The sequence below is a fragment of the Macaca mulatta genome, chromosome 8 (genome assembly GCF_049350105.2).
Source record: "Macaca mulatta isolate MMU2019108-1 chromosome 8, T2T-MMU8v2.0, whole genome shotgun sequence".
Taxonomy (NCBI): Eukaryota; Metazoa; Chordata; class Mammalia; order Primates; family Cercopithecidae; genus Macaca; species Macaca mulatta.
The window spans coordinates 108472184-108743283 of NC_133413.1; the positions used below are offsets into that span (position 1 = coordinate 108472184).

At 41.4% G+C, this 271100-nt stretch overlaps 3 protein-coding genes and 1 non-coding gene across 7 annotated transcripts; 1 reads left to right on the top strand and 3 right to left on the bottom strand.

The window, feature by feature from the left end:
- Window positions 1–5007: 5007 nt before the first annotated feature.
- RIDA (reactive intermediate imine deaminase A) lies at window positions 5008–21126 on the bottom strand. The gene is made up of 6 exons (XM_015145767.3): window positions 20987–21126; window positions 11458–11563; window positions 8825–8879; window positions 8491–8559; window positions 7039–7094; window positions 5008–5565 (listed from the first exon to the last, which is right to left on the bottom strand). Exons 1-6 carry the CDS (start codon window positions 21049–21051, stop codon window positions 5503–5505), a joined length of 414 nt encoding a protein of 137 aa, XP_015001253.1. The 5' UTR covers window positions 21052–21126; the 3' UTR covers window positions 5008–5502.
- A 125-nt stretch (window positions 21127–21251) lies between these two features.
- On the top strand, window positions 21252–64987 carry POP1 (POP1 homolog, ribonuclease P/MRP subunit). Of its 3 annotated transcripts, none has more exons than XM_028852791.2 (16): window positions 21252–21379; window positions 28217–28360; window positions 32813–32980; window positions 33574–33749; window positions 35371–35619; window positions 39185–39272; window positions 39718–39905; window positions 41727–41983; window positions 42106–42199; window positions 45319–45430; window positions 46030–46149; window positions 51776–51891; window positions 54007–54198; window positions 55628–55782; window positions 61217–61579; window positions 62783–64987. In XM_028852791.2, exons 2-16 carry the CDS (start codon window positions 28219–28221, stop codon window positions 63435–63437), a joined length of 3075 nt encoding a protein of 1024 aa, XP_028708624.2. In that variant the 5' UTR covers window positions 21252–21379; window positions 28217–28218; the 3' UTR covers window positions 63438–64987. The 3 variants fall into 3 exon arrangements, with proteins under 3 accessions (XP_028708624.2, XP_015001254.3, XP_077800016.1); XM_015145768.3 differs by having other exon boundaries at window positions 21252–21345; XM_077943890.1 differs by lacking the exon at window positions 54007–54198 and having other exon boundaries at window positions 21252–21345.
- Window positions 64988–98383: 33396 nt separating this feature from the next.
- Window positions 98384–200089, bottom strand: NIPAL2 (NIPA like domain containing 2). Of its 2 annotated transcripts, none has more exons than XR_013397358.1 (11): window positions 199450–200089; window positions 165912–165980; window positions 164372–164543; window positions 147649–147708; window positions 129731–129852; window positions 119677–119773; window positions 112037–112172; window positions 110023–110111; window positions 102826–102889; window positions 101253–101708; window positions 98384–99951 (listed from the first exon to the last, which is right to left on the bottom strand). XR_013397358.1 is itself a non-coding variant. In XM_001094434.5 (11 exons), the coding sequence occupies exons 1-11, from the start codon at window positions 199582–199584 to the stop codon at window positions 99839–99841; spliced, it is 1152 nt and encodes a 383-aa protein (XP_001094434.1). In that variant the 5' UTR covers window positions 199585–200089; the 3' UTR covers window positions 98384–99838. The 2 variants fall into 2 exon arrangements, 1 of the variants encoding a protein (XP_001094434.1); XM_001094434.5 differs by having other exon boundaries at window positions 101614–101708.
- Window positions 99062–99166, bottom strand: LOC114680470 (U6 spliceosomal RNA). Its single transcript, XR_003732693.1, has one exon. It is a non-coding gene; the product is annotated as a U6 spliceosomal RNA (small nuclear RNA).
- Window positions 200090–271100: the final 71011 nt, after the last annotated feature.

A 271100-nucleotide genomic window follows, 5' to 3' on the forward strand; every position in this document is an offset into this window, starting at 1 on the left:
CAGCAATGTCTTCATCAAAAGCTGTCTTTGCAAGAGAGCAGGCTTTCTCTGGGGAGTTCAGAATCTCATAATAGAACACAGAGAAGTTAAGGGCGAGACCCAGTCTGATAGGCTACATATCCACATTTTAAAACACAAATGACAATTTACATAGCCCTTGTACTGTGAAAACTGCATGTAAAACCACTGATTGATCCTTTCCTACGTTAGAAATTTTTCCTTTTGCCTAAGACTGAGTCTTAACAGAGCAAAATGTATTCTGATCCTAGGTCCCTAGACCCTGAAAGGAGATGACCGGTTTTGTCCCCAGATTCAAAATGCACAAGATGGACAAATGCACAAGAGGGACAACTCTCTATGAGTTGTTCACAGAGAAACTGCCAGCAGGGCTGGATTTTTCTTTTTCTTTTTTTTTTTTTGAGACGGAGTCTCGTTCTGTCGCCCAGGCTGGAGTGCAATGGCCGGATCTCAGCTCACTGCAAGCTCCGCCTCCCGGGTTCACACCATTCTCCTGCCTCAGCCTCCCGAGTAGCTGGGACTACAGGTGCCCGCCACCACGCCCGGCTAGTTTTTTGTATTTTTTAGTAGAGACGGGGTTTCACCGTATTAGCCAGGATGGTCTCGATCTCCTGACCTTGTGATCCGCCCGTCTTGGCCTCCCAAAGTGCTGGGATTACAGGCTTGAGCCACCGCGCCCGGCCAACGGCTGGATTTTTCTATCCCTGGGGTGCTGTGCAACCACTTTGTAGTCCAGTTGTGTTCTTTCAATTAAGATAATTTCATTATTTCTGTACCTAATGTACCTCTAACTGGGATGGAAATGAACAAATTTCCCAATTCTCATTCTTGGGAGTGAACATTTGCATTTACCAGCAGGGGGTGCTAGTTTGCAAATCTAGGAAATCCCCAGACCAGACTCAAGTTCTTGGCCAGAAGTGCCAACCCCCTGAGGAACCCACAGGGTAGAAATGTGTAATTAATGGCTGGGTGTGGTGGCCCACACCTGTAATCCTAGCCCTTTGGGAGGCCAAGGCAGGAAAATTGCTTGAGCCCAGGAGTTCGGGACCAGCCCAGGCAATATAGGGAGACCCTGTCTCTACAGTAAATAAATAAATAATTTTATTTATTTCTTTTAAAAGAAGAAATGTGCGGTCAACCTATTACCTTACTGCTTTTTCCATTTAGACTTTGGAGTAAAAGCTCTTACCATATTTTGAGCAGTCAAAACACCCATACCACTCTGAACAAATGGTTTATTCCACATTGGGCCTTGAATTAAGAATTGCTTAATTAAGAAAAGGTTTCTTTCCACATGTAACTAATCAAAGAATGTTGGATGGTCATGGTCAAATAATCCTAGTAGGGTTTACATTGTACTCTTTTGGCAAATACAATAGCTCATTAGAGATGGCAAATATCTTTTTATTTTTTGGTCACTCAGGCTGGAGTACAGTGGTATACTCTGGTCACTGCAACCTCCGCCTCCCAGTTTCAAGTGATTCTCCTGCTTCAGTCTCCCTTGTAGCTGGGATTACAGGCAGGCGCCACCATACCTGGCTAAGTTTTGTATTTTTAGTAGAGACAGAGTCTTACCGTGTTGGCCAGGCTGGTCTTGAACTCCTGAGCTTAAGCAATTCTCCTGCGTCGGCTTCCCAAAGTGCTGGGATTACAGGCTGAACCCCCGCACCCGGCCGCATATCCCATTTTTATGAAGATAGTTTGGTGATCCAAATCTGAATTCTCTTTAACAAAGACCAGTGATGTGGACATCATAAAGCCATTCATTTGCCCACATACAAATATGTGTAAGGCAAAAGGTAAGGTAAAAGGAGAATGACCCTTCCCTTCTTCTTTCTCCCCACACCAGATAGCAAGGCATGCCGTGTTTGAAATGTTGAAAGCATTTGCTTATAAGATGTCATAACATCTAAAACTATGTCAGCTTCTCACCTCTCCAGGGTTTATAAACTTATGAGTGTTTGGTTATAACCTCAAGGCCTTATTGCCTATGCAGAATCGGTGTAATTTCAGAGAGCAGCTGAAAAGTATGGAATTTCTCTTCCAGTTCCTGTTAGTATCAACAAAAGTTGGCATTAGTATCAACAAAAGTTGGCATTAGTAATCCATGTACAGGCGAATGGCAGGCTTTTCACTTTACTCGTCAGTACCACACTCAGCACATTTATTGGGGAACATTTGAGTTGTTAAAAGTTAACAACCATATCATTATTCTTGTGCCTAATGAGAGAGGTCTCTGGACATCAAAGCCAGGGTTTAATAACTCCCAAAGGTAGAAGAAAGGCCAACCTATATTATTGTAAAACACTCTTTTAGTTTAATAATGTGCTACTGAAATTAATAAACATGCTACTTCCATCCACCACTGGGGACAGAGGTCTGCAAACCTCACTAATTTCCAGAAAAAGAGTTCTGAGAAACCAACTGGGGATACCAATTTTGTTTTGAGATCTGCCTCATTTTGTTTTCTCATAGAATATAGATATTTCTAAAATTTATTTTTTGTTGTTGTTTTTTTGAGACAGAGTCTTGCTCTGTCTCTCAGGCTGGAGTGCAATGGCATGATCTTGGCTCACTGCAACCTTCACCTCCTAGGTTCAAGCCATTCTCCTGCCTCAGCCTCCCAAGTAGCTGGGACTACAGGCATGTGCCACTATGCCAGATTAATTTTTCTATTTTTAGTAGAGATGGGGTTTCAACATGTTGGCCAGACTGGTCTCAAACTCCTGACCTCAAGTGATCTGCCTGCCTCGGCCTCCCAAAGTGCTGGGGTTACAGGCATGAGGCACCACGCCTGGCCTTAACATTTCTTAATAAAAGTATAGTGATTCATACTATCACATACATTTAAAAATAATGCATGTTGTATTGAATTGATTTGTGTGACCCTGATTCTAGACACTTTTTTTTTTTTTTGAGACAGAGTCCCACTCTGTCACCCAGGCTGGAGTGCAGTGGCGTGATCTTGGCTCACTGCAACTTCCGCCGCCTGGGTTCAATGGATTCTGGTGCCTCAGCCTTCTGAGTAGCTGGGACTACAGGTGCACGCCATTACACCCGCCTAATTTTTGTATTTTTAGTAGAGACGGGGTCTAACCTTGTTGGTCAGGCTGGTCTTGGACTCCCGACCTCAGGTGATCCGCCCGCCTTGGCCTCCCAAAGTGCTGGGATTACAGGCATGAGCCACCACACCTGGCCCTGATTCTTTTTTTTTTTTGAGACGGAGTTTCTCCCTTGTCACCCAGGCTGGAGTGCAGTGGCGCGCTCTTGGCTCACTGCAATCTCTGCCTTCTGGGTTTAAGTGATTCTTCTGCCTCAGCCTCCTGAGTAGCTGGGATTACAGACTCTAGACACTTTAAAAAGTCATTTTGGCCAGGCGCGGTGACTCATGCCTATAATCCCAGCACTTTGGGCTCCTGACTGCTTGAGGTCAGGAGTTCAAGACTAACCTGGGCAACATAATGAGACTCTGTCTTTGCAAAAACATAAAAATATTAGTCGGGTGTGGTGGTGTCTGTAATCCCAGCTACTCAAGAGGCTGAAGTGGGAGGAATGCTTCAGACAGGAGTTTGGGGCTGCCATGAGACATGATTGTGCTATTGCACTCCAGCCTGGGTGACAGAGTGAGAACATCTCAAAAAATAAATTAAAGAAAAAGAAAAAAAAAGACCAACATGCAATGTTCCTCCAAATTAACAAATTCTAGTGATTCTCCTTCAGAGTGGAAAAGAAGACTCCAAGACAGGACCCAGCCACTAACAAATTAATTAACGTGGGTACCAGCATCTTTTTTTTTTTTTTTTTTTTTTTTTTTTTTTTTGAGACGGAGTCTCGCTCTGCCGCCCAGGCTGGAGTGCAGTGGCCGGATCTTGGCTCACTGCAAGCTCCGCCTCCCGGGTTCACGCCATTCTCCTGCCTCAGCCTCCCGAGTAGCTGGGACTACAGGCGCCCGCCATCGCGCCCGGCTAGTTTTTTGTATTTTTTAGTAGAGATGGGGTTTCACCGTGTTAGCCAGGATGGTCTCGACCTCCTGACCTCGTGATCCGCCCGTCTCGGCCTCCCAAAGTGCTGGGATTACAGGCTTGAGCCACCACGCCCGGCCAGGTACCAGCATCTTATTTCCAGCTCTTTCATTCTAGAGTTTGATTTTGAAGTCATGCCCTATATACAACTATTCCCCCTAGACCTAACCTGGCCAGGGTGTCTAATTTCCTGGCTTTGGCTTAGGAACAGGCCCTTAAGCTGAGCTGGACCAATCAGAGGCTTCCCTGAGATTCTTCTGCCAGAGAGATCAGGAAATGGTTACCTTTCTGCTGGGGTTAGTGCACTCATAGCCTGTATCTGGGGTCTGCAGCATCTTCCCCCAAGAGACAGATGGAGCCATGAGGTTTCTGGGCTACATGTGCCTAAAGGCAGCTGTACTCTGGCCTCTGTGACCTAAGCCTATGCATTTATCTCTTTTCTCCACTTAATACTAGTTTGAGTTGGGTTTCTGTAACTTACTAATAAAAGACTCAATATTAAAAGTACAAAAATGTGACTTATCAATGAGCTAGAGAAAATAATATAAGAGCAGAAATAATGATAAAGAAAGATATAATAAAAAGGACCAACAAAGCCAAAAAGTAGTTCTTTAAAAAGATTAATAATGGAAAAAAAAGAAGTCCAAATAAATCATATCAGAGATGAAAAGGGGGGACAGATAGAGCAGAGATTAAAAAGATATCTACAAATGTGAAAATTTACATGCAAATTCTCCAACACTGTAAATGGCCAAAACTGCTGAAGACTAGAAAGTTTAAATGATGTTTCATGTAATAATAGTTGGCTAAAACTGCTGAAAAAAATAAACTGTGTAAAAGTGTATGAAGTCAGAAATAGGCTTTGAAAAATAAAATAGTTGGAGATTTTAACTTTACCCACCCCAACTAGGCAATATGTTTTAATGTATAAACTGTTAAGAAATAAGTGAACAAAATCACACCAAAGGAAATCTGCATGTCTATTTTATTTCCATTAGAAAAATATTATCTATATTAAATTTTGGTCCACTTTCTTCTCCTTGACCTCAAATTTAAACACTTAAATTTTACTCAAGAAAGAGCAGAATCACATACCTGACATGAAAACTAAATCGTTCACATCATTAGTTTGAATTAGATATGTTCTTGATTATTTCTCAGGAATAATTACTCTTCTTTCCTACCTGTTATTTCTCTTTTATTTATTGAGTAACTATGTAATGGGTATCTCTTTCCTATATTCAGTAATACAGGTGTAATTTAAAACAGTAACTGGATTCCTTCTCTAATCTTCAATTCATGTTCAACTCTCCCTATTATATAGTATTTCCATAATAACTTCAGATATTTTCATCAAGCTCACACTGTCATCAATTGTGAAAATTAAAAGGTTAATTAAGATGTTACATCAATTGTAAAAATCAAAATGTTAACAAGTCCAGACTACAAAGCACTGGCCCACTTATAGTGATGCTGTTGTCAGCGGTCCTTGGACAGCTACTGCTTCGATTTCAATTCGACTACCCTGTGAGGAAAACAAAACAATTTGTTTTAATCATTTTGTACAAATTGCAAACTCTATAATACCTACTAAAAACATGAAACTAATAGCAATATAACATTTTTAACGTTAAGCTTTTCAAGGAAGGAAAGGAGAAGGAAATATTCACTAAGAATCTATAATAGACCAGGTTACCATGCTAAGTATATTCATATACTATATTAGCTTATATGATTCTCACAGCAGCCCTGTTAGAGAGATATTTTCCTGTCAATTCACAGAATGATATGCTGAAGTGTAGAAGGAGTAATTAACTCATCTCAGTCACAAGCTAGATAGCAGAGGTTGAACCCTTGTCTTTTGATTCCAAGTTCAGAGCTCTTTCTACTACAACCAGTACCTTAATAGGTCTGATAATGATCATTCCAAGTAACAACTAATTAAAGCAATACAAATTACACTCTTAAAACATAATTTTTCTTTAGTAGAAACTGCAAGTAGAAGTCAGTAAGAGTTGCTTTTTTATAGGCAGGAATATCGTGCTGCTAAGCTTCGAGTTAGAGTAGCAAAATCAAAATGGTGAGAAATATGTGTGCCCCTGGTTTAGAGATTATTTTTCTAGTGGAAGGTTTAGATTCCTTTTCTTTCCTTTTTTTTTTTTTTTGAGACGGAGTCTAGCTCTGTCGCCCAGGCTGGAGTGCAGTAGCGCAATCTCGGCTCACTGCAAGCTCCGCCTCCTGGGTTCACACCATTCTCCTCCCTCAGCCTCCTGAGTAGCTGAGACTACAGGTGCCCATCACCACGCCGGTCTAATTTTTTTGTATTTTTAGTAGAGACGGGGTTTCACTGTGTTAGCCAGGATGGTCTCCATCTCCTGACCTTGTGATCCGCCTGCCTCGGCCTCCCAAAGTGCTGGTATTACAGGCGTGAGCCATCGTGCCCGGCCTTTTCTCACAATTTAAGTATTTTGATTTTGATTCTATGTTCACGTGTTGTCTTAAAAGGTTTTTTTTTTTTCATGCATGTAATATAGGGTATTTCCTTTCAGACTTTAAGTCCCTGGGGAAGCAGGAACTATCTCTTTTCTTTTCTTTTCTTTTTTTTTAGAGACAAGGTCTCACTGTTACCCAGGCTGCAGCACAGTGGTTCGATTACAGCTCACTGCAGCTGTAATCTTCTGGGTTCAAGTGTTCCTCCCACCTTAGCCTCCCAAGTAGCTGGGACTACAGGTGTGCACCACCACCATGCATGGCTAATTTTAATTTTTTTTTTTTTGTAGAGATGGCTGTCTTGCTATGTTGCCCAGGCTGGTCTAGAACTCCGGGCCTCAAGCGATCCTCCTGTGTTGGCCTCTCAAAGCATTGGGATTACAAGGGTATGCCACCCTACCCAGGCTACTTCTTTTAAGTTTCCTTTCACAGTGCTTAGTTTATTTATAGAAGGAAAACAATGTAGAAATTGAAAACTGTGTACATTAGTCATTTAAAGTGTACTTACTTTGGGCAAAGCAGCAACTTGGTAAGCAGCTCTAGCAGGAAAATTACTCTTGAAATCTGAATTTAAAAGAATTTCATTTTTTTAATAGAGAAGAGTTGAAAAAATAAAGATCAAGTGAAAAATTTTATTTTAGTTTTCAGATATTGTACTGTTATTCAATATTCTACAATTAAGAATCTGGCAAGTGCTTCATATACTAGTCAGTTCTTAGATATAAGCAACATTTTATTTTTATTTTTTTGAAACAGAGTCTCGCTCTGTCACCCAGGTTGGAGTGAAGTGGTGCGATCTCAGCTCACTGCAACCTCTGTCTCCCGTGTTCAAGAGATTCTCCTGCCTCAGCCTCCTGAGTAGCTGGGATTATAGGTGTGCACCACCACGCTTGGCTCATTTTTGTATTTTTAGTAGAGATGGGGCTTTGCCATGTTGGCCAGACTGGTCTCAAACTCCTGATGTCAAATGATCCACCCACCTCAGCCTCCCAAAGTGCTTGGATTACAGATGTAAGCCACTGCACCTGGCTTTAAGCAACATTTTAAAAAAGAGGCTCACTATCAGATTTGTTTGATAAAATATTTAGCCATATGATTCCTACCATAGTTAATACTTTTTAAAATCTCTTAGCTTTCTGGCAAAAAAAAAAAAAAAAAAAAAAAATGAAATACGTACTCTAACATTTTGATCTTGTTTGATGTGGAGTTTTGTTTTTAAAGTGATATTTATAAACTATTTATCTAAATAGGGAACAAGTGCCCACCTCTAGCAATTTTGGCAAGTACTTCCTCTGCCAACTTTGGTCTTTTCTAGTCATTTCTTCAGGAGAGAATAAGTAATGATGCTTTTTCCATGTTATACCTTTGCCTCATCCCACTAGGTGGTAGGGACACCAATTTTCTCCACTATGACATCAATGTTAATAATAGCTAACATTTACTCAGTGCTTATAACACACCAGCATCTAAGTGCTTTACATGTTGTACTGACTCATTTAATCATTCCAACAATCCTATAAGGTAGGAGTATATTATCTCCATTTTGCATATGAGAAAACCAAGGCTTAGAAATATTAAGTAACTAACTAATGAGTCTGAGAGAGCCAGGATAAAGATGGTGGCTGGACCATACAGCAATAGTAAATAAAACCTATGTGTAAAAAACTTTTTAGGAGAGTTTAAAAAGCCTGAAAAGGGTTTAATGAAATTAAACTTTTGAAAAATGGGTATGTAGGGTTTTACTACATTGTTTTAGGGAATGCAATAGAAATATCTTAGGACTTTTTCATGGGGGGTATACAACCTATTTCCAATCAGATTATTAATTCTTTTAGGACAAGATCTATGACCATTTCTTTAGCATCTCCTACCACTCTTAATTCATAATACACATTCATTAATGTGACCAGATTTATTTCTTTTTAAAAATGGAAAATAGGAATAAAGCCAAATTACTTACACTGTTTGTAGATTTCATTGACAGTATTGAAGTCATTTATGTCAGCCAGAAGAACAGTTGTTTTCACCACTAGAAGATACAAACATTGTCATTAGGTTTAGTTATTTGGTCTGACCCAAAATATTACTTAGAAAAGGACTATATGATTCTGAGACTGTCTTGATTAAAATGGGACTGAAATGGGACCAAAGAAGTGAAGGAGAACAGTTGCTGTTTAAAACAACTTTTAAGTAGCAACAAAGACATGGCACGGCATATTACTGGATGCCATATATTTTTGAAAAAGACCAAAGAAATATCAAAAAGAAATGTGAAATAATATCAAATTGCTCACCATTAGTGAAGTCACAGCCTGCAGCTTTCAGAATTTCACCCATGTTTTTAAGAGCCTGTGAACCAAGCCAAGAAAGGCCTAAGTCACTGATATTAGATTTAAAGCTTTAATTACATTCAATTAATCATCTTTTACTAATACCTCCTTAAATAGCTTATGTTGCAGAAAAATCTTCTCTACTCTTGTTAGGAAGCTTACAAGTGTGTTTCTTGGCTTCCCTTTAATAGAATGAGTCTTTCTGAAATACAGTGAGAAGGTTGTCTCCTTTTGTGCATAAAAAGACTGGGTTGAAGTCCCTTCTTCAGTGCTAAAATGTGTTAATTGTTCGGCCAATGTCCACAGAAATAATTTCTGGGGTTCTTCATTTGATACCACTTCAAGGATAAGGATGAGCTAATAAGCATTAAAACATGTTTTCTTTTAAAGCAATATTTGACTTTAAAGGGTTCTTTTTCCTTTTTCTCAAAAAATTATATTAGTAAATTATATAACTGTTTGAGACACTGGCTTCTGGAAAAGCATCTTTTTTTGGATTCATTCTTCCTTCCCACTTTGCTGGTCACAATGTAATATTTCATTATATTCTTGTGTCTTTTAAAATAATCTTCTAAATAGGTAATACATGGATATGGCAACAACAACAACAAACTCAAAAGCTATTAAAAAAGCATATATAGTGTAAAGATCTCTCTCACCCTTCTCTCTCTCTCCCATGTTTCCCACCTCAGAGGTAACCACTGTTCCTAATTTATTGTATATCCTTCTAGGTACAGTCAATGCTTATGTTACATATTTTTAAACATAAAAGCACACACGGTAGCATACCGTGCATGCTGTTCTGCATCTTGGTTTTATTACCATGAAACAATTTACGTTGGAGATCTTTCCACATTACTTTAGTTGTATTGATCTAGCATAATTTATTCAACCGGTTCTTTATGAGTGGACATTTAGGTTTTTAAAAATCTTTCAGCTAGGCCAGGTCCGGTGGCTCACGCCTGTAATCTCAGCACTTTGGGAGGCTGAGGTGGGTGAAGCATGAGGTCAGGAGATCGAGACCATCCTGGCTAACACGGTAAAACCCCATCTCTACTAAAAATACAAAAAAATAAGCCAGATGTGGTGGCGGGCACTTGTAGTCCCAGTTACTTGGGAGGCTGAGACAAGAGAATTGCTTGAACCTGGAAGACAGAGGATGCAGTGAGCTGAGATCACGACACTGCACTCCAGCCTGGGCAACAGAGCGAGGCTGTCTCACAAAAACAAAACAAAACAAACTTTCAGCATTATATGACTCAGTAAATGCATAAAATTATAGTTTATTGTTTTATTTTATTTTACTTTTTGAGACAGTGTCTTGCTCTGTGTCCCAGGCTGGAGTACAGTGGTGCAATCTTGGCTTACTGCAACCTCCACCTCCCAGGTTTAAGTGATTCTCCTGTATCAGCTTCCTGAGTAACGGGAACTATAGGCATGTGCCACCTCACTGGGTTAATTTTTTTTTTCTTTTTTTTTTGAGACGGGGTCTTGCCCTGTCGCCCAGGCTGGAGTGGAGTGGCGTGATCGAAGAGTTGGATATTTGATGGACCATGAATCATCTAACAACCAAAAGAGAGATTCCACCTCCTTAACACTAAAGTCACCTTAAACCTGAATCATTGACATCAGATGACATGTTGCCACTTCTACATGGATTGGGAAATTTTCTTTTCAGGGCCACTGACCTGACCCTCTTAAAAAAAAAAAAAATTACCACCACAGAAGTAAAAAGTCAACATTTAAAAAAATAAGCATGTGGAATATAATTCTAATTATATGTTGCTCACTGCAACTTCCGCCTTCCAGGCTCAAATGATTCTCATGCCTTAGCCTCCTGAGTAGCTGGGACTACAGGCACATGCCACCACACCTGGCTAATTTTTGTATTTTCAGTAGAGACAGGGTTTCACCATGTTGGCCAGGCTGGTCTTGAACTCCTGACCTCAGATGATCTGCCCACCTCAGCCTCCCAAAGTGCTGGGATTACAGGCGTGAGCCATTGTACCTGGCCTCCCCTGGCTAGTTTTTGTATTTTTAGTAGAGATGGGGTTTCACCATGTTGTCCAGGCTAGTCTTGAACTCCTGACCTCAAGTGATCTGCCAGCCTCGGCCTCCCAAAGTGCTGGGATTACAGGCGTGTGCCACCATGCCTGGCCTACATTATGGTTTAATTATATTTATTGGATTAGAATCATATTCCCCACCATGCTTATTTTTAAAAATGTTGACTTTTTACTTCTGTGGTGGTAAATTTTTTTTTTTTTTTTTTTGAAGAGGGGCAGGTCAGTGGCCCTGAAAAGAAAATTTCCCAGTCCATTTGGAAGTGGCAGCATGTCATCTGACGTCAATGATTCAGGTTTAAGGTCACTTTAGTGTTAAGGAGGTAGAATATCTCTTTTGGTTGTTAGATGATTCATGATCCATCAAATTTCCAACTCTTAGATAGAAAACTACGTTAAATCAAGCAGTAAGTAGTTTAAAAAAACATTTATCTGTTAATCTCTATAAAACAAATCAGGGAAGTGGATTCTTAATACTCTCCAACCTTAAAAAGGTAGAAGAAAAGGAAACTTCAAATGTGGAAAATGACTTACTTGTTTAGCTTCTTCTGCTACCCCTCCTGACACAAGCTGTCCACTTGAAGGGTCCATGCCTATCTGTCCTGAAATGTAAATGGTCCTGTCGACTAACACAGCTTGACTGCAATAAACAGAAAGCTAGTGTATTTATATAAGTATAAAACATAAAATTCAATGCTAGAAGACTTTTTTGATAGGACAGAGAAGTACAAATGGTTAAAAAAAAAAAAAGATACATTGGACTTCACGAAAATTAAAAACTTTTATTTACCAAAAGTATCTTTTTTTTTTTTTGAGACGGAGTCTTGCTCTGTCGTCCAGGCTTGAGTGCAGTGGCACGATCTCGGCTCACCATAAGCTCTGCCTCCTGGGTTCATGCCATTCTCCTGCCTCAACCTCCCAAGTAGCTGGGACTACAGGCGCCCGCCACCACGCCTGGCTAATTTTTTTTGTAGTTTTAGTAGAAACAGGGTTTCACTGTGTTAGCCAGGATGGTCTTGATCTCCTGACCTTGTGATCCGCCCGCCTCGGCCTCCCAAAGTGCTGGGATTACAGGTGTGAGCCACCGCGCCCGGCCTATCAAAGATACCTTTAAGAAAATGAAAAGGGGCTGGGTGCTGTAATCCTAGTGCTTTGGGAGGGTGAAGCAGGAGGATTGCTTGGGACCAGGAGTTTGCGACCAGCCTGGGCAACCACTCAGTCTCTACAAAAAACAATGAAAAACAGCCAAGTATGGTGACGCACACCCGTGGTCCCAGCTACTCAGGAGGTTAGGGTGATTGAATTGCGTAAGCCCAGGAGTTGAAGGCTGCAGTGAGCCATGTGTATATCACTGCGCTCCAGCCTCAGTTGGCACTGGGTAACAGAGACCCAAAATAAAAAAAGGGGTTGCGGGAAGAAAAAGCAAGTGATAGATTGGGAGAAAAATATTTGCAAAACATATACCTAATAAAGTACCTATATCCAGAATATAAGAAGAACTCTTATAAGTCAATAATGTGAAGACAACCCAATGAAATATGAGCAAATGATACTTTACAAAAGAAAACATACAAAGAGTTAGAGTACATTAAATTTGCTCAACATTATTAGTCATTGGAGAAATGCAAAGCAAAACCACACACTAAGACATCACTGATAAAACAAGCATTGGCAATGATGGGGAGCAACCCTCATACACTGTTGGTAGGAATGCAAAATGGTACAGCCACTTTAGAAAATAGTTTGGCAGTTTCTTTAAAAATTTAAACATATATTTGACATACAACTCAGCAAACTCTTCTTTCAGAGACAGGGTTTTGCTCTGTCACCCAGGCTGGAGTGCAGTGGTAGGATGGTGGCTCACTGAAGCCTTGACTTCCCAGGCCCAAGCGATCCTCCCATCTCAGCCTCCCAAGTAGCTGGGACTAAAGGTGTGCACCACCATGCCCGGCTAATTTTTTATTTTATTTTTTATTTATTTTGCTTTTTTGTAGAGATGAGGTCTTGCTGTGTTGCCTAGGCTTGTCTCAAACTCCTGGACTCAAGTGATCCTCCTGCCTTGGCCTCCTAAAATGCTGGGATTACAGGCTTGAGCCTCAACTCAGCAATTTCTTTCCTAGGCAACTATCAAAGAGAAATGAAAACATATGTCCAAAGACTTTATGTGAATGTTCAGAATAGCATTATTTATAGCAAAAATGGAAGATGCACACACACGCACCCACTGATAGATCCAACAAAGGACTATATATTGTCTTATTTCACTTAAATGAAACCTTAGAAAGGACAATAGCAACAGCAGATGATTAACTGTTGTCTGGGGCCAGGGGTGATCATAAATGGGTACAAGGGAATTTTTTGGGAGTGATGGAAATGTTCTAAAATTTGACTATTATAGTGGATGCCTGATTCTATACATTAACCAAAACTCATGGAACACTACGTGAGTAACTTAATTAAAATGGGTAACTTGTTGTTTTGAGGTGGAGTCTCACTCTGTCACCCAGGCTGGAGTGCAGTGGCACAATCTTGGCTCACTGCAACCTCTGCCTCCGCGTTCAAACAATTCTCCTGCCTCAGCCTCCCAAGTAGCTGGGATTACAGGCGTGAGCCACCACGCCCAGCTAATTTTTGCATTTGTAGTAGAGATGGGGTTTTGCCATGTTGGCCAGGCTGGTCTTGAACTCCTGACCTCAGGTGATCCACCCACCTCGGCCTCCCAAAGTGCTGGGATTACAGTTGTGGGCCACCACACACAGCCATTAAAATGGGTAACTTTTATAAGTAACTTATACCTCAATATAGCTGTAAAGCAAAAAAATGCAATTTCAAGAGCACTTTTAAAAACATAAGTAGTCATGGGGGCAGTTTCCCCCATGCTGTTCTCGTGATAGTGAGTTCTCACGTGATCTAACAGTTTTATAAGTGTCTGACAGTTCCTCCTACATACGCACACTCTCTCTTGCCTGCCATCATATATGATGTGCCTCTTCCCCTTCCGCCATTATTGTAAGTTTCTTGAGGTCTCCCCAGCCATGCGGAACGGTGAGTCAATTAAGCCTCTTTTCTTTATAAATACTTGGGTTGTATCTTTATAGCAGTGTGAAAATGAACTAATACAACTTCATTTCTGCAAAGTGCTTACTTCTGTAACTAACTTTTTCTGTTATGAAGATGTTAAATTTCAGAAGTAGGATAAAATCACAGGAAAAAGAATACAATACATTGATACCTGAAAAAAGCCAAACAAGTCCACTTTTTACAGGAATCATATTAGTTTTGGGATGAAGAAAGCCTGTCTGTTTTTTTAAGATGTTGAAGAAAGAAACCTTAATGTAATTTTAATTTAAAAGTGAAATGTGGTAGGGCATGGTGCCTCATACCTATAATCTCAGCACTTTGGGAGGCTGAGGCGGGCAGATCACTTGAGGTCAGGAGTTCAAGGCCAGCCTTGCCAACATGGGGAAATCCTGTCTCTATTAAAAAACACAAAACTTAGCCAGTGGTGGTGCACACCTGTAATTCCAGCTACTTGGGAGGCTGAGGCATGAGAATCACTTGAACCTGGGAGGTGGAGGTTGTAGACAACCAAGATTGCATTACTACACTCCAGCCTGGGCGACAGAGGAAGACTCTGTATCAAAAAAAAAAAAAAAAAGAAAAAAATAAGTGAAATTTGTTTTAAAATTTCCATGCTTATTTATAAATTTAAGATAGTCTCATTTTAATCCTCTTCTTTTAGTTCCCTATTCTTCCATTTTCCAACATGCTCCAAACTTTCCTCTTTTATTTCATGAAGTTTTCCCTGGTCTTCTTGACCACATCTTTTGTTTTCCTTTATAATTTATTTTTGAATAGGAGTTCATATGGTTCAAAAATCCAGAAAATATACAAAGAATTGCAGTGAAAAGTCTTTCATTCTTGTTCCCTATTTGCTCAGTTCCCAGCCCAGAACCATTGTTCTTCTTTAGGTATTCATCCAGTCTCTTTAATGAACAGAAAACCAAAACAAATATATATTTTCTCTTTTCTTTTACATAAAATATGGTATATTAAACGTTCTTGTACACTTTGTTTTTTTCACTCAACGGAATATCATGAAGATCTTTCCATAAGTATATGTAGAGTGCTTCCTCATTTTTTGAAACAGCTATGTATGTTTTACAATATGGATATACTTTAGTTAATTAGTCACCATTACTTCCAATATTTTGTTATAAATAAAACTACACTAAACACACACACACACACACACACACACACACACACACACACACACACACTTTCCCTAAGTAACTAAGCTTTTCTTTCTCCTGGATCCCAGGAGTGCTCTGGTTGTATCTTCCTTATACTATGTACAGGATCCTGCCTTGTGTTGTAACTCATCCTGTTATTATCCTATCTCCCAAGGTATCTTAGACTCTAAACTCCTTGAGTTTGGGGTAATGTCTTACCATGTCTCTGTAGCTCTGTAGGGTGTAGGTGATTCTTTGCATACAGTAGGCACACTATAACTACTTGCTGATGTTTTGCTCTTTAACCACTTAGTAGCATAAACAATTCTGGTTGTCAGTGAATGTCTTTTCAGCAGGACCTGTCGACTTACAGCAAATGCTTTGGAGAGAGCTAAGGAGGTATGTTTAAACTTGGTAACATGATTCAGAAAGTCTAGAAAGTTTTCTCAGCTATCTGGCTTTCACACTGGTCCACAAATAGATAACTACTGAGTTTGTTAATTTGTAATCTTTTCTCGGGTTAAATAATACCATCAGTAACACTGTTTTTTATTAACTGTCCTGTGTAGAATTAGGCCGTCTGCCCTAGGTCCTGTGCAAAGTGCCTTCAGCTTTCCCCATATCTGAAACACACTTTAAGACCAAATGCATTATTATTTATCAGAAACTTCACGGTAGTAAAAAGAAACTCTTTTATTTTCAAAATATAAAAAGTAAGCACTGGAGCTGAGTCCATCTGAGCTATGTGAGTTATCTCTTATAGATCTAAAGAGGTTTGTTCATAAGAATAATTGTCTAGTTGACACTTTCTGAGCATAAGAATCCTACTATCCAAAGACATGTGGTTGGACTTCAGAAAATTTAAAAGTGCATTGTTCTACTTCCAGGTTAAAGGGTAATCACACTTTCAAAAGCGTTCTAATAATTCTCACATCATAGTCTATGCCACACGGGCTACTGCTTCAAAAATTTATTATTATGAGGACGGTGTGCAATATGCGCCATGCAAAGCAATGCAATGTTGAAATCTTTCAAGGTTCTGTCTGGAAGTATTCCTGAAATGTGCAGAGTTGATTGGCTAATTAGTGACAACACCCCATCCATTCCAATGCCAGAGACTGAAAGTTCAACACATTTGAATTCTTCCTGGAGAGGACCCAGGATTCTCAAAAAGTGTACTCACTACGCACTTCATGCACAAAAACTCGTTTCCAAAAGGTTCCTAAAACATGTCCAATTAACTTTATCAGAATATAAGTAGTTAGTTGGAGTTTGTTTTTTTCTTAAACATTAACTATTGAAAATAAGCACGATTTCTAGTCACCTAGTGCACAAGAGGCACAATGTCCTGGAAGTCTCCACACCACGAAGCTGGTTGGTGGCTTTTTTTTCTTGTCATATTGGCACATTCATATGATGATTCCCTTCCTTTTTGCTTTCAGCTTTATAAAGACAGTTGACTCCCACTCACCTTCAAGTCAACCAGGAACATTACTGTTATGCTTTCCTTCTTGAACAAAGTCCACAGAGTATCTCTAAATAGGTCAAGGAAGGGGTATACTCTTTAGCAGGCTCCAGGACAAAGTGTCTCTAATAACCACTTTGATTTGGTTGTGTCCCTCTTGTTTGAAGGTAAAAGTGTTTTTTTAAAATGCTATTACTGTGTGATTGAGAGAAAGACATTAGGGCAGAAGGAGAAAAAAGATTACAAATTTTCACTTACAATATCCCCTAACTATTCTCACTCTCTTAACCTCCAAATTTCTATCGGAATTACTATCAGAATTATCTTCTTAAAAGATCTGATCATGTTCCACCCTGTTTAAAAACATTTAGCCTGGGCAATGTGGTGAAACCCCAGCTCTACAAAAAATACAAAAATTATCCGGGCATGGTGGCTTGGGCCTGTAGTCCCAGCTACTTCGGAAGCTGAGGTGGGAGAATGGCTTGAGCTCAGGAGGTTGAGGCGACAATAAGCCATGATCCTGGCTCCAGCCTGGGTAACAGAGCGAGACACTGTCTCAACACACACACATACAAACACACAACCACAACAAAAAAACACATTTGATTGTTCCTCATTATATACAAAATAAAATTTATATTCTTCCATTTAGTATTGGAAACCACCACAACCTGTATCTTGCTAAAATCTCCTTTTTTTTTTTTTTTTTTTTAGACAGAGTCTCACTCTGTAGCCCAGGCTGGAGTGCAGTGACGCGACCTCGGCTAACCACAACCTCTGCCTTCCAGGTTCAAGCAATTCTCTGCCTCAGCCTCCCGAGTAGCTGGGATTACAGGCATACACCACCATGCCCAGCTAATTTTTTTTTTTTTTTGTATTTTTAGTAGAGATGGGGTTTCACCATCTTGGCCAGGCTGGTCTTGAACTCCTGACCATGTGATACACCCACCTCTGCCTCCCAAAGTGCTGGGATTACAGTCGTGAGCCACTGCGCCCGGCCAAAATCTAATTTTTATTGGTCACTTTTATTTAATTCCCACAATAATCTTATCAAGTGGTATTATTTATGCCCATTTAGAAGACAAAGAAGCAAACTAAGAGAGGTTAAGTCACTCTGCAAGGTTATATAATTAAAAAGAGGCAAAACAAAAATTCAAATCCAAATTCCAACTCTTAATCAGTATTCTCAAAGGAGTCAGTCATACACAGTGAAACACAGTAAGAAAATGACTCCTTTTCCAATTTTTTTTTCAGTCTACACCAGGGACAACAAAGTAAATGATTAAGACTAGGCTCTAGTACCCATTTCCTAAATTCAAATTTTGTTACATCACTTTTTAGTGGTGTAACTTTTGGCAAATTATTTAATTTTGCACACATCAGTTTCTTCATCCGAAAAATGGGGACTATAATACAACCATGCATAAAAATCACTTAGAACCATGCCTGGTGCTGACCAGGCGTGGTGGCTGACACCTGTAATCCCAGAACTTTGGGAAGCCGATGTAGGTGGATCACTTTAGGTCAGGAGTTCAATACCAGCCTGACCAACACAGTGAAACCCTATCTCTACTAAAAATACAAAAATTATCCGAGTGTGGTGGCACATGCCTATAATCCCAGCTACTTGAGAGGCTGAGACATGAGAATCACTGGAATCTGTGGGGTGGAGGTTGCAGTGAGCCGAGATTGTGCCACTGCACTCTAGCCTGAGCAACAGAGCGAGACTCTGTCTCAAAAAAAAAAAAAAAAAAAAAAAAAAGTGCCCGATGCTGCTGAGTAAGCATCAGTAAATGTTAGCAATGATGATTCTACCCCATTTGATTACATCAAGGAGAAAAAAATCATCTTTAGAAAACAAATTAAAACATCAATTGAAAGTTTTTAATTAAACTTTTTTTTTTTAAATAGAGATGGGGTCTCACTATGTTGCCCAGGCTGGTCTTGAACTCCTGACCTCAAGCAGTCCTCTCACCTTGGCCTCCCACAGTGCTGGGATTACAGGCGTGAGACACAGTACCAGCCTAAAGAAACCTCACTCTTAACAAAGAGAGAGCAGGCCTCAGATTTTGAACCAACTGTAATGTCTAGTCCAGCTAAAATTTAATAACACCTTTTTTAAAATTGAGTTTATTTTTTACTATTACTTTCTATTGAAATGTTTTCTATTTCGTGTACTGTTGTAAAGTTTCCCTTTTCAATTAACTTGTTAAATAAAATGAAGTGAGCCATCTCAAAGAAATAGGTTAAGTAAATTATAAGTGATATACAGATTTGGCAAACAAACAAAAAAGATAGAAGTAGCACTTGAATTATGAAAACTTTCTCCCCAAAATCTTTATACCATGCATTCTTCTACCTCCATGCCCTCACTCAAGCCATTCCCTTTACCTGACTTCTACCTCCACGCCCTTCACTCAATGACTTCCTGTTGAAATCCTTAATAAATTAATTTAAAAATCAAACTTCACAACATTATTATAAATGACAAAACCAACCTTCAAAACCAAAGGACTACCTCTCACAAGTAACCTTCCTAAATCTTCTCTTTCCTCTTCCACCCCAAGTTAAAATCAATATGTCTTTTTTCTGCTTTACTCCCTACCCCACTTGCCCTCTCACTCCCACTGCATTTTATTTCCAAGTTTTCTATAATAATTCCTGTTCTGCCACATCTTAGTGCCTTTTCTCACAGCAGTAGGTTTAAAGGGAGCTAGGGCTTGACTTCAAATCAAAATGTCACTTGTAGACTCTCTGACCTTGACTTTGAGCTTCAGTTTTCTTTTTGTAAAATGGGGATGGGACTTAAGAGAAGGTGGTTGTCATGGTGCCTGGCATAGAGCATGTGCTAAATTAAAATGTTCATTTTTCTTTTCCCCATATATATTAATGTTTTTCACACTGGGTTGTCTTTATACATTTTTGTACTCCTAAGTGCTTGGCATATAGTAGGCATTCAATGCACATCTATAAGAGTTTCAGCTGTAGAAGTTTTCCCACTTTGGTTCTTTAACAGTGAGCAGATACTATAAACTGTATTTTAAATAGAAAAAAATTGAAAAAGGGTTGCGAAGTATACTTTAGTGAAGAATTAAAAATAAACAAAAAATTATCTTTGAAAAAGAAAGTAGCCAACAATGCATATGATAAGATCCAATAGTTTTAAAGCTGAGACATTTTAAGAATATGAAGCTTAAAAATAAAATTAACTTTTCCATTTAAAAGCACTTCTGACAAGTGGAAACAAAAGCACAAGTGGAAACAAACACAGGTTAGACTTTCTGGCCAGTATACATATATTTAGCTAGAGTATGTTGGCACAGTCTTAGAAAATAATGTTTGCTACGATTTGTATTTAGTAGTGGGAAATAAGAATGGGCAATGAATTGATAAACATTACAATGCATTTCCATATGTTGTAGAAACCAGTGGCTTGCGTAGATGTGCAGGGATTTGCTAAGCATTTCTGTTAAAGGAACTCAGCTCTCCACAGAAGAGACAACCACATCTGTTGACAGGGCTCTTCTCAATTGAGAGAGGGCTCTGTTTCCTCTTCCACCCCAAGTTAAAATCAATTTGTCTTTTTTCTCCTTTACTGCCTACCCTACTTGCCCTCTCACTCCCATTGCATTTTATTTCCAAGTTTTCTGTAATAATTCCTGTTCTGCCACATTTCAGTGCCTTTTCTCACAGCAGGAGGTTTAAAGGAGGGAGCTGTTGATGGGGTTCTTTTCAATTGAGAGAGGGGTAGACCAAGTATGAAGCTAATGAAAGAAGCTGGTCATAAAGGACCACATGTTTTATGATTAAATTTATAGGAAATGTCCACAATCAGCAAATCCATGAAGATGCAAGTAGATCGTCCGGGGCCGGGGGAGAGGAGAATGGGAAGTGAATGCTAATGGGGATGGGATTTATTTTTGGGGTGATGAAAATGGTTCTGAAGAAAGTGGTAATGGCTGCATAACTGTGAGTATGGTCAAAATCACTGAATTGTACATGCTAAAGGGGGTGAATCTTATGGTACGTGAATTGTATCTCAATAAAGCTGTTACCAAGAAAACAAAAACTACCCCCTTCCCCCAAAAAACACAGCGTCTGAAGACTTCTAACCGGGGAGAGCTGTCTGGCAGGCTGGGCTCCGCAGCGAGGCAGCCCCAGAACGAGCAAAGTCCCGTGGAGTGCAGGCTCCCGGTCCCATCGTGGCTCCCAACTCTCTGTGGGTCTTTGGGTGCGTTGCCCCTTTCCAGGCTCAATTTCCTCGCGTGTTCGCTGGGCCTCTGACCCGGAGGGACCCCAACCGGGCCCGAATCCCCGAACCCATACGCCCCGGGTCCGTCACTGCTCCCACCAGCCTCGTTACCTGTAGGGTCCTATGGCCCCTGGAGCTTTCGCGGTGCTGATCACCCTTCTGATCAAGGACGACATGGCTAAGTCTTCCCTCTTGCAGCCCCTTCAGGAGAAGAAGCCCCAGCACCAGCCCTGCTCGCTTCTGGTGCGACTGACCAACCCTAGCAGCGCCTCTGCCGGACAGCGCCTGCTGGGGGCGGGCTCGCGCGTCATTCTGGGAATTGTAGTTTCGGCGACGCTCCAGGCCACGTGGAGGAAGCGCCTGGTCTGGCGCATGCGCTCTCCAGCGCGCTCGCCAGGCGCTTTGGCTCGGTGGGGACTGTCGCGGAGGCTTGTCATTCTGACCCGGGAAGTCCTCAGAGCGTCTGGCAGGTTGGTCGTGAGGGGCTCGTGCCTTCCAGAGGCTGTGAGTGTCGGGGGGACTGTTTGTGGTGGTCCCCCGCCCGGCGCCCGTCTCCCCTTTTCATCTTTTCTCCCTCAGACTCCTCTGACCTCTTCTTTCCTTGCTGCCTATGCCCGGGGCCCCTCTTCCTAGTGTCGCATCTCCTTCGGCCCCTGCGCTCGAGCCCCCTACGTCAGTCATTTCCCTTCATTGCCCCGCCGGGCGGAGGCCGTCCTGGGATGGATTTGCATCCCCTGTTCTGCAACCCCAAAGGACTAAGATGGGTCATTCAGGCGACCACGCTGGGATCTGGGCGTTGGTCCTCCGGTGTTCGCTTTCCTGCTCCTCCCGTGTTCCCTTCTCTAGGGTGCTCCTCGGGCTTTACAAGGTCACTATCTGAACAGAGCCCTAGTGATTGGGGTATCATTTCAGAAAGAAAGATAGTGATCTGGAATGGCCCAGATCCCTTATGAGTATTCTGCTGTGTCAGAAGGGATGGTACTTGGCTAAATATTTCTTATCCTGTTAATATTTGCATTGTAAGTACGCTTCGTTTCTTCATTTATGCGGGCACTCACAAATATATAATGAGTCCCTACTTGGTGTAAGGCACTCTGCTAGATGCTAGGAATGCAACAGTTTAAAAAAAAAAAAAAAGTAAAATCTCTGCTTTCCCTGCTTCTTAAAGATAATATAAGAAAATCTCCTTTATTCCCTTTCATTTTGTCCTACATACTGCTTAGGTTTTGGCCTTCCTACTTCTGGCTCAGGAACCCTCTGATCTTTTTCACTGGTTTGGGGCCTGGAATAAAAGACCTTCCAATCTGGCTTCCCCTTGCCTATTCAAGTTTCATTGTCATCTACTCCCTCTTCCCACTAGCGTCCTCCTGTATTCACACAGTAGATTCCTGAATACTCTTTCTTCCTCATCTATGCAAATTCCAGCTAACTGAAAGCCTATTTTCTCTTTGATTTTTCCTATCAATTCACATATTTTTTCTTTTTCTTCTTTCCTTCCTTTCCTTTTCTTTTTCTTTCTTTTCTTTCTTTCAAGACAGGATCTCACTCTGTCACCCCGGCTGGAGTGCAGTGGCATGATCTTGGCTCACTGAAACCTTAAGCTCCTGGGCTGAAGTGATCCTTCAGCCTAAGCATCTCAAGTAGTTGGGATTACAGGTGCACGCCGGCTAATTTTTGTATTTTCTGTGGAGACAGGGCTTCTTCATGTTGGCCAGGCTGGTCTCCAACTCCTGGGCTCAAGCAATTCTCCTGCCTCAGTCTCCCAAAGTGCGGTGTAACCATCACGCCCAGCCACATTTTTTTTTCTTTCCCTTCTCCTGTTTCCTATTGTGCTGTACCGCATAATTTAGTATTTTATTATATGAGGTCCTATTTTCTAATTGTTACGTGTTTCAAGAATAGTGGATTGGAGAGGGAAGGGGCAGAAAGAAAAAAGAAGAATAGTGGATAGAGTCAGACTGCCTGGTTTGAATCTCAGCACAGTCACAAGCTTAGTAGCCTTGGGCTGGTATATAGCATCTCTGTGCTTCAATTTCTTCATTTATAAGATGGGAATAATACTAGTGACCACAGAGTTGTGAGAATTAAATGAATAAGTCATGTAGAATAATGCCTGCCACATCAAGTTCTCAATGCTGCCTAAGATGACAAAATTCTTATTCTACTTTGGTATTATACACAGCCTGAAACTATTAGGCACATAGTAGGTGCCCAAAAGTTTGCTAAATTTGATTAAACTAGATAATTAAGAGATGCTTTTTATTTACAAAATAATTCACCATTTAAGTTTTTAAATAAGAAGCTACCTTGGAGCATTACAAATGATTCAACTTGTGTAAAATATTTCTTGTGAAATGAGGTACCTTTATTCTTAAGGCAGATTTTATATCAAGTCTGAATCACCAACTTTTTAGATCTAGAAGAAAACAGACATCATCTAGTTAGTTCCCAGGTTCTCAAACTGGGAACTAACACCAAAGGTTGTGTCTGGCCAATCGGGGATACTAAGCTGTGTCAGAAAATATAACGTATCCATTTTATTTGAAGATTTGGGGAAAATATTTTTATAAAGGCAGCACATATTTAGTGCTTATTAAAGTTTTGACAAAACTGACTTGAAGGTGAAGGTAAGAGTTAAGATTCCTTCTGGAAACTTTTTTTTTTTTTTTTGAGACAGGGTCTTGCTCTGTCACCCAGGCTGGAGTGCAGTAGTGTGATCAAGGCTCACTCACTGCAGCCTTGACCTCCCTGTCTCAGGCCATCTTCCCACTTCAGCCTCCTGAGTAGGTGGGACCACAAGCACATAACCATGCCCAGCTTATTTTTTGATTTTTTTGTAGAGATGAATTCTCACTATGTTGCTCAGGTTGGTTTCTAACTCCTGAGCTCAAGCAATCCTCCCACCTTGGCCTCCCAAAGCGCTGGGATTACAGGTGTGAGCCACCACACCAGGCCTCTGGAAACTTTTAAACTAAGTCCTCAGACTTCATAAAGATGCATCCTATATTCATTCCCTTTTGCTGTTAGACCACTGCTAGTTTGATTTACTCATTTTTTAATCTGGACCCAAAGCTCCGGGATGTTCCCAAGGTTATCCTAGGTTGGAGGCAGCACCAACCTTTTCTTGGCCCATTCTGATCCTGAGGGGAGCTAGAGTTCCGATGGTGTTCTTGTCTAGTCTTGCTGGTGAGTTCTGATTCAAGCAGGTAACAGTAGGTTAACTAAGTTGTTTTGTGGAATATTTGGAATGGCTTTTAATGCAGACTGATCTGAATCATGTGCTTCACTAGCCAACCAGTTCTGCAGGACTCCATTTACTTCCTTCATACTGTTTAATTTGAAAAATGTTTTTGCGTGTAGATATAGTTGTCTTTCATTTAGTTGAAATTAGCGGAGTAGACAGTGAAATGGCATCAATCCCTGCTATCTCATTTATTATTTAAGAATAATAGCTACCATAAACTAAGCATTTAGTTAGCATAAAGCCCCATGCTAAGTGAGTTGTGTATATGCATTTTGCAAAGCCAAAACCACATACAGTATGTATATGTTTGTTTATTTTTTAATTTTGAGACAGAGTCTCACTCTATCGCTCAGGCTGGAGTGCCGTGGCGTGATCTCAGCTCCCCGCAACCTCCAACTCCTGAGTTCAAAGAATTCTCGTGCCTCAGCCTCAGCTGGGATTACAAGCGCATGCCATCACATCTGGCTCATTTTTGTATTTTTTTTTTTTTTTGAAATGGAGTCTTGCTCTGTCACCCAGGCTGGAGTGCAGTGGCACGATCTCTCGGATCACTGCAAGCTCCGCCTCCCGGGTTCACGCCATTTTCCTGCCTCAGCCTCCCGAGTAGCTGGGACTACAGGCGCCGGCCACCACACCCGGCTAATTTTTTGTGTTTTTAGTAGAGATGGGGTCTCACCGTGTTAGCCAGGATGGTCTCCATCTTCTGACCTCATGATCCGCCTGCCTTGGCCTCCCAAAGTGTTGGGATTACAGGCGTGAGCCACCGCGCCCGGCCTCATTTTTGTATTTTTTAGTAGAGATGCGGTTTCACTATGTACGCCAGGCTGGTCTTGAACTCCTGGCCTCAAGTGATCCACTCGCCTTGGCCTCCCATAGTGCTGGGATTACAGGCATAAGCCATCCCACCTGGCCTGTATATAATGTTTAATTCTCACAGCAACTTTAGAGGAAGAGGCTGAGGCTGAAAGTGAGAAAGTAATTTTCCTAAGATTATGTAACTAAAAAGTATAAAGAAGGAATTTGAACGCACATCTTTCAAACTCTGTAGTATTGTACGTGAGTGAGTTAGAGAAACGCTACACTGAGATGAAACGCTACACTCTGAGATGAATTTAAAAGTCCTTTAGGCCGGGCGCGGTGGCTCAAGCCTGTAATCCCAGCACTTTGGGAGGCCGAGACGGGCGGATCACGAGGTCAGGAGATCGAGACCATCCTGGCTAACACAATGAAACCCCGTCTCTACTAAAAATACAAAAAAATTAGCCGGGCGAGGTGGCGGGCGCCTGTAGTCCCAGCTACTCGGGAGGCTGAGGCAGGAGAATGGCGTAAACCCGGGAGGCGGAGCTTGCAGTGAGCCGAGATAGCGCCACTGCACTCCAGCCTGGGCGACAGAGCGAGACTCCGTCTCAAAAAAAAAAAAAAGTCCTTTATTAGCCAGCGACCCAGAAATGGCTAACGCTCAAAATTCTCTCTGCCCCAGGAAGGGGCTTGATTTTCTTTTATCCTTCGGGTTAGGAAGGGGAGGAGGAGCTCAGTTGCAACAATTCTACAGAAGTAAAAACATGTAAAAAAGTTAAAAAGATAAATGGTTATAGAGAAAAAACAGTTTCCAGGTGCAGGGGCTCTAAGTCTTTCCTAAGATGTTTTATATGGGGGCTCCGCCAGACACAAACTCACGGCTTTATGGTGTTATCTTTTGAGCAAAATCCTGGGAACTTCGTACATTGCTTGCTTCAGTACCTTATCAGTTAATTGGACTCTTTGATATGTTGAGAGTCTGCTTACACAAGTTAACTCCTTGAGGAAGCGGGGTGGGTAAGGAGTCCTTGAAGCCTTGTAAATGAAGGAGCGGAAAGGAGTATGTCTGGCTTTCTCAGCTAAGCGAGAGCCTATTCATGTGGCAACAAGGCTAGGTGATTAAGGGAGAGTCTAAAAACAAGGTTAGGTATTACAATAGTGAAAGCCCTTAAACGCTTTACCATATAGGCAAGTCTTAATTTTGTGCGACGTCTTGCATTGGAAAAGGAAGTAAGTGAATGGGGGTAGTTAATTTAGTAGCTCTCAGTGGAAGTGGGCAAATTCTGATGTGACTAGCATTTTGGAGGTTTGTGCAGGTATTTTGGTTGGCATAATTGGGCTAACATTGCCGGCATTTTTTGGGCAGGGACCAGGGATGTTAGACAACCTGCTATGTGCAGAAAAGCCCCGTAGTAGCCCAGTACCTAATTTATATAAAATTATTGGTTACACAGGTTTCTCGCCCCGCCCCCCCCCCCCCCCCCCCCGAGATGGAGACTTGCTCTGTTGGCCAGCTTGGAGTGCAGTGGTGCGATCTCGGCTCACTGCAACCTCCACCTACCGGGTTCAAGCGATTCTCCTGTCTCAGCCTCCCAAGTAGCTGGGATTACAGGTGCAGGCCACTGCACCCAACTAATTTTTTTTTTTTTTTTTTTTTTGAGACGGAGTCTCGCTCTGTTGCCCAGGCTGGAGTGCAGTGGCTCGATCTTGGCTCACTGCAAGCTCCTCCTCCCAGGTTCACGCCATTCTCCTGCCTCAGCCTCCTGAGTAGCTGGGACTACAGGTTCCCGCCATCACGCCCGGCTAATTTCTTTGTATTTTTTTAGTAGAGATGGGGTTTCACCATGTTAGCCAGGATGATATCGATCTCCTGACCTTGTGATCCACCCGCCTCGGCCTCCCAAAGTGCTGGGATTACAGGCGTGATCCACCGCGCCTGGCCCACCCAACTAATTTTAGTATTTCTAATAGAGATGGGGTTTCGCCATGGTGGCCAGGTTGGTCTCGAACTCCTGACCTCAAGTGATCCACCTGCCTCAGCCTCCCTAACTGCTGGGATTACAGGCATGAGCCACTGCACCTGGCCTGGTTACACAGTTTTAATATGCACTGAATATTCCAGTAATGCAGTAAGTCAAAGCAAGTTTGTACTTTTGTTGGCGGCGGGGGGCGGGGGGAGGATACATCACTAAGGAGTGTTCACCAATTTGGAAATTTATGTCATTAGTGGCATTGTTACCTTCTTTTGGAGGCACTAGTACAATGCACCTGTGCTGCTTTGCCTTTGTAGCTGTTGAATTCATGGTAATTCTAGGTATAGGTAGAAGTAAAGACTGGTATTAAAATATTGAACTGCTTTGAGAACTGTTTGGTGAATACCAGCTGCTCTGAGCTGCCCTACCTCCTAGTGTGTCCATGTATAGGGCCCTTCAGATTTCCTACCGTTAGCAATGAAAGAGTTAATCACTGGTGCCTCGGGGTTGGAGGGCTTCCAGGACCATTCTCCAACTTTATGGATTGTGCCAATGCCTGTGCTAGTGCCTATGTGGATGTTGTTATCCCCTGGGTTCAAAATCTATTTCAAAATATCATCTAGTGTAGTTGTGGTGAAATGGTTACATACTGAAATATATATTATTTTATTAAAATTACTTCTTAGGTCTCCTTTTTGTTACATTTAGGGCATCTATTGTAGGCTATGTCTTGATATGTGTCTAATAGGTTATAACATTCATTTCATTTAAAAGTAGAAAACAGCTGCTTCAAACTGAATCAGTAAAAATAGGGGATGTTGAGTTTGAGAGTTGGGAACTGCTGAGTGGTAAATCAGTCGGAGTCCCACTGCTTTTGTCCTTTATCTTGCTTCAAATTGAAATCATTATCTATTGCTTTTGTAAATTAAATATATAGCTGGCCACATCTGAGTAGCAGAAATGAAAGCATCAGTAATCTGTGTTGTTTTTAATAGAGTTTCTCCTTTTGGAATAGGGTGTTTTATATTTCATTGATTCGGGTGGCTCTTATTTCATCCAAGAATCAAGATAAAGTATTTGAACTAATTAATTTTTTTATCATCCATAGCAATCTTATCTCATTTTTCATTTTTCTAACAGACTTTATTTGGTATCAACAGTTGTATATGATTTAATTATTTGACAGTGCAAACTGGAATGTACTAATAGGGTCTCTTCCGTCAGTAGACTTATTTTGAATCACATGAATATTTACTCATTAAATTTATTTTTATTTTTAAGTGAAAGTTTCCTTTCCCTGTGTTAAATGTATTACTTTCTTTCCAGAAATGTCTAATGCAAAAGAAAGAAAACACGCCAAGAAAATGAGAAATCAGCCCACCAATGTGACTCTGTCCTCTGGCTTTGTGGCTGACAGAGGCGTAAAGCACCACAGTGGAGGTGAAAAACCTTTCCAAGCTCAAAAACAAGGTAAGATACACAAAATAGACCAGCCATGGTGGCTCACGCCTGTAATCCCAGCACTTTGGGAGGCTGAAGCGGGTGGTTCATGAGGTCAAGATATCGAGACCATCCTGGCCAACATGGTGAAACCCTGGCTCTACTAAAGATACAAAAATTAACTGGGTGTGGTGGCACGTGCCTGTAGTCCCAGCTACTCAGGAGGCTGAGGCAGGAGAATTGCTTGAACCCAGGAGGTGGAGGTTACAGTGAGCCAAGATTGTGATACTGCACTCTAGCCTAAAAACAGAGGGAGACTCTGTCTCAAAAAAAAAAAGATACACATGATGCTCTCTCCAATCCCATTTTGATCAAATTGCTTTTGTTAGCTCTTTTGATAGTCATTATCTAAATAGTAAATGAGCTGAATTAAAAACAGATACAGTAGACCCTTATTATTATTTTTCAATTTCCTATTTGCAAGTTTGCCTTCTTGCCAAAGCTTATTTGTAACCCCAATATCAATACCCATGGAGCTTTGCTATCATTTTTGGACATACATAGAGCAGGAAAAATTTGAGTTGCCCTGTGTTTGTGTTCCCAGCCGAGGTTCCCAGCTTTCATGCAGAAATGGCCGGAGGATGGTGGTAGTACAGGGGCAGGGCAGTACAGTGCAAGAAGCTCCAGCTCTCCTGGGGTTTGAATCTCAGCCTTGGGGCAGCCTCATGCAGGTCACTTAGCATTTCTAGACTTCATTTTCTCTTTTGTAAAATAAAGGAAATAGACTCTGCCAGGAGGAGTTGTTTTTAGGATTTAAGATTATAATATGGCCATGGGCAGTGGCTCACGCCTGTAATCCCAGCACTCTCGAAGGCTGAGGTGGGCAGATCACCTGAAGTCAGGAGTTCGAGACTAGATTGGCCAACATGGCGAAACCCCGTCTCTACTAAAAATACAAAAATTAGCCATGCATGGTGGTGCATGCCTGTAGTCCCAGCCACTCGGGAGGCTGAGGCAGGAGAATCGCTTGAACCTGGGAGGTGGAGGTTGCAGTGAGCCAAGATCATGCCATTGCACTCCAGCCTGGGTGACAGAGTGAGACTGTCTCAAAAAAAAAAAGAAAAAAAAAAGATTATAATTTACGTGAGATGAAGATATATATGTATCCCCACTAGGAGGAATGGTTTGGTATTCACTGATTCATTGACATAATTTAGTGACTGTATGAAACATAACTACTATAAATAATGAAAATTAGCTATGCATATTTTAGAGCTGGTATATTTTATTTCTACTTTAACATCAGTGATTATTATACTTCTGTATTTCCTAAGAGAAGTGCAGTATAGTCATCATATCTGTATTTCACTGATGTGCTGATTTTAGAACCTTATGAAGGGATAGGAAGATCACAGTTGTTCATTAGGGCAGTGGTAGAAAATGCTAATTTGGGAAGACAGCAAACGCAAGTGGCCAAGAACTTGTTTGGAATGCTTTTAAAAACTGTGCACTGGGTCTGATTAAGTAAACTTTAGAGTCAAGTTCGTAAGGTCTAGATTCAGATCCTACAGTTGATGCCCACCATGCCATGTGATAAACACATATTATCCTCACAAGTGTTTTAAGATTATAGTGGCTTAATAATTAACACCACAATTGAAATAAGCAGAAACACTATGAAATTCTCTACTGATCTCTCCTTTAATTTACAGACAGTTTTTTTTTTTTTTTTTTTTTTTTTTGAGACAGAGTCTTGCTATGTCGCCCAGGCTGGAGTACAATGGTGCGATCTTGGCTCACTGCAACATCCACCTCCTGGGTTCAAGCGATTTTGCTGCCTCAGCCACCTGAGTGGCCGAGACTACAGGCGTGTGCCGCCACTCTTGGCTAATTTTTGTACTTTTTTTTTTTTTTTTTTTTTTTTTTTTGAGACGGAGTCTTGCTCTGTCACCCAGGCTGGAGTGCAGTGGCCGGATCTCAGCTCACTGCAAGCTCCGCCTCCCGGGTTTATGCCGTTCTCCTGCCTCAGCCTCCCGAGTAGCTGGGACTACAGGCGCCCGCCACCTCGCCCGGCTAGTTTTTTTGTATTTTTTAGTAGAGACGGGGTTTCACCGTGTTAGCCGGGATTGTCTCTCGATCTCCTGGCCTCGTGATCCGCCCGTCTTGGCCTCCCAAAGTGCTGGGATTACAGGCTTGAGCCACCGCGCCCGGCAATTTTTGTACTTTTAGTAGAGACAGGGTTTCACCATGTTGGCCAGTCTGGTCTCAAATTCCTAACCTCAAGTGATCCACCTGCTTTAGCCTCCCAAAGTGCTGGGATTACAGGCGTGAGCCACTGCACCTGGCCACAGGCAGATATTTAATGTTGTCTTATAGTCATAATTCCCAGACACTTGTGTGCTAGTGTTGCCTTTTTTTTTGGAGACAGAGTCTTGCTCTGTTGCCTGTGCTGGAGTGCAGTGGTGCGATCTTGGCCCACGGCAACCTCTGCCTCCTGGATTCAAGCAATTATCCTGCCTCAGCCTCCCAAGTAGCTGGGACTACAGTCACATGCTGCCACACCCGGGTAATTTTTTGTATTTTAGTAGAGATGGGGTTTAACGTGTTGCCCAGGCTGGTCTTGAACTCCTGAGCTCAGGCAATCCGCCCACCTTGGCCTCCCAAAGTGCTGGGATTACAGGCGTGAACTACTGCGCCTGGCTGGAAATTTTGCTTTTAAAATTTTTAAGACAGGGTCCCACTCTGTTGCCCATGCTGGAGTGCAATGGCACAGTCGTGGCTCACTACAACCTTGACCGCCTGGGCTCACGTGATCCTCCCACCTCAGCTTCCCGAGTAGCTGGGGCTACAAGCGTGTGCCACTGTGCCCAGCTAATTTTTTTTTTTTTTTTTTTTTTTTTTGTAGAGACAGGGTTTCGCCACGTTGACCAGTTAGTCTCAAACTCCTGGACTCAAGTGATCCGCCCACCTTGGCCTCTCAAAGTGCTGGGATTAGAGGTGTGAGCAACCACATCCATCCTGGAACTTTGCTTTTAGTTATTTATTTAGTATAGTAGCTCTCAATTTGAGTGTGGTGGAGAATTAGGATAAAATACTGTATACAATCATGTGGATTATAGTATTAAGGGAGTGTCGTTTGGGCTGCTGTAACAAAATACAGGTTGAGCATTCTTGATCCAAAGATCTGAAATCTGAAGTCCTCCAAAATCCAAAACTTTTTGAGCACTGACATGACACAACAGGTGGCAAATTCCACATCCTACCTCACGTAATGGGTCACAGTCGAAATGCAGGCATATAACACACAGTTTATTCAGCATTCCCATGGGAAAACAGATGTTCCCAGCCCCCTTCAGCTGGGATATAAATATTTCCAAGCACTCCTAGATTTCACCACCTAAGCACACCTACAAAGACAAATAAAATGGCATGTAATTTTTACTGTTAAATACTTACATGTGAATCAGCATGAGAAAGTGATTTCTTATCAGTAGCATATAGATTCCGAGTCAGGAAGGGTGCTGATGCCAGCCAACCACAGATTGTCCACAGGGTGGCTGAGATAGTGGCACCTTTGCTTTCTGATGCTTCAAGTATACAATGTGCAAAAAGTTTCCTGCACAAATTATTAAAAATATTGTATAAAATTACCTTCGGGCTATGAGTGATAAGGTAAAAGAAACATAATTGAATTTTGTCTTTAGACTTGTGTTCTAACATACCTTAGACTTGTGTTCAAGATACCTCATATTATATGTGTATGAATATTCCAAAATCCAAAAAAAATTGGAATTTGAAACACTTCTGGTCCCGTATTGCAGATGAGGGATACTCAACCTGTATCTTACTGGGTAGCTTATAAATAACAAATGTATTTCTCACAGTTCTGAGGGCTGAAAAGTCCAAGATGAAGGAGCCAGCAGGTTTGGTGACTGGTGTGGGCCTGCCTTCTGCTTCATATACATCACCTTTTTACTGGGTTCTCACATGGTGGAAGGAGCGAGGGTCTCTGTGAGCACTCCTTTATAAGGATACTAATCTCATTCATGAAGGCTCTACCCTCATGACCTAATCGCCTCCTAAAGGCCCCACCTCCTAATACCATCACCTTGGGGGTTAGAATTTCAACACTGGAATTTTGGGGGACATAAGCATTCAGACCATACCAGGGAGCTTAGATTTGACATTCATGTTGCACTGTTTATAGGAGAAAATTTCCCTTGTATCTGTTATATCCAGGGTCCTTTATATGTCATCCTGACATGATTACCTTGTGTGCTACCTACTAGCTTTGTGACCTCAGGCAAGTGAATTCACCTTCCTACTTAAGATTCCTCTTTAAAAATAAGTAGTAATAGCCACCTTACAGGGTGACTGTAGGATTGAAAACACGGTCAGTGTTGCCACCCAACAAATACTAGTTCTCCACTATAATTTTTATCTCTGATAAAGGTGACATGTTTCTTTTTGAAAATATACTAGAGCCTCATCCTGGAACTTCACGACAGTGGCAAACCAGAGTCAACCCCCACTCTCTGCCTGACCCTGATGTGAATGAGCAGTCTTCCTCCAAAGGGATGTTTAGAAAAAAGGGAGGATGGAAAGCAGGTCCCGAGGGCACGTCTCAGGAGATCCCCAAGTATATAACCGGTGGGTACTCATAAAGAAGTGCAGTTTGCTTGTATTTTGAGCTCTTCATGTCTAGTGCAGCAACAAACTGACCTCCTTGTGGTCCTGGCTCTGCCTCCCCTGCCTCTCCTCTCCTCCTTCCACTTCAGATCCTTCTCACCTCTAGCCTGGACTTTGACCAGAGCTTCCTTGGGCTTAATGGCTCTCCCTTCTTCAGTTTCTCTCCCTGTCTCTTACTCGTCTTCTTACAAGTCTTTGTGAACTGTTCCTCTTTGTCTTAGCCCCCACGCCTGTCTTGTTTTACATATGCCATCCATACTCAGCATGGCATTCTCCAAAGATGGAAAATTGCATATGCACTAATGGCAACCAAACCTTTATTTAAAGGGCCTATCTCCAGGCCCTTTCCAGCCACTTCTGTTCTTCACCCTATAATCCCCAACCACACTACCACATTAAACCCTGTATTCCTTGTACATACCTTAGATGTGCTTTCTGGTCTCTCTTTACGCCTTCTTGGTGGAGGAATTCACTTAAATTTCCCCAGCAGCCTGTTTATTCTCCAGCGTTAATTCAAGATTGGTGTTTAATGACGTTGTCAATTCTTTCAACAGCTTCTACTTTTGCTCAAGCACGAGCTGCTGAAATCAGTGCTATGTTAAAAGCTGTGACCCAGAAGTCTTCAAATTCACTGGTTTTCCAGACTCTGCCACGGCACATGCGACGAAGAGCCATGAGCCACAATGTCAAACGTCTTCCCAGACGGTTACAGGAGATTGCACAGAAAGAGGTTGGAGTTCCACTTAGTGTAAATGTTTAGAGTAGTAACTCCTAGAAGAAATTGAGAAGTATTGACCTAATAGAATTTATTAAAAATGAAAACCAAGGCTGGGCATGGTGGCTCACACCTGTAATCCCAGCACTTTGAGAGGCTGAGGTGGGCAGATTGCTTGAGCCCAGGAGTTCAAGACCAGCCTGAGCAACATGGCGAAACCTCATCTCTACAAAAAAATCCCAAAATTAGCTGGGTGTGGTGGTGCATGTGTGCCTGTAGTCCCAGCTACTTGGAAACTGAGATGGGAGGATCCCCTGAGCCAGGGGAGGCTGAGGCTACAATGAGCTGTGATCGCGCTACTGTACTCCAGCCTGGGCGACAGTGAGACCTTGTCTAAAGAGAAAACAAACAAACAAAAACCTCAGAAAACAACACCCTCATGGTTTTTGTTTTTGTTTTGCATATATTTGATTTAATTATTATCCAAACTTCTGCTTCCCTCCAAGCCAAATTAACAGACAATTGGCTATTACAGGTGCTTTGAAATACAGCATTTGATACTCCTCTCTTGTAAGGATATTGAATAGTTTATGTTCCCTTCCCAAATGTAAAAAAAACCTGACCCTCTTACCAAGTAGTTTTGGATTTGTGTTTTTGGAGTGTGGCCAGCTTGGGGTAGGAAGGTTAAAAAAAGCAACATCAATGCTTAGCATTTGCTTTCTGACTTTTTCAAAGTTGAAAACTTGAACTGGGTTTTAATTTTTGTGCAAGTCTAATTGTGTTTTGGCTTCACCAGAATTCTAGACTTGAACATTCTAAGATTAAGCCAATGTCTTTACTAATTGGTTTAAAACCTATTTATTGAGCAGCCTTCTATGTACCATTGCTATGCTAGTGGTGGGGTTTGAGTTCAAGAGGGAAAACTAACAAGGAATTTTATACTTTCTGGATTTAAATGTAAAGTCTATTTGCCAGTGATAGCATTCAGCATGTGTCTGTCTGTAGCCTAACTGAAATGAAATGTGTGGATTTTCCTCACTTATATTATTTTTGGTCTTAAGTTTTTGGTTTTAGTTACAGTTCTACAGGTTAAAATGACAACAAGAAGCTAACATTTGACTTCTTCTTTCTTGCCCTCTAATACTAATAGCCATATATCTTCCTTCTCTACTTACATTGAAGAAACCAAGTTAACAATTTTTTTTTTTTTTTTTGAGACAGAGTCTCGCTTTGTCCCCCAGGCTGGAGTGCAGTGGCGCGATCTCGGCTCACTGCAAGCTCCGGTTCCCGGGTTCACACCATTCTCCTGCCTCAGCCTCCCAAGTAGCTGGAACTGCAGGCGCCTACCACCACACCCGCTAATTTTTTGTATTTTTTTAGTAGAGACGGGATTTCACCGTGTTAGCCAGGATGTTCTAGATCTCCTGACCTCGTGATTTGCCTACCTTGGCCTCCCAAAGTGCTGGGATTACAAGCATGAGCCACCGCGCCCGGCCCCAAGTTAACAATTTAAGCAAACTAATGGGATCTACAAAATATTCCACTTAATCTAAAGTTATTTGTTTGCATTCCTAACCATTAACTCTGTTTTGAGATTCTTACAAACTGGGATATGTCTCTTTTCTTGAAACTATAGGCGGAGAAAGCTGTACATCAGAAAAAAGAACATTCAAAAAATAAATGCCATAAAGCTCGAAGATGTCACATGAACCGGACGCTAGAATTTAACCGTAGACAAAAGAAGAACATTTGGTTAGAAACCCACATCTGGCATGCCAAGCGGTTTCACATGGTCAGGAAGTGGGGCTACTGCCTTGGGGAGAGGCCAACAGTCAAGAGCCACAGAGCCTGCTATCGAGCCATGACAAACCGGTGCCTCCTGCAGGTGAGCTTTCCCAGTGGGCTTTCTTGTTATTTTTGTTTGATCCTTTCCTATTGAGACCTTTAGAATAGTTGATGGTATGCCAAGCCCCGTTTATGTGGTTATTCATTGGAAAAATGATTCCTGAGCATGAGGCCCGGGTCCTTTGCCAGATACTGGAGATCAGGCAGCCTATAGTTAGGGGAGTGACTGACATTGATCAAATGATTTCCAGATATGTGATTGTAAGGGAAAAGCATACAGTATGATGAGCATTTCTAACCTGCTCATCACACTGGAGGGCATCCCCTAGAAGTGCTGCTTGAACTGAGCTCTCAGGGATAAGATGGGAGAGGGGGAAGGCAGAAGGAAGCCAGGTGAGAGTGAAGAACTGGAATCAATTCTGTGTGACAGAGATGAAGAGGAGAGCAAGGCAACATGAGGGCGAGGTTAGGCTGGAGAAAAGAGTAGGAACCAGATCGTGCAGGTCTCGTTGATCATATCAAGCTTTATTCACTATAGATTAATCTAACAGTCATTCACCAATAACAGATATTTCAGAATCTACTGTGTACCCTGAACAAGGTTCAAAATGCTGGTCTAGGTGTTTATGGGTCAGTGAGATGCTAAAGGATGTTTTAAATTTTAAAAGCTTTGAGAGGACACATTATTTTAGAGCCTGTTAATAGTATTTATCTGATTGTTCCCTCCTCTCCGTAGCTAATTCAATTGCTTTCTATTTCTTCCAATACATATTTAGAAATTTGTTCTTTGCAGAAGGGCCTATCTTTCAATGGCAGAATGGCCTTGGCCAAATTTTGAAAGCGATTATTATTGGTGTCCTTTGATACCCCTTGAGAGTAAGCGATACAAGAATCTTTTTTAAAAATCGTGGTCAAATATACATAACAAAACCATTTGACCATTTTAAGTGTACAGTTCTGTGGCATTAAGTATGTTTATGTTGTGTAATCAGTACCACCATCCATCTCCATTTTATCCTCCCAAACTGAAACTCTGTACTCATTAAACACTAACTCCCCATTCCTTCAGCCCCTGGCAGCCACCATTCTACTGTCTATCCAATAATTTGATCCTATAGGTACTTCATAGGAGTGAAATCGTACGATATTTGTCTTTTTGTGACTGGCTGATTTCATTTAGTATAATGTCTTAAAATTCATCCATGTTGTAGCATATGTCAGAATTCCCTTCCCTTTTAAGGCTGAAGATGTATTCCATTGTAGGTATATACCATATCTTGATTATCCATTTATCTGTCAGTGGACATTTGGCTTACTTCCACCTTTTGGCTATTGTAAATAATGCTGCTGTGAGCATGGATATGCAAATATCACTACAATCCCTGCTTTCAGTCCCTTTGAGTATATCCCCAGAAGTGTAATTGCTGGATCATATGATAATTGTATGGTAATTTTATGTTTAATTTTTTGAGGTACTGCTTTACCATTTTCCATAGCAACCGTATCATTTTACATTCCCGCCAGCAATACACAAGCGTTCCAATTTCCCCTCATCCTTGTCAGTACTTATTACTTATTTATTTGTTTGATCACAGTCATTATAATGAGTGTGAAGTGAATAAGAGCACCTTTTAGGAGTCTTTGATTTGAGAACTCAGCAGCAGAAATCATAGATTATAGTCAAGTTCCTCATTCACATTGAGGAAGCTGGGTTCTAGAGAGATGAAGTGACTTGCCTGGGCTCACACAGCTTGTTGGTGGCCTACATAGCACTTGGGTGGCTGATTCCCCTGGCCTGCGCTTTTTCCACTGTCCTCTGCCAATGAGTTACTTTTCATTTTGGGCAGAATTTTTGCTAAAGTTATTAGATACTTTTTAAAAAATTTGATCAGCCCTAAGTAATAAAAATAATAAGTAATAATAACAAATATTAGTGAGTGCTTAATATACGCCCTACCCAGTTTTAAATGCTTTGCATGTGTTTACTCATTTAATCCTCACAATAGTATGAGGTAAGGAGTTACCATTATTTCCATTTTACAGATGGAGAAACTGAGGTACAGAGAGGTTAGGTAATTTACCCATGACCATATGGCCAATGAGTGTTGAGGTTCAGATTTGAGCCCAGTTGCCTGACTCCAGGGTTCCACACTCTCAACCATTATTCTCTGCTGTCACTTGTTTGCACACATTTGGGTGAGGTTCCTCTGGCCACTGACAGCTGAGAGCTGGTCACTGGATAGGAAGATTTCTTTGTGTGAGTGATCATATTGATTAATGTGTGTTGTCAGAATCATAGCTATAATTTGCCTTTTAGTTCTAGTTGCTGAGTGCACTGAAACTGCTTACAGGTGCCATAGCAGAAGGGTTGGTTTGGCAGGTCACCGAGCCTGATTAGAATGCTGGCTTCTCCACTTAATGACTCTGTGTCTTTGTTCAAGTAACAATCTCTGTGTCACAGTGTCCTTGTCTATCAGATAAGATAACCATACTTGGTACATCTGGTTGTGAGGAAGACTAAATGACAGTTCATGTAAAGAGTTAACTCATTGCTGGTACTCAGTAACCCTTCAATGACTATTAACTATTACAGGCCAGGCATGGCAGCTCATGCTTAGAATCACAGCACTTTGGGAGGCTGAGGCAGGAGGATTGCTTGAGTCCTGGGGTTCAAGACCAGTCTGGGCAACATAGTGAGACTCTGTCTCTGAAAAAAAAAAAAAAAAAAAAAAGCTGGGTGTGGTGGCTCATACCTGTAGTCCCAGCTACTTGGGAGGCTGAGGCAGGAGGATTGCTTGAGCCTAGGAAGTTGAGATTTCTGTAGCTGTGATTGCACCTCTGTACTCTAGCATTGGCAACAGAGTAAGACCCCGTCTCAAAAACAAAACAAAACAAACTATTAGAACTGTTATTATGATTATGGATACTATAACTATTGAAACTTTTAACATTGATTTCATTAGCTTAGTTTGATCTCTCTTCATCTTACTTAAAATTCTATGTTATTACTTTTACTTTCTTTGTACTGTGCTTAAAGTTGCATATCATGGTTAAGATTGAGCATGGGAGAAATATGGGATGGATTAATTGCAATATTGTATCTCTAGGCTTAGTGTTAAGTAATCTTGAGGTCCTGAATTACCTAACCAAATTGAGCAACCTGAGCATAATTTTTCAGAATTCATTACTGTTTTCCTTATTTTACTCTGGTTTCTTATCTTAGGTAGATTTTGGGGGTGAACGGTTCTTTACTTAGAAGCAACAGTTATATACCTTCCATAGAACCTGTCTATGAATATGGGATAAAACGTAGATTATCTAAAAGGTAGGATACTGTAACTTACATTTTTAAATGGAGATTCATTTTTATTTTGGTTCGGATTGGTTTAAAAATATTTGCTAAGGTAACAGGAATGGACGGGTTTAGGTATTTTTTCCCCTAAACCATCGGGCAGGAGAAGGTTTAGATTTTGACATATGAGAACATAGCTTTAGCAATTTGTTTTGTGTCTTAAGCCTCTAAAGGTTTTGTGATGTGGCTTTTGGCTTCTTAGCAGTTTTGCCTGTGTAAATTCCTAAGTACTTGTGTCTCCCGCTTTGTGCAGGATTTATCCTACTACTGTTGTTTGGAGTTGAAAGGCAAAGAGGAAGAAATACTAAAGGCACTTTCTGGAATGTGTAGCATAGACACAGGTAAACTTGTTTTAAAGCTGAGTTCTATTTTAGTCTTTATATATTTATTCCTTTCATAAAGAAGTGTCTACTGTAAGCATTTTGGAATTCAAACATATAGAAAAATGTGTGAGACACTAATCATTCCTGATGAAAATATTAATTTAAGAACAGTTGGGTTGGCTTTTAAATCATTTCTAACATTGTCAAGTTTTACACTTGACAATGTGATAGAGTCATTTTTCTGGTGGGGTGAACTTGACAGAAAGAAACTTGAAGCTCTCATTATTCATTTAACACATATTTGTTGAGAACTTACTGTGTGCCAGGCTTTGATCTGAGCAATCCTCACAACCAAAACTTCACCTCTCATGGAGGCAGACAGTGAATGACAGTGTGGCTATCAGGAAATAGGACTGCAGTCTCAATACCTGGAATTATGGAATTTTGCTTTTGTTGATGTCAGGACTGACGTTTGCAGCAGTTCACTGCTTGTCTGGAAAGCGCCAAGGGAGCCTTGTGCTTTATCGGGTGAATAAATATCCCAGAGAAATGCTTGGGCCTGTTACGTTTATCTGGAAGTCCCAGAGGACCCCTGGTGACACTTCTGAGAGCAGGCAGCTGTGGATCTGGCTGCATCCAACCCTTAAACAGGTATAATCTTTCAGGTTAGCTCCTATTATTCTGAAACTGCATTTTTAATTACAGCTGGAAGTCAATACTGTAGAAATGTACATAGTGTAAAGATTTGTCTGATAGTCTGATATTTGTATATGGGAGGCTCTGTGAATATTGAATGAAGTGAATTTTTAAAAAACTTATAAAATTTGTGTTTAAAAATGTCTAGTTGACAAAAAGCAAATATATTCGCAGTATATAATATGATGATTTGATGTACATGTTGTGTACCACAATCAAATAACACATCCATCACCACCCATGCTGTACGTTAGATCCCCAGAACTTGTTCTTCAAGTAGAATGAAGTGAGGGTGGGGCATGGTTTCTCATGCCTGTAATCCCCCCACTTTGGGAGGCTGAAGCAATTGGATCGCTTGAATCCAAGAGTTTGAGAGTAGGTTGGGTAACATGGTGAAACCCCGTCTCTGCAAAAAAGACAAAAATTAGCTGGGATTGGTGGCATGCGCCTGTAGTCTCAGCTACTTGGGAGGCTGAGGCAGGAGGATCACTTTGAGCCCAGGAGGCAGAGTTGCAGTGAGGTGAAATCGTGCTATTGCGCTCCAGCCTGGGTGACAGTGAGACCCTGTCTTGAAAAAAAAAAAAAAATGAAACTAATCCTGACCTCTCATATTTTTAGTAAGTCATAAGTAGAAGTAGAGATAAAAACCAGCCTTATGCTAATTATTTGAAATGTTGAATTGGAACTAATGTTTCTACCATGACTGAAGTGGTTCACTAGTATCTAGGTGCTAATTGGAGCCTATTTGATAATGAAAAGCTATTTCTGAGTACTTCTGATGATTTTTCACACTGAATTCAGCTTAGCTTCCCTTCTTTAGCATACTCACTACTTAAAAAAAATTTAGTCAGAGTGATCATGTTGTTTTCATAATATTTGACTAACCCTACCCCTAACCCCAGCCCTAACCCATTTTAAATTTTAAATTTCATTTTTTTTTTGTTTAAAGTGACATGCACTACTCAGAACACCCCAAAACGCTTTTTTAAAAAATTAAAATTAGGTTAAAATATATATATATTTTTTGAGACAGGGTTTTGCTCTGTCACTGAGACTTGAGTGCAGTGGTGCAGTCATAGCCCACTGCAGCCTCTACTTCCTGGGCTCAAGTGATCCTCCTACCTCAGCCTCCTGAGTAGCTTAGACTACAGGGGTATGCCACTGTGTCCACCTAAATATTTTTTTATTTTGTGTAGAAACAAGGTCTCCCTATGTTGTCCAGGGTGGTCTCAAACTCCTGGGCGGAAGCCATCCTCCCGCCTCAGCTTCCCAAAGTGCTGGGATTACAGACGTGAGCCACCACACCTGGTCCAAAAAAGCTTTCTGGTGATTAATTTAAGTTAATCTGTGAAGGGATAAAAATGTGAATTTTTTTTTTGAGATGGAGTCTCGCTCTGTTGCTCAGGCTGGATTGCGATGGCATGATCTCAGCTCACTGCAACCTCTGCCTCCCAGGCTCAAGCGATTCTCCTTCCTCAGCCTCCTGAGTAGCAGAGATTACAGGTGCCTGCCACCACACCCAACTAGTTTTTGTACTTTTTAGTAGAGGTGGAGTTTTGCCATGTTGGTCAGGCTGGTCTCAAACTCCTGACCTCGGGCGATCTACCCACCTCGGCCTCCCAAAGTGCTGGGATTACAGGTATGAGCCACCATGCCCGGCCAAAAATGTTAATTTTTAAAGCGATAAAAAAAAAAAACAAAACATAACCCAACTAAATTTGTCATAATATATTTAAATTTCAGGATTTTAAAGTGAATATTTAAATATATTTTTAGGATATCTTAGAGGAAATAAAAGCAGCGTGCCAGTGCGTGGAACCTGTCAAATCAACTGTCTGCATCACTGACCCACTTCTGACACAATCCCAAGAAAAAAGCCAAACTGAATTGCCTGATGAGAAAATTGGCAAGAAAAGAAAAAGGAAAGATGATGGAGAAAATGCTAAACCAATTAAAAAAATTATCGGCGATGGAACTAGAGATCCATGTCTACCATACGCTTGGATCTCTCCAACCACAGGCATTGTAATCAGGTATGAGTTGAATTTACTTTGAACCTACTGAATATTTTCAGTGAAAACTTGCTCTGTTTTTGTCAGTGGCACAGATGTTGTGTGATGGAAGTTTCCATTTTAAGATCTTCTTTCTTTTTCAGCGATTTGACGATGGAGATGAACAGATTCCGGCTGATTGGGCCACTTTCCCACTCCATCCTAACTGAAGCAATAAAAGCTGCTTCTGTCCACACTGTAAGAGTAAAAGTGATGGTAGTGTTTTATTCTAATTATGTTTTTCCTGTCAAATTTGTGAAACCTAATATATAATTTGGTAACATTTTGGGCCATGGCTTTTAGATGTTTATTTCCCTACTTATTATCAAAGATTTTGTTATCTTTCACTTCTCCTAGAAGACCACAACTAAGTGGATATGATCAGTAAACTGACTGTTCTTATTTAAATATAGACTGCTCTGGTAGCTATGAGCCTTGTAGAGGGTCTTAACTTCGGCTTCATAGGTAGGGAGTCTCTAAAATCCCTGAAATTGTGTGCCAGATTTTGTGCATTTGTGCTTGTGCCACGTAGGTTTTCTTTCTTTTTTTTTTTTTTTCCCCAAGATGGAGTCACGTTCCGTCGCCCAGGCTGGAGTGCAATGGTGCAATCTTAGCTCACTGCACCCTCTGCCTCCCGGGTTCAAGCGCTTTTCTTGCCTCAGCCTCCCGAGTAGCTGAGACTATAGGTGCGCACCACCAGGCCCAGCTAATTTTTGTATTTTTAGTAGAGACAGTGTTTCACCATGTTGACCAGGCTGGTCTTGAACTCCTAACCTCAGGTGATCCACCCACTGTGGCCTCCCAAAATGCTGGGATTACAGATGTGAGCCACCACACCCGGCTGGTTTTCTGGGGCTAGTTTTAGGACTCTAGAATCCCTAAAAAGGTTAAGAGCACTATGTCTAGGGCAGAACTTCCAGTAGAGCTTTCTGTGAGGATGATGTTCCTTTGTGCTGTCCAGTACGATAGCCGTTAGCCACATGTGGCAGCTGAATACTTGAATTGTGGCTGGAGTGACTGAGGGACTGAATTTATACCTTTACTTAACTTTAATTAACTAAAAATTAAGTCTGAGTAGCTCTATTGGCAAGTGGCTAGCATAGAGACTAGATTAGGAATCCGTACCCTAGGTTCAGGTCCAGTTTGTTTTCTGGTCTTAGTGCAATTAACTTTTCAATGCCTGTGCCTCTCACTGACTTGACATGGTCAAATATGATGATAGAGCTGAATAGATTCTGAGTTTTTAGAAGTTTTTAAAATACAAAAGCTACTTTTCTCCATCTTCACTGCCTCTGCTCTACTCTCAACCAGTGTTGTCTCTTACCTGAACACTTAGGGGATCAGGAAAGGATTCTAGAGGGAACCTTAAGTTTCCTCCATTCCTCCTCTTTTTCAGCCCATTCTCCACACAGGAGGCAGAGTGATTTTTTGATAATTTATTCACCTCTTGTTGCTTCCTGATAAAAAGTTTTTGAATAGCTTCTCATTATAATTAAGATAAAATCCAAAGTGCTCAATGTGACCCACGTAATCTTGTGCCTTCTTGCCTCTGAGGCCTCATTTCTTCTCACCTTCTACACTTCAGCCACCCTGACCTTCTTTCAGGTTCTAGAATGTCAGTTCTTGTCTCCCTTAGAGCTTTTGCACCTGTTTTTTTCTTCCAACTACTGAGCATTCTGCCTCCACCACTCTTTGCTTGGCTGAACCATCCTCATTCTTCAGGTTTCAGTCTCTAACATTTCCCTCTAGTATCCTTTCCTGATCCCCCAAGTTAAACTACATCCCTCCTGTTGTTTTCAGAGCATCTTGCAAATTTCCTCAATTTGTATGTATGGATTTGTGTATTTATGTAATGTCTGTGTCTCTCACGAGACTGTGAGCTTCATAAGGGTGAGGATAGGGTTGGTCCTGTTTTTTACTCCCTCCCCAGTGCTTAGCACAATGCCTGGCACAGAGAGGGTGCCCCGTAGTAGCTAATAAGTTGTGGAGCAAAGATTTGAACCTACGAAGTTTGGTTCCAGAGCCTGTACTATAAACCACTAAGCTGTGCTACCTGAGTTTCTGTGAGTAAATGGTACCTTTGCTTTTGCTTTTTTTTTTTTTTTTGTGAGACAGAGTCTCGCTGTGTCACCCAGGCTGGCGTGCAGTGGCACAATCTCAGCTCACTACAACCTCCACCTCTTAGGTTCAAGCAGTTCTCATACCTCAGCCTCCTGAGTAGCTGGGATTACAGGCGCCAGCCAACACACCTGGCTAATTTTTTGTGTATTTTTAGTAGAGGTTTCGCCATATTGGCCAGGCTGGTCTCCAACTCCTGGCCTCAAGTGATCCGCCTGCCTCGGCCACCCAAAATGCTGTCATTACAGGCGTGAGCCACTGCACCCGGCCATGATTGCTTCTTTAGGATCTGTAAGTGCACATCCTACTTCAATGAACTTCAGCATGAGTTGTGGCTATAGATTCCCTTCTTGCCATGCACATGATACTTGAAGAGCTTTTTGAAATCTTCCTCAATTCCTAGTTCCATGTGGAAAAGATAAACATTTCTAGGAATACTGTAGTAGTAGTATATCCTTTATCTGGAGAGTTCTTCAAGAGGTACTGGTTTGATTTTCCTTCGGTGAGGAACATTTTATTGCTTACATTGGAGATGATGAAGTTAGCTCTAGTGGAAGAGGACCAGGCGCGGTGGCTCACACCTGAAATCCCAGCTCATTGGAAGGCTGAGGTGGGTTGATTGCTTGAGCCCAGAAATTCAAGACCAGCCTGGGCACCATAGTGAGACAATGTATCTACAAAAAATAAGTTTAAAAAATTAGCTGGACATGGTGGCGTGTGACTGTAGTTCCAGCTCCCAGCCACTTGAGAGGCTGAAGTGGGAGGATCACTTGAGCCTGGGAGATTGAGGCTGCAGTGAACCGTGGTCGGGCCACTGCACTCCAGACTGGGTGACAGAGTGAGACTGTGTCAAAAAAATAAAAAAAGGTAAGAGAGGAGCGAGGCCTCCTTTGTTGGTACTGTGCTCTGGAGAGACTGGGTGTGAAGTATCTTAGTGAGTTAGTCTATGAAAGCCATAGATGATTTTCCTCATGTGAAATCTTGAGAGAAGTGTAATACTATATCCTTGCTGCTAACTGAAAGAGTAGTCTGGTATCAACTACTATGTTAAGTATAGTGGCAGCTTCCCTGGTTCACCCCATAACACATTCATTTCCACACACAGAAGAAGAAAGAGTGGGGGCTGATATCACAACCATGACAAAATTATGAGGGTGGATTCATTGTTCGCCCGGTGAATAGCGGTTGTTGTTTTTCAGGTGGGAGAGGACACAGAGGAGACACCTCACCGCTGGTGGATAGAAACCTGTAAGAATCCTGACAGCGTTTCCCTTCATTGCAGACAAGAAGCCATTTTCGAGTTGTTGGGAGGTATACAAAGGGAAGACCGGGTTGTGTTGGGGAGGGAAGGGGGCTAAAAGAGCCTTTTGCAGTTGGGCCTCCAACGTGTAGTATTGCTTTTTAACCTGCTGCTATTGTGACACAGCAAGAGGACCAAGTAAGAGAGGGACTGAACTCAGTGAATAAACACTATATTCATGCCTGGTCATGAAACAACAAACAAATGAGATGTTCATATTCTAAGTAACTGGCATTCTGATAGTGGAGATAAATGCATACGCCAGGTACTGACCTAAACTCTGTACTTACCTGCACACAACTGTGTTTTTGCTCATAGCTGCTATAGTTATCACTGATAGAAGCATATGTGTTCATTTCATAAAAGAACCTTTTTTTTATGTTGGCTTCATGTTTTTTTGTGAGAAACCTCATTCTTTATGAATGTTAACTTATTCTCTAAAAGTATCAATGGGAAGAGAGGGAATACATGCTTTTAAGTAATTAGTCCAAGAAAAATGTTTCATTGGAAAATCTGAAAGATTTAAAAATACAAACAAATATAGATGTATTATGAATGACCTTCTGTAAGCTTCTTTTGGTTGTTTTTGTTCTTTTTGTTGTTGTTAAAGGAATAACATCACCAGCAGAAATTCCGGCAGGTACTATTCTGGGACTGACAGTTGGGGATCCTCGAATAAATTTGCCCCAAAAGAAGTCCAAAGCTTTGCCCAATCCAGAAAAATGCCAAGGTAAAGTTCTAAAAACACCCCAGGTTTTCCTTACGATTTTGAGCAGGCCAGTCTTATTAGAAGAGTTCTGTCTCTGACACATCTCCAGTAACTTCATCTGTAAAAAATTAGGGCAGTCTCCTTACCTGCCCACTTTACAAACTGATTATGATCTGAGGAAATGGTACATGTGGAAGTGTCTTTTAGCTGTAAAACATGTAGCCTGATACTTATGTTCATTTTATTTTCCGAGTTCTCTTTTTTTAGTATCTAGTAAAACCTGTCTCTCTGCAAACTACGTTCTCTGAAAATGTCTGGTGTTTCAGAATTTTAATTGTGAGGAAGGGATCTGCACCCGAAGCTGGTCTTGTGCTCAGTGGAAGCCTCTGTCTGACCATACAGATGATCCAGGTTCGAATCCTGGCAAGGCCATCCCAGGTGCTGAAATATAAGATGTTTTGCTTTAGACTAAGTAGAATGGCCTGAGAAAGTTGTTTGGCTGGGGTGGCATAGGAGGTGGGTAAGGGGCTGGCTAAAATTTTGTTCTGATCTGAGATTGGCGGAAATTTTGATAGTGTCTCATTGTATTTACTGTCATTTAAACATGATCAGTTGGAGGAATAATTAAAATTACCATGGCAATCTTTGGAGGTAAAGTACAGGTTTGTGTTGTAACGACTTCAGAATTTTTTTTTTTGAGATGGAGTCTTGCTCTTGTCACCCAGGCTGGAGTGCAATGGCGTGATCACTTCTACCTCTGCGTCTCAGGTTCAAGCGATTCTCCTGCCTCAGCCTCCCGAGTAGCTGGGATTACAGGCGTCCACCACAACGCCTGGCTAATTTTTTTTTGTATTTTTCGTAGAGATGGGGATTCACCAAGTTAGCCAGGCTGATCTCAAACTCCTGACCTCAGGTGATCCACCCAGTTCAGCCTCCCAAAGTGCTGGGATTACAGGCATGAGCCACCACGCCCGACCCAGAATTTTTTAAAAATGTAGTTAGATAGCTTATTGAGGGGGCAATAAATTACTCTGTCAGAACTTCACATAAAAGGTGGATTGGATGAGAGAGGAGTTTGAAGATACATAGGTAAGTTAGTTAATTATGAAGCCTAAGACTTCACTCAGTGAGTCATTGCCTCTTTCTTTTCTTTTCTTTTTTAATATCGATGTGGTCTGGTGCAACGTAAAAGTTGCAGCATTTACTACACCATTAAATGTTGACTGTTATAATCACCTTAAAGCTATAAACTCTACTTAGTTTCTCTTGCTACCTCAAATCCTTTTTTGGAATGAGGTGATTATTAAATCCTCTCTAAGGCTTTTGTTTTAATATGAATCAGCTCAAGGAAAATTAAAAGTCTATCTTGAAAAACGTGATTTAATTTGACTCCTGAAGTCAAGCAATCCTTCTGCCTCGGCCTCCCAAAGTGCTGGGATTACAGGTGTGAGCCACCATTCCCAGCTAGAGAGCTTTTAAAAGGGAGGGTACATGAAGAACCTGAAGTGATAATGAATATTCTTAGATGCTTTGGAAAAGTTTGCTTGATCAGCTGGTTCTAGAATTTGAATTAAATCTTAATAATGTGTTTCTGCAAATCTTTTCAACTTTATTAACACAACATTTCACTATATAAGTAACTGGTTTTCTAGGTGAGATTTAAAAATATAATTTCTGCTGTACTAGCTGTTATTTTATTTGCGATCTTTAGTATTTGCCATTTTGCTTTGATGGATTATTTTAATTAGTTCTTACCTGTGAGAGATCAATTTCCTTTAGGAAATACTGAATTTACATCGTGCTCGTGGGCTTATCATCTTTCCCTTTGAACACTCTTTGGACTTTCCCGTACTACCCAAAACATGGAAGGAGAACAGCTGCCTTTGGCGTGATAGGCTGCAGGTCGTCCTTTATATTTTAGAGCTCTTGCAAGCACTTTGAGAGCACTGACCTGCAGTGGACTTGAGCAGTGCCCAGTTAGCAGTCATTTCTCCGCTTCCCCTGGGCCCTTTGAACTGTTTTGCATATTTTATTTAAAATAGTTTAATCTGAAGGCTATAACTTTGTTTTTATTTGATTTCCAAATGAGAAAGCCTTTTACTGGTTACCTTTGCTTCTCTGAGTAAAACTCATTAAAAGAAAGTTTAATGTAACATTTGGTGATTTTTAAACACGTTTAAGAAAGAAGAAAGCCAGCACCTGTAAGTCACATTCTGGAGTTAATATAATCAATTCAAGAACTTTTGTCTGTGAAAGAAAACATGCTTTATATGAGTCTGGGGGAAGGACTCAGAATTACATTCACAAGTGGCAGTCATTCTAGGCACACTGATGTGGGTACTGATTCTAGGGTACTGATGTGAGTCTCAGCTGGGGGTATTGTTTTTCTCTTCCCAGTAAAGACTATTGACCTAAAAGGGCCTTCCCCTTAGCCTTCAGACATACTCCACTTTGTTGTAAATAGACTTTATTTTTTAATGCAGCTTTAGGTTCACAGCAAAATTGAGCATAAAGTACTAAGATCCCATGAACTTCCATCCCCCTCTATGCACCGCCACCACACAGTCCATGTCCTTACTAGAGTGGTACGTTTGTTACAGTCCATGAACCGATATTAACACATCATTATCACCTAAAGTCCTCAGTTTGTATTAGGGTTCACTCCTGGTGGTATATATACTCTATCGATTTTGACAAAGGTGTAATGACATACTCACCATAATAGCATCATACAGAATAGATTCACTGCCCTCCAAATCCTGTGTGCTCTGCCTATTCATCCTTTCTTTACCCCTAACTTCTGGTAACCACTGATCTTTTTACTACCTCCATAGTTTTGTGTTTTTTAGAATATTATATAAATGGAATCATACAATACATAGCCTTTTCAGATCGGCTTCTTTCACTTAGTAATATGCACTTAAATTTCCTCTATGTAGGCCAGGCATGGTGCCTCATGCCTGTAATCCCAGCACTTTGGGAGGCTGAGGCGGGCAGATCACCTGTGGTCAGGAGTTCAAGACCAGCTTGGCTAACATGGTGAAACCCTGTCTTTACTAAAAAAAAAAAAAAAAAAAAAAAAAAAAATTGGCATAGTGATGGGTGCCTGTAATCCCAGCTACTCAGGAGGCCAAGGCAGGAGAATAGCTTGAACTTGGGAGGCAGAGGCTGCAGTGAGCTGAGATTGTGCCACTGCGCTCCAGTCTGGGCAACAGAGCAAGACTCCATCTTAAAAAAACAAAAAATTCCTCTGTGTTTCGCATGGCTCAATAGCGCATTTCTTTTTATCTCAATAATATTCCCTTGTCTGGACATACTGTCTACTTTGTTTTATCTGTTATTATTATTATCATTATTATTATTTTATTTATTTTTGAGACAGAGTCTCACTCTGTCACCCAGACCTAAGTGCAGTGGTGCAATCGTGGCTCACTGCAGCCTTGACCTCCCAGACTCAAGCGATCATCCCACCTCAGCCCCCCATGTAGCTGGGATTATAGGCACGTACCACTATGCCTGGCTAATTTTAAACTTTTTGTAGAGACAGGGTCTCACTAAATTGCCCAGGCTGGTCTTGAACTTGTAGGATCAAGTGATCCTCCCAACTCAGCCTACCAAAGTGCTAGGATTACAGGCATAAGCCACTTTTGCCAGACCTATCTATTATTATCTTTTAGAATATTTGAAGATGAGGTAGTACTTTCCTGGGTCTTTATACCATAAGTATCAACTATCTCTTGTTTGCAGCTTAGTCTGACTAAAATCCCAATCATGACCCCAAATGCGTGGCAGTGCTCCACAGGAAAGCACTCTGGGTACCCAGGCTGTTGGAAGTGGCGCTTGACTGCTCCTAGATAGGCCATGTGAACCTGCAGCACATAGCACTGTGGCTTGAGGATCTGATGGTGGTTATCTCTGTGAGGAAGAGCAGTGTACTGAAGCTGCTGTGGCTTTAAAAAATTTTTTATTTTGCTTTATTTTTTTTGAGACAGGGTCTGGCTCTGTCACCCAGGCTGGAGTGGAGTGGCACGATCTCAGCTCACTGCAACTTCTGCCTCCTGGGCTCAAGCCATCCTCCTACCTCAGCCTCTCAAGTAGCTTGGACTACAGGCACACACCACCACACCCAGCTAATTCTTGTAGAGACAGGGTTTTGCCATGTTGCCCAGGCTGGTCTTGAACTCCTGAGCTGAAGCAATCTGCCCGCCTTGGCCTCTCAAAGTGCTGGGATTATAGACATGAGCCATTGTGCCTGGCCTGTTGTGGCTTTTAAACAGTTTTTAATCGCAGATCTTTTCATCAACTTAATTTTTTTCTAACTTTGTTCTCCCTTAAAATCTGTCACACTATGGCCCAATTGCTCCCAACTTATTTTTTACTAGCCATCAGACCCATGCAGGCAGGTATGTGCCTTTGAGTGATGTTTCTTTGTGGACAGTTTAGAACCATAACCCAAACTCAAAAATTGTCTTTTTTTTTTTCTAATGAAAATTCATCAGTTCAACAAAATAAGATTTGGGAGATACTTTTCCCTGGGGATTAAATGACTGCATGTAGGAAGTTCCTTCTATCAGTATAGAAGCTTGTCACTGATAAAGTTTCTTCCTCTTTCTGCTTGAGTACTTGCTAGAATGGTACAGCTTATTTAAAGGGATAAAATACTATGTATCACTGAAAATATGCTTATTTTAAAGGGATGAAGCTGGGCACGGTGGCTCACACCTGTAATCCCAGCACTTTGGGAGGCCGAGGCAGGTGGATCACTTGAGGTCAGGAGTTCGAGACCAGCCTGGCCAACATGGCGAAATCCTGTCTCTACTAAAAATAGCAAAATTAGCTGGCAATGGTGACACGTGCCTGTAATCCCAGCTACTTGGGAGGCTGAGGCAGGAGAATCATGTGAACCTGGGAGGGGGAGGTTGCAGTGAACTAAGACTGTGCCACTGCACTCCAGGCTGGGCGACAGAGTGAGACTCTGTCTCAAAGAAAAAAAAAAATGGATGCAAAAATACATTTTACAGAAAGGAATAAGTAGTTCAATATAAATAGGTTATCAGAGACTTAAAATAATGGGGCAGAAGAGAAGATGATGATATCTGTTGGCTCACCACCATTGGATGAGGAATGATACACAAAGCCCTGAAGCCAGTAGCTGAAATATGACATGTATTTATAATATGGCATATTATTATTTAGAGATGGGGTCTTGCTATGTGGCCCAGCTGGACTTAAACTCCTGGTCTTAAGTGACCCTCCCCCCTTAGCCTCCCAAGTGGCTGGAATTACAGGTGTGCACCACCATGCCTGGCTTAATGTGCCATAGTGTTTGCCTTTGCAGTGGCTACTAGAATTTGATTATCTTGCATGTGGAATTAGGCAGTTTTTTGGAGGCAATTTAATATTGTGATATTTGCATCTTATACATGAAAAATCAATACCAAAGAAAACTGCATAGGAGCCTTTGCTATGTCATAGACTGTAAAACTGACTATAAGAATAACTTAATTTCTTGTCAAGTAAATTCTTCTAAACTAAGTAAATGCCTATGAAATATTGTTTTGTAACAAAAGGCCTACTGCCAACGTTTGGAGTTTGACTTCATTGATCTGAAGGATGTGGTTTGAAGGCTATTTCTTTTCCCTCTTAGATAATGAGAAAGTTAGACAGCTGCTTCTGGAGGGTGTGCCTGTGGAATGTACGCATAGTTTTATCTGGAACCAAGATATCTGTAAGAGTGTCACAGAGAATAAAATCTCGGATCAGGTAACTAATTAGTGTAAGGATTATTGGTAAAGTCATGAATGACAGGTTAAATATATCATTCTAGAGACCATAAAAAGTTATTTCATACTTCATAGAATTCCATAGACTTTCTTTTGTTTTCAAACAAGTTGTTGATCCCTGACTCATGATATGTACTGTGATTTTCTTCTGTTCTTAGAGATAATCTAAGATTAAGGATAGGGATATAAGAATAAGGATCTTATCTGTTATCCAAGGATAAGAATCTAAGAATAAAGATACATACTGTGATTTTTTTCTGTTCTTAGAGATAAAGTAAGAATAATCTCTAGAAAATGTTAATACAAAGACTTTTTCTTGAAATGATGATCTCATGGTTTAAATACGTTTTTCTTTTATTGTTTTCCCTTAAATGTTCTCTGTCTTTAATTTTACTATGATTGGGGAACTTCCAGGGCCAGACATTGTGTGAGATGCTGGGATAGATGACTTAGATGTGGTCAAAGAAAGTACAGGGTACTCAGGAAATCTCTAGAAGGGGTACTGAGCTCAGATGAGAAAAATGAGGCTGGCCTCCTGGATGGAAGAGCAGGCATTTGAACTGACTCTCAGATGGGAGCCAGAAGTCTCCAGACTTCTTGGAGGCAGAGTCAAGGTTTCAGTGAAGATAAGATTGCAGGAAGTGAGAAAAGCACGTGCAGGAGCCCAGGCAGAAACCAGGAAGACTCTCCAAGTGGATCAGGAGCTAGGAATCAGAAACGGGGTGAGAAATGAAGCTGAAGACACAAATGGGGCTAGAGCATGAAAGACCTTGAAGCCTTTTAAGGATTTGGAGATGTGGGACACCCTTAAAGGTTTTAAGGTTGGCCATGACATGATGAGATTTCACACTGGCAGCAGTGGGGGGTTGGAGATGGGAGGTGAGGGAGCTGGAGGGAGACTGTGGGTTGGATGGCCTTAAAAAGACCTTTGAAATATTCAAGTATGACATGATGGGGGCCTGAATTGTGGCGATGTGGCTGGAGTGGAGAGGGTGAGGTTTAACGCATATTCCTGGAAGGTGAAATTGACGAGGCTTGGTGGTTGGTTGGAAGATGGGAGGTGAGAAAGGAGGAGGCGTGTCGATTAGGTCCTGATATTCTAGCTTGGATTTAGGATTTCAGCTAAAAGAGAGCCAGAGCCATGTCTTACTTGCTCACTGATGTATTTCCAGGTTCTAGAAAAGTGTGTGGGACATAGAAGTGCTCAGTAAATATTTGAATGGCTGAATAAATGGAGTGTGTGAATTGTGGTGTCATTCAGCTAGGTGGGGGATACAGGAAGAGAGCAAATACAGTGGAAGGGTGATGAGTTTAATCTTGAGCTTGAGGGGCTGTGGGACTTCCCAAGAGCAGAGGTCCAGGAGGCAGGTTTCGATCCCAGAAGGAAAAGTCAGGGCTAAAGAGAGATAGTTTGGAATTACTAACACATAGATGGTAGCGGAAACTCCGAAAGTGAAAAAGAAGATTGGACCTGGCTTGAAGAGCGTTCATGAGGTAGCAGTTAGACTATGGCCTGGAGGCAGTCTCTTGCATAGTTTTTTCTAAACTGAGTGATAGCCATCTTACCTACCTGTTAATCTCTTTTTACAGCTCCAAGAAAAGTCTGAAAGGATGTTATCCACCCCCTACATTCCCCTTAACAATAATTTTAACCATCTTCTATTTTGATTCTTTAAGACCTGGTGGGCAATTTTCTCAAGAGCCAGTGCATTTCTCTAGTTGCACATCCTTGAGAAGGTGTCACTTAATTGTTTATACCTTTTTTACTTCATGACACCAAATCTTAATCAAAATCAATGTAAGGACAGAATATCAACATACAAGATTAATCCTGATATAAGAGATCAACAGAATGAATGCTGATAATGAATGATATAAGACAATTTGGCATTTCTACCTAAATACTTGTATAGAGGAAAATATCTGTAGGAGGAATACCTTATACTTAAAATGGCTCACATTTATTTATTGAGAATGTTTTTCTCTTACTTTTTTAAAAGAGCATTTAACTTTCTAAAGCTGCTTATAGGGAGACCCAGGAGGATCTCCCAGAAGACTAGGGCTGTTGGTCTTGAATTATTTTCTTCCACTTTAGGATTTAAACCGGATGAGGAGTGAATTGCTGGTGCCTGGGTCACAGCTTATTTTAGGTCCCCATGAATCCAAGATACCTATAATTTTGATTCAGCAGCCAGGAAAAGTGACTGGTGAAGACCGACTAGGCTGGGGAAGTGGCTGGGATGTCCTGCTCCCAAAGGGCTGGGGCATGGCTTTCTGGATTCCATTTGTAAGTGACTTTTTGATTCTAACAGTTGCAATATTTAAAATAGATTCCTAATAAATGCTAAGTACTCAAAATGTTCCAGACTTTATGTACAACTTAGGAGGAATTGAGTGGTATATTTCTGCCCTTAGAGCTATAGTCCCGGATATAAGATACTTCATACATATAGTTCCTGGAGCCAGGTTCTCATTATAAGACCTGTGCTGACATATCGTTAATTGTCGAGGTTTTTAAAGTGACCTGATTTTTGAATAGTAGTGGCAACAAAAATGTCTAGCTATTTGATTTGAAGAAATTTGTTATAGTTTAAAAGCAAAGGACTTAACTTTTACAGACAGATAGAATACTTTTTTAAAAAAATGTTAACTATAACCCTATACCCCTATTTATCAACTGCAGCTAAAAATTTTATTAGAATCGAATGTGTCTTTTTTTTCCTGGTTATTTTAAATATTACTTTCAAGGCTGGGTGTGGTGGTTCATGCCTGTAATAATCCCAGCACTTTGGGAGGCCGAGGTGGGCAGATCACTTGAGGTCAGGAGTTTGAGGCCAGCCTGGCCAACATGGTGAAACCCCGTCTCTACTAAAAATACAAAAATTAGCTGGGTATGATGGCTCCTTGGGAGACTGAGGCATAAGAATCCCTTGAACCTGGGAGGCGGAGTTGCAGTGAGCTGAGATCACACCACTGCACTCCAGCCAGGGTGACAGAGCGAGACTCTGCCTCAAAAATGAAAATAAATAAATAAATATTACTTTGATCCTAGAGAGTGTAAAAGGCATGCGAGACTTTTAGATTCATGCCGGTAATTAATTTTTAGCATGCCTAGTGCAAGGACATCCAGTTAATCATTCAGGAGTAGGAATATTTAAAAATAATCCTACTTAATTTTTTACTATGAGATGCTTTCAAGCATACAAAAAAGAATAGATACTGATGTAGTGAATGCCTGTGTGCCATTTACCCAGCATCTGGCTTAAAGAAATAAAACACTACAGATGCATCAGTGCACCCTGTGTACCTCTCTCCAGTTTCATTTCCCTCCCTCCTTTTAAAATAATCACTCCTCTGATTTTGATGTTTGCTGCTACCATGCATATTTTTATAGCTTTATTGAAGTATGTTTGTATCCCACAATAAAATAACTATTTAGACTTGACACGTTTTTAAAGTATATACCTCACTGTATATATGATTTTGCAACTTGCTATATTCACTTGGCATTGAGATTCTTTTCCATATTTATTAATGAAGCATGACGAAGCTCAATTTCATTCATTTTTACTATTGCATGGTAATCCATTGTGTGTATTTCTATCCATTCTCCTTTTGAGGGGCATTTAGGTTGTTTCTCATTTTCCCCCATATAAACATTAAGCAATTGACTTTAAGTTGGTAGACTGACAGTATCTTTTTGACATTTCTTTTAGATCTATCGAGGTGCGAGAGTTGGAGGGTTGAAAGAGTCTGCAGTGCATTCTCAGTATAAGAGGTCGCCTAATGTCCCAGGTGATTTTCCAGACTGCCCTGCCGGGATGCTGTTTGCAGAAGAGCAAGCTAAGAATCTTCTTGAAAAGTACAAAAGGTAAGAGACTGGCTTCTCTAGTTTGATAATGTATTAAGGAGAAGAGAAGTACCTGCTTATATTGGTATCCCAAGCATTAGGATGGCTTTGGTAATTCTTATTATCTAACATGGAGTTTTCATAGACTTTTCAGTGAGTTCAGCATTACTGAGAAATAATTAAGAAGATATTACTTAAGTGAGGAGATTGTCTTATGTCTGTTTGGCTTTTATAGGCCCATTTTGGTTATAAACCCTTTTGTTTGTTATTTATTTCTATCAATAATAATGTACACTTAAACTTGGACATGAGTCTCAGACACTTGTTAATAGATTTCTACTACCAACCCCTCTCTCCCTCCAAAATGGAAATTGTGTTTTTGAAACGTATTATAGAAGTAATATATAGTTATAAAATTTTAATTAAACTATGAAAATATATAAAAAGATAAATTGGTATAGACCTGCCATCCAGAGAGATAAGTACTGTTTGTTTGTTTGTTTGTTTTTTGAGATGGTGGTCTTGCTCTGTTGCCCAGGCTGGAGTTCAGTGGTATGATCTTGGCTCACTGAAACCTCCGCCTCCTGGGCTCAAGCGATTCTTTCACCTCACCTGTGTAGCTGAGAGTAAAGGCATGTGCCAGTGTGCCTGGCTAACTTCTGTATTTTCTGTAGAGATGGGGTTTCATCATGTTGCCCAGGCTGGTCTCAATACCAGTTTTCCATGGATGCACCGGCCTCGGCCTCCCAAAGTGCCAAGATTATAGGTATGAGCCACTGTACCTGGCCAAGCACTGTTTTTATATCTTAGTACCTATCCATTTAGACTTTTATTTTTTCACTGGAAGTGTGGCCAATGAGGGTCATGATTTCCTTTATATTACAAAGTATATTCTAACATTGGGAATTTGTTGCCCCCTAAATTGTAGGCTCCCAGAAGCACAGAAGCCGTCTCTCTTTATTGTGGCATTTGCAGTGTCTATAGCCAGTGCCTGGTGCACAGTAGGTCTTAATAACCTTTATTTGTTGTCTGATGAATGACTGGTTGAATATTGTAGTTCCTTGATGGTGAGCTTCATGAGGACAGAATTGTGTTTTCTTGTTCATTGCTGCAACCATAACTGTAGAGACAGGAGGTCTGCCTAGCTTTTTTTTGGGGGGGTGGAGTTGGGGGGGACAGGATCTCACTCTGTCACCCAGGCTGGAGTACAGTGGCATGATCATGGCTGACCACAGCCTCCACCTCCCGGACCCAGGTGATACTCCCACCTCAGCCTCCTGAGTAGCTGGGACTACAGGTACCTGCCACCACATCTAGCTAAGTTTTGTATTTTTTATAGAGATGAGGTTTTGTGATGTTGCCCAGGGTGTTCGTGAACTCCTGGGCTCAAGTGATCCACTTGCTTTGGCCTCCCAAAATGCTAGGGTTACAGGCGTGAGCTACCCTGCCTGGCCTGTGCCTGGGTTTCAAACTATTTGCGGAGTGGTGGATGAATGAGTGACTAGTGATATATCCTGGATTGCTAGCTTACCAGCTCTTTGAGGGCAGCAATCACATGTTATACATCTTTGTGTCTCCCATAGAACGTAGTTGAGAGGCTTCTATGTGTTTGTTAAATAATAGTTGACAATAATACTTATTTCTTACTCTTCAGAGCTTTTTATGCATGCAAATTTTCCATAGATACACATATTTTTTTAAAGAATGGTATTACATACATTATTTTGAAACCTGCCTTTTTTGTTTAACAATATGGTATATATAGTTTTACCATATCAAAAAATATGACTCTAAACCAAGTATTGACAAACTTTTTTGGTAGAGGGCCAGATGCTAAATATTTTTGGCTTTGTGGAGCCTTTGGTCTCCATGGCAACTACTCAACTCTGCCATTGTGGCTTCCAAGCAGCTGCAGATGACATGTAAGAGAACGAGCACGGCTGTGTTCCAATCATGCTTTATATATGGACACTCAGATTTGAATTTCCTATAATTTTCATGTGTCATGAAATATTACTCTTTTGCTTTTTCAGCCATTTAAAATTGTAGAAACCATTCTTAGCTCATGGGTGGTACAAAAACAGACAGCAGGCCACATTTGGCCTGTGAGTCAGCCTGCCAGCCTTGCTCAAAATGTCACTTTGAATGGCCGCATGCAATTGCAGTGTGGATGTCCTGTAATTTATCAGTGGCTCTTGAGGTTATTTCTGATGTTTTGCTGTGTGTTTCTGTGAACATCTTCCTGTGTGCATCTTTATATATTTGTCTCATTTATTCCTTCATTTAACATACATTTCTTTAGCACCTACTGTGTGTCAAACACCATTCTAGGTGCTGGGGTGACAGCGGGGCAAGGCAGACAAGTCTGTCTCTGCCTTCATGGAGCTTATATTCTTCTTTTATTTCTTGAGACAGGGTCTCGCTCTGTCACCCAGGCTGGAGTGCAGTGGTATGATCATAGCTTACTGCAGCCTCCAACTCCTGGGCTCAAGCAATCCTCCCATCTCAGCCTCCTGAGTAGCTGGGACTGTAGGTGTGCACCACCACTCCTGGCTAATTTTTAAATTTTTTGTAGACAGGGTCTCGCTTTGTTGCCCAAGCTGGTCTTGAACTCCTGGCCTCAAGCAATCCTCCCACCCCAGCCTCCCAAAATGCTGGGATTACAGGAATGTGCCATTATACCTGGCCATGTAACTTATGTTCTTGATGGAGGCACAAGTTTCTAGGCTGGTTGGGGGTACCCAGGAGATGGGAGGGAGGCTAAAATGTAAGAGCTAAGTCCTTGGACAAGGAAGAAGGGGTGGGATTCAGGGCACAAGTAGAGGAGGCAGTATCTGTTGGGATTGAGTGCAGTTCTTCTGAATATAAGACTGTTAGACTGCCACTGATGCCATTTAATCTGCTTTTATTTCTTTGGCTATCTTCCAAATAGATTTACAAACAGTTCTGACTCTTTTTTTTTTTTTTTTTTTTTTTTTGAGGTGGAGTCTCGCTCTGTCGCCAGGCTGGAGTGCAGTGGCATGATCTTGGCTCATTGCAACCTCCGCCTCCCAGGTTCAAGTGATTCTCCTGCTTCAGCCTCCCAAGTAGCTGGGATTACAGGTGCCTGCCACCAGGCCCAGCTAATTTTTGTATTTTTAGTAGAGATAGGGTTTCACCACCAGGATGGTCTTGATCTGTTGACCTTGTGATCCGCCTGTCTCGGCCTCCCAAAGTGCTGGGATTACAGGCATGAGCCACCGCGCACAGCCCTGACTCTTAATCCTATTTTCCAAACCACTTTCTTTCTGTAATTCTTAAGTTGGCTAGTTCTTCTTCCTCAGAAAAATTAATATAAGACTGTTAGACTGCCACTGAAATCTGAACATGGATTTATTTAGCTAGGTTAGATTCTGCGGTGGGGGGATTAAGTAGCACACTCCTGATTGTGACTGTCTTCATGAAAAAAGAGGCACAGCTATCAGCCAGCAGTAAGACGGGGGAGAGAGGCTGTTGGAGATTTGAGGAGAGAGGAATTGTAGGCAGTTTCTGGGAGAGTGGACGGTGGAATTGAGAGGAGAAACATGGGATCTGTAAGATGTAGAGAGCGCCTATTTGAGATTTGTGTTTATAAAGGAAGACCATTCAGGACCATTTTGAGTTCTTCCTCAGCTGTGCTCTGCCACTCGGGCTGGCATGGGGTCATTGGAGAGTCAGCTGCGCCCAGGTGGACTTTCCAGTGGAGGGAGTGGGGGCATTTGTAGGGGAGGGACGGTGGTGTGAACCATGGAGTCTAGGCTGATGAAGAGCGAGGCAGCTGCTGCGAGCCGCCGGGAGGTGCTGGTGTAAATGGATGGTTGGGGCATTGTTGTGGGAGGGTAAGTGGGTGGAAAACAGGAGGCATGGCTCTGAGAGTGGGATACTGACGTCGCGGTTTGAAGCTGGAGCAGGTGTTGGCAGTGACCACACCTAAGGTATGAGCAGCGAGTGGGTGCTTGAGGTGGGGTGAAGTAAAAGATGCGAAGTGAGGGTGGGAAGGTGACTGGTGGGGTATTGGAAGGATGATTTAGGCAGATGCTGAAGCCACTGGGAGTGACAACAAGAGCCATGGTGGCACAGGGGAAGGCAGAGTAACCATCAAGATCATTCATTGCAGCCTTGTTTGGAGGAACAAAAGCTTGAAGACAATCAAAATGTCCTTTCATAGAGGACTGTCTAAATCAATAAGGGCATATTCATTCAGTAGAATAAGAGACAAGATACACAGCCTTTTAAAAAGAAAGAATGAGGGAGCTTTCAGTACTGGCATAAAGTAATCAAGATATTTTGTTAAGTGAGAAAAGTGAAGTTAAGCAAAAAGTACTGTATCTAGTATGCTGCTATTTGTATAAAAATAAATAAAAAGGAAGAAATATGTACATATCTGCTTGTATGTACATAAAATGTCTCTGGAAGGCTATGTAAAAAACTGATAATGATATTTATTGTTTTTGTGGAGGGTAGCTGGGTCACTGGAGGTCAAGAGTAAAACAGTAACTTCATGTAACCTTGAGCTTAGTGTATAGGAAAATCGTGGTGCAACTCCAGGGGCACCAGTTCCTTGTAGCTTTCAAGAATGAACCCCCTGGTGTGGTTCAGTGGCCACATGGGGCTACATTGTTTATTGAAAACCAGAGAAAACAAAAAAGCTTGGCCAAAAGAGTTGGTTGTTATTATTATTTTATTTATTTATTTTTGGAGATGGAGTTTTGCTCTTGTCACCCAGGATGGAGTGCAGTGGCATGATCTCAGCTTACTGCAACCTCTGCCTCCCGGGTTCAAGTGATTCTTCTGCCTCAGCCTCCCTAGTAGCTGGGATTACAGGCACGTGCCACCACACCTGGCTAATTTTTTTTTTATTTTTAGTAGAGACGGGGTTTCACCGTGTTGGCCAGGCTGGTCTCGAACTCCTGACCTCCGGTGATCCACCCGCCTGGGCCTCCCAAAGTGCTGGGATTACAAGTATGAGCCACCGCGCCTGGCCTATTACTATTATATTTTGAGACGGAATCTTACTTTGTTGCCCAGGCTGGAGTGCAGTGGCGCGATCTTGGCTCACTGCAGCCTCTGCCTCCTGGGTTTAAGTGATTCGTCTGCCTCAGCCTCCCAAGTAGCTGGGATTATAGGCACCCTCCACCATGCCTGGCTAATTTTTGTATTTTTAGTAGAGCTTTCACCATGTTGGCCAAGCTGGTCTCGAACTCCTGACCTTGGCCTTCTAAAGTGCTGGGATTACAGGCATGAGCCACTGAGCCCAGCCTATTATTCTTTATCATATGTTTCTTGGAAAGCTTGTGTGTGTGTGTGTGTGTGTGTGTGTGTGTGTGTGTGTGTGTGTGTGTGTGTTAAAATAGAGATGCATTATAATGGTTATAATTATTTCAGTTTTGCAGTCCTAAATTGTTCAACATTGGTTCTCCTCTGTGTTTTTCTTTAGACGCCCTCCCGCAAAACGGCCCAACTACGTTAAGCTTGGCACTCTGGCACCTTTCTGCTGTCCCTGGGAGCAGTTAACTCATGACTGGGAGTCAAGAGGCCAGGCCCATGAAGAACCTTCTGTAGCTTCATCTCCAAATGGTAAGGAGAGTGAGCTAAGAAGATCTGAGGCGCCTTGTGCTCCCATGCCTAAAAAACCTCATCAGCCATCTGATGAAGTGGGCACAGCCATAGAGCACCCCAGGGAGGCAGAAGAGGTAATGGATGCAGGGTGTCAAGAATCGCCAGGGCCTGAGAGCATCACAGACCAGGACGCCAGTGAAAACCATGTTGCTGCCACAGGGAGTCAACTCTGTGTTCTCAGGTAAGTGTCGGTGACTTCTGGGTACATTTTGGATTATTTATTTTAATACTGAAGAGGCTACAAGATATAAGCATCATCACTGTTTGTTTATGCAAAATCCAAGGGAATTTATAGACTTTCTGAAAGGGAAAGCCAGTCTTTCATATTTCATAGAGGGCTCAGGGAAACAGCTTAATAATATTTGATGTAAGGCATGATGCTAATTGATGAAATGATTTACAATATTGTCATCAATAGATCTAAACCAAGGCATTTTTTTTCTGACATATTTTATGCAGTTTGAGCAAGGATTCTTTGCTTTAAATCACCAAATTAGATTTTTTCTAGTCCCTTTTGTATTATATGGATTCATAATAGAGTAGCAACCAGTTAGATGTAATATGGTCCTAGCCAGAGAGGCTACCAGATACACTATGTTCTCCTCTCAATATTGCTGCGGGTCAGGTTCTGCTAATCAACAACCCTGCATTCTGTGCTTTGCTCTGATTTTTTTTTTTTTTTGAGATGGAGTCTTGCTCTATCGCCCAGGCAGGAGTGCAGTGGTGTGATCTTGGCTCACTGCAACCTCTACCTCCTGGATTCAAGCGATTCTCCTGCCTCAGCCTCCCAAGTAGTTGGGACTACAGGTGCATGCCACCACGCTTGGCTAATTTTCACCATGTTGGTCAGGCTGGTCTCAAACTCCTTACCTCATATGATCCGCCCACCACCGCCTCCCAAAACTGCTAGGGTTACAGGTGTGAGCCACTACGCCTGGCCTGTGCTATGATTTTTAAAAAGTGCTTATCCCTCTAGTCTTGTGCTTACTTTTCCATATAGTAGCCTCTTAATTTCCTATCATTCTTTCTTACTTTACATGTAACTATTGTCCCTTACAGTTCCTTTACTCATTAAAATCTTAGTGCCTCTTTATTTTCACCCTCACTGTGATTACAATCCTAGATTCTATTTCACTGTCTTGTTTTGCCTGCCTTCAACTTCTTAAACCTTTAGTCCCTGAGTTTCAGAATGGCAAACACATAAAAGGAAAAATATCAGTACTAAAATGTACTACAGTGTATTTCTAATTTTTTAAAAATTGTAGTTTTGATTCTTATATAGTATAAAAGAATCAAATTAATTCTAGCAGTGTCTAATCTTCTGATTGTATGTTTTTTTTCTGGAACAAAATATCCTCAAACGTATGTCTCCAACTTCATGTAGGAGTAGAAAATTACTGAAGCAGCTGTCAGCCTGGTGTGGGCCCAGTTCTGAGGACACTCGGGGAGCCCGGCGAGCTCCTGGCAGAGGCCAGCAAGGATTGACCAGAGAGGCCTGCCTGTCCATCTTGGGCCACTTCCCCAGGGCCCTGGTGTGGGTCAGCCTGTCCCTGCTCAGCAAGGGCAGCCCTGAGCCTCACACCATGATCTGCGTCCCAGCCAAGGAGGACTTCCTCCAGCTCCGTGAGGACTGGCATTACTGTGGGCCCCAGGAATCCAAACACAGTGACCCATTCAGGAGCAAGATCCTGGAACAGAAAGAGAAGAAGAAAAGGGAGAAGAGGCAGAAGGCGGGACGCGCCTCTTCTGATGGCCCAGTGTGGGAAGAGCCCGTGGCTGGGCAGGAAGCTCTGACTCTGGGGCTGTGGTCAGGCCCTCTGCCGCGTGTGACGATGCACTGCTCCAGAACTCTCCTAGGCTTTGTGACTCAGGGAGATTTTTCCATGGCTGTTGGCTGTGGAGAAGCCCTGGGGTTTGTTAGCTTGACAGGCTTGCTGGATATGCTGTCCAGCCAGCCGGCGGTGCAGAGGGGCTTAGTGCTACTGAGGCCTCCCGCCTCTCTGCAATATCGATTTGCGAGGATTGCTATTGAGGTGTGAACGTGCGCTTATATCCCAGCAGGGCATAGATAATACGTTATTATTGTCTGCCAAGTTTCACATGTGGAGAGTCTGCTTCTGCTTCAAAACATCATGTGAAACTCCTTGGAAACAAGAATAAAAAATTATGTATTATGCAGATGATAAAATGTTTACATCATTCCAGTAATGTCATTGATTTCCATCTTTCCCTGTCCTTGCTGTAATACTTTTAAATTATTGGGCCAAAAGCTTTGTATTATGATCTCTTGGTCTGTGTAGTTGTGGCTGAAAATAATTAGAAGCTCTACAAGTTATCATCCCCCTTTTTTGTTAGGAACAAAGGGCTTGTCAGGTCTATTTGAAAAACCTTGTAGTCATGTGATAAGCAACAATAGATGTTTAATGATTTCACTGTTACAACAGAAGACAAGACAAGACGCTTGGCCTCTGGACATGAAATATGGGCCCCTGATGGGCCACATTCAATTCTGTACTGTGATTACCATGCTGAACAACTCAAAGGGAGAAATCATGGACAACTGATTGCTACCTGTTTTCAGGCAGGCAAAGTTTATGGCGACAGTGCTAGGCTGGAATTAGAAAGGGGGGGTCTATGACGTGGACTTCCTGACTCTTTGATCTCTTTGTTGTTGACCAACACATGATCCTACTAGTTACTTAATTTTTTTAAGTAAAAAAATTATTATTGTTTTGTTTCTGCAAAGAATTTCTCAAAGCCATAGAGGAGCATTTCTCAGATTGTGTTCTATGAAATGTGTCACCCCCAAAAATAAGAGATTCCAAGGTCAGGTTGATATGGAAACTCTGGGTTAAAGTTAAGCATTTCTTTATGAAAGGACTTCTGGAAACTTCCATGTGATACTGTACATTGTTGATCTCCAGGAAGGGAATGATAGTGTATAGTATTTTCTAAATACTTTGATTCCTAAAGTTCTCTTACAAGGAGCACTTTGTAGGACCAGTGTTCTTAGGAGCGCGCTTTGGGCAGTGTGGCTGTGTAGTGCATAGCTACCTCTGCAAGGTGATAACTAAGCCGGCAAGCTGCCTTTCGACATTCATGCAGTCACATTGTCCACCTGAGATTCTCAACAGGGTATAAAAGAAAGGTGTTATCCTGCCCCACAGGAAGAGTGGGCTCAGTGTGACTTTTTTTCTACGAATGGAGAAACTCAGTGCTCATCTACTTTTAGTTGCCACATACGGCTCACTCATAGCCTTGGTCCTTAACTTTCCTGCCATAAATTTCTAGAAGAGCATAAGCGGGATTTTTTTCTAAAAATTGTAAATGTGCAGTTAGGCATTATTTTATGTAAATGCATTGGGTTTTTACTGTAGCGTTTGGCAGTAAATGGCTTTGGGGATGATGAGGTGGGGAAGGATACGGCAGGTGGTACAGTAGTCAGAAAGTACCTGCCACCAATGAGATGTCTGATGCTTTGCCTCTCACCATGCCTCTGAATGTCTTTGGATCCAACCCAGATGAGACCGAGAAAAACCAATGTAACTACGTGGCGCCTGTAAACAGAATAAATGAAAATGTCACCTGATGTTCAGTTGTGAATATTTATTGGACCATTCCTTATTTGTTTTCTGGGCTCTCAGTCACCTCATTTGTGGCTGAGCTCACTCGATGACAGAAGTCTGAGTGTGCTGCGTGGTCACCTAACCTCATTCTGTGCAACCCTGCCCTCATTATAGAGGACAGGGCACGTTTGCAGCCACTCTGCCTTGTGGGTGGTAGGTCAAAGAGCTGTGCACCAGAAAGATAGACTAGTATTTCCCAAAATGTATTCCTGGGAGTACTAGTCCCTGCAGCTGTTCCTGGAGAAAAGTGTTCTATGGCTAAATAAATTTGGGAAAAGCTATATATGGTATCCTCCTATTGCGATTCACAATGAATAATTGTATAGTCAAAGCTCTGCAAAGCTCTTTAGGAAAGAAATCTGTCTTTCAGACCCCACACACGTACCTTTTTTGGTTTTTGCATACCTATTGTCCAGAGAAAACTAGTTTCACAGAAGATACTTTGAAAAACTAACAGAATCTGCAGAGGCAGTAAAGAATCCATGTTCCTTATGAAAAAGACTGATAGGGGAATGGCTTACTTTCTGGCAGCTGAATTGATTAGCATGTTGATCTTGATCCTTCCAAGTGCCTGCCATGCTGTACTAGAGCTGCGTAGCTACCAAATAAGCACAATGTGGCCCTTGTCCTCTTGTTGAGAGAGCAATGCTTTTAGGGTTCTTGAAGCATCCTGACCAACATGGTGAAACCCCATCTCTACCAAAAATACAAAATCATCCGGGCATGGTGGCGCATGCCTGCCATCCCAGCTACTTGAGAGGCAACGAGAGTGGAACTCTACCTCAAAAAACAAACAAACAAAAAAAGGTAAGAGTTGTGAGCTGAACACTTATAGACCAGCTATGCACTTAAGTTCTGTAAGAAACAATGGATTCTTTTTGGTATTTGTGCTCTAGTAACATTGGTCATATCAGTCATCCATATTCATCATAAAACAATTAGAAAATGAAGATAAGCAACAACAATAACAAAATTTGAATCACCTGGATTTTCACCAGCCAATGTGACTAGTTACCTTCTGGTATGTATCCTAGATGTTAAGATGTATGTGGATAGCTTTCTTTTAATAACATAAGCCATTGCTTATGTCAACAGCTATACCATACAAGTGCAGCAAAGTGCATATTACCAGTTTTTTTTATTGGTGCTTGACTGGCAAGAGCTTTAAGGATAATGCTCCTTTTTTTTTTTTTAAATGGGAATTTACTAGGTAACCACCCATCATGTACTAAATGTAGCATTGCCGTCTTGGCGGCCACGTGCCTTGCGTGAGTTCTTTCTTCCCAGCCAGTGGGAGGTGAGGGGGGCAGTTGACAAGCTATATGGAATCCCTTGTAGTCTTAACTGGCCTACTCGTAACCAGCCGATCTGAGGCCTGGGGAGCACAGAGATAGGTCCAGGACTGAGCTGCATTAGCAGAGAATACAAAGCCTGTAGCAATTGTGGGCCACTCAAGCAGCAACCCGTTACACAGCGGTTCTGGTTATTGTAGACCTCCTGGGGACATAGAGGAGTACAGGTGCTGCCTTTTCTTTGGCAACAGCAGCTTCCAGTCTTGGCTGCGTTTTTTAAAATTAATTAATATATTTATTGATGACAGAGTCTCACTCTGAAGGGCAGTGGTGTGATCTTTGCTCACGGCAACCTCTGCTTCCCAGGTTTATGCAATTCTTCTGTCTCAGCCTCCCGAGTAGCTAGGATTACAGGTACATGCCACCATACCCGGCTAATTTTTGTATTTTTTTAGTAGAGATGGGGCTTCATTATGTTAGCCTGGCTGGTCTCAAACTCCTGACCTCAAGTGATCTGCCCACCTTGGCCTCCCAAAGTGCTGACTTTACAAATGTGAGCCATCACGCCCGGCCTTTGGCTGCATTTTACAATCACCCAACAGCCCAAGCCGCAGCCCAGAAATCAGTCTTGGGCTGGGCCCAAGGATCAGTATTTATGAGCTCCCCAGGCCATTGTGATGTGCTGCTCAGCTGAGAATCGCCGCCTTAGGAGGTCTGGCTCTTGGACCCTCTGCACCTTGGGGAAGTGTGACTGAGTAACAAGGCCGTGGAAACTCCCGGGCCTGTGGCAGGCCTGCTTGCCATCATGAAAAAGTACGTTTCTGCAAAGTCAGCTCACAGGGTCTGTTGACTGCATTGTGAAGCATCCAGGTGGGAACGTCATGAGAGCGTAGTGTCGAGGGCTGGGTGGCCCAGAGTGGGGGCTTCCACCTGAGGAAGAGGCCTGGTCTGAAAAAGGAAACAGCCTCATTACTTGTGTAGCCATCTCTACCTGAGAATATCAAATAGGTGTCTTGTTTTTCTCTTGATGAGTATCCTTCCAGATCAGCTGTTCTCAGCCTTGGCTGCACACGGGAATCACCTGCAGGCTTTCAAAGCACCGGTGCCCAGGGCCCACCCTCCTGGGATGAAGCTTTAACTGGTCAAGGGTGTGAGCTAGACTGGGGGGTTTTAACAGCTCCCAGATGATTTGCAGCCAAGATTGAGAACCACTCTTCCAGACTTTAAAAATGAACTTCCAACATAAGTAATTAAAGATGCAGCTTATCAGTAATGGGGACCCTGAAGCAGGGCGTGGGGAGCAGATGCAGCTGTCTTGAGGGGCACACAGCTGTGATCCATGGCCCCGGTAGGGGCCTGCTAGAGTTGAGCACATGGCCAAGCTCATATCAAGGCATTTTCCCTTCCCCCGTGTTTTGAAAATTTAATCAGATATTGTTCTGGAGGAGCCCACCCTAACCATTTGTGTGCTTTCACTTGAGGAAAAGTTTACAAACATGGAACTCCCCTCGTTTCTCTCTCCAGTTCCACTGCGCCCCTCTGGCCTCACTCACTGGGCTCTGAACATGCTGGCCTCAGCTCCTTGAACAGCCAAGCTCTTAGCTCCTCCACAATTGTCCATGTGGAGAGGCTTTCTCTGCCCACCATTTATTTTATTTTATTTTTTATTTTTTGAGACAGGGTCTTGCTCAGTGTCTCAGGCTGGTGTGCAGTGGCGTGAACACGGCTTACTGTTGCCTTGACCTCCTGGGCTCAAGCAATCCTCCTCCCTCAGCCTCCTGAGTATCTGGGAGCCACACATGCGTGCCAACACACGCAGCTAATTTTTGTATTTTTTGTTCTTTTTTTTTTTTTTTGAGACAGTCTCGCTCTGTTGCCCAGGCTAGAGTGCAGTGACATGATCTCAGCTCACTGCAGCCTCTGCCTCCCGGGTTCAAGTGATCCTCCCACCTCAGCCTCCTGAGTAGCTGGAATTACAGGCAGGTGCCACCATACCTGGCTAATTTTTGTATTTTTGTAGAGACAGGCATCTCACTATGTTGCCCGGGCTGGTCTTGAACTCCTGACCTCAAGTAATTCGCCCGCCTGGGGCTCCCAAAGTGTTGGGATTATAGGTGTGAGCCACCGCACTGGCCTTGCCAATACTACTTAAAATAGCCTCTTCCTGCTTACATTACTCTATATCACACAATGGGTTTATTTCCTGACATCACAATATAAAACAATTCTTTTGTTGTTTACATGTTTATTGTCTAGTCCATTAGAATATGAGCCTCATGAAGGTGAGACCATGTTTTGTTTAATTAGTGTTGCACCCCAGGTGATGGCACAATGCTTAACCCATAACTTGTATTTAATACCTTTTTGTTGAATTGATGCATTAATCAAAAATGGTGTATGTATTAAACTTTACAGCTAATACTCTTGTAGGCCAGGCACATGTTGTAATGAAAAAAGGAAACCACTAGGTGGTGCTAAGACCTCATGAATAAACAGCCCTCTCTGGAAAAAACATCAGCTGAAAGCACAGTTCAATGGTCTATGTCCTTGGACTGGGGGAGTTTATGAGGTCACTTATCAATAAACATTCCCCCCTTTTGGGGCAGACTCATACTAACAGAATCTTAGTTTGAAAAGGATTCGTGATTTTTAAAGAGGTGCCTAGAAAAGGAATAACTTTAGGGTGGGCGTGGTGGCTCACACCTGTAATCCCAGCTACTCAGGAGGCTGAGGCAAGAGAATCGCTTGAACCTGGGAAGCGGAGGTTGCAGTGAGCCGAGATCATGCCACTGCACTCCAGCCTGGGTGACAGAGTGAGACTCCATCCAAAAAAAAAAAAAAAAAAAAAAGGAATAACTTCAAAAGCTTTATCCAAAGAATGAATCCCATCCACATTATCCCCAGGAAGTCTACCCCTCTCCATCACAAGCTGAATGCCTCTGATGATGGGGAGCTCATAACTTCACCAGAAGACGCCATCTCCTCTTTGGCAGCATACCGATGGGTGAAATGGCCCTTCAGCTCCAGGTCAGTCCTATCTCCCTGCATTCTTACATCAGCTAACAATGAGAACCACCCGCTTATTTTTATGAGGTTGGTTTTTAACCTTTTCTCCAGGCCAAATAAGCCTTGTTTCTTTAGCTTTCCTTCTCTTGCTTCCAACGTCGCACAGAGGACCTTAAATTATTTTTTGGACACAACATAATTTGTTATCAGAACCCTGCACAGCTGCAGTGAGCCTCAGGCAGGGGCTGCAGCTTTAGGGAGAGCCTCTGGTGGTCTGGGTCACTGTGGGCCGGCCGTCTCTGAAGTCTGCAGCCCCCTCCTTCCTCCTTGTTCTGCAGGATTTAGCCACTACCACTGGAGGGCATGGGTTAGCCAGGTTTTTCTCTAAAACAGAGCCTGGCATGGCTTTCGTGCAGGGAGGCTGGGAAAGTGAACTAGAGAAGGAGGAAAGCCTATCCGAGTATGCATTGTGAGCTGGTTACCCTTGGAGGCAACTGGGGCTCCATCCCTCTGGGGACAGTCTGATGAACGGAGTGCTTTGTCTACAGGAGGCCCGGGAGAGGAAAATCTTTATTTACCAGCTCCCATTTCTATTGCCCAAGGGTTCCCCTAGGGACTGTTCATTTCCGCCAGATTTGCACAGGTGCTAGAATGGCTGGGCCTGCTCAGTGAGCATCTCACAGAAGGCAGGACGGGAAGCCCCAGGGGCAGAAGACTAGGGGCGGCTAAGGCAAGGTGCCCTTGGCCTACACCTGTGCCCAGCCAGTTGCTGCAGCAAGGGCTGAGCACAAAGTGGGTCAAGGGAATGAGAGACTGGATAGGTGTTCGGCACAGGGCCCTCAGAAGACAGGGGGATTATTTCCCGTTGCAACTTGTGGAGCCACATTTGTCTGTGTGTGTGTGTGTGTGTGTGTACACTGTATACACAGGGTGGAGGGGTGTCTGGAGCCACATTTCTCTGTGTGTGTGTGTACACTGTATACACAGGGTGGAGGGGTGTCTGGAGCCACATTTCTCTGTGTGTGTGTGTGTATACACTGTATACACAGGGTGGAGGGGTGTCAGGGAGTGCCTCATGCGCACCCTGGAACACAGGCCAGAGGTTGGCATGTAGACTCTAAAGTTGATATTGCCAAAGAGTGGGGTAGTTACAGTTCAGCTGCCCAGCAAGCCCTCAGTCCCAGGGGCCCGTGCAGAGTTCTAGTTCCCACTGCACACCTGCAATGATCACTAGGAAACAAGCCCCAAGACTGTTGTCTGGTAAGAAAATGACCAAGTGGAGATTCTGGGGCTGGCTTTGAAACCAGCTTTACCATCATTCTTAGTTTTTTTTTTTGGGGGGGGTTGTGGGGAGAGTCTTGCTCTGTTGCCCAGGCTGCAGCAGTGGCACAATCTTGGCTTACTGCAACCTCCGCCTCCTGGGCTCAAGGAGTCTTCCTGTGTCAGCCTCCCGAGTGGCTGGGACCATAGGCGTGAGCCACTATGCCTGGCTAATTTTTGTATTTTTTGTAGAGACAGGGTTTTGCCATGTTGCCCAGGATGGTCTCGAACTCCTAACTCAAGCAATCCTCTTGCCCTGGCCTCCCTCCAAAGTGCTGAGATTACTATCAATCTTGATCAATTAGCTTGCAGCTTCCTTTCAGCTCAGCTCCCACTCACGTCATTTTTTTTAATCTTTCAACTCAGCAGTTCTCCTCTCGACTTCCCTTATATATGCTCCTCAGTTTATCTGTTTCTCAGTCAAGTGAGGGAGGTTGGAGAACAGTCTGGACACTTCAAGTATGGTTTTAGGACCAGCAGCATCAGCAACAGAAATGCAGAATCCCAGGCCCCATTCAGACCCGGAATAGAATCTGCATTTGTACAAGATCACCAGGTGGTTTGCACGCACAGGAAAGGTTCGGGAGCAGTGGGCCAAGTCAGTGGTTTCCAAACCTCATTGTCATCGGAGCACTTGGGGAGCTTACTAAACTCACAAATGCTTAGTGTCAGCCACGAGAGATTCCAGCCCAACTAGGTCTGTAGGGTGGCCCTGAAACCTGTGATTTTTATTAGGCTTCCTATGTGATTTCATGGGATCATGTTTGAGAATCACCAGGAAAGATACTCTTTTGAATTTTTTGTCCACTTGTAAGATTCTGATATTTTTGCCAGAATTGACTGTTCACAAATTTGAATGTCACTCTTTTTGGGTGTTATGAATTAGGGCATAAAGTTTTAATTTTTTTTTTTTTTAACATTGAGATCTGGATGACTGTAGGCCTTTTCCTTCTTTCTCTCTTTCTTTCCTTTCCTTTTCTTTTTTTAAACAGTGAGGCCTAGCTTCTGGTTGCTGAATATTGAATATTCTGGTCAGGAACTTGTCTTTCTTCTAACATCTAGCAGCTGCCCCTTTACGTAACTTCTGGGTATTTCACATGCCCTGTAAGCTCCCACGGCATCACACTTCTGCAGGGACATATAAGTTCTGCTGGAGCCTGGGATGGCATTTTGCCGCCCTCGCTCAGCCGCTAGGCGCTGGAGGGGATGTTTCTGAGACACCCCGTCCTGACTGTCTGTGTGGCTATTGACAGATGAGGCCTGGGGGAACTGCAGAAGGTCAGAATGTGTTTTCTTCTGGTCTCGGCATCTTGGGGCCATTCCTGTCCTGATGCGTCACCCCACACAAGCCTGAGTGACCTTCAAGAAAGTAACCTCGATCCTTTGCCCTGGGAGCCTTGGCTAGGGCATCAGGAGGCACCCCCCATGGCTGGGCATCATAAGGGGAGAAAAACTTGCCGGATGGGGCACTAACTGGCCTCAGGGAGCACGGGGCACTTCCAGGTGAGCAGAGAGAGGATGAAGACTTCAGAGGTACCCCCACCAAGCTGAGGCGTTAGAACGTATTGGAGGCTCCAAACCAATAGAAAGCCTTCCTTAGAAGGTCCTCCTGAAGTGGCAGGTCCCCTGCAAAGCCTAAGTAAGTGTCTCCTCCCATACATTTCCTTTTTGAGTCACTGATTGTTTTCTGCCTGTGAGGCGCTGTAGAGCTCTCTTTGTGGAGCTGGGAGAAAAGGTAGAAATTTCTTCTTACCCAGGGCAGAGCATGGCTCCCACAAACACTTGTCACTGGCTCAGGGGCACCCCTCCCAACGCGAAGCAAGCGGCAGCCAAGGGGAAGCTGGCCTTCAGCATGGGGCCAACATCACTCACAGAGCTGCCTGGCTCTGCCCCTCCACCCGGAGGCCAGGGGCAGGGGTGGCTGCGGTCTGGGCCTCCACCTCACTCCCAGGCAGAATCTGCGGATCCTCCCCTAAGTCTGGAGGGCACTGGGGAGTGACTGGAGGGGAGTGTCTGTCCCTACTGTGGTGACCACAGAGTCAAGCTGGGAACAGGGACAGCTAGGGTTCCCCAAACGCCAGCATGAGACCCCCTGCCTCATAGTTACCAGTGCTTCCTCAGCCTCCGTCTCCCTGAGTGTGAAGAAAACACAGTTGTTCCACCAGCGTGGCATTTGGAATGGCTTTTAACATTTTCAACGGCTTTAATCAGTCATTAGGAATGGAAGACAGGGACGCTGGCCGAGTCTTCCCTACACAGGCTCTGACTTGTCCTCAGGCAGCTCAAGGGCAACAACAGCTCCCCGCTTCGGGGCCACGTGAAGAGTGTCGAGGATTTTGACCCTTGGTCTGGCACAGGAATCTGGTCTTTCTCATCCTGACGTTTTCCTCGGAAAGATGGCCCTGGAGTCCTGATAGATTTATTTCATTTGTTTTTCTCTGTCTTTAATTCTGCCCTGATATGCTGCTGTTATTTTCAACTAGAGCACCACCCAAGCCATTCATCTTCGCCTAGTTAGGCAGCTATGAAAGGCCCGTGATTACGTCTACCGATTGGCCCGCTCTTGTTTGAAACATCAGCCAAAAGCAAAACAATGAAACATAGGCACACAGCCGTCCCGCACCCAGAAAGGCGTGGGTACACCACGCGGGCGCTCTCCTCTCAGCTGAGAGGTGGCAGGGAGCAGTGACCTCTCCTCCCACTCTGCCCTGGGTCAGCCTTTGGAGCCTGGGCAGGTTGAATTCTTTTAATCTGGCCAGCGAAAGGCCAGGCTCCCCGCCCACAGGGCTCTGCGCCTGCGGAGCTCCTGGCTCTGCGTGCAGCGTTTTGGGCACAGTGATTCAGTCCCCACTGGGGATTAATGCTAATCTCCTGTTCACATGATCGAGTTAAGAGTTATTCTTTCCATCTGTCACGCGCCGGGGCACAGTTCTGGGTCCTTTCTTCCTCCTCGGAGGTCTCTGAGGCCACATGGTGACACCCCTTGGCCATGGATGTCCACAGAGTGGTGGCGGGCAGCTTCCCCACAGGGCACCTGAAAAGCGTGGGGAGGGACTGGTGTGGGGCTGAAGGGCCCCGGAGCAGGCATCTTGACCCACCCTCTCCCTCATTTTGTCAAGGAGGAAACTGAGTCCCAGAGAGGGGGTATCACGTGTCCAAAGTCAGCCAGTCACACCACTGCGTCACAGCAGGGCCAGAACCAGAGCCCAGACCTCCTAACAGTGCTGGGTGCTTCTCAGGACAAACTTTTTGTCTTTTTAGTTTTTTGTTTGTTTGTTTTGTTTTGTTTTTTCTTGAGACAGAGTCTCACTCTGTTGCCCAAGCTGGAGGGGAGTGGCACAGTCTTGGCTCACTGCAACCTCTATCTCCTTGGTTCATGCAATTCTCATGTCTCAGCCTCCCGAATAGCTGGGATTACAGGCTAGCACCACCACACCCAGCTAATTTTTGTATTTTTAGTAGAGACGGGGTTTCACCATGTTTTTTAGTTTTTTTGTTGTTGTTTGTACAGATGGGGGTCTTGCTATGTTGTCCAGGCTGGTCTCCAACTCCTGGACCTCAAGAGATTCTCCCGCCCTCAGCCTCCAACGGTGCCTGGCTGAACTTTTTGAATAAAGCATTTTTTTCCCTCCCGCAGAAAGAGGGTCTGATATCCATAAGGGAAAAGAGCAGTTTGCTGTCTTGGACTTGCACTGTGTCTCCTCTCTCTTCTCTCTTTTGACCTTCCCAGTTTTCCCGCAGCATTCTGCCCTCTGCATCTTCTTTCAGGGGACTCCTGGAATGTTGGCAAGCACCAAAAGGCTTGGCTTCAAGCCCATCGTTCCCTGACTGAAAGACCTCAGGCCAGTCCCTTCCACTCTCTGAGCCTCAGTGTACTTATCAATACAATGGAAATATTAATGTTTACCTCACTAACCTGAAGCAAGACTCTGATGGAGTAACAGAAGCATAGGTGCTTTGAATTTTTATTTGTTGAACACTTACTATGTGCCAGCCATGGAGCCTTAGCTTATTTTATATGAATTATGTCTTTTAATACAGCGATTCTGGGTTCTATCATCCCCATTTTATAGAGAGGGAAACTGAGGCCCGGTGGCGTGAAGTAGCTCTGCAGGGTCCGAGCTAGGGAGTGGTTGGGTTGGGCTCAAACCCGTCTCTGCCAGCATTCTTTACCAGCATGCGCTTCAGTAAGGGGTTAACACGTCCTGTCTTTGTCCCTTTCTCTCACGTGTGGCTTGAATTCTCATTGCCACCTCCCACTCATAATCTGACAAGCGGGGCTTAGGATGTCAGGACCCAAATAACCGTAGTGAAGCAGTGCCTGGACATTGTTGGAGACTTTATAGAGGGAAGAAGGTGGGCTGAGGATTCCAGCCCTGGAAGGGGTGACAATGGCGGGAGAGCGGGGCTCCACGGCACTGTCCGGGAAGGTGCAGTTGCCAGGTGTGACCGCGGGGTGGCGCGGTGCACCGGCGCCCGAGTTCGCAGACTTCCAGGGAGAGAAACCTCCGTGCAGCCCAGGGGCTGACGTGGATGCCACCCTGGGGTGGGTATTGAGTTTTGTTTGTTCCAAACTGCAGCCCAGCATGAGACCTGTGTTCCTTTCCATCCAACAGGCGTTTGTGGGGACTCCAGGCGCAGCCCAGGCCCTCGGCTCAGGGAACCCAGGGGACTACATGACCAGGTCTGTTTCCGCCTCTGGGAGCGCACATTCACTTGGGGGACAGTGGCAGACGCCCCCCCACACACTCCCTTCTAGATGAATACGAAGAAAGCAGGGCATTTTGCCATAGCCTTAAAAAAGAAAAAGCTCGCATTTTCTGTATCGAGAGTAAATGAGACCTTCACGCTTTCCCAGACCCTCACCCCTATCCCTGGAGCCACTCGGAGTGACCCAGCCTCAACAGAATGTGGCGTCTGAGAATCCCAGGCCTTCCTCGAAGGTTCTAAAAACCTGCTACACACATCCACCATTCATAACCAATCTCCCCCATCTCCCCTGGGGCACCCTGGCTCATTTAACCTGGCAAGCTCTACTTCTTCCTCAAAATGCTGCTCATCCCACCCTTTTATAATGTAGCGTTTCCTGAATCCTTTGGAATGAACCGCCGCCTCCTCGGTGTTGTATATGCTCCCGCTCCTGGAATTGTGCATTTACCACGTATGTCAGTTTCCACATCTGCCCTGCAAGAACAAAATGTCCCTGAGGACAGGGTCCCTGGGCTTGTATCCCCAGCACCTGACACAGGGCCAGGCTAGTAGAGCGTGCTTATTAGGCGCTTGTCCAATTTTAAAAATTGATACATAGTATTTTTGCATATTTATGGGATACATATGCTATTTTGCTACATGCCTAGAATGTGTAACGATCAAGTCGGGGTATTTGGGCTATCCATCACCTCGAGTATTTATCATTTCAATGTGTTGAGAACATTGCAAGTCCTTCCTTCTAGCTCTTTTGAAACAAATATAGAATACATGGTTGTTTACTGCAGTTACCCCACACTACTTGGAGAATGCCCACATGATTTTTAAGTTATTACCTAATTCAGTTCTAACAAAAACCCTATGTACTTGCTATTATCTACATTATTATTACTATTTTTTTAATCCCAGAAGATTATCTGCATATTTTATAGATGAGGCAATACTAGTTGCTGCTAAAGAGAGATCCTGAAATCTCAAGGGCTTAACACACTCAGAGGTTCTATCTCACATCACAGCCTGCGTGAGTTGGGCAGCCTCCTTCCATCTTCATGCTACTTCACCTAGAATGCATGTCTCTAAGCCTCCTGGTTTAGTTTGCTTGAGCTGCTGTAACAAAATACTATGGACTAGGTGGCTTAAACAACAGACATTTATTTCTCACAGTTTTGGAGGCCGGGAAGCCCAAGATCAAGGTGCCAGTAAATGTAATTCCTAGTGAGGGCCCTCTTCCTGGGTTGCAAGTGTCCTCACATGGCTGAATGACAGAAGACTCTGGTCTTGCTTACTCGTCTTACAAGGGCACTAATCCCGTCATGGGCCCTACCCACTAATCTCATCATGGGGCCCTACCCTCATGACCTCATCTACACCTAATTACCTTCCAAAGGCCCCACCTCCAAATACCATCACATTACAGGTCAGGGCTTCAGTGTGTGAATCTTAGGGGACACAAACGTTTAGTTCATGACAGCTGCCACTACAAGAGCATGTGGGCACTAAGTTGCCCCAGCCAGAAGTCACTTCTGTTCACAATTCATTGGCCAAAACTAGCCATATTGCCCCAACATAAAGACCAGGGGGACTGAGAAACAAGAAGCACAGGCATAGTGAGTGGGCACCATCCAACTCTGCCACGAAGCCACACACACCGGTGCATACCTGCCCGTATCGACAAATGCACACGTATCCACATACATATACATACACAAAGGTACATACCTATCAATCATGCCCGAACACATGTAATAAGTACTATAATGACCTACGTAGACACATGGAGTCTGCAGAACATCATGTGTCCAACAAAAAGCACATGCAAAATAATCCCCCTGTGAGAAGGGCTGCATTTCTTACAGAAGATTTTTTTTTTCACCATTATTGGCTAAGTTGTATGCTTAGGACTGAAAAAAAAAAGATGTTTTTGGAGAAAACTTAAAGAACAGCAGGCAAAAGCAATGGCAACAAAGAAGAGATGATAATGTTCTCTCTGGTTTTGAGGATAATAGAGTTCTGGAGGCAAGCAGTTCTTGGGCGGTTCACTTAGAGAGCAGCGAGACATAATCTTCGCAAGATTTCCCTTGAGAGCCAGAGACAATTGTTTTATTTCTTATAACTATTTAGCATATATATAGAAACAGGAGAGGCAGGCAGAGGGGATGATACACCCACTGCCTCACCGCTGCTTTGTGGCGCCAAAGCTGCGTGGGTGTTGATGCCGCCGCAGAGGTTAAACGCGACTTTGGGGAGGTTACTTGATGACATTTTGACATTGTGGAGACTGGAGGTGACACATTTGTGTGGGAATTAAAATATTAGGACCAATTATATCAATAAACATGACTTAAAGGGAAAACAGCAAAGATTGGCAGCTCCTGGCATTGATTGATCTCGCGTTCTCTCTCTCCAGGAGATCTAGAGTGAGTGTGGGGGACAAAGGCATTCTTTCACTGGGGCATTTCTGGTCCTGCTCAGGGAGGATGAGGTTCCCTGGGAGTTTTGGATTTCACTTCAACAGTTCAACCCAATTTGATCAATATTCATGGGGTGACTCCTGTGGGCCTGGCACCTCTCTGGGTGCTCAGCCCCCAATGTTCTTGTAGTTTCTGCCTGCAGGGAGCTTGCAGTTTGGCAAGAGAGAGAACAGATGTGCTTTAATATCTGCAAGCCAGAGGAGAGTGGGGAATTCTGCAGAGGTGGGCGGGGGAAGGTGGAGTTAATGGGGAGTAATTCAGAAGTCTCCAAAGGAGGTCTTGGAAAGTGGGTAGGATTTACTCCTCTGGACCTGAGAAGAACATATATGAAGTGTTGCAGGGTGCAGATGACTCCAGAAGTCAGTGAAAAGGTTGGGAGGGAGGCTGGAGCCACACCTTGGCGGCTCTGCCTGCCATGACATTTGACGTTCCCTGGACCATCAGAAGCCCCCACATCAGCTGTTTAGGAAGCTGCTTCTTGTAGTGGGGCCCTGGCTGACTGGAGCGAGGAAGCATCAGAGGCTGAGACAAGAATTTAAAGAGGGGAGGTGGGCGTGGCTGCGGGGGGATAGATGGGGACAGGGGTTTGTCCCTCTGGGGTCTTCCCTTGGAATCCAGGCAGCAGCAGCAGGTGCAGCTGGTTGCATGAGAAGGAAACATCATGACTGCCAACAGCAGCCAGCCTTGCCCCTCAGAGCGTCTACCTTGCGTGAGGAACTGTACCAAGGGCTCTCCCAAGGGAGCCGAGAATTAGGGAGCCCAGCTTACCCCTCCAGCAAGTTTCTTGATTTTTTTCTAAAGCTCAGTTTCTTCTTCTGCAAAGTGGAGCAAGTAATAGCAACTGTTCATTAAGCACTTACCATATGTCAGGCCGTTAGTTTTGGAGCCTGTGCTGTTAGCCACAAAGCTCTGCTCCCTAACGCTGCCCTGTGAGCCTGGGATGGGGGTAAAGCAGTTAGCATAGTCTGGCACATGGAGACTCCTCCGGTAAGTGATGGACGGTTGTGGACTCAGTGTGCCCCCAAGAATTCATAGGAACCCCAGCTCCAAATGTGATAGTATTTGTTTTGGAGGTAGGGCCTTTGGGAGGGCAGTTGGGTTAGATGACATTGTGAGGGTGGGGCCCTCATGATGGGATTAGTGCCCTTATAAGAAAAGACAACAGAGAGCTTGCTGTCTCCCCCACCCCGCATGTGAGCACAAAGAAGAGGTCATGTGAGCACATAGCCAGATGGTGGCCTCCTGCAAGCCAGGGGAAGAGGTCTCAGAATGAAACCTACCTTGCTGACACCTTGGTCTTGATCTTGGACTTCTCAGCCTCCAGAACTGTGAGAAATAAATTTCTTTTGTTTAGGCCACCCAGCCTGTGGTATTTAATTATGGCATCCCAGGCAGACTGGCAGTTACCTAAGTTAATCCTTAAATGACTCCCAGATCATCATCATTAGACCCATATTCAAGATGAGAAACAGGCAAAGGAAGTTTAAGTCACACAATATAGGTGACACAGGTATCCAAGTCACAATTCTTGGTTGTTTTTTTTTTTTTTTTTTTTGAGATAGAGTCTTGCCCTGTCACCCAGGCTGGAGTGCAATGGCATGATCTTGGCTCATTGCCACTTCTCCTCCCAGGTTCAGTCAATTATGCTGCCTCAGCCTCTCAAGTAGCTGAGACTACAGGCACCCACCACCATGCCTGGGTAATTTTGTATTTTTACAACGAGATTTCGCCATGTTGGCCAGGCTGGTCTCGAACTCCTGACTTCAGGTGATCTGCCTGCCTCGGCCTCCCAAAGTGTCGGGATTACAGGCGTGAGCCACCACGCCTGGCCTGCAAGTCCCAGTTCTATCCCAAACTTTGAAACACGCCTCCTGGCGGGAGATGAGAAGCTTGGCTGCTTGAATTCAAGTCTGGAGTTCTGACATTTCACTCTATTGCCCTTGGCAAGTTCCCTTTCATCAGTGCAACTCAGGATTTTCATCTGTGAAATATGTGTAATTTGGGAAGGTTAGTGTGTAACAACAACACTCAGTGCCAGCAAACGAAGGCTTTCTGTTGAGGTATTACCTCAGACAATGAGATTGGGTGAGAAAGACCTGGAAGGAGTGACAGGGCTTTGCAGGATGGCTGCTGTTCAGTAATCATTAAATTATTAATAACTATTATATAATAACGATTACAGAAAACAGTATGGTGGTTCTTCAAAAAAGTAGAAACAGAATTATCATCTGATCCAGCAATTCCATTTCTGGGTATACACCCAAAAGAATTGAAAGCAGAGTCTCAAAGAGGTATTTGTACACCCATGTTCATAGCATTATTTTCAATAGCTAACAGGTGAAAATAACCCATGTATCCATATGATAGATTGATGGAGAAGCAAAATGTGGTATATACAAGTAATATAATATTACTTGGCTTTAAAAAGGAAGGACATTCTGATGCATGCTGCCACATGCACGAACCTGGAGGATGTAAGTCAAGATGAAATAAGCCAGTCAAAAAGACAAACACTGTGTAATAACTCAGAATTCTCATGGTAAGAGGCACTGCCTTTAACATCTAGCCAGAGAGACTGGACTTGAGCCTTTGGGAGGATTTCCTGTGAGTGAGGGCTGCTTGCCTAGACGAAGCTGGGTGAGCATACTGCCAGGGTTTCTCTCCCTGGTAATTTTGGTGATAGGATAGAAAGCCACCAGCCCGTAGTCCTGGGCCTTATGTTGGTAAATGGCAGTGGTGGCCACACAGCTCCAGCCTCGTCTCCTTGCCACAGCATGAGAGCTGTGTCGAACATGATAGTCTGTGGGATGTGCTGTTTGGGCGCTGAGGTCAGAAGATCGGGCTGTGATGCTCTGATCTGTGACAAGGAATAAGATATTCAGCCTCTTTCTGTCTCTCTGACTGTACAAGGGCTGGGAAGCTTCACTTCATGGGTGTGTGGAGTGACACCTCCTCTGTGAAGCCCTCCCAATCTTCCCCAGCACAGACTTCATGTGCTTCTTCCTCTGTGCTCCTGGTGGACCTTAGAACGTACCTCCATGAGGACGCATGCCATACAGAATCAATTTTGGGCGGGAGGTCTGAGTTACTACTGGGTCCCTAGCACATTGTTGATGCAATTAATATTTATTCAATAGGTGAATTCAACAGGGGGTCCTGAGTGTGGAGGGAAGAAGACCTTTGTTTGGTTTTTCTTCTCACTTCCCTTCCCAGCCCCCACCTCACTCTCACTGCTATGTCATTTCACTCTCCTCTTTGATTTCCTCTGCTGCCTGTGGTGAGGACCGCAATGCAACAGATGAGTTTCCTCCCGAATCCCTTCAGATTCTCAGTCACAGTTTCCATGACTGTTTTAGGAAAAAAACAAAACAAAAAACAAAAACAAACAAAAAAAACCAAAAAAGCCCCCAAAAAACCAGGTTAGGTATAATTTCCTTCTAGAATCTGGAGGGAGGAAGAGATGAAAATGCCGAAAAAATTTTTAAATCTTATATGACCAGTGAACTTATTTTGCTCCTAAGTTATTCTAAGCAAAAAGACATACTGAACCAGAGAGCAAAGGCCTTGAGGGCAGGCACTGTGTGTCTTCTCCCTGTCTCTCATTCATTCACTCATTTGTCCACCTGTTCATTCACTCATTCATGCATTCATTCATTCATCTCTCCAACAATGTGCATGCAAGTACTAGCTGTCAGGCATAATGATAAGCACTGGAGAGACAGCAACGGCAAATAATTCCTGCCCTTGGGGGAATTTACAATACACACAAAAATAAGTAAAATATACTCAAGTTGAATATTTGCTGGCAAAGCGTACTGTGAAGACAAATAAAGAAGAGAAGATGGAGAGCAAGTGTCAGGGGGTGGCTGCTGTGTTAGTGAGTGAGACAGGAAGGCCTCTTGGAGCAGGTGACATTGAGGACAGGTTGACCGAGGTAAGGCCTGAAAGTCCTGTGATTCCTGAGGGAATCCAGGCAGAGGAGCAGTTCGTGCAGAAGCCCTGCAGCGGGAGCAGCCAGAGGTTTTCCAGAGCTGGTGAAAGCCTGTGTGATGGAGCCCTGTGAGCGAGAGCCCTGTGAGCGAGAGCCCTGTGAGCGAGTGCCCTGTGAGGGAGTGCCAGAGTAGCAGGGGCTGGGGTCACAGGGCGGGGTGGGGGGGGTAAGATGTGGTACGTGGGCATTTACTCTCAGTGAGCTGGAGTCATGTAGAATCTTGGCAGCCATGTTTTGTGGCAGAGCACATTCTTCCTGTGTCTCCTTTACCCTAACGTCTCCTGTTAGATGCAGACAGGGACCTAAAGTTCCAGTCCCCATCTGCTCATGCAGGGCCTTCCCCGCTTCCCTTGCCCATGGAGTCTTGGGTGTATTTATACAGTAGGCCCTTGGCAAGGGTTGCAGTAGCAGATATGCAAGTGTGTGGGCATTCAGATGTGCAGGTGTGCCAGGTTGGGCCTCTCTAATCCCTGACATCCATTCTCCGAGAGCCGTGTGGAGCAGCCTCACCAGGGCCTCGCTGCTGGAGCCCCTTGTGGGAGCACCCATGTGGGTGCTCCTAAGTCCCCTTTTCCTAGGGAGCTGGCAAAGTGCAGATTCTGTGCAGGGGCAGCAAAGAGACCATCTCCCCCCATCTCTGGGACACCTGTGTCACCTCTGTGCCCAAGGTCACTGCTGTGGGACCCAGCTAACCCCGTCTTTCCACCAAGAAGCACCCCCGGAGATGGCTTTCACCCACCTGTGAGCCCACACAGACACAGAAGCCAGGGCTCATTCTCGTTCTTCTTTTGCCCAGCATGAGCTCCACCCTTCTCATGTGATACAGAAAGGCCTGGATTCTGGTGGGCGCAGAAGGTGATGAGAGCTGTCAACACTAGTAGGGTCTGTGGGCCCGGGCCAGGTGGCCAAATGCCCAGGATGCTCACATTTGGACACTGGTGTCACTGCTTTCTGAGAGCCCTTCACACTCATCTCCTCTGATCACTTCTCATATCACCACGTTTGGTTTGGCAACTCTTTGCGGGTGGCTGCCAGGCTCTCTTCTCTGCAGGCCCCTTCTGCTTCTTCAGCGTGGACCAGAGTTTTTGCCCTTGGTGGCACTTCAATTTAATGTTTACCACCTGAGTCACGTAGTAGGTGCTTGGCCACTTCTGGAGACAGCCTGAGACAAATGTTGCCTGACAATCTTAGACACCTTCGAGGGGTGTCTTCACGTGTTTGCAATGTGCACGTTACACAGTTGTGTGCATGCCAACACCGACAAAGCCCCCATGTCCCACTGCTGAGCAGTTTTCAAGCACAGCTGTTGTCCTCGCTGCTCTGACACGGTCTCCTTGCTATTGTTTTCATCTTTATTCTTCAGACCTCAGCTGAGATAAATCCTCAAGCTCTTTGTCCCTGCCTGAGCAAGGCTATGACTCATGAAGCCCCACGCTTGAGAACAAACAGGCTGTCCCCTCTTCCCCGCCTCTGCCCTCTGTGACCCAGTGCTCTTTCTCCAGCGATGAGGAACCTTTATTGCAGCGATGGGGCAGGGTTTGGTCCTGGGATGGTGACATTATTAAAAACAGATTTAGCAACGCTCCAAGTAGTTAGTCTGTCTGCTCAGTAATGGTTTATCATAGTCAGAAAGCTAAACGGGACCGTTAGGGTCAGCTGATCTCTGCTTTTAGACACGACCACACCTACATCATTCCAACGAGTTGGAATTATCTTTTATTTGTTGTTATTTTTTAAAGGCCTCCAGAGAGAGCTTAGAGCTCCCACTCCTTCAGAAACCTCTGGTGTTACAGTGTTGCTGGGGCCATGTCATTGATCTGTGTGTGTGCACGTGTGTGTGTGTGTGCATGTGTGTGATGCACACACACTGGGTTTCTACAGTGATTTCTGCCTCCGCCACTTGCTCTCTATCCGCCCTTCTTCAGGCGCAGGGTCTGAGACAATCACAGCAGAGGAGCCTGCAGACAGCAGTGCAGGTGGGAGCTTGTGGCGTGGGAAGAGGCTACATATTTCGGCGCCTGGATTCTAATCTGCCTCCTTCACTGACTTGCTGTGACCCAAGGCAAAGCTGATTAGTCTCCCTGAGCCTCAGTTCCCTCAAGTGTGAAAGTCGTAATAACTATGACTTTGCAGTGTCACCAGGATTGGAGGTAATATATGCAAAGTACCTTGTCCATAGTAGGTGCCCCATAAATACCTGCTATTATTGGGGATAGAAAGAAAGTGCCTGTGGGTGGCAATGGGAACATTCTGACTTGAGCCTCTCCTGAGAACAGAATGTGTGGTCTGTGTGGGCATCCATCAGTCAGGGGTGGGTCCTCCTGGGAAGCCTCCACCGCTCACTGCATGGGGACCCGAGACTGCCTGAGCTGGGGTGGTGCTGGCCCCAGGGCCATCTGCACCCCTACACTTCCAGCTGACTGGCCAGAGCGTCCCGTCCTCTGGCTGTGGAGGGAATGGTGCAGGTCTGTGTGTTCTGCGGCGTGTGATGCACGTTGCCTGACTTCATGAAAAGCAACCTGTCCCTAGGCTGTTGGTTTCCATGGCAGCGCAGGGAAGAGCAGCCAAGCAACCAGGCAGCTAGGCTTAAAAAGAAAAGTAGCATGATTTGGGAACCTACTGACTATCATAGTCAGGAGTATGCGGAATTCAGAGATTTGTTTATGTAACAAATATTTACTGGGTCTCTCCCATGTACCAGGCACCCAGGACACATCAGTGAGCATAATAGATCAAGATCCCTGTTCTTGAGGGGCTCACTTTGTGGCAGGTGGGGATGGGGAGGCAGACAATGATCAATAAACATAATAAAAAATTATTCAGTATTCTAGGAGGTGATCTCTGCTACAGAGAGAAAGAAAGCAGGGCAACAGGACTAAGGGTATAGGGTGGAGGTGGGGTGGGTTGCAAGATTATAAATAAGGAGGTCAGGGTGACCTCCTCAACAAAGTGACATTTGGGCAAAAACTTAAAGAAGCTGAGGGACTTACCCTGTGCAAAGGCCCTGAGGCAGGAGTGTGCTCGGTGTGTTCAGCGAACAGGGAGGAAGCAGTAAGGCTGGAGAGGAGGGAAGAAGAGAGCAAGGGGGAGACCTTCTGGGCAGAGAGGTCATGGAGGTTGGATCACGTCTAGTCTTTTGACTGGGTCTTTTCTACTGAATGATCAGTTAGGGGGCTGTGAGTGATCACCACTGAGAAGGCACAAGTGACAGTGGTGGTAGTGGAGCTGGAGAGGAGTCCAGGGCAAATCCTGTTCCATAGATAGTGGCAATTGGATAGCAGGAACCAGATGAGCATGTAGATGACTGTAACGCAACCTGCAAGACACTGAGTTGCATCCAAGAATGTAAAGGGGATTCGAAGGTGGGAAGGAGCACCTCTGGCTGATAAGGATCATAAAACTGGTCAGGCATAGTAGCTCACACCTATAATCCAAGCACCTTGGGAGGCCAAGGCAGGTGGATTGCTTGAGCCCAAGAGTTTGAGACCAGCCTGGGAAACATGGCAAAACCCCGTCTCTACAAAAAATACAAAGATTAGCAGAATGTGGTGGCCTTCACCTGTGGTCTCAGCTGCTTGGGAGGCTGAAGTGGGAAGATTGCTTGAGCCCAGGAGGTTGAGGCGGGAGTGAGCCGAGGTTGTGCCACTGTACTCCAGCCTGGGAGTTTCTTGTTTCAAGAAGAAAAAATTATAAAACTCTTTGTCCATATTAGAGATGGGCTTTGAAGGAGGGCTGGATTCCAGTGGAGTGCAGGTGAGCAGATGATGAGGCCAGGAGCAGTAGCAGGGGAAATGCATGGTCAGGGTAGGATCAGGACTTTCTCTCTCTCCAGGACTCACTGCCCCCACCAGCATGCATGGGAATCTGAGATGCAGACAATGGCTCAGACCAGTGTGTGGACTGGGGTGGTGGTTCAGGTGGGAGGACCTGACAAAAGGGTGGCTGCTGGGAGCCTGGGAAAAAAGGGAAGCATGGGTTGTACGGGACCTATCTCATGGTGGTCAGGGGAGCACAGGGGGGCCGTGAACAGAGGTAGTTTGGTGATGGCTGGAGAAAAGACAGAGGGTAAAGGTGGGGAGTTTGACTTTGTTTGCACTGAGATTAGGATGTCCCACAGGCCATGGTCAAGCAGGGGTGGAAAATGCCAGACAAGGTGTGTGGGATGCTTGGCTTTTTGTTGATTTGCACTGATGTCCTCATTTGCTGAGGTATTTACAGAATCCATGGGAAGTCTGCAGGATTGGACTTGGTAAAGGGGAAGGAACCAAGTGAAACCAAATGGCTGGACGAATGGCCAAGGTCAGGTTTCTGGCAAATGCTGGGTGGCATCCTGGCACCATTACAACTGGAGGTTAGGAGCCACCGCTGCTGGCGATGAAAGAATCCTTTCTAAACTGCCCAGTGCTCTAGCCCCAGTGCCCTGCCTGGAATGGAGCATCATCTGCCAGGGGTTGGGGAGAGGGAAATCTTGACTTTCAGCTTTCATAGCGAGGTGAGGGGTGGGTCTGCTTCCCAGCAAGGTTTGCACCATGGCAGATTCTCCGAACAGAACAGGGCGTCAGCCTCTGGGAGCAAAGGAGATGAAAGTCCTTGTATGAGTTTGCTACATGCTCTGTAATAAAGTATCATCAACTGGGGGACATAACAGAAATTTACTGTCTCACAGTCTGGAGCCTAGACGTCCAAACTCAAGGTGATGGTAGGGTTGGTTCCTTTTGAGGTCTGCGAGGAAGATTCTGTTTCATGCCTCTCTGCTGGCTTCAGGTGGCCACAGGTGTCCTTTAGCTTGTTGATGGTGTCTCGCCGTGTCTTTGCCTTGGCTTCACTCTGTGTGTCTCTGTGACCACGTTTCCCCTTTTTCTATGGACACCAGCTGAACTGGTCAGGGCTCAGTCCCTAATGGCCACATTTTTAACTTGCTTACCTCTGTAAAGACTCTATTTCCGAATAATGTCACATTCTGAGGTGATGGGGGTTAGGACTTTCATGTTTATTTTGGGTGGGGGGCCCCAATTCAATCCAGAAGAGGTCCCCGACAGCAGTGTCAGTTTAGCTTTCTTTGTGACTTCGCTTCCTGTCAAGAACAGGATGGTTTTAATCCTGATAGTTTTAGAGATATATTTATGTAACTGTCAATTTTTATATGATGGAAATCAAATAAATCTGCTTTGCTGTTTTGATCATTCATAAAAATCAGTTAACAAGCTTTGGTTTGCTCTTAGCAGTTTCTGTTGATAGACGGTAGATCCAACACTTTGCTGTGCTCGCTGAGAGTGTTCCTGGCCATGGGATATGTTTTTTCCATTATTAACTTTATTGTTGTGGTGCAAAAATCAGCAGGGAAAGTGAGGCTGCTCCCATTGCTTTTGGACCAAAAAAACATATTCAGCACGTGGGCTGTGTGCAGGGGCCAAACACCAATTTGCAGCACAGACCCGTCACTCCTGGCCCACCCAGGAGTTGCTTGCTCCTCAGACAGAACTCTTCCCAAACATGTTTGATGTCTCCGTGGTTTTAAGCAAAAGCTTAGAGTCACACACAGCTCCATGAGGCTTGATGTCTGGGACTCCTCTGCTCTTCTGTTGGATGAGCTTTTCCTGTCTCGTCACCTGTGTCTTTGCTGTCAATTCTCCTGAACATTATTCTGAAGAAGGATGTGAAATCTTTGTGCTAGTCCTAAACCCCCTCTTTTTTTTTGTTGTGTTTTGTTTTTTGAGACAGGGTCTTCCTTCATTGCCCAGGCTGGAGTTCAGTGGTGAGATCATAGCTCTCTGCAGCCTCGACCTCCCAGCCTTAAGGGATCCTCCCACGTCAGCCTCCTGAGTAGCTGGGACCACACACACATATGTGCCACCATACCTGGCTAATTAATTTTTTTTTTTTTTTTTTTTTGTGCAAACGGGGTCTCCCTATGTTGCCCAGGCTGGTCTGGAACTCCTGAGCTCAAGTGATCCTCCTACCTTGGCCTCCCAAAGTGCTGGGATTATAGGCATGAACCACTGTGCCTGGCCAGGTCCCCTCTCTCCATAGTCCTTTCATATTTGTGTCACCTACTCTTTCTCCTTCATCTTCCTTCTGAGGCCCAGCAGGCCGGACATAATTAGCTCTACTTTGTGAGAGAACGGGGTCATGGAAAGCACAGAAACACCCTGCAACCTTGTCTCCCTCTAAAAAGGGTTAGAGAAAGGAGATTTGGGAGTTAACCCAACAGACCCCCAAACTAAACTGCCATGGAACACAAGGAAGAGAAATAGAAACACAGAAGAAGAAAGCAAATCGTCACTTGCAGTGTTCTTTGGAGAGGGGCTTTCTGTGCAGAAGTCCAGCAAAGCCCCCAGGCCGTGGGAAGCCCGCAGAGCAGAGTAAACAGGAAACGCCGGGAAACTATTTTTATTTGGTGCCGTCTTTACTTTCCCTTGTTTCAGTGGAAAATGAGTCTGGATTCCACAAAACTCCTTAGTGAACAACAAATACAACCAGAGGCAGTGCCAAGACTGTCCTTCCTCAGCAGTGGTTTGGATATGTTTCTTTTTTGCGGAGATTTTGGAAGGCTCAGGCCCATGCCGGGCAGGAAACAGGTGGTTTGCTTTAGAGAAGGCCCGTGGAAAGGCCAGCAAGGCAAGCCCTGTGCCCTGGGTGACAGATTTCTGTCCTCCCCTGCAGAATCCTGTTTTCTTGTTAGCGACTGAGAAGCAGGGTGGGCCCTGTCATGGTCCAGACAGCAGTGTCCCAGGTTGCTACCCCGAGACCCCCCAAGCCAAAGGAGAAAGGTGGCCATTGCGTACCAGGCTCCATGTGGGTGCTCACCCTGTTCCAAGGCACAGCAGTGGAGCCATAACCTGGCGCAGGAGTTCCTAGCTTGGGGGTGGTGAGGGCCCGGGGGACGGGGTTGGAGGTTGTGCTACTTGGAGGCGACTCTCCTCCCATGACCTGGTTCATTTCTCTGGTTTTGCCCTAAGAGCCACCTGCTCAGCTTTGCGTTCCTAGGTGGACAGAGATTCAAGGAAGGAGGTGTTTAAAGGGCTCTTTTGCTGTTGTGCTCCCTGTTTTTATCCTGTCTGTGACTGAGGGAGCTGACCTTTCTCTCCACACTGAAAAGGGTTCCCATTATGTCCCCTGCTCCCTCAACGTCTTTTTATGCATCACCGTGCCCCACTCCCAACGCGTGCGCGCGCGCACACACACACACACACACTCTCTCACTCACTCAGCAGATGCCTCAGCCGTCATTCAGTGACCATGCATTGGGAGTACTCTACATACCTTCAAAAAACAAGGTTATACTGCTCATTAAGATTAGCCCTGGGATCCACCAAGGACTCCTGATCATTTTCTTGGGCCCACTTTCTTCCATCTTCTATCCAAAGGTTGTCCCCTACCACTATGGACTCTCACTGAACAGTCCTGCACTGCAGTGTGAATACTGGAAATGATGGCCTCCTGGTTTTCATGAAGTATTTCTCAAATGAGCTCATCCCTTCCCTGTCTGGTGCCAACAGCCCAATCTAACTATTGTCTTCTGGAAACCCAATGACTTCCAAGGAACTCAGGCCCTTTGGTGGCTAGGAAGAATCTCTCCTGCCAGCTAGACGGTGTTGGCTGTTACTGTAAGTGTGCCATGAACTTTATACCTGCAAGAGGTCCTGGGCTTTGCTCTCCTGGTCACCTCTCTCAGAGTTGATGTTTTTCTTGCAGTATTTTCTTACTTCCCCTGTCTTTGCCAACAGATTTGGCTCTTAGCTCATTTAGTCTCATGATTCCCTCTTCCTTGTATACTATTAACCTTGTCTTGCCAAGGCCCTCCGTGGTCCCCTTGTACATTTATATCTCTCTGGGAAGCCTTCCAGTATCAGCTCCCACTCCTAACTCCTTGACTGCTCTATACCTCTCAACCCAAGTTCTGGAGAGTGAGATTCTGGTTGGCCCAGCCCATTCTTCTCTGGAGACAGCTGTTTTGCTCGAGGCCAACTCGAGGTCACTGTCCAGCTCATGGCCTCATTACGCTTGATCGTTTCTGGTAGGATGTGATGAGCCACAAATGCAAAAGTAGAGTTCAGTCATTATTTTTTGAATATCTTTTATGCCATCTTACACTGAGAGTGACTGCCTAAGGAAGATATGGAGGAATGTCCTTAAATTCTGATAGGTGAGTTTTATTGTTGTTGTTTTTGAGTGGTTATTTGCTAGTGTGAATGGATAGGTGAGTTTTTGGAAAGATAACTGATTATGTTCGTTAAGGTCAGTCCTCATCCCCAGAAATGAAGTTAATACAATCGTTACCTCCCAAATCAAGCATGAACTCTTAAATCTGTGTCATAGCTGGCCACTCAGGCCCTTGTTACCTGCTTTTCTAGCCTTACCGAGTTGCCTTCCTCTTCGTGGGACCCCGTGTTATAGATGTTTACCAGGCTTGAACTATTCAGTTTCTTCTTTGCTCATGGGGCTTCCCCTTATGTCCAAATTCTTCATGTGTTTCAAAGACCAGGTCAATCCCTATTTTCGTTTCCTGGAGTTTCCACAATAAATCACCACTAAGGAGGTCAGAAGTCTGAAATCAAGGAGTAGTCAGGGCTGTGCTGCCTCAGAGGGTGCTAGGGGAGAGTCCTGCCCTGTCTCCTCTAGTTTCTGCTGGCCCCAGGTCTGCTTTGGCTTGTGGTTTCAGGACTCCAGTCTCTGCTTCTATCTTCACAGGGTCCTCTCTGTGTTTTGTCTTTTCTTCTGTCTTTTATAAGGACACTTGTCACTGGATTTAGGTGCCACCCAGGTAATGCAGGTTGCTTTCATCTCAAGATCCTGAATTCCTTTTGCAAAGAACTTGTTTCCAAATATGGTCACATTCACGGGTTGTAGGGTTTAGGACATGGACATAGTGTTTCAGGGGTCACTGTTTAACCCACTACAATCCCAAATCCCTTTGAAGATTGTGCCCTAGACCCTTCTCTCCTCTGAGCTCCCATGCCCTTTAAGTCTCTTAAGGCATTTTTGACATTCAATTGCACAGTGTAGGTACTTTGGCCACTTGTGCTAAGAGTGTGGGTTACAGAGCTAGATGTCCTGGGTTCAAATCCAAGCTCTGCCACTTGCCAGCTGAATGATACTGATCAAGTCACTTAACTCCTTTTGCCAGGACTGGGACACAGTGAGGCACCTAGGGCACAACATTTAAAGAGGCACTCACTCTCAGGGTCCTCTCACCACTCTGCCAGTCAGATTTTCATAAGCTTCCTTAATTTGTGTTTCTTGGGCCTCTCTTGACTTACCCTAGTCACTGCCCTGCCTCTTATCATGGTTTTCTAATCTGTAAAGTGGGGATCAGGACCTCTCTAATAGATAATTTTAAGGATTAAATGAGTAACACAAGTAAAAGATTAGCAGTAAGGGCTCAATAAATGAGAGCTGTGGTTTCTCTGACTAGACAGACAACTCCCGAAGAGCTGGTCTAATTCATCATCATATTCCCAATAACTTTAAATTGCAAAAACTTGGAAGCTTTTTGCAATTGCAAGATGTCCTTCCAAGATCACATCTATTCATCTATTTGTCTAACCAAGTAGGTGAACAGGCGAATAAACTGTGGTACATCCAGAAAATGGAATACAACGGGTGGATCACGAGGTCAGGAGATCGAGACCATCCTGGCTAACACGGTGAAACCCCATCTCTACTAAAAAATACAAAAAACTAGCCGGGCGAGGTGGCGGGCGCCTGTAGTCCCAGCTACTCGGGAGGCTGAGGCAGGAGAATGGCGTGAACCCGGGAGGCGGAGCTTGCAGTGAGCCGAGATCCGGCCACTGCACTCCAGCCTGGGTGACAGAGCGAGACTCCGTCTCAAAAAAAAAAAAAAAAAAAAAAAAAAGAGTGAGCAACTAAGTGTAAATAGCCATGGAGGAACCTTAAATCCATGTTACTAAGTGAAATAAGCCAATTTTAAAAAGCTACATACTATATAATTTCAATATATGACGTTCTTGAGAAGGCAAAACTTTGGAGACAGTAAAAAGATCAGTCGTTGCCAGGGCCTGCGGGGAGGCAGAGCAAGAGGGTTTTTGAAACTGATCTGTGTGATACTATTGTGATGGGTACATGTCATCATACCTTGTCCAAACCCATAGAATGTGTAACACCAACAGTGAACCCTAATGTAAACTAGGGAGTTTGGGTGATAATGATGTGCCAATGTGGGCTCATTGATTGTAACAAATGTACCACTCTGGTGGGGGATGTTGCTAATAGGGGAGGCTGTTAGCATGTGAAGGGGCAAGAAGCAGATGGCAATTCTCTGTACTTTCTGCTCAATTTTGCTGTGACCTAAAGCTGCTCTACAAAATAAAGTCTATTAAAAAAATGCGCATTACATTGAAAATTGTAGGTGATCAATTATGTTTGAGTGAATTAATGAACATTTGCTAAGTTTGAGGCATGTGGTAATTAGGCAAATAACCCAGGCTTTGAGTCCCTGGGTCAAGAGTTCTTGAGTTGGTTCATCTCCTTGTTCATGCACAGTGTTGAGAAGGTTTAGGTGAGGTGCTTTGGATAGAGGGAGTAGAGTCCAGGCCTCAGAACATTTCTGAGGTTGTTTTTCAAATTAGAACCATGAGGGAAAGGCTCTGAAAGTGGGATGCGTGCACATTGGAGGGACGGGCTCGTGTTTGGATAGCAGCAGCTCAAATGTGCAAAGTGGCTTTGGTCCATGCATGCTGGTCCCACCAGGAATGGAGGGCTCTTTCTTGGCTACGCACTTGTCAGCTCCCTGGGAAGGAGACTCTTTCCTGGAACATGGAGACTATCTTACATCTTGCCTGGAACTCCATGAAACTCTTGGCAGTGCCTGGCCCAGGAGGGTGCGCCTCAAAACACCACATTTATTTGATATTGGGATTGATATTCCTCTTTTACATTGTGGTTGGGACTCATTAACTCTCAAAAAGGACCAACGTTAATGTTAAAAGAGGAGTTTCCTCCCTCTCAGGAAAAAAAAAAAAAAAAAAGCTTCCTTGGATGGGCCACAGCTCCTGTAACTGATTTGCTCTCCTGGCACAGGACATCATGTTGTGTGGTACCCCGAGGTTGGTGAGAAAGGGAAAAAACTCAAAAATTCCTGGGTGGGAAGGCTCTTCCCTGCATTTACCACAATTGCTAAAATGCTAGGTTTAATAGCCCAAGGCTGGTCTATATTTGCATGGAAACTGTGTATGTGTGGAATTTTATTTTATTTTTTTTACTTCAAGATGGTCATAATAAGAGCCAGACTGTTGATGAGTCTAACGATTAGAAGCAGCCTCTAAATTCCCCACACAATCAGGTTGGGCTCAATTTTGAGATTTTGTTCTAATAGTTCAAAATGTGTGGTGTTTATCTAGCAACCCCACTAAAGGACTCACATTCATTGGTGCCAAACATGTGCATTAGCCTTGCAGCTGCCCAGTGCAAAGACTGCCTCTATAACCAGCCACAGAGTTTAAGTAAAGCAGTCTGGAAGAGTGTTGGGAAGGTTCACGTTAGTAACCGCTATATTTATGTCCATCATGTCACTGTTAAATTGGCAAGCACTGAGGCAGCCTTCAGCATTGCTAAGTGTGTACACTCACCATTCCTGGATGAGCTGCGTGCTTGGAAACAGGAGCACAAAGAGGGCTCTTGGCTTAGGGAACTTGGCTCGACATTTCTATCTATTTGAGTCATGTCCACCATTACACCTGCGTCCTTTGGAGCCAGACTTACACATTACCACCATTACTCTTTCATAGCACTAGAATTGCACTCATCTATGAAATCTGTCTTTCTCTTTCTTACGTTGCCACAGAACAGAATCTCTAGGAGTGTGTGGGGTATTGAGGAGGGGGAGGAATACATTCTGGGTCCCGCTTGAGAAATTTTTTTATTGTATTTGTTTTCAAGTGATTCTGGTAACGAAAGTATTATAGTTACAGGACAAGCAAACATTTAAGCCAAAAAACCATCATATGGTAAAGGCCTCTGCTTTAATCTACTACATGAGAGGTCATTGTTACTCATTTCCAAAGCTATTATTGACTTGGAATGTGGAATTGGAGAGGCTTTTCAAATGTAGTTAGTGGTGTTCACAAAAGAACCATTGCCTTCAAAAGAGAGAAACTTGGACACTGAGAATGAACTTATCACTTCCATTTATAACTTATATAAGCAAAAATATCTGAAGGCAAATATCAAGCCATGGTTCCACACTCCCAAAGTATCTCATTTGTCATGAGCCATGAGTGTCACTTTTTAAACTCCTTCCCTGAATGCCCAATCAACAGGAAAGAAGCTGCAGAGCAAGGGCAGAAGAATCTAGACCAGGTGTTGGCAAACTATAGCTCATAGACTGACCACTTGTTTTGTTTGTTTGTTGTTGTTTTTTTGAGACAGTCTTACTCGGTCACCCAGGCTGGAGTGCAATGGCATGATCTTGGCTCACTGCAACCTCCACCTCTCGGGTTCAAGCAATTCTCCTGCCTCAGCCTCCCGAGTAGCTGGGAGTCCAGGCACTCACCACCACGCCCGGCTAACTTTTGTACTTTTAGTAGAGATGGGGTTTCACTATGTTGACCAGGCTGGTCCCGAACTCCTAACCTTAGATGATCTGCTGGCCTCAGCCTCCCAGAGTGCTGGGATTATAGGCATGAGCCACCGTGCCTGGTCTGTAAATAAAGTTTTATTGGAACACAGCCATGCTCTTCTGTTTAATCTTGTCTATGGCTGCTTTAGTGCTACAATGGCAGAGTTGGGTAGTTGGGACAGGCACAATGTCTGTCTGTTGGGACAGACAACACAAACTCCAAAATATCTACTCTGTGGGTCTTTACTGAAAACTTTGCTGACCCTTGGTCTAGACAAACAGTCAGATGAGCTAACTGTTGGCTAAAGGTCCTCAACTCACAATGCCAAGAGAAAGACTGAGTTGGCTTTAGTTGTTGTCATGCACTGCGTAATTTAAAAAATCTTACAAGCCAGTACAACTAAAACTCCTATTTACCTTACTTTGGAGCAATAATATGGAAAGTAAAACTAGGTCTGAATATATTTAATATATTACCTGGACTTCTAAAACATTGTTGATTGCTTAAATGTGCATAAGTCAATGTCATTTCTCAAAACGTTTAATAGATGCAACTGTTGGCGGCTGCTAAAGTACTGGTGTTATGCTTGTGCCTGTGTGAAATTCTGCAATGCTGAAAACCTCATGCACTCGAGCTACGAATGTAGGTCTACTTGAAGCAAAACTCTTCAATCTAATTGTTTTCCCAATCTTGGAAACCAATTTTAAGAGTCACCAGAAAACTGTAGTTTAAGGCACTAGATACATTTCTCCGCTGAGCTTTGTAGTACGAATATGCTGGACAAATTCAGTAAAATATGCCATAAATTATGACTGCTTTATCTGAATGCATGGGACACTTTCTACAATGGTGGGAATTATTACCAGGAGTTTAGGAGCCAGACATGGGTTCTGTATTTTTCATACATTGGTGATCAATTCAAATCGCTTTCCTTTGCAGCCAGGTTTGGTCAGTATGGCCAGGAGTACAGATTATGACAAAGAACAAAGCTGAAAGACCTGAATCATTAAGGTTACAGTCTCAATGCCACCAAGTTAAACAACCTATTTACATGCAAGACCATTGGCTGGAATGATACTGGATAGACATGTCAAACGTGATCTGAAGGCTTTTATTTTATTTTATTTTATTTATTATACTTTAAGTTCTAGGGTACATGTACACAACATGCAGGTTTGTTACATATGTATACATGTGCCATGTTGGTGTGCTGCACCCATTAACTCATCATTTACATTAGGTATATCTCATAATGCTATCCCTCCCCCCTCCTCCCACCCCACAACAGGCCCTGGTGTGTGATGTTCCCCTTCCTGTGTCCAAGTGTTCTCATTGTTCAATTCCCACCTATGAGTGGGAACATGCAGTGTTCGGTTTTTTGTTCTTGTGATAGTTTGCTGAGAATGATGGTTTCTAGCTTCATCCATGTCCCTACAAAGGACATGAACTCATCCTTTTTTATGGCTGCATAGTAGTCCATGGTGTATATGTACCACATTTTCTTAATCCAGTCTATCATTGATGGACATTTGGGTTGGTTCCAAGTCTTTGCTATTGTGAATAGTGCCACAATAAACATATGTGTGCATGTGTCTTTATAGCAGCATGATTTATAATCTTTTGGGTATATACCCAGTAATGGGATGGCTGGGTCAAATGATATTTCTACTTCTAGATCCTTGAGGAATTGCCACACTGTCTTCACAATGGTTCAACTAGTTTACAGTCCCAACAACGGTGTAAAACTGTTCCTATTTCTCCACATCCTCTTCAGCACCTGTTGTTTCCTGACTTTTTAATGATCGCCATTCTAACTGGTGTGAGATAGTATCTCATTGTGGTTTTGATTTGCATTTCTCTGATGGCCAGTGATGATGAGCATTTTTTCATGTGTCTGTTGGCTGCATAAATGTCTTCTTTTGAGAAGTGTCTGTTCATCTCCTTTGCCCACTTTTTGATGGGGTTGTTTTTTTCTTGTAAATTTGTTTGAGCTCTTTGTAGATTCTGGATATTAGCCCTTCATCAGATGAGTAGACTGCAAAATTTTTCCCATTCTGTAGGTTGCCTGTTCACTCTGATGGTAGTGTCTTTTGCTGTGCAGAAGCTCTTAAGTTTAATTAGATCCCATCTATCAATTTTGGCTTTTGTTGCCATTGCTTTTGGTGTTTTAGACATGAAGTCCTTGCCCATGCCTATGTCCTGAATGGTATTGCCTGAGTTTACTTCTAGGGTTTTTATGGTTTTAGGTCTAACATTTAAGTCTTTAATCCGTCTTGAATTAATTTTTGTATAAGGTGTAAAGAAGGGATCCAGTTTCAGCTTTCTACATATGGCTAGCCAGTTTTCCCAGCACCATTTATTAAATAGGGAATCCTTTCCCCCTTTCTTGTTTTTGTCAGGTTTGTCAAAGATCAGATGGTTGTAGATGTGTGGTATTATTTCTGAGGGCTCTGTTCTGTTCCATTGGTCTATATCTCTGTTTTGGTACCAGTACCATGCTGTTTTGGTTACTGTAGCCTTGTTGTATAGTTTGAAGTCAGGTAGCATGATGCCTCCAGCTTTGTTCTTTTGGCTTAGGATTAGACATCTTGGCAATGCAGGCTCTTTTTTGGTTCCCTATGAATTTTAAAGTCATTTTTTCCAATCCTGTGAAGAAAGTCAATGGTAGCTTGATGGTGATGGCATTGAATCTATAAATTACCTTGGGCAGTATGGCCATTTTCACGATACTGATTTTTCCTATCCATGAGCATGGAATGCTCTTCCATTTGTTTGAGTCCTCTTTTATTTCGTTGAGCAGTGGTTGTAGTTCTTCTTGAAGAGGCCCTTGTAAGTTGGATTCCTAGGTATTTTATTCTCTTTGAAGCAATTGTGAATGGGAGTTCACTCATGATTTGACTCTCTGTTTGTCTGTTATTGGTGTATAAGAATGCTTGTGATTTTTGCACATTGATTTTGTATCCTGAGACTTTGCTGAAGTTGCTTATCAGATTAAGGAGATTTTGGGCTGAGACGATGGGGTTTTCTAGATATACAATCACGTCTTCTGCAAACAGGGACAATTTGACTTCATCTTTTCCTAATTGAATACCCTTTATTTCTTTCTCCTGCCTGATTGCCCTGGCCAGAACTTCCAACACTATGTTGAATAGGAGTGGTGAGAGGGCATCACTGTCTTGTGCCAGTTTTCAAAGGGAATGCTTCCAGTTTTTGCCCATTCAGTATGATATTGGCTGTGGGTCTGTCATAAATAGCTCTTATTATTTTGAGATATGTCCCATCAATATCAAATTTATTGAGAGTTTTTAGCATGAAGGGCTGTTGAATTTTGTCAAAGGCATTTTCTGCATCTATTGAGATAATTATGTGGTTTTTGTCTTTGGTTCTGTTTATATGGTGGATTACATTTATTGATTTGCATATGTTGAACCAACCTTGCATCCCAGGGATGAAGCCCACTTGATCATGGTGGATAAGCTTTTTGATGTGCTGCTGGATTCGGTTTGCCAGTATTTTATTGAGGATTTTTGCATAGATGTTCATCAGGGATATTGGTCTCAAATTCTCTTTTTTTGTTGTATCTCTGCCAGGCTTTGGTATAAGGATGATGCTGGCCTCATAAAATGAGTTAGGGAGGATTCCCTCTTTTTCTATTGATTGGAATAGTTTCAGAAGAAATGGTACCAGCTCCTCCTTGTACCTCTGTAGAATTCGGCTGTGAATCCATCTGGTCCTGGACTTTTTTTGGTTGGTAGGCTATTAATTATTGCCTCAATTTCAGAGCCTGTTCTTGGTGTATTCAGAGATTCAACTTCTTCCTGGTTTAGTCTTGGGAGGGTGTATGTGTCCAGGAATTTATCCATTTTTTCTAGATTTTCTAGTTTATTTGCATAGAGGGGTTTATAGTACTCTCTGATGGTAGTTTGTATTTCTGTGGGGTCGGTGGTGATATCACCCTTATCATTTTTTATTACATCTATTTGATTCTTCTCTCTTTTCTTCATTATTAGTCTTGCTAGTGGTCTATCAATTTTGTTGATCTTTTCAAAAAACCAGCTGCTGGATTCATTGATTTTTTGAAGGGTTTTTTGTGTCTCTATCTCCTGATCTGAAGGCTTTGAAATGTCATGAAGGGTGGGACTTATTGTTTGATGTTGGCTACAATGAAGGCTACCTCTTTCCTTCTCCTTTAAATATTAGGTAGATCATAAATAACAGATATTATTATGGATTCTACATGCAAATGTGTCTTAGTAGATATGTGATCAATTGAGGTGGAAAAGCCTTTTAGGGCACAGGAGGAGTTGGGCTTCCTCTTGAAGCTCAGGTTTGACCACTGGGTTGTCTTCTATGTCTAGAGAATTAAATGGCTGAAATACAGTTCTCTAATCACAACTCTCCTTTTATCTCGAAGAATGTACAAAGCTTGAGATAATGACTTTGGGAAGAAATGATGTGTACTGAAAATATCACTAAGAATTTAAATGTGATTTTTTAGACTTATATGGAGAATAAGACATATAAGCCCACTGGATAAATTATAAGATCTATAAAAACAAAGGCATAGGATATTAAATTTTTCTTCAGTTTCAAGTATAATAGAATCATACAGCTGAAGAAAACATCACCATTCTATATTTTTATTACAAAATAAAGAAACATCGGTCCTACTTTTTGTCTCTAATGCTTCATGAATTTATGTGTCAGCCTTGCGTGGGGGCTGTGCTAATCTTCTCTGCATTGTTCCTATTTTAGTACATGGGCTACTGAAACAAGCAGAGTCCTACTTCTTAAACTTCCTCTTTCTTACATTTAAAAAGCCCACCAGTCAAGGTCTTTTAATTTTGGTATACACCGTCACTGAATGCCATTTATAAATTCTAATTTTAAAGAGACCCTTAATTTTCCAAGGAGGACTTTGATAGCATTAGTTTTCAGAAAAGATGACTTGCAATTCTAATTTAGGACTTGAAAGGTAAGATTTTTATAGGGAGGCTTATAAAAGGTGGCTTAGAAAAAAAATGAGCACTCTCAAACCTTTCTTTTGGGAGTCAGGCTACGGGGCTGAAGTGTCTTTTTCAAGTGAAGCAATTGACACTACCCGTGGGAGAAGCCACCTCTGCGACCTATGGCCAAACCACAAATGTACATTTCTGTGCAACATTCCTGCTAGAGCAGCTGGGCTCTGATTAAGGTATAGCTGGCTAGATAATCACTAGGGAGAGGTCCAGGGTGTGGGGAACACTTCAAATCACATTCCATGGAAATATTAGACTGTCAGAGCTTAGGAAGCCCCCGATTGTCCATAGGCGCTGAGGTGGGGGAAAGGACTGAAATGAACGCTAGCACATGTCAGCTTATAAAAGAGCTGCTGACACAAATTGAACATGTGCAATTTTTTAAAAAGGTGGTATCGAATAACAGGCCAACAGTCATCCCTCTCAGCATTTTAGACCTCTTTCTTCTCTCCACTTTGGCTGTTTGTTGAGTCACTTCCATCAGGCAAAGTTCCATAGGATAAGCTATTTGAATCTGGTTGTATTTTGTCCAACATTTGTTTCCCTGTGGAGATAATAATCATAGAGAATCTTTTGTGGTCTTACAGAAAAATGAGTCTTAATAATTTCTCCTCAATCTAGGCCACATTTTATCACCTCTCTTTTATACTATGTGGGCACTGTCTAAACAGAAGAGATGAATGTCAAGGAAGGAAAGGCCCTTGGAATGCCATGTCTCTAGCTGTGTGATAGCATGCTGTCTGTGTCAGAGCCACTGTCCCCACCCCACAGGATCGACAGGCTGTGCATGGAAATCAGGTGGGTTTAGTCTGGAGATTCACATGAAGCATTCACTCATCTCCAAGCCTTTCTCCCCAGGGTTGTGTCTTCTTTTCCATGTCGAATACATATAACAACATAGAAAAATAGCCTTTGATAGTGGCTTCTAAAGCTGCTATGGAGTCTATGCACTGGGCTTTGTGAAATAAAAAATAGAGTTAAAAATAATCAGGCTGGGCGCAGTGGCTCACACCTATAATCCCAGCACATTGGGAGGCTGAGGCAGGTGAATCACTTGAGGTCAGGAGTTTGAGACCAGCCTGGCCAACATGGTGAAATAGAAAAATTAGCCAGGCATGGTCGTGCATACCTGTAATCCCAGCTACTTGGGAGGCTGAGACACAAGAATCACACGAACCCTGCGAGGGGAGGTTGCAGTAAGCTGAGATTGTGCCACTGCACTCCAGAACTGGGTGACAGAGCAAGACTCCGTCTCAAAAAAAAAAAAATAAATAAATAAAAAATAAATAAAATAAAATCAAACTTTATTTCCCACCAAAGGACCTCTAACCATATAAGGCTTCTCTCACATGCACCGTTGCCACTGATGCCAATTCTTTCATTGACTGCTCCCAGCAGATAAGATGGCTCGAATGGCACAGAGAACACAGAATTCATTGCATGGGGCCATATTTCTCAGTCTTAGGGATGAGGCTTCCCTAGTTTTTGCTTCACAGGCATGATGCTAACAGAATGGCGGAGAAAGCTGTGAGAATATCTCCACTCCTGCCTGGAAACCTATAGGTCCCCCCAAACCCCTAATAAGGCTGGAGAGTGCTGAGGGCGGGTGGACGGGGGAAGAAGTTACACAGCAGACTGTTTCCTCTGTCCTGGACTTGGCTTTTGTTGTCTACATGACTAGGTGAGTTATTTCTCAGTGAGAGTGAGAACGGGAAAGAGTGTTTGCTCTCTGGGTAGGTGGGGTGAGGAAGGGGGAAGAAGCTACTTGTGTTTTGGTGACTGTCCTGAGCCACAGTGCACAAGCCACCCCAGGCTTTCCCCAAGACATGTTCCTTAGCTGCCTACCCTTTGTCCTTGGATGTTCCTTCAAGGCTCTCAAAGTGGCAGGGGTCTGTTGCTGGTAGTCATTGCTACTCTTTTCTCTACCCTTTTCCAATTTAAGGAAACCCAAAAAGGAAATCCTCCAAATTACCCAAATCAAGGAAACGTGGTCAGTTCTTTTATATCCCCAGTTCTGTGCAAAACTAACATTCAATAAATTATTAGTAACATTTACACTGAAAATATCACCTTTGGTTTCATTATTAAATCCACATTTTTTAAGGGTAAGAATTATGTTTTATATTAACTTACCACCCAAAATAATACCAATAATTATTCATTTATAAGGATCAAATTTTCCACTATAAAGAATATATGATTTTACCAGGAATATTTCCAAAATCAATATAAGACTGTTGCAGATGTTCCTTTTCTCGATTTCTTGTGACCAAAAATACACCAAGGAATGACAGAAAACACCTGTAAGAATAATATTAATAAAGAATACAAGAACACTGAAACAGACTCATGATATTAAATAACTGAGCTCCATATTCTACATGATGACATAAATCCCATTGGTTTTGTTCATCCAGTTTCTGGTAAGTTTCCTAGTACTTGTCTTAATTAGCACAGCCAATAGTTCTACCCAGAACCAAGACTTGGGCAGATTCCAGTAGATCTCTGCCCCGGGTTTTTACCATCTGGGGGCTAATTCAGGCTCAAAACCCTTTGGGTAGACACCCTGTCTCATTTTCTACCCATGCACGCCCAGATCCATTTGTGGCATGTGACACAAGAGAAAAAATAATTTATTCTTTAATTTTCTAAGAAATCTAGTTGTCCTTGGCCATAAGAGTAGTCATAATTTCCAGACCTCAGAAGTTTGGCCTTGCCCAAATATCTTATGAAATTGAATTTTCAAGATAGATGGCTTCCTACACGGAAAATAGCCTAGGCTTAAGTTTGCATAACAATGGTCATGCTGACTATCAGATCAGAAGCAGCTAAACATTTAATGAAGTGCCTCATGGACTCATGGAAGCTCCTATACACTGGTGATATATTGTAAAAGTTCTGCTTTCTGTTTGCAAGCAATGCTAGCAATGATGCCCACCAAATCTCTAGGGACAGTTCAAGCTGCACACTCTGACACAAGGAAGGGACACTACCAACATGATGTTATCATGACTAAAGCAAGGGATCTGTCCATCTTGGTCTTTTGTTTTGGGCGACCCTAGAGGATCACGATTCTCTAATTTAGATCTAATCTAGGGGTTCCCAAGAGTGAAGTAGGTCTGATACAGTAGAGAAAGGTCATGGAGTAACTACAAGGGCCAGTGGATGTATCTTGTCTTTGGCCTGGAATTGAAAATCCCCAATGTTTCAGAGCTTCAGAGGAATACCTAAGTCACAAAGCCAAAGACACTGAGCCCCATGTAGGGCCTTAAGTTAAAAAACATGTTTCTTTTAGGAGCTCAGGAAACTGACGTTTCTTATATTATTTTCCAATTTTCTATACCTCTGGTACAATGCCAAAAATCCTATGTAAAAGTAATAGAATTTCACATACTTTACTTCTGAGGCATTTACTCACCCAAAAAGATATATAAATACAGTGAGAAAAGCAGCACCAAGGAATTCCTGATAAAATATGATACCTGTGACACAGGAAAAGAAGATAAAATTGATTTTGAAGTAAGGTTATTTATAATAGCTAAATATTGTTTGTAAACTTATGTTAATATGTTATTTTTTCAAAGTAAATTTAGTCACCCTTAAAATGCACATTCAGCAGTTTAGTTTAAGAAAATTTGCAGGCCACACATTCTGAATTATTCCAAAAAGAACATAGATTTGTAGACCTGATATAATTATCATTATTATAAAATCAACATAATTGACATATATTTGCAAGCAGAAATTTCTCATCCAGTCCAGGATTGCCCCACTGGAACATACAAGAAAACAACACTCTAGTGACTATTCCCCACCTGCAGTTTTAGGTCAGGAGTCAGCCAGCCTGGCCTGAGAGTCTTGGTGGACTCTGGGGCCTCTGACATGGCAGGTCCACCTCAGGCCAGCTGCTGCCACGCATGCTGTCACTCGTGGCGATGCCAGTGATCTGTTGGTCTGGCCCCACGGCAACTCAAGCACCAAAGCATACTCTAGCAGCTGAAGTGCTACCTTAGCTCCACTTCCCACTGCCAACCCCCGTCTCATCTTCCTCTGGTCTTCCATAGGTAAACAAGGATGCATCATCTACTTTGATGAATGTTGCTTCTATCCCTGTTGGTCTCAATGATTTCTTCTGTAAAGTTCCAAAGCCTTCATAGAGTTTTTGTTAAATAAGATATCTTTAAGTTATATGTCGCCTGGAATTAAATTTTTTTGTGTGTGGTGGTATCCTTGCTAGCCAGCCAGCAAATATTTATCGAACGTCTGCTGTGTGTCAGCCACTGCTCTAGGTCTTGGAGAAACGACAGGACAGAGACCTATCCTCAAGGAGGTTTCTCAATCTTCACCGTATCTTCTTACCTAGGGAATGAACTTCTTACAGGAAGAAGCCATGTCCAGTTCTAATGAATATTTGTTGAATGAATGAAAGTTTCTGAAGCACACTCCAGGTTATTACATACTTCCTTATAATCATTTTAATGTTTTCATGTTATTTTATTTATTTATTTATTTATTTTTGAGACAGAGTCTCGCTCTGTCTCCCAGGCTGGAGTACAGTGGCGTGATCTCGGCTCACTGGAAGCTCCGCCTCCCAGGTTCGTGCCATGCTCCTGCCTCAGCCTCCCGAGTAACTGGGACTACAGGCGCCCGCCACCTCGCCCGGCTAGTTTTTTGTATTTTTTAGTAGAGACGGGGTTTCACAGTGTTAGCCAGGATGGTCTCGATCTCCTGACCTCGTGATCCGCCCGCCTTGGCCTCCCAAAGTGCTGGGATTACAGGCGTGAGCCATTGCGCCCGGCCAGTTTTCATGTTATTTTAAACTGATATACCATAATATTCATTTCTCTAAGGGCATTTCAAGTTGGTTCTACATCTTTTTTCTCTTTTTTTTTTCATTTTTTTTTCTTTAGTAAAGCAGCAATGTACTTCTTTGTACAGGCGTATCTTGGAGATACGTGGTTTTGGTTCCAGACCACATCACAATAAAGCTAATCTCTCAATAAAGCAAGTCACACTAAATTTTTGGTTTCTCAGTGTACATAAAAGTTATGTTTATACTATACTATAGTTTTTCAAATGTGCAATAGCATTATGTCTAAAAAAAAGTACATACCTTAATTAAAATACTTTATTGCTAAAAATGCTAATGATCATCTGAGCCTGCAGTGAGTCCTAATCTTTTTGCTCGTTGGAGGGACTTGCCTCAATGTTGATGGTTGCTGATTGATCGGGGCTGTAGTTGCTGAAGGCTGGGGTGGCTGTGGCAACTTCTTAAGATAAGACAATGATGAAGTTTGCCACATCAATGAACTCTTCTTTGTAGCATGCAATGCTATTTGATCGCATTTGACTTACAGTAGAAATTCTTTCAAAATCTCTACTTAATCTTCTCGAACACAGCTGCTGCTTCATCAACTAGGTTACTGAAATATTCTAAATCTTTTGTTTTCATTTCAACAATGTTCCTAGCATCTTCACCAACAGTAGTTTCCACTTCAAGAAACCACTTTCTTTGCTCTTTTATAAAAAGCAACTCCTCATCCATTAAAGTTTGATCATGAAGTTGTAGCAATCCAGTCACATCTTCAGGCTCCACTTCTATTCTAGTTCTTTTCCTATTTCCATCACATCTGCAGTTACTGCCTTCTCTGAAGTCTTGAATCTTTCAAAACTATCCAGGAGAGTTAGAACAGACTTCTTCCAAACTCCTGTCAACGTGCATATTTTAGCCTCCGCCCATGAATCACAAAGGTTCTTAATGACATCAAGAAAATCAGAAAGTTTTCAATTTACTTTGCTAAGATCCATTGGCAGAATCACTATCTATGACAGCTATAGCTTTACGAAATGTATTTCTTAAATAATAAGACTTGAAAGTCAAAATTACTCATTGATCCATGGGCTGCAGAATGAATGTTGTGTTAGCAGGCATGAAAACAACATTCATCTCCTTGTACATCTCCATAAGAGTTCTTGGGTGATCAGGTTCATTGCCAATAAGCAGTAATATTTCGAAAGGAATCTTTTTCCTGGTCATTAGGTCTCAACAGTGGGTTTAAAATATTCAGTAACCCATGCCATAAACAGATGTATTGTTATCCAGGATTAGTTGCTTCATTTAGAGAGTACAGGCAGAGTAGATTTAGCATAATTCTTAAGGGCCCTAGGCTTTTCCGAATGGTTAATAACTCTCTCTCTCCCTCCTTCTCTCTCTCTCTCTCTCTCTCTTGCCCAGGCTGCAGTGCAATAGTATCATCCTGGCTCACCACAACCTCCACCTGCCAGGTTCAAGCAATTCTCCTGCCTCAGCCTCCCGAGTAGCTGGGATTACAGGCATGCACCACCATGCCCGGCTAATCTTGTATTTTTAGTAGAGACAGGGTTTCTCCATGTTGGTCAGGCTGGTCTCGAACTCCCGACCTCAAGTGATCTGCCTGCCTCGGCCTTCCAAAGTCCTGGGATTACAGACATGAGCCACCGCACCCAGCCCAGAAACTTTTTTCTTTTGCCTTCACAACTTGGCTGTTTGGTGCAGAAGGTCTACCTTTCAGCCTATCTTGGCTTTTGACATGCCTTCCTCACTAAGCTTAACGGTTTCTAGCTTTTGACTTAACGGAAGGATTGTGTGATGTTTCCTTTCACCTGAACAGTTACAGGCCATTGTAGGGTTATTAAATGGCCAGATTTCAATATTGTTGTGTCCCAGGGAAATAGGAGGCCCAAGGGGAAGGAGAGAGATGTGGGAACAGCTGGTCAGCGGTGCATCAGAACACATACATTTATTGTTAAGTTGGCAGTCTTACACAGGTGCAGTTTGTGGTGTCTCAAAACAATTATGGTAGTACATTAAAGATCACTGATCACAGATCACCATAACAGATATAATAATAACAATTTGAAATAATGCAATAATTACCAAAACATGACACAGAGATATGAAGTGAGCACATGCTGTTGGAAAAATGATTCCAGCAGACTTGTTCGATGCAGGATTGCCACAAACCTTCAAGTTGTAAAAAATTGCAGTATCTGCAGAGCACAATAAAATGAGGTATGCCTCATTTTCCCAAGTATTTTATGAATTTTCGTGGGTGTTTTTAGAAGTGGAATTTCTGTTTCCAAAGATTTTCTTGGTCCTCCTAGAAAATCTTTATTTATTTTTAACTTTTATTTTTTTAGAGATGGGGTCCTGCTCCATCACCCAGGCTGGAGAGTAGTGGCGTGATTATAGCTCACTGTAACCTTGGACTTTCAGGTCAAGTGATCCTCCTGCCTCAGCCTCCTGCATAGCTGGGACTACAGGTGTGCACCGCCACACCTGGCTATTTTTTTCCCAATTTAAAAACATTGTAGGCTGGGCGCGGTGACTCAAGCCTGTAATCCCAGCACTTTGGGAGGCCGAGACGGGCTGATCATGAGGTCAGGAGATCGACACCATCCTGGCTAACATGGTGAAACCCCGACTCTACTAAAAATACAAAAAACTAGCTGGGTGAGGTGGCGGGCACCTGTAGTCCCAGCTACTAGGGAGGCTGAGGCAGGAGAATGGCATAAACCCAGGAGGTGGAGCTTGCAGTGAGCTGAGATCCGGCCACTGCACTCCAGCCTGGGCAACAAAGCGAGACTCCGTCTCAAAAAAAAATAAAAATAAAAATAAAAAATAAAAAAATAAAAACATTGTAGTAAAATATACATAACATAAAATTTACTATCTCTATTTTTTTTTCAGTGTATAGTTCAGTAGCGATAAGTAGTTCACACTGTTTTGCAACCAATTTCCAGAACTTTTCCATCTTGCAAAACTGAAATTCTACTCATTTCCTCCTCCCCGCAGCCATCGTTCTACTTTTGTTTCTGTAAATCTCACTACTCTAGATATCACGTATAAGTGGAATCATACAATATTTTTCTTTTTGTGACTGGCTTATTTCACTTACCATAATGCTCTCAAGGTTCATTTATGTTGTAGCATGTGTTATAATTTCCTTCCTTTTAAAAGCTGAATATATTCCATTGTATATATATACCACGTTTTGTTTATTCATCTGTTGATGGACATCTGGGTTGCTTCTACCTTCTGGCTATTGTGAATAATGCTGCTATGAACATACATATACAAATGTCTTTTCAAGACCTTGCTTTCAATTCTCTTGCCTAGAAGTGAAATTGCTAGATCATATGGTAATTCCATTTTTAATTTTTTGAGGAACTGCCACACTGTTTTCCATAATGGCTGCACCATTTTACATCCCAACCAGCGGTGTACAAAAGTTCCAGTTCATCCACATCCTCACCACCATTTGTTGTTTTCTCTTGTTAATAGCAGCCATCCTATTGGGTGTGAGATTATATCTCATTGTGGTTTTGATTTGCATTTCCCTTATGATTAGGTGTTGAACATCTTTTCACGTCTTTTGGCCATTTGTGTATCTTCTTTTCAAAAACATCTATTCAAGTTCTTTTCCCATTTTAAAATCAGGTTATTTGGGTTTTTGTTGTTGACTTGTAGAATCAAAGAATAGAAATATTTTTAAGGCTTCTGATAAAAACTACAAAACTCAGTTCTAGGAGGGTGGCACCATGTTACCCAGCCCATAAGAGTGCCTGTGATACTGTAGCCTTATCAGCACTGGATAATGCAATAAAAAGAACAAACAAAACTTGACTAATTAGTAGGCAAAATATGGTCTCATCTTAATTGTAAGCTATGCTTTCTCATGGAGGCAGACAGAAGAAGTAGTCAGCAAGCTCCACCACCATTCCACTCACCAGTAACATCAGAGGGACTCTTATGACTCCCAAAAGGTCTCAGCATCCCCCTGACTCATTAATTACTCTGTATGCTGAGTATTAAGACCCAGCCCTGTTGGTCCTCCTAGAAAATCTTTATTTATTTTTAACTTTTATTTTTTTAGAGATGGGGTCCTGCTCTGTCACCCAGGCTTCAGAGCAGTGGTGTGACTATAGCTCACTGTAACCTCGAACTTCTGGGTTCAAGCAATCCTCCTGCCTTAGCCTCCTGAGTAGCTGGGAATACAGGTATGTGCCACCATACCTGGCTGATTTTCCCCCTAATTTTTTAGAGATAACATTTTGCTATGTTCCCAGGCTGCAGAAAACCTTCTGATCAGAGCAACTATATTCTTTATGCACATTAACTATCAGGCTTATGTCATTTCTGTGACTATTTTTGGCCTATTTTCTTTTTCCAATAATTCTAAGACACATCAATGTGCAATCTTTTCTTACTTTGTTAACTAGCTTAAAATACTAAAAAATTAGATGTCATGGAATAGAATCTTTTTCTTTAAATATTAAGTGTCAAGTTTGGGAAACAGAAAATGCATTAATTACTTTAAAGAACTACCCACTGACAGTCACATTGTTTTCCATAAAATAAAAAAAAAATGTGTCATTTAGGAAACAGGCAATCTTCAATTACTCCCTCAAATACATAAACTTTACATTGAGAAATGAACTCTCAAGATCAAGAAGGTGGTAAATACATCAAATAAGCCAATGAATGAGGGCATACCAGTACCAAATTTAGAAATGGTATACTTGAATCAACTGTTTTTGGTTTGGACTGAGTTTCAAATTTATACTTTTAGTTTTAATGTTATCATGCCTGTCATATTTTTAAAAAATGTTCCATACTAATAAAAGAACTGCAATAGTAGAAAAATAGAGGCCAGAATAGCAAAGGCACTAGTTTCTATTCTTGTCTCTCTGGCTTTCCCTGGAACATTGAATTCAGTTTTGGATTGTGCTCTCTGACCAAGCTGGCGAGGGGCATATAGGGAAGAGTTAGTAGAATTGGGCATGTATGGCCCAGAGATAAGACTCAAGAGGATCTTTCAGTTGCTTTGATGATCAGAAGGGCTGATATAGCTTGGATATCTGTCCTCTCCAAATCACATGTTGAAATGTGATCCCCAAATGTTGGAGGTGGGGCCTAGAGGAAGGTGTTTGGGTCCTGGGGGTGGATCCTTCATGAATGGCTTGGTGTCCTCTATCAGTCCTGAGTTCATATGAGATCTGGTTGTTAAAGAGACTGGGACCTACCCCTCTCCCTTGCCCCATCTCTTGCTATGTGACACGCCTATTCACCCTTTGCCTTCTATCACAGTAAAAGCTTCCTGAGGTCCTGACAAGAAGCAGATGCTGGCACCATGCTTCTGTACAGCCTGCAGAACCATGAGGCAAATAAACCTCTTTTTAAAATAAATTACCCAGTCTCAGGTATTCCTTTATAGCAACACAAAATGGACTAATACAAGGGCTGGCAAGGGAAAGACTCCAACAAGAAGAACAAAGATGAGTGTCTTGAATTTGCAAGGAAACTCATTTCAGCTCCAATATAAGAACACATTTTCTACTTAGAAATCTCCAGAGAATGAGAGTGATCCAAAGCAGGACAGCTGAGCCAGGAGGCAGACAGCATTCACAAAAAGTAGAGGAACCTCTCCTGGAGGATTGTCACAGGGGAAATTCAGACACCAGGTGGAGGCAACAGAGATCCTTACAACTTAAAGATTTCTGGATCCTCTCATTTACTCTGGGAGATACTTAATTTATGCTTGGAATCACCTATGTATAGAAAACCAAAACTCACCTGCAATGATGGCACTGATTGTAAAGAAAATATGATTAACTGGCACCACTCTTGTCGTATTGTAGAGTTTCGTGGCTTGATTCAGGAACCTAGAGCAGAAGGCACTTACTGGAGATTTGGCTTTAAGAGACATTCAGCAATAAGTTAACAATAACTTCAAGAAATGCGTGTTCTTTAGCTACAACTACAAAGGGAAAGGAGGTGCAGTGAAAGGGCATTTCCAATCAGCAGTCATAGCTTATATGCATCTGATGTATGAGATCAGATGTCAGGTTTTATGGTCTGTTTAAACCAACAACAGTAACAATGAAAAGCAATTAATCATATTCCGAGGCCACAGAAGTTTGAGTTGGAAGCGATTCAAGCTGCTGGACCAGTATCACACTGGGCCTGATTCATTAGGATAGACCCTAGAATCTGTTAAATATCATATCTGGGGAATAGTAGAGCTATCCATTGACATGCCACGTGCCAAGAAAGAAGATGGAGAAGTAAAGGAATGTTTAATGTTTCAAAAACAATGCTCAGTGCTCCAGCTGCAGAGCATATGTGGGAGCTCAGCTTCTCATTCTGGCCACCAACACAAAAGCAGTTCCCACAACTGTGCTGTGCTGCCCTGCTCGGGACTAGATTGTTTTTTGAAGCGGTGAATTGTACTATCACCGGGGTGCTTTTAAAAAGCACGAATGCTTAGGTCCTACTCTAGAGCAATTGAAAAAAGTACTTTGTGGGTAGAGCCTGTGTGTATCTCTGTGTGTGTGTGTGTGTGTGTGTGTGTGTATACACACACATATGTAGGTATACATAAATGCATGTATGTTCTTATATGCCTGCAGGTACATATATGTACAAAAGTCAGGTCATATACATGCATGTACATATATATGTACTAAACCCAGCTCATTTTAATGGGCAACCAGGGCTGAGAACCACAGTTGTACAGTGTGATGGGTGCAGAGATTGAGACAAGGGTGACAGAATGCAGTTTACCCCCAATTGTGTCTGCCTGCCAAATTTACAAAGTATGGTATGAAGATAATGTCACTAATCCCAAAAGATATTGTGGCAGTACCAATTAATTCAGAAGAAGAAAGAGAAAAAAATAGCAAAATACAAGTATTAGAAACACAGACTTATAAGGAGATGACAAACCAGTGACAAAACATTGGGTTTCTCCAGTAATTCTCCACAGACCTTGTAACAGGGCCTATCTTCAGTCCATAACAATTAGATGGTACTTCTCGCACCTACAGAAGGAACCACTCTTGTACTGATTTTGAGCTCTGATTTCTTATCTGGGATGGTGCTTTTGCATAGCATTTTGGGGTAAACAGAAAACTTTCAGGTCAACTCAAGAAAGCCCAGCAGGCAAAGGCACAATCCCAGTGTGAGAGATGGAGGGGAAGGGATCAGAGCTGATGGAGGTCGGGGCAGGGAAGAGCAGAAATTAAAAATGTTCCATGTCACCACTATTAGGCCCCAAGAGAAACATAAAACAATCATTCCGCAATCCCATGGATACAAAGGAAATTCTGGCCAAAGATGCAACATTTTGGGGAAAGGATTTCCCTCCCGGCCAAATGTCTGGTTTCGTCCATCTCTGGGCAATTAGTGAGCATGAGCTAAGAAATGAAGGTGAAGGGTTCATGTGTGTCCTATATTTAGAATGAAAGCCTGGATGTGGACCTGCCCCTTTGATTTATTGCTAATGACAACCTGTGTACCACGGATATTAATTACAAGCAGAAGAGCATCAGGAAAGCATCAAAGTGCACTTAGCTGGATTAAGGCTGCGCTTTAGAACTCACAAGACATGAAGGCAACGCTTCGTAAAAACTCATTATTGGATGCAAAGGAGGAAGCAAGGCACATTGACTGAGGACAAGCTACAGGCCCTTCACCCTTAGAAATCAGTTGTATCTCATTTTAATTATCATCTGAAGTCAATAAAGATTAATGCCCAGAGAAGCACAGGAATGTTGAAAGATTAGTGAGTATGCAGAAGCTAACTTACTTGACTTGGAAAACACAAGATGCTATCATGATGATAAACATGATATAGAAAATGGGATAAGTTAGTTGCATTTTATCCGTCATAGAAAAAGTGATCATGCCTGAGACGGCCTTTACTGAAATAACAGTCAATGAGGCTGAAAAAGAAAACAAAAAACACAAAGAACATATTTGAGATTGAATTAACAAATAAATATCTTAAGCTTATGTGGTAGAGTAGCAAATACACCAATTATGGTTTAAGAATGAACATGGTTGTGGGAGGTGTAGGAAGGAATGTGACAGTAGTAAGCAGTGGCCTCATTGCTCGAGCCGTGCTGGATTTCAAATTTGCTTAAATCAGCTAAAGTTCTGCTGTGTGACTGTGTGCTTTTTTTTTTTTTTAATCTTTGGAGCAAGATGCTTCTTTTCCAGCCCTAACTGTTGAAAGAATGCTGTGGAGGTTATAATTACGAGTAGATGGGAAAGGCAAAAACAATGGAGGGAGGAGATAAGAAAAGTCAGATTGTCCACGTGACATTAATGAGAAAAATAACTATTAAGCTATACTGAAAATTTAAAAACCAAATAGATGAGAAGACTAGAAAGTGAAATGTAACTCACTTCTTGAATTTACTTAGAGTTGTACTAAGTCATTGCTTCTCAGCCTTTTGGCTAAGATCAAGTGAGTTGTACTAAGTCTATATATAAGCCTTTTTGTTAGGAGACACCTAGAAGTTTCACTAAAAATATTTTTGACAATGACAATAATTGGAAAGAGGACCAGAGTTGAGTATTCATTTGTCAGCGTGGACCATCAATTTAAGGTTTACATAAGCAATAACTAGGTATTTTCTGTGCTAAAGATGAACTCATCCCTTATGAGAACAAACTTTTCATAGGTTCCAAACAGCCATTAAGAAAAAGTAACTTGATAAGGTTCTATCACTATGAGAGTAATGGAGCATTTTCCGACAACATCATCTTTCTGTAAGGAAGAAAAGAATGCTTTCTGTCTTATGTCTCTTGAAGTTACTGCTGCAAATAATTCCATAATTTAGCTAAAATTCACTGAAAGTTCAAAAATAATTTTTACATGAAATCAAAAAATTATAAGTCAAAGGCAATTCAAAGGAGAAATACTCCCTTTGTTGCTGTTGAACTACTTGGCCATAATATATCTGAATTTTCCTCCTTTTATTTGAAAAGGTATTTTTTATATATATATATGAAATATATATACATTTAAAACAGCGAGTGGTGGCCAGCCAAGGAGAGTCTTCCATAATATCGTTTTCCAAAAACTGAAAATATACTTTAACTTGAAGGGTACTAGGGCACACTTCCAAATTAGGCATTTTCTTTCAGTTAAAAATCATAAATGGCCGGGCGCGGTGGCTCACGCCTGTAATCCCAGCACTTTGGGAGGCCGAGGCGGGCGGATCACCAGGTCAGGAGATTGAGACCCTCCTGGCTAACACGGTGAAATCCCGTCTCTACTAAAAATACAAAAAATTAGCTGGGTATGGTGGCAGGCGCCTGTAGTCCCAACTACAGCTAATCTGGAGGGTGAGGCAGGAGAATAGCGTGAACCCGGGAGGCGGAGCTTGCACTGAGCCGAGATCGCGCCACTGCACTCCAGCCTGGGCGACAGAGCAAGGCCAGACTTCGTCTTAAAAAAAAAAACAAAAACCATAATTGACACAGGAGATCAGGTAATAAATTCTAAAAATAAACCCCAGTTCTCAACAAAGAGGCCCTTACAATCAGGTCTCTCTCCATCTTAAGATGTCTTTTGACCTGATTCTTTTACATATTTCCTATTGATTATGCCAATAGTCACATCTTAGCTAACCTAGGCACTTTAAATAGCTATAGAGATCTGTGTGTCACTTGATGGTTTAAGTTTGTAGGTTAGCTCTTGAGGGACCTTGATTCCCTCCTAAACACTGCCTGAAATCAGAGCACAATGTGATTATGATCTTGTGGTCTGAACAGCCAGGTTTCCCAAAGGGACAATTAATGGAGAAGGAGTTGAACGTACGGTTCCATTAGCCTCAGAACCTCAGAATTACAAAGGACTTTAAAGGTCATCTGATTTAACCACTATCTGATTTTATATTATACTTAAATAAAGACAAAAACAAAACTAGAATTCTGTGTTATTGATAGCTAAACAAACTATCAATTTCTGTAGCCAATCATTATATTTTCAAAGCATGCGCAATTGTCAACTGATTAATCACTATTTTAACCTGTAAGTTATTTCTAGGCTGGTGTTGAGTACTTCTAAGTATTTTTGGGGGGTAGTTGATGAGGATAGGTGGAAATACAGAATTGTAATGCAGTGTTCTTCTAACATTATACTTAAAAACAGAAAGTACTTAGGTAAACACAGAAAAAAAGACTAGAAGAAACTACATCAAGATATTGTCAGTGGTTATCTCTAGCACTGGGATAATGAATTAACTTTAAATTCATTTAAAAAAATCTACAAAAGTAAACACATTCATTTAAAAATTTTTGGAAAATGTGGAAAAGCCTGGAAAGGAAAATTAAAATCACTTGTAGTTTCAGCACTCACCCCAAATCATTTTTGACATTGGGACATATTGTTATTTTCCTATCTATAAGTATGAATATGTTACAACATGTGAATCATAAGGTATATACTACTTAGGAGCTTATTTTCCAAGTATATACCACTTAGGAACCTATTTACCTAAAGTAAATAGATTTTACCTAAAGTATTTTCTATGCCATTAAGTATTCTTCTAAAGCATGGATTTGTATGAATTGTATATCCATACAAAAGCATAAAGAATGCTTTTGTATGAATATATAATTTATTTTGGCAATTCCCTATTTTTGGATATTTAGATTGTATTTTTTTTTTAAGTGTTAAAAGCGTGGCTGTGATGAATATTCTCGAACATAAGTCTTTGTATATCACTCTGCCTATTTCCTTAGGAAAACCACCTAAAGGGGAATTCCTGACTACAGCCACTTTGAGGGCTTGTGAAATATACTAGCAAACTGCCTTCCAGAGAGTACCAGCCACACTCTGTTGTACAGTGCTCAGTTACACAGATTTTCATATTTTTCTTTGTATCTTTCTCTATTTTCTTAATTATCAATAATTACCATATATACTTTCATCATTAGAACAACACCATTTTTTCTAACCTGTGCTGACCTGTTCTTGAAATTTGGCCCTCTCAATTCCCTCTTAGATTTTCATCAATATACCTCCTTCCAAAAATTTTCCTAGGTTGCCATCAACGTTTCCTTATGAGAGCCATAAACATTTTATTTATTAATTTATCTCTGATAACCAAAGCATTCCATGGATAGAGAAGGACTTCCTGGCCTTCCTAGTTTCCTGACGGTCCCAGAGGCTTTGGAGTACTTTCTTTTTTTTTTTTTCGAGATGGAGTTTCACTCTTGTGGCCCAGGCTGGAGTGCAATGGTGCGATCTCAGCTCACTGCAACCTCCGCCTCGTGGGTTCAAATGATTCTCCTGCCTCAGACTCCTGAGTAGCTGGGATTACAGGTGCCCACCACCACACCCAGCTAAGTTTTGTATTTTTAGTAGAGCTGGGGTTTCACTATGTTGGCCAGGCTGGTCTCAAACTCCTGACCTTAGGTGACCCACCTGCCACGGCCTCCCAAAGTGCTGGGATTACAGATTGAGCCACCGCACCAGGCCTGGAGTCCTTTAAGAATGATCACCACCACTGGCAAAGGGGGCCACTCACCAGAAGTCAGGTTTCTTTCTTCTGACTACCCTCACTTGCTATTTTCTTTTTTTTATTCCAGTCTTTATCAATCACACAAGCAATATTATGTATTTTGCTACCTCTCATGGATACAACATGACTTTGATAATCACTTTTTTAAAGGGTACTAATGCTCATTGTGCAATATTCAAGATGAGCACACGGTGCAGAGTGAGCATCCTGGTTCTCATTTCTTGTTGTAATGAGAACACTTCTGGTATTTCACCAGCAAGTTCTTTATTAGGAGTGCATATGAAACTTGATGAACTATATTAATGAATTTCTTAAAGAATCCCTCTTTCATTCCCATAGTTAATTAAATTCACATGTTTACTGTGTGCTCACTGTGCTCAATTCTACTTAAAGAATGTATACTGTAAATAATAGACATGCTCTATGTCCTCATGTAGCTAACCTGGCCAGGAAGAGGGGCTCATAACAGCATATAAACATATACGTAGAATATGTAAGTGTAAATTGTTGTAAGTGTTACAAAGAAGAATCAGTTTTATTAAGACCACTTGGGCCAGGTGCGGTGGCTCATGCCTGCAATCCTAGCACTTTGTTAAGGTGAGGCAGGCAAATCACTTGAGCCTAGGAGTTTGAGACCAGCCTAGGCAACATGGGGATACCCTGTCTCTCCAAAACAAAAATAATAAAAAATAAATAAATTAGTCAGGCATGATACCATGCATCTGTAGTCTCAGCTACTCAGGCGGCCGAGGTAGGAGGATCGCTTGAGCCTGGGAGTTTGAAGCTGCAGTGAGCTATGATTGTGCCACTACACTCCAGTCTGGGTGACAGAGCAAGGCTCTGTCTCAAAACAAAACAAAGACCACTTTGTCACTGAGTATGATTTGCTCTGTGTTTATTTGCTGATTTTTTTTTTGATTTTTGTATCAATATTTAGCAGTGATATCAGTTCATAGTGTTTTTTGTTTGTCCCATTTTTTTCCCAGTTTGGGAGGTGAGTCTTATCTGATTATGTTTTTTTAAAAGTAAAAGCTTCCTTCTTATGTCCTCAAATAGTTGCAACAACATCAGAATAATCTATTCCTTAAGGATTTGAAGATATTACCTTTGGAACTCTCTAGGCCTGGTTCTTTTTTAGGATATAGCTTTTTAACAACTCCTTTATTTCCTCCGTAGTTATTTTCATTAAAAAATAAGCAATTTATTCAAATGATATATATGCATATCTATTGTTTCTATTTTGGGGTATTTGTGGTTTTTCTTTTTTTCTGATGGAGGATCTATTTTACTGTCTTTTTTTTTTTTTTTTTTTTTTTTTTTTTGAGATGGAGTCTAGCTCTGTCACCCAGGCTGGAGTGCAGTGGCGTGATCTCAGCTCACTGCAAGCTCTGCCTCCCGGGTTCACGCCATTCTCCTGCCTCAGCCTCCCCATTAGCTGGGACTACAGGCACCTGCCACCACGCCTGGCTAATTTTTTGTATTTTTTAGTAGAGACGGGGTTTCACTGTGTTAGCCAGAATAGGATGGTCTCGATCTCCTGACCTCATGATCCGCCCGCCTCGGCCTCCCAGGGCTCTGGGATTATAGGCGTGAGCCACCAGGCCTGGCCTATTTTATTGTCTTTTAAGAACACATTGTTGTGTTTAGTTATAAATCCATTACTTTTCTCTATTCTATTTCATTAATTTTTGTCTTTTTAATTAATTTTAATTAATTATTTCTGCTTTCCTTAGTTTTATTTCAGTATTTTTTCTAATTTCTTGAGTTGAGTGCTTAATTGACTTACATTTAAAGCAATCAATTTCTCTGAGTACAGCATTAGTCAGAAACTCTAGGTTTAATATTAAGTGTTTTAATAATAATTAAAAAATATGCTGCAATTAAATCTTGGTTTCTACTTTGCACAGCTGCAGTTTAAGGGTAGTGTTAACATTTCCAGGTGGTAGGGTTTTACTGGTTTCTATTTTTATTATTATTTTTCTGTTTTTATTTCACTGTGATCTGAGGATGTGGTCTGTACTGTTTCAACTTCCTGGAATTTATCAAGGATTTCTTCATGGCCAATTATAGGATCAACTTTTGTAAATGTTACACAGGCACTTGAAAGAGAGTTTATTCTCTGTTTTCAGGCTTTAGAGTTCAATATTACAGGTACCAGTTCATAATTAATTATTCAGATCCTCTGTCTTTATATGGTTTTCTGTCTAATTATCTTCCATGAGCTGAGAGAAGTCGCCTAAACGCCTTATATTTCTGTTAATGTAGTTTTGCATTTTCTGCAGATTTTCTGTTGCATGTTGGGTATGATATTTTTGTGGATTGTGCTCTTTTTGTCAGGATAAATTACCCCTTTTGTCTCATTTAATATCTTCTGCCTTAATTTTCATTTGGTAATATCATGACCTGCTTTGTTTTACTTTCAACCTCATTTATTTTGTTTTAGATGAAAATTTATGCATGTAGCCAAAACACTTTGCCATCTGCAAGGGCCAATCAGAAAGGGTGCCGGCCCTGGCACTGCTGGAAGAGGGTGCTGGAGGGCTCCTGTCTTAGTACTTATGACAGGGTTGGGGTTGAGAGGAGGAGATCTTAGGGGAAGGAAGCATGGTGGCTGCTATTTTAATAACCCTTACAGCTGTACTAGTGCAAATTGGCTGAATCCAACTTCAGAATCATTTTCAAAATCAATCTGGAAGTTTCCCTGATATCCAATTTGAGAATGTTTCTTTTTTTTTTTTTACTAGGTAAACGTATTCCATTTACATTTATTATAACTGCTACACATTATCTTAATTCTGTTATCTTACATTCCTATTTAAAGTTGTCTTCATTTTCATTATTTTCCTATATAAGGTACATTTTGTTTCTTAGATGTCTGCTTTTGTTTTCCCTATTTGGTAATTTGGAAAGAAACAAATATAAAGTTCTCTTTCTGTTCTCTTGATCTACAGCATACCTGAATATAGCACAGAGTACATTTGTTTCTCTAAGTAACTATCAAAAACACAAATTTACTAGCACAAAGGAGAGAACTAGTTGATGAGATGGGAACATGAAAACCCAGCAGCTCATTACGATGGAGGCTACATGCTGCCCCAGGGGTAGGAGTACGGCCTTCCAAGTCATGGCAAACAGCACGCGATGCGTGGGCCATCTGACTGGCAAAGAGGAAATGAAGAAAGATTTACAAATATATTTTTATAAAGGGAATTTCCTAAATGATTAGTGAGATCTCCTAGTGTTGGTATATATGAGTGAGAGTGTGTGTGTGTAGGGGTGGGGGAAAGAGAGAGAGAGAAAGAGAGAAAGGGGCAGGGACAGAGAGACAGAAGGAGGCAGAAAAGAAGGGAGTGAAGATACATTAAAAAATACATAGTGGGCTTATCTAAGCACTATTTTCATCTCTAACAAGGTGCCTCTGGAAAAACAAAGTAAATGGGTTGGTAAACAATGAATGCAAGAAATGTGGTATTTAAGAAAATCATACTGCTTACATCTACATTTCCTATTAGTCATATTACAAAGTTTTTAAAGAAAATATTAATAGTATAGGTCTTGCTAACCAATTCCTGACACAAGAGTTTCAATTGGGATCATTAATTTGTTTCTCTTTTAAGATTTTCAATTACATATTAACAAAATATCTTCAAATTATCAGGGAGCAAATAAAGTTATCAAGAAGCAAAAAATCCTTAAATATATTTTTAAAAGAATTAAATATCTAACCAATTGCAGTAATGGACAGGCAATATATAATTTTTATAATTTAGACTCAGTTTCTTCCTGTAGATCAGAGCTGAAAAATATAAACAATGAGAAAGGAGTAGAATGCTTAAGTATTTTCCTTCAAACCTCATTTATGATTCAGCACAGCTCAATTAAAGAATAAGAAAACAAAATATGCCTTTACCTAGAAGTGCCACCAGGGTTAGCAGAATCACCATGTGCTTCATTCCTTTTCTTTTGTAGAAATATAGGAGAATGCAGAAAATTAATATTTCTAAAATCTAGAAATGAAAAAGATGAAAAAGAGTAAGTTATTCTACACAAAGTCTTCAAAATGTCACACTTCTCATTTTGATTTTTGCAGCAGTTCTCATATGAGAGTTGAGGGTGACTGAAGTTCCTAGGGATGACACAGGAGAGCAGCATAAGCACCTCGGCCATCCAGACCCGGAGCTCGAACACCCCTCTCCGCCAGTGATGCCCAATCTAGATCTCCAGTCCTAACCTCCCTGGGAGTTCAGCCTCATTTCCTCAAGTATCTACGGGACATTTCCACATGCATGTTTAATAGACACGCCACAGTAATGTGGGTAACACCTCCCACTCGATTCTCTACCTTCCCAGCTTGTTCCTCCAGGGCCTTTGCCCTCCAGTTAGTAGCATTCCCACACTCCCTGTTGCACAAACCCCAAACCCTTCCCTTTCCCTCACTCCCTGCCTTCCTCTCTAGACAGCTGCATTTGCTTCTAACTCATCTCTGATTTTACTCTTGCCTCTCTATAATCCAGCCATTCCACAGCCAGAGGAATCATTTAAGAACACAATTTGGATAATGAAATATTTTATTCATGGAGAACATATATGATACACATCAAAGGGATTTAGAGTAATATGACAGGCACTCACAGATTCTCTACTCAAACTAACAAACAGAACCTACTGACACCTCTGAAGTTGCTCATGTGCCCCTCTCCAGCTGCACTCCCCTCCTCCTTCAACCTCCCCAGGAATCACTATGCTGAAAATTTGTGTTTATTATTTACTTTCTTTATAGTTTATTGCATTTCTATGTGTCCCTAAATGGTACCCAGTTTACTTTTGCATGTTTGGACTTTATACAAGTGGACTCATACTTGCTTTCACTCGTTTGTTTTTCTCCACCATGTATTATATTTGTGACATTCTTCCAGGATGATGCATGTAGTAAAAATATAAACTAGACCCATTCATTCCTTTGCCGAAACCTCCTGTGGTTTCCTACCACATTTAGAATAAAATCCAAACTTCCTTCTGGATCACAAAGTTTTAGGCAACTCCCTGGACCTCATTTTGTACCACTCACTCCTGGATGGTCCACTCTGTGCCAGCCTCATGGCAATTTTTAAAAATTCTTTTTTTTTTCTCCTAGTTCTTTCCAATCTTCAGATTGCTCCTGCCTGTGGGCCTTTGCACTAACTGCTCACTCTGCCTGGAATGCTCTTTCACTGATCTTTGCACAATGGCTCCTCCAAGTCACTCAGCTCACAGGTCAAATGCCACCTCTCTGAGAGTTCTTCTCTGACTCTTCTGATCTAACGGAGCCACTCATTATCCTGTCACACCCCCAGCTTCAGGTCGCGGTGGAGCATTTTGCCATTATCATTTCTTGTTCATATGTTTATGTGTTTCTTGTCTGTCTTCCCTACTGGAATGCCAGCCCTAGGACAGGAATCTTACCCACTCTTTTTGCCACTCAATATCTGGTGCCTGGCACACAGTTGGTCACTCAATGAGTACTGATGGAATTAATGAGTAAATCACACCTCAAATTTATTATGAATAAGTCACCAAAAAAGACCTAATGTCTGAAAAAGTGACTGTTCAATAAATATTAATTGACTAAAAGTCTAAAATTTTCCTGTCCTTAAGAACTTTAGTGTAATTTTGAGTTCTCAGTTTTATTTTTGTTTTAACTTTTTTTTTTTTTTTTTTTGGAGATGGAGTCTCACTCTGTTGCCCAGGCTAGAGTGTAATGGCTCGATCTCAGATCACTTAAACCTCTGCCTCTTGGGTTCAAGTGATTCTCTTGCCTCAGCCTCCCAAGTAGCTGGGATTATGGGTGCCTGCCACCATACCTGGCTAATTTTTGTATTTTTAGTAGAGACAGGGTTTTGCCATGTTGGCCAGGTTGGTCTTGAACTCCTGACCTCAAGTGATCCACCCGCCTTGGCTTCCCAAAGTGCTGGGATTATAGGCATGAGACACCGCGCCCAGCCCAGGCTATTATTTTTGACGAGATAGTATTCTTGGGCTGAATTCGTAAGTGTGAATGTTTACTTTTCTACCAGCAGACAGTACCATCACTAATTTTTTTTCTCTTTTTTTTTAACCACAGGAGTTAGGGACTTCACTATTTACAGGAATGCATTCTACCTACAACGCCTTCTCTAAATCAACTTATATTTGTTTCCATTCAAGGATTTGCTTGTAGGTTTGTTTTTTTCTCTATTCCTTTGTGGGCATGGGAAAGAGCAGGCCCTTATCTTCCTCATTAAAAAACCTTTTCATCTAATACGGAAGATGAAATCATCCCTTTGTCTTTTCTTCTCCTGGTAAATTAAACCAATTATTTTAACTGTTTCTTATGGGACTTATTTGCCAGACCTTTAATTTAATTGAGTAGTGCTACAAAAGCTATTAAACTTGTATCTCTTTGCCTTCCCTAAAATGGCCATCAAAACATTGGATGTCCTAATTTCTGTGCATTTTGCCAATTGTTAACAGAAATATCCCTCTGGGCCTGGTCTCCCCTCCACCACAGGCTTCCACTTCTCACATGAGACAATTATAGACAGTTCACAGCAGCGTTTGGGCCTCTGTGTTTGTTGCGGGAGAAAAGAAAGCTCTTCCTGCGTTAACACACAGAGCCTGTTAGGTAAATCGATTATCATGCTGATTATTAATTTTTGCAGGTATTTGTTATCAGGTCTAGAAACCATGTATGACTTTTTTCATGTATGGGCAAATTCCATCTCTGTGGCTTCAGATAAATAAAACATGAGTTCCCATTATTCACAGAATAACTATAGTTGCCCTGGTTCTGCCTTGTGGCAAGAAGTCACACAGCTCCTAGGAATAAAATATTAAAGCAGTATGAATTAATGCCGATTTTTTTCTAGCAACATTTTTTTTTTCTCCCTGAAAACATCAATATTAAAGAAGCTGTGATTTCTGCAGGTTGCGGTGCCCCAGGAAGGGGCTGCATTATTGATTGCAATCTCACAGGTTAGAAAAAGTAACAGCACTTACTGAGTCCCCCGCACCCTGTGCACTGTTCCCAGAGCTTCCTGTTACGAATTCATTGAATCCTCACAATCACTTAGGAGGTAGGTGCTGTCGTCGGTTTACAGGTGAGAAAACTGAGGCTCAGAGGGGCAAAATGATGCAGCTCTGATAGGCAGCATGATGGCCCCATAGGAGTCCCTGGTCTAATCTCCAGACGCTGTGAAGATGTTACTTTACATAGCAAAGGGGTTTTCTATTAGGTTGGTGGGTTGGTGCAATTCTTCCTTCCTTTGTTTTCTGTACCAGATCAGAGGAAAAAGTTCCTGGGCCTTGTACCTGTGAGGCTTCCATTTAATGTAAGCCTTGAAGGAAAAACAGACAATTTTCAATTTTCCCACTGAAAATAACTACCTTCAATGGGAAAAACCTCAATTACTTTTGCACCAACCTAATGCAAAGAGCACTGGCAGCTGAAGGGGTGCATGGCAAAAGAGATAGACAAAATTTTAGCACTGGATGCCCCACTGCCAGTACCAATATCTGAGCCCGATTTGACCTCATCTTGCCTCACCAAGTTCTCAAACGCATAGCCTATGGCCTAGCATATGGCTTCTCTGTCCAAAAGAAATGAGCTCTGCAAAGTTTCTCTCTAAGGCCATATTTAGACAAAGATCTGATCCTTGGTGGTCGGTTTATTAATTCTGCAGAGAGGCATTGAGTGAGGCGTATTGGCATGTGCACCCCAGAAGTGAACAAACTGGTTTTGAGTTTTGGCTTGATCACTTAGTACTTATGTGACCTTCAACAAGTTCCTGGGCCTTCCCCAGCCTCAACTTCCCCATCCATTAAATGCAGAGGATAACAGTGTCCCATGTATAGGGCCAGTGTGCAGGTAAAGAGCAGAATGTAATCTGAGCTAGACGTAGGGCTCAGCCACTCAGAGAGTGGCTGCTGCTACCAAAGAGGTGGACTCTTGTGTGGATGCACAAGTGCTATTTGCATTCAGACAATAAAGCAAATAACATCATGCCATAGATATTGATATCCTATAAAAACATACAGTTTTCTCCCTTAGGTTTCTAATACCTGATGGTGGGTTTTGTCGCAGCCGTGCCAGAAAGGCTGACTTAATAATCAGGTTTAGGGTACAGAATGACACCAAATGACAGGCTTGGCCCCAGCATCTGCTGGTTTAATTTTTTTGTCTGAGAGAAAATGAGCAATGTGCAGATTATTTTGTGAAGGATTTTATGTTCACAAAAGAGGTTTCCATTTGAATAGTCTTTTGGAAAATCTGGGTGAGCAAAATAGCCATGACCAAGCCTGCCAAAGAACATGAAGTAATTGAGAATTAGGGCTGCATTTTCTAACGTGGGTTTTGCAGAACACGTTTGCTTATAGGTATTACTCAACAAAAGGTCCTTCCAAGAAAAGGGCCTCATGGTCGAAGTAGCCTGGGGCATGTAGGACGAACAAAATCAAACCTTTCTCATTCTTACAGGACTTCTGGCTTTTAACATGCTAACAGAGATGATGAATTTCTCAGACAGGCCATGTTATGCAGAATTTTCCTCACCTAGTTTGACCTTGAAAATCCCACTTCTCTTTGTGTTTTGGCAAGGATCGGGATTGTCCGTCTGCGGCAGACAGGCTGGGAGAGGCTGTTTCAGTGAGTGAGTGGAGGGCACTTTATTCTTCTCTGGCTGGTATACACTGGGCTTCTCAAATCTTCCTTCCTTTCTTTTCTGTACCAGATCAGAGGAAAAGCTACTGAACCTTGTTCCTGTGAGGCTTCCATTTAATGTAAGCCTTGAAGGAAAAACAGACATCTGTCTGGGGCACGCAAACACGCAAAACAAGGGGTTGATGTGAGCCAGTGGGTGCTGCAATATTATAATTCCTTTTGTGAGAAATATAAAATGTATTCAGGCTTATAAATATTTTAGAAGTTATTTGATCAGTCCTGAAAGCCAATTCAGGTGCTCTTATTTATACTTGGTATAATACATAGAGTTAGATGAATGATATGTCAAAGAATAGTCTTAATTACTGTAATTATTATCTTTGCAGTCAGGGCTTGCAGAAAAGCATAGAATTTGCCATATCTGAGGATTAAATATTACTTAAGTGTTTAACAGATTCAAACCAAATTTCAGCTCACAATCTTAGTATAAAATACATCACTTCTAGAGTCTTTAGAGATGCAATTATATAATGGATTAAATTACAAATGAATATAATATAGATCTATTCCCCTTAGGGTCTAATGCCAACAGTGTTATTCAAAAGTAATTTTATTAAAGGTTTATTTTATGCTATGTTATAAATACCTGAAATTATTTACATTTTTCTCTGTGGCATTTACTTTCAAATATACTTTCTTTATCTTAATATGATTTTTCAGATATATGGGTTTCTCCCAGAACTGTAAAATTCCTGCTACGGGAATTCCTGTCTCTAAACTTGGTGTCTAATCACCACTTAATGGATGAGTGAATAAATGGATGAATAAATTTATTTTAAGAGTTGATTTTGGAAAAATGGCAAACTGCAACTCAACTCAGTACTTTTTGTGGAAATATACAGTTTAATAAAAAGTAGTTTGGATCTCTTCAAATGTTTTCTCTGGTGTTAAAACAATACAAGATACAGCATCATTAAATAATGCTGTTTATTCCAGGAAATAAGTCTTGATGCATCTTTAATATACAAAGGATTTAACTCATGCCATTAATTTTCTGGTTTCAGGCTATGTGACCCTTTTCTTAACTAGATGAAGAATTTATTTTGCCTGCAGGCGAAGAGTAATAATTTGTTGGTAGGGCTTCAAGTCTGGATTATCATGAAATTTTCTGTAAAGTATAAAAGACAGAAGTAAATCACAGAGATCTAGTGCTTATCATTGACTGACAAAAGCTGTGATAATTAAAGAACTGAGTGCGGCATAGAAGTAGGAAGATAAATGGGGCAGAGGGGTTGGCACAAAGTATGACAGACCCGAGGAAGGCGATCTGACTTGGGAAGCCCAATCTTAAAGGCTGAAGGAGGGCAGGGGTGAGGGAAGAGCTAGGAAGTGACAGCACTAGGGTAGAAATAAGGCCTATGAAAATGGATTTTGGGGCCATAACATATGAGGATCAGGGATTTAAATAGGCAGGGCACTGTGACTGATGGCCTGATTGATTCATTGATCAACCAGTACAAGTTCATGTCCTGAAGAAGTGCAGGGTCTTCTGAAATAAGACAGGCAGGTAAATAGATAAAGAGGTCCAATCTGAGCCATGCCCATGAGGGTAAGTTTTCAGGGGTCATAAGGAGATGGGGCTGTGGGTCAAAGGAGGTAGGGGAGGCAGACAGGTACAACAGCACTGCGTTATATGGCTGGAGGGGGCTCACTGGTCAGATTTGTTTATTAGGAGGAGCTTGTACCAGTGTTGATGATGAACAACAGGGGAGGCAGCCTTGTTAAGAGGCTGCTGACACAGTTCAAACAAGAGATGGTGGAAGCCTGAATTAATGCAACAGGAATGGAAATGTGAAAAAGGGGTCAAGTTCAAGAGACTTTACATTTCCAAAAGGATCAGGGGTAGGAGTGAGGAATGAGGGTGAAGGAGAAGTCATGTGTAGTTTAGGTTTCCAGTATGGGAAGCTGACATGGAAGAGAAGAGAGAGTCTGGGAGAGAAGATAGTTTGTTTTTTGATATGTTACAATTGAGGAGACGATGGGATGCCCAGGCAGGGATGAGTAATATGTGGACAGATGAGAATATAGATCTGGAGCCCAGGAGGTGCCTGGGAAGGAGAGGTAGGTCTGGATTAAGACGTCTTTAAAAAGGTTGCTGGTGGGTGGGCAATGGGATTCTTTTAGAAGACCTTGGAAGAGTGTGCAGCATCAATAGAAGCGAGGCAGAGGAAGAGGAGGTGCTCAAGAGTCTGGCGTGGATTAGTCAGAGAGGAAGAAGAGAAACAGGGAAAACATGTGGAGGAAGCAAGGAGGAGAGAGGTTCTAGAAGATAATGGGCCAGGGAGTAAATGCTGCATAAGGTTCGAGAAGAATCAGGACCAAAAAGCAATTCCTTTGGCAATTCATGGAGAGGGATTTACTTTTCCAGACTTCTCCTACACCCTCATTCGTCACTCCTAGTCCCCTTCCTGTTGGGAATGTAAAGCCTCTAGAACTTGGTCCTTTTCTACATTCCCATTCCCATCGCATTAATTCAGGCTTCCATCATCTCTTGCTTGAACTGTGTCAGCAGCCTCTTAACAAGGCTGCCTCTCCTTTCTGTTAATCATCAACACTGTGGCTACAAGCGCCTCCTAATAAACAAATCTGACCAGTGAGCCCCCTCCAGCCACATAATGCAGTGCTATTGTATCTGTCTGCTGTTCCCTCTACTGGCAATATCCCCCTACCTCCTTTGACCCACAGACCCATCCACAGATTGGAATGAGTGAAGAGTCAGTGGGAGCTGAGGAAGTGGACAGGACCAGCAAGAGTAGATTATTTGAAGACATTCTTGGTAGTAAATGGCAGGAGTGAAATTGGGCAGTTTATTAAAAGGGTGTGTAGTGTATGAGAATTTTTTTAAAATAGAGAAACCTAAGTATCTTTGTAGAGCAAGAGAAAGGAGTAGAAAAGGAAATGAAAGTGAAAAGATCTGTAGATATTTGTGTTCTAGTGGTCAGAGTACATATCAGAAATGGTAGGATATATAGAATTCTTGTCATACACACTAGGAACTGCTTCAGTCATGTACTTAGAGCGAATTTAATCAGTAGACACATCCCTGTAAATGCCAATGTCACACTTTTCAATACTAGGCATATAAAGTAGGATCATACTATTTTATCTGTTTTAATGGCAGAATGTTAGACCAGTTAGCTTTTGAGGTCACTTCTAATCCTAATAGTGTGTGCTTTGATTCTTTTTCTTTTTTTTTTTCCTTTGTCTTGAGACAGGGTCTCACTCTGTCACCCAGGCTGGAGTGCACAGCTGCAATCACAGCTCACTGCACCCTTGACCTCCTGGGCTCAAGATCCTCTCATCTCAACTCCCAGTAGCTGGGACTGCAGGTGCATACCACCCTGCCTGGCTAATTTTTAAAATTATTTGTAGAGATGAGGTCTTGCCATGTTGCCAGACTGGTCTCAAACTCCTGGGCTCAAGCGATTCTCCCACCTTGGCTTCTCGAACTGTTGGGTTACAGACGTAGGCCACCATGCCCAGCCTGATTCTTTTTATTGTTTTCACAACTATTTTACCAAACCAGTTCTTGGTTAAATGCTCAGCTAGACTATCCCAGCTTTCTTTTATTACCTACCCTTCCTAGAATATTATTATTCCCCAATCTGTACCAACTTCTGTGACAAGTTGCATATCAACCCTTTTGATCATATTCTCTTTATACCTACAGATACAGCCACTGCATCAAGCGAGATAACCCAGTTAACGCCTTCATATTTCTCTACTTCATTCTTTTTATTTTTTTGAGACAGAGTTTCACTCTTGTCGCCCAGGCTGGAGTGCAATGGCACCATCTTGGCTCACTGCAACCTCCGCCTCCCAGGTTCAAACGATTCTCCTGCCTCAGCCTCCCAAGTAGCTGGGTTTACAGGTGTGTACTACCACTCCCGGCTAATTTTTGTATTTTTAGTAGAGATGGGGGTTTCACCATGTTGGCCAGGCTGGTTTCGAACTCCTGACCTCAAGTGATCTGCCCGCCTCGACCTCCAAAAGTGCTGGGATTAAAGGTGTGAGCCACTGTGCCCAGCCTCATTTGATTCTTTTACACATCTGTTGGTATTGTAGTACTGTTGTGTGCTCCTCTCAGATAATCTGTAGCATTGATCCAACAAGGACTTAAAAAAAATTAATAGATCACTTTAATCTTTTTCACTGGAAAAATTAAAGATATAAAATTTAAAATATAATAAAAGAGAAAAATATACAAGTTTAAATATTTTGTATTGGTTGACAGTACTAATGGGAATATAAATGAATATGGAAATTCTGGAGGGCAGTTTGTCTACATCTATCAAGTTTTTAAAAAAATTATTATACTTTATGTTTTGGGATACATGTGCCGAATGTGCAGTTTTGTTATGTGGGTATACACATGCCATGGTGATTTGCTGTACCCATCAACCCGTCACCTACATTACATATTTCTCCTAACGCTATCCCTTATGCTCATCATCACTGGTCATTAGAGAAATGCAAATCAAAACCACAATGAGATACCATCTCACGCCAGTTAGAATGGTGATCATCAAAAAGTCAGGAAACAATAGATGCTGGAGAGGATGTGGAAAAATAGGAACACTGTTGGTGGGAGTGTAAATTAGTTCAACCATTGTGGAAGACAGTGTGGCGATTCTTCAAGGATCTAGAACTAGAAATACTATTTGACCAAGCAATCCCATTACTGGAAATTTACCCAAAGGATTATAAATCATTCTACTATAAAGACACATGCACACATATGTTTATTGCGGCACTATTCACAATAGCAAAGACTTGGAACCAACCCAAATGTCCATCAATGATAGACTGGATTAAGAAAATGTGGCACATATCTACCATGGAATACTATGCAACCATAAAAAACGAGGACTTTTTTGAAGAGAATCCCTATTTTGAATAAAGTTCAGTAAAGCAAAATGTGTCCTCAAGTATTGTCCCTTCAACTTGGAAGGGAATGTTTTGTTTTATTCTGAGTTGTCCTAAAACATGTTGCTTTGGAACTTGCTGGATTAATTGATGTGGAAATTGTTCCAGGAAAGGATATCTGGGAAACTAAGGGTGCTTCTATTGCTGACTTAGTAATTCAAATACTTTGGTATTGGTCAAATACATTTACATTTTAATAAGATATTAGTGCTGGTGAGGAAAAGGTTATGTTCTCTAATATCTGCATGTACCAGTGGTCTGGATAATACAGATTTGGGGATAGTGAAATATTTAGAATTCTTACCACATAGATCAGGAACTGCCATCCGACAAAGTAATACTGCACTGTTCTTGCTGAGATTGCCTGAGTTATATTTGGAGCAAAGTTCACCAGTAAATATGTTCCTGCAAATGCCAGTGTCATACCTTTAAATAAAATTGAAAAGAAAAACCAAATTGAAACCAACCTAAAGCTTTTTGTTGACACAGACATTGCCTAGAGACTGAGCATTACTTGTAAAAGTGCCAGTCGCCCCTCCCTATTATACTCCATTTCATCAAACCATCCCTGCATATCTTTCACATTCACCTGAAGGCATTCCCTTTACAGGGGAATAGAGCTGGGGGATGGATGGGGTAGGACATAACTTCCAATTTTTCTCTGTTGTTCTGGATGACTCCCGGCCTCTTCAGGGACGCTTTCCCCAGTGATCGGGAAGATCAGAATATGTGCTATGAAGATGTGAAAACACATCCTAAGCTGACCGTTTCCTCATGGGCCAGTAAGTGCATGATAGATCTAGACAGTCTAGATCTGTCTAGATCTAGATGGCACAGTCCAGAGGACAGGGAAACCCATCACATGATGAGCTGCTCTACACTCACTCATCCCTGGAGCCTTCAACACACTCAGGTGATTTAATAATTTGCAACTCTGGTAATGAGCATCTTTAATCACTGCCATTTATTGGATTCCTTTTAGCAGCAATAACGAAGGTGAACACTGGCTTTGCTATAGGAGTTTAATTAATCCAGTCTAGAATATAGAATTCCAAGGTTAGCTTAATAAAATAAAATAAAATAAAATAGAAACCACGTCATAAACCTATGTAAGGAGTGTGTTACTGCCATCGGTTTAGCATTACTTAAAATGACAGAAGGGAATGTGTGTAGGGGGGTTGGGGGTGAGGCCACCGAAGAAGGGGTGAAGGGAGGACTTGCCCTTCCAAATAATGTTGAAAAGTGCTTATTTATATATAATTAGCAGTCTGAAAAAAACCCTGATATAAGTAGCATATTTTAGATAGCACACTTGAAAACATAATTCAACTTGTTTCATCTCTGAGGTCAGTGCTATTGTGAATATAATTTATAACCAACATTGACTCCAACCTGAAACAATTTGGTTTGTCTACAAAGTCTCACAATTTGAAGGCACCAATTTCCTGTTCCTCTTATGCAAATGACTTAGGTTTTGAACTCTAGTTCCTGGAAACAAATAGCATTTGATTTTTCGCAAAAGCTAGACAACAGCAATTCAGGGTATTGTAGAAGCTACAAGGAAGTTTCCTCTAATGTAACGATTTATTCTGTAATACTTTGTGAAGACAGCTTATATGCAATCTTTAAAGCTATTTTGAATGAGAAGTTTAGAAACAAAAAACAATATACATTATTAAACACTGTAATAAAAGCAAATGATAAAACCATATATAAGAACTTGGGAGAAAATTATTTGTCAGTCATGTCTTTTCTTTGGAAAAAAATTACATAATTGTTCAAAAGTAGGTCCCTAGGAGGAAGAGATTAAAAAAAACCTGTTTTCTAAACTTGGTATGATAAAGTAGCATAAATCCATTTAATCTACTTTAAAATGTCTCAGATACTTCTGTTTCTTTTGTGAAATCCAAATTTCTAGTTATATTAAGTTCCTCCATCAGATACTTCTTTATCTCTACTAATAGTATCTAGTTTCTATTAACTTTCTTGTATTTAAATTTAGTTTTGAGTAGGCAACACATGTATATGGCAAAATTCCAACAATACACAAGGCGGACTGGTGAAAAGTTAAATCTCATACACCCTGATGGTTCACTAGTTTTCCTCCTCAAAGTCACTACCACCACCAGTTCCTGGGGTTTTCTTTTCAGAGATGTTTTATGCATGTGTGTATAAGTGTGCATGAGGTTTTTTTTTTTTACATAAATAATTGCATATTATATAAGCTTTTCTGTATCTTGCTTTTTTTTTTCTACTCAGAACATTTTGGAGGACACTTCACATCAGTATATGCAGGATGGCTTCATTCTTTTTAAGTCTACTGGTATTCTATCTCGCGGAGGTAGTACTGCTTACTGAATAACTTTCCAATATTGTCCCTGTTTCACATCCTGACATATCCCTCCCTACTTCACATCCACGTCTGCATTTGCCTTCCATGACTGTTCCTATCAATGTATATCTTCATTGCATTTCTTTTTAAAAATTTTTAATTTTTGTGGGTACATAGGAGGTGTATATATTTATGGGGTATATTTCATTGCATTTCAAAACTTTTAAAAAATATAAAATGGCTGATGCTTTTACAGTTATTCTTTCTTTCTCTCCTTCCTTCCTTCCTTCCTTCCTTCCTTCCTTCCTTCCTTCCTTCTTTCCTTCTCTCTTTCTTTCTTCTTTTTTTTTTGAAACAGAGTCTTGCTATGTTGCCCAGGCTGGAGTGCAGTGGTGTGATCTCAGCTTACTGCAACCTCTGTCTCCTGGGTTCAAGTGATTCTCCTATCTCAGCCTCCCGAGTAGCTGGGACTACAAGCATGTGCCACCATGCCCAGCTAATTTTTGTATTTTTAGTAGAGACGGGGATTCACCATGGTGGCCTGGGTGGTCTCGAACTCTTGACCCCAGGTGATCTGACCGCCTCTGCCTCCCAAAGTTCTGGGATTACAGGAGTGAGCCAGCATGCCCGGCTGCAATTGTACTTTCTAAGTCCCTTTCACATATATTATTTCATTTGGGCCTCACATCACTGTGCATCTGCTAAGTAACTTTATGGCAGTTCAGCAGGTCACACATTCTTTCTTCTTAATAATTTTTATTTCAGCTATCTGCAATAATTACAAAGGCAGTTCTGGATAGCTGCCACCAGTTGTATGCTGGTTTATTTGGCATCATTTATATTTATGTGATTTACTGTCCCCTTTATGAGTTATATGCACATTTTTCATGTTAGTCATTTGTACTTCCTTAAATAAATTCCTTTTAAATTTATTTATATTCTACCTTTTTCTAAAAGTGATATGAGATATCAGTTCCTGTTATTTTTATTTCAGTAAAGCTACATATATTCCTTCTTTTGAAAGACACAGATTTCTGACTTAGGAAACTTGTCAGTTTACCTTCTGCTGGCCCGTTTGCCGAAAGGAGTAATCTGGACATGTAAGATCCTCTGAAAAGTCTGCTGCCAGAAGTCTCAGAGCTCTCTTGTATGTTATTTGTTTCTTTTCTCTTGTTGCTTTTAGGATTCTTTATCCTTGACCTTTGGGAGTGTGATGATTAAATGCCTTGGGGTAGTCTTCTTTGGGTTAAATCTGCTCAGTGTTCTATAACCTTCTTGTATGTGAATATTGATGTCTTTCTCTAGGTTTGAGAAGTTCTCTATTATTATCCCTTTGTATAAACTTTCTAATCCTCTCTTCCTCTACCTCCTCTTTAAGGCCAATAAGTCTTAGATTTGTTCTTTTGAGGCTGTTTTCTAGACCTTGTAAGTGTGTTCCGTTCCTTTTTATTCTTTTTTTTTTTTGTCTCCTCTGACTGTATTTTCAAATAGCCTGTTTTCAAGCTCACTAATTCTTCTCCTTGATCATTTCTGCTGTTAAGAGACTCTGATGCATTCTTTGGTATGTCAGTTGCATTTTTCAACTCCAGAATATCTGCTTGATTCTTTTGAATTTTAAAAATTTCTTTGTTAAATTTATCTGATAGGATTCTGAATTCCTTGTCTGCGTTATCTTGAATTTATTTGAATTTCCTCAAAACAGCTATTTGAATTCTCTGTCTGAAAGATTACATAACCCTGCCTCTCCAGGATTGGCCCCTAGTGCCTTATTTAGTTTGTTTGGTGAGGTCATGTTTTCCTGAATGGTCCTGATGCTTGTGAATGTTTGTCAGTGTCTGGGCATTGAGGAATTAGATATTTATTGTAGTCTTTGCAGTCAGGGCATGTCTGTACCCTCCTTCTTTGGAAGGCTTTTTGGGTATTTTAATGAACTTGGGTGTTGTGATCTAAGTTTTTGGTCACTGTGGCCATATCTACATTAGGGGGCACTCCAAGCCCAGTAATGTTGTAGTTCTTGCATATTTGTAGAGGTACCATATTGGTGGTCTTGCATAAGATCTGGATGAATTATCTGGATTAACAGGAGGAGACTCTTGTTCTCTTCTCTTACTTTCTCCCAAACAATCTCTGTGTGTGTGTGTGTGTGTGTGTGTGTGTGTGTGTGTGTGTCCTGAACTGCCTGGAGCTGGGGGCGAGGGGTGGAATGACATAAGCACCCCTGCGGCCACTCCCACTGGGACTGCCTAGGTCAGACCTGAAGCCAGCACAGCATTGGATCTTGCTCAAGGCCTGCTCTATCCACTGCCTGGCTACCACCTATGTTCGCTCAAGGGCCTAGGGCTCTACAATCAGCAGGTGGCAAAGCCAGCCAGGCTTGTATCCTTCCCTTCAGGGTGACAAGTTCCTCTAGGCCCCGGGTGGGTCTGGAGATGCTGTCCAGGAGCCAGGCCTGGAGTCAGAAACCTTAGAAATTTACCTGGTGTTCTATTCTACTGCAGCTAGGTCGACACCAAAACCACAAGACAAAGTCCTTTCTGCTTGTCCCTCCCCTTTCCCCAGGCAGAGGAGTCTTTCCTCTGTCCGCCACCCTCAGGTACTGCCAGGGTACTGCCAATAGTCACATAAGGCCCAAAGGCTCTTCAGTCATCTTATGGTGAATGCTGCCAGGCCCGGCACTACCCTTCAGGGAAGTGGGCTCTCCTGTGGTTCAGGGTAGGTCTAGAAATGCCATCCAAGAGCCAAGACCTGGAATCAGGGACCCCAAGAACCCTCTTGGTACCCTACCCCGCTGCGGCCAAGCTGGTACTTAAGCTGCAAGACAAAATCCTTTTTATTTGTTCATCTCCTTTTCTTAAGCAGAAGGAGGCCTGCCCCACAGCCACCACAGCTGTGACTATGCTGGGCCACACCTGAAACTAATACATCTCTGAGTCTCACCCAAGGCTCACGGTGAGTACTGTCTGGCTGCCACTGCTGATTATTCAGGGCCCAAATACTCTTTAGTCAGCAGGTGATGAATCCTGCCAGGACTAGGTCCTTCCCTTCAAGGCAGTGGCTTCTTTTCTGGCCCAGGGTGTGTCGTGTGTCAAGAAATGTCATCCAGGAGCTAGAGCCTGGAATGGGGGCCTCAGGACTTTGCCTGATGCCCTATCCTACTGTGGCTGAGCTGGTGTCCAAGTTGCAAGACAAAGTCCTCTTTATTCTCTCTCCTCTCCTCAAGTGGAAGAAAGGAGGCTCTCCCAGAGCTATGAGCTGTGCTGCCTGGGGCTGGGGGAGGAGTGGCGTCTGCACTCCCTTGGCTTCCCAGCTGTTGTCTCACTGGATCATATGCCCCTTGAGTCCACTGGTTCTAATCCTAGCACAGCACCAGGACTTGCCTAGGAGTTGCAGTTCTTGTGGCCATGCAGCCTTTCAAGTTTATTTAGGACCCCAGAGAAATGTTAGCCTGCGGTGGCAAGGCTTGCCAAAACTCAAGTTCACACCTCTGGAGTGGTTGATTCCTCTCTGGATAGAGCTGGTCTAAATGCTCCCTCTGTGGCCATCAGCTGAGCTCTAGCCAGTGTTGGCAGCATTGAGTTCCAGCGCGAAGTCCCATAATCACTGTGCTCTTCTCCAAGTGCGCAGATTCTCTGTGCCACTTGGCCACTGCTGGCGGATGTGGGAGAGGTGGTGTTGGTGATTCGAGACTGTCCTTCCTACCCTCTTCAGTGCCTCTTTCAGCAATATGAAGTTAACACCAGGTACTGTGATTGCTCACCTGAGTTTTGGTTCTTATGAAGGTGCTTTTTTGTGTTTAGATAGTTGTAAAATTTGGTGTTCCTACAGGCAGGACGATTGGTAGAGGCTTCTATTCAGCCATCTTGCTCCATCTCCTTTGTCTGGACATATAAGATCCAAAAGGAAGCAGGGTATCACCAACATGTTCCTCACCCAGGGAAATGTTACATTTTAGGTCAAGACTTAGATCCCAGGAGTCTAATCCAAGCTGAAACTGCCCTCACAAAATTCACATTTCACTGCTACTTGCTACCTGGAAGAGCTTAGGCAAGTTATTTACTCCATTGTGACTCAGTTTCCTCATCTCTAGGTACAAATTATGTCATCATACTTGCAAAATCCCAGGAATTTGGCTCTGCAAGAGGCCAGTCTAGGGAACTGAATATGCTTCAAAGCCCACTGAGAGGCCTGATGTGACAGCGGATCCTGGATAGATCCATCTCAGGATGCTGACTGCCTGCCATGAGCCAATGGCCATTTGAGTTAAGCTTAAAAATTAGTCCAAAATTGTATCTCTAATATTATAACCTTGGGATGATCAGGGACCATCACTGGGGCTGTCTCTAAGGAGATAACCCAATTTGATAATGGAAGGAATTAGCAGGAAGGAATTGGCTGGTGTTTTCTGAATGCCTAGCAAAGACTTCTCGCTGTTGGTTTTCAAAGAAAACAGAAAGAAGGACATGGCATAACTAACAGACATAACAAAGAAGAAGGAAAAAATAGCAGTCCTATGTTTGCTACCCACAGCTAGCCTCAGGAAACTGGTGCATAGAGTTCCAAGATCTGGATATTGGAGGGGACATAAAACAGCAGCCAGACAGCTGTGGGTAAGCTGCAGGTAAGAGGCAATGTCTAGATGCTAGATGCTACCCACAATACAGGCATGGGATGCCATCCTCTGTCCTCATGCCCAAACCTGCAGCAAATACATTTTTCTTATCAAATACAACTCAAGTCACTTAGAAGTCTATAATGGTCTGCTGGGAATCTTAGATTTAGCTCGATAACATGTACAAATATTAAATAAAACCTCTCCCTATAAACTTGATATTTGTGCAAAACAGGTAAACAAGCAAATCCCTGCCTTTTATAATAGATACACTAGTTATACTGGGAGGGCATATGCCAAGGGAACGTAATCTTTTTTGTTTTAAATAGAGATACAGTCTCACTCTGTTGCCCACGCCGGAGTACAGTGATGCAATCGTAGCTCACGGCAGCCTCGAATTTCTGGGCTCGAGTGATCCTTTCATCTTGGCCTCCTGAGTAGCTGGAACTACAGGCATGTGCCACCATGACTGGCTACTTTTTTAATTTTAAGTTTTGTAGAGATAGGGTCTGGCCATTTTGCCCAGGCTGGTCTCGAACTCCTGGTCTCAAGTGATCCTCCCACCTTGGCCTCCTAAAGTGCTGGAATTACATGTATGAGCCACTATGCCCAGCCAGTAATAATTATTTTTAGGTGTTGTTCTTAAAATTATTGAGTTCATAGATGTGTATGGCTGACATGAGCGTTATGGTATAATCAGCATCATGCTAAAATGTGATGATAATGATAACTATAATAGTAATAACTAATACTTGTAAGCACAGTTCTAAATGCTTTATACATAACTAATTTAATGCTTCCAACAAATCTGTGAAAATGATTTACCTTTGTGTTATTATACTATTACAACTTTTACTATACGTAAGTTGTATAGTATATGACATATAATATGAATACTATATAATGTATACTCTTAAACTGTTACCATCTACATTTGACAAAAGAGGAAATTGAGCCACAGAAGAAATAGTTATTTTGCTTGGGATTTTCCAGCTAAGAAGAGGAGAGCTGGGATTGGAACCTAGGTGGTCTATTTTCTTAACTATTATACTCCACTGCCTCTTATTTGCCTTAAGAATCAAGGCCACTGAATGGACAGCTCAGGGCTGTCATTTACATTGAAGTCTGTATGAGTGGCACCCCTAGGAGCTGTACAGAGCACAACCTGAGGCCGTATGCAGCATCCTTACTGGGGATAAAAGAAATTGATTGTTCCCGGCAAAGGTCCCTGGGGTCCTTGACTGGTCTCAGGTAATTTTTCTGGCCCTAAATTTCCTTTAGAAGAGTATTCCCAAACTGGTATTCCCTGGAACCAGTTTTGTAAGACAGATGCTCCACCAAAAAAGGTCCCAAGGCAAATGTATTTGAGAAGAGGTGAATTAAACAAACTTAAATCATTCTTTTACTGGAAAACCTCTCCCATCCTAATGTATTAGCATTCACTGTAAATCTCCCAGAGGAGGATATGGTTGTCATATTTTCTAAACATATTTGACCATTTATATTGCACTGAAGTAGTGTTTTGGGGGAATATTTTATATTTTGGGAAATACTTGACATTTAACTGGATCCAGCTGTGAGCATGCCTTTGTTTCAGGAGGCTACTAGTGTTCTGCTGCAAAAGTCTTCTATAGATACCTGTGCACCAAGAATGTGGTTGGAGGAAAGCACCCCAGAATCAGGCTCCTTCTGAAGCTTCTGTTCACTGGCACCTCTAACCTGTGGAGTCCCTCACCTGTGCAAGTTTTGGAATCTAAGATCTACTTGCACAGTTCTTCCACAACAGATATCCCGGTTCCCAAGCTCCTCTTTCCCTGAACTAAAACCTGAAATCTTCTTGAATTTTGTCCACTCTCCAGCTGGATGCTACTTAATATTAACTGCCCATTTGCTGACTTCTGGAATCTGGTCTGACCTGACTTTTAGGAGCCTTAAGAGTTTTTCTTATTCAGCTAACCTGACTGCAACCAAGATTGCAGTCTAATTCCTTTGGTCTCTGCAATATGTCTCCTGGTCAGTGGGAGTCCAGTTATTGCTTTTGTGGGATAACAGGAGTCAAAGAATAAATTGGACTCCTTAACATCAAACCATTTGGGAATACCCTCCCATAAGTACAATCTCTCTGGATTCCTCAGGCTTATGGTAGCAAAACCTTGAAGAAGCCCTCGATTGAAAATCTCAGTGATGTGGTGAATTCAAGTAGTCCATCAGAAATGCTCCCATTCTTGAGGCAGCTCTGCAACCATAACAGTCAATCTGTCTTCTCAACCAGAGACAATGGGGCATTTAGCTAGTTTAGTGTTCTAGATATTGGCTCCAAATCAAGCTGACTTCTGGTGTGGGAAATGGAAGGAAGGAAATAGCTCTCCTCTCACTATTAATCTCGTGATATTCTATTTAGGGAAACCTTTTCTAGGTGACCCGAAATAATCAAATTGCTTGTCTCTGGAAATTGCTGATGAGTTGACTGTCATTTTTGTTTCTATGATGACTCTATCTGGTCTTACATCAACTAGGATCTCACAGATGATTTGGTGCTTTTGATGTCTAAGAGAGAAGAGAGAAGAAAATTCTATAGTTTTGAGCTGATTGAAGGGGAGAGACATCTGGTGCTTTTACTTTTTAAAGGAAAAATAATCATTAAAATAATTAATCCACTAAGAATCAGAGCACAGTCCAAAACCTGTCATTGACTTAATAATACTTGGCGATTGCTTTCAGACATAGCTTTATGAGGTCATTTTTTGAGACTAGTGGTGAAAAGCTTCATAGTCACAGAGTAACATTTGGCAATAAATTAGTTCAGCTTGTTTCCACATGGTCCCCAAATCTTCATTTGTTCCATCATGAAAAACAAACTTCCATTTGCTTGAAACAGGGAAAAATAAATGATTTTCCTTTACACATTTTGATAATTTAATTTTTAGCATGTTCATATGTTAATCTTTAAAACACACCACTAACTACTCTTTTCCCTGTTTGGTTTTAGTCCCTATGAAGTAAAAGACGCTTTTTTTTTTTTTTTGCTTTTAACAGGAAAAGCTACATTTTCTCAAGGCAACAGCAACAAAGGCTCAGAGCAAATACACGTGACTTGACACATTTCTGAGAGAGGGGTTGGGAAAAGTCCTTCCTTGGACTTCCGTAGGTATGAAGTGGGTTGCTACATCTCAGATAATGATAATCTTAGGATATCACTTGTTGGAGGCAAGGGTATAGAATAGGTGACTCAACCCTTTTTTCATTCCTAGGACACTAGATTAAAGGCAAAAATTGGTCATGTTTAACTATGGTATGAAATAAATGTGACTTATGAGTTACATGGCCCTACTCCAAAAGCATTAAGTTAGGTAGGAAAAAACAAAACAAAGCACCCAATCAGAGTTGTGGGAAAGATTACCTGGATTCCTAAAGTGTGCAAAAATGTCCTAATCAAGGTTTCCTCTGATTAATTAGTAGAGTACAGTGGTGGGGGGTGGTGGTAGTAGTAATAATGACAATTATAGCTAATATTATTGAACACATTATGTGATAGGCTCTGTTGTAAGAGTTTTACATATATGAACTCATTTAATCCTGTAAGGTATATAATATTATCTTTATTTTAAAGATTAGAAAATTGAAGCTTAAAAAGCTTATGTAACTTTGCAAAGGTTACATAAGGTTCCTCCAGTGTAGCCTTAAAAAAGAAAAAAGAGAAAGGTTATATAAGGTTACATAACAGCTTTCTGATACTAAAGACTCACCCTAACTTTATACTATAGCTATACCAGATTGCCATTTTTAGGATACTGGTCCATCATGTACTAGTTATGACCTTGGGCAGGTTACTTAACCTTTCTAAGTATCAGATTTTGCTTCTGTAAATGGATTGTTCCTACATTTAAATGAGATAATCCATGCAAAACACTTAACATAGTATTTGGCAAGAGTAAATGTTTAATAAATGTTAGCTGCTTTTAAAAGATGAGGAGGTAGGCCAGGTGCGATAGCTCACACCTGTAATCCCAGCACTTTGGGAGGCAGAGGTGTGTGGATCATGAGGTCAGGAGTTTGAGACAAGCCTGGATAACATGGTGAAACCCTGTCTCTACTAAAAATACAAAAATTAGTCGAGCATAGTGGCATGTGCCTGTAATCCCAGCTACTTGGGAGTCTGAGGCAGGAGAATTGCTTAAACCCAGGAGGTGGAGGTTGCAGTAAGCTGAGATCACGCCACTACACACCAGCCTGGGCAAAAGAGCAAGACTCTATCTCAAAAGAAAAAAAAAAAGGTGAGGAATTAGCAAAGAATCCCAAATAATTACTTAAAAGTTTTATTTTGTTAGTTTGTTTTCTTGATATGTGTGTGTGTGTGTGTGTGTGTGTGTGTGTGTGTGTGTGTATTTCCCCTTCCTTATATTGCATTTTTAGTATTACCTCTTAGGAATCTCTCAGCAATGAAAGTGGTAATAGAAATTATGACAATTATATTGACAAAGCTTTGCATTTTTCAAAGTACTTATATATGAATTAATTAATTTGATCTTCAAAACTATCTTATATATTTGTCAGAAAAGTGAGGCTTAGAGAAGTTAAGTAATACTAGGTTGCCCATACAGTTGATAGCCAGAGTTGAATCCAGATCTGAAGTTATGAGAGTCAGTTTAATTTAGATCCTTTAATGTTGAGAGCTGGTTTATTGTTTAGTTGATAATGCGTTCTCTAAGTATATAATAAAATAAACTGTACATATTGATATTTTTATTTCTTCCTTTCCATAGTTACAACTTGCATTTACTTTTTTCCTAAGCCTTACAGGCAGGAGTTATGGTGGAGTATGAAATAGAAATTTACTTTACCTTTTCGTACCTTTGTTAACATTTCTCATGTTATTCCCTCTGTATGGCCTCCTTCAAATTATTGGATGTAGCCTATGCCTGTCCTGCCCAGCTGTCAGAACCAATTCAAATGTTATCTCTGCTGTAAAAAATTCTCTCTGATCTTCTCAGCTAGAGAAGAACAGAGCTAAACCTGAGTGTTTTGTCCCCTAGGGGACATTTTGGAATGTTTGGAGACATTTTTGGTTGTCATAACTGAGTGGGAGGATGTTAGAGGGATCTAGTGGGTAAAGGTCAGGAGGGATCTTAAAGATCTTACAATGCACAGGGCAGCCCCTACAATGAAGAATGATCTGGCCCAAAATCTCAGCAATGCTGATTCAGAAACACTTCTAAATTAAAGACTCATGGCATTATGGCACATATCCTTTTCTACTTAAAAAAAACTTATTTATGAATATATTTTATCATGGCCTATAAATTATTTGAGGACAGGAATTCTGTCTTAATCATCTTTTTATCACTAATATTCAAGATTAGTTTGCAAATCCCCCTTTATATCTGCATTCTGTCATTAAATACCTTAGGTTAATTTCATCATTATTCAACCATTAACTATAAAAGATGACAGATATTAGATAAAAGGATTGAAAGTTCCCTTAAGTCACTTGATAAATGAGAAAAATAATGTATCTAGGAACTAATTTTTAGCTTATAAAACTCAGGTATTGGTAATTTTTTTTCACCTTTTTTCTTTTTTTTTTTTTTTATTATACTTTAAGTTCTAGGGTACATGTGCACAACGTGCAGGTTTGTTACATATGTATACATGTGCCATGTTGGTGTGCTGCACCCATTAACTCGTCATTTACATTAGGTATACCTCCTAATGCTATCCCTCCCTCCTTCCCCCACCCCACAACAGGCCTGGTGTGTGATATTCCCCTTCCTGTGTCCAAGTGTTCTCATTATTCAATTACCACCTATAAGTGAGAACATGTGGTGTTTGGTTTTTTGTCCTTGTGATAGTTTGCTGAGAATGATGGTTTCCAGCTGCATCCATGTCCCTACAAAGGACATGAGCTCATCCTTTTGTATGGCTGCATAGTAGTCCATGGTGTATATGTGCCACATTTTCTTAATCCAGTCTATAACTGAGGTATATTTGGGTTGGTTCCAAGTCTTTGCTATTGTGAATAGTGCCATAATAAACATACATGTGCAAGTGCCTTTATAGCACATGATTTATAATCCTTTGGGTATATATCCAGTAATGGGATGGCTGGATCAAATGGTATTTCTAGTTCTAGATCCTGAGGAATCGCCACACTGTCTTCCACAATGATTGAACTAGTTTACAGTCCCACCAACAGTGTAAAAGTGTTCCTATTTCTCCACATCCTCTCCAGCACCTGTTGTTTCCTGACTTTTTAATGATCACCATTCTAACTGGTGTGAGATGGTATCTCATTGTGGTTTTGATTTGCATTTCTCTGATGGCCAGTGATGATGAGCATTTTTTCATGTGTCTGTTGGCTGCATAAATGTCTTCTTTTGAGAAGTGTCTGTTCATATCCTTTGCCCACTTTTTGATGGGGTTGTTTGTTTTTTTCTTGTAAATTTGATTGAGTTCTTTGTAGGTTCTGGATATTAGCCCTTCATCAGATGAGTAGATTGCAAAAATTTTCTCCCATTCTGTAGGTTGCCTGTTCACTCTGATGGTAGTTTCTTTTGCTGTGCAGAAGCTCTTTAGTTTAATTAGATCCCATTTGTCAATTTTGGCTTTTGTTGCCGTTGCTTTTGGTGCTTTATACATGAAGTCCTTGCCCATGCCTATGTCCTGAATGGTATTGTCTAGGTTTTCTTCTAGGGTTTTTATGGTTTTAGGTCTAACATTTAAGTTAGACCTAAAACCATTAATTTTTGTATAAGGTGTAAAGAAGGGATCCAGTTTCAGCTTTCTACATATGGCTACCCAGTTTTCCCAGCACCATTTATTAAATAGGGAATCTTTTCCCCATTTCTTGTTTTTGCCAGGTTTGTCAAAGATCAGATGGTTGTAGATGTGTGGTATTATTTCTGAGGACTCTGTTCTGTTCCATTGGTCTATATCTCTGTTTTGGTACCAGTACCATGCTGTTTTGGTTACTGTAGCCTTGTAGTATAGTTCGAAGTCAGGTAGCATGATGCCTCCAGCTTTGTTCTTTTGGCTTAGGATTGTCTTGGCAATGCGGGCTCTTTTTTGGTTCCATATGAACTTTAAAGTCATTTTTTCCAATCCTGTGAAGAAAGTCAATGGTAGCTTGATGGTGATGGCATTGAATCTATAAATTACCTTGGGCAGTATGGCCATTTTCACGATATTGATTTTTCCTATCCATGAGCATGGAATGCTCTTCTATTTGTTTGTATCCTCTTTTATTTCGTTGAGCAGTGGTTTGTAGTTCTTCTTGAAGAGGCCCTTGTAAGTTGGATTCCTAGGTATTTTATTCTCTTTGGAGCAATGTGAATGGGAGTTTACTCATGATTTGACTCTCTGTTTGTCTGTTATTGGTGTATAAGAATGCTTGTGATTTTTGTACATTGATTTTGTATCCTGAGACTTTGCTGAAGTTGCTTATCAGCTTAAGGAGATTTTGGGCTGAGATGATGGGGTTTTCTAAGTATACAATCATGTCATCTGCAAAGAGGGACAATTTGACTTCCTCTTTTCCTAATTGAATACCCTTTATTTCTTTCTCCTGCCTGATTGCCCTGGCCAGAACTTCCAACACTATGTTGAATAGGAGTGGTGAGAGAGGGCATCCTTGTCTTGTGCCAGTTTTCAAAGGGAATGCTTCCAGTTTTTGCCCATTCAGTATGATATTGGCTATGGGTTTGTCATAAATAGCTCTTATTATTTTGAGATACGTTCCATCAATACTGAATTTATTGAGAGTTTTTAGCATGAAGGGCTGTTGAATTTTGTCAGAGGCATTTTCTGCCTCTATTGAGATAATCACGTGGTTTTTGTCTTTGGTTCTGTTTATATGCTGGATTACGTTTATTGATTTGTGTATGTTGAACCAGCCTTGCATCCCAGGGATGAAGCCCACTTGATCATGGTGGATAAGCTTTTTGATGTGCTGCTGGATTCAGTTTGCCAGTATTTTATTGAGGATTTTTCCTTCAATGTTCATCAAGGATATTGGTCTCAAATTCTCTTTTTTTGTTGTATCTCTGCCAGGCTTTGGTATCAGGATGATGCTGGCCTCATAAAATGAGTTAGGGAGGATTCCCTCTTTTTCTGTTGATTGGAATAGTTTCAGAAGGAATGGTACCAGCTCCTCCTTGTACCTCTGTAGAATTCGGCTGTGAATCTGTCTGGTCCTGGACTTTTTTTGGTTGGTAGGCTGTTAATTATTGCCTCAATTTCAGAGCCTGTTATTGGTCTATTCAGGGATTCAACTTCTTCCTGGTTTAGTCTTGGGAGAGTGTATGTGTCCAGGAATTTATCCATTTCCTCTAGGTTTTCTAGTTTCTTTGCGTAGAAGTGTTTATAGTATGTTTATAGTATTCTCTGATGGTAGTTTGTATTTCTGTGGGGTCGGTGGTGATATCCCCTTTATCATTTTTTATTGTGTCTATTTGATTCTTCTTCTTTATTAGTCTTGCTAGTGGTCTATCAATTTTGTTGATCTTTTCAAAAAACCAGCTCCTGGATTCATTGATTCTTGAAGGGTTTTTTATGTCTCTATCTCCTTCAGTTCTGCTCTGATTTTAGTTATTTCTTGCCTTCTGCTAGATTTTGAATGTGTTTGCTCTTACTTCTCTAGTTCCTTTAATTGTGATGTTAGGGTGTCAGTTTTAGATCTTTCCTGCTTTCTCTCGTGGGCATTTAGTGCTATAAATTTCCCTCTCCACACTGCTTTAAATGTATCCCAGAGATTCTGGTATGTTGTATCTTTGTTCTCATTGGTTTCAAAGAACATCTTTATTTCTGCCTTCATTTCGTTATGTACCCAGTAGTCATTCAGGAGCAGGCTGTTCATTTTCCATGTAGTTGAGTGGTTTTGAGTGAATTTCTTAATCCTGAGTTCTAGTTTGATTGCGCTGTGGTCTGAGAGACACTTTGTTATAATTTCTGTTCTTTTACATTTGCTGAGGGTGCTTTACTTCTAACTATGTGGTCAGTTTTGGTATAAGTGCTATGTGGTGCTGAGAAGAATATATATTCTGTTGATTTGGGGTGGAGAATTCTGTAGATGTCTATTAGGTCTGCTTGGTGCAGAGCTGAGTTCAAGTCCTGGATATCCTTGTTAACTTTCTGTCTCATTTATCTGTCTAATGTTGACAGTGGGGTGCTAAAGTCTCCCATTATTACTGTTTGGGAGTCTAAGTCTCTTTGTAGGTCTCTAAGGACTTGCTTTATGAATCTGGGTGCTCCTGTATTGGGTGCATATATATTTAGGATAGTTAGCTCTTCTTGTTGAATTGATCCCTTTACCCTTTACCATGGCCTTCTTTGTCTCTTTTGATCTTTGTTCATTTAGAGTCTGTTTTATTAGAGACTAGGATTGCAACCCCTGCCTTTTTTTGTTTTCCATTTTCTTGGTAGATCTTTCTCCAACCCTTTATTTTGAGCCTATGTGTGTCTCTGCATGTGAGATGGGTCTCCTGAATACAGTACACTGATGGGTCTTGATTCTTTACCCAATTTGCCAGTCTGTGTCTTTTAATTGGTGCATTTAGCCCTTTTACATTTAAGGTTAATAGTGTTATGTGTGAATTTGATCCTGTCATTGTGATGTTAGCTGGTTATTTTGCTCATTAGTTGATGCAGTTTCTTTCTAGCATCGATGGTCATTACCATTTTTTTTTTTCTTTTTGAGATAGGGTCTCACTCAGGTTGCCCAGGCTGGAGTGCAGTGGTGCAATCTTGGTTCACTGCAGCCTTGTCCTCCCAGGCTCAGGTGATCCTCCTGCCTCAGCCTCCCAAGTAGCTGCGACTACAGGTGCATGCCACCACACCTGGCTATTTTATATATATATATATAGTAGAGATGGGGTTTTGCCATGTTGCCCAAGCTGGTCTTGAACTCCTGGACTCAAGCAATCCATTTGCCTCGGTCTCCCAAAGTGCTGGGATTATAGGCATCAGCCACTGCATCAGGCATTGGCCATTCTTATTTCTGAGTCCATACATCTTCCACAAATGATTCTACAAACCACATTATATTAAAAAGGGTATCGAAAAATAGTATGTTGGGAGAGATAGAATCCACATATGAATGCATTTAGAAAAACATTTAACCATGAAGAATTTGACAATGTTGACTAAAAACTCTGCTAGCAGAATCAAACCAAGGAGGAAAAGAAAAAGAGAAAACATTTTCAAGACATTATGCTCAAGGGAAACATGATCAGGGAAAACAAATGCTCAACATACCAACACTGGTGTCACATTTAGAGCTCAAAATTTTAAAAAATATGATCTCCCTGGAAGAGGGGAGGCATTGTTTTATTTAAAGTGCCTAAAGTATTTGTATTCATTATCATATGTCAGCAGCAATTCAAACAGGATTGTGTCACAGAAGAAAATATGATTCTCTATAATTCTTCTCACCAATGATATGTCCAACAATAGCTGGAAAATGCAATACATAAATGATGGCTTTGCCATACATCAGAAATGTTTCTTACAGCCAAGAAGGCTACTGTCATTTTCCATTAATAACTATATGTCCAAATAAAATATTTAAGAACAATGTTCTGTGCTACTTTTGGGAAAAGCCAAATATAAATTGTAGTTAGTTGGTGCAGCAAATTTTTTGTGGTTTTCATTTTTATGCAATACTTTCTTGTAACAACATAACAAATATATCCTTTGGAGTGTGGTAGTCTATTAGGTAACACAGATGTTTTCATTGAATTTTATTGTGTTCATACAATTTTATAACATTAATATTATTATAAAGACCCATTATAAAATATACAAATGCTCAACATACCAACACTAGTGTCACATTTAGAGCTCAAATTTAAAAAAAAATATGATCTCCCTGGAAGAGGGGAGGCATTGTTTTATTTAAAGTGCCTAAAGTATTTGTATTTTAATGGGTTATTATAATAATAAAATGACATGAAATTATAATTCAATGCATTATAATAATATAATCCACTCAATTGATTAATATAATAATCCATTATCAATTATTTTATAATAATTCATTATAATTATTAATTAATAATTTGCTATAGCAAAAATTGATCACATTTAGCAGTGGTCACAATAGAAATGGAAGTATTTCATGTGAGAAGAGATGGCAGCTCCAAGACAGAATAATGCTTGTCTCTAAATGAGACTTACACCCATTTCAGTAATTTGTTTCCAGTTTTTATTGCACATACTTTTTACGGATAGTATTATTTATTTCCTGATCAAGCAACGCTGCAATTACATGAATTAAATAATTACTTACCTAGTAAATCTGAGGCTCTCAAATTGTCTTTCAGAAATGTAACAGAAATAATGGCACTACCTAGAAAGAAAATGGCCATTAGTGGTAGTTCCAATATAAAAGTGTCTATTACGCAATGCCTTTCGAAAGAAGTTAAGCAATTTGTGTCTTACGCCTGATGAGCTATGTCCTGATCAGAGACATTCAGCAGTTGTGGCTATAAAAAGGCCTTTCTTCCCCCTGTGGCTGAGGATATGTGAAAATTGGTGTGGTTTACAACGGATGTGTCTTGTATATTGTGAGGGCTTAATAAAGGTTTACTAAATGACAGAACAAACGAATGGAAAGAAAGAAGAAAGGCAGAGCAGGAAGGGGTAGAAAGACAGGAAGAGATAGAAAGGAAGGAAAGAAAGAAGGATGGGGCAGGGTGCAGTGCCTCACGCCTGTAAGGCTCAGCACTTTGGGAGGATCACTTGAGTCCAGGAGTTCAAGATAAGCCAGGGCAACATAGTGAAACACCCCATCTCTACTTAAAATACAAAAAATTAGCCAGGCATGATGGCATGGGCCTGTAGTCCCAGCTACTGGGGAGGCTAAGGTGAGTGGATTTCTTGAGCCTGGGAGATTGAGGCTGTAGTGAGCCATGATGGCACCACTGCACTGCAGCCTCAGTGACAGAAGGAGATCCTGTCTCAAAAAAAAAAAAAAAAAAAAAAAAGAAAGAAAGAAAGGACAGGAAGAACTTTAAATATGTGCTAAACGGAAACTCATGATTTCCCAGCATTTCCTCCCATAATTCCTGTTCTGACAATTCCTGTATCTACTTACTAACACCAGAATCCCAGGACTTCTCCTATTTCTTTTCTATTTGACGATCCACATCCAACAGGTCACTGGGTCAAAGTCTGTAGTCCACTTTCTATTTTTTTCTTTTTTTTTGAGACAGGATTTTGTTCTTTTTTTTTTTTTTTTTTTTTTTGAGACGGAGTCTCCCTCTGTCGCCCGGGCTGGAGTGCAGTGGCCGGATCTCAGCTCACTGCAAGCTCCGCCTCCCGGGTTTACGCCATTCTCCTGCCTCAGCCTCCCGAATAGCTGGGACTACAGGCGCCCGCCACCTCGCCCGGCTAGTTTTTTGTATTTTTTTTAGTAGAGACGGGGTTTCACCGTGTTAGCCAGGATGGTCTCGATCTCCTGACCTCGTGATCCGCCCGCCTCGGCCTCCCAGAGTGCTGGGATTACAGGCTTGAGCCACCGCGCCCGGCCTGGATTTTGTTCTTTTGCCCAGGCTGGAGTGCAGTGGCAAGATCATAACTCACTGCAACATTGCACTCCTAGGCTCAAACGATCCACAGGCTTACGCCACCCTCCCAGCCAATTAAAAATCTTTTTTTGTAGAAATGGGGTCTCACTATGTTGCCCAGGCTGGCATCAAACTCCTGGGCTCAAGTGATCCTCCTGCCTCGACCTCCCAAAGTATTGGGATTACAGGCGTGAGCCACTGCAACCAGACTTATTTCCTTCTCTGTTAGGTCTGTTCCCGAATCTTCATTGCTGTGATCACCAGCCCTGTCCCAAGCTCAGGGCAGCTTCTCCTCTGGCTTAGACCATTAGCTTCTCTCTGACCTCACATTTCCCCCTTTTCCCCTTTCCCCATACCACCACCAGAGTAATCACTCTAAAATGCAAATCTGATGTAAATGCACTGCTTTCAACCCCTAAGTGGCTGGTCTACAGGACAAAGGTCACACTACCAAGCTGAACACTCGAAGAGCTATGATTTTGCTTCTGATGCTTTGGTCCCATTTGTCTTTATTTCTTTGATAATCTGTAGTCCACCCTTACTGAAGTAATTATAATTCCCAGAATCCACCGTGCAGTTTCATGCTCAATGGCTTATACATGTCCAGCTCTGCCCCTGTCCTTGTGACTAGCTCTAGACTCAAGTGTCACTTCTGGATTCCCCTGGGCTGAGCTGATCACCCCACCCGTATGCTCTGATGACCCCTGTATATAGCTTTTTCACCACACCTAGATTTATATGCCTGTCTTCCCCTGAAAGACCATCAGTTCCTTTTAATCTCAGATATGTCTTCTTATTCTTCTAAGAGCTCCAGTGAGTAGCTGTATCTAGCACATAAACAGTGTTCAATAAATGCTCATTAAATGAAATGAGAGAGTATGGGATCTCAGCCTTGCAGCTGTTCTCCTTCCCATTAGTGACACTACTGGACTCTCTCCCATACAGTCGATCCACGGTCTGCTACTGTCACCTCAGGTATCAGGGTTAAACTGAACCTCTCTGAGTTGTTCCTCTTATGGGGCCATTTCTCTATGAGTATAGGCATGGGAAAATCCAAAATTGTAATAATACAAAAAAATATGCAACATAATATATGCTGTAAATTTTTAACAAAAACGATTTGCTGTTTGTTTTTTAAAAGCAAAAGTACAGGAAAGAAAATGATCATAAAATAATATCATCCTGTAAAGAAAATTGCCGTTAATATATTGGTGTTTTTATTTCTCTTCAGTTGAGATCAAACTTTAGTGGCAAATTTATTTTCTCAGTTTCCTCAGTCAACACATTACAGTTTGCCATGTCATCAAGAATTCTTCATAGACATAATTTTAATGGTATAATAATCCATTAAACAGATGGTGTGGTTAAATTTGAATGTGACTATATCTGATATTTTGGCAGTTTATTGAAAACAAAATAAGTCCACACCAGAAACCCTCATGCGGGATAAGATGGGATGCTATTTGTCTCTGTTGGGTTTTTTTTTTTTTTGTCTCAACTTAGCTTTTTCTCATTCTGGTTGATCTTTGTCCTTCAAAACTTTTCCTGGGCAGGTTACTTATAGGAAAGGAAGCTTCACACAGAGTAAACCAGGCCTGGGAAATGCTCATCAGGCATGAGTTTGAGTGTTGTGGTTTCAAAACATTAAAGCAAGATTTTCTGTAGATAAACTAATGCATGACTACATGGCTCATTAAATTAAGAAATGAATTTGGGATAGGTATAAAAATGTATGCAAATTTTCTATTTCAGATTTGAACCAAAATAATCCAGGGAAACTAATTTCACATGGTAGAGCATGAGAAAAGGTATTAAAAACCTGAACCCCTACCCCACCCTCCAATCCCAGACTTCCTGTGTAATTAAGTAAGGGATGTTTCTAAGTAGGAGATAGATTAGCAATAAAAATAGGTGAAGTGTTGCTGCGTTAACACATCCCAAATGTGTTCCATTCTAACAATCCTTGAGGTGACCATTTCACAACAAAGGATTATAGTAAGAAGGGAAACATTGCTTACATGGAATGAGGAGATTTTAAGCTAGTAGGAGACATAGACATAATCCACTCCAGGTTCTAAACTTGAAATTGGGAAACTGAGGTCCAAAGAATTTGTTTGTCTATTCACTGAGCCATCCATTTAAAACACATTTACATTACAGCAGAGCTGGAACAGGCACCCATATTTCCTTACTCTCAGTCCAGAGCTCTTTCTAGTACACTATACCCCATTGGCTCCCTTGAAGTAAGAAAACATCATTTTACTTTTCTTGTTGCTAAGCCACAGTTTCTTAATACATTTACTTTCAGAAGGAAGAGGGGAAAATGTTATATGGGAAATAATTTCATTGCTAAAAGCAAAAAGGACATAATTGGTAACAAAAAACTGGAAGTACACTACTTGTATCAAATTATATCAATTGCTATAAAATAATTGTCAGAATTTTATGAAACATAAATATGCTACTCTTCCTTTCTGAAAGATAATAGAAGTCTAATGCACTTCCATATTCAGCTAATAATATTTTTTTTTCTGTTTTAAGAGAACATGAGATTTTCTACAAAATTTTTAGGTAATAGAACAAAAAGATATTTTAGTTTTATTTATCTAGTAAAAAAGGCAATAAAAAAGAACATTCTATTAAGATACATTTACTTTCAACTCATTTATCTTGCAAAACATGCTAAAATGAGAGCTGTGCTGAGCAAAAAGGCAGTATTGAGCAATAGCTAATAACATGACTTTTAAGTAGAGTAGTAAATTTTTCAAATGAGAAAAATGTAAACTGAAGTACTCTCATATATGTTTGTAATCAGAGGTCTGTCAAGTTCAACACTTTTTGGTAGTTGCTATAACAATAACCATTGCCTAATGAACACCTAGAAAAGGGGGAACTCTATTATACTTTTATTCCTATAGTAAAATTTAATATTCAAAAATAGAACATTTCAAGATTAATCATTTAAAAAGCATGAAAACAGAACACACAATTGATTGCTTAGGTAAATATCCAGTCATAACTATAGTTTCACCATAGCTAGTACAAAATTAAACAGATTTGTACTAGCTATGGTGAAACTATAGTTATGACTGGATATTTACTTAAGCAATCAATTGTGTGTGCATTTTTGGTTTGAGACATGTTTGGGCAGAGACTCATGAATGCTTTTCCCTCTGGCCTTCAGAAGACACTGGTTTACAGAGAGTGCTCACTGATCTCGGTGCTTTATTAAAAAGTACCTTTTCAGGGGGGAAAATTGATGTAAGAAAAACCAGGAGGAAGATGCGAGCTCTCCTAAGCACACAGTAGTCCTAGCAGGTTAATAAAATGTCCCTGCTTCAGACAGGCTATTTTCCCAGTCAAAACTCACTGCCCATAGTCAGTGAACTGTTATTCTTGGCAGGTGGGAAATGTTTATAAAATGTGACACCCTTTCCCCATAAGCTTATCAACAATTGATGGCCATTGCAGTTACCCAAGAATCATCTTATCTTGGGGCCGATATACAAAATTTGCAAAAGGGGGTCTAATCTGAGCTGAGCTGTCTTCAACTCATTCTTATTTCATTATCCTTAAGGAAATGCTCAGTTGGAAAGGCTGAGGCTGATTCACGAGGATGCTGGGAAGTGGAATACGGACAGGAATTAGCCAAAAAGACTTCCCTACTGTTTTGTTACTCAGAGTATCACTCCAGGTGAAAAGAAGAAGGTCCTATTGAAGAACTGAAGTTCCACAACACTGCCTAGGTGGCTGGGTGCTGGGCTGGGGTGTAGAACACCTGGGTTTGAGTGTTGCTCTTTCCAGAACCAGCTATGGAATACAGCACATGTTAACACGCTAGCCTCAGTTTTATTTCCTCAACCAGTGAAAGGAAGCATTTGTGCTTCATCCTTTCTAATTATTCTCCTTGCTTGAACATTTTATAAATAGTCAGTTATTAGAAATAAGAGTGCATGGATCAAGCTGTGCTCTTTGTGTTTTCCCAGGTGGCTTTCAGTATTTGAGGGAAAAGAGACAGGTCCTCTGTTTTCCAAGATGACCATGGTCTATGTGTGCACGTATAACTGAAAGCACCAAGATTTGACACAGTATCTTTCCTTTACTTAGTGATGATACGTGTGAACAGGTATACCCACTAGTAGGCAAAGAAACACAACCCCGGTGGATAAATGAATGGGCAGGAACACAAGGAATTAAAAAATGAGAGCAGACAAACACATACGTGAAAGTCCAAATCATCAGTAATAAAGATAATTTAGAGCCAGGTGCTCTTTTCCACGTGCAATTTTAAGGCTGAGTATTGACAGGGAAGAAGTAAAGTCAGTACGCCCTCACATTGCTAGTGTCATTGTAAATTGATGCAAACTTTCTGATGAGTGATTTTACAATATCTATCAACAGCATCAAACAGTTCAAATTCTTTGACCTAGTAATTCTGCAACTGTGAACTGTTCTAAGGAAGCATTCTAAAAAACTGAGAGTCTCAAGCCTAAAGGTGTCAATTACAAAATTATTTTTCATAGTGGAAAACTGGAATAATCTAAATGTTCAGCAATAATCAGTAGAATATTATGCAGCTAATAGAATTTATTATGGAAAATTACATAGTGATATTGAAAATTTTATGCTATTATGTTGAAGGAGGTAGAAAATTATATTGATACAATGATCATGACAGGAAAATTTATACATAATAATGGTGGCTGAATATTCTACTTATTAAGGGTTTGACATGGAATAATTAACTCTTTCTATCCTCCCAACATCTCAGTGAGATAGTTGGCATTGTTATGCTCATTTTACAGGTAAAGAAGCTGAGGCTTGGAGAGTTTAAGTTTATTACACAATGTCACGCAGTGACTCCAGAGTCAAGCACTAGACCACAATGGCCATAATGCATTAAAAAAATAAAAGGTGAAAGGTAATATACCATTGGTATACCATGGTATAAAAGGCGAAAGGTAATGTACCATTGATAATATACCAATTTATCAAATTTCATTTAGACAGGAGGAATAAGTTTTAGTGGTCTATTGCACAGCATGGTGACCAAGTTAACAGTAATACATATTTCAAAATTCCTAAAATAGTAGATTTTAAAAGTTCTTTTTTTTTGAGACAGTGTCTCCTTCTGTTACCCAGGCTGGAGTGCAGTGGCGCAGTCATGTCTCACTGGAGCCTCAACCTCCTGAGCTCACACGATTCTCCCACCTCAGCCTCCCAAGGAGCTGGGACTATAGGCAATACCGTGTACTAAAATCTAGCCTGGATAGTTTTTCAATTTTTTGTAGACACAGAGTCTCACTGTGTTGCCCAGGCTAGTCTCAAACGTCTGGGCTCAACTGATCCTCCTACTTTGGCCTCCCAAAGTGCTGAGATTACAGCAAAAGCCACTGTACCCACCCTAATTTTTATTTATTTATTTATTTTTAAAACGGAGCCTGGCTCTCTTGCCCAGGCTGGAGTGCATTGGCGATCTCGGCTCACTGCAACTTCCGCCTCCTAAGTTCAAGCGAGTCTCCTGCCTCAGCCTCCCAGGTAGTTGGGACTATAGGAGTCCACCACCATGCCCGGCTAATTTTTGTATTTTTCGTAGAGATGAGGTTTCACTATGTTGGCCAGGCTGGTTTTGAGCTCGTAACCTTGTGATCCTTCCGCCTTGGCCTCCCAAAGTGCTAGGATTACAGGAGTGAGCCACAGCGCCCGGTCTTTTGCCTACATATTTTTAACCATACAAAATGAGAAGTAGATGAGATGATAAATATGTTAATTAGCCTGATGTAATATTTTTACAGCATATATGTCTATCAAAACACCACACTGTACCCCATAAACATATAAAATTATTTGTCAATTAAAACAATTTTTAAAATTACATTAAAAAATAAAAAATTTTGAAAAGATAATATGCCAAAATCCAAAGAGTGGTTCTGTAGAAGTCATGGGGGGTGGGGCGGGGGAAGACGGCAGGAATACTATCCATAAGTGGAAAGGACATACAACCTTCTTCTAGTCTTTCCTCTGGTGCAAAATGGTACCTCCATGGAGGAGTCTAACGTATTTAATGTATCCAGTTGCCCTTGAAGCTCTAATGCTTTAAGGTCAGGAAGCTTCTCAGCAGCAATTGCAGTGGACTGATTCCTACTGGTGAGTCATCTGTTCTCCTATTAAGTGTCACTTAGGTTGGCAATCAAAATGGAAATTCATTTAGGTTGGCAATCAAAATGGAGATTCATTTTGATCAAGGTTCACATAAGGAAACCTATACATGGGCATTTGGATTCAGGTAAAAGACCAAGCAAGTTTCCGGTGCCTTCCAATGATGTCGGGGAGGGTGCCAGTCCCAGAGCGAGGTATGTGTCTTGGTTTTGTGCTTCCTTGTGCGTCTTGATTTACTTAGGAATCAACTCTCGGTTTGTCCTTCATTCACATACTCTCTGATATCCTTCAGTTTATGAGACTCAGTCCAAGACCAGCTGTTATTATGGAAGAGTTATTTGATGCTCTAAGACCCATAGCAGGTCACGAGAGAGAAAAAGCCAACCATAAATTAACCTGATGCATGAGTATTCAGAAAAGTTGTAAATACTTGGTTTGGGTTCTTCTGTAATAGCTACTAATGAGGATTAGTAAATGAGAAGTTAAATACCACACTTCTCTGTTAGCAATTTAGCTCAAGGGCAGCTTTTTACATATCAGTTTAGAACCCTGTGTCTGTAGAATAATAGGTAAATGGGTATTCCCTTTTTAAATATGTAACATTAAGACATATGTGTGCTTTTTATTTAAACTCTCTTCCCCTAAAATAATAATTTTTTATTAAAAGCTTAATGGTACAGAAGACTGTTCAATAACTGTTTAAATGTTTAGGGTCTGTTTAAATGATTTCAATAACTGTTTAAATGATTTTGTTCACTTTTGTTCCTCTCTGTTTTTTTTACCCTTCATTATCACTTCTTAAAGACAAATGTAACCCAAAGCTAAGACAATCAATTAATTTTACCTTACTCAAATGTGATTACAGACATGATATTCTTATCTGATTCAGCTGGGGAGAAAAAGAACATTTGGTTGACAGGTTAGAAACTCAAATGCCTATAAGGGCCTTTAAGGTAATCCTCTGAAGACAAAAAAAATAAAATAAAATAAGGAGGGTGGGCCATAGTAATAAGAGGGATGGGCTCTGGTGAATGAGGGGGGTGGGTGTGGTGATGGGGTGTAGTCTGTAATGTTGAAGGGGTGGGCTCTGGTGATGAGGGGGCTGGGCGTGGTGATGGGATGTAGTCTGTAATGATGGGGGGTGGGCTCTGGTGATGAGGGGGTGGGCGTGGTGATGGGATGTAGTCTGTAATGATGCGGGGGTGGGCTCTAGTGATGAGGGAGTGGGCATAGTGATGGGGGTAGGCTGTAATGATGAGGGGGTGGGCTCTGGTGATGAGGGGGGTGGGCATGGTGATGGAGTGTAGTCTGTAATGACGAGGGGGTGGGCTCTGGTGATGAGTGGGATGGGTGTGGTGATGGGGTGTAGTCTATAATGATGCGGGGGTGGGCTCTAGTGATGAGGGAGTGGGCATAGTAATGGGGATAGGCTGTAATGATGAGGGGTGGGCTGTGGTGATGAGAGGGTGGGCTGTAGTGATGGGGGGTGCTGGCCATGGTGGTGAGGGGCTGTGGGGCCATGGTGAACTATTCAAGATCAGTGAAAGGTGGCACTCCTGAATCAGCCTTAGCCAACTGCAAATCCAGCACTACCAAATCTGATTCTTTAGCCAAAAATTCAGCTTTTTTGTGTGTGTTATTGTCTAATTTTTACCCATAGGAAATTAATTAGTATTCTTTAAAAGCATTGTTTGAGCCAGTCAAAACGTGGGCCAACTCTGGTCTACAGGCAAGTTTATGAATTCTGATCTAGCCTACAAATAAAAATTCCATCCATTTTCATTTCCTGGACATTCAATTTATTGTGTCACCTCTGTGATATAAGGAGAAACCATGTGTATATTTATAATATAGGAAAGTAGAAGATAAAACAGTAAGGAAAACTCTCTTTTACCAAAAAAAAAAAAAAAAAACCATGACATGAAAATAACATATTTACATAATGATGATACAAACAGAGCCTCACATGTAAATATCTGACTTGTGGTTTCTGACCACTTATAATGGCAACTTTATTGTACTGCTAAAAAGCAAACCACAAAAACACTTTCATGTCAGTCACAATCAGGCTTCAAACACGTGGACACATTGAGCGTGCTTACAGGCTGAGTCAACTCTAACCATATTGAGGCACTGCTATGTAATTATCATTCCCCATTAGTTGTAGAATTTTAGGAAAAGAGGTATGTCAATTACAATGTATTCCATGGAATTAAGGTTTGAATATCTGAGGATATGACAGTTTGAAAAATGTCATCTTACAGAGAGAAAAGTTCTACCATTCATGTTGGCAGGAAGAGAAGTGTCAAGTAATTCATGTTGATTAAAAAATTGCTATTGTCATTTACGGAAGATAATGAAGAAGGAACTGTCATTCAGAGACAATTTGCATAATTTCAAACGAGGGAACTTACCTGGATTAAGAACAATAATCCTTTCTTTTCTACGTTTTTCTTGGCATGCATTAATGATTAAAGTTGAAAAGACTCCAAAAAAGTAAAAATACTACCACCGACTAGATTAATTCTGTATTACAAATTTAATTGTGTATTACTTCACCATTAGCAGCCTCTCTAGAAATACTTTGTGGCATGCTCAAAAAATAAGGATGAGTGGAAAAGATGTTTCAAATAAAGCGTTTAGGCTTCAGGAATGCTTTCTGCTGAGAGTGTATGAACGGACATAAAATTAAAACTTCAGAGTTTCACACATTTTATGTAGGCCGGTTTTTGGACAAACATGCAAAAGCAGATAACTCAGCAAGCCACTAAGAAAAGCGATATTTTCTGCATATCTTGAATATTAAAATCAATGTCCATGTGAAGTGACACTATCACAGGCATCCTGTGAGGTTTTAGAGTTCCGGTGACCTCATCCAGGCTGGCACTAAGCACATTGCTCTAAGGGACAAAGAGAATTCGCAGCATCTAGGTTTGGGTAACGCCATGGGTCACTTGCTCATTGGTCTGTTTATGTTTCCTTTCATTTGTTTCTAATAAAAATCTTGGAGACCAAAGTTTCTGCTTGACATGATTTCTTTGGAATTCCAAAAGGCCTCACCAGGGCTTCCTGGCTCTGCTATGACCGTCGTCTAATGGATTACAGATACATTTCAGTTTAGGGCTTCATAACAGCACCACAGAAACACACAAAACAACATGTATTCCACATCATGAATTTTGATTTGAGCAAAACCCAGCATATTGGGGAAAATTAGAGATGGAAAAGACTTATCAGACTCACGCTCTCCTCATTTTCTTAGTGCAGTTAGCTCTCCAGCCTTAATACAAATTAGTAACAGAGCGACTACTTCTCTTAGGAACTTATTCTAGGGCCACAGAGATCTTGCTGCTAGCTGCTATTATCTTTCCATACAAAATTTCAAGTGCTTAATTTAATATAATTTATCCCAAAGTCAATCTATTTATTACTCATTTCCATTCAGCTGGGCAATGATTGAGGTAATGAGTTTATGTGTCTCATACCTGGCATAGTGGATGCTCATTCAATATTAGTTTCTTACCTTTATTACTTTGTCTAAAGTATTGCCTGAATTTAACTTGGAAAAAGCTGATATGTTCTTGCATTCTTTTCTGGTTACTTTTAATCAATATACTCAGAGGCATAGAACTGAAAAATGTCACCGGTGCTTCCATCATGTTTTATTTCTCCCTCCCTCTCTCCTTGCCCCTGCAACGATCTCCCTCCATATCCCACTTCCTTGCTGCTCCATAGACAAGTTAATTTTATACTGAGAGAAGTCTGCCATGAAGCTATGTAATTCCATGTGGCTTCAATTCTTTCGACTGTTGATAACTTCATTGTTTTTAATCATCTTTAAATGTTTAGGCATAGCATAGATCACAGTCATGGGGATAAACAGAAAAAGGAAAACATTAAATGTAAGCCCACGCTTTGGAGATGCACAAATAATTGAACTCAATTCCCAAAGGACAGGCGTATAGCCCTACGAGTGTTCACAAGCATGAATATTCATGAGTCTCTTGCAATGAACTGTTTAACCACCATGCTTCATTAGAAATTGAAATCTTTTAAGCAAGCATTTATCTCTTCCAACACCCTAGAACGGAATATTCTATCCTTGTTTTATCAAAATTCAAATTCAAACCAATTCTGCAGGCTGCATTGTGTGATTTCCTCGTGCCATGCTCTTCCAGGAAGGGCAAATGTCAAGCAACAAGACACGTAGTCAGTCACCAGTCCCCTGGGTCTCAGTTAAATGGTGAGGAAGGACATGAAACAGGTCATTGTGAGCATGCTGAGAGGTGCCAAAGGGGAAGCATAGGGCAGGGTCGCTGTGTGTGGTTGGACAGGCTGTGTAAGTTTTGGAATGCAGAAAGTCTCCACATCTGAGGTGGCACCATCCGCGTCTCACACCTTGTTGATTTGTGTATTTCTCAACACAATTCTCTGACAGATGTTGCCAGAGTGTCCTGCTCTAACAAAATTAATGTATTACAATCATTTGCAGACAGACAGAAATAAAGTATTTTGAGAAAGGGCTCTCTTTTTCTAATTCACAAAACGGCACCACACAGATGAGAGGAAGGCCTGCATAGAGTGTGAAGGGAGCAGAGAATAAGCCTGTTTAATTACCTTAGTCTAAAAGCCAGGGAAGGCCTCCTGAGGAAGGGTTTACCTGAGACACGAAGGATTAGCAGTAGTTTGAAATTTTATTACAAACTCCACAGAATAGCTAACCTATGTCTTTGTACTGGATATCTAGTATAATAATAGTTTCCCAGAAAACATATCCTCAAATCACAGTTGATCTGAAAGGAATCTGCCATTCAGCCTCTCTATGTAGTTAATGAACAAGAGAACACAAGCTCTTTGAAACCAGAGCACGAAGATGGAAAACTGCATACACATCTAGCTTTCTAAGCATTTCCTCTGACAAACTCCCGTATTTGTTTTCAAAATGTATTTCGTCTTGGTAGGTTATTTGGAAATTCTTCTATTTTCCACTGTGTTTTGGTAGGGAATATGCGAGGGGGTTGAAGGTAATTGCTACTTAATTAGATGAAAAATGAGCAGTGAGGATCCTACTTTTCTGCTCTCCATAAATTTAACCACTGCGTGGATAATAACAATAAAAAGCCTTTCTTGAACTGATTTCTCCATTTTAGAGAATTTAACCATCAGCCATCTTTGGAGGCATGAAAGTATGCTCCATTATAAAGAATAAGGTATTTTATTTTTCTACACACTAATAATCACAAATCATAGTGATGATAGCCAGTGTTGTCATTATGTCAAATACTATCTACCCAACACTGTCCTTAGATGTTTGAGTTTACTCAGTTCTTCCCCACAACGACCTCTAATACAGAAACTACTTCACTCCCATTTTACAGGCTAGGGATCTGAGGCATAAACTGGTTTTAATAATTTGCCCAAGGTCACAGAGCTTGCCAATGGCAGAACTGAGATTTGAACCGTGGCAGTGTGGTCCTAGAGCTCTTGACCTTTCTGCTGCCCTGGTTTATTAGGGCGAGTATTGAACCTAGCCTCTAGGTGAAATTGAAAATCATTAATTAAGCTTTCTGAATTACACAAATCCACATCTAGAATTAACCACACTGCTAGTATAACTCGCGTTTTAGTCAGAATAGATTTTGGACCTATTATTCATTGAGAAAGACTTCCAGTGAGAAAAATAAAGTAAAATTAAAAGATGACACAAGTATACGAAGGTTCTGACTCTCTCAAAAAGCTGGACCCAGGCCTGGGCATCCCTGTGCACTGAGATCATTCCCCATTTTGCCGTCTTCACGGTGAGGCATGGACGGGTTATTTAGGCTGAGTCTCTAGCACGATGTGACTGCCTGTGAGCTTTGCCTTAAGAATTCCCTAAAGGGTTTTCTGCAGAACTGCCTTGAGATACAATCAAGGGAATCTCAGATGCGCTCAGTATGTTTTGGAGACCTGGCGTACTGCATCTGCCTCTCACGATTCACAGTGTGCATGGGCCTGTCTTAAGGCCCCAAGAAGCTCTACACTAATGAAACCTCTGTCACCTTTAAAACCCCAAGTTGCAGAATACTGTTTGATTATGGAATTCTTTGTTTCTTAGAACACCTATGAATCTACCTGTAAAACTAATGTTGGACAAATGCTGCCTGAAGCTGAGCATGTCAGTGAGGAACAGCAGGACACACAGAGAGAGGGGAAAAAAATCACAGAAGAAAGATGTTTCAAGGCAGGAAAACATGGGTAGAGGGCAAGTTGAAATGCCCATATTGCTAACTGTGGTGCTTCTTACAAATGAGTCCTATATGTGACTAGCATATATGTCAGACATATATATGTCAATCATATGACATGCATACTTTAATTGAATACATATTCAATCAGTATAGTATCTATTAATATAGAACTATATTTAATATATATTAAATATATAACAAAATAAAATTTAATCTTATTAAATATAATCAATATATTAAATATATATTAAATATAATCAATATAATTATATTAAGTATAATAATACAATTATATTAAATATGTTAAATACAATAATAAAATTGTATTTATTAAACATAAATATATTAAATATTATATATTTAATTTATATTTAATATTTAATTGAATATATTATACTCAAAGTATACAAATACATATTATACTCAAAGTATACAAAAGGAGCAGGAATTTTGATTATGTGAGACAAAATAGCAGGTCTGGCATATTACCAATCATCAGTGTAGTAAAACTAGTCCACGTGTTTACCTGCACTGTCTCTCCCTACTTCTGGAAAGGAAAAATGGAGCAGAATGTGTTGGTGTGAACCAGACTGTCTAAGGAGAGGGAGGAAGATAAAAGACTTAAGGGACTTAACACACTTGGATTTAAGGGCTAAAACTATTGTAAGTGTTCTGGATTTTAATAGTTTCTCTTTCTGTCTCCTTCTCTTAGAAAAGCAACAAAAGACAGAAGAAAAATCAGAAAAGAATCTGCAATTTCCCATGCAACACTGCAACAGGTCTTATTTTTTATTCAAATTCAATGGGAGATTTGATTTCTTAAAGCTCCCAAGAAATGATACCAAAAAAAAGTTTTAACATAGAAAAGTGTGGATTTTCTGCTTCATCTTTAGACACAGACATAAGACACATCTGGTTTATACTTTCCCTTTTCCTTCAAATTCTCTAGAGTTTCTAGGATCTTTATAAAGAATCTCAGGGTAGCAGGGGTTTGTTCTAGGGAAAATCCTCCATCACCAGCAGTCCCTCACCCACCCACAAAGCTTTACAATGACTTAAATCCAGCTCAGGACTGCTGTGGGAATACTATTTATGAACATACATTACTGTGTGCAAAGATTGTAAAGTAGGAAATGAGTTGTGTTTGAGGCTGTAAGTTCACGTCTTTGAATCATTTCAGATGGACAGAGAGGGAGGTAACTAAAAATGTTCTGAAGCTGAAACATTAATTGGGGCTAACAGCACACAAAGAAAAATAATCTATAGCATGAAGAAAAAGCCCATCTGTCAAGGCAGTGGGCTCCGAGTTTGAAGGTGGGTGGACCGGCTCGCAGGGGACTTGGGAGAATAGGACACTCTTTCTGAGTGGAAGTTTGGAAAGCTTCAGCTTTCAGTTTTTAATGAGAGCTTGGATCAAGTCTTGCCAAGATAGGCAGACTCACAGGCAGCTTCACTGAAGGTCTAGGAAGGGTACGACTGCTGACTCTGAAGTCCTGAAAACTGCCCCATTCTCACTTCAGGCCCCATGAGGTCTGGTTATATCTCATTTCTGTGAAATCTCTGATCTTTACAACAATATTTCCCCTTGTCTGAACCACCTGGGGTAGCACCCTTTTTCTTATACCCCACTCCTGCAAAAGACTTCCCAGGACCAGGAGACGTGAGATAAATGGAGAATTTCAATACCATATGGTGCACTCACCACCTGCCTTCCCCAGTTATCTATCTAATATGCCCGGACACATTTTTCTCTGGCTATTTCATGGAAACAGCATAAAGTAAGGAACAAAACTAAAGATCAGCATGACAAACACAGTCATTATTGGAGAATAAAACAATATTTTCAAGACAGCAAGAGTGTGGAGGGATCCCAAGTTCACCATATAACTAGATCTTTTATCTGTTATTTCTTAGATTTTGAAAACATAAAATGTCTAAAATGTCTATGTACATGTTATGTGGTTTACTAAATAGAAAGTGAGGTTTACCCAATTTGCTTATTCTATTGGAATGTTAAAAACAGTAAATGTTTACATAAATTGTGTGCCTCTTCAGAGTAGTAACAGGATGGCTCTTTTAAGTAGGCTATTTCTAGAAAGCAAAGTAAGTGTTTTTTTGCTAAATATTCTGTTATACCTCATCCAAGTATTTTAAATAAAATATTTTAAATGATTGAGATAAATGACTTACAAAATAAAATAAAATTATCTTTGAATCTGCATTGTTTCAGTTTAAATGATGTTTTCTTTAAGAATATCATATAGTTGTTTAGGAGGAACATTTAAATTGGGATATGTAAACATGTGATATGCTTGATCTAGTTGTTAACAGATAATGACTATCAAGTTGTTTCTATTTCAATGAAGTTTCTAAATTCACGCAAATTTAGAAACATCCTGTTTCCATAGCAACAGATAAAGAGTAAAACCAAAAAGATTTTATTGATTTTAACAGGGCTTAGAGAATTTGTTCTCCTTTTTAGCAGTGATTTTTGCTCTTTTTTTTTTAAAGTCTTTCACAACATCTCATTTTCTGTTTTCTAAATGTATTTAGTAAATTACATAAAATTTCAAAGTAGATATTTGTGACATTACTGTAAAATTACACATTCTTATAGTAATGTAGAATAACCAATATTTAATTCTTAATGTCAAACAGATACTAAACTATGAAGTCAAGACCAGACATCAAAGACTCTAACCACAGGTATTATCAGTTTAACATATGAATAAAACATGGCATTACAAATGCTTTTAGGTAACTCATTAATGATTACAAGCATAGTATAACATTTTCTGTCACTGTTAATTTATTAAGACTCAGGCATCAGGCTTTCACAGATAAGTGTTAGAGTCACAAACTGCAAGTTTCTATAGTTAATGTGACAGCGTGACAATGGATCGCTGAAATTAGCAGAATAATTGTTCCATGTTAATGTGCTAAGAAACCAGGCAATAGACTTTCTTTTTTGGTGCATTTGTTGTTTCAGTTGTGTGTTTTTCTCCAATTTTTCTGCTCATTAAGTTTCTGTTTGTCAAAACACACAACAGCTTACCTGTAACAGACACACAGCCTAATGGAGCGATCAGAGTAATGGGAGCAAATCCATAGGCTGCGAAGTTCCCCGTCTCTCCCACGGCCATCAGCAGGACACCACTCCACCACAGCACACTCTTGAAGTATGGCCTTGGGTGCTCCTGTTGTGCCAGCTGAAGGTGAGAATATTTCTGAAAGTAAATCAGAAGATAAATAAGAAAACATTCTGAGCTATGAAGGGAATGCCACTTTTTTTCTTTTGTATTCCTTTAATTCTTTTTATAAGAACACTAATTTATTTTTGTATTTTTTAAAGAACAAATACATTTTTGGGGAATTATTGAAAATTATACTAGGTCATTTTCTAGCAAAGATTTGTATAAACAAATATAGTGGTCACCCCTCGATCCACGGATTCATTTTCTGTGGTTTCAGTTACCCATGGTCAGAAAATATTAGATGGAAAATTCCAGAAATAAACATTTCATACATTTTAAATTGCATTCTCTTCTGAGTAGCAGGATGAAATCTCTTGCTGTCCCGCCTGGTATGTGAATCCTCCCTTTGTCCAATGTATCCAGGCTACAGATGCTCCCCGTCCCTTAGTCATTCAGTGGGCCTCTCGGTTATCAGATCAGCTGTTGCAATAGCACAGTGCTTGTGTTCAGGTAACCCTTATCTTACTTACTTGTTCTATTTTATTATTAGTTATTGTTATTAATCTTTTACTGTGCCTAAGTTATAAATTAAATGTGATCATAGGTATGTATGTATAGGAAAAACATAGTATATACTGAATAGGGTTCAGTATTAGCTCTAGTTTCAGACATCCACTGGGAGTCTTGCAATTTATCCCCTGAGGTTAAGAGGGAATTACCATATAACATTCTGGGAGATATTTTGATGTTCAGGTTTATTTTGATTCAAATCGTTTTAGAGACTGCAGCAATTTGATTCTAATTCAAACTGATTCATTAAATGATTTAAAATGGTTTATTTAATTCCTGATTTGGTTAAAAATTCATATTTCCTTCAATTTGCATTTAGCAAATCAGCAATTTATTCAGGTTTCTAATTCATGTTCAATTATAGTTCCTATTTTGTATTCTACATTCTTTCCTCAAGACCATTAGTCTATACTGGCATATTTAAGAGCATTTTAAAGAAAGGGGAAAAAACCCTATAATCTGTACTTTTATGAACTGCTTCTAAAAAGTATCCATATCCCACCTGAGGTGAAGGCTATGAAAGAAATCAAAGTACTGCAAATCAAACCAGTGACACCATAGGCCCCTTACCTAGGGTCTACAATACTGTCAGAGCCCACTCCACACCCCCCAAAATTAATTTCTTTTAAAATCAGAAGAAGAAGAAGAAAAATGAATGCACTCCAGCTTGCATTATATTTCTCTTTACACCAATGAGGTCATAAAATATATATATTTTTATAATTTTTATGGAGAAAAGAGCCACAAAGACAAAAGTTTCCAAGGCCCATGAGAGTCATAATGTGTCCCTGGATTAATCTACAGTGCTAGAAAAATAAGCTTTTTTCTTACCTGAATATTTAGAGAAATGCTGATCACCAAGTTTCCTAAAATGGCCAGCAAAACTCCAAAAAGGTGAATCTGTAAAAGAAAATGTTTTCCTTAAATAATACTTGTAAGATATTTACTGGAAGAAAAAAGACAAATTTAGGTATTCATTCATTTGTTCAGTAATTCAGCTTTAGCTTAGCACCCATTTGCTAGGGTAGGTTTGATAAAAATTACACATTCTTATAGTAATGTAGAATAACCAATTAATACCATAAATACCTATTAATATGATTTAATTAGAATTAGTTTTTCACTTTTTTCAGACACTATTTTTAAGAAATCACTTGGTCCTCTATGAATTCTCTAGATATTTGCCTGCCTCATTTACTAATATAAATAAAATATTTATTTGGCTTTTTCCTATCAAGATGCTGCTTCTTATGTATCCTTTCTTTTTATTTTCTTTTCTCTAATAGGTTTTGGAGGACTGTGATATGAAAGAAAGATAATCGGACTACAAGGTAAAGGATAAATCTGAGACACAGATTTGCTCATTTCTAACTGGGTAACCTTTTGAGCAAGTTATTTCACTTCTCTGGCCTAAGTAAAAATGGGATATTAGATAAGATGTTTCCAGAAATCCCTTTACTTCTAAGGCTCTATGATCTCCACTGGAGATGGGCTAAATTTTCCTACTACTCCCCTGGTCAAAAACCTACAATGATTCTCTACAGTCTACTATATCAAACAATAAACTATTATACCAGCTCACCACAATTAGTCCTCACCCAGCCCTCTGTCCATAACTTACTTTTAATGTGCTTCCTCTATCTCAGGTATGTGGCACGTGCTATCCTCCAGCCAGATGTGACACTTTCTCATGTCACTGCTCTCCTAGGTCGTGCAGGTGCGCCTCTCACTCACTCCAACCAAACCTCGCCCTCTTGGCCTGCAGAGGTCCATCTCCTTGAGACCTCCTCAGACCACCTCGGCCCACCTTGACTTTCTCAGATTCTAAATGGTAAGCCTCCCTTATTTATTCTTTAATATTATCATGTTTGCTCAAATTCTCTGAGGGAAAAGAACCAAGTCTTATGCTTCTTTCTATTGGGTCTTCTGCATCATCTACTGCAATATAAAATTGAAGATTTAACAAACACTTGCTTGAAAAAGTATATAATCATCTAACACAAGAACTATAGAAGTTAAAAGGTAAGTTCTTACACATTGCCCAAGATGTTTATCATGGATAGCTCATGTATTATTTAATGATTTCAAAAGATGCATTTGTTGCTCCCATCTAGGTCCAAAAGTATAATATCTTCTATTAGTATAAATTAGCAATGATACAAAGGATCATCTCCCTCTTATTCTACAGTACGTAACTTCTAGCTAGCTTCAAATTCCAAGAAGTTATTTGAATTTCAAATGAGCATTGCAACCACAAAGAACCCTTTTCAGAATGCAAAATGTCTTTGAAGTTTTAGAGCTTTATTATATGTGATTTTTGTAGCAATAAGACACCAAATTCCAGCCTGACTCAAGTATAGCATGAAATGTAGTATTTAGAAATGAAATTTAGTATTTTTTAAATGAAGTAAAAAGTTGAAAACTCATTATATAGTTGATATATAATATCCATGGTCTTTAATCAGTTAAGAATTTTCTTTTCCTAAGAGAGGCAATTGGTAATAATTTTGATTACGATCCCTCATGGGGAAACAATTGAGGTACAATACAATGTACTATTTCCATGCTTCCCATTTACATCTAATGTACTTGGCATTGATCAGGAAAATGAAGACTGAGAAAAAACTTTGGCCATGAATGGATATTTATTAACATCTCCCATAATTATAAAAGTACATTGTTGAATAGAAATAACTCACTTTAAAATTCTTTAAGTCATTCACTAAACAGTTTAAATGGATTCAGGCTGGGTATTTAAAAATTGGTGGCAGGATTTGGCAATAATTTCTTGGATATGACACTAAAGCATAGGCATTGAAAAAAATAGATAAATTGTGTTTCACCAAGATTAAAAACTGTGTTTTTTTTTGTTTTTTTTTTTTTTTTTTTTGAGACAGAATCTTGCTCTGTTACCCAGGCTGGAGTGCAGTGGCATGACCTCGGCTCACTGCAATCTCTGCCTCCTAGGTTCAAGCGATTCTCGTGCCTCAGCCTCCCAAGTGGCTGGAACCACAGGCGTATGCCACCACACCCAGCTAATTTTTGTATTTTTAGTAGAAATGGTGTTTCGCCATGTTGGTCAGGCTGGTCTTGAATTCCTGACTTCAAGTGATCTGCCTGCCTCAGCTCCCAAAGTGCTGGGATTACAGGCATGAGCCACCATGCCTGGCTGAGATTAAAATTTTTTTGCATCAACATGCACTATCAACAGAGTGAAAGGCAACCCATGGAATGAGAGAAAATATTTGTAAATCATATATCTGGATTGAGATTCAGAATATTTAAAGAATGCCTACAATTCAACAACAAAAAATAAACATCCTGATTAAAAAATGGGCAAAACATCCTGATTAAAAAATGGAGAAAATAGCTGTTTCTCCAAGAAGACACACAAATGGCCAATAAACACATGAAAAGATGCTCAGTATCACTAATCATTAGAAAAATGCAAATCAAAACCACAATGAGTCACTACTTCACATCCATTAGGATGGCTATAATTAAAAAAAAAAAAAAAGAAAAGAAGTGTTAGCAAAGATGGGGAGAAATTGGAACACTTGTGCATTGCTGGTGGGAATGTAAAATGGTGCAGCCACTGTGGAAAATGGCATGGAGATTCCTCAAAAAATTAAACACTGGATTACTATATGGTCTAGCAATTCCACTTTTGGGTACATATCCAAAAGAACTCAAAACAGGGATTTGAACAGATATTTGTACACTTACATTCAATAATAGCAGCATTATTCATAATAGCCAAAAGGTGGAAGAAACCTGTGTCCCTCAGTGGATGAATGCATAAACAACATAGAGTATATACATATGATGGAATATTATTCAGCCTTAAAAAGGAAGGAAATTTCAATATACACTACAACATGGATGAACCTTAAAAACCGAAAATAAAATTCTAAGTCCCTCAACTGACTGATGGACCCTCACCTAGGCCAAAGGCATTCCAAAGTTAACCTGAAAAACTAATTTAGGCCATGATGGGAAGTAGGGGTTGGGACATACCTCATTATACCCTCCTTCCTTTAGAATTAGGGCACAACTGACCAGCATTAACATTAAAACAAAGATCTGAAGACTGACAAAACAGACTTTTTATAGCAATAAGACACCAAATTCCAGCCTGACTCTAGTATAGCATCGCATGACAGATAGCAGGCCCTGAAAGGAATCAAACTATTTTACCCCCATTTCTTTCTTTCTTTTTCTTTCTTTCTTTCTTTCTTTCTTTCTTTCTTTCTTTCTTTCTTTCTTTCTTTCTTTCTTTCTTTCTTTCTTTCTTCCTCTTTCTTTCTTTCTTTCCTTCCTTCCTTCCTTCCTTCCTTCCTTCCTTCCTTCCTTCCTTCCTTCCTTCCTTCCCTCCCTCCCTCCCTCCCTCCCTCCCTCCCTCCCTCCCTCCCTCCTTTCTTTCTTTCTTTCTTTCTTTCTTTCTTTCTTTCTTTCTTTCTTTCTTTCTTTCTTTCTTTCTTTCTTTCTTTCTTTCTTTCTTTCTTTCTTTTCTTTCTTTTTTAGATGGAGTCTTGCTCTGTCACCAGGCTGGAATACTGTGGCATGATCTCAGCGGCTAATTTTCGTATTTTTAGTAGAGACAGGGTTTCACCATGTTGGCCAGGATGGTCTCAATCTCTTGACCTCATGATCCTCCCACCTCAGCCTACCTAAGTGCTGGGATTACAGGTGTGAGCTACCACACCTGGCCTATTTCTTTTACATATTTTGAAATGGCCCTGCAAAGCTGTCTCTTATGGGGAAAATCTACATTCTGTAGAGAATCTCCATCCTTTTCCAGGTCTTTTCCCTGATCCAGGAGAGAATTTACTAAGACTCAGGTACCTTTTTAGGTCTGATGAGAGCTCTGAAGCCTGCTACCCAGAGGCTTCATCTGCATAATAGAACCTTGGTCTCCACAACCCAGATATTCCTTTTTTATTGATTCTATGTCTTTAGATAATAACTCTTTCAACCAATTGCCAATCAGAAAAGCTTGAATTTGCCCACGACCTGGAAGCCCCTACTTCCAGTTGTTCCCCCTTTCCAGATGGAAGCAATGCCCATCTTATGTGTATGGATTGATGTCTTATATCTCCCTAAAATGTATAAAACCAAGCTGTGGCCTGACCACCTTGGGCACATGTTCTTATAATCTCCTGGAGCTGTGCCATAGGCCATTGGTCACTCATATTTGGCTCAGAATAAATGTCTTCAAATATTTTACAGAGTTTGATGACTTTTATCTACAACCTTGAGGCCATTATGCTAAGTGAAATCAGCCAGTCACAAAAGAACAAATGTTGTGTGATTCTACTTACATGAGGGAAATTCATGAAGATAGAAAGTAGAATGGTGGTTGCCAGAGTGAGGGGAGGGAAAAATGGGGAATTTGTGTTTAATGGATATAAAGTTGGGATAGATGAAAAAATTCTGGAGGTGGATACGATGACAGCTGCACATCAATGACAATGTGCTTAGTGCCACAGAAGTGTACACTTACAAATAGCTAAAATGGTAAAATTTTATATTACTTGTATTTTATAACAATACAAAATTGGTGGTGAAGTACGTCAGAGTGTGCTTTAACTTGGAGAAGTAAGGAAAAACTCACCTGCTACAGAATAGCTCCCTGGCCCAGGGTCAACAGTGTTAAAGCAAACTAAATATGGCCTGAGAAGGACTCTGTACTTCTACATTTGAGTCCTTGTGGGTGAACTGCAACCCAACTTAGTGGGTAGACAAGACTGAAACCCGAACTTAGGAGCATGTGCCTGTAACAATAGCTGAGTCCTGGCCAATGCCATAAGCCATACTTCAACCAGTCATACACTTCTGAGTGTTCAAACTGTGTTCAAATAAGGTAAATGACAACCTGTAACCAATTCAGCTGTTTCTGTATCTCACTTCTGATTTCTATATGCCACTTCCGTTTTTTTGTCTATAAATTTGTTCTGACCACGAGGCATCCCTGGAGATTCTCTGAATCTGCTGTGATTCTGGGGGCTGCCTGATTCAATCATTCGTTACTAAATTAAGCTCCTTTAAATTCAATTCAGCCGAAGTTTTTCTTTTAATAGTCTGGGTATTAAAAAAAATGGTGGCAGGATTTGGCAGTCATTTCTTGGCTATGACACCAAATGCACAGGCAACAAAATAAAAAAATACATAATTCTTCATCAAGACAGCATTATGCTGCCATTCCTTTAAATATTCTTATCACAGGTTTATTTTTGCCCAAAGCAGATATTCCTGGAAAGGTATACATGATTACATTATTAATATCTTAATATGAATGTATCAGACAAGTTATTTGGAAGTAATCGGAGTATGGCAGATTGCAAAAATGGACACGCTTGCTTACTCCTCCCTGTATCCGTGCCCTTGGCTAGGTAGTCTTGTACCTCCTCCTGTTAGGAAGAACAGTCTATTTCCCTATCCCCTTGAATTCAGGCTACAAATTCAGTGAAAGTGTGCTAGTTCCAAGACTAGGCCTCAAAAAGTATGACATGCTTCTGGTTATGAAATATTTTGAGAACAAGCCCAGGCTAGCCTGCTGGGTGATGACAGATGGGGACACACACAACCCTGCTGCGCTCGTGTCTACGGCCCTAATCAATAGTCAATCAATGTTCAACCCCAGTAGGGGGCCCTCCCTAGAGCAGCCAGCCCCCAGCTGACATACCAGCTGGCGCAGAGGCATGAGTGAACCCAGGTGGACTCAGCCAAGTCTGACCCACATCAATGAACCCCCAGCTGACCAATTGATTCCAAAGCACTCATTGATGTTTGTAATTTTAAGCCACTAAACTTTAGGATGATTTATTACACAACAAGAAATAATATACTAAGGTAGACTAAGAAGATGAGAGAGTGGAGTGTGGGTATTGTGGATCACTTACAGTGAGAAGAAGGGGACACAAAAAAAGTGAGACATTTTGCTGAGGGTTACTATGGCATAGAGGCAGCAAGCTATTTTAAAAGTCAGACCAAAAGGCACTGTTCCAAAAGTCAGGACACCTGTCCCTGCCAGGTATTCACTATAAGTGACCCCTGCAAAGCCATTATCTTCTTTGACTCTCAGTTTTCTCAATTGTAAGGTGAAAACAATACCATAAGGAGTTTGGAGACCTAAATGAATGAGGTCCGCTTATGAAAGTATGACACAACACGCTAGTAATCCAAAGTGATGGGCTAAGGCGATACTAAGAGGTAATAAGAAAGCTTTATTTTCTTTATCTGTATCTAAAATGACCAAGCAATCACATAAATGGTTCCTTAAAAAAAAAAAAAAAAAAAACTGCCAACCTATTGCTTGGCAGACATAGTAAATGAAGGTTTTGCTGTTTCTCTATTCCCCATTTTTTTTTTTTGCCTCAGGGTGTGTGCACCAACTTTATGATATGTTATTGCAACATTCATTTTGTTTTCAATAATGTCTTCCAAATCTAATGAATATAGAAAATATTTATAAGATATAGGTGATAGTTTGGTTTTCTTAATAGAGGGATGGTAAAACTACCAATTACAATTTTTTTTTAATGCTGTAGAACCAGAGATAAAAATATGTAGCATTTTATTTATTTTTCTCAGAAAACGACTTGACTCACAGATGTAGGTACAACTAGAGGGGATATTCTATTTTCCTTTTTTGTTTTTTGAAACAGGGTCTCACTTTGTTGTCCAAGCTGGGGTTCAGTGGTATGATGATGGCTCACTGCAGCTTTGACCTGCCGGGTTCAAGCAATCCTTCCACCTCATCTTCCCAAGTAGCTGGGACTACAGGCATGCCACCACACCCACCTAATTTTTCTATTTTTGTAGAGACGGGGGTCTCATTATGTTTCCCAGGCTGGTCTCAAACACCTGGGCTCCAGCGATCTTCCTGCCTCAGCCTCCTTAGGATTATAGGCATGAGCCACTGCACCTGGTCAATATATATTTTTCTAATTGGTAATGCCAATCATACTATTTTATTATTTTAACTTTTTTTTTTTTTTTTTGAGACAGAGTCTCGCTCTGTCGCCCAGGCTGGAGTGCAGTGGCCGCATCTCAGCTCACTGCAAGCTCCGCCTCCCGGGTCTACGCCATTGCCATTCTCCTGCCTCAGCCTCCCGAGTAGCTGGGACTACAGGCGCCCGCCACCTCACCCGGCTAGTTTTTTGTATTTTTTAGTAGAGACGGGGTTTCACCGTATTAGCCAGGCTGGTCTCAATCTCCTGACCTTGTGATCCGCCCGTCTCGGCCTCCCAAAGTGCTGGGATTACAGGCTTGAGCCACCACGCCCGGCCCTTATTTTAACTTTTTAAGCCATCATTATTAGTTTAAAAAAGCTCACATTATAATATTTCCTTTCTTACCACTTCCCCATAAGTTATGGGTTATTATAAAATTTACTCATATTTCAAAATGGCCTGAATATAAAACTTACTTTACAGTTCCTGAAGTTAGAATTAACTTTGAAGTTTGTTCCCCACCCCCTGGAATCTACATGAGGCAAAATTTAGAGATTTAAAATTAACCATATACACATTCCCCACAATTAAATAATAGTTGTCAAAATCATGTGGGAGTTCAACTTCACATCCTAAGAAATCACAAAAAGAAGATTGTCCTTTCTTCAGTCCAAGTTTAGTTCTGAATATTATACAATAATTAACAGAGGTAGGAACAACCATAAACTGTACCTGAGAGAATCACATGTTTTTAAATTACAGAGCAGAAACAAGTGGGCAAAGAGATAATTGAATATACATAATTTCTTTTCATAAAGAATGTTGAAGGTAGATATCACCCTAGTTGAGTCTTTCCTAGTCTTTCTCATCTATCAAAGAATACCCTATACTATTTCTCCTTGAATACTTATGATGCATTTTTTTTTGTAATATGTGTGTGTCTTTACTAACACAATAAAAACAATGTCTGGTGGCAGGTCCAATAATTACCACGAGTTCAAAGTAGGGATAAGGCCAGGTGCAGTGGCTCATGCCTGTAATCCCAGCACTTTGGGAGGCTGAGGTGGGCAGATCACTTGAGGTCAGGGGTTCGAGACAAGCTTGGCCAACATGGTGAAACCCATCTCTACTAAATATATAAAAATTAGCTGGGTATGGTGGTGCATGTCTTTAATCCCACCTACTTGGGAGGCTGAGGCAGGAGAATTGCTTGAACCTGGGAGATGGAGGTTGCAGTGAGCCGAAATCGCACCACTGCACTCTAGCCTGGGCAACAGAGCAAGACTGTCTCAAAAAACAAAAAACAAAACACACACACACACACACACAAACCCCATAAAATAAAGTAGGAATGAGCAAAATTATACAGGCATACCTCAGAGATATTGCAGGTTTGGTTCCAGACCACCACAATAAAGTGAATCACACAAACTCTTTGGTTTCCCAGTGCATACAAAAGTTGTGTTTACACTATACTGTAGTTCAAGTATAGTGTAACCTATACTTAATAAACATACTGCAATAGCATTATGTCTAAAAAAGTTAGACATTCTTTAATTAAAAAATACTTTATTACCAAAAACGCTAATTATCATCTGAACCTACAGCGAGCCATTTCTACAATATTTCCAGCATCTTCACAAGAAGAAGATTCCATCTTAAGAAACCACGTTCTTTGCTCATTGGTAAAAAGCAACTCCTCCTGCATTAAAGTTTGATCATGAGATGGCAGCAATTCAATGACATCTTTAGGGTCTACTTCTAGTTCTCCTGCTATTTCCACCACATCTGCAGTTATTTCCTCCACTAAGTCTTGAACCCTTCAAAGTTAACCACGAGGGTTGGAATTAACTTCTTCCAAATTCCTGTGAAGGTGGATATTTTGACTTCCTCCCACAAATTACGAATGTTCTTAATGGCATATGGAATGGTGAATCTTTTCCAGACAGTTTTTAATTTACTTTGGCTAGATCCATCAGAGGAATCACTATTTATGGCAGCTATAGTCTTGCAAAATGTATTTTTAAAGTAATATGACTTGAAAGTCAAAACTACTCATTGATCCATAGGCTGCAGAATGGATGTTGTGATAGTGGGCATGAAAACAACATTCATCTCCTTGTACATCTCCATAAGAGTTCTTGAGTGACCAGATGCATTGTCAATGAGCAGTAATATTTTCAGATGCGTCTATTTTTCTGAGCAGTAGGTCTCAATGGTGGGTTTGAAATATTAAGTAAACCATGCCATAAACAGATGTGCTGTCATCCAGGCTTAGTTGTTCCATTTCTGGAGTACAGGCAAAGTAGATTATTGTTAATTTTGGTTATTGTATTTGTGGCTGTTGTTGGTTACTGTAGCTTTATTTATTTATTTTCATTTTTCCTTCTAGATTCAGGTGGTACATGTGCAGATTTGTTTCAAGGGTATGTTTGCAAGATGTTGAGGTTTGGGCTTGTATTGATCCTGTCACCTAGACAGTGAATATCGTACTCAATAGGCAGTTTTTTTATAAGTCTTGCCCCCCTCCCTCCTCCAGAGTCCCCAGTGTCTATTGTTCCCAGCTATATGCCCATGTATACCCAATATTTTAGCTCCCACTTATAAGTGAGAACATGCAATATTTGGTTTTCTGTTTCTGTGTTAATTTGCTTAGGATAATGGCATCCAGCTGCATCCATTCTGCTGCAAAGGACATGATTTCATTCTTTTTAATGGCTGCATAATATTCTATGGTGTATGTACCATATTTTCTTTATCCAGTCCACTGTTGATGGGCACCTAGGTTGATTCCATGTCTTTGCTACTATGAATAGTGCTGCAATGAACATGTGAGTGCATGCGACTTTTTGGTAGAACAATTTATTTTCCTTTGGGTATATACCCAGTAATGGGATTGCTGGGTCAAATGGTAGTTCTAGTTTTAGTTTTTTGAGAAATCTCCAAACTGCTTTCCACAGGGGCTGAACAATTTACATCCCCACTAACCATGTATAAGTGTACATTTTTCTCCACAGTCTCACTAGCATCTGTTGTTTTTTTTACTTTTTAATAATAGCCATTCTGACTGGTATGAGATGGTATCTCATTGTGGTTTTGATTTGCATTTCCCTGATGATTAGTGATGTTCAGCATGTTTTCCATATGTTTGTTAGCCACTTGTATGTCTTCTTTTGAGAAGTATCTGTTATATTCTTTGCCCACTTTTTAATGGTATTATTTGATTTTTGCTTGTTGATTTGTTTAAGTTCCTTACAGATTTTGGATATTAGTTCAAAATCTCTAGACTAATACATCTTTGTCAGATGCTTAGTTTGCAAGTATTTTTTCCTTTCGATAGGTTTTTTTTTTTTTTTTTTTTTTTTTTTTAAATTCTGTTGATAGTCTCTTTGGATGTGCAGAAGCTCTTTAGCTTAATTAGGTCCCACCTGTCAATTTTTGTTTTTGTTGCAATTGCTGTTGAGGACTCAGTCAAAATTGTTTGCCAAGGCCAATTTCCAGAAGGGTATTTCCTAGGTTTTCTTCTGGGTGATTTTTATAGTTTGAGAGGTCTTACACTTAAATATTTAATCCATCTTGAGTTAATTTGTTTATATGGTGAGAGGGAGGGGTGCAGTTTTATTCTTCTGCATTTGGTTAGCCAGTTTTTCCAGAACCATTTATTGAATAGGAAGTCCTTTCTCCATTGCTTTTGTCAACTTGGTCAAAAATCAGTTAGTTGTAGGTATACTGCTTTATTTCTGGACTCTCTATTCTGTTCCATTGGTCTATATGTCTGTTTTTGTACCAGTACCATGCTGTTTTTGCTACGACAGCCTTCTAGTAGAGTTTGAAGTTGGGTAAGATAATGCTTCTAGCTTTGTTCTTTTTGCTTAAGATTGCTTTGGCTATTCAGGCTCTTTTGGTACCATATAAATTTTAGAACAGTTTTTTCTAATTCTGTGAAAAATGACATTGTAATTTGATAGGAATAGTATAGCATCTATAGATTGCTTTGGCCAGTATAGACATTTCAACAATGTTGATTCTTCCAATCCATGAACATGGAATATTTTTCCATTTATTTGGGTCATCTCTGATTTCTTTCAGCAGTATAGTTCTTGTAGAGATCTTTCATCTCCTTAGTTAGATGTATTCCTAGGTACTTTATTTTTGTGCGTGGTTATTGTAAATGAGATTGTGTTCCTGATTTGGCTCTTAGCTTGAACATTGTTGGTGTACAGAAATGCTATGATTTTTTTAAAATTTTGTATCCGGAAACTCTACTGAAGTCATTTATCAGGTCTAGGAGCCTTTTGGCAGAGTCATTAGGGTTTTCTAGGTATAAAATCATATCGTCAGTGAAGAGAGATAATTTAACTTCCTTTTCTCCTATTTGGATGCCTTTTATTTCTTTCTCTGGCCTGACTGCTCCGGATAGAACTTTTATGTTGAATAGGAGTGGTTAGAGTGGACATTTTGGTCATTTTTGTCTTGTTCCAGTTCTTAAGGAGAATGCTTCCTTAAGAAGTTTTTGCCCATTTAATATGCTATTGGCTGTGGGTTTGTCATAGATGGCACTTACTATTTTGAGGTATTTTCCTTTGATGCCTAGTTTGTTGAGGGTTTTTATCATGAAATGATGTTAAATTTTATCAAAAGTTTATTCTACATCAATTGAGATGATCATGTGTGTTTTGTTTTTAATGCTGCTTATGTGGTGAATCACATTTATTGATTTGAGTATGTTGAACCAAACTTGCTTCCCAGGAATAAAGCCCATTTGATCAGGGTGAATTAATTTTATGATGTTCTGCTGTATTCAGTTTGTAGTATTTGTAATGATTTGTATTCCCTTCCTATAGATGAGGAAACTGAACCTGAGAGGTTTAAGTTACCTTCTAAATTTCCACCATTACTGGTGGATCCCAGGTCTATTTGACTTCAGAGCTTATCTTCCTTCCAGGACCTCATGATTGGTGTTAACTCTTTCTTACTTCTCTCTGGCTAAATGAGGATCATCAAGAGCAGAGGTTTTGTTCTGTTTTCATTCCTCATTTATCTTTGCATCCGCAATAATGGAACTGGATAAGATTGTGCTGCAAAAATTTGCAGTTAAATGTATAATCATAGACTGAGGTGTGGGAAAAGGAAGGGAGATTTATTGAATACCAGTTAACTTGTTTAATTTCATTTGATTAAATGCATAAATATTTTAGACTATTAGAAATGGCCTATTATTTAAAATATTATTACCAGTTAATGTAGTGTATTAAGAAACAGTTTCAATACAATTAATCTGTTTATTCTTAACACCAGTTTAGAAAAAGCATCATAGTGTATGCTTTTTTTTTTTTTTTTTTTTTGAGACAGTCTCGCTGTGTTGTCCAGGTTGGAGTGCAGTGGCGCATTCTCGGCTCACTGCAATCTCTGCCTCCCGGGTTCAAACAATTCTCCTGCCTCAGGCTCCCGAGTAGCTGTGACTACAGACACGTGGCACCACACCTGGCTAATTTTTTGTAACTGTGTGCTATCTTACACAATTCTGCAGAATCAAAAAACCACTTGAAATAGCACATAAACTTATGATGTCTGAAAACCAAGGAAATGCTTATTTTTTCCAGGAATATTTCAATAATGCTCAACATCATTGTGATATTAACTCCCACTACAAAACTCCACAGTGATATTTGGGATAAACAAAGGATTGAAAGTGTCCATAAAAAGGCTATCATTACAGAGGAGAAATGATCCAAGAGAAATAAAACATATGTTCACATAAAAACTTGTACACAAATATCCATAGCACCATTATTCCTAGTGCCCCAAAGTGGAAATGACCGACATTGGCTGATGAATGAATAAACAAATGTGATACATTTCATATAATGGAAGATTATTCAGCTGTAAAAGGGAGTGAAGTACTGATACATGCTACAACCTAGGTGAACTTTGAAAAGTTTATGCTAAGTGGAAGAATTCAGTAACAAAAGATCACAAATTATATGATTCTATTAATATTAAATGTCTAGAATAACAAATCTGTAGAGACAGAAAATAAATCAGGGGTTTTCTTAGGGCTGGGATGAATGAGGGGCTTGGGGATGACAGCTAAAGGGTGAGGGGATTTCTTTTTGAGGTGATAAAATGTTCTAAAATTAATTGTGGTGATAGTTGCATAACTTTGTGATATACTAAAAACCAACAAATTGTACACTTTAAATGAGTGGATTATATGGTATGTGAATTACATTTCAGTAAAGTGTTACTGAAAATAAAATACTTTAAAACACACTATGTGTAGATACAGATATTTGTCCAAAGAAACAAAATACTACAAATGTAGCTATTACTATTTCAGTCTCTTCTCCCTCTCAGACATAAGTAATTTTCTGAGGTTGATATATTTAATAAATGTATTTCTTCCTTAGATTTTTGTTATCTTTATTTTGTTAACTCAGTTTTTCCTTTTTCATCTTGTTCATTTGGACTCTTAACTCATTAGCTTTTTCCCTTTCTTCTTATCTAATAATATATGAAAGTACCACTACACATTTCCCTCTAAGTACACTGTTTCAGCTTCATGTGTAGTTTGGACATACATAGTCATTGTCATTTAGTTCTAAATAGTTTCTTTTTTTTTTTTTTTTTTTTTTTGAGACAGAGTCTGGCTCTGTCACCCAGGCTGGAGTGCAGTGGCATGATCTCAGCTCACTGCAAGCTCCGCCTCCCAGGTTCACGCCATTCTTCTGTCTCAGCCTCCCAAGTAGCTGGGACTACAGGCGCTGCCACCACACCCGGCTAACTTTTTGTATATTTAGTAGAGACGGGGTTTCACCGTGTTAGCCAGGATGGTCTCGATCTCCTGACCTCGTGATCCACCCGTCTCGGCCTCCCAAAGTGCTGGGATTACAGGCTTGAGCCACCGCGCCCGGCCTAGTTCTAAATAGTTTCTAATTATCTCATGATTTTCATCTGAGCCTCAATATTATTCAAAAGTATGTTTTCTGAAAAAAATTCTAAGTGAATGGGGTAGTTGGTTTTCAACCAAATGAAGTAGGTTACCACTTTAATAATTTCTAATTTTATTGAGTTGAGGTCAGAAATGTGCTGCGTGTGAAATCAACATTTGCTTTAGGATCTAATACATGGTATAAATAGAAATTTGTCTTGTGACCAGGTAGCGTGTGGTCAAGGTTTATAAGTGTTCTATGTATGCTTGAAAATAAAGTATTTAGTTGCTAATATTATACATATATATATATATATACACTTTACATATTCTATCTATCTATCTATCTATCTATCTATCTATCTATCTATCTATCCATCCATCCACCCATCCATCCCATCTATCTCCATTAATACATTGCTCAAATCTTCAACAATCTTACTAAATTTTGTACTGCTTTGTCTTTCAGTTGCCAAGTGAGATCTATTAAAAATCTACCACAAATATGGATTTAGACATCTTTTTCCTTTTAAATCTGCTGAATTTTGTATTACATATTTTAAGGCTATACTGTTAGGTATATACAAGTTCAGAATTATTTTATCTTCTCAGTTAATTGTTCCTTTTATCATTATAACTCTTTTAATCTCAATAATGTTTTTAAGTCTATTTTTGTCTGATATTAATATAATCACTTTCTTTTGATATTTCCTCTTCCTCCATCACTTTACTGTCATCATTTCTGTGTCATTACATTTTAGTTGGATCTCTTATATATAGAAAATAACTGGAGTTTTAAACTGAGATTTTCTGTCAAATGGGAAATTTAGTCCACTTATACTTATTGTGATTGTCAACATAGTTTCAGTTATTTCTACTATCTTTGTGTGTGTGTGTGTGTGTGTGTGTGTGTATCTGTAGGTATCTTGCTTTTCCTTTGCATCCTAATTTCTTCTTTCCTATACCCTGTTAGAATTGGTTGAGTGTTCTTTATCCCCTCTCTGCTTTCACTCTTCTGGTTAGGAAGTTATACATCTTATTTCTATTATTTTAGTAAGTATTGCTATTTTCTTAAACCTTTAATTTTGAAATAATTATGGATTCATAGTAGGTTGCAAATAAATATATGGGGGTTCCTATGCATATTTCCCCTAACTGCCCTCCCTAAATGTTTACATCTTACACAACTACAGTAAAATATCAAAACCAAGAAATTGGCATTGGTAAATACCTTATTTAGATTTCACCAATTATATAGGAACCCATTTGTGTGTGTGTGTGTGTAACCACCGCCACAATCACAATATTCATCTGTACCATCAGCATAAGACTCCCTTGTATTACCCCTTTGTAGATATATCCTGTTTCCCTCCCCATTCCTAACCCCTACCAACCTCAATCCAATCCATTCTCCATTTCTATTATTTCAAAAATATTGTTACATACATGGAATCTAGAAGTATGTGTACTTTTGAAATTGCCTTTTTTCACTAAGCAGAATTTCCCTGAGTCTCATCTAAGTTGTTGGGTCATTCATTCTCATTGCTGAGTAGTATTCCATGGTGTGAATATGCCGCAGTTTGTTTAATTATTCACTCATTGAATGACTTTTGAGTAGTTTCCAGTTTGGGGCTATTTTGAATAAAGCTTCTTTGAACATTCGTGTACAAATTCTACATGAAAATAATCTTCATTTTCTGGGATAAATGCCCGAAAGTGTAATTGCTGGTTTGTGTGGTAAGTCCATTTTTAGTTTTGAAAGGAACTGCCAAACTATCTTTCAGAGTTGTACAATTTTACTTTCCCACCAGCAATATATGAGTGATCCAGTTTCTCCACTAATTTATCCACATTCTTGACATAAATTCTAAAAGTTAATTAATATTCCCACCCTCCTGAGCATTATAAAAGCTTCCATTGGTTTTAACTACAATCTTTCTTCTCTCCTATCTCATATGTTGTTGACTAGTGTATCAGTTCTACCTTGTATTTATATCCTCAAACTAGTCATGATTATTATTATTTTTTAACCAGTATTATTTTTTAGAGTAGTTTTAGGTTCACAGCAAAATTGAGAGGAAGGTACAGATTTCCCATTTCCTCCCTGCCTCCATGCATGCACAGCCTTTCCCATTATTAACATCACCCCTCAGGAATCAAGAGTAATATATTTGTTACATTTCATGAGCTTACATTGAAACATCATCACCACCCAAAGTTCATAGTTTACATTAGAGTTCACTGTTAGTTTTTTATCCTCTATGGGTTTTGGTAAATGTACAATGACATGTATCCACCTTTATTATAATGATATACAGAATAGTTTCACTGCCCTAAAAATCCTCTGTGCTCACCTATTTATCCCTTCCTACCCACAGCCCCCAGCAATCACTGATCTTTTTACTGTCTCCATAGTTTTGCCTTTTCTAAAATATCATATAGTTGGAATCATATAGTATATAGCCTTTTCAGATTCACTTTTTTCACTTAGTAGTATGAATTTCAACTTCTTCTATGTCTTTCATGGCTTGATAATATTCCATTATCTGGATGTACCACAGTTTGTTTATCTATTCAGCTACTGAAGAACACCTTAGTTGCTTCCAAATTTTAGTAATTATGAATAAAGCTGCTATAAACATCTATGTGCAGGCTTTTGTGCAGACATAAATTTTCAGTGCCTATGGGTAAATACCAAGGTTGCTGAATTGCCTGGTAAGAGAATGTTTAGTTTTGTAAGAAACTGCTAAACTGTCTTCCAAAGTGGCTATACCATGCATTCCCACTAGCAATGAATAAGAGTTCCTAGTAATTATTATTGCTCCAGACAGCCAATACTTGCCTTACTTATCCATGTTTACCCATTTCTTTCTTTCTTTCTCTCTCTTTCTCTTTCTTTCTTTCTTTCTTTCTTTCTTTCTTTTTCTTTTCTTTTCTTTTCTTTTCTTTTCTTTCTTTCTTTTTTTTTTTTTAAGACAGTCTCACTCTGTTGCCCAGGCTGGAGTGCAGTTGCATGATCTCAGCTCATTGCAACCTCCACTTCCTGGGCTCAACCGATTCTCCTGCCTTAGCCTCCTGAGTAGCTGGAACTAGTGCATGGCACCATGCCAGGCTAATTTTTGTATTCTTAGTAGAGATGGGGTTTCACCATGTTGGCCAGGCTGGTCTTGAACTCCTGACCTGAAGTGATCTGCCCGCCTTGGCCTCCCCAAGTGCTGGAATTACAGGCGTGAGCCACTACACCCAGCCCATGTTTACCCATTTCTTTCTCACCACTGTTCTTATTTTAAGTAACAGCTTTATTGAGATATAATTTACATTCCAAAATGTTCAACCTCTTAAAGTGTACAACTCAATAGTTTTTAATATACTCATATAGTTGTGCAGCCATCACTACTATCTAATTTCAGAATATTTTCATTACCTGGCTGGACACTGTGGCTCATGCCTGTAATTGCAGGACTCTGGGAGGCTGCGGTGGGTGGATCACTTGAGGTCAGGAGTTCCAGACCAGCCTGGCCAACAAGATGAAACTCCATCTCTACTAGTAATAAAAAATACAAAAATTAACTGGGCATGGTGGTACATGTCTGTAGTCCCAGCTACTTGGGAGGCTGAGATGGGATAATTGCTTGAACCTGGGAGGCAGAGGTGGCAGTGAGCCGAGGTCGCACCCCTGCACTCCAGCCTGGGTGACAGAGTGAGACTCCGTCTCAAAAAAAAAAAAACCAAAAAAGAATATTTTCATCACCTCAAAAAGAAACTCCATAGCCATTTAGCAGTCATTTCCCATTCCCTCCTCCCCACAGTCCATGGCAGCCATCAATTTACATTCTGTCTATATGAATTTGCCCATTCTGGACATTTTATATAAATGGACTCATACAGTATGTGGCCTTTTATGCCTGGTTTCTTTTACTTAGCATAATGTTTTCAAGGCTCATCACATTGTAGCATGTATCAGTGTGTATCACCTCTAGAGCATGTATTATTTCTTTTTATGGCTATTAAATATTCCATTGCATGAACATACTACATTTTATTTATCCATTCATCAGTTGATAGATATTTGGGTTGTTTTCATGTTTTGGATATTATGTTCTTGCATCTTATTTTTTCTTTTGACTTCAGTGTCCTTCTTCCTGAAGAAAACTTTAGTAGCTCTTTCAATAAAATTATTTGAATTAACAAACTCTCTGTCACTCTGCAAATATCTTCATCTTTCCTCTTGAGTATAGAAGTATAGGCTGGCTGACAGTAATTTTACTCAGCACTTTATGATATTATTCTGTTGACTTCTGGCCCGTAATGTTGTTGTTGAGAAGTAGGTTGTTAGTCTAATTGTTTCTCCTTTGTAGGTAATCTGTTATTTTTCTCAGGATGCTTTTAAGATTTTCTCTGTCATGGTTTTTGTTTGTTTGTTTGTTTGTTTGCAATTTTACTACAATTTCTGTATATGTGATTTATGTTTTTTGGGGGGACTCATGCTTCCTCAATTTGAGGATTCATGTCTTTCACTAATTCTGTTAAGCTCTTCACCATTATCCCTTTAAATGTCATCTACCCTTTGTTCTCTCTCTGTTCTCCATCTGGAACTCCTCTTACTCATACATTAGGTCTTTTCATTCTAACCCCTTGTTTCCTAAGATGTCTTCTATATTTTCCAACTCTTTATCTCTTTGTACTGAATTCTTGATAATTTCCTCAGATCCATCTTCCAGTTTACCTTTCCTGACTTCCCTCTTCTGAACTGAGTCTTATATATTTCTATCAGGACATGTATTGTACAATACTGCGGTTAATTTTTACAAGGCCATTTCTCCACTAGACTACTAGCTCCTTGAAGGCAGAGCTGTGACTTACACACCAACTCATCTCAATACTTTTAAACTAGTATGACTAATGACTAGTAAACTAATGACTAGTATAGACCTAGCACAGAGACATTGTTTATTAAATACCATTTGAACTGAACTATTGGATCAAATATAAACTGTCTAGAAATAGGAAATTTTGACCTTTGGTCCTAGAAGGATCTCAGTGAGTAACTAGTTTATAATAACTGAGGTTGGAATATACCAAAAACCCAGTTTCTGTGAGAGCAAAATTTGTCCCAGAGTTCAGATTTCAACAATTAAGAGTGTAGTAAAAAGTTGCTTGCTGACTTTTAAATTCTAGTTAATTTGAATTATACTAAAAAAACAAGAAATATACTGGTATAAAGCAGCTGTCAGAAACAGTTTCCTGATAGTACTCCGTATAAACTGATACATCTTATTCTATGTTTTTTTCTGAAATTTTGTCTAATTATTCGAGGTTGATTGCATGCTTATTAAATTTATTTAATACATTCCTGTGAATGGTAGTAACACAGTAAATCCTCATTAATTCCCCTAGTTATTGGAGAGGAAAACTTCCAATTTGCAATGCTTTTAAAAGATGGTGGTTTGATTACCTTCAAAGACATACAGTAACTTGAGGTAACCATTACTAAATACTGCTTCCAATTAGAAGCTTTGGTAAATGTACTTTAATGACTACAAACTCCTGTAATCAGAAGTATCATTTGCATACACTGAGCAGGCCCTTAGAAACTTCCCATTACATTAGATTAAAAATGTCTACATCATTACTTATTCAGCACGTTATCTCTTTTTCTAACATTTTGGAATTAATGGAAGTTTAAATATCTCTCTCTTTCTTTTGTTTTCTCTTTCTTCCACTCCCTAGCTTCCCTGTCCTTTTATTGGTCAGGGAAGAGAACAGGGCCAGAGAAGGAAAGTGACTTATGCAAAGTCACACAGCTAGATAGCAGTCAAATTTTGACCCCAAGGCACCCAGGTCAAGTCTGAATCACTATTTATCTGTAGAATGCAATAGATAACCTTTTGGCTAGTCAATGTCAATGCACCACAAGTTTTTAATTAGCAGAATTTGTTTCTTTTTCTCAATACAAATGAAATAAAGCAATGACAATAGTTAGGAGGAAAGGTTGTTCCACATCTTAATAATGTAGTTATAAGTAGAGGCCAGAAACACAGGAAGGTGCCTTCAATTAATGTCTGTAGTGCTCACTGTTGTCACCACTGTAGCGTAATTTCTGGCTTTTCCAGGATGTCTTGGCAAATACATGGTGGCAGCCACAGCATACAATTTATATAGAATGAGGTTCAAAATAGCAGCACTGATAAGCATTAAGATATTTTCATTGTATTTCGAATAACAATTTTCTGTTCTACTTTTATTGTGTCAGAATGTTCTTTAGATATTTCAAATTGACCTGTAGTATTGTGTTATTGAACTGTAATCCATTGTGGAACAAGAGCAGTGGTTTGGCCACAAGGAGATGGGATATGGTAATACAGGGGTGTGTGGAATTGGTGCTCTGTCTCAGCTCTGGCTTTGAACTCAACCATATTCCTGGCTCTGTCTTCAAAACATAAATGCAAAATCAGATCCAAATGGAGCTAGTACATGGCACAAAAGCACCACAGATTCTGAGCTCGTTTTGAACACAGTAATGGTTGCATGCAACTCACAACTGGAATAATGACATCTCTTGTTTCTGGTAATAAAACATGCATGAACTGGAAATGAGATCTAGCATCTTGTATCAGCAATAGTACAGGTTGAGTGATTTAGCTCAACCAATTACTGCAGAAATGACTGTAATGGCCTGAACCAGGGGACATGTCTGAGACATGGGTGTTCAGTTCACCCCATCTCGTGGTAAACTCTTAGGAAGGAACTGTAGTTGTTTTGCATTTGTACCCAGTAGACAGGTAGGCACATGAGATATCTCCAGGACAGTTAGGATGGGACAGGAAGACATCCAAACTCTCAGAGGTACATCTTTAAGTATTTAGGGGTAAACATTTATAATGTGTGCCACTGACTTTCAAATAGCCCATTACTCCATATATATATGGAGAGAGAGAGAGAGAGAGAGAGAAACAAATATTTCACAATGTTAACAATTGGTGAATCTCCAGGTGAGGGACATATGGTGTTTATTGTACTATTCTTTTTTACTTTTCTATAGGTTTAAAATTTTCCAAGCTAAAAAATTTTAAATACACCCTCCTTTGCAGCCTCAGTGAAATTAAGGAGAAGATGGATTTATTTAAAAATAGAGTTAAGAGGAGATGATAACAAGAGAAGAAATGAAAAGGAAGCTGGCAGAACCAAGAAAAGATGTTAAGGAGAAAAATAAAACCATTGCGCAACTGAAAACCGCATGTAGGCACTGCTTGAGAAAAACACACTATGTAGAGGGAAAGGACGTGAAATGAAAATGATTGGAGAGAAGAGGAGAGATGTAGGGGACAGACAACTTCAGCAAGCTCACATCAGGACGTTATCCATCCAGTCATGCATCCATTTGGTATTCATTCAGCAACCGCTAAATGTTAGGCCCTCTGTCAGGAATCAAGGATGCAAAGTACCCCCTAAGAAGCTCAGAAGGAGTAGAAGGATGGTTACTAGAGGCTGGGAAGGGTACTGGGGTAGGGGGTGGTGAGGTGGGGATGGTTAATGGGTACAAAAAAACAGGAAGAATGAGTAAGACCAACTATCTGATCGCACAACAGGGTGACTCCAGCCAATAATAACTTAAATGTGCATTTAAAAATAACTAAAAAAGTATAACTGGATTGTTTGTAACACAATTATAAAAGCTTGAGGGGATGGATTCCCCATTCTCCATGATGTGATTATTAAACATTGCATGCCTGTATCAAGACATCTCATGTACCCCATAAATATACATACCTACTAGGTACTCACAAAAATTAAAAATTAAAAAATTTTAAAAGGGAAGCTGAGAAGGAGTAGAGAAAGCAACCACTGACAAGCAGAGCACAGCCTGTTCAGTCTCTAATAGAGGTGTGCTCCACAGAACCCCAGGGAATAGAGAAGACAGAGTACGAATCTGTCTAGGGTGGGGACTGTACTTGTTTGCTGTGGCCGTTGTACCAAATTACCACAAAACATGGTGGCTTAACATAACACAATTTATTCTCTCACAGTTCTGGAGGCTAGAAGTCCAAACTCAACTTTGTTGGGCTGAAATCAAGGAGTCAGGAGGATACCTGTGATAGCATTTAGGCCCACCTGGGTGAGCCAGGACACTCTCCATCCCAAGATCCTTACTTGAATCCCATCTGCAAAGTTCTCTTTTTGCCATGCAAGGTAACATTCGAGGAAGACTTTGGGATCTAGATGCAGATATCTTTTGCTGGGGGGTCTTTGTTCAGCCTACTCCAGGGATGGAGTTAGGGAAGCCTCACAGGGTGATATCTCACCAGGGTAGTGCCTTGGGCTAAGGGCAGAGCAGGTAGAGGGGCCCAAGGTGCAGCAAACAAGGTGCCCTGCAGGCCTGAAAGCAGAGTCCTCTGAAAGCAGAGGACTGCAGTATAGCTGGTCTGGAGAGGCAAGCAGGAGACGTTTTGTGCCACGGATCTGTAGGCGGTGCTAAGACACAAGGAACTCAAAGAACACAAAGACACAAACTAAAGAAGGCTAAGTCCAGATTTGGCTTTTGGAAGACTCATCCTAGCTGCAGTGTGGAGGATGGACTGGCAAGGAGACCAGGGAACAGGAAGACCAAGCAGGAGATCGATCTAGGAGTTCAGACAAGAAGTAGGGGCGATGAGGATAGTCAATTAAAACAGGGTCCTAAAGAAACAACACTAGCTGGACGTGGTGGCACACATCTGTAGTCCCGGCTACTCAGGAGGCTGAGGTGGGAAGATCACTTCACCCCAGGAGTTTGAGGCTGCAGTGAGCTATGATTGTACCACTGCACTCCAGCCTGGGCAACAGAGTGAGACCCTGTCTCCAACAACAAAAAAGAAAAGAAAAAAGAAACAATATTCATAACAGCAAACATAGGAGACAACCTGAAATATGGTAATGCTTTTTAGATTACTGGGTGGGTTGTGCTATTTTTACCACTAATCTCCTTCATTCTTGTAGATAATTGAGTTGTCTGCAATACTAACACAAACCGAGTTAAAACTATAATCCTATATGTGAAAAAGAAAGAAACATTTTCAGTCAGGAGCAGATTTTTAATTTGTTATCTTGGTTATTGTATGCTATTGGGTTATTGGGTTCCTATCCTGAGAAAATCATATGACACCAGATCCAAATCGGGTTATTTAAAAGCCAACATAAAGGCTCAGGGTTACATAACACAGTACATCGTTGCTATTCTACAAGCTGTTTCATGCCAATTTTTAATCAACCTTAAAACCTAGGCAGAAAACCCCAACATATTGCCTTCCCATGCAATTAAGAATGATTACATTTGTCTTTTACTAGGGAACACATTTATTTATATAATTGTATATTCTTTATTTTTAAAAACAAAATTTCATTAAAAATAAGCCTGAGTTTTGCTAAGAAGCCACCAGGTTTTTTCATTTCTGAGAAATGTAAGTCTCAGCAGAGCAAATTTATGGAAAAAGCAATATATTTAATAACACACCCTTTGAGGGCTTTTAACACTTTGTTAAATGGGGAGCAACAATAGTCGAGAAAAGGTGAGATTCCAGTTAAGGAAGTCTTAAACTTGGTTCTATTACAAAACAGCTTAATCCTGTATAATACTGGAGAGGAAGTTTTTGAAACAAAAACAGACATGCTGAACACAAAGAATGCCACTGTCTATGTCCAGGTCAATATAGGGCCTTATAACTTTCATGTTTTACAAGAACATGTTTATTATAATAGTTTTAACAACCCATAATCCTTTGTTTCCAAAGAAGCAGGATTGCAGGCCACCTTTTGCAGGCCCAGCCCAGGTTTGGAACAAGGCTTCCTCTGCAAAAGCTGGATGCTGTGAGCTCTGTCAGCTGCATCGCTCTACCCCACACCTGCCTGGGTCTCCGGAGTGCATACTCTATTTGGGAGCAATGCCTGCCTTGAACTCTAACAGTATTTTGTCAGCATCTTTCCCCAAAGACTAAACTCTACAGCCTATATCAGGTGTCAGCCACCAGGTGAGTCTTTGCCTTGATATGGGGAGGGATTGTGATGATGTTGCCACTCACTCACTGATCTCTGCCAGAGACTCCTGATGCCCTCACTACCCACCAGATTAGACCTTTCTGAAATTGAGTCAGGAATCAATTTCAGGTTTGCTATACCCCTTAGACATTGTGACTTGGGCTCTACACAACCTCTAAAGGGCCAATTCTCACAGCTAAGCATATTTCCTCATCCCTAAGACTCCTATTCCTGGCAAAAGCCTCACATCCCACTGGCATAGCAGCCAGGTCCCAACACACCTCATGGTCAATGCTCATATGACACCCACATGATTCACTGATGGCAATTGTTATTTGGGTCGAATCTTGCTCACAAAGAACTGCCCATTTCTCTACCATTGTGACTCCAGCAGCCATATCCAAATGTATGTCACAATCTTTCCTCTTCTGTTTTGGCTCTCTTATTCACAATCACAAAACAGAACCATGTTAGTTCTGGAAGTTTAACGTAAATAACTCACCAGGTTATATAAGGGGGGTGACTTCTAACCACTTTTTCAAATGTTTTTCAAGTATTTCTAAGGCATCCTCTTTCTCTCTCCCTCTCTCTCTGTCTCTCTCTCTCTCACACACACACACAATGTATATCACAAAAAATGCAGCTACTTTTTGAGGTCATAGTCCATGTTTTCTGACTTCTTTGGTAACACTGCCTTATAGAGAAGGACTCTCTGCTTACGATTTTTCTTGAATGGAAAGTTGGTTGCATTTTGGGCCTTCGTTGATTCACTGACCCAGCCTAATGTGAACTGTGGTAAGAGGGAACACAATACAGACAGCCCCCAAAACAGCCCTGGAACAATCAGAGCCCTGCAAGTCCAGAGGCTGAAGAGGAAATAAAGACCCCCAGAATTCCCAGGAATCACCTCAAACTTGAATGAGATATTCACAATGCTAACATGACCCCTAGGACTCCATACAGCATTGTATTTGCATACCATAACCTAAGTCACCTAAATATGCTAAACTTGTCCTACCTACTGAAGAGGTGTTTGTTGATAAGAACTTGCCTAGCAAGAATAAGCAAGATAGAGACCAAGCAGAGGATACTGCCTTTGCCATTTCTTCCCTTTACTTTTTCTATCAATAGGAATGAGCAGAGGCCTTTCTAGAATTTCTTGGGGGCAGGGGGAGATATATTTAGAACTTGGAAATAGTTACTGCTTAGGGATGATGCTTTTGAAAATATTTCAGAAATTAAACCTATAATCTAAGCTTCTAAGGAGATTACTGTTCAGGTCCCACCAACAAAGACAAGGCCGAGTGAGTGAGTTATTCTGGGGAGCCGCTCATGTGAGCCAGGACACAGAAATGAAAGGTCCTGGGTGAGCTGGGAGTGGTGTTAGCCCAAGGATGTCCCATGAAGACAAAACTCCACAGGAGGAGGACTTGAGCCCACCTGCGGGGGGATTGCTGTTGAGGCATACAGTGCCCTTTTCTCTTGGTTACAGGACTCCTATTTCAGGTGGGTGTCCAGTCCTTCTCAAGGGTGCCCATGTGCTTTGGGAACACTAAGTCCAGTAACTCCAACCTTGGTGACTGGTATGAGATAGGACATGGTCTTAACATCATCCAATCAGACTAAAGCCCATGTTTTTTCGTTAGTGGCTGAGAAAGTCAAGCTCTTTCTTCCAGTGGGGTGAAAGGAAGTATGTACCCTAGAGGGGTGAGCCTGATAAAAGTGGAACCAACAACTCTGAAGAACAAAAGTTGAAAATGAGAGTGAGAAACTGAGCATTCAGCATATTTTTAAAGCCCCCCGGATGGAGGGTTGACTGAACCCAGAGTTTTTCTGACCTTTTACATCATCCAAATGGATTACTTTCTTTTCTTATTTAAGTCAGTTAAAGTTAGTTTCTTTCTTTCCTTCTTCTTCTTCTTTTTGTGTGTGTGTGTGTGTGTGTGTGTGTGTGTGTAACTTGCAACCTAAAGCCTCTTAACTTACAAAGCATTCATGGTAGGGAAGCCAAGTTCAAAGACCGGAAGAGAGACTGACTCCTCTTGCAAGCTAAAGAAATCAGGCCAATGGTCCAAGTTCCTGAGGGAGGAAACAATTTGAGAGTTGCAAAGAAGGTGAAGTGGGGTCAAGTGATGAAATGGTTTAAATGTGTCCCCCAAAGTTCATGTGTTGGAAACTTAATCCCCAATGCAACAGTATTGAAGGGTGTGACCTTTATGAGGTGATTAGGTCATGAGGGCTCTGCCTTCATGAGCGGATTAATGTCTTTGTTTCTGGAGTAGGTTTCTTATAAAAGCAACTTTGGCCCTCTCTTGCTTTCTCTTGCACATTCTTTCACCATTTGATGCCTTCCCTCATGTTATGACACAGCAAGAAGGCCCTCACCAGATGCAGCCCCTAGACCTTGGACTTCTCAGCCTCCAGAACCATGAGCCAAATAAACTTCTATTGTTTATCAATTACCCAGTCTGTGGTATAATATTATAGCAGCATGAAAAAGACTAAGGTGATTTAGGGAACCAGTGCTGAGGCCACAGGCAAGCAGCCAGACACTCATTTTATGCAGACCTGGTATGACCTGCCAAGCTCAGGGTGGGTCTCTGAAGAAGTCATGTTGGGACAAACACAATCTTCAGTGAGGCATGGAGCTCATAACTAAATATATATCAGCCTATACTTACATTAGGGATCAGTCAGCATCTCTTGATATGTGCCAAAGATGGCAAGATACCATGTTGAGGCTAGGCACGGTGGCTCATAACTATAATCCTAGCACTTTGGGAGGCTGAGGTGGGTGGATCACCTGAGGTCAGGAGTTCAAGACCAGCCTGGCCAACATGGTAAAACCCCATCTCTACTAAAAATACAAAAATTATCTGGGCATGGTGGCACATGCCTATAGCCCCAGCTACTCAGGAGGCTGAGGCAGGAGAATCACTTGAACCCAGGAGGCAGAGGGTGCAGTGAGCTGAGATCATACAACTGCAACTGCACTCCAGCCTGGGTGACAGAGTGAGACTCTGTCTAAAAAAACAAAACAAAACAAAACAAAACAAAACAAAAACACATTAAGAGTGACCAAGGGCTGGGAAAGTGACACGGTGAGGCAAATGTGTAGTGTGTACATCCTAAGAGCTATATGGAGGGGCAGTAGAGTGCTATCTGCCAGGCCTCATGCAATTGGACGCTTTGGTGGGCCATGACAGACTGGGTGAAGAGATTTGACTTTATGTAAAATGTAAGTCTATTGGAATATAGGATGGGGAAGGGGGCAGTTAACAGAAGTTATAAATGGAATAGAGCAATATCGGTCTTTCAGGAAAGAAAAAAAAAGCTAAAATAAATGGCACAAAGTCTTATGTTAACACTAAATGAGCTTTCCTAGGCTGGGGTGGTGGTCCTTCTGGTTGGTTAAACTACAGTCAGGGCCTATGAAATATGATGACATTACTGCCACCAAACACCTCTATCAGCTGTTCCCAGTGCTACACTCACCACCTTTCCAATCTGGAAGTCTGGAAAGTGGCTGAAGACATGGGAAGAATCTCTGCCTTAGTACTTCGAGCTATCAAGTGCTCTGATTAGAAAATTACTCTCCTTAGGAAGTGTTCTGAAATGTGACTGAAAGGGAGGCAAGCATCAAAGAGAGTGAGGAAGGCACTAGATGCAGAGAAATAGTGGTTATGGTTTAAAGAAAGCAAAGTTACATCAAATAACTGACATAATTTTTCTTATTTCCATTTGCAATGAGCTGAGTCCAAAAATTACTGATTATTAGATATACATTTTTATGACATTTCCTATAATATAGGTTGATTACAATGTAATAATAGCTAGTGTTTATTGGGTACTTGCTATGTGTCTGGCATTTTGCTAACTATTTGACATGCATTATCTTATTTTGTGCCTACAACAACTCTGTAAGGTACATATGTATTATTATTATTTCCATTTATATAGAGAAAGCCAAGAAATGGAGAAATCGAGAAACTTGGCAACACACCCACTAAAGTCCAAGCTTTTATAACAGCACAATACAGAAACAAAAAGGATAGCTTTGGGGAATGTCAACCTCTCCAAGGTAAGTTCTCAAATGTCAGTGTGAATAGTCATCAACATTGGAAAATTGGAACAATTGGAAAAACAAATTGTTTAATTCTCATAAACTAACAAAATGATTATGACATACCATTTCCCATGCTACCTAGGTGAAGCATGCAAACTGAATAGTCATAGCAATTTTAGTATTATTTTTTAAGGTTTTAAAAATTATATAGACAACTGTGAAGATAATTATTTTGATGAGTAAATTACTACAATAAATTATCATAAGGAAAATATCCAGATCAAGAATAGAAATTGGGTCCCCACCCAAACCCTCCCTTTTCCTCCTCCCATCACAACCCTCTCCCTTCCCCAAAGGAATTGCTGGCCTGACTTTGTGGCAATCACTTTCTAGCTTTTTCTTACAGCTTTATCACCCAAGTGTGTGCCCCTAAATACTATAGTAAATGGTGTCTTTTTCTGCTGTGTCTTTTAGGTCTATTTTAATCTATAGGTCATCCAACTACCCATTTTTTCCGCTTTTCTCCTCATAAAAATGATTTTTTAAGAAACCCTAAATACTATAGTAAATGGTGTCTTTTTCTGCTGTGTCTTTTAGGTCTATTTTAATCGATAGGTCATCCAACTATCTATTTTTTCCCCGTTTTTCCTTATCAAAATGATTTTTTAAGAAACCAGGCCATGTATGCTGTAGACTGGCAGTTTCCCATAGCCTGGATTTGGCTGATTGCCTCAATGTGAATATTATAACTATGTAGTATTAGTCAAGCCATAAGGAGGGTATCAGGTAGATTTAAATGAAAATATCTGGTCTGCCATATACACAAGTATATTAAAACTCAGTTCCTCTAACAAGGGCCAGGGGACTTATTTATTGATTTACAAAAGTTTTGAACAGTTGCTTTGACATAATCTCTTTCTTCCTCCCTCTCTTTTCTTACTTTTTTTTTTTTTTTTTTTTTTTTTTTTTAAGGGACAGCATCATGCTATGTTGCCCAGGCTGGTCTTGAACTCTTGGACTCAAGAGCTCCTCCTGTCTCAGCCTCCTGAGTAGCTGGGACTACAGGCACAAGCTACCATGTTTGGCTTCTTGCTGCCTTATACGTACATCTCCTAGAAAATCTGATAAAGGAAAAAATATCACATTGGATACATAACAAAGGGAACAAAATCAAGTATGAACAAAACAAAATAGAAAAAGGATTTTTCTTAGGAAGGAAATGGAACGGACCAGCAATTTGAAAGTTTTGCACTATTCTTTCTTTAAGAGATAGTCATATGCAGCTACTAGCAGAAAAGAGATAGATGGTAGCAAAGCAAAATTAATAAAAGGGTAATATAAAACTCAGCACGATTTTTCTCAAGACCAGCAAGAGAGAAGGCTTAATCATTTTCCCTTCACATGGACTCTTACCACATTGTTTTCAAGCCTTAGTTTCTAGCGATGGCCTTCAGGCATGGAATAAAAGTAGTTTTGCAGTTAAATCCACTTGTTGTAAGATCTCGGGGCAAGTTATTTAACACAAGTTTCCTTACATGAGCAGTGAGGATAATACATACCTTACGAGGCTGAGGGGGGCTCAAATGAGATAACAGCTATAAAGTGTCACACAGTAAATGCATAACAAATGTCCGTCTCCTTGCTGTCCTCCTCCCTGCCAAGTTGTATCAATTTTCCCTTAAATATGTTGACTTTAAAATCCAAGCCATTGAATATCAAAAGTTCAAAGAAAGGGCATAAAAAATCCTGAAGTTTCATCTCACCCTATGCAGAAAAAACCTTTCTGACCATGTCCTTGTGAATTTAGACATTTAACAATATGCATAAATTTAAAGAACCAACAACAAAATCCTCCTTCCCATTATTTCCCACATTTTCCCTCTTCTATCCATTCTCTCTACAAACCTTGCTGGTTTGTCCCTTATTTATTCAACCACATAGCATGAGGGAAGCTGGAGATCTTGTGGTTCAATTGTAATTTTTACCAATAAGGAAACTGACGTCCAGAGAAATTAAGTGACCTGTCCAAGTATGCTAGTTAACAGCAGAGGTGACAGACTCTAGCACTGGTTGCATATTAAATGCCTATGTTTTGAAATTTCACATGGACCACATAAATATGTACAACTATTATGTATCCATAAAAATTAAAAATTTTTAAAAAATGCGTGTGGGAGTCAGTAGGTAAAAGAAAAGAGAAGCAAGAGAGCTACAGCAGGAAGCACAGCTTGCTTTAAACATGATATCCAGCTCAGTGATCATGTGGGGGAAAAGGCCCAGTGTTGCTGGAACTCCTAATATTTAAAGAGATTATGGTAACTTGAAATTTTGTATTTAATCTTCTCATTTTAAAGTGCTGGCAATGTATTGAAGATTTTGAAGCCTCTCTGCCGGCCAAATAAGATGTATCTACAGGCTGGATTGAGTCCACAGCTGGCCAGTTTGAAAACTCTGGATCTGGCTAGCCTTAATTTAAATTTTTAAAATTTAATTTGCTTTGATTCCTGCACTCTTTCTCAAAAAAAATCTTCAATGGCTCCCCACTGTCTACAAGGTAAAGTCTAAACTTTGTCACCAGTCCTTCAAGGCAATCCATGGCTATATCCAAGACCCCAAAACATATTTCCACCTTATAGTCAGTCTCCATCTTCCACCGCAACCCGAATGATGGCTGAACTGTACTCTAGGAAGGAAAATATTCAGAAAGGCACCTGTCCAGGCCATGAGGGCTGCTCCTGGGTCCCTGAGCTTTTTCCTTTCCTGAAATGCCCTACACTGTGCATGCCTATCAATGAAACCCTGTCCATCTTTAACTGTCCAGCTCCACCTCTCCACAAAGCATCACTGATGGCCAGCCAAATGCCCCCTTCCTCTGAATTTCCATAGGACTTTATATCACTCACATGACACTTACAACATACTGCCTTGTTTTGGCATTACTTACACAGCTCATTTTCCCAAACACCTAATAATATTCACAGAAGGAAGAGTTTGGGTCTTGCACTATATTGAATATCCCTGCAGTGCTTTGTACATAGCACGGAGCTCAATAAACATCTTGGGAACATTATCCTTCTCTACTGAAAACTTGTGGATCAAACATAAAGTGCCCTTTGTTTACCTGGCACAACTCTGTCACTTCTATAGGCCAGGCTTTTCACCAAGCACACAGCATCTGAGTAGTGCAAAGGGCAAAGACCTTACCTCCCTGCTCCTAAGACATCTTCCCCCACTGAACTACTACTTTTGAGTTGCTTTGAGATTTCTTCCTCTGGAAGCACTCACATCTTTGCCTTAGACAACATTGATTCCAAATGGCCACTGTTAAACATTCATCTATTACATGAAAGCATTCCAGGGAAGTTTGTCTATTTCTATGTAGTAAGGTTAATTGATCAGATTTGACGATAATCACTTTGGAAGGGACAAAGGGACAGAGAACTAGGCTATTAGCCAGCACGCACTGTGCAAATATTTTAGTTGTGATAAAACCAATGGAGGCAAGCAAATAAGCATCATTAAGCTGTGGCTAGCTAGCAACCAACATTCATTTTGATTGTGGGAGTGACACATTTATATCTCACACTTTGTTTTTCTGGAACCACACCCATTTTCAGCCATTTCTATTCAGTGTTAAAAAAGACAAGAAAAAATAGACTCAATTTTATTTTTACTGGCCTGGACAACACCAGAGGCACTCAATAAAATGCTTCTCGAGTGAACTTTTTAAAAATTAATTTTTACTTTTGCTTAACACAAATGCAATTACCAAAAAGATAAAATACCACCATCTTATAAGAGGGCCTAAATTTGCACAGTAAATGGGAAAACTTGATACAGTCTTATCTCAAACCAGCAAAGTTTAGATGTCAGCTCAGTAATTTCAATTAGCACATTCTGGATACATCCTTTCTAACCTGTACAAATACACACTGTCAAAGGCAAATTAAGCCTTGCAAACAGTATTTATTTGCCTCGCATTAATGTCACATGATAATCTGTGTTTGGTTATCAGAGAGCCAAGACAATCAAGAATTCCAGGAAATGTCAAAGAAAACTAATGACTACAGAGGTTTCCACTGTGAAAACAATGTCCTGTTTTTGGATGATCACATCTACTAACCCTCTAATTTTTTTTTTTTTTTCAAGAGGGGATAGATAACTCATTCTTAAACTTACATTGGGAATGCATCTAATATAAGAATAATATAATAGATATACTCAAGTTCCCATAAAAATGATGCTTTTCTTTGTAATTCCTTTGTAGAAGAAAGGAGAAATGGGGATGGATTACAAACACTGATCAAGAGGCTCTGAGTACCCTCATTTTTCCTATTTTTATGTCTTTTATGATGAAATGACTTAAAGCAATACTCTCCCCTCTTGAAAACTAATAAAGTGAGCATGCTTATTTATCCTACTTATTCTTTATACAAATATATTGTCTTCTGCATTCAGAAATTAGCGTTTAAAACACTTCAGGCATAAAAGGAATCTAAATCTTTAATAATTGGTTAAACTCTCTGATTTAGAACAACAGCAACAAATATTTTCTGATTATATTGTTGCAAAAATAAAAGTATCCATGGTTTTGTTAAAGAACAAGAACAAAGTAACACATTTAATGAAAACAGGAGGAAGCCTGGAATCCACCCTGATAAAACTCAGTTGCAATATGAATGCTGCTAGAGGAAGGGTTGGTCAGAGCTCTTCCTCATCTTAAACCAAGCCAAAAATAAATGGGCGACTCCAAGTCCCTTTGATTTTGTTAAATGTATATTTCCAGTGTAAACTGGCGTTGTTTAAGTTAACAATGTTTTCCCAAAGGGCCGGTTGGAAAGAATGAGAGTCCTGCAAATGCAACCTGAGAAAATGTGTTCCTCGCACGGAAATGGAAGAGCTGTGTTGAGACACCAGGGACACACGCAGGGCATCTGCGCGAGGTGACATTAGGTTGCCCTTAATGAGTTTTCTGCTTCTGACAACGGGGTGTCACTTTTTTTCTTCTTTTCTTTTAACTGCAAAAGGATCCTGGGGTGAAAATGAGTGAATAATCGCCCCCACACTCCTAGATTCCTTCCGGCAGAAGAGGGCGGACGCAGGCTGGGGAGGCGGGATCGGGACCAGGAGGCCCAGAAACGGGTGGCTGAGGTCAAGGCCCAGGACCTGGACGCCCACTCCCAGTGCTGGGTGCCCGGGAGAGGAAGACTGGGCGGACCCCCGCGCTCCCACATGAGGGGGACTTAGGTCAATGCAGGAAACATCGCATGTCAGCTCCTTCCACTCGGAGAGCCCGGGTGTCTTCCTGAGAGCTGGCAGGAAAGCGGCCGAGGCGCAGAGGCTCCCGGAGGCAGCCGCCCCGGCCGTGTCCCCACCGGGCTGCGGGAGCTGCGGGGCGGCCCTTACCTGGTTCCTGCGGTACCAGGCGCCCGAGAGGGAGCCGTTGCCGACGCCTGGCGCCCCGTACGTGAAATTCAGTGACAGCTCGTCCAGGGCGGCCGAGGCGGCGTCCCCGGGGCCCGCGGGCGCCAACGCTGCCATGAGGTCTTGCTCCCGGCGCTCAGGCTCCGGCTCAGGCTGCGGCCGCCTCCCTGCCCGGTTGCACCGCGAGGAGGCCGCGCCCGGGCCGCGCCGCAGCCACTTCCTGCTCGGTGCCCGGGCTAGGCTGGCGCGCCGAGGCCACCTGGCTCCCGCCCCCGCGCGGCCGCAGGTGCTTCCAGCCAGGCCGTGCGCGGCCTCCTCTCCTCCTCCGAAGCGAGGTGTTGGCGGGGAGACCGGCGATCTGCGGCCTCCCGGGGCCGCACGGCTCGCACCGCGTCCTCCTCCCGCCGGGCCAGTGTCTGCATCCTCCGGGCCGCACTGCCCAGGGGGCAATCCGGGCGGCCCTCCGCAACGGGTGCCCGCGCTTGTCGGGGCCAGAATCAGATCATCTCCGATGTAAACATTTGTCCAAGTCGATGGAAAAGGAGGAGACACTGACTAACCCAAAGCAGCTACCATCTCCCATCTCTACCTGGCAATTCCGGTCCTCTATCACATATGTAGTGTTTCTCATTGATATTTTAAAAATTGATTGCATATGAAAAAGTCATGAGTTCCCAGAAATATTGTAAGCAATATGAGCAAAAAAGATCCGAGCGATTAAATCTCAGTGCCAGTGCTTGATACATCCTTAGTAAATATTCGTTGAATGAGGAATGTGGTAGACCGTAGGACCCCAATGTGCGATGACTGGATTGGGTTTTCTTCAGATGGGACCAGGTGGAATTGCGGAAAAGTTGCCAGCTACTGTATATATGAATTCAGGATGAGAGATAAATGTTGTTATTAATCTTAAGAACTCTAACGAGATGTTCTGGTTTTACCTGTATTCAAATAATGTGTGACCACAAATGATCTGTAAGGTATTTCTCACTTTAAAAAGACCATGATTCTATACTGTTGTCTGAAGCCTGATACTTGCCTTCTTTTGTTTACACAATGCTGAGGTTTTTCTTAGATAATGTGCTTTGACTTCCATGACTTCATGAAAAAGAGACCTTCAAGAAAAGAGAATTGCTGCCTAGAAGGGAGCAGGGACAGTTTTCAGTGTTTCTTAGGGGAAATGTGCAAATGAGAGAAAAGAGTGAGAAAAAGTCATTTCACATGTGAGAAAAAGCAAGACATGTCATCTCAGAAATTGTGTAGTTTCTTGCTTAAGCACTCGAGATGTTCAGTGAACAGCTAACAATTGTAGTTAACTATTCCCAATTTTAAGAGGCTGGTTTACTTCAAATAAATATCTGAAGGAAAAAGGTCTCCATTTGTTATATTACATTTTATTTTATTTTTTGAGACAGGGTCTTGCTCTGTTGCCCAGGCTGGAGTGCAGTGGTGTGATCTTGACTCACTGTAGCCTCAAATTCCTGGGCCCAAGTGTTCCTCCCACCTGGGACTACATACAGGTGCATGCCACCATGCTCAGCTATTTTTTTTTTTAAGATGAGTCTCTCTCTCTCTTGCCTAGGCTGGAGTGCAGTGGCACAATCTCAGCTCACTGCAACCTCCGCCTCCTGGGTTCAAGCAATGCTCCTGCCTCAGCCTCCTGTGTAGTTGGGACTACACATTCACACCACCATGCCTGGCTAATTTTTGTATTTTTAGTAGAGACAGCGTTTCACGGTGTTGGCCAGGCTGGCCTCAAGCTCCTGACCTCCAGTGATCCCCTTGTCTTGGCCTCCCAAAGTGCTGGGATTACAGGTGTGAGCCACCACACCGGGTCCTGGCTAATATTTTTCTATTTTTTTGTAGGGACAGGGTCTCGCTATTTTTCCTAGACTGGTCTGGAACTCCTGGCCTCAAACAGTTGTCCCATCTCGGCCTCCCAAAGTGACAGGATTACAGGTGTGAGCTGCCATGCCTGGTCTGATAAGTTTTCTATAACATCACATTAATTGATATTGGTGACTTCATTAATGCTTCTTTCTCTTCACATGCTTTAAGGTGCAAGTAACAGAATATCCAAATAAAAGTGGCTTAAACAATAAGTATCTGCTATCTCCAGAGGAATATGTCTCTACGTGGTTCTATTATGTTGTCACTTCCACCTTTCTGCTCTGCTATCCCTGTGGTACTGGCCTTGTCCATTGAGGGAGGAAAGCCTTTTCCAGAATCCTCCCTGCATCCTTTCACCTCAGATCCCATTGGCTGGGACTGGGTCACATGCCCATGTTCTACCAGCAAGGGAGGCTGGGAAAGTGATTCTTGGCTATTTCCCGCCTAGTGAGAAGTGAGCTCTACCAACCAGGATGAGTGGGAATGCCATGGGGGCATGGGGGAGGGGAACCAGTCAAGCCTGGTACAACCACTCTTTAGTATTTTTCTATCAGCCAGATTGTAAGTGGTTGTACAGTTGCTAACAAGCAAAATATTAAATGGAGTGTGTTACCTTCTGGTTTAAAATACCTCGAAGCCTCCCCATTGACATAATAAAGTCCACACTTTTTTTTTTTTTTTTTTTTTTTTTTGAGACGGAGTCTCACTCTAACGCCCAGGCTGGAGTGCAGTGGCCCGATCTCGGCTCACTGCAAGCTCCGCCCCCCGGGTTCATGCCATTCTCCTGCCTCAGCCTCCTGAATAGCTGGGACTACAGGTGCCGGCCACCATGCCCAGCTAATTTTTTGTATTTTTAGTAGAGTCAGGGTTTCACCGTGTTAGCCAGGATGGTCTCCATCTCCTGACCTCATGATCCGCCCGCCTCGGCCTCCCAAAGTGTTGGGATTACAGGCATGAGCCACCGTGCCTGGCCAAAGTCCACACTTTTTTTTTTTTGGAGATGGCCGGATCTCAGCTCACTGCAAGCTCCACCTCCTGGGTTTACGCCATTCTCCTGCCTCAGCCTCCCGAGTACCTGGGACTACAGGCGCCCGCCACATCGCCCGGCTAGTTTTTTGTATTTTTAGTGGAGACGGGGTTTCACCATGTTAGCCAGGATGGTCTCGATCTCCTGACCTCGTGATCTGCCCGTCTCGGCCTCCCAAAGTGCTGGGATTACAGGCTTGAGCCACCGCGCCTGGCCCTTATTTATTTTTTTAAGATGGAGTCTTGCTCTGTTGCCCAGGCTGGAGTGCAATGGTACAATCTCAGCTCACTGCAACCTCTGCCTCCTGAGTTCAAGCAATTCTCCTGCCTCAGCCTCCTGAGTACCTGGGATTACAGGTGCACGCCATCACGCTCGGCTAATTTTTGTATTTTTAGTGGAGACAGGGTTTTACCATGTTGGCCAGGCTGGTCTCAAACTCCTGACCTCATGATCTGCCCACCTCAGCCTCCCAAAGCGCTGGGATTACAGGCATGAGCCACTGTGCCCAGCCAATTTTTAAATTTTTTTGTAGAGATGGGGTCTCATTATGTTTCCCAGACCAGTCTAGAACTCCTGGCCTCAAAAAATTCAGTGAGACTTCTGAATAAAACTAAGTTTAATTCTTTAAAAGCTTGATTTTTTTTTCTTTAGTTGATACTCTGCTATACTCAACTTGTTCCCATTTTATTTCTTAATTTAAAAAATCATTTTCAATTTCTTTACATTTGTTTAAAACCTCTAATTTTGGAGGAAGATGGTACATGATGCAGAGAAGATTTGATGTACAGCCTACCACGTGCTGTTCTCTAGATTCCAAGATGTCACTGCTGTTGCTGCTGCTGTCCTAGTGTGTGGGGGTGGTTGAAACGAAGAATTCGTGACCAGCGTTCCTTCCCACACAGTTCACAAGGAGGCGGCAGGAATGCCATGTGAACTATTTTGGTCCCAGCAGTGTAGGCAGAGCTGTGGAGATTGTTCCGTACTTTGTGACGGCCTCTACCTCTCGTGGGATTTCTTCAGGGGATATCCTGTTCACTTTACGGGATGCCAAAAGCTAAAAAAAGGGCTGAAACGTGGAGGTCTGTCTTCTTCAGTTAATTTGAAGAACTCTACTCTGGTGCCAAATCATTTTACTTAGAGAGCAGGGTTAGATTTTGCCTACCTTGCCTGGGATCAGTCACTGGCAGCATCAACAAAACAGCTTTTTTTTTTTTTCCTCTCTCTCTCAACTTTTTTGTAGATACAGGAGGACATGTGCAGGTTTGTTACATGGGTTTCTTGCATCCAGGTAGTGAGCATAGTTACCAATAGGTAGTTTTTCAACCTATGCCCTCCTCCTTCCCTCCCCTTTCTAGCAGTCCACAGTGTCAATTGTTCCCATGAATAAAATTTTTTTTTTTTAAATTCATCTCTAGCACAATTCAGTTGATACTAGTTGTGCTACAATAAGCATTACTCAAATTAGGAGCTTTTAAGGGGCCAAAGTAGAGAAGGGTATGGATTAATTCAGGTATCTCACATCATAAACCAAGTCCAGATTAGAGACTTTGATGAGAGAGACAAAACTTTAAATCTTATAGAATAACATATGACACCATCTCTATAAGCAGCAGTTTGGCAATTGTTAAGGTGCAAACACAAGGCAGACTGTCTGGGTTCAAATCCTGACTCCACTGCTTATTTGCTGTATGACCTCATCAAGTTGCTCAATTTCTCTGAGCCTTGTCTTCATCACCTGTAAAAGGGAGATGATAAGGAGTACCCGAAACATAGAAAGTACTCAATAAGTGCTGGCTATAACCTTACAATAGGGAAGGATCCCGTAAACAAATTAGAAAATAGAATCCACATAGACAAAGATTCATAAGTGCAATTACAATAAAACTAAGAACTTTTTTTTTTTTTTTGAGACAGGGTCTTGCTCTGTTGTCCAGGCTGGAGTGCAGTGGTGCAATCTTGGCACGACGAAGCCTTGATCTCCAAGGCTCAAGCCATCCTCCTATCTGAGCCTCATGAGTAGCTGGGACTACAGGCTCACACCACCACATCCAGCTAATTTTTGTGTTTTTTGTAGAAATGGAGTTTCACTATGTTGCCCAGGTTGGTCTCAAACTCCTGGGCTCAAGCAATCTGCCTGCTTTGGCCTCCCAAAGTGCTGGGTTTACAGGCATGAGCCACCATGCCCAGCCAAACTAAGAACTTTTATACATCAATAGGCACCATAAAGTGTAAAAAGATAAGTCAGAAACTGAGAACCTTAATACAAAAATACTAGCCAAGCATGGTGGCGCATGCCTGTAGTCTCAGCTACTTGGGGAGGCTGAGGCAGGAGGATCAGATCACCTCAGCCTGGGAGGTCAAGGCTGCCCTGACCTGTGATCATACCACTGCACTCCAGCCTGGGCAATAGAGTGAGACCCTGTCTCAAAAAACAAAACAAAACTAAAATCAAACTCAGAACCTTTATTTCTCACACATATGACTGACCAAGGATTCACATCCAGAATATATAAATAACTACTTCAGGTCAATAAGAAAAAGTCAGACAACCTAGTAGAAAAATGGGCAAAAGTATAAATAGGCAGTCTTCATAAGAAAAAATATAAATGGCTAATAAACATATAAAATACTTCAATTTCACCAATAATCAGAAAAATACAAAATAATATCTCCAATGAGAACCATTTTACACCTGCTTGTTGGCAAAAAATTTTTTTTTAATTTGCATACCAAATGTTGATAAGGATGTGGAGCAAAAGAAACTCTTATTTAGTGCTGATGCTATTGACATTGGAAAGAGTTTGACAGTATTTGGTAAAGACGAAGGAGTACATGTGAATTTCACTCTTATGTACATACCCCAGAGAAACTTCCATACCTGGACAGCAGAAGAGATGCACAAGAATAACAGCACCCTTTGTAATAGCAAAAAAAAAAAAAAAAAAAAAAAAAAAGCGAACAAACAAAAAACTGGAAGCAGCTCAAATGTCCATCTATCTGTCTGTGGGAAGACCTAATGAAAAGCAAAGGATGGACCAGGTGCTGTGGCTCATGCCTGTAATCCCAGCACTTTAGGAAGTGGAGGCGAGCAGCTCAAATGTCCATCAGCAGGAATAGTGGGCAAATGAATTTTGATACATTTATAAAATGGAACACAGCAATGAAATTACCTGCAACCGACTGGATTAAGAAAATGTGGCACATATACACCATGGAATACTATGCAGCCATAAAAAAGGATGAGTTTGTGTCCTTTGTAGGGACATGGATGCAGCTGGAAACCATCATTCTTAGCAAACTATCACAAGAACAGAAAACCAAACACCGCATGTTCTCACTCATAGGTGGGAACTGAACAATGAGATCACTTGGACTCGGGAAGGGGAACATCACACACCGGGGCCTATCATGGGGAGGGGGGAGGGGGGAGGGATTGCATTGGGACTTATACCTGATGTAAATGACGAGTTGATGGGTGCTGACGAGTTGATGGGTGCAGCACAGTAACATGGCACAAGTATACATATGTAACAAACCTGCACGTTATGCACATGTACCCTAGAACTTAAAGTATAATAATAATAAAAAATAAAAAAAAATTAAAAAACAAAAAAACAAAAAAACAAAAAAAAGAAAGAAATTACCTGCAACCACCTAGTAGCCACAGCAATGTGGATGAATCCCACAAACATAATAATGGCAAATCCATAGAAGATTATATTCAATATTATTCAAAAGCATGCAAAATTAGACAATATATTGTTTAAAAGTACATCTATCTATATGTGGCAGGACCTAATGAAAAGCAAAAGATGGACCAGGTGCTGTGGCTCATGCCTATAATCTCAGCACTTCAGGAAGCGGAGACAAGCTGATCATTTGAGCTCAGGAGTTCAAAACGAGCCTGGGCAACATGGTGATATCTGTATAGGTACAATAGGCCGTGATGGCTCCACTGCACTCTGTCCTGGGGGACAGAGTGACACCCTGTCTGAAAAAGAAAAGGAAAGAAAAGGAAAGAAAGAAAGAAAGAAAGAAAGACATGCACTTATGTCAAGAAAGAAAGGAAGGAAGGAAGGAAAAAGGAAGGAAGGAAGGAAAAAGGAAGGAAGGAAGGAAGGAAGGGGCAAAAAATGATAAACACAAAAATTCTGACAGTGGTTGAAAGGTTTGGCAACATTCTATTTTCTAAATTGGGTGATGTGTTACGTGGGCATTTGTACTATTATTATTCTTAAAGCTATGCACTTATGTCAAGTGTGTTTTTTATAACCATAATATATTTTACAACTAACAGAAAAAGATCCATCCAGAAAAAAACCCAGGTTTTGTGGTCAGAGGTTTGAAAAGTTTAAGATTGGTAGACCTGGATTAAAGTGTGTTCTTCTGACCTTTATCAGCTGTATGACTTTGGGCAGATTCTCTGATATTAAGTTTCCTAATTCATAGAGTAGGAATGATAATATTTATCTTAAAGGCTTTTTTGAACATTAAGTAATAGGTAATGTGAGCTGTATTTCAGCTCAGTTCACCAAATACTTAACTTTGTGCCAGGAGCCCAGGACATGAAATTGGATAAGGCATGAGGAGCTTAACTGGCTGTGAGCAGGCAGACATGCAAATAAATAGGTAGGCTCAATGTTACAAGTTAACTTCGGCACAAGGGTGGGAGGGAACAAAGAAAAAGCAGCCAGCTCAGGCTGGGCAGGCAGGTGCAGCCTGGGATGGCTACCTAGAAGAGGTGATGACTATTGAGAGCCCTGAGATGAGTTAGCCACATGAAGGGAGGTCAAGGGTGAACAGGGCTTGCAGCAGGCAGAACACAGCAGGCAAAGACAGCAGAGTGTGTATGTATCCACATGAAGCAATTCCACATTACCCTTGGGTGATACAAGCTATAAGTACCCTACCCTAAGGATAGAGAGGCTGACAGGGCCAGGAAATTGAGGGCTTTGTGTGTTGGATGTTCAAGGTCAGTCTTGACTCTTAATGGGGAACCGCTAAGTAGCTAAAGATGAGAGGGTAGCAGGGCAAGCTTAGTGCTGTAAAATCCCTTGTTGGAGGCACAGGTGCGGCTGGGTGTGGTTTAAGGGGAGAAACACAAGCTAGGAGACAAGTTAGAGACTGCTATGGTTCAAGTGAGGATATATGAGAAAGGCTGGGGAGAAGGAGAGGGATTAAGAAATGTTTAGAAGTAAAATCAGCATGACCTGCTGATGGGGTAGGGGAAGGTGGAAGAAAGGAAAGTTGAAGATTGTTGTAGCTGGGGCTGCTAAGTACGAAGGCAGCACCATCCACTGATGTGGGGAAGAGGAAAGAGGAACCAGCGTAGGGGAACCAGAGTTTGGTTCCGAGACTCATTGAATTTGAGGAACTTGTAGAATATCCAAGCAGGAAAGGGTGTACGGAATTTATTCTGAGGTGCGCTGGTGAGGTCAGGGCCAGGGAAATAGATCGGGGATTCACCAGCATACAGGTGGATGAGACTGGCCAGGGTTAGCAAGTGGCCAATATCTTTTAGAGCAGTGTTCAGCACACTTTTTCTGTAAATGGCCAGATAGTAAATATTTTAGGTTTTGTGGACCATATGGTCTCTGTCACAACTACTCAACTCTGCCGTTGCAGCGTGAAAGCAGCCACAGACAACATGTGTATAAATGGATGTGACTGTGTTGCCATAAGACTTTATTTACAAAACCAGCATGCTCACTGGATTTACCCCATAGGCTACAATTTGCTGACCGCTATTCCAGATAAAGTACAGAACACAAGGCCAACAAAAACTGCCTAAGAGGTAAGAGCACGGATTTGTAGGGCTCTCAGTATTCGAGACAGGATCCCAGTTCAAAGGGAAATTCATTAACTCGTAACTAAAACCTGGGAAGGCAGGGGTGGAGCTGGACTACTGGATCTGGGAACCTGATTGTGCCCTCTGGGCTTCATCCTCAGATCAGCTTCACATGGTGAGACTATGGCCACAGGGGCTCCTGGTGCCATCTTTAGAGTGACAGAGGAAAGGGGGAGTGTGGCAGATTGGACTACACGGTTCTTCACGCCCCCGACACAGGAATATTTGCCTTGTACCTCCCCACCCATTGCTCAGTGACTACACCAGAGGTATCTTCCCATTGATGGTGGGCTTGGGCACATGACTTGCTTTGGGCAATAGAAACGTGGATGGAGTGAGGGTGACAATTCCAGGCCAAAGTTTTTCGAGGCATTCCTGTGCTGCTCTCTGAAAAGAGAACTCCAGGTAGTCACCAGTCCAGGGAGGAAAAGGAAATCTGTGAAGTGGACCTGAAGCTAATCCTGGCTGTCTTCCTTGGAACCATATCTGACTTGTAGACTCTTGGGCAAGAAAATAAATTTAGATTGTTAAAAACCACTGAGATTTTGAGGGTATGTATTAAGCAGCAAAACCAATTCATTAAGTGTATTCCCAATCAACTTCAGTTAGAAAGTCCAGGGAAAAAATCTCTGCTTGGTCTGCTTTGGGACATGTGACCCATCCCTGGACCAATCGGGGAGGACAGAAGGATTTGGTATTATGATTGGCCCACCTGAATCATGTGCCCGCTCTATTCAAGGTGATGGGGTATTACCAAGGTGAGGAAAAGGGATGCTGAGCAGATAAAAGCAATCGCCAATATTGTGGAAAACTAGCATAGAGCAGTGCTGTAGAAACCTGGACAGGAGAGAACTACAAACATGAAGGTGTGTTGAATAAAGCCGTCAGCTGCAGAAAGGATACCGACACAGTAAATGAAATGTGTTTATTGGCTTTGGCAATAATAGGTGATCACTGGTGATCTTTTGCTGAGAGTTTCAGTGGAGTGTTGGGGTGACAGATTATAGTTAACTACAAAATTTCACAAAATTCTAATTCACCATAGGAATGTCAGTTATTACTGTAAAGAAACTTAGATAAGGAAGAGGTTAGGAATCAGGGGAGAGCCAGTTGTTTTATAACTTTGAAGCCATAGGAGGCTTCCGGGAAAGGGATGTTGGGATCAGTCCATACTCCAGGGAGACAATGCTCAGAGCAGGGGAAACCCATCAAGGGGAGTACCAAGGCTGAGAGGCCAAGCACAGTCCTGGTGTGACCCTTGGGGCCTGAGGCAGAATTGCATTTTTGGGAACCAGACGCAAAGGCAGGATCCAAGCAACGTGGAATTTAAAAACAGCAGTGAGAGATGACTTGAGGGAGGTAGAATAGGCCAGTGGAGGAGAGAGCTGATAAGAATATCTGGTCTCAAGCCTGGAGAAACAAGAACAGAGCCAGCCCTAAACAAAAGTATTCAATGGACAAAGATTAATCTAGTACCCACACTGCTTTAAGATTGACCTTTCCTTGACTTACGGCGAAGCCTTTTTCCATAACCCTCCCCAACTCCTGTCCTGCCTCCATACCCAATCCCACCTGCCTTTACTGACTTCTGGCTAGGCAGGGCTTCCCAAGGCTGTGTCCCATCCAAGCCAGTCCTCCACAGACAGCATCTCTTCCCCTGCCTTGTCTAAAATCATACCATCTCACTTCTCATTCCTTTGCTCTCTACTTTTGAAGAGGAGTCTAAGAATGAATCCACGCCAAGATATGGACATAATAGATCTTCTGTGTCTATTTGCTTTCTCGATGGACTCTCCTGGCAACACAAGGTCTTAACCCAAAGGAATATTTTGTTCAGTCATGGTAAGAATTTGGGTAGATGGAGATGGGAAGGGCAAAATTGCCCCTCAAATCTTACTACATAATAAGTTTGTTACTGGTAAGGCTGCTTGTGAATTGGAGAAATACTGAGGGGAGTGAGATAAAAACCTTAATTTTAGAAATAAAATATTTAATTTGGGGTGATGACACAACAGATCTTAGATGTAATTGGTAAATGAAAATCCCCTGGAGTGAGAAATACAGAGGTAGACAAAGGGCCACAGGTCGGAGGTCAAGAGGTAGTTACTGGCTGGGCTTAGTGGCTCATGCCTGTAATTCCAGCACTTTGGGGGGGCCAAGGTCAGAGGATTGCTTGAGCCCAGGGGTCTGGAGACCAGCTTGGGTAGCATAGTGAGACCTCGTCTCTACAAAATAAGAAAAATCAGCTGGGTGTGGTGGCATGTGCCTGTGGTCCCAGCTCCCTGGGAGGCTGAGAGGAAGATGACTTGAGTCTGGGAGGTTGAGGCTGCAGTGAGCCATGATCATGCCACTGCACTCCAGCCTGGGCAACAGAGCAAGACCCTGTCTCAAAAAAAAAAGAAAAGAAAGAAAGAAAGAAAGAAGTAGTTAGCCACATCATAGTATTATCTTTCCCTTCCAGTTTATAGTTTACAAACACTGTCACCTCTATTGTTTCATTTGCTTCTTTCAAAAGCTCTGTAAAGTAAGCAGAACATTTGTGTTTTTAAAAAGCATTTTTGTATTTTGTATTTTTGTTTATTTATTTTTAATTGATACATAATATTTGTACATATTTATGAGGTACACGTGATATTTTGTTACATGCATAGAATGTGAAATGATCAGGTCAGGGTATTTAGGGTATCCATCACCCTGAGTTTTTATCATTTCTACGTATTGGGAACATTTAAACTCTTCTCTTCTAGCTATTTTGAAATATACAATACGTGGTTGTTAACTATAGTCAGCCTACTCTGCTATCCAATGTTAGAACTAATTTCTTCTACCTAATTGTGTGTTTGTACCTGTTAACCAACCTCTCTTCAATAAAATTTGAATTAATTTTTTTTTTTCCAGAGTCGCACTCTGTTGCCCAGGCTGGAGTACAGTGGCGAAATCTTGGCTCACTGCAACCTCTGCCTCCCAGATTCAAACGATTCTCATGCTTCAGCCTCCCAAGTAGCTGGGATTCTAGGCCCCACCACGCCCAGCTAAGTTTTCTAGTTTTTAGTGGAAATGGGGTTTGGCTGTGTCAGCCAGCTTGGTCTTGAACTCCAGGCCTCAAGTGATCCACCCGCCTTGGCCTCCCAAAATGCTTGGATTATAGGCGTGAGCCACCGTGCCTGGTGAAAATTTGCATTTTTAAAAAGCAAAAGCAAACACCTCAGCTTAGAGAAGCTAAATTATTTATCTAATGTTCACTGCTGGTTTGTGGTGGAGCCAAGACTTCTGCTGCTCAACGATGTCCAGGTAGAAGGGTATGCTAATCAGGGCTCTTCAGAGAAACAGCGCTAATAGGAGACAGGCATACACGCGTGCGTACACGCACAGACTTATTATGAGGAATTGGCACACATGATTATGAAGGTGAAGTCCCAAGATCTGCAGTTGGCAAACTGAACACCCTAAAGAGCCAATGGTGCAATTTCAGTCCGAGTCTGAAGGCCTGAGAACCAGGAGAGTCAGTGGGGTAGTTTCCAGCCCAAAAGTGGGCAGGTCTGAGTCCCAAGAAGAGCTGATTTTCCAGTTAGATTTCAAAGGCAGGAAATGACCCATGTTCCAGCTCAAGCGGTCAGACAGTAGGGGTTCCCTCTGACTCAGCCTTTTCATTCTATTCAGGTCTTCAGTCAACTGATGAGGCCCACTCACATTAGGGAGCACAGTCTCTGTACTCAGTCTGCCAATTCAGCTGTGTGAGGCTCGTCCAGAAACTCCCGCACAGCCACATCCAGAATAATGTTTGGCCAAATGTCTGGGTACCCTGTGGCCCAGTCAAGTGGACACATGAAAGTCGCCATCACAGTGTGGTCCTCAAGGAAAGGAATGAAAGAAACAATCCAGCTTTGCATTTCACACTGATACAATGGCCTGTGAAACCAGATGTGACAAACGTGGCAAGTAGAAGTGTCACAAACATAAATTTGAGCATTTCTCAGATTTTTCTTTGGCCTGGAGTTTGATCTCAATAGTTATTCAATTTGTCCCTTAGGACAAATTTGTTTTCTCTCTTTCTTCTCTCCTTCTCATTCTTCTCCATCACCATTATCATCATCATTTTCACCGTCATCATCAACTTCCAAAGTGTATGGGGTGCCTGCACTCACGTGGCTCTGCACCAAGAAGGAATTTGGAATTCATGGAGGAAACTGGATCTGTCCCTTGCTGTAAGTGGCTTAATTCCAGTTTAAGAGACAGAACATATACATAAAAAGATAAATAAGTATAAATCAAGTAGAAACTCGATACCTAAGTGCTGAATACAGGAGGAAATGAATCTTGGATTCCACAAAAACGAGTGATTTGGGGCTGGATAGGATCTGGAAAAGCTTCAAGGAGGTCGAGGCTCTTGAGCAGGGCCTGAGAGAAGAGCGTGGCTGACGCAGGTGTGAAAAGGAGAGAGTATGGCAGGAATGTAGAACACCGGGAGGGAAGTGGGAAATGCAAATGTGTGTGCAGGGACAATGAGTCGTGGCTGGGTGGGCACCCGTGCCACGGAACAGCTTGATGCCTGGAGAGCAACTCCCAGAAACAGCTTTCGGCCCAGATTGCTAATTAGAATTTTTTACTGTGTGTGAAATTTCCAAGATCAGCATGGAGTGTCATCTGCGTCTCCTGCAGCCGTCTCCTCCCAAACACGTCTTCCTAAACCTGTCTTGCCAGTCAAGTCCCACAGCTGCTCTGGCGAGTTATCCAGGCTTCCTCTGAAAAGCTGTTCTCCTGGATTTGCATGCGCTTAAAGGGAAGAAAAGCAGGGAAAGCGAAATCCTCCACTTGTTTCCAGGTTCTGAGTGAATCTTGTTTTTATACTATTTGCCCTGTTATCTGGATCCACAGCACTGGTGTGTCTTAGATGATAAAGAAAGCAGGGACTAATGATAAAGAAAGCAGGGACTAATTGAGTAGTTCTCTCTGCAGGGCCCTGCTGTGTGCTGTGGCCTCTCTGGGTTCTTCACGAGTGCCTTGGGGATGTGATGAAAACTACATGTGTGATGAGCAGAGTAAGCTTTGCCTCCTGTCAGCCAATAGGACACCCCCTAGCAATTCCCCCGCAAACACACACACCACCCTGAAATTCCCCAAGGCCCTCATTTGGGTGCTCCGGGGGGCAGGGAGGGTTATGAAGAGAGGTATATACTGTGCAAAGCAGCACGTGCTCCAGGTCTGGCTCTGCCTCCAACCAGCTGGGTGACCTTGGGCAAGTTCCTGTATCTCCCTGGGCCTCATCTGTGAAATGAGAGGCTTGGACTGCATCATTCCAAATGTTTCCAACTCTGAAATACCAGTCTAGGAGAACTTTTATCTTCTTCACATTATAGCAGATTTTTTTTTTTTTTAATCCCTGGATACTTAGGGGAAGAGAGAAAAGCTCTATAAGGTACTAATCCGTCTTCCTACAACATCTTGGGATATCTGGTAGTCTCTGGTCAAAGAGGGTTAACTTCCCCAGCCCACAATTTTTCCTTCTTTTTTCTCCATCTTCCTTTCTCTCCTTTCTCTTTCTTTCTTCCTTTCTTCCTCCCTTCCTTCCTTCCTTTCTCTTTCTTTCTTTCTCTTTCCTTCCTTCCTTTATTCCTTTCTTTTTTCTTTCTTTCTTTTTCTTTCTTTCGTTCTCTTTCTCTCTCTTTCTTTCTTTTCTTTCTTTCTCACTCTTTCTCTCTCACTCTCCCCCTTTCTCCCCCTCCCTCTCTTTCTCTCTCTTTCTTCCTTTCCTCTCCTCTCTCCCTTTTCCCCTCTCTCCTCTCCTCTCCTTTCCTTTGAGACAGGGGCTTGCTCTGTGCCCCAGGCTGGAGTGCAGCGACACAATTACGGCTCACTGCAACCTCCACCTCCTGGGCTCACTGTGATCCTCCCACCTCAGTCTCTGGAGGGGACTACAGGTGTGCGCCAACACACCAGGCTAAGAAGGTTAGCTTTTATCTTCCACACATGTTTAAAATATACCTTTTTTTTTTTTTTTTTGAGACGGAGTCTTGCTCTGTTGCACAGGCTGGGGTGCAGTGGCCGGATCTCAGCTCACTGCAAGCTCTGCCTCCCAGGTTTACGCCATTCTCCTGCCTCAGCCTCCTGAGTAGCTGGGACTACAGGTGCCCGCCACCTCGCCCGGCTAGTTTTTTGTATTTTTTAGTAGAGACGGGGTTTCACCGTGTTAGCCAGGATGGTCTCGATCTCCTGACCTCGTGATCCGCCTGTCTCGGCCTCCCAAAGTGCTGGGATTACAGGCTTGAGCCACCGCGCCTGGCCTAAAATATACCTTTTTAAATTTAAATTTAAAATTTTTTTTGAGACAGCATCTTGCTCTGTTGCCCAGCCTGAAGTGCAGTGGTGCAATCTCGGCTCACTGCAGCCTCTACCTCCCAGGTTCAAATGATTCTCATGTCTCAGCCTCCCAAGTAGCTGAGATTATAAGTATGCCATCACGCCTGACTATTATTGTGTGTGTGTATTTTTATGGAGATGGGGTTTTGCCATGTTGGCCAGGCTGGTCTCAAACTCCTGGCCTCAAGTGATCTGCCTGCTTCGGCCTCCCAAAGTGCTGGGATTATAGGCATGTGACACTAAAATATATATTTTATGGGAACTTTAGAGAGATGGAATATTTAAAGAACTTTAAACGTAAGAGGACTAAGATTCAAATAATGGTGCCACCGTTTAGTAGCTACATGATCTTGGTCAGGTTATTTCACTTTTCTGGGATTCAGTTTCCTCAGATGTAAAATAGCAATAGGCCAGGTGCAGTGGCTCACACCTGTAATCCCAGCACTTTGGGAGGCCAAGGCAGGAGGATCTCTTGAAGCCAGGAGTTCAAGACCAGCCTGGGCAACAAAGTGAGAGACCTGTGCTGTCCACCCCCCACCACCCCCACCATCTCTCTAAAAAAACAGAAAGTTAGCCAGTGTGGTATATGTATAGTGGTTAGCTGTGGAACACTGCATTCAGGCAGATCTGGGTTTCAATTCGGCTCTGTTTCTTACCAGCTGTTTGGCCTTGGGCAAGTTATTTTACTTCCCAATCCTCAATTTACTCCTCTTTACAGGAATAATAATAGTTCCTGCTTTGTAGGGTGATTGATCAATGAGGATTCCACGAGACAAGGAATTAAAAGTGCCTGACACAGAGTAAACACTCAATACATTTAATCATGATGAAAAACAAACAAATATCAAATATCACGCTTCCCTATCCATTCTCCTCCAAGGACAGCAGTAGCAGAAACTCCCCTGATGAAAGGAGAGACTGAATCATGTAGCTAGAGAGCAAGCTTGATGAGGGCAGGACCACCTCCACCTGGTTTATCCTGCAGCCCCAATACCTAGCACAGTGTCCAGCACATAGAGTACCAGGAAGAAATCCTTTACAGTGATGCAAACAAGACAGAGATGCTCATAAATCATTCTACTTTTACAAGATATGCTTACGTTTCAGGTTTTCAGGCTTGTTCCATTGCTGCCTTAATAGCTCCACCTGTTACTGAGCCAAACCTGGGTTTGCTCACCCTGCACACTAAAGACAAACACCCACACCGAGGTTTTGCAGTGAGGGAAAGGAGGGCATTTATTTACAGGACACCAAGGAATAAGAATTGGGCAGCTTGTGCTTAAGACTGGCCTCCCTGCTGACTTACAGGCAAAGGTTTTTAAAGGCAGGGGAACACTTCAGGAAAGCAGAAGTGAAATCATAGGCAGCACATGGAGGTTAGAGATTGGTTTGGCCTAAACAGGTGGGATATCTTGAAGCAGGGGCTTACTGGTCATTGGGGGATTCAAAGATTCTCTAGTTAAGGAAGCAGAGCTTTGTCTAAAAACTTGGGTCAGCAGAAAGGAATGCTGAGGTCTGGCCTGTGCATGTGACTCTTCAAGTCCCCTCAGGAAGAAATTTAGAACAAAGAATGGCATTCAGTCCTCACTTCTCCCTTACCTGAGGTCTGTGTGCCAGTGAATGACATTTTCCATTTGGTGGGGGTGTGAGTTTCTGAAAAACAACTCAGGGACATGTGTTAAGATGTTATCTTTAGTTTTTCTTTTTTTAGAGAAAGGGTCTCCCTTTGTTGCCCAGGCTGGTCTTGAACTCTTGAGCTCAAGAGATCCTCCTGCCTTAGCCTCCCAAGGTGTTAGGATTACAGGCATGAGCCACCGTGCCCAACCTATTTTTAGTTTCTATAGGGAACCAAACATCTTGTGGCTCTAACTTCTTTTGCTATTGTTTTCAGCAATTACTACCCTCTTTCTTATCAATTTGCTTATTTACATCTCAGGGCTGGCTAGGTGTTTGGAATTTCCCTTGAAGGAACTCCAGATTTTCCTTTATTTCCACGCTTGGGGTGGGGTGGCAGGCCCCTAAGAAGAGTCTCTGCTCTGTCTCACACCCAGGAGGACATTCAGAAATGTTCAAATCTCCTCTTAAGTCTAGACCAGCGTTGTCCAATAGAAATGTAACTCAAGCCATATATAGAATTTTAAATGTTTTAGTAGCCACGTTAAAAAGGCAAAAATAAACAGGTGAGATTAATTTCAATATTAGATTTTATTTAATCCACCATACCCAAAATATCATTTCAACATGTAATCAATATAAAAACTATTAATAAAATAACATATTTTTTGTACTCAGTTTGAAATCTAGTGTGTATTTCATAGTTGGAGCACATCTCAATCCAGATCAGCACATTTCAAGTGCTCAATAGCCACATGTGTCTAGTAGCTGGTCTATTGGAAAGCACAGCTCCAGACCAAGAGAGCAAGATCAAGCCTGTCCTTTCACCCACCCAAGCCACCCTTCAGCTCGCTTCCTGTCTGAGAACACCCTTCTTTCCCAGGTGGCTGCTCTGGAGAATGGCTTCCAGCTTCTTGGAAGACATGCCTACCACCCATACACATGCGTGTGCCTTACTTTACACATCTCACCAGAAAAACCACATCAGAATGCAACACCATAACCTCATCATTCATTCCATAAGGTAATACACACAACAGGTAATTGACATTTCCAAGCACTTCCAGGCTTGCCATTTGAGGTAGGCAACTATCACCCTTCTCTTTTCCCCACATGCTTTTGGAGAGCTTTATCCAATGTAATCTTGCCTGTATTCAATCCTCTCTGATAATTCATTTATTCGTTCAATTTGTTGAGTGCCTACTGTGTGTTATGGAGTTAAAAATACAACAACGAGCAGGAAGGATGAAATCCCTGTCCTGGGGAACCTCAAACTCAAGTTGGATGGGAGGAAGAGTGAGCAGAATTTTGTAACGTAGTTTAATGGGGGAAATAAATCCTAGGGGCTCTGGAACCTCATACGAAGGTAACTAACCTAACACAGGAGGAGTGGGTGTGTGCACGTGCACATACATAGGTGTTTGTGCACATGCATGCATGTGTGTATATAAGGGGGCACTCAGAGAAGCCACATCTAAAGTGAGACCTAGTGGAAGTTGGGGTGTGGGTTGTGAGGTGTGGGATGGGAAAAGAGAGAGAATTCCAGGTGAGAAGAGAGTGTGCACATGTTCCAGAAGGGGCAAAGATCAAGTAGGGGGCCTGCCAATCACTCCATCTAGCTGGAATCCAGGAAGAGGAAATCTGTGGCTTGGGGAAGACATGGGGGTGAAAAGAGATAATCATAGTCAATAGTTTAGGCTTCATTTAAATTCTGTAATAAAGTTTCTGGGAACGCAGTTCTGGTTCTGATTTCTCACCTGTATTCATATTCTGCACTTCCAGCTGTGTACGGAACATCTCCATGTTTCACTCCAACACAACATGTTCAAAATCACTCAGCACCTTCGCTCCACTACTAAATATTCCAAACTGGTTATCTGTCCTAATCTCTCTGTCTCTAACAATGAGATAAGCGTAGTTCCAGTCTCCTACCTAGACTAAAACATCTTTCGTCTCTCTCATATCTTCATTCTATGTAGCCAAGTTGTCACTAAATCTTGCTAATTTTTTGACTGAGTATCTGAAGGCTTTTGGTTCAGGCACTTCCTGGCTTCCCTGAAGATAATTCATCATTCAGTTTTCTATAATAGCTTTAAATTTTCACCAGGCCTATCTAAATTCCAAGCAATATCATTTGTATTCCTTTGAGATATCAGTTTGGAACAAACCAGCAGTTTAAAAAATCATATCAGATTATAAAGTAGAAAAATAATTTCAGCAGTCCAGAAAAGTCCCAAGTAATTTTTATTGGAAAACAGTTCTTAACCTTTTATTTATTCTTAGATTCTGCCATCTTCTTATGTACAATAAAGTTCATCCACCTTCCTCCTGGAGTCATAAAGTTTTATTGTCTGCATTGAGAAACCATAAACAGGTATTTTTATTTGTCTAATTGTGTCCCTCCCTTTATATAGAAGCCCTTCCCTGGATACATTACCTGAACATTCACTCACCCTAAAAAAAAGTTCAACACTGTTTGAACTTGTCCTTGATTACTGAATATCTTACTTCATATTGGTTTGGCAATTCATTATAACCACACCCTGAAAACTGGACATGGAAAATTAAAAACACAAGAACCAGATTGCATTGTATGTCTCAGGAATAAATGAGAAGAGAAATGATAATTTCCCCCAGTTGTATTTTGTCATATTTTAAACAAAATGTCCACTGGCTGGAAATTCTATTTCAAGCAGTAAGTATTTATTGAAAGTTACTGACCATGTCCAGCATGCAATTACATGTTAGACGTATGGTGACCATGTTTCCTAAAATTAAAAATCAGGACACATGATGTAACTGTGAAACAAAGCACCTGAAAACACTCCTGCCCCAGAAAACCTGAGTTATGTAATTGCAATCGCTACCGGAAATGCAAGAGAAACACTGTCCCTCAAGCTTACAACTTATTGGAAACATAAGTATAACATACATTCATTAACTTCACCACTGAATGAAGAGTAAGTGAACACTAGCAAAGGACGCACTTTGTTAGCTAGTAGGATTACAGCAATGAGAAAATAGCCACCTTAAATACTTTGTCAAACAAGGTAGGGTCTTGTGATGGCCAATTTTATGTGTCAGCTTGTCTAGGCTATAGGCCCAGTTGTTTGTTGTTTGTCAAACACCAGTCTAGATGTTGCTGTGAAGGTTTTTTTTTTTTTAGAATGGATTAACATTTCAATCAGTAGACTTTGAGTGAAGCAAATTACCCTCCATAATGTGGGTGGGCCATATCCCATCAGTTGAAGGCCTTAAAAGCAAAGATTGAAGTTTCCCCCAGCAAGAGGGTATTATGCCTCATACTACCTTCAAACCCAAGACTGCAACATCAGCTCTGTCCAGAATTTCAGCTTGCCCTGCAAATTTTGGACGTATAGACCCACAGTCACATGATCCAGTTCCCTAAAATAACCCTCCTTCTCTCTCTCTCTTTCTCTGTGTGTGTTGTACACATGTCCTTTTGGTTCTGTTTCTTTGAAGAATTCTAATACAGTTCTTATAAGAATTGTTACTTATTTTTAATTCCTGAGATAATTGATGCATTTTAAAACATAATTATATCTTTTTTTGCACAAATGGTGACATCCCTTTTAACAATACATCTTCTAGCAGTGTTTTTTTGTTTTTTTTGTGTTTTTTTTTTTGAGACAGAGTCTCACTCTGTTGCCTAGGCTGGAGTGCAATGGCGCAATCTAGGCTCACTGCAACCTCCGCCTCCTAGGCTCAAGAGATTCTCCTGTCTCAGCCTCCCGAGTAGCTGGGATTACAGACACGCGCCATTGTGCCTGGCTAATTTTTGTATTTTTTGTAGAGACGGGGTTTCACCATGTTGCCCAGGCTGGTCTCGATCTCCTGACCTCAGGTGATCCATCTGCCTCAGTCTCCCAAAGTGCTGGGATTACAGGTGTGAGCCACCGTGCCTGGCCCAGCAATGTTTTTAAACATAGAGGCCATTCACTTTCAAGGCCCACCTTGCTGTCGAGGAGAAAATTTAGAAGCCAAAGTGGAATTCTTAGATGAAACAAAACTGTTTGAATTTTAAGTGGAATGAAAAATGAGGGAATGCAGAGAGCTCGAGGAAAGCTAAGAAGGTCTCAAAAGAGGGAGACAACAGGGAAGAAAGCACAGAGAAGGCAACTTTGACCTTCTGATTACAAAATTTTGGGAAAAGGAACTGCATGGATAATAGGGCCTGTGCCTGTTAGTATGTTTCCAGCAGAAAGACACTACAGAAAAAAAGAGGATAGCAGAGCAAAATTGGTTGAAGCAATTGAGGATAATAATTAAAATTATTTGGAGGTTAAAAAGGAGCAAAGAATGTAGTTTGAGAGGTAGAATTGTGAGTTCAGCACTAAATTAAAGTTTGGGTGCTTTCAGGCTTCTATAAACAATCCAGTGAAAAATGGTACAGGTTGATCTGTTCCACAAAGAAAGGTGAATGCTAGAGAATTCTCTTGTAGCAAGAGTGGATTTATGATAAAATCAGTGGTGATATTAAAGTGATTATTTGATACTGTATAATGAAATGTGTCAACATCAGGAAGATCTACATAACTCAGGGAATCAATGTTTTCCAAATGACCCATGCATAATGCCAATACATGAGAGACCAGTAGATTTTAATGCAATGAAGGACAAGAGATCGGATCTCTTGCAGCAAGAGAATTCTGGATGGAATAAGAGATAATTGATTTCCATATCTGATTTAAGAACATAGCAGGCCCACTTCTCTGAACCAGCAATAAAAAACACTTGGAAGGGGGAAATAGGAATAATTAGACATAATTAGGTTGTCAGCTCATATATCATTACGTCTTGCCTCTCAGGGATGTTTTGCAGATTAATTAGTTAATGTTTGTAAAATAAGCTCCAAGTGCCATGTGTCATTGGCATAGAATTTGATTTTCAGTGTGATGAATGTAATTAAGTCATGTTGCTTTCAAACAGCCTTCACTGCAGGATGATGCCTGCTCTGGAATGTTCTGGGGGCATGGGCACATGGGCTTGCGCACTGACATTTCAAGAAGAGCTCTTGAAAGTAGGCGTTTTGCATCACGTGTGATACACTTCTCAGGCTGGATGAGGTATTTAAAGTGTCAGATTAGAATTGTGTTCTCTATTGATGAATAAAGGTTATGTTTGTACATTACATCCATCTTGACAGTATATTAACTAGAAGTGAACATTTTAACATCAAGGTCAGCAGAGGAGAAAACACTGAGGGTCCTTTTTGGGCCCTAGGTCATTCTTGTCTACTATATGACATATATGTTAAATAGTCTTTAGTTAAGAAATTCATTTTCTTAACCCAGAGTTGCTTCAAAAAATCCCCAATCCATACCTGTTAGTCAGATTTTCTTAAATGGTATAATTGATTGTTGACTTACAGGTTCAACTACGTAGTTCATACTTTTAGATTTGGTAATTTTTTAGAAAGGAATCAAACTGAGGTCAAGGAAAATGGTTTTCAAACATTTTGGTCTCAGAACCCATGAATACTCTTTAAAAATTATTGAGGACTCCAAAGAGCTTTTGTTTACATGGGTTATATTAATAGCTAATGCTTACTGTATTAGAAATTAAAGTTAAGAAAGGATTTTTTTTTTTTTTTTGAGACGGAGTCTCACTCTGTTGCCCAGGCTGGAGTGCAGTGGCATGATCTCGGATCAATGAGAGCTCTGCCTCCCAGGTTCACCCAATTCTCCAGCCTCAGCCTCCCGAGTAGCTGGGACTACAGGTGCCCGCCACCAAGCCCAGCTAATTTTTTGTATTTTTAGTAGAGACGGGTTTTCACAGTGTGAGCCAGGATGGTCTCGATCTCCTGAGCTTGTGATCCACCCACCTCGGCCTCCTGGCCACCACACCTGGCCAAGAAAGGATTTTAAAAATTTATTTCTTTATTAAAATAATAAGCCCATTATATAATAATATAAATAAATACTTTCAATGAATATATTAGTGAGAAGAGTGGTATCATTTCACATTTTTATAAGTTGCTTTGATGTCTGGCTTAATGGAAAACAGCTGCAGTTCCATAGCTGCTTCTGCACCCAATCTGATAGGATACATTGTTTTGGTTGAAGTAGATGAAGAAAGCTGGGCCTCACACAAATCTGTAATTGGAAAAGAGAAGAGTATTTTAACACTCTTTTTAGATAATTGTGAACATTTCTTTTAGATTTGACATCAACACTCAACAAGTGATAGTTTCTTCAAGGATAATCTCCTAAATCTGGTAGAATTGGTAGATTCTGAAACCATATCAATGACTTTTTATCCTTCATTGCATTAAAATCTACTGGTCTCTCATGTATTGGCATTATGCATTGGTCATTTGGAAAACATTGATTCCCTGAGTTATGTAGATCTCCCTGATGTTAACACATTTCGTTATACAGTATCAAATAATCACTCTAATATCACCACTGATTTTATCAAAAATCCTTTAAGTATTGGTATGCTGTGAACTTTTTTAGAAATTCTCATTTTTGCTTGAAAGCTGGAATTTTATTATTGGCAATAAGTACTTTCAGTTGTTTTGCTTGAAGTGATAGTCTCACTTTGTTCATTTTAGGGAAAATGTCTGCCAAATCCTCACATCTGAATTACCATGGTTTGTTTTCAAGTAAAAATGGAATTCCATTAAAAAGCAACTAGTTCAGCTCACAACTCAAATAATCACACACATGATTTTACTTGAGTCAACCATCGTAATCGGTATGCATCGAAGTATTTATGAGAACTTCTCATTTCCTCACACAGCATATTAAAACGCTATGTGCACAAGTGCCAACATTTAATACAATGAATACTTTTCACGGCTTTATCAAGGTCATTGTTAAATGAATCAGTGCTTTAAGAAAAATCAGTGAGCACGTGGCAGTGACAGTTCACGGACTGCCAGTATAATTTGGTTCCACTGCCTGAGGAGTGATGTGTTCTACCCATTTTACCCAGCGGTTTTGCCTCTGCTCTACCAATGCTAGTGTCAGCACAGTGAAAAAGCAAATAATAGCCCCACCTTCTAATGAAAATAGTATTGAACCTGTTGACTCCCTTGAAAGGGTCTCATCCTGAGACCTCAAAGGATCCATGGACACTTTGAGAATCACTGGCATAAGAAATGCCCTGAAGGTAGAGCAGAGGAGAGCAGCAGGGTGATGTAGTTTGGCTGTGTCCCCACTCACACTCATCTTGAATTGTAATCCCCATAATTCCTATAACCTGTCAAGGGAGAGACCAGGTGGAGGTAATTGAATCATGGGGGCAGTTTCTTCCAGGCTGCTCCCATGATAGTGAGTGAGTTCTCATGAGATCTGATGGTTCTGTATGTGTGGTAGTTCTTCCTGCATTCTTTTTCCTTCCTGCTGCCTTGTGCAGAAGGTGCCTTACTTCCTCTTTGCCTTCCACCGTGATTGTAAGTTTCCTGAAGTCTCCTCAGTCATGCTGAACTGTGCGTCTTTCCTTCATAAATTACCCAGTCTCAGGCAGTTCCTTATAGCATGTGAAAACAGACTAATACACAGGGTATCCTTTTAAAGAAGTGATTTCAGCTATAGGTAGAACAATGTAAGACAGTCTAATATGATGAAATGTTTGGCTTTTTTATTTTAAGCAGCAGGAAGCCTGTTACACTGCCTTAAATCAGTTTCTCATTTGGTTTGACTGTAATGCACAAGAAGAAATATTTCTTACATTAAGGCAGTGTACACGTGCATACAGATATATTTACTGAAATAAAAGTTTCATGAAATAATACCCTTAAAATTTGTAATACATGCTAACATTTTAAAAATTTTATTCTATTTCATTTATTTAACAAAAATTTTTCATGACCCACTAAATTGATTTCACAACTCACCAATGAGTTGGAAACCACAGTTGGTTTAAAAAAAAAAAAAAAGAAAGAAAGAAAAAAGAAAAAAAAAGTTTGCTTTAAATAAATATGCTTTCATTTTGTAATGTATAAGCCATGGGTGTCCAATCTTTTGGTTTCCCTGAGCCACATTAAGAATTGTCTTGGGCCACATATAAAGTACACTAACACTAATGATAGCTGATAAGCTTAAAACAAATCTCATAATGTTTTAAGAAAGTTTACGAGTTTGTAAGGGGCTGCATTCAAAGCCGTCCTGGACTGCATGTGGCCCACAGGCCACAGTTTGATAAGCTTACTATAAACCCCCCTAAGGGCTGATTATCTTTGGTTTAAAACCTCAGGTAACCAGGACTCTTATCGGCTGCCCATTCCACCATTTCTTGATTCATTTGCAAATGATTTTAGGGTGTGGGTCAAATGAGAAATACTTAGTTTCAAGAATGCAATGTGTATATTATTACATGAAATACATCTTTGATTTTATTTTCTCTAGAAAGTCTACATGTTTACCCGGGGTTTATAAAACCTGACACTTTTTCTTCAGCATTGCTGGATAAATATACACAATCAACTCTTACTAAGGAGACTGTGTTGAGGCTGGTACCATAGTAATTATTGCTCTCATTTAAAAACAAACAACAAAAACACCTTAGTACTTTTTCAGGATCTAGGTTTACATCCTATTTGCTTTTTACTTTTAATTTTTTTTATTCCCCCTCTCCCAGGCCCCAGTGTGTGTTGTTCCCCTCCCTGTGTCCTTGTGGTCTCATTGTTCACCTCACACTCATAAATGAGAACATACAGTGTTTGGTTTTCTGTTCCTGTGTTAGTTTGCTGAGGATAATGGCCTCCAGCTCCATCCATCCAGTTCTATTTGATATTGCCCTAATTTCCTACTCTGCCAATCCTTTGAGAATCATTACTCAAATCCAACTAATTGTAAAAATCAGAATAAAATGAGTATCCATTTTGGTTTCCTGCTTTAAAGGTAAGTATTTTTTTTTGTTGGTGATAATATAAGCAGAGAGGCGGTAAGAAAGTAGAATATCTGATGTAAAGATGTGTCTTCTTTTCCCTCTTGAGTGTTTGATCCCTCCCTGCTTGTCTTAGTTGGCTTTCAGGATATCTCTCTCTCCCCATTTCTCTCTCTCTCTCTCTCTCTCTCTCTCTCTTCACCGGCCCCCATCTCTCCTGCTATTTTTTTCAATTTCTTTTTTAAAAAGCCTTGATCCTTGCACCCCCTTGTATTCATTTTCACACTGCTGATAAAGACATATCTGAGACTGGGCAATTTACAAAAGAAAGAAGTTGAATGGAATTACAGTTCCACGTGGCTGGGGAGGCCTCACAACCATGGCAGAAGGTGAAAGACACGTCTCATATGATGGCAGACAAGAGAGGAGCTTGTACAGGGAAACTTCCCTATTATAAAACCATCAGCTCTTGTGAGACTTATTCACTATCACAAGAATAGCATGGGAAAGCCCCACCCCCATGATTCAATTACCTCCCACCCGGTCCCTCCTACAACACATAGGAATTGTGAGAGCTACAATTGAAGATGAGATTTGGGTGGGGACACAGCCAAAACATATCATTTCACCCCGACCCTTCCCAAATCTCATGTCCTCACATTTCAAAACGAATCATGCCTTCCCAACAGTCCCCCAAAGTCTTAACTCATTTCAGCATTAACTCAAAAGTACACAGTCCAAAGTCTCATCTGGGACAAGGCAAGTCCCTTCTGCCTATGAACATGTAAAATCAAAAGCAAGTTAGTTACTTCCTAGATACAATGGGTGTACAGGCATTGGGTAAATATAGCCATTCTGAATGGCAGAAATTGGCCAAAACAAAGGGGCTTCAGGCCCTATGCAAGTCCAAAATCCAGCAGGGCAGTCAAAGCTCCAAATCTCATTTGACTCCATGTCTCACATGCAGGTCATGCTGATGCAAAAGGTAGGTTCCCATTGTCTTAGGCAGCTCCACCCTTGTGACTTTTCAGGGTGCAGTCTCCCTCCCAGCTGCATTCATGGGCTGGCATTGAGTGTCTGTGGCTTTTCCAGGTGCACAGTACAAGCTGTCAGTGGATCTACAATTCTGGGGTCTAGAGGACTGTGGCCCTCTTCTCACAGCTCCACTACGTGGTCCACCAGTGGAGACTCTGTATCAGGGCTCTGATCCCACATTTTCCTTCTTCACTGCCCTAGCAGAGGCTCTCCATTAGGGCCCTGCCCCTGCAGCAAACTTCTGCCTGGGCATCCAAGCATTTCCATACATCCTCTGAAATCTAGCTGGAGGTTCCCAAACCTCAGTTCTTGACTTCTGTGCACTCACAGGCTCAACACCACATGGAAGCTGACAAGGCTTGGGGCTTCCACCCTCTGAAGCCACAGCCCAAGCTCTATGTTGGCCCCTTGCAGCCATGGCTGGAGTGGCTGGGATGCAGGTCACCAACTCCCTAAGTTGCACATAGCATGAGGACCCTGGGCCCAGTCCATGAAACCATTTTTCCCTTCTGGGCCTCCAGGCCTGTGATTGGAGGGGCTGCCATGAAGACCTCCAACATGTCCCGTAGACATTTTCCCCATTGTCTTGGGGATTAACATTTGGCTCCTTGTTACTTATGTAAATTTCTGCAGCCAGCTTGAATTTCTCCTCAGAAAATGGGATTTCCTTTTCTATTGCATTATCAGTCTGCAAATTTTTTGAACTTTTATGTTCTGCTTCCCTTATAAAACTGAATGCCTTTAACAGCACCCAAGTCACATCTTGAATGCTTTGCTGCTTAGAAATTTCTTCTGCCAGATACCCTAAATCACCTCTCTCAAGTTCAAAGTTTCACAAGTCTCTAGGGCAGGGGCAAAATGCCACCAGTCTCTTTGCTAAAACATAGCAAGAGTCACCTTTGCTCCAGTTCCCAACAAGTTCCTCATTTCCATCTGACACTACCTCAGTCTGGACTTTATTGTCCATATCACAATCAGCATTTTGGGTAAAGCCATTCAAAAATTCTCTAGGAAGTTCCACACTTTCCCACATTTTCCTGTCTTCTGAGCCCTCCAAACTGTTTCAACCTCTGCCTGTTACCCAGCTCTAAAGTCGCTTCCACATTTTTGGGTATCTTTTCAGTGGTGCCCCACTCCCAGTACCAACTTACTGTATTATTCCGTTTTCATGCTGCTGATAAAGACATACTCAAGACTGGGCAATTTACAAAGGAAAGAGAGGTTTAATGGACTTACAGTTCCATGTGGCTTAGGAGGTCTCACAATCATGGCAGAAAGTGAAAGACATGTCTCACATGGTGGCAGACAAGAGAAGAGCTTGTGCAGGAAAACTTCCCTTTAAAAAACCATCAGATCTCGTGAGACTTATTCACTATTATAAGAATAGCATGGGAAAGCCCCGCCCCCATGATTCAATGATCTCCCACCAGGTCCCTCCCATAACACATAAGAATTGTGGAAAATACAATTCAAGATGAGATTTGGGTGAGGACACAGCCAATCACATCACCCTTGTGTTTAAGGTCAAAGTACCTGCCTAGTCCTGCCTCCTTTGCTTTGACATCACTTACTGCCCTGGCTTCAAGAGATGTGTAGGAAGGAATGGCAGAGGGAAGCAGCTGAAAGTGAGAAAAAGTTAGCTATCTATAGCAGTTGTTCAGAAAAGAGCTGAAGCGTCCCTAACTAGGAAGAAGCCACGGGAAACGGAAAAGAGGGGACAAATCCCTAAGATTTAGCTAGTGATTGGATTGGGGATGCAGAAGTTAAAAAAGATGACTGAGAATGTATTGTGACTGAACTTGATAAGCTAGGAAGAGGAGGTCATGCAGGAAAAATGATGAGTTCATTTTCTAAAACATATTGGAGATGTTCACCAGGCACCAGAATATATTGCAGTGGAAGCTGAGAGCATGCAGGGCATGAGTTAAACTCTTGGATATAAATGAAGCCACTAATTTAGAGCACATGAAAGAAAAAGGTACCTAAGGCTACATTTGGGGGACTTCAAAGCCCTAAGAGCAGTAAGAGGACGAGGAGACAGAAGGAGAAATCCAAGGAGCAGGAGAACCAGTTAGAAAAAATATAACTTGCAGAGGCAAAGTAATCTGGCAGCACGTGAAATATACAAAGTTACAGTCCTTTAGGGAAACGACAACTCTCGTCTGAGCAAAGAGTAACAGACAACAGTGCTCAGGGATGCATGATGTGAAAAGAAACATCATAGAATTTGGGGCCAGCAGTCATGGATTTTCAGTTCCTTGTAAGTGCTTACTAGCTATATGACTTTAGGCAAGCCACAAAATACACATGAAACCACTAGAGCACGCTGGAAGTCTAATCTGGTGAAGTATACTGCAAGAATTATATCAGGTCAGAAAGAGCATAACTGTCTGTTTTGAGGAAATTGGAGAACACTATCAAGTGGGTAGAACTCAAGTAAGGTATAGAAGGATTAATAGGATTTAGGCAGATACGATAGTGGAGGGTGCATACATGACTTAAAAACCAATGATTCCTCATCTGGAGAAAAAAGAATCGAAGACATGAATTCCCTTGGAAAAGAATCTTTGTTCCCTTTTTCCTTGTTTTTGAACTGTTTTCTTGTTTATTTGAGATGTTGAGATATTTATTTGAGATATTGATACACTATGGTATATATGTGGTATGATGCTTGGTGTAAGAAGAAAAGGAAGGCAAAAAGCATACTTTTATATAAAAAGTCTTCCTGTAAGATGAATAGATTGTTCTTTATTTTACTTTATTCACTTTCATTTCAGAAATGTACTCTAAAAGTTTTCAACAAGATGCTCCTTGGGTTATTCTTAAGGAAGTTAGTAGCACTTTATGTAGAAAGTAAAGCAACCACGTTAAAATTCCCTCACTTTATAAGTAGGAGGTATTGAATAAAAATGAGCAGTTCATTATTTAATTTAGAGAACAAAAGTGAAAGTCATACATGGCGATTTGGGAGGTATATATTAAATGTGATATGAATGTGTATCTTCCTGGATTGCAGTAGGAGAGAAGTACAGGGATTGATTTCAAAATGAAGCGAGACACTGAGGGAATACAATCTGGAGGAATGCAACTGTTTTAGAGTATCGTGACTTTAAAGATAAAATATCAGTTTGGTAGTAAACCAACATTCTTGGGTCATGATGCTGGTTCTTTTGGGAAAAAGATTAAATCAAGCAAACATAAAGGCATTTTATTCCACTCTTTCAGGAAAATACAGTTATGGGTTTTACCTCCAAGAATCAGTTCCAGAATACAATGGGCTTTATTGACCATATATTAGAACAGGATCAATAGCTTTGGTGTGTGGCAGAGACTCATTCATTGCCGAGAATTTTTTTGTTAGCCATTGTCAGTGGCTTCATAAATGGTCCTGATGTGGTTCACTCTGCTTCAAATGAAACCAGTGAGATCACCAGTACTCACATTAGTGAGGACAAGCTGAGGATTAGCAGCTTTTCAAAATAAAAACCAGGGAGTACTAAATGTCTTCACTGGGAGGTGGGGCTCTGGGTCTTAAGAGGATTTGGACACATACAAGGATCATTACTATGTTATTAAGTTATTAAGTATGCATTCATAAGTTAGTTTATATTTGCCAAATGCAAATATAAAAATCATTTCTTAATTATGCAGGCATTAAAGTCTTGCATCATTAACCACATATTTAAAACCACTTTGTATCACTTACAAAAACAATTTAAAATATCAGATTATTGAATTTCCTCTGTTCTAATGGCCAAATGCCTTCCAGCCAAGATTAACCTGTTTATTGTCCTGTAATTAAGGAAATAAAAGAATGTTATTTTTCCCATTTATCAAAATTTGAAGTTCAGAGAAATGAGGCAGTTTATATGAGGTACATATGTATTCATCAATCCACTGTCGAAATTCAAGAATTGAGCTCTGATTTTTTTTTAACCTAGTCTACATTTGTACAGTATGCCAGGCAGGCAGCATACTGCTAAGAGAAAAGAAGGAAAATAATAAAAAATTATTAGCTTTGAGTTGAATCACAAAGGAGCAGCAAATGGAAACTTATCCACTAGCCAAGAAGGGCGGTAGTTCACTCTTCCATCCATCACCACCAGCTGGCAGATGGGCTCAGGACTAATGTAAGTCTCCTTAGATGCCAAGTTCTCTGCTTATACAGCAGTCTCTGTCCCTGCCATCCAGGAAGGGGAGGACAAAGAGAGGACCGAAGCTTACAGTTCCACGTAGCAGCTCATCTCACTGTTAAGGAAACTGTGGGGTTAGCCAACAAAACTGGAATTCAAATTTGGAACCAGACCTCACCTGATATATTTTAATTGATTGCCATGTGATTGTCCATCTGTTTATAATTTGAGTGTCTTTTCTTTGTATGAGAAATGCTTTTGTACAGGGCGGGACCCATGCTCCTCTCAATTTCTATATGCAAAAAAATATTTTCTATCTTTTCATTGCTTTGCTGAGTAGCTTTCAACAAGCTTTTGGAAAAAGTCTCATTCCAGATTTATAAAGCATCAACTGATGTGATGCTAAAACAATGGGAGGATTTTATGGGCTGTAAAGCTCTTATTATTAAGTAATGTTTTTGGATTATGGTAATTTTAATAATAGTAGTAGTAAAGAATTTTGCAGGTTGGAAGGTTAATAAATCCTCTAAAATCAATTGAGATTATTTAAATTCAATTTACACATCAAAATCCAAAATAGTATTTAGCTATTGCTATACTTTTATGATTTATTTAAATATTACCATTTAGACTATTTACAAAAATTAATGCTAGGTAGAATAATAGAGTAAAATTGCTGGGCCCTGAAATTTGTATAAACACAAAAATTATGTTATTTTTTCCATTTAAAATACACTAATCTTCACTAGTCCAACTTTGATTCTCTTGTCTAAACCTGCCTTGTGTGAGTCCATTATCAAAATTTTGGCGGCTAAATTAAGACTTCGGAGCTGCATTTCTTGAGGAAAAAGAAGAGAGGTTCTCAAATTTTGTTCCATCAGAATCATCTGGGGAGCCCCAGCCCCAGCCCCAATTCAAATCCGTGGCATCAGAATCTGGAGGTTGGGTTTTTTTTTTTTTCTTTGTGGTCACAAGTTGCGCAGGTAATTCTGATGCACATCAACGTTTGAGAACAAGTAACTAGACCAACCCAAGAGTCAAACTCTCTCACAGCACTGCTTATTTTTGTAAATAACTTTGGACTGGAATATCCCCGCCCATCATTTCTGAATTGTCTGTGGCTGCCTTCATGCTACAACGGCAGAGTCGATAGTCAGGACAAAGATCATATGGCCACAAACCTGAGAATCTTTACTATCTTACTCTTTACGGAAAAGTTTGCTGGCTCCAGAACTAGATAAATAATATAAACACATTGCTCCAGACCCAGTTGTTTCAATTCATTCATTCATTCATTGGCCTAGACAAATAGGAACTAAAAAACTTAGAAACACTTACGGGGTTAAAAAGGACCATAGATATTGCCTTTAAATTTTCTTTAAACCTTTCAAATGCTTCAAACAAAGAAAAGAGAAACTAAGCTGGATATATTTTTTTAAACTGTATTCAATGGACCGTAGATATTGCCTTTAAATTTTCTTTAAACCTTTCAATTGCTTCAAACAAGAAAAAGAAAACCTAAGCTGGATTTTTTTTTTTTTTAAATAACTGTATTCAATGGAGGTTTTGGACATTTAATGGTTTTCCAACTTGCTGCAGCAAAATGATTCATCACTAAGCTAAGCTCTGTAGTATCTGTAATATCATAAATTTAGTAGCTCAGTCATTAAAGTAAAATTCAAATATAAGAAAAAGTAAATATATTCAGAAACATACCTCAAAAGGTTAGGATAATATTTAAACGATTATAAGGGCTTGGAAGTGTGTTTGAATTCAGCAAAGCAGCAAAATGGGGAGGGGGCTGATGATGTTTAAGGCTGCCTAGCCAAAGATAGCACATCATAAAACAAGGATGCTTTCTGGTGATGCAGTACAAGAGTGCTCTGTACACAGTACGAGGCATCTTGAAATGTGAATAAATTGGAAGAAGTTCCAGAAACAATAGATATGCTTAAGTGAATGGGAGGACTGAGCTGTAGCAAGGCCTTTGATTTACGTAGCATGATTACTTCAAGGCGTGCACAGCTCTTCTCCAGGGCTGGGATGGATTTTCTTCCCAGCGTCTACAGGAGATGTTGAATAGACATCACAAGGAATTGTCAGCAGAAAAGAGAGACTGATTGCCACTTTACAGGAGGGAGTTGGAGAGGGGAATTTGGTTCCTTACACCTTGTTCATCATGTCATTCACTCCCTCCTTCAAAAATCTTCAGCGACTTCTTATTACTTAAAGGATTAAAGTCAAACCCAGGCTGGCATTTCAGGCATTCTTTAATCTGTCTCTTACACTGGTATCACAAAGCATTTTCATACCTGTTATCTCATCTGATCTTTACAGTACTGCTCATGCAAGTCAGGGGAGGCATGAGTGTTCCCATTTTAAAGACACATAAGCTCAGTTACAGCTAATGCAATAGACTGGTTCAAGGTCATGCAGCAGCAAGCCACTGAGTCAGGGCTGGAACTTGCATCTCCTGCACCACACGACATGTCCTTGAGTCTTTTTCCTCTAAGGTAGATTTGTTCTCAAAATACGTCTCCCCTTCTCTACATGGCATGCCACCCTTCTAGTTCAATTGCCATCTCTACTAGCAAACCTTCCCTGAACTCCAGTCTTCAGTGCTCGTCTTCTCCTCTGAACTCTTTTTTAATTGACCCCACTCCTTTTCCTCAGAGTCCTACCACGCTTTGCAGCATCTCCTGTCTGCTGGATATTTGTATTGCACAGTGAGACTCTTGAATTGCTTTTGAACTTTGCAAGTGTGTATGTTCCATGTCTCCAATAGAAATGCATGCTCTTTGAGGGAGTACCTAAGTACTCTACATGTCTTTTCTCCTTCGATGTCTTGCATAGTGCATAAAGAAGGCAGGGCCTCAATACATATTTGTTGGACAAACAAATGATTTCATTCTCATGCAATCTCTGAATATGATTAAGAGAAATGAGATGAAACTGAAAAACAGAGACCAGTTGAATACCACAAATGTGTTTCTAACAGCAAATTCTTTTCTATTGAATCGAAGTATTCCAAGGGCAACAACTGATGCTCCATGTTTAACTGAAGCCCAGAATCATAAGGGCTGACTGATCTTAAACTGGGCATAACGTAAACCTACCCACAAGAAATTAAGACTTGGAATATACATTGACAAGAGAATTCTTTTGTACCTTTTCCTTCTCAGGTCAGCAAATCCCAGGCATTTGGCCTAATGGGGAGAAAGAGAAAGACGGTGTTTTCCTCTCAAAACATGGGTCTTACATATCCTCTCTTCCTAAGGCCAGCACTGCTCTATACTCCCCTGGCCTGTATCCAAAGGTGCATCTGTGACAAGGCAAACCCCGCCTTGGAGAGTCTCCAAGATCTTCTCATTTCTTCAGCTGTGGGATTAAGAACTAAACACAGTTGCTCAGGTGTGGTGGCTTTCGCCTGTAATCCCAGAACTTTGGGAGGCTGAGGCAGGTGTATCACCTGAGGTCAGGAGTTTGAGACCAGCCTGGCCAACCTGGTGAAGCACTAAAAATGCAAAAAATTGGCCAGGCGTGGTGGTGGGCACCTATAATCCCAGCTACTTGGGAGGCGGAGGCAGGAGAATCGCTTGAACCTGGGAGGCGGAGGTTGCAGTGAGCCGAGATCACGCCATTGCACTCCAGCCTGGGCAACAAGAACAAAACTACATCTCAAAAAAAAAAAAAAAAAAAAAAAAAGGACTAAGCATAGTTGCCTTTGGAAGGTCTGGTCAATGGGAAATAAATTCAGGGATGCATCCCTCACAGGTCAGGTGCCTCTTGCAGTGTAGGTTTGACTAAGCCCACCTGATGCCCTCTTTTTTGCACTCTCACTCAGCCAATGGTTCCCCCTCCACCCCCACAACTTCACTGTGTTGTGATTTCCTTCCCAGTTGCCCTGACCCTCAAGGATTAGGGCATGAAATGATTCAGGGCTGATCTCGCCTCCCATGCTGGTCACACCTGTAATCAGAGTTCTGAGTTCAGAGCCCCAGGCAGCTTAGGCAGGGCTACGTGGTCTATACCTTTTTTCTATGTTTCTGGATGAGTTTATTGACCAAACTAAAACTAAATGCTAGGTTATACCTGTTTACATTGATGACTTCCTCTCAATTTACTAGGTCCTTCCATCACAGAAAGTGATTATATTAATCTGAGTGCTACCTGGGAAGTCAAAAACTTATGTGGTTTTTATTACTCCTGCAAGAGCCTCTCAATTATATTCCACACACATATTTCTTCACTTAAGAGTCAAACAGAGCTATGTAAAGTGAGCAGCATGTTTACAGTAGATCCCTATGGCTTGCTATCAAATTAGTGGCAAATCAGTATTAGAGTAAACAGGGGTCAAAGATCAAACCCACAATTTCACATAAAATTCAAAACACGAAACACAAAACACAAAGGAGAAGGCTCGTGTCATGAGACCATCAACTACTCTTAAAAAATAATCAAAACCAGGAAAAGATGAGAGGAAACAAAATTTAAACATGATTTTAGTCCAGAATTTGATGCAAAAGCCAGACCTTACAGAGATCTATTTAAAACTATGACAACTCACTACATGTCACTCATCTTAAATGGAAACACACATCAAAAGGTGGCAAGAACCAGGATTTAGCAACTCCCGCATTCTATTCATGGACTTGACACTGACTTTGGACAAGTAAAAAATCTGTCTTCATTTTTCACTCTGAAAAGCAGGGTGGAAACTATTGTTTTACTTCTCTTGATGGACAACTCTGGAGTCATGCTAATATGGAGACGGTGGTAATTCTCTCCTAGATTTGATTAGATGTATTTTTGAAAAGTCAAATGATTTAGTAGCATGAAATTGTACACACCACACCCCATTTTTATTGTAGGCAGCTCTCCACTCTTGGCTTTTAAGCAGGAAACTAGAAGAATCACATTTATTCCATGTTAAAGTGTTCCTTGAAAACAAAACAAACTCTTTAAAAATCAGAAAAATTGATTATTGTTTAGACCATGCTATTAAAACTGGAGCTCTAAGTTAGCCAATAGTTTGTAGCTATTGTTATTAATCTAGGATTAATTACTCGAGTTAAAATAGAACTTTTTACTGAATGCTTACACGAATGGACTAGGCTACCTGTTAAATATTATAAGGGGAATATGAAAGTCTTTTAAAATAGAGATTAGAAAAACTCCAAAAGAGTTATGAATATTTAAAAACAACTCAATGATTTTAATTACAATGCTGCTTATTAATTTGTAAGATTTGCTTAATCAATGCCACCAGATGTCAGTATATCCTACATGATTACTACTGAGTTCTCAAAAACATCCAGTTTTCATTCCAGTTAATAAAAATGATATTGTAGCCAAATAATTAAGGCTCTCTAGGGGATGATAAATCCCATTCCTCAACACTGTTATGTTATGATAGAGGCCCCTTAGTTGAGATGCAAACTCCCAACTCCCCAATAAATCTCAGCATTGGGGCTTTGAAACAAGAATGTCATATTCTGAAAAAGATGCTTGGTGGTGGAGATCAAGCATGTTGAGGAACACTGACTTAAGTAGAGCTGCAGCAGGTCAAGTCTAAGACCACAAATTCTGTGATTTGCTGATCCTATTGGCCTTGTTTTTCCATTACAGAAATATCTTACTGGGTTTGGCCTTTCACCCAAGGGACTTTTCAGCTAGATAAGTGGAATTTTTATTAACAAAGATAACTTTTACTGGATACATGCTAGGAAGTTTACCTGTATTATCTTATTGAAACAACAAGAAGTTGAGACAAAAAAAAATTGTTTAACGTGTTTAAAGTATCAAAGCCTGGTGTGTGCCGCTTTTTGACAATAGGAAGGATTTAAACTTACTTATTAGCACTGAGTTCTCAAGCCTTCTAGAATTTTCACTTTGGTTAACAAAGTGATGTAGTGGTTTTAAAAATTAAGGGTCTTAGTAAACTTGGAAAAGTTTTGCATTTTAAGTTAGTTTTATGCAACAACTGATCCATTCTTTGAAAGGATAAATCAGGGAGCTTTCTAAGAAGTAGTAAGGATAAGATCTAAAAAGTTATTTAATAGCATGCCTTTAATTGTAAAGTATATGTGCATTTGGACAACCATAAACTCTACAAATCTTCAAAGTTCCTGGCACTTTGCTAGTTTCCAGGAAAAATAAATTTTGCATAAACAAGAGCCATGTTGGAACTTCACACTGTAGAGTCTCACTGTGGAGATTATCCTGGGCATGGCCCTGGGGACAGCACAGAAGACAGCCAGGCTTCCTGCTGCATAATGAAGAACGCACATTTTTTCCTCGGAATAAAAGAGTCCTCTTTTATCCTAGAAGTTGACATTTCTGTGAGCTTTACCCTTGAAGAGAAATCCTTTGAAATATTAATCTTCAGTAGAAGAAAAATTGTTATAGTCTTAGTCCTTGATGACAAAAGAAAGAAAAGTTCTGCAAAATTTCTTAGACTCTACTAAAACATTTGTACACCTGTAATTGTGTCTGTGAAAAGGTAACTTGGATTTTTTTTTAAGTTTATCTAATTTTAAGGCTTTTGTGAAATTCACTACAAACAGAGCTCTTTTTCTCCTTAAATGCACATGCACACATATTTTTTCTTTGGTACATAAAGATCCCTGAACCAAATAATTAGGGATTCTTTATGAAACAATGCCAAATAAGAAATTTTAACTTGATAACATATGTGTTTTATGACACAGTTCCCCAAAGTCACTGTATTTGAATATCTGCTCCCACGTATAATCACAAAGCCTTAGAAATCAGAAAATTTGACCTAGTAACTGAAAGCAAGTGCTACAAAAGTCACTCTTAAACACAGTTTACTTGTCCTCAAACCTTTCCCTATAAAAATGCATTTCACAAAATACGGGGACTGTCACCCACTCCTCAGGCCCCTGGGCATTCGCACTACTTAATTTTTAATCACCATAATTTTGTGAACTAATTTATTTTACTCACTAAAGCTGGTTTCTAGGCAATATCTAATCTTCCCAAGAGGCTGTTGGACAAATAGATGGTAGGTATAATTGATTTTTCAAAGCTGGAAAAAAGAAGACAGGAGGAAGTGAAAGGCATTTCACACACATCATCTCTTTTATCCTTCATAAAACGTATGAGGTAAGATTACCCTCTCCATTTGACTGATAAGGAAACTGGCTCAGAAAGGGTAATTAACCTACCCAAGATCACTATCTATTTAAGTAGCAGAGCCAGGATTTAAACTCAGATCTGTCTGACTCCAAAAACCATTCTCTGTCCAGCCCAAGATGTTTCCATTTAAACTACTTATCCACAATTACATGATGAGGGATAATAGAATTGACACAAAACTCACTGCCAGCGCACTGGAGTATGCTTGCATGGAATCTTCACAATAAAGTCCAACAGCACAGCTCCTCCTCACCAACCAACAACATCCTATATTTTTTTCCTCTTTTATTGCCAGTCTGATTTACTCCACAGAATCAATATCTTAACTAAATAATAGATTTGCTATCTCTTGAATCCTGTAAGCCATCCTGAGAGGCTCAGTCCATAAGTCACTGAGGAAACAAAATGTAAAGAAATTGGAACAGGCCAGATGCAGTGGTTCACCCTATAATCCCAGTGCTTTGGGAGGCTTAGGCAGGTGGATTACTTGAGGCCAGGAGTTCAAGATCAGCCCGGGCAACATGATGAGACCCAACTCTACAAAAAATACAAAAATTAGCTGGGCATGGTGACGCATGCACCTGTAGTCCTAGCTACTCCTTTGGGAGACTAGGGCAGAAGGATCTCTTCAGTCCAGGGGTTCGAGGTTGCGGTGAGCTATGATTGTGCCACTGTACTCCAACTTAAATGACAGAGCAAGACCCTGTCTCAAACAAACAAACAAACAAACAGACAAACAAAACCACAGCAAGAAATGCCATTCAAATGTGGTTTTAGATGCACTGTGGATATGGTCAGCAGGCTTCTGTGTGCTCATGAATCAATCTGAATGGGGCATGAAGAGGGAATATGAACTCAGAAACTTCACATTGGCTGTGGGTGCTCCAAATGTCTTCTCACTCATCTTTCCTCTAGCTCATTTAAATTCAAAACCATAATTTCCAAAACAGAAGAGAAAGAGAAAGGAAAACAAACAAACAAAAAAAAACAAGACTGCATATACCCAGATTATCTATCTATCATCTGTCATCTATCTATCTATTTATTATTGAGACAGGGTCTCACTGTGTTGCCCAGGCTTGTCTTGAACTACTGGGCTCAAGGGATCCTCCTGCCTCAGCCTTCCAAAGTGCTAGGATTATAGGCGTGAACCACCACACCCGGCCCCAGATGATCTTAGTATCAAGTTATCTTAGGTTGATATTGCATTGACAAGTCTAGGGTCAAAAAATGGGCATATTTAAAAACTCATCCTATTTATTCAGCATGGATCTCAATAGATTTAGGTGGTACCAAGTTCTGGTACAGACCACAATACAGAAGGAGCAATGGGAAATCAACCTCTGTCCTAACCACATAGCTCTGTTTGCTTTTAACTGGACGATTGAGGCAGCTTCTAACCTTTGTGTCTAAATGATGATTCCCAGTGTTTTGGAAAAGTAATAAGATCCTTCCTGGGGCCAGTTTGGAGCCAGCTCTCAAAAGATCACAGACTATTGGGCTAGAAAGGCTCCTAAGGACACCAGCACTTGCTGAGTAAACACAGCCTAATGGTCACCATTTTGTTCTCAAGTGTACGGAGAACATGAGTAACCAGGGAGCGTAGAAAGGAAAATAATTTCACAGGGTTGCACAAGTATCCCTTATTGCTTTGTTACCCACTGGGGAAGTTCATGGAGTTTAAGACACCATCTTGATCAGGGTGTTCACTCTGCAATCAGTCCTGTGGGGGGTTTTCAATACTACGCCCAGCTAAAGCCTTCAAAATTGTCTCGTAAAAATTCCTGGTGTTCTGACACAATGCAAGAGAAGCTCTCGTTCTTGTGCGTTTGCGTATTTTGTGCAGGAGATGAGAGCTTACCCTGGCTTGTCCCTCTAACATGGTCTTTGGTGAGGAATATCCCAAAACCTGGATCACAGTCCTTGCATCCCTCTGGAAGGTGCAGACTTCCACAGCATGGTGGCAATTCCTAAGGTCGGCCGCAGAGCTGCTGTCAGAGGCTCTCCTTGTGTGGAGCCAGAGATTTCAGATACTGCACATCTTCTGCTTTGTTTGATTTTTCGGGTAAACACCCTTCTGTGTGTAGGTAAAGGAAAAAAAAAAAAGCCAATTTTATGTCTCAGTGACCTAGAAAGGGCAAGCTCTGAGACTTTCATATAACAAAAAGAATCTAGTCTGGAATGAAGTAACTGACTTTTGCAAATATTTGTACTGACAATACAGTCTGTGCATAAATTTTTTTTTAGGATACTCAAATATAGGAATTTGAGATGTTTGAAACCTATCAAATAATTCTCACCATATGCCCATTTTTCTTAATCTTATCATAATATTTCAGAATAAATTCACCAGCTTTCTTACATCCAGCTGCCCTGATATAATGAAAAGAGAGCCCTTCTCTCTCTTTTATTTTTGGGGAGTGTTTTTAAATCAAGATTTATATTCAGCATGACATTGCTGACATGATTCACTCCTCTGGCTCTCCAGGGTCATAGCCCAACTTCATAACCTCAACACTAATAACAAAATAAAACTAATAGCAATACTTATTATTTATTGATTAATGTGTATGGACCATCACTGCTGAGAATTTTATATACTTCATTTAATTTAATCCTCACGACAATTAGTAAACAAATAAAGCTAACACCAAGTGTTTACTATGTGTGATGGTTAATTTTATGCATCAACTTGCCTGGGCCGCAGGATGCTCAGACTGGGCCACAGTTAAACATTTTTCCAGGGTGTATCTATCTAGGGGGTGTTTGTGGAAGAGATGAGCATTTGAACTGGTAAAGCAGATGGCCCTCCTTAATGTGGGTGGGTCACATCTCATCTGTTGAGGGACTGAATAGAACAAAAAGGAGGAAGATGGAATATGCTCTCTGCCTGACTGTTGAGCTGGGACATAGTGCTCTTGGTTCTCAGGCCTTCAGGTCTGGACTGGAACTTACACCACCTACCCTCCAGCTTTCAGGCCTTTGAATGACACCACCAACTTTCCCAGGTCTCCAGTGTGCAGATGGTCCCTCCTGAGAGTTTTCAGCCTCCACAGAGCCAAGACCATATATACAGACATAGCCTGTTGGTTCTGTTTCTCCAGGGAACTCTGTTTAACAGACTATGTATCAGACATGATCTTAATCATTTTACATATTAACTCATGAATTTTCCTAATCCTCTTGAGTCTTATAAAATAGATTTTTACCCGTTTTACCCATTTTAAAGACTACTATATCCACATTACAGTTGAGGTACAGATACCATCTGATAGGCTGAGAAAGATTCAACAACTTGGCTCAAGGTTTGCATCTAGACTGTTACATTAACCAAAATGGCAACTGTTTCTTCTGTTGCCAATCTATCCTTTCGGGATATCAGAGTTATAATCTTCTTTTCCTTCAAGCCTTCAACGGCTTACTGTTGCTTCTGGAGTGAATTCCAGACTTCTCAGTGCAGCATTGGAGATCCCAACGTTTGGCTCTAGCCTCGGTTCCCATCCATTTCTGCTCTCTACTCTGGGCTATGACCACCTTATGTGGGATCTCTCAGCTCCACTGCATCCTTTGGTACCTATAGGTGTGTGCAAGTGCTACCTGGGTCATTTCTCTGCATCCCTGCCTGCTGTTACCTCCCATTCCTAGGCCCTCATCATTTCTCACCTGAATTACTGCAGCTACCTTCGAACTCGTCTTCCTTCTCCCCTGCAAACCATCCTCTACTCAGTAGCCAGAATGATCTTTCTAAAATGCAAGCCTGAACATGGCATGTCCATGCTTAAGGCTTCTCAATAATTTTCCCTTGCTGTAGGAATAAAAAGTCCAGATTCCTTCAAACAGCCCTCGTGACCTCGTCCCAGCTTACTTCTCCAGCCTCATCTCTCACTATCCTCCTAAATGGGCCTCTTCACCCCTCAGCGTTTGCATGAAAAGGCCCTTTGGCCTAGAATGTTCTGGATTAGTCTCACATGGACAACAGCTACTCAACCTTTAGGCCTCAGCTGGGATGTCATCTCCCTAGGCCACCATCCTTGACTCTTGCCCCTACAAATATTTTCCAGGCTTGAAGTATGCGGGGCCATAAAGAGTGCCACACACATCATGCCAGCTACTCATTGTTGTTCTTGTCCCACTGTGTGGTCATGGCCTGGCTCTTGCCAGCTTCTAACACTGGACTCTGGATTCCCTAAATGGCAGGACTGTCATTTTATTCACTATTGTTGCCCCAATACCTGCCACACCATAGCAACTCAATAAATGTCCAGTAAAGAAAGTGACCAAATGAACAAATGAATGAATATCTGGATTGCCTACTCTGTCTTCACTTCCTGAAGAAATCCCTGCTTTCCTTCAAAAGTTGACTCCAACCTCATTCTGCCTCTAAAGCTGTCCCTGTCCTGTCCCCTCTGTGGAATTAACAGTGCCCTTCTCTTCTGGAAAATGTGCTGTTAGATAGATAGATAGATAGATAGATAGATAGATAGATAGATAGACAGATAGATGACATATTTAGCAGGATTACAAATATGGTCCTACCAAATAGTGGCAAGGATTCTGTATTTACCCACTTCAAGCTTAGTCCTTGGTGCAGGGCCTGGCCCTAGTAGGCTGTCAATAAACATTTGTGGAATTGAATACTGTGTTTCACATCACCTGTCCATTCACATCAGCTGAGGCTTTTCATTAGGATTACATCATCACAAATGGAAGAAAATGAAGGATGCAAAGAGAAAAAATTAGGAAAGATGTAGCATTGTGATGAAACAACGTACGACATCCAGAGAGACACTTAGCCTTCTGCTCCTGGGGCTGTCTGCTTCCTCCCTCAGGGAACCTGGGGCACATTGTCTCTACAGCATAGTCTTTCTCCCCTATCTTGTCTCCACTGACTCCTTCACAATGGGTCTGCAGCCCAGCATATGCTTAGCCATTTAGAGGCAAATAATAGTGAGTTTTCCCCCACCATGTTAATATTCAGTGCTAAGCAGTAAGTATACGCAAGTAGGTGGCAAGCCTTGAGTGGCTAAACCTTGGTGTCATTTGATACATCAATCTGGGGTTCAACCATCCCAAGGAGTTTTGTCCCCAGAAGGAGCCAAGTCACCCCTTCACCCTGACTCTGTTTAGCCCAGTCCACATCTTTGGTTCAGCTGGAAATCCCCCCTCCTGGGGCACTGAAATCCCAGCGTGGACACTATCCCACTCCACAGTCCACCATTCATTCATTTATCACACTATTGTCTGCTTTGACCAATTCCCCTCTGCAGATGCATTTTCTAATTGCTGTTTCTGAGAGTTATTCAATCCCCATTAATTAATCCGGTTTTCCCTCACAACACAGTTTATCTAAACAACTTCTTTCTCCTCTTCATCCCTATGCTCACTGGTTCACCCCTACAGGTCTTCTGCAGATGGGCCCATAAGTTTCTCAGTCTTCCCTTTGGTTCACTTCAATAAGCATTTATGGAGAGTCCACTGTGTTTTAGGCACTGGGGATAAATAAAAATGAGTAACAAATAGTGCCTATCCTCAAAGGAGCTATCCTAGACACACAGAAACAGATACAACACAGAGCGAAGACAGGATCATGGAAGTTTGTACAGATTTCCCCCAAAAGCAGACCCTGAAATAGGGATGTGGATGCCATTCATTTATTTGGGAGGTGACCCAAGGAAGCACAATGAGGGAGTGAGAAAGTGAAACAGTGAGGAAGGAGAAGCCAGTGGGGAGTGTATTGATCAGTAGTTGAACACTGTGGGCAACTGGGGCTCAGTCCCACTGACAGCCCTCTGAGACACGTGGAGGGCAGCCTTTGGAATTGTCCTATTGTGGAGCAAGGAAGCTGGGGTGTTCATCAATGAATTCCTGTCCCTCACTGGTTAAAAGTTGCTTCTGAGGCATTAACTCCCTGGGCACTTTTGCCTACCCTATGTAGAGATGACATACTCCTGTGGTCAGAGAAAGCCCTCAAGTCAAGACAGAAATGCTTGAGAAATGAAGCCATAGACATGGACAGGAATTGCTCACTTGGTCTCCAGATGGTGTCTGGGGTAGTCCCAGGGGATATGAGTGAGGTACCAATAACACCTGTTAAATGGACACAGAAATGTGTGTGGGGGAAGGGGAGGATATTGTAAATTAGGAAAATGTTCATAGAAGTGTTGTCTTAGCAAAGTTTTGAAGGTCAATAGGCATTCTCCCAGATGGACAGATACAGAAAGTGTTTCAGACCAATGGGACATTATGCACAAGGGCTTGGAGATGTGAACTAGTGTGCTGATGTGAAATATCCCAAGTAGGTGGGTACAGATAAGCCTGAAGGGGAAGAAGGAGACACAAGGTGAGATGATACTCCCGAGGCTTGATAGCATTTGCACTACATCTTTCCAATACTGGGAAACAAAATCCACAGCAAACTGGTGAAAGGGTTTTGGCAGCTGTGGCCAAGATAAAAGGTTTTGTCATCATGGCAATGCTGACAAAACCCTTTCCTGATCTCTGATCTGCAGTATCCCCTCACCACACACACACACACACACACACACACACACCCCTATTTCTGGGTCCATGTAACAGGTGCTGAGTCTAGCTTCTGGGGCTATTTGGGTGGACAGGCAAGGAGGTCACACTTGGGGTCTTGGCTAGTCTCCAGATTTATGGGGCATGTTTTAAACCATCTACATAATTTAGCTTCTTGTTTTCCCTTAGTTTGTTTACCCACTTCGATGGAAGGAGAGATTTCCTTTTCCTGAACTTCTCAATTTTACCCTAGTCATTAGCAGAATCATGGGGAGTAAAGACCTCAAGGAAATTGTGGCATTTTCATCTCTTACAAGGAAGTGTAATTTGGGGCTCAAGGAAAACAGAGCCTGTGTTATTGACAGAAGAAACATGACCCTCACAGGGGAAAAGAGAACAATATGGATTGAGATATTCTTACTTCAAACATATACCACTGTGTTTAAATAAATAAATAACCCAGAAATACCCCTGGGGGGAAAGCACAATGAACAAATTATGATGATCATATTCCATCTGTGCACTGCATCTGTGTTTGAGGTGTTTGACTCTCTGAGTAGGTCGCCTAAGCAAGGCTCCAGGAGCCACCACTAATCTTAGCAGCAGCCTTGATGATGTTCTTTCTCCATTATTTTGTGTTTTACCTTATGGGCAAAGAAAAAAGGGGAAAAACGCCAACGATAAAAATAAAGGGTCTTTTGGGAGTTGTTCTTGTTTATTTAACTTCCTTCTTTTAAAATAAAGAAATGCAGCTGGGAGCAAGGAAGGGAGAGAAAGGTAAGAGTATTTTAAAACTAATTATAGCATAAAAATCATCCAAGAGTGCTCTGTTCCGGCCTCTGTCAAAGTCCCAGCTTTGTCCTTATGTATGAGTCAGAGGCACCCAGGGGTTAAGCTTGTGACTGTCAAGAGCCATTATTGCATTTGGTTATTTTTGTGGGATGCTGGAATGCAGCTAGTGTCAGTCCCATCCTGTAACACAGGGCAGAATTTCTCAACACTGGCCCTATTGGCATTTTGGGCTGAAGGATTCTTTGTCATGGGGACTGTTCTGGTCATTGTAGGATGTTTAGCAGCATCTCTGGCCTCGATCCATTGGACAGATGCCAGTAGACTACCCCCTCCCAGATTGTGACAGCCAAAAACATCTCCAGGCATTGCCAAATATCCCCTGGGGGACAAAATCACCCCTGTTTAAGAACAAATGACATAGGGCTACAAAGCTGGCTGCTATGGAAGCAAACTCGTTCCACAAAATCCAGGAGGTCACTCCAATTATTTTTCCAAATTAAAAAAAAAAAAAAAGGTCCTCACCTTTCCCCGCTTTGGTCTGTAGTTGCTTTCTGACTTCTAGAGCCTTTTTATTGCCCAAAAATATACATTGCCCTACAATACTTTGTCCTTATTCGATTTTTCTCAGGCCTCTCAAGCAGATCATGGCTGCTGAACAAAACCCAGACCCCTGTGGTTGGGAACCTTGGGTGAGCTGGTAATCAAACATTTTTAGATAGTAAAAAGGAAAAGAATTTTTTTCACGTCCTTCCTATTAAAAATGCTCTGTTGCAAATTATATTATTTTTAATTTCCAGGAAAATTATCAAAGTTATAATCTTCTTAAAGGCAATGACTATGTTTTGTACTTCTGATTATAACTGTTCACAATGCTCAGCACATACGAGATACTCAATAAATGCATAATGATTAACTGATTGAAATGGATCAACTAGCAGTTAAACTTCAGTCATAGAAGCAGCAGCCATAGCAAAACCCAGAAACAAGCAAATAGACTTCTAGGTGAGTATCTTTACTTGAGTGAGTCATTAGTAAGGAAATAAGTATTACAGAGATACACCAGCTTTTCTCAGTTCAGATTGGTTCAGCAGACATATATTGAGTGCTTGGTGCAGTGGGGACTCTCAAGGCACTTAAAGGCACATAAAGACACTTCAGTGGATAATTTCAGTGCAATGTGGTATATTCTAAGACACAGGGGCTTAACCAGTTCTGTGGGAGCCCAGTAGAGGGGCCCCAGCATAGCCTTTGCAAGGAGGTAAGAGCAGGATTGGAAGGTGTGATACCTAAGCTATGTCAAAGGACAGTAGACATGTGAAGGGGGTGGGAACTGAAGGGGTGGGGTGGTGGCAAGCACAGTCTAGGCAGAGGAATAGCATGAACAAAGCTGTGAAAGCATGTATTGGCATGATTGGAGTGGGAGGACCATCACACATGATTTGATGTTGCAGGGGCTGGGAATGATGGGAGATGAAGCTGTAGACATGGAGAGGCCAGGTCATGGATGACCTGACACCCCTACCAGGGAGTGGGGGCCCTCTTCTGCATGGGGGAGGTGCAGGGAAAGGGTTTAAGCGAGAGGATGAGGCAATCTGATTTGTGTCTCGTGCAGCAGGAAGCACAGGCTTAAAGAGCAAAGGTCAGATGAGGCACTGTCATGATATTCAAGAGGAGAGGTGGCAGAGGCTTGCTCCAAGTATTGAAAGGTGGGTGCACAGAACTGAGAAATGGAGCAGGATGTCCAAGTAGACTGAACCACAAGTGGAAACCCTCTGAATAAGGGAGAGCCCACAGGTGGTTAGGTGGCCTTTGAAAGATCTGTGGAGATGTGAAAAGGATTTCTTCCTTACCTTTGTGCTGCTCTCTCTCTCTCTCTGATTTGTGTGTTATTTTAGGTGGAGAAGAGAAGCTATCTTACAGATATTCCTTATAGAGGCCTTTGTGGTTTTAAGGTCTTTAAGCTCATCAAAGAGATGAAGTTGGATATCACAGAAGGAGCAGCTGGTGTCCCCAAAGGGTAGAGCTACAGGGATGGGAGGGAAAAGGAGGGAGGATCCAGATTTTGAAAGGAAGAGAGGCCTACATTCCTAGGCTCAGTGTCTCTAAGATGACAGATGCTGGGAGGGGAAAGATCTGAGTCAGAAAATTATATCTGATACACTTAATACCAGTGAATTCAGGACTGCTTGTGAATTTCTGGAGTGCAATGCTAAGATCTGGAGTGCAGGTGAAGGTGCTTAGAATTGAGCAAGTCAAGAACTCATAAGGCTGGTAGTGTGTTGAATGGACCATCCACAAAGGCATTGACATGTCCCAGAATTAAATGGAGATTCAGTCTGCCCCTAAGATTTGTGTAGCCTCTGCAAGAGTACAAATGGAGGTGCCTGCCTTCTCTTCCCACACCCACCCTGATCTATTCTGAGATGTGGAACAAGGAGGACAGGGTAGGTGGGATGGGCTTGAACATCCAAGCTTCACTCACACCTTCCCATCCAGTAGCTACTTGGAAGCCCCTAGGAGTGCACACACCAGTAGCACTGCTCACCCTCTGAAAGACAGACCTGTGGAGGAGTCCCTGGAAGTTGGCTGAGGGCCATATGGGGCAGGCACTTTCAAGGTCCTAGAACATAGTTTTGAAAGAGGGGGCACAGGCTGTCTGTGAGACTCTTCCCTTGGCCCCTTAGATTTCTTGTCTCTTAGAGAGCAGCGTCCTCTAAAACATGGGGCCCAGGGTAGGAACCCTGATGGATTAGATCTAAAGGCAGTAACGGCAGGTTTAGACATGGAGAAAAAAGATATGAGTCAGGGCCTTGGTCTTCAAAGAGTGTGTGTGTGTGTGTGTGTGTGTGTGTGTGTGTGTGTTTCTGTGTGTTTTGACAATATGGGTGGCAGTGATGACAAATAGAGGGGAAATAAATAAATATAGGGGAAATCAAGGTGAAGATCCACCTTAATCCAACTGAATTGCCTTAGAATGCAGTGAGATGTAAGCTTATGCTCTAGTAGGTTGATTTTCTGGTTTTCCCTGGTAACCTTCAGTTCCTGCAGAGTTAAAAAGACAGGCAAGCAGAGTGGGGAAATGCTGAGAGATGACACACTGAGAAGTGGTAGCTGGCAGCAAAAGACAGCAAGAGGGTGAGAGAGAGAACAGTCTCCAAATAGAAAAACATATTAGGAGGGGGTCATCTAGTGCCAGGGCAAATAGCCTTACATGCCTCAAAAGCTCCTCAGGACACAACTCCATTACAGCATGGAACAATGATGAATGTGCTTTTAGAAGTTTCCATTTTTGGGAAAAAGCATTTGCTTTCAGTTGTCTAAAAAATCCATTAATTAAACCTCCTCTCTCTCCAACAACTCGTGATGAGCTGGATATTGCTGCAGATCCCATGTTATCTGAGCATCAGATTCTGTTACCTCCCCTCTGGTTCAGTATCACTTGATCAAGTTTGATATTGCTCTTTCTCCTCCTGCCTCCCTCCTGGAGAATTTCACCTGCCTCATCCACGGAGGAGCATTGCATGGCTCATTGCGTGGTCAAGCAGGATAAAGTCAGCTCCACTCATCTAAGCCCGAAAATGAAGCAGCAATTCTGCTGTTATGCTCTAATTCACAGGCTCATCATTAAATTGTTATCATAGCCTCATATGAGACTTTTAATTCTCTTACAACAGCTGGCAAATGGCAGGAACAGATGCTCTCACTCACTGAAGTGGCTTCTGCAGGAGCAGTGGAGGAGAGAGAGGATAATGGGTACCAGCAAGTAAGGTTCAGACACTCCCTTATCCCCCACTCTCAATCCTGGAAAATCTGGGCTTCCATTTTGGGGGTCTTATTGTAGCTCACCAGGAGCTGGTCACAGTATGGAACCAAGAGAGGTGTGGGCCTGGGAGAGCTTTTGTGTGGCTTTTAGAGCTCCCCTTAGCTCCGAGTGGATTCCCACAACTTCCCTATATCAAGTCCTGGGCTCTACAGGTCGGCCCTAAAAGCAAGAATGCAGATGGGATCCCCACCTCATGGTGGCGCTATGCTTACCCTCTTTACCCTCAGCAAGAAAGGCACTGTAGGCCAATCTGGGAACCAAACCATTGTTCATAATATCGCTTTTATGAACAGGGGTTTCCAGTGCCAAACCACTGACTGACAAACATATTCGAGTAATTTGGGGCCATCGTGTTTGTACATGTGTCTGCATGTCATGCCAGCATGTCCCCAACACTCATCTGCAGAATCCACATCCAGGCTCTGGGGCCATTCCTGATCTGAATGGGTGGATGAGACATGATGATGACAGTGGTGGAGTGGGAAGAGGAGGAGAGGAGCCGACATGTTTTACGACCCTGCTCTGCAGCATCAAGGCCAGCTCAGTAGGATCAAGTGCTCTGGAGAATGAAATCCCACTTGGTAGTATCAAGCGTAGTGTTAAGAGCTGACAGGTTTTCCAACCCCATTCTGCATTACCAAGTATCAGAATGTCTATGACTACTCCGTAGGTAGGAATTACTGACACCCTTTCAGAGATAAGGAAACTGGACTGGGAGAGATGAGGTAACGTTTCCCAGGTGGAGGGGAGGTCAAAGAGCCAGGATTCTCATTTACCCCATGCTCTAACCAGTGTCCGGCAGCCTCTCCTAAAAGGCACCTTGGGTGCTTATACTTTGTACTTCAAGGGCTCATTTGCACTGAGTTTTCTGATAGTCCAGGACTGATCTTATCTCTCGAGTCTAACAGTAAGGCTCTGTCTTGTTCCCTGTGGCCCATCACCTTGATTTAGGTCTCTTTTCTGATAGCTGCATCCTTATCTAATTCCTCTACATCAGGTGCCTCTCATGACCAGGATCTCCATTCCTCTAGGACAAAATATTCACCCTGAGCTTTCCAGTGTTGCCCATAAGTCCCAGTTACTGGGACCCTAGTCCCCCAGTGCCTTCTTCTAGATTTATAGACAATGACTACTTACTAGTTGCCCCCATTGCTGACAGTCTGCTTCCCTGATTCACACTGCCTCTTTCTGATCTATGAGCTCCTATCCTCAGCCCAGCTGTAAGCATCTGGCCATCCCTAGCCACTGGGTAATGCCTCATCAACATGCCCCGTCCGTCCCCTAGGTCTGAACCACTCCAGGTGCCACTGAAGCATTTGTAAGAGAGCTACAAGCAAGCCTGAATTTTCCTAAAGGGGTGCCAGGGAGTCTGGACCACACATTTCTACTTCTGCCTTGACCAGAGCCATCCCCCAAGTCTTCCCTTAGAGATCTGCCTTTTGGAAGCTCTGGCCACCCACTGGGCTGGCAATTAATGATCCTGCCCAGCCTCTTAGGCCATTTCTTATCACTATTGCTGACCCCAGGGGTTCACTTGGAAGCTTTCTCAAATGCATTTTCCATTATTGATTAAATATATAAGGGAGAAAAGCTTTAATTATTAGTAATTCTCCCTTGCACTGACTTGCAAGAAAAGCACTCAGAGCAAGGGAAAAAACGCAATTCCCAGAGGTCCTCCCAGCTTCCCTCTGTGGAGAGCAAAGGAAGTATGAAGCCTCGAGGTCTCCCAGCTTTCCTAGTGCAGCCTGGGAGGTGTGGTAACTCCTGTGGCATTCTCTGCTGCGGTAGCAAGGTAGAAAATAGTGATAGTGGAGAGAATCATGGATGAGGAAAGACCCTCACGTTGAATGTCAGGGAAAGTTTTAGAGCAGATAGAGAGGTGTAGATGCTATGTGGCAGCTTTGGAGTATGAGAGAATTTGAGAAGAGTCAAAATTTATTATTTTTATTATATTATTATATACCATGTTGCCTAGGATTATACATGGGATTCCCCACGTTTAAGAGATACACTGAAAGAAGGGTTACTAAAATTACTTTTAGTTTCTGAAGTGCATTTATTCGAATGTGATTTTGAAAAGAGACGGGACCATGTGGAACTCCAGAACCATAAAAACCCCATGTGGATACTGCCCGAGGCCACGGAGGAAAACGTAATTGTTTTGCAGACCATCATCTGACAAGTTCTTAGGAGGGTACTCTTTTCATCTGAAGAAAAATTTTACCCAAATTCTACCATGTTTTCCAAGGTTGCAGTCCCCCTCACCTGGAATCCTTGCATCCTTGGCTCCCTGTATCTGCAATGCAAAAGAAATACAAATATTTACCTATAGCAAAACTTTGAGAATTCCCACAAAGTCAGGCTGCCAGGAAAGGCTAAGAGCCCGGGAAGGAGAAAGAGGGGACAATACATTCTGCATGGTTTAGGCATCCTTGCTGCCCAGTGCCTTTTAATCCTCTTGGCAAATGGCCTGGGTTTATTTTTAAGAGTAGGCTGGGCAAACTCAGATGGAAAAGGCAATACATGCCTGGAGCACAGGAGCCGGAGTAGAAAATATGGGACTCTCCAACTTCTCATCTTGCGGTGCTAATCCCATCACCTATAGTAATGTTGTAAGGCAGCTGAAAGCTTGAATTCTATCTCCAAGGTTATAAAGGAGGTATAAAATAAAACATCTATCAAATATTTTGAGATCCTTAGAAGCACAGAATGTTACAGCTGAAAATCCTAGGTGTCTCTGAGAATGTGGAAATAGGCCATTTTAGTTTAAAACAAACAAAAGATTGCAATTTACTGAGCCTGAAGTGGTTTGAGATCTATGTATGCTTAATCTAGCAATGCATGTCCCAAATACTGCAAGTCCTCTTGACTTTAATCATGGAAAGATGATTCCATATTCATTGAGAAGAAATAAATAAAGCAGCTCTCTTTAACCTTCCTTTCCCAAATACCAAAACCACTCCTTTGCATGTAACACACTGAAGGCTTCAGCAAACTATTGAGTGCTTTTCTCCATTTCATCTTAGCAGGAATCACACTTTTTACTTCCCTTTTCTGCTTTTGGTAAGCCTCAGGATTTGCCAGTGAGGAAGAGACCCTTTCAAAATATTGGACACCAGATACCGGATTTGGAGGAAATGAGGGTGATGTCATCTAGGGAAAGGCAGTCCAAAAAAGAGCCATGTAAAGCCTGGAGAAAGAATCATCTGAAAATGTTAGAGGGAACAGTATCTGATGCTCACATAGGGCTGGAAATAGTGTCTGTTCTGAACCAGACATAGAAAGAGGCAGGAAAACACAACCTATAATGAGGAAAATAATTAATCAGTAGAAACCATCCCCAGAGCAGAGCAGGACACTAAAATAGTTTTTATTTTGAGTTCTTCTATATTTCAAAAAGTTAAATAGAAATGTGGAAAATATAAATGATCCAAATTGAATTTCTGGAGATGAAAACTACAGTGCCTGAGATTAAAATACACTGGATGGAAGTGATGGCAGACTAGACATTGCAGGAGAGAAAAGATTCGTTGGACTTGAAGATTGAGGTATAGAAACTACCTAAAATGAAACGCAGAGAGAACAAATAGTTTCAAAAGTTACGGGAGCTGTCCGGGCATGGTGGCTGCTCACACCTGTAATCCCAGCACTTTGGGAGGCCAAGGTGGGCGGATCACCCGAGGTCAGGAGTTCAAGACCAGCCTGGCCAAAATGGTGAAACCCCATCTCCACAAAAATACAAAAATTAACCAGGCATGATCATGGGTGCCTGTAATCCCAGCTACTCAGGAGGCCAAGGAGGGAGAATCACTTGAACCTGGGAGGCAGAAGTTGCAGTGAGCTGAAATTGCACCATTGCACTTTAGCCTGGGTGACAGAGCGAGACTCCATCTAAAAAAAAAAACAATAAAACAAAACAAACAAAAAAAACAGTTAACAGAGCATCAGTGGTGGGACAACTCCAACAGCCTAATATAACTGTCATTGGAACTCCAAAGGAGAGGAGGGGGAATAGGACACTTGAAAAAATATTTGAAGAAATAATGTCCAAATTTTTTTAAAAATTTAATGAATACTATAAACTCACATATCCAAGAAACTCAATGAATACCAAGTAAAGGTGAAGAAACATGAAGAAAAACATATGAAAATAAAATTTCTTAAAAGCACATCAAAATAAAATTTCCCAAAACCATTGATAGAGAGAAAATCATAAAATCATCCAGAGATAAAAGAGCACAACATTCAAAGGGACAAAGATAAGGATAACAGCAGATTTCTCCTTGGGAGCAATACAAGTGAGACAGTCGTATCAATCTAGAATACCATACTCAGCAAAGCTATCTGTCAAAAACAAAAGTGAAATAAAAACTTCTTCAGACACAAAAATCTGAAATAATTCATCTCCAGCAGGCCTACACTGTAAGAAATATTACAGGAAGTTTCAGGCAGAAAAAAAAAGATACCAGATGGAGACATGGGTCTACACAACAGAATAAAGAACACTGGAAATGGTAGCTACATGTATATGTGTATAAAATTTTTCCTTATCATTTAAATGTCTTTAAAGTATAATCATATTTTTAAGCAAAAAAAAATGTATTATATTGTAGGGTTTACAATATTTGTGAAAACAAAGTGTATGCTAACAATACCACAAAGCCCATAAAGGGAGAATGGAAGAAAGGATTTTATACTATACATAAAAATGCTATATCACTTGAGGGTAGAATGTAAAATGTTAGAGATTTATATTATAAGCCCTATAGCAGCCACTAAATAACAAAACAAAGAGTTATAGCTAATAAACCAAGGAAAAAGGTAAAGTTATTTAAAAAAAAAAAAAACAGTGTATTAATCCAAAAAAGGCAGAAATAGAGAAACATGGGACAAAGGACAGCTGGGACAAATAGAAAAAAAATACAATAATGAACTGAAGTCTACCCGTATCAGCAATCACATTAAATATAAATGTTGAAACAATCTCAATGAAAAGGCAGAGATTGTCAGAGTAGATAAAAAAGCAAGACTGACCTATATGTTGCCTATAGGAAACATACATTAAAAGTAAATATACAAATAGGTTAAAAGTAAAAGGATGATAGAAAGACAAAGTCTTGTCAAGATATTGGTTCTTTCCAACTTGTTCTAAAGATTCATCACAATTCACAAAAAGTAAACGTCCCTGCAAGATATTTTGTAATATCAACAAAGATTCTAAAGTTTATATGGAGAGGCAAAAGACCCAGAATAGCCAACAAAATATTGGGGGACAAGAAAAAAGTAAACCCGATACTGCTCAACTTCAAGACTTACTATAAATCTACAATAATCAAGACTGCTATTGATGAGAGAATCAATAAATAGAACAACGGAATTGAATAGAGAGCTCATAAATAGACCCATGTGAATATAGTTAACTAATCTTTGACAAATAAGCAAAGGCAATGTAATGAGGAAAAGACAGTCTTTTCAACAAATGATACTGGAATAATTGGATATCCATATATAAAAAGATGGATCTAGACAAAGACTTTACACCCTTCACAAACATTAACTCAAAATGGATCATAGGCTTAAATGTAAAATCCAAAACTATAAAACTAGAAGAGTTAAAAAAAGAAAAAGAAAGAAAGAAAATCTAGATGACCTGGGATTTGGCAATAACTTTTAGATGCAACACCAGAACCACAATCTATGAAATAAAGAATCGATGAGCTGGTGTTTACTGAAATTAAAGACTTCTGCTTTGCAAAAGACATTGTCAAGAGAATGAGAAGACAAACCACAGATGGGCAGAAAATATTTGCAAAAGACATATTTAATAAAGGACAGTTATCCAAAATACACCAAGAATTTTAAAACTGAACATTAAGAAACAAACAACCTGATTTAAAAATGGGCAACAGATCTGAACAAGCATCTCACCAAAAATATACAGATGGTAAATAAGTGTATGAAAAGATGTTTAACATTATATGCCATTAGGGAATTGCAAGTTAAAACAGCAATGAGACATTGATTAGAATGTTGAAAATTCATGACAATGACAACACCAAATGCTGACAAGGATGTGGAGCAACAAGAACTCTCATTCATTGCTGTGGAAATGTAAAATGGTACACTCACTTTGGAAGGCATTTTGGCAGTTTCTTACAAAACTAAACATACTCTTACCAAACAATACAGTAATAATGCTCCTTGGTATTTACCCAAAGAAGTTGAAAACTTACGTTCATGCAAATATCTGTACATGGTGTTTATAGCAGCTTTATTTATAATTGCCCAAACTTGGAAGCAACCATGATGTCCTTCAGTAGGTGAATAGATAAATAAATGGTGGTACATCCAGACAATAGAATATTATTTGGTGCTAGAGGGAAATGAGCTATTAAGTCATGAAAAGACACAGAGGGAACTTAAATGTATATTCTGACAAGAAGCTTGTCTGAAAGGCTGCATACTTATGATTCCAACTATATGACATTCTAGAAAAGGCAGAACTATAGAGACAGTAAAAAGATCAGTGGTCATCAGGGATTGGGAGGGGGAGAGATGAAAAGGAGGAGTATAAAGGATTTGTAGGGCAGTGAAACTACTCTGCAGGATACTATATGGTGGATACATGTTATACCTTTTTGAAAGCCTGTAGGATGTACAATACCAAGAGTGAACTCTAATGTAAACTATAAACTTTAAGTAACAACAATGTGTCAATGCATGTTCTGGAACGGTAATGAATGTACCACTCTGGGGTGGGATGTTTACAGAGGGGGAGGCTGTACATGTGTGGGGAAGAGGGTACACAGGATACTTCTGTACTTTATAATCACTTTTGCTATGAACCTAAAACTGCTCTAAAAACAATGTCTGTTTAAAAAAGAAAAATAATGAAAAAAGATATATCATGCAAACATGAATCAAAATAAAGCTGGAGTGGCTATGTTAGCATCAGACAAAGTAGACTTCAGAGCCAATAGTATCTTCAGGGCTGTTTTATAAAGATAACATGGTCAATTCTTCAGGAGGATGAAGCACACCATATACCTGGTAATATTGATCAAAATGACTGTATTAGTCCATTTTCATGCAGCTGATAAAGACATGACTGAGACTGGGCAATTTACAAAAGAAAGGTTTAATAGACTCACAGTTCCATGTGGCTGGGGAGGCCTCACAGTTGTAGCAGAAGGTGAAAGGCACGTCTCACATGGTGGCAGACAAGAGAAGGGAATGAGAGCCAAGCAAAAGCAGAAACCCCTTATAAAACCATCAGATCTGGTGAGACTTATTCACTACCACAAGAACAGTATGGGGGAAACTGCCTCCATGATTTGATTATCTCCCACCAGATCCCTCCCACACCATGTGGGAATTATGGAAGCTACAATTCAAGATGAGATTTGAGTGGGGACACAACCAAACCATATCATTCTGCCCCTGGCCCCTCCCAAATCTCATGTCCTCACATTTCAAAACCAATCATGCTTTTCCAACAGTCCCCCAAAGTCTTAGTTCATTTCAACATTAACTCAAAAGTACACAGTCCAAAGTCTCATCTGAGACAAGGCAAGTCCTTTCTGCCTATAAGCCTGTAAAATCAAAAGCAAGTTATTACTTACTAGATACAATGGGGGTACAGGCATTTGGTAAATAAAGCCACTCCAAATGGGAGCAATTGGCCAAAACAAAGGAGTAAAAGGCCCCATGCAAGTTTGAAATCTAGTGGGGCAGTCAAATCTTTTTTTTTTTTTTTTTGAGGCGGAGTCTCGCTCTGTCGCCCAGGCTGGAGTGCAGTGGCGCCATCTCGGCTCACTGCAAGCTCCGCCTCCCGGGTTCCCGCCATTCTCCTGCCTCAGCCTCCCGAGTAGCTGGGACTACAGGCGCCGCCACCACGCCCGGCTAATTTTTTTGTATTTTTAGTGGAGACGGGGCTTCATTGTGTTAGTCAGGATGGTCTCGATCTCCTGACCTCGTGATCTGCCCGTCTCGGCCTCCCAAAGTGCTGGGATTACAGGCTTGAGCCACCGTGCCCGGCCAGGCAGTCAAATCTTAAAGCCCCAAATTGATCTTTGACTCCATGTCTCATATCCAGGTAATGCTGATGCAAGAAGTGGGCTCCCATGGCCTTGGGTAGCTCTGCCCCTGTGGCTTTGCAGGGTGCAGCCTCCCTCCCAGCTGTTTTCACAGGGTGGTGTTGAGCATGGCTTTTCCAGGTGCACAGTGCAAGCTGTTGGTGGATCTACCATTCTGGGTCTGGAGGATGGTGGCCCTCTTCTCCCAGCTCCACTAGGCAGTGCCCCAGTGGGGACTCTCTATAGGGGGACCCACCCCACATTTCCTTTCTGCACTGCCCTAGCAGTGGTTCTCCATGAATGCCTTTCCCCAGCAGCAAACTTCTGTCTGGACATCCAGGCATTTCCATACATGCTCTGAAATTTAGGTGGAGGTTCCCAAACCTCAAGTCTTGACTTCAGGCTCAACACCACAAGGCTTGGGGCTTTCACCCTCTGAAGCCATGGCCTAAGTCCATACATTGGCCCCTTTTAGTCATGGCTGGAGCAGCTTGGATGCAGGCACCAAATCCCTAGACTGCACACAGCAGAGGGACCCTGGGCCCAACCCATGAAACCATTTTTTTCTCCTAGGCCTCCAGGCCTGTGATGGGAGGGGCTGCCACAAAGATCTCTGACATGTCCTGGAGACATTTTCCCCATTGTCTTGGTGATTGACATTTGACTCCGTGTTACTTATGCAAATTTCTGCAGCTGGCTTGAATTTCTCCTCAGAAAATGGGATTTTCTTTTCTACCGCATTGTCAGGCTGCAATTTTTCTGAATTTTTATGCTCTGCTTCTCTTACAAAACTGAGTGCCTTTAACAGCACCCATGTCACCTCTTGAATGCTTTGGTGCTTAGAAATTTCTTCTGCCAGATACCCTAAATCATCTGTCTCAAGTTCAAAGTTCCACAAATCTCTAGGGCAGGGACAAAATGCCACCAGTCTCTTTGCTAAAACATAACAAGAGTCACCTTTGCTCCAGTTCCCAACAAGTTCCTCATCTCCATCTGAGACCACCTCAGCCTGAATTTCATTGTCCATATCATTAACAGCAGTTTGGTCAAAGCCATTCAACAAATCTCTGGGAAGCTCCAAATTGTCTCACATTTTCCTGTCTTCTCCTGAGCCCTCCAAACTATTCCAAACTCTGCCTGTTACCCAGTTCCAAAGTCGCTGCCACATTTTCGGGTATCTTTTCAGCAATGCTCCACTCTACTGGTACCAATTTACTGTATTAGTCCATTTTTGCACTGTTGATAAAGACATACCTGAGACTGGGCAATTTACAAAAGAAAGAGGTTTAATGGACTCACAGTTCCACGTGGATGAGAAGGCCTCACAATCAGGGCAGAAGGTGAAAGGCACATCTCATGTGACAGTAGACAAGAGAAGAGAATGAGAGCCAAATGAAAGGGGTTTTCCCTTATAAAAGCATCATATCTTGTAAAACTTATTCACTACCACGAGAACAGTATGGGTGAAACTGCCCCCATGATTCAATTATCTCCCACTGGGTCCCTCCCACAACATGTGGGAATTATGGGAGCTACAACTCAGAATGAGATTTGAGTGGGTACACAGCACAACTGTATCAATGACGAACTCTAAGACACACTCTAATAAAATTGCAGGACTTTATAGAGAAAGAAAAATATTTTGAGCATCTAGAAAAAAGAGTACATGGCATGAAAGAGAAAATTAGATTATTATCACACTTTTTGCCAGAAGAAAATGAAATAACATATTTAAGGTGTTCAAGACAGAAAATGTGAGCCCAAAACTGTGTATTCAGCAAAACTGACTTTCAGTATAAAGGGTACAGACATACTGTTTATCAACAACTTAGGGAAACTGGTTCCATAAGTCCCCCACTAAGAAGTCTTCTACCACACAAACCTTGGGCAACCAAAATAACTAGAGACATCTTCATGGGGAGCATTAAATACACAGTTACTTGTGAAACTAAGACTAAATGAGAGCTAATGATAGAGTAAAGTATGTAGTGGCTCCATGTCCTGATAATGGAGATATAGTACAACTATCTTTTTTAAGTGGGGTGGATCGAGAGATCATATGTAAAACACTTTTAAAATGTTTTTGGTCATAATAATGATGGTAGGATTAGTATTTTATTCTGAGTCTGCTGTGTATGCAATATGGGATAAAACAAATGAGTAACTGTGGGGTAATCTAATTCTATCATCCCCTGTGTCCTTGAGAACAGGAATCTTGGCATGGAAGAAAGGATATACAGATTAAAGAGGTTAATAAAAGCTCTGTCATCAAATATGCTTTCTCTGCTATATAACAGAGCTGGGGGCTGCTGAGGGACTATATACGTGTATTCCCTCTGCAACCCCCAGCTCCATTCACTGAAAAGGTCTAGAAACAATGATCAATCTAGTAGCAATGGACATCCCTAGCATTCAGACTGATTCTGAAATACCAATTTTTACTCAAAAGATGCAAACCTCCTTAGAGAAATGGCTAATTCCAAATCCAAGTCAGAAAGTGTCCAAGAGGAACAATTTGTCACACCAGTCAGCAAGGAAGCTATTAAAGACTACTAGGGTTCGGCCGGGTGCGGTGGCTCACACCTCTAATCCCAGCACTTTGGGAGGCCAAGGCGGGCAGATCATGAGGTCAGAAGATCGAGACCATCCTGGCTAACAAGGTGAAATCCTGTCTCTACTAAAAATACAAAAATTAGCCGGGCGTGGTGGTGGGCACCTGTAGCCCCAGCTACTTAGGAGGCTGAGGCAGGAGAATGGCATGAACCTGGGAAATGGAGACTTATAGTGAGCCGAGATCGCATCACTGCACTCCAGCCTGGGTGAGAGAGCGAGACTCCGTCTCCAAAACAAACAAACAACAAACAAAAAAACTACTAGAGTTCTGACAAAAGGACTCAACAGCCAAATTGTAGAGAATCCCATATCAAAAGATAGGAAAAGTTTAGCTTCAACAACAATAATTTCAAGGGACTGAAAGTCATTACACATGTTTAAATCCACAATTCACAATGGTCTTTAAAATTTTTGAAAGAATTAGTCATCTAAAGAGGAGGTAGGCTCTTGATTTATCCTGCTTTGCCCATATGAACTGTACCTATGAGCATACATACAGGTTGAGCATCCCTGATCTGAAAATCTGAAATCCAAATTACTCCAGAATCCAAAACTTTCTGAGCTCCAACAGGATGCAACAAGTAAATGACGATGGCATTGTTAACACTGCAGAAAAAATGCCTGTGGATGACGTGAAAATGTGTGGTGGGCTTATTGAAGGACTATAGCAGTGTGCATTCACAACAGAACAAGAAATAAAGGCAGTTTGTAACACCAAAGAGAGACTTGCAAGACAAAAACTGCAATTAATGCAGCAGATGACAAGGAAATATTTTAAAGTCATCCAGCAGAATGTTTTCTCATCCCTAGCAGACCTATATCCTGGTCCCTCAACTACTTCTAATGTTCCTTCTTACCTAAAAGAAAAAAAAAAGCAATGTACAATAACCTTTTAATCAAAATACAGCCTTGTAAGTGGAGACTGGAGTCTACCTTTGTTGCTACTGCTGTTTCATAGCTGATGCATGTATTCTCGTGATGCTACTGTGCCGCTTAGTTACCCTGAGCACATATTTTTTCACTGTATCAATGATAAACATTTTGCTAAGTATTTATGCATGAATAAGTGTGGGAAAATGATTGCTTATTGGTAGCATATACATTCAGAGTCAGCAATGATAGTGATGCCAGGCAACCACTGATTGTCCATATGGATGGCTGAGATAGTGATTCTTTGCTTTCTGATGATTCAATGTACACACATTTTGTTTCATGCACAAAATTATTTAAAATTTTATATAAAATTACATTCAGATTATGTGTATAAGGTGTATATGAAACATAGGCGGGGTGTGGTAGCTCATGCCTATAATCCTAGCAATTTGGGAGGCAGAGACAGGAAGACCACTTGAGCCCAGGAGGACAAGACCAACCTGGGCAACATAGGGAGACCCTATTTCTACAAAAAAAAAAAAAAAAAAGAAAGAAAGAAAAATTATCTGGGTGTGGTTGTGCATGCCTGTGGTCCCAGCTACTTGGGAGGCTGAGGCGGGAGGATCACTTGAGCCAGGGATGTCGAGGCTGCAGTGAGCTGTCATTGCACCACTGCCCTCCAGCCTGGGTGACAGAGTGAGACCCTGTCTCTAAATAAAAAAAAAAAAAAATGTATATATGAAACATAAGTGAATTTTATGTTTAGACTTGGGTATATGCAAATATTTCAAAATCCAAAAAACTTTGAAATCTGAAACACTTCTGGTCTTAACCATTTCAGATGAGGGATGTTCAACATGTAGCAGATGAAGGCAATAGTCTCTCTATAAAAGCATTTCCCAATTGATAAATGAAAATTAGGATATCACCAACTTGCAATTTCCAATGAATGAACAAATATAGGTAGATATAGTAGATATAGGTATAGGTAGATATAATAGGTATAGGTATAGAGACCAAAGGAACCATGAGGAGAGGTATGGGAAAAACATACTTTTGCTGTTCTCTTGGCAGACAAAAATGATAGTGACCACTGCCACTGCACTCCAGCCTGGGCAACATAACAAGACTCAACTCTAAAAATATATGTATTTTTAAAAAAGAACTCATAGAGCTACAGAGCAATAGCTCAGCACTGTTTGGGGGCAGGCCTGAGCCTGTGTGCCTCCCTTCCCTTGGTGTGGTGTCCTGAAGGGAGGATCTGATCTGGTCTTTATCTCACCATTCATTTATGAAGAGCCCCTACTGGAAAGAAAAGCTCAACCAGCTGGAATTTCAAATCAATTTACTTTCAAGGTTAACTTTCCTCAAGTCTGGTCTACGCATGGTTGTCTTGTTTTAGGCCCTAAGTCCCAGTCCAATTAGTTGGAGCCAGGGTAATGGAGCTAATTTTACTGGAAGCACCATTTAGGAAGGGCTTCTTGGGCAGATTTTTCTACCTTCCTCCTCCAAGGGTTAAGCTCTGGCCAGTGAGACTTCTGAGAAGTTTTAAAAGAAGAGGACACACCCTCCTCTCCTTCCTTCACCAGCTTCCAGAAACAATAATATGGTGGACTCCTACAGCCATCTTAGAACATGAGGATGAGACGTTTAAAGGGAAGGCAGAGCAGAGAACTAGGGGAACTAGCTGTGTCAGACTGTGCTGGCCTCAGACTACCTACATCTAGATTTGTGTGAAACCGAAAGAAACCACAGTTATTTGGAGGTTTTCTGTTATATGTAATTGACTATTTTCCTCATTATTATAACCCCCATACATTCCAATCTAGTAAAATAGGCAAATCCTGGGCTCTTTCTCCTAAGGACATCACCAAATGGCTGTCTAAACTGATAAACACAGAGAACTATGGCGAGTAATGGCAGCAGGTATTAGTTTTGCAGGGGTGTATTTCCTTTCTTTTTTTTTTTTTTTTTGAGATGAAGTCTGGCTCTGTCACCCAGGCTGGAGTGCGGTGGTGCGATCTCACCTCAGTGCAACCTCCACCTGCCGGGTTCAAGCGATTCTCCTGCCTCAGCCTCCTGAGCAGCTGGGATTACAGGCGCCTGCCACCACACCCGGCTAATTTTTGTATTATGGTAGAAACAGGGTTTCACCATGTTGACCAGGCTGGTCTCGAACTCCTGACCTCAGGTGACCCACCTGCCTCAACCTCCCAAAGTGCTGGGATTACAGGTGTGAGCCACAGCGACCGGCCAAGAGTGTCACTATTTCAATAGGAATCTTTCAGACACTCAATGCCCTAGGCCTAGGTAATTAACCTCTGTGGTAGACACTTTTATTTGCCTTTACAGCATTCATTCTCCCTTGCCAACAAAGTGCTAATTTTGTTCTGGTGTGAAGTGTCTGTGTGCTAAGATGAGGCTGGAATTTTCTCTCTCTCCACATGGTTACTTATACCTACTCCTCTCTGCGTGTCTGGTTCATTCTTCTTGCTCTGTTGTACAACTTTCTTTGCTTCTCCATGCATGTGGCAGAAAATGGCTTTGACCAAGCTCTCCAACTGACATGCACCATACAGACTAGCTGTTTCTGAACCACAATTCTAAATTTCTGAGAGAGTGGTATTGGCTCTGCTTTAGTTAAGTACGTTCCTCTGATCCAATAAACTGGGTCGAGGAGGGCTGTGTAATACCTACATGATAGCAACTGCTGTGGGCACCTCCAAGAGAAGTTTGGGTGTAGCACTCAGAGAAGTGCAGGAACTGGGCAGACACCCCAAGAGGGCATCTGCTATAAGCTTGACTGCAGTTGATACATACTAGCTTCCTGGTCCCCATAGCTATACTCCCAAGGCTGTGATCTTACTGAGGCCAGGGCCCAGAAGGGTTGCTGCCCAGTATAGATACTGCAGAAGGATCACCAGATATTGTAGGTAGACAAGATGGATGTAATACCCATCAATGCCAATCACCAAATCTTTCCAGCTCTCTGCTTTCTGGGTGGGTAGAATTTTATTTCCTGGTCCCCTGAGGTTGGATGGCACTATGTAACCAGTTCTGTCATTGTGGCATTTAATTACTGGAGAAGGGGCTTCTAAGATGGTTCTTTCCTTCTTCCATGATCATTGGTAATATTTCAGATGATGATTGCTCCATCAGTCGGATCCTAGTGTAGATATAATAATGCAATGGGCTTGTGATTGATAGAATATAAGCAGAAAGATGTCACTGAGATTTGGGAGTGCTTGTTACTGCAGCCTGCCTATCCTATCGTGGGTGATACCATGCAGATTGGGCTGGGGTTAGCAGCATTGCTGGAAGAAGACACTTGAAGATTCTAACTCACAACCAAGCCTGTCACACAGACTCTTTTTCCTTCCTCTGTTCTGGGTCCTCCTTGAATCCCTTGTCCCTACTTCAGAAAGAAAAGTGCTATTTCCTAGTAGTGAAAGCATCAAGAAGCAATAAAGTTGAGAGTTTCTTTCTTGCTTGGGCAGGGGTGGTGCCCAGAGGTGTGCCGGACATATGGATAGAGTTTTGTTAGGGGAGTTTGGTGCTCACACCAGACTCAGAGAGAGCTGTCCCTTAGCTGAGACTCAGCTTAGTTTGCAAAAGGACAGAGCCCAGGATAGGGGGCACAGCTTAGCTCTAAACTACCAGGTAAGGATCCGAATGCTGTCCCCCTTCCTGCAAAAGTCATGGAAGACAGGCTGAGGAGTCTGGAAAGCGAAGCTGAAAGCCAGGGTTGCTCCAGTACATGCAGATCCCAAATGTGGGAATGCTATGTGATGATTTTATGAAATACAAAAGTCAAATGAATTTTTCATGAAGAAGTTATCTTCCCAAGATGCAATAATGGAAAATTCCTTTCAAGAACTGGTGTTTAGACCTCACAAAAATGCGCGGCAAATTGCATTGTGATTTATTTGTCAATGTTTTTATAGGTTAGGCGTTACTTTCTACCCCACAGCTGGAGTCAATTTTTAATATTTAAAAGTGGAAAGAAAGCAAAACCTAAACACATCCAGAGCTGTCTGTTTTAGATTGAGCTTTTCCCAAACAGTGATGTTTAGAACTGAACCCTGAGCCTGGTCGGTCTGTGGCCAGCTGGCACTTACTTCCCTGCAACATAGAATTAAAGTATCTGGAACTGGGCAGATTACATATAAGACCTCCTAAATTATAATTGGTGGGTCTGGTGTTTATAACCATTTTCAAGTGCACATAGCCTGTCTGCCTTCTCAATTGAAGAAGGAAAGAGTCTTTGTACTTTTTATTCTGGGTTTTCCTTCATGCCCTGAGCTTAAGATGCCGTGAACATAATTTTCAAGTCCAGTGGGTTCTGGCCTTATTAGATGACTGGATTAGCAGGGATCCAGCACTCCAATCAACTATAGAGATGCAAATTGGGTCTCCAGACTTTGACTCCTAAGGAGCCTAGTTTGGAAATGACCCAGGGTTCACCTGCCTGGGTCTCCAGGTAAAACAAGGATGTTGGCCTTGAACATGGGTTCCCATAGCAAGGATTCTAATCTCAAAAGAGATCAAGCCTTGAAGCTTAATCCCATTATCTTGAGCCAAGTGTCCAGGCTGTAATGGGAGTCTCATTTTTACAGAATGGTGCTCCCAGAAGCACGGGATTCATACCTCAGTGCATAGCACACTGTACCTCATGCTTAATTAACTGCAGCCACCATGGTTGGAGGCGTAAGGCTGGCACTGGCACTGGACTTGGCTGAGGCTGCCATGTGTGTGCTTACTAATAAAGGACTTTGTAACACACAACATCTGGAAGGAGGAAAAACAACTGTAACTGTGATAGGCAGATCCCCTTTGGGTAAAACGTTGATACCCTTCTAATGGAGGGCATGTTTCTCTTTGCCTTCTCCTTTCTGCTTCCTCCTGATAATTTAGCCAAGGCCCACAAGAGTTGACCCATTTCCAAATGTGTGCGTGGGTCCACCTGAATCTGCCAGTGGGGGGCCTTTGAAGCTGTGAACAACACCCCCTCGCCAGACTTTGAGACGTATCAACCCCTTAAAAGACAAGCTTCAGGTTATAAGGAGCCTCCGCAAAGCATGGAAATGTCAGATGTACAAGTATCTGCGGCTCAGCTTCAGCTACTGTGGCCTTTCCCCAGGACCCATGCCCAGGGTCCTCATCCTGAACCCCAGAATCAACAGACCCCCTTCAATAAACTCCAACATTCTGAATATCAACAAGCGAGGGGATGGGGAAGGGCAGTGATTATTCCAAGGGCAGAGATGCTATCAGGTTTTGCTCCAAAAAGAATTTCTCGCCTCACAAAAAGAATTTGCCACGGATTTCCTTTTAAAAGTGAACACCCCAAGAACACTCAGCAGATGATTCAGTTTAACGTGCAAATCACCAGGAACACAATGCACGAAGTGAGGTACACGGGCAATAGGGGCCAAGGTGCAGCAGACCTTCCCACCAGCAGGGGGAGCTGTTCCCCTGGGTCAGGCAGCCATGGCAGGTCCAATCACACACCCGTTACCCAATAAAAACACACTGGGGCTTCAAAAGGCAGAAACAGAACTGAACCCTGCTGTCCAGAAAAGACCCCACAGATACCCAGTAGGCTTGTGCTTTATCCTGAAGGCAATGGGGAGCCACGAAGGATTCTGAGGTGTGAGGAGTTGTATCAGGGCTTCTGGTCGTTCTTACCCAGTGCCTGTGACTTCTTTGAGGAATCCATTGCCAGGGATAGTGTTCCCTGCATTTTTGGCTCTTCTTTTAAAATGCATTGCAGTGATGATCCATGAGCCACCTTCCAGGGACCCAGGGCAGGTGTTTCTCAAGAAGTGCATAGCTTTGTGTGTTGGCTCAGAGGAAAGGTAGGCATGGTTTAGGGGAATGAGAGGCGGGTGACAGGCAGAAATGCAATTGTTTTTTGCTCCAGTAAAGCTCCAAGCCTTCAAACAAGAAGCTTGGCACCAAAAATGGTGCTGTTAGAAAGTTAATGGGCAAGACATTCTGAGAAAGGGTTGTGGAGATAAGCATCAGGAGGAAACAACACTGTTTTAAGTTCTCCGGCATCCAGGAAGTCAAGAAAAGCAGAGCCACCCCTGAGCTGGACTGCAGCGCACACACGCACAGGCTCATGGAATCCAAGCTCTGTCCAGAGACAAACATCGCCCAGAAGCAAATCGAGAGTGACTTTTTTGAAGAAAGAGCTGGGGAAATGGTATTTCCTTCCTGTGCTGAAGAACAGAGTCACGACATTCTGGGGAAGAGATGTGAGCTCCCAGGGGTAAGAACTGGGCACCATCCCTCTATTCCTGCTGAATATTAATAGCCAAAGCAAATATATTGACTTCAGAGAGCTCCAAAAGACAGAGTCACTCAAGAGGAAGTGATGAAAAGGAGAAATGAGTGTTTTCTTGAATACTTTCTACCAGAATCAGGCCACTGTAGTGTCCCTCACTGCAATAGTCTCCTAATGGGTTTGCCCACCTCTGGTCTTGACTTCCTTCTCCCATTCAGCCTCCATAGAGCAGCCAGGAGGATCTTTCTAATCTGATCTGCTTAGAATCCTTCAGCGGCTCCCATACCCCAAATCTTTGATATAAGTCATGAGGCCCTCCAGACTCTCATCTCTGGGGAAATCTCAGAGGCTCATCTCTTGCCACTTCTTGGTCTTGCCCTTTCTGCTCTAATCATTCTGAAACCCTGTAGCTCCCTGAATGTGCCATGTTTCCAGTGGCATTGGAAGGGTAAACAGTACTGGGGACCTTGTAGCTCCCTGAATGTGCTATGTTTTCAGGGGCATGGGAAGGGTAAACAGTACTGGTGACGTTGTAATGTACCTTGTGTCCTTTCTCTTTATCTTGGCTGGAAGTTGCCAAGACTCACATCTTTGAGGAGGCACCATAAACTGGGACATATGGTCTCTTCTGTCCCCTCTTTGCTCTGTCCCTCTATGGTTTTTACTTACCCTCCGGACCTTTGCAAATACTTGGGGGTTCCCCTTTCATCCTTTTCTCTCCATTTTGTCCTTCAAATGTTGAATTAGAAATTAATACATTAGAAAAGCCTGTTCTGACTTCTCAAAACTGGGAGGGACACCCCTGGTATCTCTCTCCCACATTGCCCTGTGCTTATTTCTCTTGCACCGTTTGCACACTGTGTGTAACTCCCTGCAGACCTGCCCATCCCATTCACCCTCTAAACTTGAGCTTCACAAAGGTGGGACCTTCTTCCCTCTGTGTCCCCATGCCTAGTCCAGTGCCTCTCATACTGTGGAAGCTCATTAATATTTCCCAAATGATCATATTCCTTTTTCCCAGACTACTAAGGCCACCATGTCTTTTTGAGCCAATTTCTTTTTTTTTAATCGTTAATTTCCCCAAGCCCCCAACAAACAGTAAGATCCGTTTTTAATGATGCCACAAGCTGGCCTGTAAATGATGCATTCATTGTCAGATACACTTGGCTGTTGTTTGTACTTGTAAGGAATATTCCTCCTTCCTTGAGAGCTCTCACTCGCAGACACTTCCGTTACTTTAATATTTTATGATGCAGCCATTTTGGAAGGCATAAGGGCAGCATCTCTGTTTAACTAAATGTCAGAGTAAAGTAGTCAAGGCTAGTGGTTCGCTTGGCATGCCAGTGATTAGATAGCTTTGTTAACAGGCCAGTTGGGCTGGGCTATGTGATTACACGCGCTCAGCTACTTCTATGCAAAATGATGCATAAACAAATAGAGAGCAGGGATTGCAAAAACATTTTCCAGGGGTGTCAGAGGGTCCCTAAATGTTCAGTTCACTCTCTTCCACCTTCCACATCTGTAGCACCCAAGCTCACAGGACACAAAATCACAAGGCCAAAATTGGGTCTTGTCAGTCTGATAATCTGCTATTTTCACACTCCTGTAGACCCTAAACCCTGCAGAATGTATAAACTAAGATATTAGATTACACTGAGTAGCCCCCTTCCCAACCGAACTGGACAACAGAGAAATTACATCTGACTTTAATGAGTGCTCAGAGGTGGCCAGCACGCTTGGAGGCTGAAGAGCTGCATGCTGGGAGTTCAAGGCCCACACACTCTACAGACCAGGTCTTGCCTCCTGCCCACGGTGCCAGAGGTGGTAGCTGCAGAGAAAAAACCGCAGTGCTTCTTTTTAAAACTAGGCATGACCTCCATATATATATTATAGTGTGGTTAAGGGCATAGGCTCTGGTGCTGGGTTGATAGTTTGTAGTTTGTTCTGGCGCTTGATAGTTTTGTAAACCTGTGGGTTACTTAACCTCTCTGTGCCTCAGTTTCCTCATCTGTGGCATGGACGTAATAACAATATCTACATTTCATGGTTGTTGAGAGGGTTAATGAAGTGCTTAGAACAGTGCCTGACACCTCTGAGCATTACAATAAATTGAGCTGTATTTATGATCTTCACAAAAAGGATGGTCAGGCTTTAACATCTGTTTGGGTTGCCTTGAAGTCATGAGTTTGAAATGCCTGCCTCCCATCCCCTCACTGTGTTAACAACAACAAAGCAGTGTACCTTATATAAATGGCATATATTTCATTGGGACACTGGATGTTTTCACCCCAGGCATGCCAGCTTCTAGAAAGGACTTAGGAACAAGGTGGTTTTGCTGGTCTGATGAGGTTGGAGAGAGCTGCAGGGGCAGGCCTTCAGCATGTGGCCCTGTGGCTTCAGGACAAGGGAGCCACAAGTGAGTTCTGTTGCTTCTTGGCTCAGGGCACCTAGCATTTTGAGCTCAAGCCAGTCCCAAAGGTTTGATGATCTCAGCTGAGTCCTCACTGCCAGCCTGAGTCCTCTGTAAACTGGAACTGGCATTGCAGATGCTGCACAAGCTCCTGGCAGACTCCATTCGGTTGGATTCCAGGTGGCAAATGTCCCTCTGGGGACATTGCAAAAGTGTTCCTTCCTCCCAGAAGGAAGGTAGGTTAACCAATAAAGAAGTGTACCTAGAAGAGAGCAAAGGAGGGTGGAAGAGGGGAAGTTAGGCTCCTTTTAATTGTCAAGAGACCCCTTTGAGAGAATACAGAGGCGAACTTGGGTGAAGCTTGCTCAGTGGGGAGAAGGGAAATGCCCAGTTTGGATCTTCACCGGAGCAAGCACTGACAGGACTTATTGATGGCTTGGATGTGAGGGGGAAGAGAGAGTGGGCTCAAGATTAGCTCCAATGCCTTTTTTTTTGAGACACTGGGTGCTGGCGTGCCACTGTCTGCACACTCCCTCTACAGGTTGAGCTGCCGGTCCTGCTTCTATTATTCTATTGGTCAAAGCTACCCTCCCCAAGGTCAAGACAAATCCACTGCCCTTTAGAAGATCCAGAGTGATGGGGGACACTGTAGGGGGACACCTTTACCTGAAGTCAAGTCTGCATCCACGCAGCCTCTAGCTGATTCCCCAGGAGGGTTGCCAGGAATGTCCATCCTTCCCCAGATCTAAGGCAAAGGCTGTTTACAGGAGGGAGCATCCATTTCTTTCACCTCACACAAATTCCTGCAGCACAGGCTTAGAAGCGGGGATGAATGGGGCAAAAGTGTGATGCTTCCACCTGAATTCCTATCACACAGTCACAGCTAAGCCCAGGGCTGTGCAGAAGAGGCCACTCACTTCACTTCCTTAGCCGCACCTCTTCTCTGGGTCTGCTCCCACAGCTGGGCACCTCAGCAACCCAGAAGGATAAATATTCTGCAGGTCTAATTTGGGTCAGCAAATTCCTATTTGCAGAAAATCATTTCAGATCTGACAAGAGTTAGTGATCTGTTTCTAAAAAGCTTTGACACAATCATTATCAGTCTCTCTCTCACACATACACTCATACAATGTTATTTACAGTCCAGGAAAGGCTCATGCATTCTGAATGTATACTCCACCCTCTTCACAAACCACTGTAAAATTCTCAAAGCCTACACATGCTTGCAAATAGATCACCTTAAATGGAGCAGGATCTTTGAAGACCCCATGAGTCATGTAGCTAAAATGTCCCCTGGGGAGACCGACTTAGCACATGCATTTTTCTATAACAAATCAAGTTCTGAGCTTTCCATGGCACCCAGCTCAATGCTAGGGAAGGTCCATCTATCTCTGGTGGGGAGCCAGTGGTCAGGAAACCTATGAGGCTAAATGCTATGCCCTTCACCTGGTGGAAATGCAACCCCAGAAAATCACTTAGCAGAATAACAAGGAGACTTACGCTGCTGGAGTAGAAAGAGCAATGGACAAGGATGAAGGGGCCCAGGTTCTGGTACAGGCTCTGCCCTCACTGTGCTCGCTCAGGGTCCATGCCTATCATGGGGCCTTTGTTTCCTTGTCTCTGAAAGGAAAGGCTAGATCAGATTAAATTAAACAATCCCTAAGTGCCAGATACGTACAGGGGAAATGTGCTGTAGGAATGAAAAACAGAAAAATGAAAAAAACAGCCAAATTTCAGCTCCAGTCCTCAAGGAGCATGCAGTCTAGTTGCAGTTGGTTAGCCATGGTACTGCTCAGTTAGAGCTTAAGGCCCCAAGGGGGGCCGAGTGACACCCACCTCTTTTAGCTTTAGGAGGCTAAGCCTCCAAGTCTCATCTCATCCCTCCCTGACTTGAGCAGTCTCAGGTTGAAAGTGATGTCACCACAGAGATTTCACAGCCAGAGGAGGGCCTGAGGACCCCTTCTTCTGCCACTGGCTATTGCTATAGTATGGAACCTCTAAGTTCATACACTCCACCAGACACTCAAGAGTGCGGGGCAGGACAAGAGGGGAGTACAGATGGTCAAGATGCCGCCCTGGCCTGAGCTGTTGCCCAGCGCTGTTCTCCCTGTCACAGTCAGGCCAAACAGACCTCAGCTGGGAAGCCCAGAACTGAGAGAAATCTTAGTGAGTTGGTGGGTGTCACTGTCTGCTGGAGGGCCGCTGTGGGAGGCAGTGAGTCTGGGGCTCCTGGAGGCATCTCCGGACAGCCTGAAGCCTGGATAGTGGGACAAGCAGTTTCCCATGAGGCCTCAGGCTGGAGGGTGGTCTTGGCGTTA

What these genes read in the sequence shown, in the direction of transcription:
- RIDA (XM_015145767.3), bottom strand. Translation starts at nt 21,051, where the DNA reads ATGTCGTCCTTGATCAGAAGGGTGATCAGCACCGCGAAAGCTCCAGGG. An exon ending in GGGGCCATAGGACCCTACAG is followed by an intron (nt 11,564 to 20,986) that starts GTAACGAGGCTG and finishes TGTTTATTGCAG; the next exon opens with TCAAGCTGTGTTAGTCGACA. An exon ending in AAGTTGCTGCTTTGCCCAAA is followed by an intron (nt 5,566 to 7,038) that starts GTAAGTACACTT and finishes TTTTCCTCACAG; the next exon opens with GGTAGTCGAATTGAAATCGA.
- POP1 (XM_028852791.2), top strand. Translation starts at nt 28,219, where the DNA reads ATGTCTAATGCAAAAGAAAGAAAACACGCCAAGAAAATGAGAAATCAG. An exon ending in TTTCCAAGCTCAAAAACAAG is followed by an intron (nt 28,361 to 32,812) that starts GTAAGATACACA and finishes AAAATATACTAG; the next exon opens with AGCCTCATCCTGGAACTTCA. An exon ending in AATGTGTAGCATAGACACAG is followed by an intron (nt 39,273 to 39,717) that starts GTAAACTTGTTT and finishes TGTTGATGTCAG; the next exon opens with GACTGACGTTTGCAGCAGTT.
- NIPAL2 (XM_001094434.5), bottom strand. Translation starts at nt 199,584, where the DNA reads ATGGCAGCGTTGGCGCCCGCGGGCCCCGGGGACGCCGCCTCGGCCGCC. An exon ending in GGCAGTTCCTGATCTATGTG is followed by an intron (nt 119,774 to 129,730) that starts GTAAGAATTCTA and finishes TTTCATTTCTAG; the next exon opens with ATTTTAGAAATATTAATTTT. An exon ending in AATCAGTGCCATCATTGCAG is followed by an intron (nt 102,890 to 110,022) that starts GTGAGTTTTGGT and finishes CCTGTGTCACAG; the next exon opens with GTATCATATTTTATCAGGAA.